The following is a 282,684-nucleotide window of genomic DNA, read 5'->3' as shown; positions in this document are numbered from 1 at the left end:
CGGGGAAGGGCACTCAGCAGCTTTGGGAAGGAAATGTAAAGAGGTCGCTTTCTGGCATTTTAGATCTGCAGGCTGAGGGGAGGGAGGAACAGAGGGAGGGAGAGAGAGAGGTGAAGCCCCAAAGGGAATTTAAATAGCAAGGCTGCAAGTATTCCCATCTCAACTTGAACACTATTTTTTGACCCTTTTGTTCTTGTTTAATCTTAAGGAAAACGATTTACTCCCTAAGCAAGTCTGGGGTCACAAACAAAAAGAGCAAGACTGTCTTTAAAGTTGTGCGGTCTCAAGGGATGCCCAGGAGATAAAAGTCCCCACCAAAGGTTGCGTATACACAGCGGATCCCAGTTATAACATGGCTCACCTTACATGGATTCAGAGAGATTGCTGATCAGATTGTGTCTGACCGAAACCAAAATGTCTGGAGAGAGCGCAAAAGTGTGACCTAACTCTGGCTACCTGGAAGGCCAGTAGGGCATCTCTCCCAGTCTCAGTTGGATGAAGGGGTTTTCCCTGCCCTGGCATCTGACACGCAGAGATTTGCAAGATTTTCACTTTTGAAGTGTCTCGTGAAAGCGTGAAAAGCAAAGCAAATGCAGATGCGAGCTTTTGGCTTCTTAAAATTACTGAGTGAAATCAAGGATTTTAAAAGGTCAAGACTTCTCCTCTCCCTGCATTCAGGGAGGTCATTAAGCTCCACAGGACTGGGGCTAATCTGACAGCCTTTCTAAATCCCGCTCCCCTGAATAAAAAGAAAGAAGAAAGCCAGGTCAGAGCCCCTCAGGGGGTTTTGGCCCATTTGTAGCACAGGGCCTGCCTTCTCCTTCAGTCTGCAGTGGGCAACACCCTGCTTCTGGAATTTCATTGGGTGAGTAGACTTGGGCCTCTGGAGCAGGGGAGTGCATGGAACTCTCTCAGCATAACTGACCAAGGACTAGATTTATATTGTGGATACTGAATACTGACCTGTGGCTAAAATTTCTAGATAGAATTCCTTTTTAGCCAGAATTTGTGGTCAGTTCTCTATTATTCATATGTAGCTTACCCCCTTAGTGGATTTTCTGCTCTTGTGTTTTCATCAAAGAATGACTTCTGGGGTAACTACCCCAGTTGTAATGTCAGTGGTGGTTGGGAAAGACCAATTTTAATATTAGCCAGAGAAGAAGCTAATTAGGGAGGCAAATCTGTGTCGTTCCCATCCCACCCAAATAGAACACACTCCAAAAGCCATGGAATTTGGTTTTTTGATTCTGCATGCTTTGTGATTATTTGGCCAACTCCTTTCTTCCATTGCTATGAATAATTAGGAGTAGAGGGTCCACAGAAAACCCATCCTGTAATTCCCAGACCGCGCCAATGGCTCCTTCTGCTGAACTCTCACAGAACTTGCCGTTTGTGTTCTGGAGTCGGAGCTGGGTTCACATCCTGACGCTGGCTAAGTTTCTGAGGTGTGATAACTGTATTGGCATTTTGTGGGAAAATGTCTTTGTTCTTAGGAGATACATACCGAAGTATTTAGAGGTGAAGTAGAATGATGTCTGCAATGTATGCTCAAATAGTTCAGAAAAAATGTGTAGGGGTGTGTGTGTATGGAGACAGAGACAGAGAGAGGAAATGATAAAGCAGAATGTGGTAAAACGTTAACAGTTGGTGAATCTACGTGAAGCATATGAATATTATACTATTCCTTCAACTTTCCTGTAGCTTTGAAGTGTCTTCAAAATTAAAAGGACAAAATCTTAGCTCTGCCTGCCTCTATCAAATGTGTAGCAGCAAATTATTTACTCTTTGCAAATCTGAGTTCCCTCAGCTCTAAAATGGAGATATTAATAGAACCTACCCCATAGGGTTGTTAAGAGGATTAAAATGAGATAAATATAATGCGCAGAGCATGGTGCCCATACCTTAGAAAGTTCTCAATAACTGAGTGGAATTGCTATTATCATGCCATTGTCATCTAACATTCGGTTATATGCGGTTTTTTTTATTGTTCTTAAGGTGTTTCAAATGCATATATCCTATCTACTTCACTTTGATTTTAAGCCTTCAGAGGGTAAGACGCATTTCTTACCTTTTTCTTCTTGTATCTACCATAGTAGTGGGCACAGCACTTTGTGAATCATAGATAGTGAACAGAATGCCTTGTTGAGTTGACTTTGAGGTCACTGTTCTGTGGGATCTGTGGTCACCCATAACATTGACTTGAAAATGATCACATGCCCAAAGGCATGTTGTTTATGGCAGACCAGTAGAAGAGAATGTTAGCACTGCATGGTGGGAGCTGGGTAGGAAGACAAGACTACAAAAACAACTATTTGGGGGAATAGTTTTTCTTAATTCTTAAAATTGAAGGTGGATACCTTCATGCAAATTCAGACTTTTGGGAAAAGCATCACCTTTTGCATACATTCCATTACTTGGCTTTCAGGATAGGGATGGCCTCTACTAAGCAAGGTGGGCACATCCTTAGGGTGCCAGGCCAATAAGGCAGATTTCCTGGGGTAGCACAGTACACCTGCTCCCTCCCAACAAAAGGGGGTGCAAACACTGCAAGTGACTGCCCCAGTTCTTGGATAAATGTCTCCATTGCTTTTGGAGGGAATCTGAGCTTCCTGGCTCTAATCAATGATTCCAGTGAGTCTAAAACATGCAGGGTAAATTCAGCTGAAACGTTCAGGACTGACTTTAAAACCATGCCAAGACTTTTAAACATCTGGCTCTTGAAAAAAAAAATCAGTAATCACTAGAGCCTGAAATAGAGAATGGTGAGACTCACTCACTTCTGAGCGAATGCAAACCATTCCAGAAGGTTCCTCCAGTCCCTGTGGCTTGTGGCTTCTGTCTCCCTCCTTTCCCTTTCCCTCTCCCCTCAGCCTACCTCCTGAGGCTCACTGTATGAGTTCCCACTAAAGGCTGGCAAAGAAATGGTGGGTTTAGGGGTTAGGAATGAGAAACACAAAGCAGTTTAGTGTCTGAATCCATGTGGCCCTGCTGATCACAGCATCCCAAATGGAGTGACATCTCAGAAAGCCTGGGAGGATAAGCTAGAGAGCTGACTTATGGCTTCTATGGATTCATTCATCCAGACAACGCAGAGCGCCTTCAGCAAATCTGCCCTCACAACACCCCAGGCAGTCTAGGGGCAAGTGAGATTTGAGAACTAAAGACCAACAGAGCCAGAGCTATGTCTAAGTGAGCTGGACTGGAGGAAACTACACTTGGTGGGGCAAAGACCTCCCAAAGTCCCCAGCATGTTTAAACAGGTCAAATCTGATGCAAATTCACATTCAGGGCAGAGGAGGTAGGAATGGGGAGGGGAAAGCCAATAAGATACTATGGTGGGAGTGGGGGGAGGAAAGGATGCCTCCCCGGGATTGGAGGGCTGAAAGGGAGGAATGCTTATATAACGATGCTTATAAAGCCATTGGCTGATGGTAGACCACAGTCCTGACTGCTTCTTCCTTCAGATCCTCGTCCCACTTTCCCTCCCCCCTCCCCTTCCTACTTCTCCTCCTCTTCCCCCTCTTCCTCCTCCTCCTCCTCTATGAGACAATTCTTCAGAGTCATTGATCATCTCCTTCTGCCTCGAAACCTCGGAGGGGACAACCAAGAAAGTCACCATCACTTGCCACGCTCCAGGCTTGTTCTCATGGAGGAGGAGAGCAGCCAGATCTGGAGGAAATCTGTATTCTATAGAATGTTTAGAATGTAGTTTTATTAATTTCAGGCTCTGTATCCAATAACACAAACTTGGCTCCAGGTGTGGTCCTAGGGGACCCGCCTGACTGAGCAGAGATGAGAAGAGTTTGCAAATACACATTGTGGAATGTTTCTAGGTGCACACCCATCCATCTGCCTGCCTGCTTGGTTCGCCTGTGTTTCAGATTTTCCCTTTCCTGAGTGGAAACTGGAGCTCAGATGGGGCCGATGAAGTTGGGAGCAAAGGTGCAAGGAAGGGGGAGATCCTTGCCAGTTTCTTGCTGGATGCCTTCATTTCCTTTCTCTTGGCTGTGTGAAAACTCTAGAATGATTCCCCCCACTCCCCCCACCTCCCAGGCCCTCAGGAGCCTGAGGATGGAACAGTGCTCAGGAAGGGGGAGGAATCCAATTTTCTTTTTCCTCACTTCCCTCGTGGCCAAAATAATGATCTCCAACCTGCAAATCACGCATTTATCACTTACAGTTTACTGGAGCTGCGAGGCAGCTGGGGCCCCACAGCTGCCACCTCCAGGGTCAGAAACTCCGCCAAACTGCACCTCCCCTACAAGCAGCCTGGTTCAAAGCCTGCAGCCCCCTCCACCCAGCCATCAGCTTAGGGAGCTTTGGCCCAGCCAGGGATGCCACCCCCGCTGGAGGAAGGAGACTTGCCTGGCACAGTAAGAGGGATTTTTACCACCTAGCCAGGCACCAAACTACTCTGGCTTCCTTGCCCGGGCAGCTGAGAGGGAAGCGACCCCCAGGTCTGGAATCAGTGATTCACACTGGCCAACCCAAACAGCCTCCTGCTAGCATTTTATTTCCTTCATTACTTAACGTCCTGGAGAAGGGGTTCCTAACCCTCCCTCCTAGGCCACTGGCATCCTGAGTTGAATGACTGGTCAGTGGGACAAGTAAAGGCATGTAGCCAGGGCAGCTGGTCTCTAAGAACTCCCAAGAAAGAAAGAAAAAAAATGGTTGAAAAATTCTAATGGCACACAAAGGTATAACATGATGAAACTTGAAAGCGCCTCTCTACCCTTCATCCCCAGTAAGTCCATATCCTACTTCTTGGATTCCTTCCAGGAAACAAAAGAGTTATATGCATATATAGTGTCAGTTCTTTTCATTTACAAAAACAAAAACCAACCAACCAAACAAACAAAGTGAATCACGCTCTAAACTGCTTTTTCATTTGCTTTTTTTTTCCGCCTAATAAGCAATCTTGGCAATCTCTCCCTCCCAGGCCAAGGAGGTGTCCCTCCTTCTTTGATAACTGCATGGCAACAAACTCTCAAATGATCCTTAGGAATGAAAATTTGAGAACTGCTACACTGGCCTCTCATATTCACCCCCAAAGTCTGTCCTGTTTCCTCAACACCTTGCTGTGTGGCAGGTGACAATAAGCTGATAACAGTAATCATGTCAACAAATACGTTACTTGTCTCGAGCCACAAAGAGCATAGGCCTGCTAAGAGACGGTCCCAAAGAGGGGTGTCAATGGTGGGAGTTTTAGGTATCATGGTAGGTCCAGAGCTGAAACTACTTGAGTTGGGTTGGAGTGAGGAAAGGATATTGATTTTCAGGCCACCTCCTATATGCCACCTGCTTGACTGCTGAATTTAACTGCTCTGGTGAATTACCACCAGCCTCAAGATGACTTAGCTGGTTTTTTTTTTTAATCTTTATTGGAGTATAATTGCTTTACAGTATTGTGTTAGTTTCTGCTGTACATCAAAGTGAATCAGCTAGGGACTTCCTAGGTGGCGCAGTGGTTAAGAATCCGCCTGCCAGTGCAGGGGACATGGGTTTGATCCCTGCCCCCAGAAGATCCCACATGCCGCGGAGCAACTAAGCCCATGGTCCACAACTACTGAGCCTGCACTCTAGAGCCCATGAGCCACAACTATTGAGCCCGCATGCCGCAGCTACTGAAGCCTGTGCGCCTAGAACCCGTGCTTCACAACAACGAAGCCACCACAATGAAGAGTAGCCCCCACTCACCACAACTAGAGAAAGACTGTGTGCAACAACGAAGACTCAATGCAGTCAATAAAATAGATAAATAAATAAATAAGAGTGAGCATCTTAAGAGCATATGATAGGACAGCATTTTTTAAAAAAGTGAATCAGCTATATATATACATATATCCCCATATCCCCTCCCTCTCGAGCCTCCCCCCAACCTCCCTATCCTACCCCTTTAGGTCTTCACAAAACATCAAGCTGGTGTCCCTCTGCTCTGTAGCAGCTTCCCACCAACCATCTATTTTACATTTAGTAGTGTGTATATGAAGATGACTTAGCTTTTATACATCAATGCTGACCCCAACAAGGGCCCAGGAGAAGGGGATAAACAGAGGGACAGAAAGGTCTTTTTCTTTTTAATTTATCTATTTATTTATTTATTTATTGGCTGCATTGGGTCTTCGTTGCTGCACACGGGCTTTTCTCTAGTTATGACAAGCGGGGGCTACTCTTCGTTGTGGTGTGTGGGCTTCTCACTGCGGTGGCTTCTCTTGTTGGTGAGCACGGGCTCTAGGCACATGGGCTTCAATAGTTGCGGCATGTGGGCTCATTAGTTGTGGCTCACGGGCTCTAGAGCACAGGCTCAGCAGTTGTGGCGCATGGGCTTAGTTGCTCCGCAGCATGTGGGATCTCCCCAGACCAGGGCTCGAACCCATGTCCCCTGCGTTAGCAGGCAGATTCTTAACCACTGCGCCACCAGGGAAGTCCCAGGTCTCTTCTTAATTAAACTTTTTATTTTGAGCTAGGTTTACATGCAGTTGTAAGAAGTAATACACAGAGATCCCATGCATGATTTACCTAGTTTCTCCCGATGGTAACATCTTGCGAAACTATAGTATAATGTCACGTTATACATAATACAATCAAGATATAGAACATTTTCATCACTACAAGGATCCCTCATGTTGCCCCTTTACAGTTATGCCTACTTCCCTCCCACCCCAACCCCCACCTCAATCCCTGCCAACCACTAATCTGTTCTCCATTTCTATAATTTTCTCATTACAAGAATGTTATACAAATAAAATCATACAGAATTATTTTATAAATAAAATCAACCACTATGGAAAACAGTATGGAGTTTCCTCAAAAAATTAAAATAGAACTACCATATGATCCAGCAATCCCACTCTGAGCTTACATCCAAAGGAAATGAAGTCAGTGTCTTCAAGAGATATCTGCACTCTCATGCACGTTATTCATAACAGCTAAGACATGGAAACAACCTAAGTGTCCACCAACAGATGAATAGATAAAGAAAATGTCACACACACACACACGCACACATGCACACACACACACAGAGGAATGTTATTCAGTGATGAAAAAAGAAGGAAATTCTGCCATTTGCGACAACATGGGTGGACCTTGAGGGCATTATGCTAAGCAAAATAAGTCAGACAGAGAAAGACAAATACTGTATGATCTCACTTACATACGGAATCTAAAAAAGTTGAACTCAGAGAAATAGAGAGTAGAATGCTGGTTGCCAGGTGTTGGGAAGTGGGAGAAATGGGGAGATTTGACCAAAGGGTACAAACTTCCAATTATAAGATGAATAATTTCTGGGGATCTAGTGTACAGCACAGTGATTATAGTTAACAATACTGTATTATATACCTGAAAGTTGATGAGAGACTAAATCTTAAATGTTCTCACCAAAAAAAAAGTAATTATTAAGGTGATGAGGTGTTAACTATCTTTATTGTGGTAATCATTTCACAATATATACATGTATCAAATCATCACATTGTACATCTTAAACTTACGCAATGTTACAAGTCAATTATATCTCAATAAAACTGGAAAAAATCATACAATAGGACTCCTGGGTTTTGGTTATGTGCACGTAAGGAGCTTGGATGTCACCACTCTGTCCTAACAGCAAATAAAAAGCTGAACAAACTATAAAATCAAGAACTCTTCCTGGATCCATAGGAGAGGGGAGGACTTAGGGCAAACTGCTGCCCCCAAGACTGGGCATCAAATACAGGGAGTCACGGCTCCCCAAAGCCAAGATTGACGGGCAGAAAATGCTGCAGGAACCAGTGGCCAGGTAGGAAAACCTGAACAAATTACTGAAGGCTTCAGGTGGACAACTCTGAGAGTTAAAAACCAGCCAGACTAACTAAGGAAAAAAAGAGGGTACAAATTACTAATATCAGAAATGAAAGAAGGGACATCACTACTGATCCTATGGGCATTAAAAATATAATAAAAAATAATAAATTTTAAAAAAGATAATAAAGGAATGCTATGAACAACTTTAAGCTCATAAATTTGATAACCTAGATGAAATGAACCAATTCCTTGAAAGACACAATTTGTCAAATTCATACAAGAAGAAATAGGTAATCTAAATCCCTATATCTATTAAAGAAATTAATTATCGAAATTACTTATTAAAGTAATAGCCTTCCAAAACAGAAAGCACCAGGCTAGGCGAGTTCACTGGTGAATTCCACCAAACATTCAGGAAGAAATTATGAGAATTTGTAGAAAGAGATTTCTACAATCTCTTTCAGAGGATAGAAGCACAGGGACTACTTCCTAACTTATTCTATGAGGCCAGCAGTACCCTAATACCAAAACCAGACAAAGAAATTACAAGAAGAGAACAAACATATGGACACCAAGGGGGGAAAGCAGTGGGGGTTGGAGTGGGATGAATTGGGAGATTGGGATTGCCATATATACATCACTAATAAGAAAAAAAATCAAATTGTGCACTTTAACTATATGCAGTTTATTTTATGTCAATTATATCTCAATAAAAGTTCTTTAAAAGAAATTACAAGAAAACCACAGAGCAATATCTCTCATGAACATAGATGCAAAAATTCTCAACAAAATATTAGCAAAGAGAATCCAACAACGTATAAAAAGAATTGTACACCACAACCAAGTGACATTTATCCCAGGTGTGCAGGGCTAGTTCAACATTCAAAAATCAATTAACGTAATCCATCACATCAACAAGCTAAAAAAGGAAAATCACATGATTGTATCAATAGATGCAGAAAAAGCATTTGACAAAATCCAACACCATTCATGATAAAAACTCTCAGTAAACTAGGAATAGAAGAGAACTTCCTCAACTTGGTAAAGTATATCTACAAAAAACCTACGGGGGGGGGGGTTGGGGTGGGATGAACTGGGAGATTGGGATTGCCATATATACATTACTAATAAGAAAAAAAAATCAAATTGTACACTTTAAATATATTGTTTATTGTATGTCAATTGTATCTCAATAAAAGTTCTTAAAAAGAAAAAAAAAAGAAAGATATCTAACCCTCAAAAAAGAAAAAAAAACCTACAGCCAAGATCATACTTGATAAGAAACTCAAAGCTTTCCTACTAAGATCAGGTACAAGGCAAGGATGTCCCCTCTCACCTTCACTTTTCAACATCATATTGGAAGTTCTAGCTAATGCAATAAGATGAAAAAGGAAGTAAAATGTATACAAGTTGGAAAAGAAGACACAAAACTGCCTTTGTTTGCAGATGACATGATTGTCTAGGTAGAAAATCTAAAATAATTGACAAAATGACTACTGGAATTAATAAGCAATTATAGTTAAGGGTGTAGGATACAAGGTTAATATACAAATGTCAGTCACTTTCCTATATATGAGCAATGACCACGTGGAATTTGAAATTAAAAACATAAGACCATTTACATCTACACCCCTCCCCAGAATGAAATACTTAGCTGTAAATATAACAAGATATATACAAGATCTTCAAGTTTCCTGTATGAGGAAAACTGCAAAACCATGATGAATGAAATTTTTAAAATATCTAAATAAAAAAAGACATTCCATGTTCATGGAGAGGAAAACTCAATATTGTCAAGATGTTAATTCTTCCCAACTTGATCTATACATTCAATGCAATCCCAATCAAAATCCCAGAAAGTTATTTTGTGGATATTGACAAACTGATTCTAAAGTTTATATGGAGAGGCAAAAGATCCAGAACGGCCAACACAATATTGAAGAAGAACAAAGTTGAAGGACTGACACTACCCTACTTCTTGACTTAGTTTGAAGCTACAGTAATCAAGACAGTGTGGTATTGGCAAAAGAATAGACATAGATCAACAGAACAGAATGGAGAGCCCAGAAATAGAACCACATAAATACAGTAAGCTGATCGTTGACAAAGGAGCAAAGGCAATACAACAGAGCAAAGATAGCCTTTTTGACAAATGGTGCTAGAACAACTGGACATCCACATGCAAAAAAAAGGAATCTAGAAACAGACTTCATACCCTTCACAAAAACTAACTCAAAATGGGTCATAGACCTAAATGTAAAACCAAAACTATAAAATTCCTGGAATGTAACATAGGAGAGAACCTAGATGACCATGGGTATGGCAATGACTTTTTAGATACAACACCAAAGGTACAATCCGTGAAAGAAATAATTGATAAGCTACACCTCATTAAAATTTAAAACTTCTGCTCCATGAAAGACAACAACAAGAGAATGACAGGCGACAGATTGACAGAATATATTTGCAAAAGACACATCTGGTGAAGGACTGTTAACCAAAATATACAGAGTACACTTAAAACTCAACAATAAGCAACTTGACTAAAAAATGGGCCAAAGACGTTCATGGACATCTCACCAAAGAAGATACAGATGGCAAACAAGTGTATGAAAAGATGCTACACATCATATGTCTTCAGGGAAATGCAAATTAAAACAGCAGTGAAATACCACCACACCAATTAGAATGACCAAACTCTGGAACACTGAGAACCCCAAATGCTGGCAAGAATGTGGAGCAAGAGGAACTCTCATTCATTGCTAGTTGGGAATACAAAATGGTACAGTCACTTTGGAAGGCAGTTTGGCAGTTTCTTACAAAACTAGACATACTCTTACCATATGACCTAGCAACCCTGCTCCTTGGTATTTGCCCAAAAGAGTTGAAAACTTACATCCACACCAAAACCTGCACACAGATGTTTATAGCAGCATTATCCAAAATTGCCAAAACTTGGAAGCAAGCAAGATGTCCTTCAGTAAGTGAATGGATAAATAAACTGTGGTACATTCAATGGAATATTATTCAGTGCTGGAAAGAAATGAGCTATCAAGCCACAAAAAGAATGGAAGAAATTTAAACTCATATTACTAAGTGAAGTAAGCTGTTACGGTCTGAATGTTTGTGTCCTCTGAAAATTCATACGTTGGAAACCTAAAGCCCAAGGTGATGGTATTAGGAGGTGGGGCATTTCAGAGGTGATTAGGTCAAGGAGGTAGAGCCCCCATGAATGGGATTAGTGCCCTTAGAAAAGAGGCCCCAAGGCTAGGTCGTCCCTTCTGCCACGTGATGACGGACCAAGAAGTCGGCAGTCTGCAACCTGGAAAGGGTCTTCACCAGAACACAATCGTACTGGCACCGTGGTCTTGGAATTTCAGCTTCCAGAACTGTGAGAAATGTTTGATGTTTATCAGCCACCCAGTTTATAGAATTTCATTATAGCAGCCGAAATGGACTAAGGCAGAAGTCAACCTGAAAAGGCTACATCCTATATGATTCCAACTATATGATTTTCTGGAAAAGGCAAACTTTGGAGACAGTAAAAGATCGGTGGTTGCCAGGATTTGAGTGGGGGAGCCATGAACAGGCAGAGCAGAGAGAATATTTAAGGCAGTGAACATGCTCTACATGATAGTAATAAATGATGGATACATGTCATGATACATTTGTCCAAACCCATAGAATGTACAACACCAAGTGAACCCTAATGTAAACTATGGCCTTTGGGTGATAATGACGTGTCAGTGTAGGCTCATCGGTTTTAACAAATGTACCACTCTGGTGGAGGATGTTAATCACGGGGAGGCTATGCATGTGTAGCAGCAGGGGGTATATGGGAAATCTCTGTATCTTCCTTTTAATTTTGCTGTGAATGTAAAACTGCTCTTAAAAAAGGAAGTCTATGCCAAAAATAAATAAACTAACTATTTAAATTAATGGGAAAAGGTCATGGTGGAGTGTGGCATGGGGGAATTAAAACAAATGTGTTATACAGAGCAAAGTAAGCCAGAAAGAGAAAAACAAATACCGTATGCTAACTCATATATATGGAATCTAAAAAATGGTACTGATGAACCCAGTGACAGGGTAAGAATAAAGATGCAGATGTAGAGAGCGGACTTGAGGACACGGGGAGGGGCGAAGGGGAAGCTGGACGAAGTGAGAGAGTAGCATTGACATATATACACTACCAAATGTAAAATAGATAGCTAGTGGGAAGTTGCTGCATAACACAGGGAGACCAACTCGATGATGGGTGATGACTTAGAGGGCTGGGATACGGAGGGTGGGAGGGAGTCCTGGGAGGGAGGGGAGATGGGGATATATGTATCAATACAGCTGAATCACTTTGTTGTACAGCAGAAACTGACACAACAGTGTAAAGCAATTATACTTCAATAAAGAGCTTTTAAAAAAAACAAATGTGTTTTGAATGGAGGGCTCCAATTGAAAAAATGTCTTGGAGGCTCTTTCACACCCATCCCATTTAATTTTGGGGGCGCTCACTCTTGAGTGCCCTCCTCCAATACCCAGCTTGGTCTTTTTTTCTTTCTTTTTTAAAAAAATTTTATTTTATTTTATTTTTGGCTGTGTTGGGTCTTTGTTGCTGCACACAGGCTTTCTCTAGTTGCGCTGAGCAGGAGCTACTCTTTGTTGTGGTGTGTGGGCTTCTCGTTGCGGTGGCTTCTCTTGTTGTGGAGCACAGGCTCTAGGCAGGTGGGCTTCAGTAGTTGCAGCATGCGGGCTCAGGAGTTGTGGCTCGAGAGCTCTAGAGCGCAGGCTCAGTAGTTGTGGCACATGGGCTTAGTTGCTCCACAGCATGTGGGATCTTCCCAGACCAGAAATTGAACCCGTGTCCCCTGCATTAGCAGGTGGATTCTTAACCACTGCGCCAACAGGGAAGTCCCCCCAGCCTGCTCTTATTAGATTGAACATAGCCCCAGGAGCCCAGACATTGCCCCCACTCCCCTCTACCAAACTTTTTATCTGAACTCTCTTCTCCCATACACAGCAAACTACTTTTCTTATGCATGACAGTGACAGGTACATATGGGTCAATCAAAATCAATCAAATAATAAAAACCCTGTTAGGGTTGGTGTTAAAAATCTCCAGAAGCGCAGTACCTTAAACTCATGAGAAAAGATGTATTTTTAACGACCTAAGGATATCCTTTCTTTCCTTTTAATTCTAGTAATGGACATTTTAGCCACTGCAATAGATTTTTCAGTTAGGGTAATTTTTTTCACTCCCTTATATTGAGAGCCTGAATACACAAAGAGACAATAGCCAGACCACATATGACAATAGAACTCTGACCCATACCTCTACAACAACCAGCAGGGAAGTCAAACCGCAAACTCTCAGTAATCGGCCCAAATTCCCTATTTTTGCCACTATCCCACCCCTCACCCACTCACCCCTTCAAACTCAGGAATAGCCAGAGGAAACCAAATAGACTCCACAAACCAATCATATAGGATGCCCTACTTCTAGTTAACCCGCCTCCAGCTTCGCCATGACAACAGCCTCCAATCAGGTCATACCTGAAGCTTTCCCTTTTTTTTTTTCACTGTAAAGCTTTCCCACTCCCCTGCTTGCCTCTAAGTCTCTGCCAGATGAGGGTGCTTCCTGGTGTAGTAAGCGCTGAATCAATAGCCTCTTTGGTTCTCATTTGGGTGGTCTTTGTTTATTTTCATGATGTTATACCACATCGCTGGCTGCCTGCTCCAGCCTACTACGTGCTGTTGGCCAGGGTGGCCCAGAATGTCTATGCTGGCATACTTGAACCATCATATCCACCTTGTGATGCAGCACTTTTATGGTTAACACCCCACACACACACCTGCGGGGCCTTTTGGCAGCTTGCTGAAGTGATAAAAAAATATTGAAATTGAAGCCAGATACTCCAGCATTTATTAGCTGCATGACCATCGGCATGTTACTTACCCTCCCTAGGCCCCGGTTTCCACATCTATCAGGTGGAGGCAGTAATGTCCTCTGGACCTCTTTCATAGAGTTGTTGCATCTCTGGAGGGAGACAGTGTTGACCTAAAGAGGTATATAAATGCTTGGGTCCCTGACCCTCAGAGTCGTGGTCCTAGCCAAACGCCCACTGCTGACCAGTGGGCTGAAAAGGAAACACTCAATGATCTGCAGAGCTTTCATGTGGGAACTGTGGGTCAGGCTCTGGCTCAGGTCCCAGAGAGTTTAGGACACCCAGCTTTTCCTGCCCATTTGGCCCACAAGCTGGGGAAGGAATAGGCTCCTTTGAGGAGTGTGCAAGAAGATTTATTGACGAATGAATGAAAAGATTCAAGGATCTTTGTTTTATTTCTGATTTGGCCGCCAACTGGGGCTTTTGATAAGGCGTTTAAGCTTTCTGAATCTCAATTTCCCCATCTTTAAAATAGTAACAATAACCCCCACCCTTCCTGGCTGACTGGTCATTATAAAGATCTGATGGAATAATGTGTGTGAAGCTCTATTTAATTTTTAAGTGTTATGAAGACACAAGGAACTATTCTTAGGGGACACACATTTACAATGGGAGTCCTGGCAGAGAGAAGCCAATGAGAAGGGCACATCTTTTCATGTTCTTCATATCTTGTGGCTGGGCTCCAAAGCCCAGGATGTGTCTGCATCAAGGGCCCTGTGCCTGGCCAAGGCCTCTCCCTGGCTCCTCATGATCCCAGTGTGCCCCAGAAGTGGCCTGTCCATGTCAGTGAACCCCATTCTCTGAACATGCCCAGAAATGAAAACCATCTCTTGTCTCTTTATAGCGCTTAACAGTTTACACGCCTTCCTCATAGCTTGGCTCCTCACAAGAGCAGAGTAAGGGAGGTGGCCTGGCGAAGTGGGTGAATTGTATGGGTTTTAAGGCCAGGCTCTTTGGTAGCATCTCAGCTGTGGCACCTACTGGCCTTAGGCAAGTCACAGACTCTCCGTAACCCAGTTTCCTCATTTATAAAATAAGGATGAAAATAAAATAGTACCTACTTGATAGTATTGTTCGAAGATTAAATGAGTTAATATGTGTAAACAGAACAGTGCCTGGCACTTAGTAAGTGCTTGATAAATGTTTGTTATTATTATTATTGGGCAGGGCAGTGTGTGTTATCCCCATTTTAGTCAATTGTAGAACTAGGACCAGGACTGGGACCCTTGCTCTAAGAAAAGTCATTCTATAAAAATGAATGTACCCATGGAATGGGAGAAAGTATCTACAAACCATATATCTGGCAAGAAATTAATATTCAGAATATATAAAAAAACTCCTACAACTCAACAAGAAAAAGTAAACCACCCAATTTAAAAATGGGCAAGAGGGACTTCCCTGGTGGCACAGCAGTTAAGAATCTGCATGGCAATGCATGGGACACGGGTTCGATCCCTGGGCCGGGAAGATCCCACATGCCACGGAAGCAGCTAAGCCTGTGCACCACAACTATTGAGCCCACGTGCCACAACTACTGAAGCCCACACACCTAGAGTCCGTGCTCTGCAACATGAGAAGCCACCACGATGAGAAGCCCAAGCACCACAACCAAGAGTAGCCCCCGCTCGCCACAACTAGAGAAAGCCTGTGCACAGCAACGAAGACCCAATGCAGCCAATTAATTAATTAATTAATTTAAAAAATGGGCGAGAGACTTGAATAGGCATTTCTCCAAAGAAGATATACAAATGGCCAATAAGCACATGAAAAGATGCTCAACATCACTAACCTTTGGGAAATGCAAATCAAAACCACAATGAGATACCACCTCCCATCCATTAGGATGGCTACTATCAAAAAAGCAGAAAGTAGCAAGTGTTGGTGAGGATGTAGAGAAATTGGAATCCTTATACACTATTGGTAGGAATGTGAAATGGTGCAGCCACTATGGAAAACAATATGGTGGTTCCTAAAAAAAATAAAAATAGAACTATCATGTGATTCAGCATGAAATTTGTACACCCATGTTCACAGCAGCATTATTTGCAATAGTCAAAAGGTGGAAACAACCCAAATGTCCATCAACAGTTGAGCAGATAAACAAAATGTAGTGTATACATATGATGGAATATTATTCAGCCTTAAGAAGGGAGGAAATCCTGGCACAGGCTACAACATGGATGAACCTTTAGGACATTATGTTAAATGAAATAAGCCAGTCACAAAAAGACAAACACTGTATGATTCCACTTAAATGAGGTACCTAGAGCAGTCAAACTCATAAAGACAAGAAATTAGAACAGTGGTTACCAGGGGTTGGGGAGGGGAGAATGGGGAGTTCATGTTTAATGGGTACTGAGTTTCAATTTTGCAAGATGAAAGTTCTGTCGATGGATGGTGGTGATAGTAGCCCAACAGTGTGAATGTACTCGGTGCCATCGAACTGTACACTTAAAATTGGTTAAGATGGTAAACTTTATGTTATGTGTGTTTTATCACAATTTTTAAAAGTTAAATGAATGTAGAGTGGCTGGAGGGGAGATTGACAGAGTATAAAAGGAGGATCACAATTGGGAAAGTGCTGTTAAAGGAACAGAGCCAGACCCACAATTCCCAGCATGCTGTAGGTCTCTTCATCTTGCCAGGCTCTTCCCAGTCTAAAGATTTCTGCTCCATTTCAAGAAGATTTTTCCTCTTGGAACCCCAAAAAGTAAAAATGAGATGTGTTTATGTGTTAGAGCATCTATGTATATTCAAAGAAATAAAACAACCCTTTCTTTTCTTTCCTCAGTAGTAAATTGCCCCTCAACAGGCTGACATTTTCAAAAGGAACTTGACCAAGAACTTCCTGTGGCCTTAACATAAAGATCAAAATCCTTAAGAAGGCCTTCAAGGCCCTACATCGCTTGGCCTTGAAGGCCTGCTGCCTTTGCAGCCTCAACTCCTACCATGCATCCCCTTAATCCTCTTTCTGCTCCACCACACTGGCCTTCTTCCAGGCTCACCACAGGGCCTTTGCATATACTCTTCCCTCTGCCTGAAATACCTTTCCCTCCGTTCTTTGCCTAGTTAAAGTCTGCTGATCCCTCAGGTCTCAGCAAAATCCTCACTGCCTCAAGGAAGCCCTCCCGACTCTGACAAATCAGAATTCCCCCATTATGTGCTCTCACAGCATATACTTCTCCTTTCTAGAACTTTTCGCAATTGTATTCTACCATTCATTTCTGTGATCATGTGATTAATGTCTAGCTCACCAACTAGACTATAAGTTCCATGAGGGCTGGGACCATGTGTAGTTTTGTTCATCGCTGTAGTCAGCATACTGCTGGCCATAGTAGAGAGCTTAACAAATATTTGTTGAATGAATGAAAGAACAAAATAAGATATTTACAAAAAATCAAAGTCGTATACAGTTAAGTTTCCAAAGTACAGATTTCTGATCGTAAGGACTCCAAATAAAAGCAGTGGGATGTTTCCCTAGGTCTTAAAGCTCCTCAAAACCCTTTCTCTTAAGATGATTACATTCTCATTAGGTCGGACAGGTTCATAGAAACTGAATCTGCGTCCCTCCCACCATACCCCTACTTGTCCCCCAGTCCCTCCCTGCACATCAGGGGTGCATTCAGCTGATACCCATCGAGAGTGAGACAAGCCCTTAACCCAATAAGCATAATGCAGGATCCAGAATCAGGATAACTGATGTGAGAGGACCACATTTCCTTTGAACCCCCAGTTGGAGCTGAAAGGCTGAAGGCCAGGGGTGGATAACAAACTCTCGTGGACCTGGAATGCAAAAAGGTCAGGGTGAGGCACAAAGCCTTGGGCTGGGGAGGAGGGAGGGAAGCATCCAGAATCCTCCCTCTGGAGTCAAGGAATAACATATCCTGGGCTATCCACACAGCCCCTAAGCCCTGCCTAACTGGAGGCAGGTGGGAACAGCCGGCAGACTCCAGAGGGGAGTCAAGAAGAGATTTTTCCTCCATAACTTGGCACTTCTGTTCATCTACAAAGATAAATACAGACTCAGGAGAAACGGTTGCCTTCTGATTTATGAGGACTCTGTGACAAGATAGTCTGGAAGCCAAGCGAGTTGGGATTCCAACCCCTACGTCTTTATGTCTGCAGGCAACATTTTTGTGGGAGGAGATGGGAAGTCGATTCACGTTTGACACCATGTAAAAAACTGGTATTTCCTGACCAAACACCAGGGCAGCCAGACGTTTATAAATCAAGACTCTGTGGTTCCTTTGTTTGAAAATATGTTAAGTTGTTATTGGAATAAAGACGCTTTAGTTTCTTATCGGAAATATTCTGTGCTAGGTAAATAGAAGCCGTAAGCCTGTTCCACTGACAGTGTGGCTTCAGCCTGGGCAGGCCGATGAAATGTCCGCTGTCAGCCTGGACTGTAGAGGCACATGGCAAGGGCAAGGCACACACAGTGTCGCCAGAGTTGAGGCAAGCCCATGGAGTAGGTGGAAATCAAAACAAGACTTGCTGGCATTTGCTGGCATGTGTTCTGAACAAGGTGGCTTTGTGGTTGCTGCTGGTCTGATTCTTCCCTGCGCATGCCCACTTAGCACCTCGAGGATTTGCTAGCGCTAGTCTTCCAGCTCCTCTGCCCCAGAGAGAGAACATGGGCTGCGGTGGCAGGAACCCTAATCCAACCAGGTCCCCACTTCTCTCTTGCTATGTTTCCTCATCCAGGAAATGAGAAGTTTGGGCTGGAATCTAGTAACCAGATATGTTCTCTGGTCCCACCAAGCACTGACGACTTTTTTTTTTTCTTTAAGAACTTTTATTGAGATACAATTGACATACAATAAACTGCATATATTTAAAGTGTACAGTTTGATTTTTTTTGTTATTAGTAATGTATATATGGCAATCCCAGTCTTCCAATTCATTCCCCCCCAACCCCCTGCACTTTCCCCACTTGGTGTCCATATGTTTGTTCTCTACATCTGGGTCTCTATTTCTGCCTTGCCAACCGGTTGATTTGTCCCATTTTTCTATATTCTGCATATATGTGTTAATATACAATATTTGTTTTTATCTTTCTTACTTCACTCTGTATGACAGTCTCTAGGTCCATCCATGTCTCTACAAATGTCCCAATTTCATTTCTTTTTACAGCTAAGTAATATTCCAATGTATATATGTACAACATCTTCTTTATCCATTCATGTGTTGATGGACATTTAGGGAAGCACTGATGACTTCTGAATTCTCCTAATAGGAGCCTAGAATGCCTTGCTCCATCTGTCTGTCTCTTCCTTTTAGGTGAAGAAATACCTGGCACTCGTCTCTTCCAGGAAGCCTTCTCTTATTCTGAATTCCACCCGATCCTAGCCTCAGACTGCATCATCTCATTCAAGTCATCTCACGGGTGTGTTTTGCTAGGTAGGTCCTTGGATACAGGAACTGTGCTTTCTGGTTCTTTTGTCTCACACCCCACCCTCAACATGTAGTATAGCTCGCCTTTTAAGACTGGTATGCAATCCAGGCTGTTGATTGACTGCCTGACTAATCAGGCAGTTACATAATGAAGATGAAAGAAAACTCGAAGGCTTTCTGAAAGAAAAGCAACAGCAATTACAGTTAGACAGCCTTCCTAAGCAGGCCAAGTATGGTTAAGAATAAGCATTCTGGAGTCAGATGAGGGTAGATACGAGTTTGAAAGCCAGCTCTATCGAGCACTAATTGGGTTTGTGAGAAAGCCATTCATATTCACTGTGCCTGTTTTTTCACCTATTAAAATAGGCATAGTAATAGTATTTCCTTGGGACTGTTACCAAGTTTCAGTGAGATCATGCATGAAAAGTCTTCAGCACAGTGTCTAGCATACAGGAAATGTTCCAAGCTGTTGACTCTTTAGTGATAATGGTGATGATGATGGTGGTGATGATGGAATGTCTATGGACATTTGACCCACTGTTACTTCCTTCCCATTCCCTTAAAAAGTACAAGAGACTTCTAGAATCTTGAACAAATGCTTGGTTGCCTTCTGGAATATCCACACTTCACTGCAAGGAGTCAAGAAGTGATGATCTGAGATCTTCTTTTAATTGCCCTCATGATTTAGGGAAATGTTTATAGAAATAATGGGAATTCAAGGGTGGACATATGATGTGTTATGAATGGTGGATATGGGGATACTGGGAAGGAGAAAGTACAGAACCTTAGATATCATCGAAATATGTTCTTAGAAGTATGTTAAGAGTAAAAAAAAGTCCTTTTTCATATATAAGGAGGAAATTCTCACAGGATCCAGAAATGCCTCCTCAGAAACACTTCTCAGCTGAGCCTCTCTCGTTATCCAGCTACCTACTGGGCATCTCCACCTGGATGTCCCATAAACACTTCAAACTCAGATGGTCCAAAACCTAACTTGTTTTCTTTCCTTAATCCACAATCCCCTAAACACTCCCCTCCCACCCAATGATCCAAGTCACAAACTGGGATGTCATCTTCAGCTCTACCTTCTCCCTCAACACCCCACTGTCAACTAACCAACAAACTGTACAGATTTGAACTCCCGAGTAGCTCTCCCATCCACCTGTAGGTCACCCTTTCCACTATGCTGCCCCAATTCATCAACTCTCAGTGGACCAGAGACACTTCTTCTCAATAGTTCTTTGGCTATTACTCAACTCATTCCATCCCCATCATCTACAAAACCACCAGAGGGAGCATACCAAAATTCAAATTTGTCTAAGTCAATTCTTACTTTCAAATCACCTTCTTGTCTCCCTAGGACCTTCAGGTGAAGTGGAAAACCTTGGTGAGACAAAAGCAATGGCCCCAGCTACATTGTGCTCAAGACTCCCTCCTCTCCTGGGGAACTCAGACCATTTACATCAACTAGAGGAGGGACAGATTCTAGGCCTACGGGCTGCCAAGCTATGCTAATTCACGACTGGCGTGCCATACTCTTACTCTTACTCTACCATCTCTACCTAAAGTGCTCCCCCTTCATCCCCCAACCTGGTGAATCTTACCTACCTCCTTTGTGAGGTCCTCCCCATCCCCCCTCCCCCACCACAGCCTCTCTGCTCACTAATGTCCATATAAGGTCTTGGACTCACCCATCACGTTGTAATTGTCTGCTCAGACTGAGGCCTCTCCAGGACGAGGACAATATTTTATTCATCTGTGTATCTTTAGCACTCAACACAAGACCTAGTCAGGGAGATCAAAAAGTACAAACTTCCAGTTACAAAATAAATAAGTCCTGGGGATGTAATGTATAGCCTGGTGATTATAGTTAATGATACTGTATTGCATGTTTGAAAGTTGCTAAGAGAGTAGATCTTAAAAGTTCTCATCACAAGAAAAAAATTGTGTAACTGTGTGTGGTGACAGATGTTAACTAGACTTATTATGGTGATGATTTAGCAATATATACAAATATCAAATCAGTATGTTGTACCCCTGAAGCTAATATCATGTTATATGTCAATTATAACTCAAAAAAAAAAAAAAGCCCTAGCCCAAAGTAAGCATTCAGTAAAGGTTTATGGAATGAATTAATGGCCTCACTAAATCTCTGTCCCCAATAACAGCAGGTCAGTGCCTAATGAGATTTCCCTCACTTTAGGCAGGAACAGAATCTGAAAAATTTCAAGGCACTTGAGATCTGGCCTTGACCGGTGCTCAGTGTGACTTCTTATCTCCAGCTCAACTCTTCCATCTCCAGTCCCAGATAAGAAGCACACAGAAAAACAAAGAAGCAGTACCACATAGCCTTGAGCCTTTGGTTACATAGTTTCTCCACACTGTGCAAACCTCCCTTCCATCCTCTGAGACCTAGTCTGGAGCTTCTTTCTCCGTGAAGAAAGGCCATTCTCACCCAAATTCGACATGGAATTCCCCTTCCTCTGAACTCCCAGGAAGGCTATTTGCCTGGGTAAGTGTGGTACCCATTATAGACCACCTTGTTGGGTCAGTTAATTGGCTTTCCAGGGAATCCCAGAATGTCAGAGCAGGACAAACCCCAGGAAATCATCTGGTCTGACTGTTTCATTGTGTCAAGTACCCTGAGGCTTGGAGAGAGAAGTAGCTTGCCATAGATTCCAAGTCTCCTGGGAAGTGTGATCAAATAGATTCCTGGACCCCACCCTAGACCCATAAAATCAGAATAAGGCTCTGAATAAGCCCCGAACTACCCTATGCTACGTGGATGTTGTGTTTCCTCAAGAGGCTCTTTCTTCCTAGCTCTCTGTGTCCCCCACAGCATTCAGCACAGTAGTACCCTATAAAATCTTCTTCAGTGATTAGCTCCTGGGCTATTCTCCATGAGAAAACTCAAATGAACATAGACACCCAACTTGAAGTTAGTGTAGCCGAGGGTACCAAGGAAGAGGTGGCTCTGGCAGCCCTCCCCATATGCTACTTTCTGTCTGATTTTCCAAGTCATCCCTGACCAAAATGATTTCAGGTTAGAAGATTCTATTTCCTAGGAGGACAAAGGGTCAATTACTTGGACCCCCTCAAACATTTTCCTTAACTCTCCTATAGGGAAAAAAAATCAACATTCCAAAACACACACACATACACATATATTATACTCTATTGGTGTCTATCCTCAGCCCGGGCAGTGTTCCAGAGAGCCAGGAAGCTTAATCACCACACAAAGGCTCATTACAGTCACCAGGCTGAGCTCAGGAAGGCAGGAAGAAGGCCTCAGACACTTTGGTAACTCGTTCAACAGGGATGTGGACTCAAAAAATTATTCACAACCTAAAAGTTCAGTTTATGTTTTATTTGGCGGGAATTTTTAGGACTTCAAGCCCAGGAGGCAGCATCTCAAGTAACCCTAAGAGAACTGCTCCAAGGAGGCGAGGGGCGAGCAAGGGTATATACAAGTTTTGCAACAAAGGGCAGGTAGTCAGGAGCATCAAAAGATTATTGTTAATTAAAGAACACCAAATATCCCCAGTTAAGGAATTTAGGGCTTTTCTATGTGTGGGAAGATGCGAGAGTCTGAGCTCACTGAAATCCTTCCTTTGATATGCACCTCAGCTATCTGGGGCCGGTATCCTGTGTTTTCACATCCTGGGTCTCCTCAGGACTCACCGTAGGGAGTGGCTGCAGTCTGATGGCTGCTAGATGGCAGGTATTCTTTTCAGCCCTGAGTTTCCTCAGGGCTCACCAGCTCACTGTCTGGTGGTGGCTGCAATCACTGATGGCTGTGACATCCTTTGTTTACTGATATGGCAGGAAATATTCCATTTCTCAGGGAGGATGACAAAATAGGCTTTCTGCTTGAGCCTCAGTTTCCCAGAAATTTCCACAAAGTCCCTTCCCTAAGATGCTGACCAGTCAAGGTTTCTCTCTGCTGAGAAGGCCAGAGAGAGCTCGAGCTAGCTCCCCACTGGCTCCACTGACCCTGCAGCCAGAGGCCTCTGGGAAGAAAAGCTGCCTACATGCTTGTCAGCCATCAGAGAACAGACACGGAATCAGCCCCAACCTGGCCCCAAAATTCCTTCCACTACCAAAAGGCCACTGGCCTGTCCCTGGATCTGTGAGCACAGTTGGATAGGCAGGAGTGCTAGCTTGAGGACAAAAGGGTTACTCCCTTCCTTACTAGCCATCCACTTACAGCAACCTGGATAGAGAGTGCTCTCTAGAACCCAAGGACCCCACGTTCCAGAAAGTTCCAATCTAGAAATCTGGACCCAGATTAGCTCCTGTGGTTTTATTTTATTTTCATCCTTTCTGTGTTAGAGATACGCACTGGAGTATTATAAGTGAAATGACATGTTTTCTGAGATTAAAAAAAAAATACTCACAGGTGTGTAGGGGTGGGGGGGTGGGGAGTATCAGGATGGATACAACAACATTGGCCATGAGTTGTTCATTGTTGAAGCTGGGAGATGGGTATATGGAAATCCAGCCTACTGTTCTCTCCACTTTTGTCTATGTTTAGAAATGGCTATAATAAAAAGCTATTAAAAATTAGGTTGAATTGCATGGTATGTGAATTGTATCTCAATAAAGGTGTTTTTTTTTTTTTTAATTAACCTACTGTTCTAGACCTGTCTAAATCTGCCAATGGACACACTAAAGGCCAAGAGAGAACCATTTAGTTTCCTGCCTGCTGTTCCTTCAGGTCACAGAACAGTTAGTCAAGGCTTCTTGGTCTTGCCAAGATGGCAGGAACCACCCCCAGAAGGCTGGAGTAGGGGGGAATTGGGGGGGTGTGGGTCTAGTTACTATGTATGAAGGGCCACAAGCTGGAGGCCAAACTCCCTCTAGAGATAGGCATTACTCTGCTAAGAATGAGCATAATAATGATAATGATCGATGACATTCCCTGTTCAGAGCACTTTACAAAGAGAAACTTAAGTACAGCAAACATCCCTTGAACAGGCCTGCTTCCCTGCTGTCTAAAGCTCGCAATAAGAAAGAGGTTTCCTGAATGATTTTTTTTTATTTATTATTTTTTGGGGGGTACACCAAGTTCAATCATCTGTTTTTATACACATATCCCCGTATTCCCTCCCTTCCTGGACTCCCACCCCCTCGAGTCCCCCCCACCCTCCCCCGAATGATTTTTTAAAACGAAGATAGTTCTTAAAGCTAACCATTGGCCTGAGGCTTGTAAACAAGAGAGACACCAGAATAATCACCAACAGGCTTTCTATACAGAAGCCTGTGCAGGGAGGGTATGAGGAGTGACCCCACTGCCTGTACGCAAACATCTACAAAGAGTCCCCTCACCTCCCTTCATGCCTGTGAAGCCTGAAGCGGCCTCCTCCCGTGGGTCCTCAAAATACTGCGGCCTTTGCTTGGGAAGTGACTAAACCTACCGCCATCTGCAGAGCTGCCCTGGCTACACCTTCATGTTTTACAGCATGGGTCCCTCTGTCACTGTAACTTCTTTGTAAAATGGGGATGACAATGGTCCCTCCCTCAGAGGGCTGACGTGAGGTTTCAATGAGATTACAGGCGTATCTCATTTTATCGCACCTCGCTTTCTTGCAGCCTGCAGATACGGCGATTTTTACAAATTGAAGATTTGTGGCAACCCTGTGTGGAGCAAGTCTATGCGCACCATTTTTCCAATAGCATTTGCTCAGCACTTTTTAGCAACAAAGTATTTTTTAGTTAAGTTGTTACATTGTTTTGTTAGACATAATGCTATCACACACTTAACAGACTCCAGGATAGTGTAAACATAACTTTTATATGTACTGGGAAACCAAAAACATTGGTGTGAGTCACTTTTTTGTGGTATTTACTTTATTGCGGTGGTCTGGAACCGAACCGGAGATACCCCCAAGGCACGCCCGTATATATGTAAAGCCCTCGGAACAGGGCCTGGGCACAGAGGGAGCACTCAGGAAATATTATTCTCATTTATGCCGGTCCCCCAAAGTTCATGTGGATGTGCTCTAGGCCCAAGGGGAAGTGACCAGAGTGTGACCCCTCGCCCTCAACTTCAATCTTCATTCAAGGCAGGCCATCCAGTGGCCAACACTTCAAGTGCAATGACTTAAACTGAAGGATTACACTGAATCAGCTCTGCATGATCAAATGGCAGTTAATTCCTGCCTCAAATTCTCCAAATGGAAGTCTTACGTTAGCTACAAATGGAGAAGAGATGGCCTCCTCCTGAAACCTGCTTCTTCTCTATTCTCTTGCTTTAATTAGTTTTGTTTTTAATAATTTTGATTATTTCTTCAATTTTTCTATCGAGAATGGTATTAAGGCATTTTTGACCAGTCCAACCCTCTAAGGATGCCCTCTGAAGTCCAATCAGTCTGCAATTCTGTAAGCGGAGCCCTGTAATCTGCCCTTAAACATACACGCTGCTCTTTATTTTGCTCTCCTGTGAGTGGCACTTAATAAGAATGCCAGCTTCACAAACAAGACCGAAGGAAACGGCCACAACTCCTAGGAAATAAGCAACATAGGGTGTCTGATTTTCCCTACATAGAGTCTTGAGTGTCCCTTGGATGAATTTTTAAAAATAAAAACAAACCCATCTTTAGTGGACGTAACAAAAACCATCAGGAGAGAGTAACTAGCAAGCTCAGGGAAAGTTTAGCCACACAACAAGACAGACCCCACTGCCACAGTCACTGCCATTAGTCACAGCCACGTTCCTCTGGGACCCTGGAGACCATATCTGCAAGGAGCCACAGGCTTTGGGGACCTGGTGAGCAGGGGTCAATAGATGACAAAGTGTGCCGGGCCCAGAGCCCAAAGAGCCTATTAATAAGTCTCTAACAATAGCCCTTCTGGGTGACACTGGCCCCGTTGTTCTCCCAGTTCCATTGTTCTGCCCAGGACCCAGGGTTTCAGGGGCAGGCTTTGGCCGTCTTTAATGAAAAGGCTCAGTTGTGAGAAACCACAAATGGGAAATGGTGGCATATGCACTCTGGCCTGCACTTACAGAGGGCACGACAGCAGGGCCGCTCAGCACCCCAGCCATCTGACCCCTGTGGAAAAGAGCAGGGCTCTGCCTTTCAAGGAGCCACTTGGCCACCAACTTACCGCCTGCCATATAGTCTGTTGTCTCTGGATCCCTTTTTCTCTCCCTGCCTCTCTACCCTGAGCCTGATGCCAGATGCTAAAGCAGTAGCCACGCTGCGGAGCAGAACCAGAAACTCACGTGTTAGCGACGCAGCAGATTGCTCTGGGCAATCTGGATCCAGCTATAAATGTGGGGGCACAAGGGAAGGCATAGGCTGGGCAAGAAATGCAGGCAAGTCCATTTTTTCTTAAGCAGGTGGGATTCGTATGCTTTGCAGATCCCTGTGATAAATTTTTTTTTAAGATTTTTATTACACATCACACAAATTATTAAATGATTAAATAACTGCACGTTGTTGTCAAGAGTGTACATGGTAAGAGGAATCCTCCAGTCAGGAGAGGTTAGAAGGCTCTTATGTGATAAATTTTAAAAACAATTCTATCACAGGTGTGACATGTACAGTGTGGGGAATACAGTCAGTAGCTATGTAATACCTTTGCGTGGTGACGGAAGTCAACTAGACTTCTCATGGTGATCAGTTTGAAATGTATAGAAATAGCAAATCACTACGTTTTGTACCAGGAACTAACATAGTGTTGTAGGTCAATTATACTTTGAAAAAAACAAAGAAGTAAACTTATGGAAAAAGAGATCAGATTTGTGGTTACCGGGGGCAGGGGGTGGCGGAGGGGGAACTGAATGAATGCGGTCAAAAGGTACAAACTTCCAGTTATAAGATAAATAAAACATGTACAACATGATTAATATAACTAACACTGCTGTATGTTATATATGAAAGTTGAGAGGGTAAATCCTAAGAGTTCTTATTACAAGGAAAACATATTTTTTTCTATTTCTGTCATTTTGTATCTGCATGAGAAGATGGATGTTCACTAAACTTACTGTGATAATTATTTCATGATGTATGTAAGTCAAATCATTATGTGTGGGACTTCCTAGGTGGCGCCGTGGTTAAGAATCCGCCTGCCAGTGCAGGGGACACGGGTTCGACCCTGCTGCAGGAAGATCCCACATGCCTTGGAGCAACAAAGCCCGTGCACGACTACCGAGCCTGTGCTCTAGAGCCCGCAAGCCACAACTACTGAGCCTGTGTGCCGCAACTACTGAAGCCCAAGCGCTTACAGCCCATGCTCCACAACAAGAGAAGCCACTGCAATGAGGAGCCTGCACATCACAACAAAAAGTAGCCCCGCTCACTGCAACTAGAGAAAGCCCACCTGCAGCAATGAAGACCCAACACAGCCAAAAAATAAAAATAAAATAAAATAAAATTTTAAAAAAATCATTATGTGCTGGTCACCTTAAGCTTATACAGTGTTGTGTATCAACTATATCTCAATAAAACTGGGGGGGAAATAAAAATAAAGCAATTCCTTAAAAAAAAACAATAATTCTAGATTAGCTTTGCTCTGATTCCCAGATCTCTACTGTTAACTGTAGTGCACACAGGGAGATCACACTGGTTTTGTTGTGAGTGTAAGTCAGGAATGGACTGGAAAGGCATAGATATGCTGTAACAAGCTCTCAGACTGAAATATAAAAATATTTCAATTCCCTTGGAGCTAGACCTGAGCCTCAACGAATTAAAACTGTCTTGACCAGTGACTTCAAATAACCAGCCATTTACTGCAGGCTTGCCCCAGCCCCTTATAGGGAAATGGGCCAAATCACAAGACAGTGGGGACATTTTTGAAGTGGGGAATATTTTGAGCACATCCACATGCAGCCCAGTCTCTTATGTCTCTCTCTCCCTGGTTCTTAGCCATTGGTTGTCAAATTTTAGTGGCACCAGCATCACCTGGGGCATTTATTTAACAGGCAGAGTCCCAAGCTTGCTCCCAGTCACTCAATTGGATAGTCAGTTAATATTCACAAAATACCACTACATGCCAGGCACTGTTATAGGCACTAGGGATCCAATAGTGAACAAGACAAAATCCCTGTTCACAAGGAATTTACAATTTAGTGGATGAGATGGGCAAGAAAAAAAGAAGGTAATTGCAAATATCCATGAGTGCTATAAGGTAGATACGATATGGATGTGATATGGAGAGACTAGCGGAGGGGTGTGATTTTAGAGATGGTGATCAGGGCAGTCCTGGCTAAGAAGATGACATCTGACTGAGGCCTGAGTGAACAGAGGAGTCAGCCACAGGGAGGGTGTTATATCAGAAGGAGGAGCACGTGCGAAGACCATGCTGAGATAGGAAAGTGCTTGATTCACTGAAGGGTAGAAGGACAGACAGACAGAAGGCCCAGAGACTCATTTTCAGTAGATCTTAGGTAAGGTCAGGAAGCTGCATTTTTAACAAAAGGCTGCCAGGTGGTTCAGAGGCGCAGGCCCAGTTGAGAACCCCTAGACTCCACTGTCATTCAGAACCCTGACCTCAAGGCCTGCAGCATCACCCCAGTCAGCAGAAAACATGTGCTAAGTGTTGTTCACTGAGAACGGAAGGATTTCAAAAAATAATTCCACTGGAAAGTACCTTGGGAGAAGGGATTTTGTCTGTTTTATATCCTTGGTGCCTAGAATTGTGCCTGGTACACAATGATAGCTGATGAATGAATGAAGGATGTCCGCACCAAAAACTCCTGGTGCTCGATGAGTTAATTTTCAATGAACCAGAGTTTTTCTTAAGTCTTCATAAAAACTGAAATAAGAAGCTGTTTCTTCCTGCCCACTAGTTACCCAAGAATGCTTCATGAGAAGATCCCACTTTCTGAGCAGCCATGTCCAGGACAGTCTCTGCGTTGTGAGATAGGAGCTCAGCCTCACTGCAGGGGCCTATGGACTTAGAGGAAGGAGAACTGGTTGAATCAGCTGAGCTCACACTTGGGACCAACCATTCATGACCACAGTCACTGGACTCCCTGGAAGGCCCGCATCTGAATTCCTTGATGCCAGGTGCCATCTACAGGCTGCTGGGAGTCTGACCGATTCACTCAGGCATCCTGGTCAAGCTACTGTGGGGTCTGCCCAGGCCTTCTGAAGCCTTGGCACGATCCAATTGGCTAACTGGGGTCTGGACCATGTTTGGGAGCCTCCCACCTGCCCTTTTATGCATCCCTCTCAGTGCCTCTTACCTCAGGCAGCCAGGACCATTGGGATGACTTTAACCTGGACCCATGATGGTACCCGGCCCAGAGGCAGGCCCACAATACCTAGGCGGGGCTATAAAATCTGAATTCCAGATATCTTTCTCTCTCTCCGGCCTCCTTTACCAAACAAAACCTTCCTGTGGAGATGTCTGCTTCCAGGGAAATGGAATGGATGTACTTTTCCCCATTCCTCGCACTAAATACAAATAAGAACACTGGACATTATGAAGGAGGAGGAGGGGGAGGGGGAGGAGGAAGAGGAGAAGAAGAAGAAGGAAAAGAAGAAGAAGGGGGAGGGGAGGCAGAGGGGAGGGGGAGGGGAGGAGAGGAAGCAGGGCTCAAAGGTAGAGAGAAGACACACTAAGAAGAAGAAGGCTGGTACAAAGTGAGAGAGTAGCATAGACATATATATACTACCAACTGTAAAATAGATAGCCAGTGGGAAGTTGCTGTATAACAAAGGGAGTTCAACTCGATGATGGATGATGCCTTAGAGCACCAGGACGGGGAGGGTGGGGGGAGTCGAGGGAGGGAGGGAATATGGGGATATGTGTATAAATACAGCTGATTGACTTTGGTGTACCTCAAAAACTGGTACAAGAGTGTAAAGCAATTATATTCCAATGAAAAGTAAAAAAAATTAAAAATTAGAATTCAAAAATAAATAAATAAATAAATAAATAAAACCATAAAAAAGAAGAAGAAGAAGAAGGACTCAAAAGTGGATAGACGACGACAGACTAGAGGCCTTAGGACATAAGGAACAACAATGGTGGTGAGTTCCCTGGGCTTTCTTTTTGCCTCACATTATCTCAGACTTAGGGCTGAAGAAGTCAACAACTCAGAAAGGACAAGAGACACAGTCCAAAAAAGCCCCAAGAAAAGCCTGCTCTCCCTAGCCAAAGGACCAGGAAGGGGAGAGGCCATAAGATAGAAAACAAATTTTAAATAAATACTCCAGCCAGACAGCACAGAAAAACTGTAGCCCCACACCCATTAAAGGCAGCAAAGGCCTAGTGGGGATCCCACACTTCCACCCTCATGGGGCTGTACGAAGTGCCCCTACCTCCCACCAGGATGGTGTCAGAGAAGGCCTAGTGGAAAATGAGGAATTTCACTGCTGCCCAACAGCACTGAGGCTCCGCCACATGGGAAGGCACACAGATACAGAAGGAAGATATAAAATCGTCCCTATTTGCAAGTGACATGATTGTCTAAATAGAAAATCCCAAGCAAGCCACAAAAAATCTAGAATAAGTGATTTTAGCAAGGTCACAAGATACAACATGGAAAAATCGATTATATTCCTGTATATTAGCAATGAATGCATGGACACAAACATTTTTTGTTTTGTTTTGTTTTCCGTTTTTTTTTTTTTAATTTTTAAAGGACTTTTATTGAGATGTAATTAACATACAATAAACTGCATATATTTAAAGGATACAATTTGATATTTTTTTCTTATTAGTAATGTATATATGGCAATCTTAATCTCCCAATTCATCCCACCCCAACCCCACCCCACCCTGCTTTCCCCCCTTGGTGTCCATAGGTTTGTTCTCTACATCTGTGTCTCTATTTCTGCCTTGCAGACCAGTTGGTCTGTACCATTTTTCTAGATTCTGCATATGTGCGTTAATATACAATATTTGTTTTTCTCTTCCAGACTAACTTCACTCTGTATGACAGTCTCTAGGTCTATTCATGTCTCTACAAATGTCCCAGTTTCGTTCCTTTTTATGGCTGAGTAGTCTTCCATTGTATATATGTACCACATCTTCCTTATCCATTCATCTGTTGATGGACATTTAGGTTGCTTCCATGACCTGGCTATTGTAAATAGGGCTGCAATGAACATTGGGGTGCATGTGTCTTTTTGAATTATGGTTTTCTCTGGGTATATGCCCGCTAGTGGGATTGCTGGGTCATATGGTAATTCCATTTTTAGTTTTTTAAGGAACCTCCATACTGTTCTCCATAGTGGCTGTACCGGTTTACATTCCCACCAGCAGTGCAAGAGCGTTCCCTTTTCTCCACACCCTCTCCAGCATTTACGGTTTGTAGATTTTTTGATGATGCCCATTCTAACCGGTGTGAGGTGATACCTCATTGTAGTCTTGATTTGCGTTTCTCTAATAATTAGTGATGTTGAGCAGCTTTTCATGTGCCTTTTGGCCATCTGTATGTCTTCTTTGGACACAAACATTTTAAAATACAATACCATTTACAGTCGCTCAAAAACACTTAAATAGTTAAGTATAAATCTACCAAAATACATGCAGCACTTGCTTGCTGAAAACTTCAAAATACTGATGAAAGAAATTGAAGATCTAAATAAGTGGAGAAACATAGGGGTTTTCACGAATTAAAAGATTCAACACAGTAAAAATGTTATTTCTCCTCCAAATTATGTATATGTTTAATGCAAAATCCAGCAAGCTTATTCTGAAATTTATCTGGAAAGGCAGAGAAACTAGAATAGATAACACAATGTTGAAAAATAGCAAGTGGGTAGAATCAGAGTGATAGACATATAGATTAATGAACAAAACAGAAAACCCAGAACTAGACACACAAACACACCCAACTGGTTGTTGATAAAAGTGCAAATGATGCTGGAGCAAGTAGGCATCCACTGGCAAAAACAAACAAACAAACAAAAACAACTCAAAATGGATGATGGATTTAAGTATAAAATGTAAAATTAAAATACTTTTAGGAAAAACCATAGAAGAAAATCTTCAGGATCCAGGGCAAGGCAAAAGTTCTTAGACGACACCAAAAACATGACCCATTTTTTTAAAAAATGGATAAGATGGACTTTATCAAAGTAAAATCTTTTACTCTGTGAAAGACCCTGTTAAAAGGATGAAAAAATAAGCTAGAGACGGGGAGAAAATATTTGCAAAGCACATGTCCAATAAAGCACTAGTATCTAGAATATATAAAGAACTCTCAAACTCAACCTCAGAAAAACAAACAGTCCAATTAGAAAAAGGCCAAAATGACATGAACAGCTATTTCACAAAAAAGGATATATGGATGGCCAATAAGTGCATGAAAGCGTGCTCAATATCACTAGCCATTAAGGAACTGACACCTAAAATCACAATGACATGCCTATCAGAAAAGTTAAAATGAAAATAGTGGCAACACCAAATGTTGGTGAGGATTTAGAGAAACTGAGTCATTCATATATTGCTGGTGGGGCTGTAAAATGGTTTGGCTACTCTGGGAAGCAGTTTGGCAGTTTCTTAAAAAGATAAACATGCAACTACTGTATGATCCAATGATTACACTCTTGGGCATATATGCTGGAAAAATGAAAACATGGTCACACAAACACTTGTATATGAATGTTGATAGCAGCTTTATTCATAATAGCCAAAAACTGGAATCAGCCCAGATGTCCTCCAGCAGGTGAATGGTTAAGCAAACTGAGAATCCATACTAGAATACTACCCAGGCACAAAAAGAATCAGGTCTTTTTTTTCTTTAAAGAACTTTATTGGCTGCATTGGGTCTTCTTTGCTGTGCACGGGCTTTCTCTAGTTGCGGAGAGCAGGGACTACTCTTCATTGCAGTGCGCGGGCTTCTCATTGCAGTGGCTTCTCTTGTTTTGGAGCACGGGCTCTAGGCACAAGGGCTTCAGTAGTTGGGGCATGTGGGCTCAGGAATTGTGGCTCGCGGGCTCTAGAGCACAGGCTCAGTAGTTGTGGTGCACGGGCTTAGTTTCTTCGTGGCGTGTGGGATCTTCTTGGAGAAGGGATCGAACCCATGTCCCCTGCATTGGCAGGCAGATTCTTAACTACTGAGCCACCAAGGAAGTCCAGTCAGGTGTTGATACATGCAACAACTTGGATGACTCTCCAGAGAATCATGCTGAGTGAAAAAGTCAATCCCTAAAGGTTACACATACTGTATAATTTTATTCAGATAACCTTCTTGAAATGACAGAATTATAGAAAGGGAGAACAGATAAGTTGTTGCCAGGGATTGAGGACGGGGTTGGGGTGGGACGGAAGTGGGTGTGGCTGTAGAAGGGCAACATGAGGGATCCTTGTGGTGATGGAAATAGGCTGTAACTTTGTATTAATGTCAACACCCTGGTTGTGACATTATACTATAGTTTTACAAGATGTCACCGTTAGGAGAAACTGGGTAAAGTGTACATGGGATCTCTCTGTATTATTTCTTACAAATGCGTGTCAACCTAGCACAAAATAAAAAGTTTAATTTAAAAAGAAAAGACTCTTCTGTTCCTCTGTTTGTCCCCTTCTCTTCGCCCCTGTACAGTAATCCACGCTGATGTGTTAGTGGGTAGTCAAGGCACTGAATGAAACTATCCCCGTCTCCCATCGTATCTCAACAAGGGCTTCCTGGAGATCATAGAAGGGCAACTTTTTATAGAAGAATGGCCTTGAATTTAAAATCAGGATACCATGAGGCCTGGTCTTAATATGCTTTGTGACAAATTGCTTAGCCTCTCTGAGATTCCATTTCATCCTTGTAAATAAATTTTAAAGATTAAATGAAAATGTGGAAACACTTGGAAAGTTGTAAAGCAGTACACAAAAAGGAAGGTCTTCCTCCCTCTCTTCCTCCTTTCTGTCCTGGTTGCTACTGATTGGAAGAGGGGACTGTGTCCTAGGCCCTCTTGCATCCTCATGGCTTAGCCTAAGCCACTGCCCCAGGAGGTGTTTAGTCAGTGATTGTTAATGCTGATAATGGAAAAACGTGTAAAGCTAGGAGTTCGAACCAGTGGGGGAGAGGGAAGTTTCAGAGCCCAGCAGGACAGAGGTGAGACTTTGAAGGGCCCTTCATAGCATCCCATGTAGAGAGCTCCCTGCCCTGGGTAAAACTCCACTCCAAGATCATAGGATGGAGAGCCCAGGCCAATGGAATTGCCACTTTGGGGAACCAGAGACGATGTGAGAGAAGAAAAGCTTCTCACTGTGACCAAGAACTTTCCTCTCCATTATCACCTGTGCTCCCCACCACCGTCCTGAAGCAGACGTGACAGGGAGCATCCTCGCCCAGCACTTACAAACCCTAAAGCGAGACAGGTCTGAGACCTGCCCAAGATTCACAAAGCGAATGAGTCAGTGGCACAGCTGGGGCCAGACTCCTGGGCCAAACATTTCCCACAGCATCAATGGCGTCCAAATGGAAAAGCTAAGACAAAGGAAATGCAGCCCTGCCCCGCCCGGACCTGCAGCCTCTCCTGAGGGAATTGTGGCCAGTCCCCCCACCCCACCCCGCCCCAGACCTCTCCCCACAACTTCCCATCTGCAGGAGCTGCTGTCACAGTGGGCCTGACAGTCTCTGGGGGGGTGCTGCCCTGGGAGGTGGCTTTCCTCTCTCCCAGCTCTGAGCTTTCAGTGACCTATTTGAAGGCAGAGAAACCAGTTTGGGGTCTGGGTCTCTTCCAAGGTGGTGCCTCCCATAAGTGGCTCTCCAGGGCTTTCCCAGGCGCCTCTTCCAGCGGCGACAGCTGGGGTGAGGTGGGGAGGGTGTTTTCTTCCCACCTGTCCCCGAAGGCCCAGTGTCCTTGAGGGGAGGTAGCAGCACCCCACCCCTCGCTAGGGAGGCATCTGGATGCTTTCCCCAAGGGCCCCATCTCTCCACAGCTGCCCCACCAGGTCTCTGATGATAAAACTGAAATATGAAACCACACGTGCTGCTTGGGATGGGGAGAAGCGGAAGCTATTTACTGAGATTAGTTCATCTGTTTGCAGATTGCCAACTTGGAAAACTGAGCAGCTCTGAGGCCAGAAAGGTTTGAATGGGGGATTGGGGTCGGGGGAGCTGCAGCAAGGACTCTTGAACCGTCAACACGTCACTGGGCCAGCCCTTCAGGAGGACAGCCTTGGGTCTGGCCCCGGGCGGGGCCAGGGTTCCTGCCCTCTGGTTGCTCTCAGTTTGGGATGAGGGGACAGGGCAGAGCTCCCAGAGATGTGAGAACAAGAGCATATCATCAGGCCAGTCAGTGTGGGCTTCCAAGCAACTCGTTGGACCTGCAGCAATTCAGCTAACCATTCATTTGTCCATTCACTCATTCACTCATTCCCCATTCCTTCACTTAATAAATATTTATGATGTGCCTATTGCATGCTGGGCCCTGGAGGTGGTGAACAGGGCAGGCTCTTCTGGAGCTTACAGCCCAGTGGAGGAGAGAGGGGCAGGGGGCTCGTCTGGATAGGGTACTTAAAAGAGGCCTCTCTTACCGCAAGGCCACACCCCACCTCCTAAAGATCCTAGGATGCTTTCCAGTTAGTGCTGCCAAACCTGACATCTAAGTGTCCTGAAGAAACTGCCAACATTTTGCAGACATGTAAGTCTCAAAAAATGGGTCCCTAGCACCTCACAAAAACCTTCTCCCTTCTCAGGGCCTCTCACCCGTAAAGAAGGTTGGAAGAGGGAAGAAAGAGAGGGATGAGGTTACAGTGAGGAGGCCTCTTAAACAACCAGCTGTTCAGTCAGTGTGTCATTCAGTAATCCCTCCTCCCGATAGCTTCATAAAGTCCCTCCCTGTCTTTTAAAGTCACAGTAACTCAGGACCAGTTGGTTCAAGTTTCCTTCATCCATGTGCTCAAGAAGAATCTGCTGAACAGCCACAAAGAGCTGACACTTCTCTGGGAACTGGAGATGCAAGGGTGAACTGGATAGCCATGACCTCCTTGGGAGCTTAGAGTCGAATCAATGGAAGTGACAGAGATTAATTCTTTTCGTGAATAACTAATTAATTACAATTGTGCTCAATGCTTTGATAGGGAGGCCCTCATTCAGTGGAGGGGTCCGGGAAGGCTTTCCGGAGGAGGTGACATTTAAAGCTGAAACCTGAAGGATGAGCAGGATTTGGCTAGGTGGAGAGGCGGGAGAGGACACAGCACGTGGAAGCCCAGAGGCCAGATGGCATGTATTTTCAAAGAACAGAAAGTCGGCCAGGGGTTGGGGCTGAGGGAAGTAGGAAGAGAGGCTCAAATGAGTTCTGGGGGATAGATAAGGAGGGACCAGAGAGCTGGGGCCTCACAGGCCATGAGAAGGATTTGGGTTGCAGCCTAAGAACTTTGGGAGCCACTGAAGGACTTCTGGCAGAAGATAGACTCAGGTTTGCCTTGACTTTGGCGGGGGGGTGGCAGCCAAGAGTGGAAATAGGGAGACAGTTAGAAAGCTGCTCCGGGCATTCAGGTGGGAGGTGATGATAGAAGTCTCACGTCGTGCGGGTGGTGAAGATGGAGAGCAGCGGTCAGAGTCCAGGCACAGTTAGGAGGTGGAATCAATAGGACATCATGGTGGATCGGCTGCGGAACTTTGGGGAAGGGAGGATTTGTTCCCCTTCTCTAGAGCGGGGGGTGAGAACACACAGGAGAAAAGCTTCAGAACTGAGAGCTCGATAGAGTTCTTAAACATGATACCAAAAGCACTAGCCACCAATAAAAAAATCAAACTATCGACACATGCAGTGACTTGGATGGATATCAAGGGCATTATGGTGAATGGAAAAAGCCAGCCTCTAAAGGCTACATACAGTATGAGTCCATGTGTATCACTTTCTCGAAGTGACAAAATTATTGAGATGGAGAACATGTGAGTAGTTTCCAGGGGTTAGGAATGATGGGAGGATGGGAAGTGAATGGATGTGACTACAGGAGTGGCTAGAGGGAGATGTTCGTGGTGGTGGAACAGTTCTGGATCTTGATTGAAGTGGTGGTTACACCTGTTATGAAATGACATTGAACTACATACACACATTGTACTGGTGTTAATTTCCCAGTTTTGTTACTGTAGTAGAAGAAAAAATTTAACCATCGGGACAAACTGGGTGAAGAATACGCAAGAACTCTCTGTAGTATCTTCACAACTTCCTGTGAATTTTTTTTTTAATTTGAAAAAGAGAGAGAGAGAGACCAAACACAGTGCCTGGCATGTAGAAGCATTTGATGAAATGTAGCTACTATTAAACCCAGATGTTGCCCCCTGTTTTCAGGGAACCTCTAGCTCAGCCCTGCTGCAGGGAAATAAAAGAGCCTGTGTCGAGGGTGACATTCTGAGTCTGGGAGACTTAGGCCGTGTTAAATAGAGGGGACAGAAGGAGGGCAGCGAGGAAAAGGGAACCCACAAGGCCTTTTTTTTTTAATTAGAAGTACAAACTAGGCAAATTAGAAGTTAGGATTACGGAAGGAGTATCCTTCAAGGTCTTTGAAAGATCAGCCTGCAGTTATGATTTTGTTTACAGATCATTAACTCTAACCAAATGTCTGAGGAGGGACTGTCAGGGCAATCAGCATTTGGAAGCCCCCTTGGTGGCATATCAGTGGAAATGACTGTGTCCTACTAGGACCGTGTGACTTCTTTAATTATACCTCTTGACCCAAACAGGCTTTTTTCTTGTGTGTCACGTGGGCTGGGATTTTGGGGGCACTGAAGCAAATCCTCCCCATCTGGTTCTCTTCCATCCACTGCCTGCTGCTTGGTGCTTCCCCTTTAGAGTTTCAGTCCTTCAGCTTAAGGCCCTGTTACAGCCCTAATCTTACATAAGAGTAGATTTTAATCGGGGGAGACTTTGCCAGCTCTCAGTTGAGGGAAGAAGGGAAAGGAGGATATCGGTAAGAAAGGGGAGAAGTCTTCCCTTCTCCGCTTTTGTGGGTATCTCAGCTTGTCAGGGCACATTCCTCACCCCTTCTTACCCAGCTGCTGGGAGCTCGGGGCAGCGAGGCAGAGCAAGCAGACTGAAGTGCTGTGTTGTATCTGCTATGTGTCAGGAACTATGCAGATGTTTTCTCTCATTTCACAACAACATATCTTACAAAGACGATACTATTTTTAGCACCTCATGTGTGTGTGTGTGTGTATATATATATATATAAATTTTTATTTATTTATTTATTTTTGGCTGCATTGGGTCTTCATTCCTGCGCATGGGCTTTCTCTAGTTGCGGCCAGCAGGGGCTACTCTTCATTGTGGTGCAGGGGCTTCTCATTGCAGTGGCTTCTCTTGTTGCACAGCATGGGCTCTAGGCACGTGGGCTTCAGTAGTTGTGGCACAAGGGCTTAGTAGGTGTAGCCCATAGGCTCTAGAGCACAGGCTCAGTAGTTGTGGCACACGGGCTTAGTTGCTCCGCAGCATGGGGGATCTTCCCGGACCAGGGCTCAAACCCGTGTCCCTTGCATTTGCAGGCGGACTCCCAATCACTACACCACCAGGGAAGTCCTAGCACCTCTGTAAAGATGTAGAAACAGCTCCAGAGAGGCCAAGAAGCTTGATATACCCAGGTTAAGATCTCAGGTCTAGTCTGGTCCCAAAGGACTTCTTTGAAAGAGACTATAATAGAAGGGGTCAGGGAAGGCGTTCCAGAAAAATAATCCAAAGGAGTCTTCTCCAGACCCCCCTCTATTCTGGGGACTCAGCTAGCACTTGCTCACCCATAGCTGGTAGGTTCCTAATTCCTTGGGGACAGGCTGTAAGATGGAGATCAGATAAAGAGCCAGAAGACAATCAGGACCCCAATTCGGTCACATGTTTGGTTTCAAATCTCTCGTTGCATCAAGTCGGGCATACCCCAATCCTCACCCAGAAACCTAAGTGGCCTAAAATCTGAGTGGTGTAATTTCAGGGTCCCCCCCCCCCCCGCAATTTGCTAAACCTGAGCTTCCATCCTTCCTTTTGTTTAGGGCCCTTTTCTCCTGTGTAGGTAGAGACCAGCTAGGTCCCTTCAGCTGCCAAAATGCACCTCCCCACCGCCGCCAGCAGAGGGCGCGTGTTATAGTGTTCTCACAGTGAATCTCAAGTACAGGAAAAACCTTTCGTGGTTGTGGAGATAAAGAGAGGTGGGCAGATTGGAAGGGAGAAAGACCACACTTGGATGAGGGCAGCCCTGAAGAATCATGGTGGTGGTGTGCTAGGGAGTGTCCTAACTTTGTGAATGTCTCAGAGGGAAAATCAGTGTCTCCTACAGTAGCCAAAGTGCAGGCTTAAAGTCTTTATCCAAAGAAAACCAACAAATGAAAATCTGGGCACAGGAGAAATGACCAGAAGGAAGAACACTAAGTTAACACTAGTTGACTCTAGATTATGGGAATATAATATATATACATATACAGTCACCCCTTGGAACCCACAGGGGATTGGTTCCAGGACCTGCTGCAGATGCCAAAATACAAGGATATTCAAGTCCTTTACATGATGTCATAGTATTTGCATATAACCTATGCACATCCTCCCATATACTTTAAATCATCTCTAGATTACGATAATACCTAATATAATGTAAACACTATGTAAATACTTACCTGGAACCTGGCAAATTCAAGTTTTTCTTTTTGGAACTTTCTGGAATTTTTTTTCCTGAATGTTTTCCATCCACAGTTGGTTGAATCTGTGGATGCAGAACCTGTGGATATGGCAGGCCAGATAGACATAGATAAATAGATAGTATATAGGATTGCAATATAACGTGATATGATATGCTATAATGATATGATATGATATATGATATGATATGACCTAATATATCGAGAAAGGGAGAAGCATTCCCCACCATCCAGGAGCTGGCTTTGCTCTCACAGCTAGGCCTTGCTGTTCTCCTGTTGAATATAAACAATTTCATGGACAGTAACATCAGACAAGGCTGCTCTGTGACAGTGATGGACCAAGACAGAAATACAGCCACTCCTTAATCATGTCTGAACTCAGGCAAAACATGACCATTGTCCAAACCACAGAAATGACCAAACATCTCCCTCTCCTGGCTAATATGAGTGGCTGCCGCTTGTTTACCAATTATAGCTTTAGCAGCTCTCTAGCCTGCCCTCCTTCTAGATAAAATTTATTGTAATATTCAGTCATAGAAGTGGCTCTGCTTCCTGATAGCACCCAATCTAGAGCAAACGCTGGCTTCCTTAAACCCTCCCCAAATTACAGAACACAAGCCCGTATCCTATAAGTACTTTCTAACACTCTCTTCTCGAGATGGCCATGCTTCCCCATAGTGCGCCCTATTCCTTGCTGCTGGAGAGTGCTGAATGTGTGTGTGTGTGTGTGTGTGTTAGGTACATGGACAGAAAAAATATATAAATGTTGATATAAATGTATCTCACACACATACAGTTTTTTCCTACATGGCTTGGTCTTAATTTTAAATTCTTCACTTAACATTAAAATGGAGCCTTGGTTGGACCTCTGAAAAACAGTGAAATATCGTTTATTGAAAGAGCCGTAATTCACAGTACATGAGTACAGGCAGCTGAAGTTTACCTTTGCCCCAACTATAAAAGAAAAAAAGAGAAAACTATGAATATTAATCATCTGAATATAAATGGCTGGAGACAGTTCAACTAGTTTGGAAGTAGCATCATTTGCATGCAATTATCTTATCTATTCATTAACAAAGGTCAAGTTTAACCTCTGCTTAGTTACCTCCTGTTAGGCATTTATTAAGGTTACTGTTTTACTTGAAAATAACATTTTTAAACAGTCTATGAATTGGACTTCTTACTATTGTAGGAGGCTTTCGTCTATTAATTATTCAGAAACAGTGAGGCCAGCTACCTTCAGGGTTCTTCAGTTGATTTGTGGGGCAAAGGCCCATGAATCAAAGCAGTTGTTCAGGGCCTTCCTGGGTGGCGCAGTGGTTAAGAACCCGCCTGCCAGTGCAGGGGACACGGGTTCTGTCCCTGCTCCAGGAAGATCCCACATGCCAAGGAGCAACTAAGCCCGTGCGCCACAACTACTGAGCCTGCGCTCTAGAGCCCCTAGAGCCCTCGAGCCACACCCTGCAACTACTGAAGCCGGTGCACCTGGAGCCTGTGCTCCACAACAAGAAAAGCCACCGCAATGAGAAGCCCAGGCACCACAATGAAGAGTAGCCCCTGCTCTCTGCAACTAGAGAAAGCCCGGATGCAGCAAGGAAGACCCAACACAGCCAATAAAAATAAATAAATAAAATTATAAAAAAAGAAAAAAAAAGTTATACAGGCCATGTTGGCAGACGAGTAATTGGATAATGATGGTGATATTTCTTTGCCATTCAGCGCTGTTCTGAGCCCCACCTCTCAGTCCTCTCTACTCCAAACTCGCATTGTTGACATTTGGGGCTGGGTAGTTGTCTGGCGGTTGGGGAAGTCTGTCCCGTGCATTATAGGATGTTTAGCAGCATCCCTGCTTTCTCCCCACTAGATGTCACTAGCACCTCCCCGCCCGCCCTCTTGTAATAATCGAAGTTGTCTCCAGACTTTGGCAAATGTTCCTGGGGTGCAAAATCATCCAATTGAAAACCACTGTTTTAAGCCCAGAGTCTTGCTAAATGGTTTGCACGTCTAATCGCTTTCACCTCCCCTCCCCACTCACTTAAAAGAGACAGCGGAGAGTCACCTGTAGTTTTGACTCTGGGCCTATTGCTGCCTCCACACAGGTGAAAGGGCTGCACAAAACCAAGGCACAGTTGGAAGACTGAGGCTTAGAACAAACCCCTAATCAGCCTCCTGCAATGGAGGAGGGTTTCCAGGTATGTCTGTCACTGGTCCCTTGGTCTTTGAGGGATTTTCAGAGGTGCCCATTATTTAACTCCCTTTGCCCTACAATTGTAGGAGGGAGCCATTGCTTCCCAGCTAAGTGTTAAGTACTGGGCACCTACTCTGTGTTGGTTAAAGAGAAGGCTAAGGTGACAACTAACAGGACAATCCCAATACAGTTTGACCAGGGATCTGAGAGGGGAAAGCCCAAGGAGACTGTGGGATCCGCAAGAAGGGTGCCTAGCCCAGGGAAGGGGCCCCACAGAAGGTGACGTTTTGAGCCATTTGAGAATGAAGTGAGAGAGTAGCATTGACATAGATACACTACCAAATGTAAAATAGCTAGTGGGACGTTGCTGCATCACATAGGGAGATCAACTGGATGCTGGGTGATGCCTTAGAGGGCTGGGATGGGGAGGGTGGGAAGGAGTCGTGGGAGGGAGGGGATATGGGGATATAGGTATCAATACAGCTGAATCACTTTGTTGTACAGCAAAAACTGGCACAACAGTGTAAGGCAATTATATTCCAATAAAGAGCTAAAAAAGAAAAAAGAAAAAGAAAAAGAATGGGAATTAGCAAGGCAAAGGCTAAGCTAGGCTGGGCTGGCCTAAGCTACAGAGGCGTCTAAAGCAGATGGTTGAGATAGCATGGTCTGTGTGTGGAGGGTGGTGGTTACCCCAGGTTGTTGAATATTTCCCCAGCTTCAGGAGGGAAGAAAGAAAAGATGAGGGCAGTGTGGTAGGCAGGGGCCTGCTCACCAAGGGCCTTGTATGCCAGCAAAGAGGGGCATTCTTTATCCTGAAGGGTTGTAGGTCTTGAAACATCCCAAGAAACACCCGAGGGACTTGTTAAAACGCAGATTGGCTGCTCTTGCTCCCAAAGGTGCTGATTGACTTGGTCTGAACTTGAGGCCCGGGAATCTATATTTTCTTCTTTAGACTGTTAGTATGGTAGAGTACGTTGGTTGCTTTTCAACTTAGAACCTGCCTTGCATTACATTATCAGATAACTCCACTTGATTGTGGCATATTCTTCTTTTTATGTGTTGCTGAATTCTGTTTACTAATATGTTGTTGAAAATTGTTGAGTATATTCATGAGGAGTATTGGTCTATAGTTTGATTGATTGATTTTTGGACCATCTTTGTTTGGTTTTGTTATCAGGCTGATGCGGGCCTCATAAAATGAGTTAAGTGTTCCTTCCTCTTCTGTTTTCTGAAATAAATTAGATAGAACTGGTGTTATTTCTCCTTTCAATGTTTAGTAGAATTCACCAAGGAAGGCATCTGGGGCTGGGCTGTTCTTGGTGGAATGTTTTAAATCAGTAATTCAATTTCTTTAATAATTACAGAACTACTCAGGTTATTGAATTCCTCTTGGGTAAGTTTTAGTAGTTTGTGATTTTCAAGGAACTGGAAATCCGAATTGTCAAATTTATGATAGAATTGTTGGAGGTATTCCCTTATTATTCCTATGATGTCTGCAATGTCTGTATTGGTATCCCATTTCATTCCTGATATTAGTAATTTGTCTTCTTTCTTTTTCTTTGTCAGTCTTACTAGAGGTCTGTCATTTTCATTGATCTTTTCAAAGAATCTGCTTTTGTTGTCATTACTTTTTGTCTGTTGTTTTTTGTTGTTTTCAGTTTCATTGATTTCTGTTCTTTTTTATTTCCTTATTTCTGCTTGCTTCGGGTTTATTTTTCTCTTCTTTTTATAGTTTCCTGAGGAGGAAGATTAGATCACTGATTTGAGAACTTTCTTCTTTTCTTATATAAGAATGTAATGTTGTAAGTTTCCCTCTCAGCACTGCTTTATCTGCATCCCACGATTTTTGATATGTTGTACTTTCATTTTCCCATTCAGTTCAAAATATTTTTTAATTTTCCTTGAATCTTCTTCTCTGACCCATGGATTACTCAGAAATCTGTTGTTTGGTTTCCCTGTATTTAGAAATTTTCCTCTTATCTTTCTGTTGGTTTCTAGATTGATTCCATTGTCATCAATCACACTTACTCTGTATGATTTAAATTCTTTTAAATTTATTGAGGTTTATTTATAATCCAAGATATAACCCATCTTGATGCATGTTCTATGTACACTAGGAAAAAAAATGTGTATTTTGTGGGAATGGGTGGAATGTTCTATATATGTCAACTAGATTAAGTTGGTTGATGATGTTGAATTCTTCTATACCCTTGCTGATTTTGTCTCAGGCATCTACATTTTAAACCAGATTTGGGGAAATGAAATGCAGCCCTCACTTAAGACCCACTGCTCTGGGAACTGAGTAGAAGATGTTGAAAATCTGATTTAAGGGCACCAGGAAAAAGGACCCCCTGACCCAAGTCTCTCCCACACAAGTGCAGAATGTAATGGTTTCACTGACCTAAAGCTCCCTGTTCCCTGGGACAAAGCACTTGGGATTAGATACATTTAGCTGATTAAGTCTCTTCCACCCACAGAGCAGGATGTAGAGATTGGTTGGCCCCTAAGAGATAATTGATTGGGGGAAGGGAGCACAAGCTGGGGAAGCATTACACTGGAGTTTCTGTTATAATTGTTTCTATTACAACTCTTCCTAAGGCCTGCTCCCTGGCTCTGTGGGCCTGGAGGGGCCCGGTGGAAAGGCCCTCAGAATGCTGGCAGCTCCCTTAGGGCATGTGGGAATGAAGGAAACCTGTATGTTCCTCAGCTGGCCTGGCCTGGCCTGGGCCTCCACCTTGGGGTGGTCCTGCCCAGTCCAATGCCCATGCTCATCTGAGTACAGTTCTCTGGGATGCAGGTAGCCTGAAAGGTCAAAGCCAAAGGATCAAAGATAGCACCTTCCTTCCTTTCTTCCCTGGGGCGGCATGAGTAAGGGCCATCATTTCCTCCTAGCATGTACTGTTTGTTTGCTCCAGCCCCAAGGAGCACACTGCCCTCTACTCCTCTCTGAGCATGGGCCCCTCAAGCCCCCAGCCCCACACTCCCAGCTGCAGTTTTCCCTGTGAGCAGCAAGGTGGGTTCAAAAGTGTGAGGAATTGTGAGGGGGTGCATGGAGAAACCCAACTTTTAGCCAGATCTCTCCACTCCTCCTCTCTGTTCCTCCTCCCAAAGTATGGCTGGAACAAAGATATGGGCTCCCAAGGAGCCAGGTACAGAAAGGGGAGGTGGAGTCCCAAAGAGAAAGCAATCAAAAGTAGTGGTTCTTAACCATTGATGGGTCCCAGAGTCTTTTGAAAATTTGATAAAATAGTTTTGGACTTTCTTTCCAGGGAAAAAAATGCCCCAGGGATGGGCCCACAATTACACCTTCAGTTTTGGGGTGTTTGCAACTACCTAAGGAGTAATCCTTGGGCCCCACTCTAAGAACTTCTGGACTAGAGGAAGTGGCAACCTATATGTCCCTCTTCCCCTTCAGAAGGCAGAAAGCCTCCTTTCTTCTGACTCCCCCCAAGGCATTTCCCCCTCCATCTTCTTGAATGGCCAAGGTGTTATATCCAATGGTAAAAGACAATAGGCAGAATCTTAAGGGACTCCAAATAGCCAAAACAATCTTGAAAAACAAAAACAAAACTGAAAGACATACTTCCTGATTTCAAAATGTATTAAAAAGCTATAATAATTTAAACAGTGTGGTATTGGCATAAACACTAATGGAACAGAATAGAGAGTTCAAAAATAAACCCTTGCATATAAGGTTTTGACAAGGGTGCCAAAACCATTCAGTGGGGGAAAGGACAATCTTTTCAACTAATGGTGCTGGGAAACTGGATATCCACATGCAAAAGAATGAAGTTGGACCCTTACCTAGCACCATATACAAAAATTAACTCAAAACAGATCAAGGACCTAAATATAAGACCCAAAACAATAAGACTTTTAGAAAAAAGCATAAGACAAAAGTTTCATCACATTAGATTTGGCAATGATTTCTTGCATATGACACCAAAGGCACAGATAATAAAAGAAAAAAATAGACAAACTGGATTTCATGAAAATTTTTAAATTTGTGCATCAAAAGACACTATCAATAGAGTAAAAAGGAAACCCACAGAATGGGAGAAAATATTTATCATATATCTGATAAGCAATTAAAATCCAGAATATATAGAGAACTCTTAAAATTCAACAAAAGGAACCCAATTCAAAAATGGGCAGGGCTTCCTAGGTGGCGCAGTGGTTGAGAATCCGCCTGCCAATGCAGGGGACACGGGTTTGCTCCCTGCTCCAGGAAGATCCCACAAGCTGCGGAGCAACTAAGCCTATGTGCCACAACTACTGAGCCTGCGCTTTAGAGCCCATGAGGCACAGCTATTGAGCCCATGTGCTGCAGCTACTGAAGCCCACATGCCTAGAGCCTGTGCTCGCAACAAGAGAAGCCACAGTCATGAGGAGCCGGCGCACCACAACGAAGAGTAGCCCCCACTCACCGCAACTAAAAAGAAAGCCCACACACAGCAAAAAAGACCCAACACAGCCAATAAAATAAATAAATTTATAAGAAAAAAAATGAGCAGAAGACCTAAACAGACATTTTACCAAAGAAGGCATACAGATGGCCAACAGGCACATGAAAAGATGCTCAACATCACTAATCATCAGGGAAACAGAAATCAAAACCACAATGAGATAGCACCTTACGCCTGTCAGAATGGCTATCATAAAACAAGAAAGAAAAAGAAGAAGAAAGAAAGAAAGAAGAAAGAAAGAAAGAAAGAAAGAAAGAAAGAAAGAAAGAAAGAAAGAAAGAAAGAAAGAAGGAAGAAAGAAAGAGAAAAAGAAAGAAAGAAGAAAGAAAGGAAGGAAGAAAGAAAAGGGGAGGAAGAAAGGAAGAAAGAATGGTAGTTCCTCAAAAAATTAAAAATAAGAACTACCATATGATCCAGCAATTCTACTTTTGCATATATACCAAAATTATTGAAAGCAGGGTCTTGAAGACATACTTGTACACCCATGTTCATAGCAGCATTATTCACAATAGCTAAAACGTGGAAACAACCCACTTGTCCATTGATAGATGAAGGGATAAGAAAATTGCACATACATACGATAGAATATTTTTCAAACTTTTTTTAAAAAAGGAAATTCTGCAAGATGCTACAACATGGATAAACTTTGAGAACAATCATACTAAGTGAAATAAGCCAACCATAAAAAGATAAATACTGTATGATTCCACTTATATGAGATACTTAGAGTAGTCGAATTCATAAAGAAAGAAAATAGAATGGTGGTTGCCATGGTCTAGGGGAAGGGAGAATGGGAAGTTATTGCTTAATGGATATAGAGTTTCAGTTTTACAAGATGAAAAGAGTTCTGGGGATAAATGGTGGTGATGGTTGCACAACAGTGTGAATGTATTTAATACCACTGACCTATGCACTTAAAAATGGTCAAATGGCAAATTTTATGTTGTGCATGTTACCACAATTTTTTAAAGAGAGTAGGTAGACAGACCATAGCTAGCTATTCACCTAGCATTTGATCACGAAAGAATTATTCTCTCTCTCTTAGTTTTATGTCCTTCAGCACACTTTTGATCTCATTGATTTGTACTTCCAGTCCTTAGCCATTTGGGTTTTAGCCATTTGAGTTGTTTCCAGGATGCAAAATCCATTGATTTCCTAGGTATCACTATGTCCAGAGACAGATAATGATGCCTAGGATATCTTCCATGACTTCAGATTTGTGCAACGTAAGATATAAGGAGTAAGTTACAAGGGTGGAAAGGGTGCTACACACTTGAACTTGCTTGCAGCACCAAAGGAACTTAGAAAACTTACAAGTATATAGGGCTTGAGGGGAGAGGGGAGAACAAAAGGGTTTGGTGGGGGCTCTGAATCCCTGTTAAAGTAACTTCTATTTACTCCACAGGGGCAATGTAATGAACCCAAGATCAAAATGCATCTTGCATCATTTTATGATGTCACTTACTTTAACTCTTTAACTGACGTATCTCAGACTTTCTCAACCAAGAACGTCCTTTGTTTTATCAGACAAGAGGAATAAAAATATTGACGTGGCTCTCCTGCTCCATTTCATCTGGCAGCCCAGTGAACATTTCCTGGGGAACATCCCAAGGACTGTGGCTAAGTGAGATCAAAGTCCTGATCTGCATTTCTCTCTTCCCCTTGCCATGTTCAGATCATTCAGTAACTATTATCCTAGACATGAGGTTCCTACCCAGGCCCAGACAAATACAAGTAGTCGTACCCAAGGAGCTCTTGTTCCTGGGGCTCAGGGGTACCTCTGAAGGTGACAAAAGAATCCATCTCCCTGCAGATTCACTAGATACCTCATCAGATTCCTGCCCATGTATGTATATTTCCGCCACATGCTGACTTCTGTGCTCTAGTGGCCCTGAAGGATAAACAAAGACTGTAGTCAAGTTGGGGGAAGCAGCTGGATACCTGATGCCTTGGAATGTTTGGGATCTATACCTTGCACCTTAGGGTACTGGCCTGACACCTTGGAGCCAGATAAGGCACAATGGGCTCCGTTTCACAGAGTGCAGTGAATAAAACCATTTCAGGACAAGAGCTGAAATACCACCCTGTATCTCACTCAGCAATGCAGTTTTTCTTTTTAAAAATTTTAAACTTTCATTTGCTTCTGAAATTGTGAGAGTATTTCTATAGTTCAAAACTTAAAAGGTACAAAAGGGCATCCATGGAGAAGCCTCACTCCCGTGTCTGTCCCACTCAGGGTCCCTCACCCAAGACAAACACTAGAACCAGTTTCTTCTATGTCCTTCCATTGACACTTTGCATCATTCTTTATTACCTCCTTTCCAAGTTTGGATTGGGAAATTTTTTTTTCCGGCATTTCTAGTTTGTTCCTGCAAACACAGAAGGGCTTGCCCTTCACTCGTAATCAGAGGTCACAGAACAAGTCCTTCCTTTGCAAAGCCCCACTCTGCATGGCTTGCTATTGCCTGGACTGCATTTTAAACGCTTCAATTCTCTTCCACAAGAACTAATGCTTTGTATCCTGCTCTAGGCCCTGTGAAGGACCCCAAGATGAGTAAATCCTTTGTCCCTGCCCTGCAGGAACTTCTTCGTTAGTTGGGGACACAAGACAACCCATCCAAAATAAATGGCTAGAGCAGATGGGCTGCACAGGGGATTCGTGGCACTGGCTTCTGGAAAGCCTTGAATGCCAGGAAGAGAAGTGTGACCACAGTATTGTTGGTCTTCAGCAACTTGATGATTAAATGTCTTTGGAGTCAGAGAAGATCTAGGGTCAAATGCCAGCTGTGGTGCTTGATCAATTCTCTTAACCTCTCAGAGGCCCAGTTTCTTTGTCTGGAACGTAAGGATAATCATTTGCTACCATGGGCTTGTTTAGAGGATTAGATGAGATGATGGTGATGCAGCACTTGGCATGCAATGGGTACTCAACAGGTGAGCTGATTGTACTTATTTGTAGGAGAAATTACACGAAACTTGAGCCCACAAGGACTCTGTGTGTATGTATGAGGGTGTGTGTGTGTGTGTGTGTATGTGTAAGAAGTACTGACAGTTAAGTTCATGAGGTCTAAGGAGTGTGAACAGTGACAAGGCAGTGGGAGAGACCAGATGGCGGCCTTACCTCCATGTGGAAGCTGATGCCGAATCCATGCGGGCTGAGCTTCCCAGTTGACCACTAGGGTAGGAAATGGAGCGGGGGATCTTTAACAGATGGCGAGTGTGATAATGACATGGTAAAATTAATGTTCAACTGGAGTCATTTAGGAGCAGTGTGGAGGCTCATGTGGAAAGAGGCAGGACTAGAGGCAGAGAGTCCAGTAGACTGTCATCGAGGTGACAGATTCTGAGACCCGGTGCCTTGGTGGTTATAGAGGAAAGGGATGAGTTAAAGGTGATCAAAGGGCTTCCAGCCAGGGGACCTGGATCTGTGATACTGCCTTTAAGAAAAGAAGGGAAGGGGCTCAGTTTGGAGGGGGAAAAATAGGGTGGTACATGCCAGCTGTGTCCTTGGGACAGCAAGACACCAATTGAAGCAAAACCTTCTACTGAAGTAGGAAGCTTCAGATTGATTCCTGTAAATGAAAGGAATACAACTGGAAAGGTTGCTGAGCCTTAGGGGAGACTGAGATAGGGCAGATCACAGTTCCCCAGTTCCCTAGTTTTCTGATCCTCCAATGTATTCAGCAGAAATCTGCCTAAAAGGAGAGAGGGAGAAGCAGAACATGTGCCATTAAATGGTGATTTGATATTAGGGGCTGTCTGGATTGCCATGGTGACAAAGATGAGGAACGTGATGCTTTTACCATCAATCATATTTTAGGTTTGTGTTCCCTTGTGCTGCCTGGTAACAAAGGTTCTGAGCAGCTCTGTTTGCCTCACAGTCTGAACTGGGTGAGAGATAGACCTGGGGCTGCACCTTGACAGTCTGTGGAGAAGGATTTGGAAGAGCTCAGCTACACCACACTGCCTGGTGAGCACTGGCCCAGGGGCAACCCCATGGTTCCATCATCCCTGGTCTCCCTGGATTGGGAGAAAGAGAGAGATGCTTTTCACGATACCAACTTTTCAAGTCCTCATTACTCTAGGTACATTCCTAACTCCCCCATTGTGATGGCCTGAGTGGCGTCTTCTATTGGGCTTGTTGCCTAGAGGATGACGTGGATAAAAATGCTCACAGACACATTACAGGGATGTGCCCTGAGACAAGAAAGGGCACATATTGTCTGATTCTATTTGTATGGAATGTCCAGAATAGGCAAATCCATCGAGATGGAAAGTAGATTAGTGCTTGCCAAGGGCTGGGGGAGGAAGGAATAGAGAGTGACTGCTAATGGGTACAGGATTTCCTTTTGGAGTGATGAAATGTTCTGGAATTACATAGTGGTGATGGTTGAACAACTCTGAATATACTAAAAACCACTGAATTATATACTTTAAAGGAATGAACATTATGAGAGGTGAATTATATCTCATTCAAGCTGTTATTTCACAAAAAAATGATTAGGGACTGCCCTAGTGGTCCAGTGGTTAAGCCTCCGCGCTCCCAATGCAGGGGGCTCTGGTTCGATCCCCGGTCAGGGAGCTAGATCCTGCATGCCACAAAGAAGATCCCGTGAACCACAACTAAGACCCGGTGCAGCGCCCCCCCCCCGCCCCCAAAAAAATGATCAGATAGACATCTGTATTCATGTCACATACAAAGCCCATAAATATGTATACACACTGAGGGGTTATTGCATTTTCACTGTCAAATTGTTCTTAAGAGTTGGTATTACTATATTAATATTTAGCAATTGCTTTTATGTTTTCTAAATGCTCCTTTGCTAAAACTAAGAAACCCTCGGGATGGGATAAAAGTGGGTGGAGGACTATTTTCTCTGATGATGAGGCTACTGGGGGAAAAAAAGGCTTAAACAAAACCTACCAAAAGGAAACCAAAGCCCAAGGAATCCCATGAAAGTGACTAGTGTGTACATTTCAGGTAACCCAAGGTTTCATTGGCCTTGGCAATACTGTGGAGGAATCTTGCCATAAGGATGAACTGTGCTCACTCCATCTCCCTGGGATTCTAGGCATGAACACATTTTTCCTCAACATCTGGCTGACATTTGATTTACCTCCCATTTTGAACGTGCCACCAAGGGTGTTTTCAATTCCCGCTCAGCCTATATCCTCATCCACCCTGCAGTGAATATTTCCCCTCAGAGCTATATGAAATTCAGCTCCACACATTTTTATTGAGTGCCTGCCATGCGCAAGTCACCCAGAAGAACGAGATGGCTCCTTGGGCTATCACCTCCCCCTGGCTGTGCAATCACTCTCCAGAGCAGTGTTTACTGGGTGCCGAAAGACTCCATGAAAAGGGAGAGGCATGATGAGCAGATGCCAAAATCAGGCTAGCTGTGCTGCTGGGTCAGGCTGAGAGTCCAGAAACGCCTCCATGGAACAGTTCAGAGTCATGCTTGACCACTGTCATGACTTGGTGGTTTTAATTTGTACCCAGGAGACATGCCTGGCCAGTCATTTGGACACTTGTGTCAACTCTGACATCTGCCTCAAGAACTTAGAAAAACCAATGTAGCGCTGTATTTACAAAGCCCCCCAGCCCTCGGCATGGCTTTGCCACCAACTCAATGTGCGACCTTGACTAAATCACACCACTCTGCCCCTCTGGTACATTTCCTTTGTAAAATGAGGGAGAGGAGTGTAATTGTTATCTAAGTGTCTTTCCAACGTAACCATCTTATGGTTTATAGAACCACAGCCAATGAAGTGTATCAACCTAGAAGAGCAGCCAGGAGGGGTTAATACTGAGACCAGGCTTGGGAGTCAGTGGGATACCTCCCAGAGGCCAAGAAAAAAGGGGCAGGAGGCAAGAAGGTGCAGCACATTCAGTTTCAAGTTTTTACAGGCTGATTTCCACACAGAAAGAAGGCAGTGATCTGGGGGTGAAGGTAGTATTTCTGCTTCCCTGGATTAAGAAGCAAGCCAAGGGAAATGGGGCTTGTTTTGGTGACTGGTTAAAAACTTTTCTTAAATTCATAATGGTCAAAATAATCCCAGGGGTTTGGCCTTAGATGTTGTCTGTGTTTAGGAGTGGCGGGAACAGAAAGACTCCTTTGCTCTCATCAGATACCTCTTTTCCCATCTTACTGTTACAAATCCAGAACAAAGCAAGATGTAAAGCTGACACGCAATCAATAAATCTCAATATGATAGTAACATTCATGGGGGAGGGGCTTACAGTGTGCCAGGCTCTTTGCTAAACACTTTATTGCCATCCGAGGTCTCATTTAACCCTCCCACCAACTCTCTGAGGTGGGGGCTATTACTGTTCCCATCCTGCAGATGAGGAAACTGAGGCACCTAGTCTGTGTTCAGCATTCTTCCAGGGACTCTGGGGGATACCAGATAGTAGATTCCCGAAAATCTGGAATGGTTCTGTTAACAAAAATTGAGTCAGTTGTTTAGGGATAAAGTCACTGAAAGGATCTGCCAGAACTGAAGGAGAGCATAGATTGTTTGTGACTGGTAAGATTTCATTTTCTAGCTTGAGGATAAATTTTCAATTTTTATGCTGTCCTAGAAAAAAGAGAACCATAACTCATCTCTTGTAATTTATGTAGGAGATTGAATGTGCCTGCAGCTGTTTTATCGTGCTTCCTGCAATCACCATCTTTCACTCTCTGGAAAGCAGAGGGGTGGCATGTGACCTCCTGTCTCCGCTCATCTTCAATGCCCAGCTTTGCCTCCAAAATGAAGAAATGGACACCTTCCCTGGGGAAAGAGAATATGTATTTCCAAACATGGAAGGAAGAAGACAAGACGGCCCCCACCGCCAGCCTCCCCCTCCCCTGCCCCAGCCTCGGTCCCTGAGCAGGGTCAAGAGCAGACTGCCTGTGCTTCAAACACTCTGTGTTCTTTCCATGTCTGTGCCTTTGAACAGGCTGTTCTCAAGGCCTCTCACTCTCTTCCCCTTCTCCACAGATGAATTCCAAATTCAGCCAAGATCCAGCTCAAATATTGTCACTGCATCTTGTGAACCCCATCACGCATGCCCGCCACACCCCCACTACAGCAGACTGGATTTCCCTCCCATCCCCCTGTGCACCAAGGACAGGACAGGGCTATGGCAAGATATGGTCAATTCGTACATGGGGGACTCCCCGGCTGGACCCATCTCTTCAACCGTGCACTTTCCCCAAACACACACACACACACACACACACACAATCATACAGAGTACAGTATTATGGTTACATGGGTGAACTCAGGATTCAGACAGCCTGAGTTTAAACACCGGCTTTGTCACTAACTAAATGAATGACCTTCAGAAACTAACTGACCCACTCTGTGACTCAGTCACCTCATCTGTATAATGGGAATAATAACAGTACTTCTCTCACAGAGTCACGTTAAGGATTAAATGCGGAGATATACACCAAGTGCACAGACAGCATAGTGTCTGGCATATAGCAATTGCTCAGTCAGTGGTACTTGGTATTATTATGGCACAGGGCCTGGCACCTAAAAGGATGCCAGACACATATTTGAGGGAGCAGGTCGCTCAGTAAGGCTTTCGGGGTTTAAATTAGGGAGGGTCAGGATCAGCTGGGTTACTCAAGGAAGCTGCTTCCCCTGACCTCATCAGTCTCTCACTGCACCCTGTGCTTTTCCTTCAATGTACACACCACGGTTTCTAATTATACATATATTTGTATATTTGTTTGGTGTCAGTCTTTGCCAAGAAACTAAGCTCCGTGAGGCCAGGGCCCATGTGTGTTCTCACCACCATTATATCTCCTATACCTGGAACAGTAACAGGAAGATGGCAGGTGCTCAAGAAATAGTCTCTGAAATCATGAATAAATGAAAGAAGAATTCGGGGCACGATGTGGGATGTAGGTGGCCACAGAGGATGGCTAAGAGTTGAGTGGGTGGGCAAGAAGGCTTCCAAATGGAAGGAAATCCTGAGAAACCTGAGAGTGTATGAGGCCCTTGGGGGAGGTGGATACACCAGTAGATCCATTTGGCTGGAGAAGCAAGAGGCTGTTCCTGTAGGTAGAAGATTAGTGGGAGGAGGTAGGGAATGACCTTGAATGCCAGGCCAACTCAAGGATTCATTCTGGCTAAGGCTTTGGCCTCTATCAGATGTAAATATTGCTGGGAATAGTAGGTATTGTCAGCCAAGTACAATTGTGTATAAATTCATTTCCTTGCTCTTTGTGTTACAGAAAACTTTGCTTAGAGGGGAACGTGATGGTACCAGGAGGCCCCTGGAAAGAGAAAATAGTGTCCTTGAGATGATCCAAAAGCATACGAAGAGAGAGGTGAAGATGAACTTCATCCATTTTCAGTGTTGCCTTGGTCCAGAACCTGAACTTCAAATTATATATAAATTGTTTCATTGAAAAATGACTCTTTATAAAAGGTACAGATGGGGGGTAGAAGTGGCCTGTGTGATAAGAGGAGGGTTTTGATCACTATTTCAATCTCTTTACTTATTATAGTTCTGTTCAACTTTTATGTTTCTTCTTGAGTCAATTTTGCTAATATGTATATTTCTGAAAGTTTGTCCATTTCATCTAGATTGTCTAATTTATTATTGTACATTTTCCTGTGTCATTAATAGTCCTTTGTAAACACCATTTTTCTTTTTTTTTTTTTTTTTTGGCACACGGGCTTAGTTGCTCTGCGGCATGTGGGATTTTCCTGGAGCTGGGATCGAACCCGTGACCTCTGCATTGTCAGGCGGATTCTTAACCACTGCGCCACCTAGGAAGCCCCTGTAAACACCATTTTTGATAGCTGCATAGTATCCTATTGTATGGCTGTCCCATGATTTATTTAACCGTTCTCCTAATGGTTCTCTTCGGGTTATTCAGAGCTGAAATGAATGTCTTTAGACAAAATCTCTATCTGTATTACTAGTTACTTAAGATAAATCCCTAGACAAGGAGTTTCCAGGACAAAAGCCTGAACTTTTCTTAAGGTTCTTAATGCATCTTGCCAAATTGCCATCCCCAAAGGCCAGACCAATTTATGGTTCTCATCAGTGCATGAAAGGGCTTTATAATGTTAGGGGCTGTGATTTTCAAAACATCTCTGCCTATTTGCTGGGTGAGAAATGTCATCTTATTTTTAGTTGTCATTTTAAAATTTTAAGTGGGGTCAAAACTTCTTAGTATTTCATTACACATTTGTATTTCTTCATATGTGAAGAACTATTCAGTTCTTTGTCCATTTACTTGTCTTTGTTCTTTTAGTGTCTTTCTTATTGATTTGCATTGTCTCTTTATCAATTGTCTTCGATATTTATTGCAAGAATTTTCAGGGGAGTTTTGCCTGTAAATTTGTATATGCTGCTTCTTGGTGTCCAGAGGCTTAATTGTTATGCGGGCATACCAATCATTTTCTCCCTTTACGAGCTCTACTATCCCACGTATGCCTAAAAGCACTTCCCCATCCAGGAATCAGATGGATAATCTCATTTCCTCCCTCTTAAAAATTTATCTTTTAAGCATGCAGAATTTATTTCAGTGTTTGACATGATTATTTTTCCCCCAAATTGCAAATGATTCCCGCACTGTTTATTGAATAATCCCTCCCTTTCCCATTGATTTGTGATCTTTCCTTTACCTTATAAATTCGTATATATGTATACATACAATGTACATACACACATCTATTTTTGTTTTGTTTTTCTGGGCTGTCTATTCTGTTTCATTGATTTGTCTCCTTGTATCATGATCACTGTTTTAAATACTGTGGGGTTCTTCTGTCTTTTTTAAAAATATATAACAGTTATTTTATTAGAATACATTTCTTTTTTTGTTCAAAATTTTCATTTATTTATTTATTGGCTGCATTAGGTTTTCGTTGCTGCACACAAGCTTTCTCTAACTGTGGTGAGCGGGGGCTACTCATCATTGTGGTGCGTGGGCTCCTCATTTTGTTGGCTTCTCTTGTTGCAGAGCACGGGTTCTAGGTGTGCGGGCTTCACTAGTTGTGGCACATGGGCTCAAATTGTGGCTCATGGGCTCTAGAGCGCAGAATCAGTAGTTGTGGTGCACGGGCTTAGTTGCTCCGCAACATGTGGGATCTTCTCGGACCAGCGATCGAACCCGTGTCCCCTGCATTGGCAGGCGGATTCTTAACCACTGCACCAACTAGGAAGTCCCTAGTTCAAATTTTATGATATCTACTTATAAAAGAATTCAATAAGCATGATGAGGCTACTTTGACAAACAATTTTATTTATTTAATTCTGTGGTTTTATAATATATTTTGATAGCATTACTCCTCTGACTCAAACTTTCCTTAGCTATTTATATTAGTTTTCTTTTCAGATAAATATTACATTTTATCAGAAGGGCTGCTTCCTTCCCAGAGCCCACATAAGTTATATGAATTGGGGGCTGCTTAATTCACATGCTTGGATCATTAGACAGCATCCTCATAATCCACAAAGAGCCCAAGTGAGCCAGCCTCCAATTGTGCCTTTAGCTTTCATACCTTCTTTACCTCCTAGAGGGAGAGATCTAAAGAGAGAAGAAGATTTGGATACAATTGCTTGAAGAGCTGAAATGAAAAAGAATAGTTTACCATGCCCACCACTTTCAAAGTCTATTTTTCCCTCTCTCCAAAGTGGAATTACTCTCTCAAGGGACAAATTATTTTTTATTTAATTTACTTTAATGTTGTTATCCACATTATGGAATTACATGTATAAAAGCTCTTGGAGGACTTCCGTGGTGGCACGGTGGTTAAGAATCTGCTTGCCAGGGCTTCCTTGATGGCACAGTGGTTAAGAATCCGCCTGCCAATACAGGGGACACAGGTTCGATCCCTGGTCCGGGAAGATCCCACATGCCATGGAGCAACTAAGCCTGTGCTCTAGAGTCCACGAGCCACAACTACCCTGAGCCCACATGCCACAACTACTGAAGCCCGTGTGCCTAGAGCCTGTGCTCTGCAACAAGAGAAGCCCCCACAATGAGGAGACCATGTATCACAATGAAGAGTAGCCCCTGCTCACCACAACTAGAGAAAGCCTGTGTGCAGCAAAGAAGACCCAAAGCAGCCAAAAATTAAATAAATAATAAAATAAATCTTAAAAAAAAAAAGAATCTGCCTGCCAATGCAGGGGACACGGGTTCAGTCCCTGGTCTGGGAAGATCCCACATGCCGCAGAGCAACTAAGCCCGTGCCTCACAACTACTGAGCCTGCACTCTAGAGCCTGCATGCCACAACTACTGAGCCTGTGTGCCACAACTACTGAAGCCCGGGCACTCTAGGGCTCTTGTGCCACAACTACTGAGCCCACGTGCTTCAACTACTGAAGCCCGAGCGCCTAGAGCCCATGCTCTGCAACAAAAGAAGCCATCGCAATAAGAAGCCCGTGCAGAGCAACAAGTAGCTCCCCGCTCGCCTCACCTAGAGAAAGCCCGCGTGCAGCAACGAAGACCCAACGCAGACAAAACTAAGTAAAAAATTAAAAAGTAAAAAGTAAAAGCTCTTGGATTTGTCTCTGTCTGTGGAACATGAACGAGTGACTCAGCCTCTCTGAACCTCAATTCCCTCATTTGTAAAATGGCAGTAAGGACCTCATTATGCAAAATGCCTGGCCCAGAATCTGCCTGGGAGTAGGCAATCAGTAAACGGCAGCTATGGCATAGTTACGAGAGCTAGGGGAGCATGTGGGCTAAAACGACAGGCTCTGGGGCCAGATTTGTTGGGTTCAAATTTTATCTTTTTAGCACTAATTAATGTTCTGATCGTGGATGAGTTACTTAACTTGAACATGCTTTGGTTTTCTTTTCTGCATAATGTGGGTAATGAATGTACCTGCTTTACTGGTTGTAAGGAATGAATTCATTCTAGAAAACACTTAGAAGAGTTTCTGGCACATATCAGGCACTCAATTAACATTAGCTACACCTGTTAGCAGTGCCCTTGATAGTGGTCTTACGGTCCTAAATCTGGTTATTTGGGCACTTAATCAAGACTCTGTTACCTCATAGCACCATCTAGTGCTTGTTTTGAGAAACTCCACATCTATCCTTCAAGCAAGAGTCATTTGGTTGAGAGAATACCTAAGAGGGGGAAAAAAGAAGAACCATTTTTAGGAATGCAAAAGAATTTTTTGAAATATCTCATCTTGATTTCAATTTTTCTCTCGTCTATCTAGGCTTGTATTTATAACAGACTTGTTGGCTGCAAACAACAGCAAATGATTGACTGAATTAAGCACATTACTGGGCATTTTCACAGAATCGACAGGAAAGCAGATGAACCAAGCCAGGAAAATGGGCAGGAAGCCAGGGAAGCTGGGCAGTGGGGACCCCAGCTAAGTCATGCCACAGGACCAGCTTGGCTAGCACGTCACTACGTCACTCTGGGCAACAGCCACCTCCACCGCTGCTAGATATCATCGCCACAAATCACTGCTGTCTCTGGGCTCTGCTAATCCCATGTTGGTTGCTGGGGCCTCTGATAGAAGCAGTTTCTATGAATGAATTCAAAACTTGCACTTTTTGTATAAATCTCTCAGGATTCAAAGTCTTTGATGAGAGCCTGAGTCCCCCATTGGTGCCCTAGCTGCCCTGGGCATATGAAGAGGTAATATGTGCTTCCCTTGGCTTCCATGGTGGGAGGTAAGGCTTTGCCTTCCAGATTCACCATGAGGGATTACCTCAAAAAAGAAGAGGGCTTGCCTAACACCACATTGTACATCAACTATACTCCAACAGAAATTTTTTAAAAAGAAGAAGAAGAAGAGGGCTTAGATAACCACCTCACGGAGGGTTGCCAGATAAAATACAGGACACCCAGTAAAATTGGAATTTCAGGGGAGAAAAGAATGTGTTTTTTAGTATTATTACGCAAATATTGCACACTTAAAGCAAAAACTTGAGAAGACAATCATGCCTGGTTTGGGTGAGGAGGGAGACAAGTACTCTAATTGGACTACCAAGTAGGCGCATGCGTCAGTATCCCAAGTGTATTAGTCACGCGTCTCCAGAGAAACAGAACCAATGTGTATGTAAGAGATTTATTATAGGAACTGGCTCACATGATCATGGAGGCTGAGAAGTCCCATAACCTACCTTCTGCAAACTGGAGACCCAGGACAGCCGGTGGTGTGATTCTAGCCCGAGTCCAAAGGCCCCAGAACCAGGAGCACTGATGATGTAAATTTCAGTTCAGGGGCAGAAGAAGACCAATGTCCCAGCTCAAGCAGGCAGGAAGGGTGGGGGTGGGGAGCGTATCCTTCCTTCCCCTGCTTTTTGTTCTATTCCTCAATGGACTGGATGATGCCCACCGCCTTTGGGGAGGGCAATCAGCTTCGCAGAGTCCACCAATTCAAACTCAATCTCATCCAGAAGCATTCTCACAGATACATCCAGAAATAATGTTTAATCTGGGCACCCCTTGGCCCAGTCAAGCTAACACATAAAATCAACCATCACACCAAGTGCATTAAAAATATTCATTTTCAGGGGCTTCCCTGGGGGCACAGTGGTTAAGAATCCGCCTGCCAATACAGGGGACACGGGTTCGATCCCTGGTCCAGGAAGATCCCACATGCCACGGAGCAACTAAACCCGTACACCACAACTACTGAGCCTGCACTCTAGACCCCACGAGCCACAACAACTAAGCCCACGTGCCGCAACTACTGAAGCCCATGTGCCCTAGAGTCTGTGCTCCGCAACAAGAGAAGCCACCACAATAAGAAACCCTCACACCGCAAGGAAGAGTGGCCCCCGCACGCCGCAACTAGAGAAAGTCCGTATGCAGCAATGAAGACCCAATGTAGCCAAAAATAGAATAAATAAATAAATAATAAAATAAATCTTTAAAAAAAATTCATATTCACAACCTCTGACCCAATAATTCTATTTTTAGAACCCATCCTAGCCTTTGACCCAGGAGTTGAATTTTAAGGAGTTTATCCTAACGATCAAAACTAGGCAAAATAATTTGTATGCAGTGTGCTCATCACAGAGCCATTGTTCATAAAGAAAAATTGGAGATAAGCCTAAATATACAAATAGAGGAATGGTGAAATAAATTATGGTTAATACATATGATGGTATCGTATGCGGTCATTAAAATTCTGTTTATGAAGCACTTTAGCTATGTGGAAAACTCGGACAAAGGAATGTTCAGAGATAAAAAGAAGCAGGGCAGATAATTGCAGATACAACTCACTAGCTGTATAATCTTTGGCAACTTAACCTCTATCTGCTTACGCATCAGTAAAATAAGGATAACATAATGACAGAACATAGGATGGTACCTTGCACACACAAAGTATTAGCTGGGGTGTGTGTGTGTGTGTGTGTGTGTGTGTGTGTGTGCATTTAAGGAGAAAGAGAGAAAGAGAAATGGTGGTCAAGAGACAGTTGCAACAATGGCGGCAACCCAATTCAGTGTTCCTATGTCTCAGCAAGTCTCTTGGATGTTGGGAAGCAGTTTATGGTGACAGTGGCAGTGGCTCGGCATCCCCGGATTGCAGCTACGGGGCTGTATTCTTGATGTCAATAGTCCTGGGTAGAGGCTTCCTGATTGCCCACTTCCCTGACTGGGGCAGAGGTCACGGCATCCCTGGTGGGCACATGCAGCTATTGAGTCCTGCAAGTCATTCCTGCCACCCTTTTCCTCCAACTCTTCTAGTGATTTTGTGAGCACTTAATTCCCTGTGTTAAATTCCTTTTTCAAAATAACTAAACAGTTTCTGTTTCTTACCACTGAACTCTAATACAGGGATGAAATAGAAAGATCTGTTTGGCACATGAAAATATTCTGATGCCTACTGACGTCAGGTATACCTAAGTGGATAGAAGAGTCTGGAGTCTGGGATAAGACCACAGTAAAGAGTCATAAGTCTGTGAATCACATTTTAAGTCATAGAACTGGATGAGGGATGAAATTATCTAGGGAGAGACAGAGAACAGATGCTGGCCCCAGACATACCTGGTGGATTCCAACATTTAAAAATCTGGTAGGGACTTCCCTGGTGGTCCAGTGGTTAAGACTTTGCCTTCCAATGCAGGGGATGTGGGTTCAATCCCTGGTCAGGAAACTAAGATCCCACTTGCCTCGAAGACAAAAAAAAAAAAAAACCAAAACATGAAAGCAGAAACAATATTGTATAACAAATTCAACAAAGACTTTAAAAATGGTCCACATCAAAAAAACTTTTAAAAAAATCTGGTAAGAGAGGTGAAAATGATAAAAAGAAGAAAAAAAAAAAAGGCTGAGAAGGAGTAGCCAGTGAGAAAGGAGAAAAACCATCAGTGTGTGTATATCCGAGAAGCAAAGTAAATAATGAAAGCATCTTGAGAGGCAGCGATCAATTCTGTCAAATGCTTTTGAGAGACTAAGTCAAGGTTACAAAAATGTCCCTGGGATTGGGAGCCTAGACAAGAATGGTTTTGAAGGAGTGGTGGGAGCAAAAGCCCAACGGAGTGGGTAGAGGAGAGAATGGCATGCAATGGTGTGGAGATGGTGTATGCGAACAGACAACCCTTGTGAGAAGTTTGGAGATCTAGGGAGCAGATAAATGCGGCAGTAGCTAGAAGGAAGATCTGGGGTCAAGGAAGGGGGTTTTATGAAAGAAGAAACACCAGAGCATGTTTATTTGCACAGAGGTATGATCAAGTAGAGAGGACGGTGTGTATATGCAGGAGAGAGGGGGTGGATAATTGTGGGGGCCAAGGTCTCGAGAGTATGTGAGGCAAATGGATTCAGAGTCCAAGGGGAAGGCCCTTGATAGCAGTGTTACCGAGTCCAAGCTCGCTCTGCTCACCACATGACAGGCCAATAAATTGGAGATGAGGTGTTGAGGCAAGGAATACAACTTTATTCGGAAAGCCAGCAGACTGAGAAGATGGCAGACTAATGTCTCCAAATAACCATCTTCTCAGGGTTTGGCTGCCAGTTTCTTTCATAGCACAGAGAGGGGGAGAAGATGAGGAAGTAAAGGAAAAAGGCCATAAGTTTTGCAAATATCCCCTGGAATGGCCAGCCTCGGGGAAGGGATGTGTTAATTTCTTCTTTCTTGCAGCCATCCATAGGTCAACAGGGTCCAGATGCTTCCCTGAACAAAGGCACTTTGGTTTAACATTCAGGCAGAGGGGCAGGGTTCCCCCAGGCAGGCCATTATGTATAGACAGTATCTTTTTAGTGACCAAAAGCAACGGAAAGCAAAGGTTAAAGTAAAAGAAACAGATCCGGGGACTTCCCTGGTGGCGCAGTGGTTAAGAATCCACCTGCCAATGCAGGCGACATGGATTTGAGCCCTCGTCCAGGAAGATCCCACATGCCGTGGAGCAACTAAGCCCACGTGCCACAACTACTGAGCCTGTGCTCTAGATCCCTTGAGCCACAACTATTGAGCCTACATGCCACAACTACTGAAGCCTGAGTGCCTACAGCCTGTGCTCCACAACAAGAGAAGCCGCCATAATGGGAAGCCCGTGCACCGCAATGAAGAGTAGCCCCAACTCACCACAACTAGAGAAAGCCCACGTGCAGTGACAAAGACCCAACTCAGCCAATAAATAAATAAATACATAAATAAACACATAAATAATATTTTAAAAAAACAAACAAAAAAAACCCCAAATTCAACATGGAGTCAGATTTGGCTCTTCCCTGTTATAGGAGGAAGGACACACTGTGCTGCACCAAGAAGGAAAACAGAGAATGTAGATAGAGATGGGGGGTGGGTTTAGTGGTGGGAAGATGATGGAATTTCCATCTAATTGCTTCTGTTTTCTTAAAGAAATAAAATGCAAGGTCATTGGTGGAGATTGAGAATAGAGAGGGAATATGGAAGTTTTGCAGAGAGGAGATGATGTGAGAGAGCACTCCCAGAGAATGAGAGTGGGAGAGAGGACGGGCTGTGACTGTACAGCATGATTGTTGGACCACATTGTCCATTTGTAAAGTACAGTCAAACATTTTCAAGTGAGCCCCTCCCCATCCCTCACCCCCAGGTAGCTGCTGATCTGCTTTCTGCTATTATAGATCAGATTGCATTTTCTGGAGATTTACATTGATGGAATCATATGTATGCCTTTTTGTCCCTATATATTTCATATTTTGATGCTATTGCAAATAACTTCTCATTTCAATTTTTGATTGTTTGTTGCTATTATATAGAAATTAAATTGAGATTTATATGTCAATCTTTTATCCTTCAACCTTGCTAAACTCACTCATTAGTTCTAGGAGCTTATTTGTAGCATCCCTTGGATTTTCTATATGAATTGTGGAAATGATTGTGTCACCTGTGAACAAAAACAGTCTTCTTATTTTCCAAAAAAAACATTTTTCAAGTGAGACCATACTAGAGTATGCTGCTTTCTGCTCCAATGTCCAGTTGTTTATGTGCAATTAGGGAATAAGGAGATGATTGGGTTTAACTGGGGTTGCGCTTTCGAAAAGGTCTAGCGTGTGATCAAGAGCGAGGGTGGCTGACGGGCAGTAGAGGAAAAGGCGGCTGGAGCTGCAGAACATCAAGGAAGTGGAAGGTGAGGTGTGGGGTGGGTCATTGGTGTGGGTGTTAAAGCCACCGAGAAAGATGAAACCACATCACCTCTTTGGGGAAGACAATTGAGCCTGGAGGAAAAGTCTCCCTCAGTAGTACTTACACACCTCCTGTCTCGGGTTTCTGAGGAGTGCAGGGGTCCAGGGCTTAGATTCTGGATACTCTAAGACTCTTCCTCCATGCCTAGTGTGTAGCCAGGCTCTGGGGATCTAGCACTTTCCTGGGCTGGCCCGCACTCAAGTCCCCTGCCCGCAGAGCCTTCCACACTCAGACGCTCCAGCTCCAAGCTCTCAATAACCCAGACTTTTTGAAAACAAATGCCCCTTCACTCTGCTCCTTGGGCAAGTAAAGTCCAGACCTCCACGTCACAAACCTTGGCCACCCTTTGTGGCAAGATTGAGTAAGGGAGAGAAAAATAAATTGTACTTAGTGATGAAGGTACAGCAGAGAAAACAGGCAACAGTTAGATTGCGCTGCCGCACAGAAAAAAATCAAAGAAGGAATAATTCCCACATTTTAACACTACATATTGCTGGTTGGAGGGATAGTGGGATCACACCTATACACACACAGAGGTATGGAGTGTGTGTGTGTGTCAGTGGACACACAGAAGCACAAAGAAATAAAGGAAATTTGTCTTTGACACCTACTGTCTGCCGCTTATTTGATGATTCCTCCCATTTTATTGGAGTCTCTTGTCCCAGGGCTACTCCTGCCCCTCTATGTTCCCTTAGCTACAGAGGATGCCTGCTGTGTGCTCTGTGAAGCAGAATTCTCTCTGTTTCTACCCCTACTCACCAGTTCTCTTTTAAGTGACCATGGAAGTGAATGGGTTAATGAGATTAAAAACAACCTACTGTTGCTTTAGCAAACCACTGAGTTTCCTAGGCAACATAATGCCTGGATGTCTCCTGTTTCTTCCTGTTTCTAAAAGCCCCTATGGAGGGAATGGTGAAAATATTAACCTTGGCTAACACTCAAGTCCCTGCTCGTCCCCTCCACCTCCCCACTTTACTCCCCCAGCAGTCGACCTTGCCTCCAGCTTCATGGAAAACATTGAGGCTGTCAGGTGTGAATTCCCTCTGCCGTGAGGTCACGGCATCTCCTTCCCTCTCCTCTTAAAGGATGAAGTACAATCCCTGCCCCTGTCCCCTTGGATTTCATCCTCTTCTGTCTCACTTCCTGCCACAGGGTTGATAATATCCCCCCTTCTGTATTTTTCAACTTCTAAATGCCTACTAGCTCTGTGACTACAGCCTGAGTCTATCACAGCTCCGAGAAAACCAGATCAAACCAAGAAATCCAACTGCCCTCTGTCCTCTATCTCCCTCCCTTCAGTCAAGTTCCTTAAGCTTATTGTTTGAGAGCTGGGCCTCCTCAATCCTCACATCCCACTAGGCCCCTGGAACCAGGCTTTGGCCCTTCTCACGCCCCCACACTCACAGGACGGTGGCATAGATAACCTGGGACTTCCAAGTGGCCTAGTCCAGTGTGCTCTTTTAGTCTTCATTTTTCTTGATCCCCCGGCCACACTTCGAACCTCTCCCTCCGGGAAGCTGTCCTGTCTCACCTCCCTTTGCTTCTGTCAGACCACATTCTCCCAATAGTCTGTCCATCCCTGGGAGGTTTGTTTTTTTTTAATACTTATTTATTTATTTATTTATTTATTTATTTATTTATTTATTTGGCTGCGTTGGGTCTTAGTTGCAGCATGCGGGATCTTTGTTGCAGTATGGGGGGTCTTTCCAACGCAGCACACAGGCTTAGTTGCCCCGCCACATGTGGGATCTTAGTTCTCCAACCAGAGATTAAACCCGCGTCCCCTGCATTGGAAAGTGGATTCTTAACCACTGGACCACCGGGGAAGTCCCTCATCACTGGGAGTTTTTCATCTCAGTCTCCTCGGTGGGTCCTTCTTCTACCTCTCCCTACAACGGCGGGTCCTTCTACCTCTCCCTACAACGGCAGTCTTCCCCCAAGATTCTATCTTGGCCTTCATTTTCTTTTTACAACTGGCTAACAACCTATAGATGCCAGGCAAGTACTTTGCATGAGTCACATGAGGATAGTGGATATGTGACAATGTAGTACGTGCTGAAATTCACAAAAAACCATGCTCTTGCTCTCTTTTTTTTTTCTTTAGCAACGGTAACAACCCTCTTCCCCTTCCATTTTCAATGCAGTCATGGGTATGAGAAAACATTTGATTATCCTCTTTACTATTAAGAAAAACAGAGCAAATATGTTAAAAGACGAGTGATATTTGGTCTCAGTGTTGGGGATACAGTAGGGGGGAGTGAGCCTCCTATAGGTGTGTCCTCTGAGGGAGGCAGCTGCCAATCAGTTCTGCCCATTGTTGCCACACAGAGATCTAAGGCCAGATTGTCCAAGTTTTTAAGAGAAGTCAGAAATATGGGCTTTAGGCACCTCCCAATGTTCATAGCAGCGTTATTTACAATTGCCAAACTATGGAAGCAACCTAAATGTCCATCAACAGATGAATGGATAAAAAAAGATGTGGTACATATATACAACAGAATACTATTCAGCCATTTAAAAAAAAGACAAAATAATGCCATTTGCAGCAACGTGGATGCAAGTAGAGATTATCATACTAAGTGAAGTAAGTCAGAAAGAGAAAGACAAATACCATATGATATCACTTATATGTGGAATCTAAAATATGGCACAAATGAACCAAATGAACGAGAAACAGACTCATGGACATAGAGAATAGACTTGTGGTTGCCAAGGGGGAGAGGGGAAGGAGTGGGATGGACTGGGAGTTTGGGGTTAGTATATCAAATTTCCTGGGAGAAACCATAATGGAAAAGAATATTTTTAAAAAAGAATGTATATATGTGTATAACTGAGTCACTTTGCTATACAGCAGAAATTAACACAACATTGTAAATCAACTATACTTCAATAAAATTTCTTTTTAAAAAACTAATCAAGTCCACAAATATTTATTGAGTTCCTACTATAAATATATGCCAGCCATCAGTCTAAGCACAGGGGATAGAACAGTGAAGGAAATAAAATCTCTGTCCTCATGTAACTTATAGTCACGTTGGAGGAGATAACCAAAACAGTGAGGAAAGATACTGTGATGGAGAAAATAAATTTGAGAAGAGGGAAGGAGAATTGGGGGAGGGTGTTTTGAGATATGACAGCAGTGAGGGAATAATCCATGAGGATATCTGGGGAACATTCCAGCAAAAAGAATCATAAGTACAGAGGAATTGGAATACACCTGATTGTTTGAGGGCCAGCAAGGCGGCCACTGTGGCTGGAGCAGAGTGGTCAGAGAAGGAAGTGGGAATGAGGTCCTGAAGTCCTAAAGGTAAAGGTAGGGTGGGGCAGTGCAAACCCTCTAGGGCCTTGTAGGCAGCAGTAAGGACTCTGGGCTTTTATTCTGAGTGAGATGGAGAGCATCTTTGGATTCTTACATGGTTTCCAGTTCTTTACTACCATGTATCAGGCTTTGTGATATTTCTGTACAAATCTCTACTCATATCTCAGAGTTCTTCCCTAGGAAAAAATTCTAGAAGTTAAATTCTTTGGTCATAGGGTACAAATAATTTGAGGCTCTTGTATATTACCAAGACTGCTTTCTAGAAAGTCTGTATCCACTTACAATATAATTTAATTAAACAAATGTTTATTGATCACCTACTACAAGACAGACACTGGTGAATAAGATGAATCTTTCGTCCTAGCAATTTCACGCTGGCCAGCATTGGGTCAGAGTGTTTATCTTGCTACATGTTTGCCAGCACCAAGTGTTAGCATTCTTAAAAAGCTTCAAGCAACAAAAGACAAAAAAGAATGCTCCAATAATGTGCATGATGAAAAATGATATGCCGTTATTATGTTCTTTTGGGTTTATTTGATTACTAGTGAGGCTGAATTCCTTCCCACACATTTTCTAGCTAATCAACCAATTGTCCTATTTTTCTTTGGGTTCTTTAAAACCTTTGAAAATAATTTAAAGGAGGCAAAGAAGTTTGGAACCATTAAAAGACTTAACATATATGTTGGGAAATAAGTAGTCCTCAGCTCAAGTACATAGGCTTTAGACATTGATTTGAAGCCAAAGAATATACATAAGGCAACTCTCATGTTGTGGAGAGGGCTTTTTAGCCAGCAGCACCTGGTTTATTTCCAGAGAACTTGTGAGTTGCCACTCTGGACGAGACCTTTCCACTGAGTGTTGTGACATGAGCTGGAACGGTGGGAAGCTTGCCTTCAACAAGCTCGACATCCCAGTGTTTACCTAATAGCCCGCTGTATCGCACATCAAATCTGCTTTGAAAGCATTTCTATTTTCAAGCTGTATCACTTCTTGATGTTTTCAATGGCACAGATTTTGTAACCTGTGTATGAAGCAGGACTTCCTTTAATCCATTACCCTCCCCCAAGGGTGTACCCTGCTACAGAGGTATAGCAGGAAGGACAATGGATTGTGATAAGTGAAAATTATAAAACCCCCTAGCCCTGCGTAAAAACATTTCCCCCAATTTTATTGACATAATTGACATATAACACTGTGTAAGTTTAAGGTGCGCGACATATTAATTTGATACATTCATATTGCTATAGATTGCCATTGTCGTGTTAGCTAACACCTCTGTCACCTCACGTAATTATCATTCCTTCTACTGGTGGGAACAATTTCTAGTCTTTTAGCAAGTTTAACATTTATAATATGACTTTATTGTCTACAATCGCTGTACTGCATATTAGATCTCCAGGACTAATTTATCTACTACAAGGGTGAGTCAAAAATTATCCGCACTCTGGTTATATTAAAACTTCTGTTGGCTGCACTGTCTTATCAGCGCTTTCCGTTCAAGGCTACTGTCTCCCCTGTCACTGCTGTGCAGGTGTGAACGTGTTACATCAGTTCATTTGTAAGTGCCGTGCGAGCAAAATTGGATACCCTACTTGTGATTTGCACGAGAGAAGAGCAGCGTGCAGTGATTCGTTTTTTGTGGTCTGAGGGTGTACCTGGTGCCATTGTTTATGGAAGACTTTGTGCGCAGTGTGGAGAAAGTGTTTTGTCGTGAAGAAGTGTGTATGAATGGATAGAGAAGTTCAAGGAAGGTCGCACAAGTGTGTTAGCCATCCAGAAGGAGCCGGATGCCTGTCCACGGGAAGACATGAAGACAGCGGTGCATTCATGGCTCGCAGCTCAGCCTAAAACATGTTTTAATGAGGGAATACGAAAGCTTGTTGACAGATGAACAAAGTGTATTGAAAAGCAAGGAGATTATGTCGAAAAATGAGGTATTTGTCTTTTCTAAAAGTTAATTATAATAAATTCTACACCCAGAGTGCAGATAATTTTTGAGTCACCCTCTTGGTTACAAGTATGTATCCTTAAACATCTCTCCTATTCCCCCACCCCAGCCCCTGGTAACCATTATTCCACAAACTGTTATTTTAAGTTCAGTTTTGTTTTGCTTTGTTTTTAAGATTCCACATATTGGTGATATCACACAGTATTTGTCTTTCTCTGTCTGACATTTTCCCCACTTTTAATAGTGGTTATCCTTGAGGAGAGAAAACCAAGGGTGAGAAGAGGGGATTTAATTTACCTTTTGTATCTTTCCAAAGTTTGAATTTTATAACCTTAAACAAATATGACTTTTAAAAATTTCCAACACGGTTTATCTGGGTGGGAGCTAATGCCTTGTTCTTATTTTTTACTTTGTATCTCTGTTTATTAGGGGAAAAAAACCCTGAAGAATCATTTATTATTGTAAAATTTCCCTAGTTTTGTAAAACAAAATCTGTGTGTGTGTGTCCCATATGTCTGCAGGCATTTAGACCAAACTGCTAATGTGTGGGCTGGATTTAAGGATTGTTTGGGGAGCTGGGAGAGGGAGAAATGAGTTGCATTTTTCACTTTACACACTTACACACTGTTTAAGTTTGTTGTAGTGAACATGTATTATAATACATTCTACATTTTTTGGGAAAAGAAATAATAAGCCATTTCCGCCCCTGAGGCTAAAAGGGACGTGCTCTCACTCTGGAAAATGCAGAATAATATAAAGAAGAAACTTATAATTACAACAGTTAACATTTTAGCGTATTTCCTTTCAGGCTTCCCTTTATGCATTTTTTTTTTACATAGTTGAGTTCATGCTGTATATAGTTTTGTATCCTGTTTTTCTCTCTTAAGATTAAAACACAAGTATTTTCCTGTGTTATGACAATATTTGAATGGCTGCATCATGCACCATTTTACGGTTTTGTCACAATCCGAGTGGATTAATCAGCTGTTTCTTAAAGTTGAACATTTAGCTTGTTTTCAGTTTTTCCATATTACAAATGATTCTTTGATGAGCATCTTAGTAATGAAATCTTCATTTGCATTTCTAAATGTTTCCTTGGGATAGATTCCTAGCGGTGGAATTACTGAACCAAAGAGTAGATTTCCAGAAGTGGGATCAATGGTTAGAAAATATTTTTATGGATATCAAAAGGTTATACCAATTTCTATTCTCCCCAGCAGCGTACAAGAGTCTTACACACAGCTCTCTGGCCAGCACTGTATACCGCCCCCCCGCCCTTTCTTCTTCTCTTATCCTTTCTGTAGGAAAGTGGTAGGTGACTGTGTTATCTCCAGTTTTCACTGCTATTGAGACTGAACATTTTTCATATGCTTATTCACCATTGGTATCCCTTCTTCTGTGAACTCCCTATTTAGATTTTTGCCCATTCATTGACTAGACTCTTATGGTTTTCTTGTCAATCAAAATGAGCTCTTTAACGATATTAACACTGTCATATCTGTTGCAAATGTAAATATTTTTCAGAAGTCTTTTGGTTTTTTAAATGTCTTGGCTGTACAGTTTTTTAAAGATAATTAGATTCTAACTACAGCCGAGTGCCCCCAGGTTACGCCTCTTTCCCCTTGATTAAATGGAAGAGGTTTGACAAAAGATCTGGAAAGGCCATTTCGGCAAATCCTAAATTTAGATCTGTGAATAAAAGTGTGTGGGCCCGATTTAAAGATTGTTCAGTTCCTATGCACTTTTAAATGATTTAAGAAGAGGGGGTGGGGGGCAGGGATGGAAGCAGTTTGTGTCAGAAATTTTTAGAATTCTGAGGTAAGAAGCCAACTCTCTCCAATCTCTTGCGTGTTGGGAGGGGGAGTAAAGTTTGTGCAAGCGAACAGAACTCTTGCTGGAAAAGTACTGCTCTGGGCTGCAGATGTGTACATGGCTTGGTTTTAATTATTTTTCCCCCCTTCTCTCTATCCTTGCTTCCGCTCCCCTCCCCCTGCCACCATAAAGAGGGCGTCCAGATTAGGACTCTTAAGGCTATAGACGGTGCTGCCTCCGTAAGGCCGCTCCTGTGCAGCCGGTTCGCACATCAAAGGCCGGATCAAATACCGAGGGAAGGAAGGGACCGAACCTAGGATCCTTCCAAACTCCCACCTTCCTCTGGGCTCCAGCACAGGGTTATTGTGACCGCCAAGGGTAGCTCCATGGACTTCAAATAGCAAAACGCTGCCAAACAAAGAAACTTTGGTCGTTATTCTGAGAGAAAAAAAAAAAGCGTAACAGAGTGTTGCTTGCTGATGCCTTGGGATTGAGCAAATCAGTGATTGCGAAAGGATTTAGTGTTCCATAAACGAACCCAAAGCAAATTGGACGATCCGATCTGTTTCCCCAGATATTGGGAGAGTTGCAGATGAGGCCTGTGCCCTGACTTTAGCTATCCCGAGGGTGTCTGCCCCACAGCATCTGGTGGGGGGAGGACTGGAGAAAGGTAGTCGAAGGGAGCGAATGGGGGTTCCCAAGGTGAGAATGGATAGTCTGAGTCTCTAGGGTGGGAAAGGAGCTCAAGGAGTGAGTTTCCTGTCTCCTAAGAGAGCCTCCTGATCCCGAGGGTTGGCCAGGGAAAGATGAGTCTTCGGAATGGGAGGCGGGGAGAAGCTTAAAGCAGGAGAAATGGAGTCGGAGTGTTTGGCTCGCATCAGGTGTTGGGGGGGGCCTCACACAGAGCCGGGCAGAGCCAAGCGGGTCGGTGCGCTATGAACAACTTAGGGGTGCGGAGGAGGACAGCGTACTGCGTCGCGGTTAGCTAGAGGATGGCGCGGCGATGGCGTGAGGCTGGCGCCAGGCCTTGCAGGTATCGCTGAGGAGTGTGTTCCGCAATCTCGGCGGCGGGGGAGGCAGGATCCGGCTGGGGGAGGGGAGCCACCCTCCAGAGGCAAGGTGGGGGGCCTGAGCTGGGCGGGGCGCGACTGAGCAGCTCCGGGAGCCTGGGAGGCCGCGGGAAGGTGGGGCTGAGAGGCTCCGCCCATCCTGCCCCGCCTCCGCCCGCCTGGCTCCGCCTCCTCCGCTGGCTAGTCCTTGTCCGCCCGGCCGCGCGCGCCACTGGGTCGTGGAGAGGGAGGAGAGAGCCAGTTCCAGAGCCCTCCCTATCCCAGCCCAACCTTTGCTCCCGCGATCATGGCTGCCGAAGATGTGGCGGCGACCGGCGCCGAGCCGAGCGAGCTGGAGGGCGGCGGGCTGCTGCACGAGATTTTCACGTCGCCGCTCAACCTGCTGCTGCTCGGCCTCTGCATCTTCCTGCTTTACAAGATCGTGCGCGGGGACCAGCCGGCGGCCAGCGACAGCGACGACGACGAGCCGCCCCCGCTGCCCCGCCTTAAGCGGCGCGACTTCACCCCTGCAGAGCTGCGGCGCTTCGACGGCGTCCAGGACCCGCGTATACTCATGGCCATTAACGGCAAGGTGTTCGACGTGACTAAAGGCCGCAAGTTCTACGGGCCTGGTACGGCGGCCGGCCGGGGGGGCCGCAGAGACAAAAGAAGGGGCCCCGGCACGGGGCTGGGTCCCGGAGAGGCGAGGGGGGAGCGGGGCGCCCCCGGGGGGAGGCCGAAATGGCGCCAAGACGGCGAGGGCGGGGCAGGGCGGCTCCCCGGGCGGGCAGGGGGCAAGAGGCGCCCTAGGAGGGCTACGGGCCAGCGGGGGACGCAGATTCTCGGTCCGCGCTGCCAGCCCCGGCACGGGGTGGAGGAAGAAGGCTGAAGCGCTTAAGCCGGGGGTGGGTGGCTGAGATCGCGAGGCTGGAAAGGGGGGGGGTGGGGGTGCACAACAGAGTGCAGTGTTGGGGGAGTTTCGAAGGGATCGGGTTGGAGGGTTCCTGAGGAACGGGATGATATGGGGCTTGGGGAAAGGAAGTGAGGGTGTCTCGAGGGAAACATGATGGGGGGAGGGCGGCAGGAGGTAGGGAGGTCCAGCCTTGGAGGGGGCGCGAAGGCCGATGACGCCAGGAGTAGCCATGGTGGAATGTGAGGTAGTGGGGGAAGGAAGTCGGAGATGGGATTAGCAGCAGGTGGGAGCATTGTGCGTGGCGGTGAGTGATGTGTGTGTGTGTGTGTGTGTGTGTACGCTGTGTGTCCTATTCAGTGTCTGTGGCTTGGCAGGCGTGCGTGTGCGTGCGCTAGGAATGTGGCATGTGTCAGGTATGTGTGTGGCATGTATTTGGTGTGTGCGCGTGCTGTGTGGCCGACGGGGAAAGCTGGGAGGTGAACAAGGGAGGCTTCATATGGGGAAGGGAGCTGCATGAGCAAGGCAGAATGTAGTGGAAGATAGGACTGTGGCAAGACGAGAAGGTAATGTAGTATTATATACTCCATAGCGGGAGAGAAAGGACTAGAAGCCAAAAAAAAAAAAATTAAAATGGAGGGAGGGAGAAGTGGGAGGATCCTGAGAAACAAAAGGGGTAGGGCTATGAAGGCTGTTGGGTGTGGGGATTTCAGGAAAAGCCAACCGGAGGAGAAATGAGGGGTGGATGACTGCTGAGCTGTTGGAGGGGGACAGGCTTGAAGGGGCCTTGGAGATGAGGCTTTTCCAAGCTTGGTTGCTGATCAGAATCACCTGATGCGCTTGAGGTACAATGCAGATTCCTAGCCTAATCTCCATAACCACGGAAGGGAGGTGGGGTGGGGAACCAGGAATCTGCATTTTAACAGCCCACCCCCAGGCAAATTCGAGAAGAATCCAGGTTTGGAAAGTTCTGCTTTATAGAATGTTTGGATCAGAGGAAGAAGAGATTTTAGCTCCTCCAATATGGATGCCTTTAAAAATAAGGGGGCTCAGAGAGTATATCCACTGGTCTGGAGAGGAGGAAGAGTATAGAAGGCGGGTGATCTGCCTTCATCCCCACTCCTGGTTTCTTTAACTCTCCCAGTCCAAATCATCAAAATCAGATGTGTTAAGGTTCTTAAGGAACTCTCCCACTTAGCAGTTTTTGGTTGTGGAGGATTTAGAAGACCTACCTACTTTCTGTAGGCATGTAACTGTCAAAATAATTTGAAAACCACACCTATGTTATTTGTCACGTACAGTGGCACACCTAAAAGGCATTATCAATAAGTGTAATCATGTAAATATCTGTTATTATTGAGCTACACCATAAAGCAATTGAAATGGGTGCCTGGAGCATCATCATATGATTCTAGTTTGCAAAGTCATTGAGAGCAATGTAGGCCTGTGTGCAGAGCCGGAAACTGGGAGTCAGGCAGCCTGGGTTCTCCGCCTGGTTGGATGACTGAGCAGCTGTGAGACCTGGGGGCGAAGCATTGCTCTCTCTGGGTCCTAGTTGTCCCTCTTTAAAATGATGAGGATGGCCCATCGTGAGATCTCAGTCTCTACCTGCACTATTGTCCAGTAAGGCCGTGAATATGTGACAACATCACGTGGAAGTGATACTTCATGTTATAAAGGATTCCTAAAAATTATTCATTATTTTTAATGATATTATTGTATGCGTGGCACTTTTGTGGGTGCTGGGGATATGGCAGTGAACAAAACAGGCACAAATCTGCTCATGGAGCTTATGTTCTAGTGAATATACATGCTGGTGAATAATATATATATATTCTCCAGAGACTTTTAATGCTCCCCTCAGATGGTGTAAATATTCTGTGACCATAATTTCTGAAATGGTAAAGTCCAAACCCGTATACTTGGCCTATTGACCTTCTCTAGTGGAAATGGTAGTATGTAATAATGATTAAAAACAACCATTATTTCTTTGGAATCTTAATGTGCATTTAAAGTTGACCATAAATTTCATCTTATTTGTAGAAATAAAAGAATCCTGGTGGATTGAGGCCACGTTGAAACTTGATCTGTTTTCGTACTTAGCATGGAAGCAACCCACAAACTTTTTCATGTCAGACTTGCTACTCAGTCCACCTTTGGGGAAACAAAACATTGTTTGAAGTATACTGGATTCTTTTCATTTACTTGTGCAATATTTAAATAAGCCTAAAAATCCACTTTAAGTACCTACAGAATTTTTCACTGCTCTCTTAGTCAAAAATTTAGTATTATGTTATATATAATAGCATATTATGTATAATAGCGTTCAGATATTCTATAGACTTTTCACAGTCTTCAAGCCCACTCAAAACAGGGTGACGGACCTGAGCTCCGTGCCATCTCTTTATTGACAGTGAAGATTATGTAACCTGTGGATAGATTTCTGAACCACTGATACTCATAAAATGATTTCTCCTGCAGATGCCACGTTAGTTTAACACTAAATTGTGTCAGTATGTTTATAAGAAGATGTTTTTATTTACATTTTAGTGTTTCTTATCTTCAGAATCTAACTTTCACTGGTGCAGCCCAAGTGCCTAGAACAGAGCCATGCTCCAGGTTCAATGTCCAGAAGTTGAATTCTGACCCATGAACTCACAATTATCTTGGGTCATTCTCTACTAACACCCTCCCCCCCAGGAGATAATCATTTATGGCTTTTTTATTAGCTATTTCAAAATCACAAGAAATGAATGCTAACATATAGCTTTTTGATTTAGTTTTAGTTATTTAAACATTTAATGACAACAGACCTTTCAGTATCCACTAGGTAATGATCAAAGGATCCACATAACTTATGGTTTCCAAATGGAATTTGATATTCAAAAATGGGGCTGTCCACGTTAATGGGTAAGGAAGCCATTTTCTATGTGTGAACCACAGAGAAATTGACTGTCTAATAAATAATCGGACTTTGGTTTGGTTTGGTTTCGTTTTGTTTTTAAAGAGGGGCCATATGGGGTCTTTGCCGGAAGAGATGCGTCCAGGGGCCTTGCCACGTTTTGCCTGGATAAGGAAGCACTGAAGGACGAGTACGATGACCTTTCTGACCTCACTCCTGCCCAGCAGGAGACCCTGAATGACTGGGACTCTCAGTTCACTTGTAAGCATTTTTGTTTGTTTGTTTTAATTTTGCCTGGATCAAATTTCCACCAGTAATGGGATTCATGGCAATACAATAGTTATTACTAAGTGGCCTGCAACTGGGGAGCATTTTGATAGGCTCCTGAATCTTGGACGGATCAAGTTCATGGCTCGAAGTAATTGCAGCAGTGCTGAGTCACTTGCCATGATTGCATACCAATTTCTAGCTAGTTCTCTGTGGAAACCTAGGTTTCTGTTTTTTAAATTCTTGAGAGGTTTGCATAGATTTCACACTAGGATGTGGTGCTTGGTGTGCAGGGGAAAGGAGAGTGGCCATCTTGGCTACAGAAAGAGGGATTTTCATAAGCCCTCACTTGTAGAACTTGCCGTTTAAAAGCAGCCCACATTTCTGTTAAAGAATGAGAGACTTGTATTCTACCAAACAGCTTCCCTTTGAATCTAATTGAGCCTAACTATAGGCCTCATCTACAAATGATGCTTATAATCTGCCCAGCAACAATGGTGTCTGCGTTTTTAAGAAGAAAGCAAAAAAGAGACACCTGTTTCCTAGCTTATGCTACGGGCTGAGGTCTTTGGGGGAAGTAAGGATGGGGGTTGAGTTCATATTTTGAGAATTAGGGAATTGGCTTTTGTCCATCCCAAGTGTTTGATGATCACTTTAGCAATGTTTCACTGCTAAGAATCTGAATAATAATCTTTCCCAGCTTTGAAGCAGTATGTAAAGACAGTGACCATTTCCTTGAGGGGAATTTTTCATTGTAAATGTCATTTTCTATTTGCCGTTCTCTATAATCTGTTAAATATTACTGGCTTTGGGGGGCTACATCCAACCATTTTCTTTGAAAATAATGCTGACTTACAGAGAGAGAGTTCTGTATGAATAATTAGCCAGGTGTGGCTCTACCTTTAGGGTTTGGATCCCAAGCAGACTAAGTATAGCTTTCAAGTCCAGAGGCAAGTCTTTTTACTCTGAAAACATAATTCAGCTATCTAACAGTCCCTCATTTTTTGCATCTTCAGGATGCTTTTGTAACAACAGATTCTTCTATACGAAACCAGTGAGTTGTAATTCATAATTTACAAAGCTCTATGTTCTAGGGCTTGCCTTCATCAGTGGGGTAGAAAAGTGTGGTTCCCCCAACCCCTTAAACTAAGGCTAGCCCCAGATACTGTCGTGACACTTCAGCTACACCCAAAGCTGGCATGGATTCCCCTTAAGACAGGTTTGTCAGGCGCTACCCAGCTTTTATTTGTCTTGCACAGTCCCAAGCACCTTAGGGACTTTATTATAATATGTTCAAATAGGGACGTTCCAATTGTTCCTGACGATTATTTCACAGCAAAGTAGCTCCAGTTACCTGGTTAGACAGGTTGGTTACTCCTCTGATTCCTACAGATATTCAGAAAGAGGAGTTCTTTTGGCCTCTGACATTGAGATGATTAACCCTACGTTAGCTTGGCCCCAATAACATAGCCAATATGGTGATCGTCTGCTGACTCTGTCCCTTCTCAAGTCTCTTACATTCTGGTTGCCCTCTGCAATCTATTTTCTCCAACATCTCCAGTGCTCTCCTGCCACTTTTACTACTTCCTTTAACCACGTATAGCTTTTTCCCCATGTTGGGGGAGGATTCTGTCTCCTGCTCTCTGCTTTATCCACTACACTATTTACCGATTCCTTCCCTTCACTGTCAGACAACCATCTAGTAATCCGTGGTTGTCCCTAACCACTGTTCCATCCTTCTTTGCTCCCTACGATATGGTTTCTACCCCCACAATTCCATTGAACTTTCTTTCCCAAACATATCCGGGGACCTGCTTCCCGCCAGTACTAATTTCACTTCTCCAATTCCTGTTGTCCGCCTCTGGTCATGTGCTCCTCCAGAGTGGCTCCCTCTCCTGAGACCCCATTTCGGTCCACAGAATCTCCAGTTTTCACTTCATTAACTCATGTTTGCAGTTTTCCTTTAAAGTATCTCATATCCTTCCCTTTCCATCCCCACGGCCACCCCTCTCCTCCTGGCTCTTGTTCCTCCGCATGTGAACCCACCTGCCGTCCTCCTGGTCACCTGCTCCTGGGCTGTCCTAACTGTAATCTGCCCTGCCCTCTACACACTGATACCGCTGTTACCACAGCGTTACTGTACCTTGTCAGTCCTTTGTCCTAAACTTTGAATGCCCTTTGCCACCTATGGGATGAGTCCAGACTCCTCAGGCTTGTTTTCCACAGCTTTTGTAAGATTTCCCCACCCTGTTTGGCTAGCACGACTCCCACTCAACTCCTGCCAACTTGGTCTCTTCATTGCTCCCCGGACATGTTTGGTCTCACCTGCATGCCTTTGTGTGTGGTGTCCCCTCCCTCCCCGAGTCCTTCTACACATTTTCCAAAACATATCCTTCTCCCACAAAGTGTGCTGCAACCCTTCCAACTAACTCATAACGAGCCCTTGCTCCGCGAGACACTCCTACACACAAACACAACTCATTTTGACATTACCTTGCACGCACATTGTCAGGCATCGCTACCTGTTCTGTATCTCTGTCTGCTGGACAAAACTCCAATTCCCTGGGACTTGGTTGGGACTGTGGTCTAAACCTCCTTCAAGGAAGCCCCACACGTTATTGTGTAGCTTGTAGGCCTCTAATAAGTGCTTTCAAATGAAACGTGGTCGTGATTTTTTTGAAAGCGTGAGAATGACCTTTTGTGTTGTCTTCTCTCCTTCCAGTCAAGTATCATCACGTGGGCAAACTGCTGAAGGAGGGGGAGGAGCCCACCGTGTACTCAGATGAGGAGGAGGCAAAAGATGAGAGCGCTCGGAAAAATGATTAAAGCCTTCAGTGGAAGCATATCTATTTTTGTATTTTGCAGAATCATTTGTAACATTCCAGTCTGTCTTTAAAACATGGTGATTTCAATATTTAGAAAAGTTTTGAACTTGCTGTACATTTTTTTTAATTAACATCACTAGTGACACTGATAAAGCTAACTTCTGTCTTAGAATGCATGCTATGTTCGTGTGTCACACATCCAGAAAGTGAACTGCAGTGCCGTAATACGAATGTTATTACTGTTTTTCTTCTATCTGTAGTCAGTACAGGCTGAATTTGAATTTGTTTTTCCTGAGAGACAGGTAAGATGTGGGTATTTCCCCCAAACAGGTAAAAATGTTAAACGAGCGAAGTCCTTCGAGCATCAAGGAACAAAGGATCAACTTTTAGTCATGATGCTCTCAAAAGACAGCAGATCCCTTCTTTCTCAATTGACTTAACTGCATGATTTCTGTTTTATCTACCTCTAAAGCAAATCTGCAGTGTTCCAAAGGCTGTGGTATTGATTAAAGAGAGCTGTCCAGTAACAAAATGAAATCTCAAAGCTGGGCTCCATCTCACGAAATCTACTTACTTTGTTTCCAGTCTGCACCATTGTGCTTGTCCTCCTTGGGACCCTCAGAGGCCCTCACTCACACAGTAATCCCCAGTGAGGATTAAAACAGCATCTGAACATTCAAAAGCAAGCTGTGGGAAGAACCAGCTGGCTTGCCTAAAAACCTAAAGTACATGGATAAGATTGTAGGACCGTCCTCCCAATCCCCATGTTCATGGTTATTTTACATAATTGGACGTGAGCGAGAGGCATGCAGAACAGGAACAGGTGATTGCGCTCCTAAGAGCTTTCACACACACCCCTGAAGAATGAGGAAACCGTTCACATCAGTAGCCAAGTGGTTTTTAAAGAAAAGCGTCTTCATAAAGTAACAGTTATTCCTCTGTTGTTATAAAACTATAGCCACTGCAAGAGTAGTAGCCAAGTGTCGTGGTCTTTGATATTGGTCTTTCGGTTAACAATAAACTTAGCTTAAGTAGACTGTACAGTTGTATGAATTTGTAAAAGTATTATGAGCAACTAGTGAGGTTTATTGTAGTTGAATAGTCACTGTAATTTTCTTGTGAACTGTGTTTAATGGTTTTACCGCCAATCAGAAAATGAAGTGCTTTGGTCAGTTAATAAAATGGTTTTACCCGGTATAGTGTGGTGGGTTGCCCTATTTTTTTTAAACCTTAATCTGAGGAGACAGATTTTCAGGAGTTTCACTTTTGAGTGACTTGTTTTGTATTCCAAGAGAGACAAGTAAAGGGGCAGAATTTCACAGAGGCCTCACACCGCAAACCAAATACAAGCTTGTCCTGTTAAAAAAAATAGTGAATTGAATTTATTTTTTGTGACTTGTCAAATTCTACCTCTTTAGGTCAGAATTTAATAAACTCAAAAGGCAGACTTCTGCCTTGAGGTCTAGAGCAAGGTTACTAAGGATTAACTGTAGTGAAGATTGTTACTGAGTGCCAAGGCAGGTTTTGTTTCTGCTTTAATATGTCATCAGATTAGTAGACGTGTTCAGGAATCCTTACAGTAGCAAAGTTGATTCACTTTGTGCCAAAAGAAGGGTATCGGATTTGCACATTCAGTTGGCTGTATAAACACAACCTACTACTCTGAATATTAGTTTTGCCATTTTAATGTTAAAATTGGCACACTTTTCTTACAAAGGAGGTACTCCCTGAACCAAAGAGGGCTCACAGCTTTCCAGCTTTTTATGTTCTCAAACCACATTGCCTGTTTCTGTTGTTTTTAAATGTGTCCTTTTCCCCCACTAGTTTTCATTCAACAAATAGTCGAGTTGCCTATTTTGTGCCAAGCAACCTGTTAGGCTGTATGCTTTGGGGAAAGGGGAGGGAGAGAGAAATTGGGCCACCTTTGCAGCCTGAAATCTCATTTAGATGTGAAGATTAGGCTACTCCCTTTACTAACTGAAACAGTTTTGTCTGTTGCCAAGAGGAAAACATCTAGAGCCTGGTTAAAAGCTTCAATCTCAAATAGCCGGATTCCCCTCCATTCAGAACTAAATCAACATTGTATTGATTACCGGTAAAGGGATATTACTATCAGGCAGGACTTTGATCTAAAAATGTCTCAAATCCAGCTCACAGAGTCATAAGCCATATTATGTAAAAGGTGCCATTTAAGACCAGGGAGTGGTGTTTACAGCAGCCATGCCATAGGGCGAGGGGTTAGGTGAACAGCTGTTTGCTCCCCACCTGCTTGCTTCTGGCCCCTGCCCAGATACACAGAAGCAGCATTCACTACGTGTCTGTGGTATCTCTGAGGCTTCTCTACACAACGTCCTGTTCACCTTACCTCGGAGGGCCAAACTTCATGCAAATCCTTGATCCAGAATGAGCAAGAACAGCCCTTGCTGTCTCAGAAAGAGCTCTTTGAACCCAACAAGAACCCTTTCAGCTCTAAAGTGCCCAGTTGTCCTCTAAGGTACAGTCAGCCTTTGTTAGGGATACTTAGAGGCAGTTTGCTGTACATTTCATGTGAAAATGCAGTTAACTCTTGCAGAGTCAAAGGCTGATCACTGAAGCCCCTTGTGTCTCTGACTACACCCCCCATCCCACATCCACACTTGTTTTTGGATGTTGTGTAACTTCAACACTTCCATCAAGGCCTGAAGGGGTGAGATGAAATTCCATGGAGTCTGTCTTGCTACCTTTAAAGAACCAATAAAACCTTTGCTGAAGGGAGAATAGTCTTAAGTCCAAATATCATGATTTTAGTTTATCCAAAATGAAAATACATCTGTCGTTTTGTGAGCTCTGACAGTTGATTGCCATAAACTGGCATCATAAAGGGGAAACATCATAAATTGCCTTGAAACAATATTGAAACCAGACATGTATGGTCATAGAAAATGTTACTGCAGGTGTGCAACATTCTACCCAGTACATGTGGTCAATGAACAAAGACTATGCTATGACATTTTTATTAATCTGAAAATCAGATATGTATTATTTCTCTACCAATGCAAATGACAAAAAGGATCAGCAAAGTTAGTGCAAAGCAGCAAACTACAGGTAGAAATCCCAACCCCCCAAAGTGGAATTACCAGCATTTATTTGAAAGTTAACATTTTGAACGGTCTTGCAACAAATGAAAATACATTTATTTGGTTCTTATTTTCAAAATTACCAGGTTACATGGCTTTCTACCTGAGAAATTCAAACAAATTGAACAAAAACACACTGACAGATTTTTAGCTTTCTTTTTAAAGCACTATTAGCAGCACATACAAGGAAAAACATAAAAACATCTATTTAAAAAAGACACAAAGTTCGTGCCCTTACTTAATAGGACATAGGAAAAAGATATGAGAAAATACTTCTGCACCACTTAAATAAGAGCACAACGAACAATAACTTAATTAATACAAAGTGACTGCAACGTTTCCGGTTCTATTTCACCCTTACTAAGCCATTTGAAAAGTTCAGGATAAATTGTTCTCTTCCTTGTTTAAGGCCTAAACACTGAAAAAAAAAAAAGAGGTTTACCCAAATCTAGACTGTATTACCACAAGACATAAAAATCCAAGGTTGTACGGAAAGTAAACATAAAACCAGTATTTTTACTTTCTTCTAGGTCCCAGGACGGTATTTAGCAAACAAAACAAGACCAAAATATGAGAGAAGTGACTTAGCACCAGTTCTATTATACAAAAAGTTTTTTTCAATTGCGCATGCTGTATTCTGCAATTTATTTTTTTTTTTTATGTCTGGTTACTGAGCAGCAAATTGTTTTCATGCCTAAAATCTCTGCAAAGAAAGATTATCAAATGACAGAAGAGATTCAGTTGTTTGTTTGTTTTTTCCAAAACAAGCATAGCTGCTTTCCATTACAAACCCATAATGTTCTTTGTTTGCAGGGCACGAAACATGAAAAAAATAAGGAGGCGGGGTCTCATTGGAGGAGATTAATACCTGGTTACCAAATGTTGTCTGACAAAATACAAGCTGTTAGTAGTTTAAAAGGCTACTCCGGATAATAGTACTCTGAACAATAATAGGCATTGCTAGTCCTCAGAGGAGAAAAGGCACTCACCCTAGGAGAGATTTTTCAGATTGGACAAGCCAAGCCTAGTTTGGATGACAGAGTCACTGGCTCGCAAATGGAACTGACTATAAGAGAGCCAATGGATCATTCACTGATAACAATCAACCTGCTATGCTACATTCACGTCTGAACTTTTGCATGTACTGGCATACCTCTATTACATGCGATTAGAAGAGATCAAAACAACAACTTGTGGCTCTTTCTTTAGATCGATTAGAAGATCTTATAGCCGTTTCAGGTATCAGGTTGCTCAAGAGGCTGGTTATGAGCACACATCGTGCCTCGTCATTCTGGGCAACCACACTGACTGGCATCTTACCTTGCTGGTACTTTTCTATGGACTATCAAGTTAGGGCTGTTTAAAATAAATCATGTCATATGAAAATGTTGCCTTCCGCTACTTCGGTGGATTCAAATCACCTTTTCCCGCTGCATGCAATCTAATCTCATTGAGGTCTTCAATTGCCATGTCAGCTATAGCTTCGTTGGAAGAAAAAAAGTCATCTACTGCCCCCTGAGGTCCTAAATCCAATATAAGGCAGAATGAATCAGCCAAGCTTTCAACAGAACATGCACTGCATTAAGATGTATGTCTTTACGAATCTATAAAATATCTCAATTTAAAAACATATTCAAGGAGTCCAAAACCAGTAGGTAAAAAGATAAACTGTTTATGTTAAGAGTTTACAAATCCTGCACACATACAATTTTTCCCCCACTAGAAAACTATGGGCTTTACCCTTGATTCTTCCTAACTCCATGGCATTATTGAGGATTGAGGAGGCACTTGTTACTGTTTTATAAAAGTCAGTTTGGGGATATTCAGTGGCTTTTTACAAACTGATGTCACCCAACCCTGAGTGAAAGGATTACATAACCTGAAATGGAATACTGTCACGTCCTCTCTTCCCAAGTGCCATTATTGGTGCCCCAGGATCGTTCAATATTTCCTTTGGCAAATCCCACGTTATATCGCTTTAATCCTGTTGCTTTTCTAGGATGGAATGACATGAGGTTCTTCCCAAAAAAACAAAACAAAACAGAACTCTGTTAACGGTCCAATATCTGTATAAGCCTCAAAGGACAATCTGAGCCCCTTTTAGATTCTTCTTCCAAGGCTCTGTTTCTAAAAGGACAACTCTTTGAGTCCTCTGAACATATTCATAAGATTAATTTCTTTCTAGTGGATGCTCATGGAACCCCCTAATGTCATGAAGAAGTCTATTATACGTTGTAGGTGTCATCTCTCTTCTTTTATCTGTAGGTATTTCTAGATAAAAGTCAGGAAAGTTTGTTGCTGCACATGGTGTTCTGACCAAAGAATAAGAAGAAAGATCCTTATTCGTTCACTGCCATTTCCTTTGAAGTTAAATGATGCTACAGGGTAATGTTATGACAGCTGAAGAGCTACAGAGGGAGGGCTATCTTAACTCCTCTTGACGTTTATTTGCTCCTTTGATGGCACCAAATTGAAGTTGCAATCGAACTGTAGAAATGTCTGTCCTTGGATAAGGAAGTTTTGCAAGCACACTGTTTTACCAACCTTCAGAATCTGGATGTTTTGTGTTTCCAAAGTTTGCCAACACACCTGCAACACACACACACACACACACACACACACACACACACACACACACACACACACTCAGATCTATGCTTTACACTTTGGCAAGAGAAACAAGGTTTTGCATTTGACCTTGCTCAAGCTCCTAAGTTTTGCTCTCTTGCTCTGTAGTTGCTAACTACATAGCTACATTTGGTCTTAGATTTTCTTCTTGCATGTTTTTATTGTGAATAAGGGTTTCCTGATCTAAGAGACGTTCGAAACATTTGAAAATATAAGGAGCTACTGTAGTGGTTTCCTAAATAGCTTCTGTAGTCAATGTGCTCCTGACTGTTATATCTAACATAGTAATTATCAGAATTCAGCATGAAATCTTCAGAATTCTCATGTCTTCTAAACCTCCTTGCATCCCGGTTATATTCTGACTTCCGCAGAGTCGCTCTTCTTTTGGGAAAACTCCCCAAGTAGGAAGCATTAGCACTTTTTGATGATGTTATCGGCACATGAAAGGGCCTATAGTTCACTTTCTGGTCAAATGTACTATCACTACACCACCTCCTCTTTCTTGGGATAGGGTCTAACTGATCCCTGGCGCTGGATTCGTGGTGGTAGCCTTTATCAAATAAGTATTTGGAGGCCAGTATTTCCCTCTTTTTGCTGTTGCTCTTCTCATCTCTAATAGAATTGTCTTCATCCTCAAGCCGTGAATATCTCAGTTCATAATTAGACCTCTTGCCTGGTTTCCTAAGCTTGTATTCAGAGTATTTTTCCTCCCCATCATGTTTCCACTCTGAATACAAGGTCTGCTGACTTGACCCAATTTCTGGATCGCAAGTGATGATTTCATCAGCATCAAGAGATCCCTTTTTTGGGAAGCTATCGTATGTGGCCACAGATTTCTCTTTCTCCTCTTCGTTTACGCTAAGGATTTCACTGAAACATTCAGAATCACTGCTAATTTCCTCTAAGAAATCTGTCAACTCCAAGTCAAAGTTTGCTGACCTGCTGGGCGAGGAAACTTGGCTTTGACTTGTGGATATGGAATCTTGGATCTGGTAAGCATAAGTCTTTTCCAACAGATGGCTCTTTCCATCAGTCGGGGACAGCTGATCACCAGCTTCACTGACTGTGTCCTTGCAATGATGCTTAAACTCCTTAGTCCATTCTCTGGCATAATCTACTCTTGCTTTCTTTTGTGGTTTATGCTCAGGATCCTGAGTACAGGAATCATCTTCCTGCCCCTGTTCTCTCCTCTCTAGGTTTTGCGTTTGGCTCAAACTGCTTGAGTGATGCTCATGTTTTCTCAAATTGATTTGAAAGCCATTTCCTTTCGCGTGGATGGTCCTCTGCCACTGACATGTGCTTGTTATGTGACTTGGTTCTAGGCAGATACGGGCATACTCTGGAGTTTGGTAATAGTTTAAAAGATAGTCAATAAATTCATCTGTTTCATAGATCTTCTGTTTCCTGCCATGGTCTCTCTCGACTAAGCTGGAAGAACAGGACTTATTAGAATCATGGTGGTCTTCTTTCTCAAGAGGTTGACCTTGAATCATTGCAATCTGCAAGGAATTCTGGTCAGGGAGCAAACTGTGACTGTATTCATTGGTTAATAATTTTCCAGTTCTCTCTTTTCTAGCTGAATATCTTAATTTCTTTTCCCCAAGGTGGTGGGAAGATTTACGTAAGTGAGCCCTAGCTTTTTTCTTCACTTTTTGTTTTTGTTTGTTATCTGACTTGGAAACCTGGTATCTTGGCATTTCCTCCTGATTTTGAAGATACTGAGTGTTTAACTCTTCTTTCTTCAGAGTTCCCAGTGTGGTCCCCGGAGCACGATTAGCTTTGGAGCCTGCAACATCTACCTTCCGTGGGTTAAATTGTATGGACCCCTTCAAAGAAAAAGGTTAAAAATCTCACATGAAAAACTAAACAGACTAAAATTTTCAAAGAAAATTGGGCTTTCTAGCATTGTTCTGAAAAGGTTTCTAACTACACCTAGGATAGATCCAAATTGGGAACAATGTCACACTGAAGAACAGGAGGTACCAAATTAAATGCCTCAGTCTAACAGGAGCTGCTTTTACCAGGTCTGTGCCCATCCTTATGTTAGAAGGCACCCCAGTTTACATACCTTCAAAAGCACATGACCCTTCATATACCTGGACAAACCTATAATTCAAAAAGATACTTGCACCCCCTTGTTCACAGCAGCAATATCTACAAAGCCACGTCATGGAAACAACCTAAATGTCCATCAACAGAGGAATGGATAAAGAAGATGTGGTACATATATACAATGGAATGCTACTCAGCCATAAAAAAGAACAAAATAATGCCATTTGCAGCAACATGGATGCAACTAGAGGTTATCATACTAAGTGAAGTAAATCAGAAAGACAAATACCATATGATGTCACTCATGTGGAATCTAAAATACAGCACAAACAAACCTACCTACAAAACAGAAACAGACTCACAGATATGGAGAACAGACCTGTGGTTACAAAGGGGGAGGGGGTGGGGGAGGGATGGACTGGGAGTTTGGGATTAGCAGATGCAAGCTTGTATATACAGAATGGATAAACAACAAGGTCCTGCCATATAGCACAGGGAACTATATTCCATATCGTATGATAAACCATAATGGAAAAGAATGTTTAAAAAAAGAATGCCTATATGTGTATAACTGAGTCAGTTTGCTGTACAGCAGAGACTGGCACAACATTGGAAATCAACTATACTTCAACTTAAAAAAATTTTTTTAAAAAAGCACATGACCCTTTTTCCTTTGTTCACAAATTGATGAGTCTACTTACTGTTCCAGGTCTTGTGCTAGGGGCTGGGATATAAAAAGGAATAAGAAATGCTCTATAGCCCTCCTTGGGGTTAAAGTCCTAGAAAAAGAAAAGACTGATGGGTGAAATATGTATCTAAAAGGGTCAGCTGGCTTTCTAAAAGATAAACTGTCTTTCTGGGTTTTATTCCAGTCTCTTCCTATGGATTGCAGGTGAGTGTGTCTCTGAGCTGCCCACCTTGTCCACCTCAGTTGGAAACAAGACAGCAAGTAGAAAATATGGCCGTGACCATGGTTCTCTCTGTGGTGCTCTCTGCTCTGCACGACTGCCAGGTAGGTGAAAGGTCCTGCCCACAGGCCCTACTCCGCTGGGAGAGTTTGTACTGAGATCCCGCTGACACGTGGCATAAATCAGGGCGCAGAGCTTACCCAGGACTTGGGATTGGAACCTGTGGCTGTGTAATCAGTGTAAAGTATTGATCAGGCGAAGAATTCAGCACCACACACATTTAAAGAGAGAAATTCTTCGAAAGGAGTCACCCTCACCAGTCATTAAGGTAAACTAAAAAAGATCCCGCTCCTTATTGTAAAGGTAAATGTGAGGTTTTTCTTATTCTGATTTCATGCAGTTTGATTGGCCACACCAATGAGAACAAACAAGCTGAGATGGCAAATATACATAAAATTAACTCTATCTAAAACGAATGCCATTCACTCTTCATATTTAAGAATGCTGAAGGTGGCTTTTTAAATGAACACTTTGGGAGGCCTTTCTGGCCTCTACTCTGGGACATCTACTGAGTCTGGTTATCTTTAGGAGGTCGGCAAGTGGGAGAACAAAAACTTCCCAAACTGAAACTCTCCAAACAAAACAACTGGCCTGTGATGTGAGATACTCCTTAGCAAACAGTTTAAGACTAGACTAACAGCAGCTTGCTCCACAAAGGTCTCTGTTCAAGGTTCTCCCTTCCCATCCAAACCTGTCGCAGCTGGATGGCCAAGGAAAGTTAATGGAGGATCACAAACCCAGCACCCACACCATCTATTTCTTCCCCTGGGCATTTCTGATTACATCAATTGGGAGCTTAAAAAAGTAGATGCATGAACTATATTGCCCTGGGTGAAACCATCCTTAAGTGTAGAAACACAAAGTGTGTGTGTGCCAGATTGGTGGGGGGGGGGGGGGGGGGTGAGTGAGACCCAACGCCTTCAGAGAATCTGGGAATCCCTTTGGTAAATGCACAGTTGGGGTTATTAGAGATCAGCCTATTGAAAATAAACCCCAATGACTACAGTGAGCCTTCCACGGCTGCTGTGTAAACAATAGGCCACTGTTTAAAGGCCGTGTCTCAGAAAGGTCAGTACCTACCCAAACCAAAGAACAATGGGGCAAGAGCCTTACTGCAATTTTCTTCAGGAGCATCTGCAGCAGGCGGAGGGCCTGGAGCCACCTCTGGGCCAGCAAGGCCTTCCTCTCCTCCTGGTCCTCGGACGGATTGGGCCCCTGATGGGCCTCCACCTTGGCGCTGTCCTTCTGTCTCCTCTGCCGGTGTCTGCCCCTTTCCTTCAGGGCACGCCTCCTGACTCTGGCTTTTCTCCTCTTTTCCTGGGCTTTCCTCTCCTCCTCTTTTCTCTTTCTGGATAATGATCAAGAGAGTCACCCCTTCAGAAGGCATTTATCAGTCATCTGCTCCCCTCCCCACCCCCTCCGCCCTGCCAGGGCTTTCCAGAAATCTCTCGCTGCTACATGCCAGGGCCCAACAGTAGACAACTCATGATAAAAGACACTGTGACACATCAGTCAAGCGGAGAGATGCATAACTGAGCTGGTCAGTTAGAAACATGTACACGAGACCACATGCAGAGAGAGAGAATTAAAAACAAAAAAAAAGAAGGCTACTGAATTTGAAGGAGGGGCCTCTGGCCCCCACTTTCTCAAAACATGAGCGGAGACTACAGGATCCAGCTTCCACCGTGATGGTTCCCTTTCCCTTGAGATCAAAACCTCCCATGAGTTGGTTGCACAGAGGCAAATGAAAGTAAGTAAGGCCCTCAGAAAATCTTAAAGGTGAGAACTGGTCTTTGGTGCATACTACTTAACACAGTACCCTATCATAAAAACAGACCCGTTCAGAAGAATATGGGCTTATTTTTCTGCCGTTTTCTGAAAATTTAAGCTGTTTTGGTGAGGCCTCATGGAAACATGGAAAAGGGCGGGGGGGGGGGGTGTGGGGAGGACAATGGCCTGAGGGAGGACTTAGCCAAAAACTGGAGGGTTACCTAAATTGCATGGTCCATCTGGAACTTTGGGGGGAATCACCTTGACTGGGCTCAGCTTTTGGCCAAGTTTCACAGATGTGACCTCAAGTAACTCCTAACACTCCACTAGCCAAAAACAGTGAGAAGCACTTGGAAGGGTACTCTTAAATTCCTCTTCTGAATGACTATGATTTGCATAAAAGACTGGAAGAATAAACATGCAAGGGGAGGAGCTGGGAGGTAAAACTGGTTTGGGGAGCCCTGTGGTTCTGGACCATTTGTCCCTTCTTAGCAAACCTTTGGCGATCCAATAGCCCTTTCTACTCTCAAGCTCCTAAACTGGGAAACAATGATAAGCTCAAAGAAGTCAATACAGAGGCTCTTTAAATTCGCAGAAAGAATTTAGGCCAATGAGAAAGACAGTCTCAACAAATCCATGCCTCTGGCCTATGGGTTAGATTGATTATTGATCATTTTATGGAAGGAAATCTTTTCTAGACCTAAAAAGAATTTTGCCCCCAAATGTCTACCAATAGGCATGGTAAAATTTGGTAAATTTAGGTCAACTGGTGAAACTTTTAAGTTGGTAGGCTAGAATTTCCATTCTAAAAGTTCCTGGTCTTTCTTTTTTTTTTAATGACCATTTCCTCCCAGACATCTTAATCTGGCTGGTCCCACTACTCTTCATTCCTTGTTCTTACTGACAAGCATCATTTTTAAGTCTCTTGTTTTCAGCTGCTCTCTCCTTTTGGTTTTGTAGCAGCACAGTGGAAAGACTGCAGGCTTCCATGCAGTTTTCCAGTCTGCACCAATTCCTGCTCCCCTCCGCCACGCTATGAAGTGTAGCCATCCACCTGAAGGGATAAATCCAGAAATCAAAAGTTGAAAAAAACCCTCTTTGTTGAAGTTGGCCTCCTCACCTTTCAGCCTCTTCCTCTTCTCTCTTCTTTTCTTTTTTCCTTTCTTCCTCCAGCTCTTGTAATTTCAGCCTCTCTTGATTTCTCTTCCTTATAGCGCCTTCACTGAAGTGTTTGGTTGTATCAAACATAACCTGCCCCCAAACAATTCAAAGTTTCATTAGAAAAGTTTACCCGCTGGCTGGGTGTGTCCCAGGCCAGAGAGATAAAACTAATTTGTACGTGGCAAGGCCAAACCAAATGAATTACAAATGCCTTCTCTGCATCCCAGTATCCAGACTGTTCCACAGTCCTTGTGGGGCTCTAGAATTTTCTTTGGAAGAACCCTTGAGGAGCTCACTTGACAACCATAGGCAGCATCACAGTGCCATTATGGATGCAAGTTCTAAGGGATGTGAGTATATTGCCTCTGGTTTGTTATAGTGATTAACAGAGTTAACATATTTTTTTTAATCACCAGAGACAAAAACAGTCCAAAAATGGGTGACAGGAGGGCAGGGGAGCAAAGATGTAAGAAAACTGACCAAATGAGATACAAGGTCTGACTATAGTGATTATTAAACAACTTTGCAAATCTCAAAGTGGAAGTCAGATTGAGGCTCTACAAATAAATGTGCCTAAAAAATAAAAAGAGGCAGAAGCAGCTATTTAAATATGCATGAGTGAGAAAAGCCAAATTCACCATCATGGTTACCTTTGAGGGGAGGGAGGGGCCAGAGACTGAGGATGGTACCCAGAGGGGAGTGCGTTCTCATATCACCAGTAATGCTTTATTTTTTAAGCTGCGTAGCGGTACTTGGGTGGTCATTATAGTATTTGCTATATCTTTTGTCAGACTGAATAGCTCATAATTTTCAAATATATATTTTAACCCGCATAACGCACACACACATGAAGCTGAAAGTCCAAATTCACACTAAAGACCGATTTAGTTAGAGAAAAAGGAGGGTTTAGCTGCATCTTTTCTTCTGCTGGATTAAGGCTTCAAGAAGAAGGTAACCAGACAATGATGAAGCAACATGCCTGGATAGACAGGCTGACTCTGAAAGGAAAGGATCCAGGTTTGTTGGAGTTCTGTTTTAGCAATTTACCTGACAGACACCATAAAAGTATAGTAAATTGTGACCCTAATAGCAAAGAGGGCATAAACTGCTCTCCTTGTGGTTTCAAGCTGCAGGCTGCCCTCTCTCCCAGCAATTTGTCAAATAAAATAAGCATATAAGATACTTCCATAAGGACCATGAAGAATCCTTTAATGCCCCCGAGGAGCTGGGCAGAGCCCCAGACTATAACAACCATCGCTTTCAAGCCACAGCTGGCAGCATGGCTGATACCAAAGAATGTCCAAATAAAGATGGTATTTTTTTCCTTAAACATCCATTGATTAATGACCACACAAATCTTTACGTTAGCTACTGATCAGAACCTAGTGGGGTCTAAGGAAATTTGTTCCAGATGCTTCCTTCTAGCTTTTACTCAGGACCACCTGAACAGTGAGAACTTAAAAAACAAACAAAAAACTCTGGCTGCTCCTTACCTTAATGTTACATGCCAAAGCTTTCCCATCATCTCCTTTAAGCATCAGCTTCATCCCACGGAGGGACTCCATGGCCTTTACAAAGTCAGTTGACTCTTGGTACTGTATGAAAGCCTCGAACGTCTGCAAGCCTAAGCCGAACCCCCCAAAGCTCCCACCAGTCATGACTTCTCGGTAGGGGTCGAGCATCGGGATATCCACATTCTTGATCTTCCCAAAACTTTCAAAGACCACCCGAAGGATCTCTTCACATGGCTTCTCCCCACTGGACCCTTTAGGTGCAAACCACTTGCAGGGCAGGCCTTCGAAGTATATGGAATCTGGGCTCTTATCGTGGTCCTGCTCTTCAGACCCGTCACCCAATGGGGCCCTCTTTTCCTTGGGGAAGTGTTCCCACTCTCCCTGGGCATCTGTCGCCACTACTCTTAAGTCTGTTTTCAAACCGCTTAGCTTGATGATCTTCCCATGTAACTTGGCCTTCAGGATCTGAACCAAACTTCGAGTTTCAGCCTCGCCCTCAAATCGGATGAAGTCCTTGGTGCTCTTGGAGAGCCGCACTGTGGTGAACTGGTCAGGACAAATCAGGCTCTTCAGCTGGTCAAGAACTTCCCAGTTAGAGAAGGGCCTCATGGGTTCCGTGCTCTCCGGGAGCAACACATTGATCATCAACTTTGCTATGGGCTTGAGGTAGAGGTGCTGAGCCGCGCAGAGCTCCGTTGCCTCTGAATTATCATACACCACCGTGATCGTCATGGTATCCGCAGGAAACCTTAGCGGGCGAAAGGGAACATTTTGAAACAAATGGAGCAAAACGCAGATGTGGATTTTGAATGATGCTAGCTAGCTTTTGCTGGATTTAGGTCAAATTGATAGGGGAACATATGCTAATACGAGAATCAAGACAATAGCTTACCTTTGCTTAATGTGTTTTTAGAGGTTTCAAAGAGTCTCCATAGATTGTGTCTCAGTTTCCTTAACTGTAAAATAGAAATAATAGGATTTCAGGAAGGAGTAAATGAGCGAGTACAGGTGAAATTCTTAGGATAGTGCCCGGCGCACAGGAAGTTCTCAATCAACATAAGCTATGACTATTATTTATACTACTTTATCTCATTTGGTTCCTGAAGCAACCTGTGAGTGGGTATTTTCATGCCTGTTTTATAGATGGGGAAATTCAGAAGGATTCAGAAAAATTAAATGACTTGCCCATACATTGACACTCCAAGATCCCATGTAAAGCCCCAGAGAAACCTGCTGGGGATGGCAGAGAAACAGGGCCAGGGTAAAATACATGTAGCACATTCATGAACATGCACCCAGCCGACAGTTCTAACCCAGGCACCTGATTTAGCATCCTTCGTCCAGGTTGGTTTCCAAGTCTTACGCAGATATATCTACTCTCATTCCTCCAGTCTGTCAACTTTCACTAAATTGAACTCTAAGATCAAGGGAAGAGGAGACAGCCTCTCCTAGTGAGTGACAAAGAGAATCTGCCCTCTACTTTGGGACTGGAAAAATCTCCAAACATGAGTGCTTGCTGGCATTTCATATGAACATGCTCTCTTAAGCTATCCCAAGGTGAGTAAGATCACTGATACTGGGAATCAGGGATTTCTGCTCCTATTTGCTGACTTCAAATAGCACTTCCCAGCTTTATTTCCTTCTTTAAAAAAAGTCTATATCATCTGAGTTTCTCATTAATGTCAACCTCAAGGATATTTAGACCCAAACATATATGGCCAGATGATGGAAATTCTAATGCAAGATTTGCTACTAAATCTTCGTTAACTTTATAAGTATAAACTTCTTTTATAACTGTCCCTGAAGGACAACTCAAATCAACTCCCTTTAGGAGACAAAGTCTGTATAAACTGTTTTTTAAAAGGCCACCGAAAGCAGTATCTAAGATATTACATTCTAGAAATCCTTATAATAGCAACACTGAACTGGGATGATATGAGAATAAACATGTGCTCCTTCTCCAAAAACATTATCTAAAGAGCAAAATGAAGACAAAATCTAGTCAGTTTGCTGCAATCTGCAACATAAATGTCAACACTAAACTCCTTTAGGAGAAAAATTAGTTTGATATTCAATTAAGATATACTGAACCCCCAAATTTATCTGTAGTCAATAGGTATTTATGTATACAACCTAACTTAAAGCAAGGCTTTAAAAAATATTCCAGAAAAAATATACACAAAATAGTTAATTACTTGAAACTAACTAGTTTGTCATGCTCTCCATTTATTCCAGTGATACTGCCTTTGTTTTAAACACTTTGGAATGCTTCGCTTGGATGGATTTCAAAGTCTGGGCTACATTCTTTTAAATAGCCTTGGTGGTGGTCAATAGAAAGATGGTGGTCAATTTTGAAATTCTTTTATCATGTATCTGATATTTCAAAATCATCGAAAATTATCTCGAATCAAGAATGCTGGATAAAATGGATGAGTATAAAGAACAAACTGATTTTCCTAACTAGTTTACAAGCCCCCTTAATTAGTGGGTATATCACTGGAAAGGGTATAGAGCTTTGAAAGATGGCAAGTTTGAAGGACAATATTGACTGCTGTAGTATAACAGTTGCAAAAATGATCCTGACTTTCCACCCCTCCCTGTATCCACACCCTTTGTAATGTGACTTTGAGTTGTTGCTATCAAGAGATAGAGTCTATTTTTCCCCAGCCCTTGAATGTGAGCTGGCCTTTTTTTTCCCCTAACAGAATGTGGCAGAAGTGTCCAAGTGCCAGTTCTAAGATGAGGTGTCAAGTGGCCCTCACTCTCCTGGAATCCTGCCACACCATGAGGACAGTCCTGGGCTAGCCTGCTTGAGGATGAAGGGCCACACGAACAAGCCCTCTTGTGACAGATGAGCCATCCTAGACCAGCCAGCCCCCCGGGCAACCCACCAGCTGACAGCTGACACATGAGCAAACCCCGTCAAGATCAGATGCAGCCATCACAGATCAGTAGAACAGTCCTGAGAACTTAGAGACTTGCAAGAAATAATAAATGGTTTTGGTTGAAGCCACTAAGTTTTGGGATGGTTTATTATACAACAATAGCTAACCGATACAACCATCTAAATTTTAATTAGTTTTAAGATATACAATCCCATTTAATAGTTCTTACACAAATAAATGAAAATTACAAAAACCCATTCCTGGGAGAGTTTCGGGAAGAAAGAAAAATGAGGCACCTTCATATCTTGCTAGAGATAGTGAAAATTAATTACATCTTTTTTTAGAATAACTTGGCAAAACAAACCAAGAACCATACAAAATGCTCATCCCCTTTGATCCAATAACCTGCTCTAGAAACTCATTCTAAGGAAAGAATTAAAAATAAGAAAAGAACATGTTCAAAGCTGCTTACTGCAGTGTCATTTTAGATACAATTTTGTCAAAACTATGTATATACAGGAATGAGTTTCAGAAGTTGCATGATAGAGACTTCCCTGGTGGTGCAGTGGTTAAGAATCTACCTGCTAATGCAGGGGACACAGGTTCGAGCCCTGGCCTGGGAAGAGGCCACATGCCGCAGAGCAACTAAGTCCGTGTGCCACAACTACTGAGCCTGCGCTCTAGAGCCCATGAGCCACAACTACTGGGCCCACATGCTGCAACTACTGAAGCCCAAGCCCCTAGAGCCTGTGCTCGGCAACAAGAGAAGCCATTGCACTGAGAAGCCCAAGCACCATAACGAAGAGTAGCCCCCGCTCACCACAACTACAGAAAGCCTGTGCACAGCAACGAAAACCCAACTCAGCCAATAAATAAACTAAAAAAAAAAGAAATTGTATGATGATTTTTTGCAAAGTGGTTTTAATAAAACTTTTTGCTCACTTACACTGTTAACATGCATTTGTAGTCACTCATTTAAAATTATGGTTGATATAAATGGATTTTATTTAAAACTTCAATTTTTCCTTCTACTTAAAATTAAACTCACATGCACCGCAACAAAAAGTAGCCCCCGCTCTCCAAAACTAGAGAAAGCCCACGTGCAGCAACAAAGACCCAATGCAGACAATAAATAAACTTTAAAAAAAAAGAAAAAAAATTAAAGTCACAAAGCCTACTAAAAATCATCAACTTCTTGAGATTAAATATATGCCTCATATCCTGCACAAGGGTGATTTCCACACAGTGAAACAGTTTCTATATTTTAGCTAGATCTCTTCACTTTCCTGAAGTGTAATAAAGGTCCTCCTCAAATTTGGAGGGAAATCAGTCAGATGGTATTTTATAGTGTTTGATGTGCTGTATTTTTGACATTAAAAAAAAAAACTGGGGACTTCCCTGGTGGCACAGTGGTTAAGAATCTGCCTGCCAATGCAGGGGACACGGGTTCGAGTCCTGGTCCAGGAAGATTCCCACATGCCGTGGAGCAACTAAGCCCATGTGCCACAACTACTGAGCCTTCGCTCTAGATCTGGTGAGCCACAACTATTGAGCCTACATGCCACAACTACTGAAGCCCGTGCACCTAGAGCCTATGCTCCACAACAAGAGAAGCCACCACAATGAGAAGCCCACGCACCACAATGAAGAGTAGCCCCTGCTCGCCGCAACTAGAGAAAGCCTGTGCATAGCAACAAAGACCAAATACAGCCAAGAAATTAATTAATTAATTTAAAAAAACAAAAACAAACAGAAAAACTGGCTATCCCTTCCATCTCACACTGAAGCAAAAATAAGCAGTGAATTCTACAGCAGAGGTCACACCTCAGACGACCACAGTGGACAGCAAGATGGTCTTGGTAAGCAAAAAACACTGAACAGAGGTGGAGGCCAGTGCCCCATCTGAACCTGCAGTGAGGGAAGGAGTGCCTGGGGTGGCCACATCCTCCTATTCATCTGGAGAGGCCAGAAACCGAGGTACTTATGCCAAATCTGATTTTTCAGAAGTTGGCAATCAAGGAAAACAATTTACAAGCACTGCGAAGTACAAATAAACAGACCTGCAGGCCTCACTGGCTTGCCTGCCCACGGCCTCTGCTCTAGGGTCCATCTTTGCTCAGCCGGCACTCCAGTGACAGGACTCTACACCTCAATTTGGAAGCATTTAAGTTATTTTCTGACTTTCCCAAGAGGACCCGACTCGTTTTCAAAATGAACAAACTGGCCTCCTTTAAAATCCTCAACTCCAATTCCTCTTTCGCAACCACAGCAACAGCAGCAAATTAGATATTGCTTCTCCTGTCTTCCCCTGTTGGTCACAGGCTTTAAAATGAAATGTTTGTGAATATTTCATCTTTGAATACTCTCCCACAATAGGGAGCTAACTTTCCAATCTTATTTTTTTTAAAAATATTGACCACCTAGTGTGTACCAAGAAGTAAGCTTTTTACATATCCTATGGCTTCCGTGCTACAGCAATGTCACTGGCAATTTCTGCCAGATCACTGAAAATTAACCAGATGGTGCCTGGTGCATAGGTGCACAATAATTATGAATTCCTGTTGTGATGTTTTTTCCTTAAAGAGGCCTCAAGCCAAAACTAACAAAAAGTGAAGGAAGAGGAGGGGGAGGGGGAGGAGGAGAATTCCTACCAGGAAGACAGGCAGGTGGGGGAGAGGGAGGCCGGAAAGGAGGAGGAGGAGGGCAGGAAGGAAGAAAGGGAGGGAGGGAGGGAGGTGTGGGTCTATACTCATTGACATGGAAGGATGCCCATGATACTTTTTAGAGGAAAAAATAGAAAACAAGTTGTAGGATAGTAATGTGCGATGTGATCTTGTTTTTGTAAAAGTAATATAAGTAAAGTAATAGAGTAATATAAACACGCATGCTCGGTGGGCACATGCACGCGCGCGCGCGCGCACACACACACACCTCTCTATATAAAGTCTGAAAGGAGGTACGTCAAATTGTCCACAATATTTCACCTGGGAAATGGATTAGGAGTATTCTTGTTTCAATTTTTTGAATGTTTACAATAAATGTGCTAATTAAAACTTTTTTATTAAAAAGAGGAAACTCACATGATAATAACAAACTATTGAAAGGAAGCACTTCATAGCTGCTGATATAAACTCGTCCAGAAAAGAATCAAAGCAGAGTAATACAGAAGCAACTCCCTTTCCCCGTCAAAGATACCCCTCTGTCTGCCATCACTGTAAATGCCCACAGGCATCTGGACCCATAACCTAAGTTTGTGTGAGTCCTGACTGAAGCCTGGGAGATCAGACTAGGATTCTGGGTGATGAAGGAGCACTTGGCCACTTCACTACTAGCTGCACCATAGGCTGCAGAAGTTATTTTTAAGAACTGCCTTATTAAAGCATACTTGATATATGATAAACCACATTTCATATCAAAAGTGTACATTTTGATGAGTTTTGACATATCTTTACACACTTATGAAAGCATCACCACAATCAAGAGAGTGAAAATGAAAATGCCCATCACCCCCTTCAGTTTCCTCATGCCTCTTTGTAATCCTCCCCCCGCCCCCAGTGACCACTGATTTGGCTGCAGAATGTTTAAGTCTCAACTGATTTATTTTATAGCAAAAGCAGACAGATATTTCTGGAAAATACTCAAAGTTACATCCAATATTCAACTTTCACAGGTGCTTTCTTCTAAATCAGGATACTTTCTCAACTCTAAGCTTAAATGTGCCAATCCTTGAATCTAGTTAAAGTGTACGAGGCCCAACCTTGCTCTTGAAAAATAGGTTTAAAAAGGTCTGTGCTTTTCTCCCCATACAATCTCTGTTTTTAACCCTGTTTAAACATGTTCAAAAAGTAATCCAGGGACTTCACTGGTGGCACAGTGGTTAAGAATCTGCCTGCCAATGCAGGGGACACGGATTCAATCCCTGGTCTGGGAAGATCCCACATGCCACAGAGCAACTAAGCCCGTGTGCCACAACTACTGAGCCTGTGCTCTAGAGCCCGAGTGCCACAACTACTGAAGTCTGAGAGCCTGGAGCCCGGGGTCCGCAACAAGAGAAGCCACAGCAATGAGAAGCCTGCGCACCACAACAAAGGAGTAGCCCCCGCTCGCCACAACTAGAGAAAGCCCACGTGCAGCAACAAAGACCCAACACAGCCAATAAATAAATAATTTTTTTAAAAAGTAATCTATTGCTCAACATTGCTAATTACTAGAGAAATGCAAATCAAAACTACAATGAGGTATCATCTCACACCAGTCAGAATGGCCATCGTCAAAGTCTACAATTAAATGTTGGAGAGGGTGTGGAGAAAAGGGAACCCTCTTGCGCTGTTGGTGGGAATGTAAATTGGTGCAGCCACTATGGAGAACAGTATGGAGCTTCCTTAAAAAATCAAAAATAGAGCTACCACATGACCCAGCAATCCCACTCCTGGGCATATATCCAGAAAAGATAAAAACTCTAATTCGAAAAGATACATGCACCCCAATGTTCCTAGCAGCAGTATTTATAATAGCCAATTAAAAAGGAACCTGTGTCCGTCAACAGCTAAAGGAGATGCGGTATATACACACACATATATATAGTATTATATATCACATATCATATATTATATGATATATGTTATGTGTTATATATATTATATATATATATTAATCAGCCATAAAAAAGAATGAAATAATGCCATTTGCAGCAACATGGATGGACCTAGAGATTATCATACAAAGTGAAGTCAGACAAAGACAAATATTATACATCATTTATATGTGGAATCTAAAAAAAAAAATGATACGAGTGAACTTATTTACAAAACAGAAACAGAGTTAGGGACATAGAAAACAAACTTATGGTTACCAAAGGGGAAGAGGGGGGATAAATTAGGAGTTTGGAATTAATAGATACACACTACTATATATAAAATAAACAACAATGACCTACTGTATAGCACAGGGAACTATATTCAATATCTTGTAATAACCTATAATGGAAAAGAATCAGTTATAACTGAATCACCTTGCTGTACACCTGAAACTAATACAATATTGTAAATCAATTATACTTCAATTTAAAAGGTAATCTACTTAAATTAGATATATTATTTAGTAGATATAGCTACATATTTTATGTTATTTATATATATTGATAAAAATATATCTACCCAAATAGGTGGAATCACTGAGATCAAGTTATCAGGATACAATTTAAAACTGATTCTTTAGAATGACCTAATTTGTCTTCTAAATACCCTTTATAAAAAACTGAGGTAAACTGGTTTATAACATCATATAAATTCCATGCGTATAACATTATATTTCTACTTTTTTCTTTTTGGCCATGGCACGTGGCTTGCGGGATGTTAGTTCCCCCACCAGGGATTGAACCCAAGCCCTGAAAGCACCACATCCTAACCATTGGACCACCAGGGAACCCCCTTATATTCCCACTTCTGTATACACTACAGTGTGCTCACCACCAAAAATTTAGTTTCCATCCATTACTATATAGCTGACCCCCTTTACCTATCTCACCCTCCCCACTCTGCCTTCCCCTCTGGTAACCACTACTCTGTTCTTTGTATCTACGTGTTTATTTGGTTTGGTTTGCTAATTTATTTGGGGATTTTTGTTTGCTTGTTTTTTATATTCCACATGTGAGTGAAATCATATAGTATCTGTCTTTCTCTGTCTGATTTTACATAGCATAATACCCTATTAAAAAAAAAAGATGAAATCTTGCCACTTGTGACAACATGGATGGACCTTGAGAGTATTATGCTAAATTCCTTTTTTTTTTTTTGGGGGGGGGGTACATCAGGTTCAATCATCTGTTTTTATACACATATCCCCGTATTCCCTCCCTTCCTTGACTCCCCCCCCTCGAGTCCCCGCCACCCTCCCTGCCCCAGTCCTCTAAGGCATCTTCCATCCTCGAGCCTTTTTTTTTTAAAAAGTAAATGAAGAATTTATTCTGAGAAAGGCAGTAGAAGCTCTAAGCAACTATAATTCTGCTATTAAAAAGATTCAGTCACAGATGTAGAACACAAACTTATGGTTACCAGGGGATAAGGCGAGGAGGCATAAATTAGAAGATTGGGGCTGACATATACACACTACTATATGTAAAATAAATAACTTATAAGAACCTGCTGTATAGCACAGGGAACTCTACTCAATACTATTCAATGGCCTATATGGGAAAAGAATCTTAAAAAAAAAAAAAGAGTGGATATATGTGTATGTATAACTGATTCACTTTTTTTTTTAAAGCTCTTTATTGGGATATAATTGCTTTACACTGTTGTGCCAGTTTTTGAGGTACACTAAAGTGAATCAGCTGTATTTATACATATATCCCCATATCCCCTACCTCCCACAACTCCCTCCCACCCTCCCTACCCTGGCCCTCTATGTCATCACCCATCATCGAGTTTATCTCCCTGTTATGCAGCAACTTCCCACTAGCTATCTACTTTACATTTGGTAGGGTATGTATGTCAATGCTACTCTCTCACTTCGTCTCAGCTTCCCCTTTGCCCTCCCCCGCACCCCATGTTAAATTCCCTTTTAATATGTCTGTGCTTCAATTGACAGTAATGGTAGAATTCATTAATAATTTTCCCATCATTTTTACCAATCACTGTCATGTGCAAAGGTTTAAGAGCCTAATATAAACTGAGCCCTGATGGCAAGGAGTGCCGTAAGTATGGCCTCAATAAATTATCAAAAAGTTGAATTTTAATAAAGATTAACGATTTCCATGTTCTAGTATGTTCCACCATGATCTCCCCAGCCCCCTCACACATACACACATCTTTCTTCTAGCCTTGTGATTAAAAGGAACACCACTGAGATCACCTATTCTTTAATGCCTTTGCAGAGGCAAATGAGAGCTCTTCTAACCTTCAAAAATTAGAGTTATTCAATAATGTTTACACAGTGCACATTCCAGCAGCATCTTGTATACATAGCTCCACCAAAGCATTTCACTCAACCAGCTCTCAACGCCAGAACATTTCTAGCAGCTTCTCAGAGAAACATGGCTGCTTTCTCTCATCGTGGGTCCACCTCATCTTCCTGCCTCTATAACCTAGTAGCAAAGCTGACTGAATAGCAGCAGAATAAGAGATTAGAGAAAAGGAAAGTTTTGAGATATTTCCACAGGCCTAAAATGGTTGTTTGAACCTGCAGTGAAAATTCAATAAATTCTACAGGCTCCGCATCCAAAGTTCCTCCAATACCTTCTTGCATTTCAGAATACACTAGAGAGAGTCTTCTGCTACCCCCCAGGTGTTTTAGATCAGAACTATGAGCTTAAAACTTTAAAAGCACTTGAGTCATGAGCAAAGTATCTCTCATTCATTTTCTCTCCCTTTTTCTCACTCTCATAAATATTTGCTGTCAGAATGCTAGCAAGGGGACGTCCTAGGTGGCGCAGTGGTTAAGAATCCACCTGCCAATGCAGGGGACACGGGTTCGATCCCTGCCCCAGGAAGATACCACATGCCGTAGAGCAACTAAGCCTGTGTGCCACAACTATTGAGCCTGCGCTCTAGAGCCCGTGAGCCACAACTACTGAGCCCATGTGCCACAACTACTGAAGCCCACGTGCCTAGAGCCCATGCTCTGCAACAAGAGAAGCCACTGCAATGAGGAGCCTGCGCACCACAATGAAGAGGAGCCCCTGCTCGCCGCAACTAGAGAAAGCCCGTGTGCAGCAATGAAGACCCAACACAGCCAATAAAATAAATAAATAAATAAATAAATAAATAAATTTAAGAGGAAAAAAAGAATGCTAGCAAGGGCATTTGAGGCACGTTTTTTAAAACAGTCAAAAAAACAGGACCATCTGCATAACTCAATATCCTCTTTTGAAGTAGTTCTTTGTTGCCTTTTTTTTCTTCATGCTTTAAACCTTAAAGTTAAGTCATTTTGCAAGCATTTAAGATGTATAAAGTTCTATCAACATATTTACTGTCAGCGGGGCAGCCAAAATGTATTTGGGTCAAATCAACCTAGCCCATTTCCAACTTCCCAACTAGTACAGAATCCCTGTAAGTCTTGACCAAATACAAGTATTCCCTGGTTTTTCAGTCAAGAGGTCATGGATGAACTTTCATGTGTTTTGATACAGCATGAACCCAAACAACAAATTTAAAACTGAGGCTGACCATATGCTCTGATCTTGAAAAATCTTTAAATTGCATCATTAAAATGAGCAGCACACAGCGCTGCAATAAGAGGAATGCAACCAACACAGGACCCACAAAATGACTCAATTCCCAAATTAACATGGTCCTAAAGGGCTTATTGTGGCACCGGGGGCTTTCAGGGCAGAAAGGAGGTGACTTTTGCAGACCTGTAGCAATGGTACATTTGTGACCATGAAATACTGGAGTCCTATTGCGAGAGAATCTCTTCTACCAGCACTCAAAGAAAATCTGCTCTAAGGCAGAGTTTAGTATGGGAAATTTTGACCTTGAAATGAAGAAAACTGGATTTGTGTTAATTCACCTCTTTGGGCAACTTCATTTCCTGTGTTTGTTTCCCTATTTTAAAAGATCATAGGAATGTCTCCTTTATGTGATAATGTTGGTGAAAGCAAAGTATTTCTGAGACTAACAAAAATAAATTAACCCAATTACTCAGCCATAAAAAAGAATAAAATATTAACATTTGCAGCAATTGTGGATAGACCTAGAGAATATTATGCTTAGTGAAATGTCAGACAGACAAATACTAATACTATATGATATCACTTATATGTGGAATCTAAAAATAATACAAATGAATATATATACAAAACAGAGACTCACAGACAAAGAAAATAAACTTATGGTTACCAAAGGGGAGAGGGAGGTGGGGAGGGACAAATTAGAGGCATGGGATTAACAGATACAAACTACTATACATAAAATAGATAAGGAACAAGGATATACTGCATAGCATAGGGAATTATACCCAATATCTTGTAATAACCTATAATGGAATACAATCTGCAAAAATACTGAATCACTCTGCTGTACACCTGGAACTAACACAATATTATAAATCAACTATATTTCAATTAAAAAAATAAATTAACCTAAAGAAATGTTTGTGTTAGGCCTTTCTGTGCAAATGCATTTACATAACTCTGTTTATGAGTGAGTGCAGGAGTAACTCCGTGGTTGCGAGGGAGGGAGCTATTTTTTAAAATATGCACAGCGCAGTCGGCAGACCCATCTGACCAATCTTTTGGTCTTTTGTCCCCTCTTTTTTTTAGCACCAGGAACATTTTTGTTATAGGACACCTTTCTCTAGACACTTCCAACTAGGAATACTGCTTTAAACCTTGGATTGATTTACTACGATGCTACTGAAGTAGACTCACTGCTTTTTCTCCTTCCCGTTAAAAAAAAAGCTATCAGGGATTTAAGGCAATGTGGCTATCTTCTGTACTTCTGCCTCACTCAATGAAGAGTCAGAGTATTATTTGTGGGTAACGCATATCATCAAGTCATCAGTGTTTTGCTTCTCCGTACCAGCAAAATTCCTGCCCACAAGTCGCCACCTACAGGGGAAAAGCCACCTTTACATGGGACTGTGCTTTGCACTCCTAAGCAGTTTGTGAGAGCCGCAGTATTTTGCAACCTTTTTAAAATCCCAAGGTAAACTTATTTACATGTAAGTCCTGCAAAAGAGGATATTACCCAAAACCTTCTGGCAAAAATGTTATCAAGGGAAGAAAGATTGGAGAAGCCACAATTCATGTGAACTCTTCATGGTGGACCACTATGTTGTGGCATGCTGACCACAGAACACTGCCAGAGAGAAAGAGGGACAAACTCAAAAGCGGATGAGGCGGTTTTAAACAACAACTGTATATTTACAATTTTCAGCATGAACAGCATGTGAGGTTTACACAGTCGTATTTATGGACCATCACGATCTGGGTTTTGCACCTGTTGAATAACACCATTCCAGCTGTCCACATGGTCGACACATTTCTCATTTTTTGTGCCTATAGCAAATTTCTGCAGAAATTCTATATAGAGATACAGTCTATAGAAACTCTATAGAGTTACTATACATTTGGTTAGACAGTCCCCCTCCCTGGGGATTTGTGTTTTCCAACTTTTTTCTTTTGAAAGAGCACTGCTCTCTACAAAAGAGTATCACTACCACTCTGTACTACTACTAGGAGAACAAGCACCCCTAATGAAAATCTTTGTACAGATCTTTTAAAAAACCGTTTCCTCAAGATGTGTTTCCATGTCAAAGGCTAGTGATATGTTTACATGGCTCATTACATATTGTCAAGCTGTTCTCCTGAAAGATAAAGTCAGTTCATCGTGCCATCAGCAGTGTTAACATGATTTCCTGGCAGCCCTGTCCATGTCGGATCCTTATGGTTTCGATTTCTGCTACCTTTGTTAGTACAAAATGGCGACTTAAAGAGGCTCTAATTTGCATTTAATTTTTCTGTAGGCTGAAGCTCCAGCCAACGCTGACACTGATATTCAACCGCCTATTCAACGTCACCAAGCTGAATGTTTATTTAAATCTCCATCTTAATTTCCCTCCCCCGCAAACCTGCCCCCCACCTCAGACTTGCTCCCCCCACCCAGTGACTCCCATCTCCCTAAATAGAGCCACCCTTCACCCAGGTGCTCAGGCTCAGAACCAGGCGTTCTTCCTCGCGCCGTCTAGGATTCAGTCCTTCAGCAAGCCCTTTCGACCCCCGGGTCCACGCCACCATCCTCTCTAACCTGAATGACTGCAACGGCTCCCCGCTGGTTTCTCTTCTTCCATCCTTGCCCTCAGAGAGTCCAAGCGACACAACAGTCAAGACGGTTTTTTTTTAAACCCTAACGTATGGTGCCGCTCCTCCGTTCAAAACATTCGGCGTGTCCCCAGCATGCTTTGCACCAAATCCAAACCGTTTCCCCTCCAATACAACCCCTGCTGTACCCTCCTCCCCTACTGCCCTCGTCCTCTCCATCCCAGCCACGCTGGCCTTGCTTCCTGTTCCCCGAATGTGTCAGGTTCACCCCTCAGAGCCTTTTCCCTCACGCTGGGCTCCGGCGGCAGAGCTCTATTGCCCAAGCTCTTCTCTCGTAGCTGCCTCCTTCCCATTTTTCAGATGCGGCTCCGGGGAAGCCTTCCCTGAACACTGTCTTAAACAGTGCTGCTCGCACCCCTGTCAGGTTGGAGTGTGGCAACCCATCTTATTTTCACGATAACACTGAAATGATCAAAGCATCACGTGGCTTTGTTAACCTGCTTCGTGTCTGCCCCACCCCACCCCCCAGCCTGTAAGTTCCACGAGGGGAGGGAGGGACTGCCTTTGCCTGCTTCACCATTTTTCTCTGCAGAGCCTAGAACAGAGCCTGGCACATGGTAGGGATTTAATACTAAGTCTTATCTGAAACAAACAATTTGCTCACCAACCACATATGAAACAGACTCACAGATGTAGAAAACAAACTTATAGTTACCTAAGGGAAAACGCTGGGGGAGGGATACATTAAGAGCTTGGGGTTAACAGATAAACAGCACTATATATAAAATACATAAACAACAAGGATTTACTGTACAGCACGGGGAATTACATTCAATACCTTGTAATGACCTATAATGGAAAAGAATCTGAAAAATAATACACACACGTATATATCTGTATAACTGAATCACTTTGCTGTACAGCAGAAACTAACACAACATTGTAAATCAACTATACTCCAATTTTTTTTAAAAAAAGGTGTTACTCGCATATTGAAAATACTAATAATAGCACCTGGAGATGAATAGTGAAATGCTAATACAGAGCTGCTTTTTCTTTCAAGGCTCCCAGAGCTACGAACATTAATCAGTGAGTGTGGAGCTCAGTCAAGTGCACCTGCCAAGCAGCTACTCTGTTTAAGACACTTTGGGGGCTACAGTGAGGAGTTACCCTCAAAGAACTGTGTCTAGAAAGAGAAAGAAATGGAGACAACTGCAATCTGAGGAAGAAAGTGGCTAGTGCCAAGGGGAAGCACGGGATACTTTGGGCCACAGAGAAGTGATAATGGGTTTAACACTCTTCCTCATAAAATAAGTGTTAGAATTCCTGGGACTAGACTTCAATGGTTTTCAAATATGTTAGCACCGCACCCTTCAAAAGTGGTGGGACGTGTGTAGTTACAGTTGATTGTAGTTGTCACAACAACTTGGCACAGGGATGGGCACTGCTGCCACTGGGTGAGCAGGGGGCCAGAGTTGCTAAACGTCCTGCAGGGCCTGGACAGACCTGCATAGAGTAGACCTCTCACCCCAAACGCCAGCACAGAAATGGCTCGTACCTGTCCCTCTAGAACATACGGAGTGCCTTCAGCAACCTCCAGATTAACCTTTTTAACATGTTTTTTCTCAGCTCATTATTTCTGAGTTGGTTTTTGCCCCTGAACTCTTTTCATCATTTTGACCTAGATCCTATTCACACCAAGTATTCAGCAGAAGGAAAACCTGAGTTCAACCAAGGCCCGTCAGCCTATCTCTTGGGGACCCTAGCAGAGCAGGCTTCGAAACCCCAGCCCAGAGGAAAGGTACCACATAAGGATGATGCTCAGTTCCTGGCCATTAGCCTTTCCCAGCCATGGCCACAGCATTCCTGTGTGTTAAGACTATTCATATTTCAGAGTCAGTTCCTCTGTAGGTCTGACAATTCCCTAATTACGCAGTTAAGACAAGAAGCTAATCCTGAATTAGCATCTTCCTGAGTGGGGGCTTGTTTCCCTAGAGCAGGGATCTGGAACCCACAGGGTCAGATGCGTCCCAGGACATGGGGGACGTGATCCCAGCTAAGAAGTCAGTACTGCACAGCTCTGCCTTCCACTAGCGAAGCCCATACCAAGTCTTCTGCCATTTCAAGAGAAGCTGGAAATCCTGATTTTTATTGGGCTCTTTGGTTTTTCAACGTTGGCCCCTAATTCAATTGCTTTTAAAAATATAGTATAGGGACTTCCTAGGTGGCGCAATGGTTAAGAATCCGCCTGCCAATGCAGGGGGTCTGGGTTCAAGCCCTGCTCCAGGAAGATCCCACATGCCACGGAGCAACTAAGTCCGTGCGCCACAACTATTGAGCCTGTGCTCTAGAGCCCGTGAGCCACAACTACCGAGCCCACATGCCGCAACTACCGAAGCCTGCATGCCTAGAGCCCATGCTCCGCAACAAGAGAAGCCACCACATTGAGAAGCCTCTGCACTGCAATGAAGAGTAGCCCCCACTCTCCACAACTAGAGAAAGCCTGCGTGCGGCAACGAAGACCCAATGGAGCCAATAAACAAATTAAATAAATAAATTTATTAAAAAAAGAAAAAAATATATAGTATAGGCTGAGGCACACCCATCTAGGGCTGAACTTGACCCCAGACCCCTAGCTTGCTCCTTCTGTTTGGTTATATGTACCCAGTGCTCCCCACAGTTTCGGGAAATTTTAAAACAAGAGTTAACTATGCTGACAGCTGGGCAAGGTTCTCAAAAAAGAGTGAGGCAGGGACAGGCTCAGGGACCCAGGTAGGGCACACCAAGGGCTTAGGACTGGCTTTGCCCTGCTCTTCTTTGCTCAAAAATTCTCAGCCTCTCTCATTCTTACTGCATCTAGTCACAGGTTCCTTTCAAGGCTCTCCAGAACACAACCCCCACCCCCGCACCTCACCAGCCTCATATTTCATCATGCCCTGTGTCCACCCCCTATCCTACTGGGGCCAGTCTCCCTTAAGTTCCTTCAAACATATCCACCCCCTCTCTCCAAATGTCCCCTCTCCCTGTGTAAGTCCCGCCCACCCTTGAAAGCTTTGCTCACCTTCCATCTCATTTATGAAATTTCCTCTGTGACATTAAACAGTAAAATGCTTTCGAGCTCAAGGGCTGGTGTCAACCAGACCCGGGTTCAAAGCCCACCTCTGCCATTGACCAGCTGGGTGATTTACCTAACCTCTTTGAGCTTCAGAAGATGATAACAGTGCCTACCTTACAGGATTTTTGAAGGTTTAAGGGAAATGAGTCAAGGAAAGGACTTAACACTCATAAGTGCTCAATTAAGGCTCTTATTATTATTATAATTATTATTATTATGGCTGACCTTCTTCTGTAAGTGGTCCAGCCCTGACACTGTCTCTTCTGAGTGAAGCCCCACTGGATTCCATGTGGGCCACGCCTGCTCCAACTGTGCCCCAGGCATTAGTCTACCTCAGCGTTCAGCTTGCTTTAAATCATCTTAAAGTTTCAGGAGCATGTTGGATATAACATCAAACTGATACGGGCCCAAAGGGGACGCTAAGAGAGTTGCACAAGTAATACCACCCTGGCTCTGAAACAACTCAGCGCAAGTCCCTCTCTCTAGTAAAGGCAGGAATGTACGCTGGGAAAACAAACACGTAGCCAGTCTCCGTGGCAGAGAGCTGCTTCAGCATTTGAAACAAGTCTCTCTCCCTCACACACATACATCACCACTGTCACCAGCATTACCTTCACATTCCCCAATCTCTGCGCCTAACCTTTCCTTCTGATGCTGAAGATGGCACGTGAAGCCAGTCAAAGGCCACTCTCTTTGCATGAGTATATGACAGGGAACCCAGGCAAATGGGCCACACTGAAGGTGTGCTCTTTGGCTGGGACTATGAGGAAAGCCCATGTCCCATCACAGGAGCCAAGATGGTCTCTGCTGGTTCTGCCCTCACTCCATGTTACTCCACCTCCAGTCAGCCCCACCCATCCTCTGATACACGATAGCTGGCATCCCCTGGGCACCCGTGCCAGCAGGCCTATTCCATTTGCCACTTTTCTCTGTGCTTAACAAGAGCCAAAGTAAAAATATCTTCATACACTGTTACTCCATGCTTCAAGTCACTCTATGCTTTGAGTGATTCCCTCCCAAACAAAGAAACAGGGCACAGAAAAATGTGACTACTGGAACACCATTCTTTAAAAAGCAAACAAACAAACAAAAAACCAGAACTGGAAAGATCCCAACTATATTATCACAAAGAGTGGTTTTCTCAGCATAAAGACTGAGCCCTATCCCTGCGCAAGTTTACGCTCTTAACATCATGAAGTTCCAAAGTTAAATCAGAGGCAGGCAGGAGAACAGTGCAAAATAGGCCTGATCTTTGAGACCTTATTCTCAATCTAGAAAAGACACGGAGAAAATGAAAAACTCCAAAGGGTAACCAGTCCTCATGCTGAAACCTGGTTTCCACTAAAACTCACTCCTCGGAGTTAGCAGCATTCAAAAGTTCTCCAGTAGTGGTTGCCTTTAAATAAAATTGCAAAATGCAGGAGACCAAATATAAAGAAGATGCGAGTCCCAAGGACCAAGACTAGCTGATTGCCCCGCGTTCGGGGATGGCAGTTTCTCCTACAGCACGGGCCTCTCCAACTTGCTTCTTCCCTGGCCCCGCTGCTCCCAACCCAAGCTCAGGACCCCGTGCCCGGGGATGAGCCCTGCTGGCCCAGTCAGACTGGGAACAGTTTTATTCCACCCGCGCTGTAAACCTCAAGCGAGTCTCTCGACAAATCCCAGAAGCCAAGGACCAGGTCACACGGGGGCGGGCGCGGGGGCGGCGGCGCCCTGTTGCTGATTAATTGGACGAGTGCACAGGAGCGGGGTGGGGGGGGAAGCGGGCCGCCCAGCCCTTGGCGTGTGGACCAAACAAGAGAGGGCACCTTCAGTTCCCATTAACAGGATGCCACTGCCAGCGTACCCCAGGGGAATGCCTCGAGTGACCTCGGCTGGAGCAACAGCCGAAGCGAGCCCTAGAGTGGGTGCCAGAACGCCCCCCAGTGCGGCGCCAGGGCCGGGGGAGGTGCGACAAGGTCTAGGGTGAAGGGAGAGGACCAGGAGAAGAGCCCAGGTGCATCTCTGGAAACCCTGACTCTGTAGGGGCTGGCGGAGCGACCCGGGTCTCCTGAGCATCCCCTCCCCAATCCCCGCCAAAGGTCCGGCGTGGCCCTATCTGCAGGCACCCAGCTCGCGTAGGCCAGGCGGGTCGGTCGGCCGGCCGAGACGCAGCGGGACGTGGCTGCTGCTCTGCAAGCGGTGCGTAGGGCATTTACCAGAAGCCAGGGGAGCCGCTGCGTCTCCACTCGGATCTCCGCTGGGGTACCCGGACTGCCGCTGCCGCTGCCTCTTTCCAGTCGCCGCAGTCTCCACCGACAAACCTCCCAGTCGCTCCTTGCGACTGTAGCCCGCGAGGCCAGCTGTTGAATGGCTCGCGTCGAGCGCACGGGGCGCAGAAACGTCCCCGCCGCATCCAAGTCGGCGACGCAGGCGCGCGTCCCGTGCCAACGCCCCGTGCGCCCCTCGCCCCGCTGTGGCCCTAGTGAGCTAGCGCAGCCGCGTCCAGGTTCCGGGCTTCTGACTCCCGGCTCCCGGCTGCGGGCTCGCCCGCCTAGTGGCCCGCTCCCCTCGGTGGGCTCTCGCGAAGCCAATTGCCTCCCCTCGCGGGCTCCGCCCCCCTCGCTGCCATCCCTCAACTTGCCGGCAGGACCAATGGCAACAATAGACTAGTCCCGCCCCTTTGATTCCCCCGGGGCCAATCGCCTTCTCCTAAGGACCCATTCAAGTAACCCCGCCCCTCTCGTGCGGCAAAGCCCCAGCCAAAGTTTATCCCACTGCGCGGTTGCTCCTGACGGTTGCAAGGCTTTGCCAGGCTCCCCCCACCCCCACCCCTGCGCGAAGTTACAGTGATTTAGAGGCTGCAACTCACCTGGTCTGCGGGCCTCCACGCGGCCTATTTGCTTTGAATAAAGTACTATAAGAAAGTGAACGAGAGAGGTACCGTTGTCCACCTCATCCCTGAGGCAGGACTGCTGAGAAACGTACACCCTCTTGGCCAGAACTTACTCATCACAAGGTCGGCAAGAACCTCGAAGGTCATCAACTGACTTTCCCCGCACTGGTTGTTTTTGCTTTGGGCTTTTGGTTTTGTTCTCCCACGTACAGGGTCCCTGTCTTCTAGTCTGAACAGCTTCCAATGACGAGGACTCATTGGCTCCACGGACCGCCGCTTGGGTCTCTGCCTTATGGTTTGAGGCTGAGTGAAACCGGCCCCCTGGTAACTTCACGCAAATCCAGCTTTGCCCCTCTTCCCCACGGCGGTCCAACAGTTTGAAGACACGTCTTCTGGCCCCACAATTCTTCCAGACTAGAGTCTGCTCCAAAGACCTGGGTTCAAGGCTCTGCTTTGAGTTTAAGCCAATTCCTTTATATCTTTCAAAAGTAGAAGGCAGGAACTGAGTCTAACCTCCCAACCCCAGGGTACAGACCCTTCTGCATGGTCATGTCCCTTGTCCAGACACTAGACTCTTCTACTCTAGCTTCTTAAGGATGGCATTTGCTTTCTTGACTGCCCTATCATATGGCTGATGCATATTAGATTTATTGTCAACTCACCCGGGGGCTCTCTCTCACTTCTGCTGCTACCACAAGGCTCTGTTTTCTACTTGACTAGCTGGTAAATGTTATTGGGTTTTGTTTGGGGGTGAAGTGTGCTAATTTCACTCTCTTCTACCCAGACCTCTTTGCCTACTCATTCTGTCCTAAATATCTCTCCATCTCTGCTTGCTACCGCTGCCTTACTCTGGCTCCCATCCTGTTTGCAAAACTGCCAAAAAGTCTCCTAACCGGGCTGCTTGCCTCTAGCCTTGCACCCTCCTGGCTGGCCTCCCAAAGCTCCTCTCATCCATTTTACACCAGAAGCCATAGTTGTCACTAAAATACAAATATAATCATGCCACCACACTCCAACTTCAAAGCTCATCCCAGCTTCAAATCCTTTTCTGCTTCCTTTCTGCCCTCCTTTGCTTTCAGGATAAGATCCAAAACCCACGGCAAAGCATATAAAATACTTGGTGATCTGGCCTTGCAACCTCATTTCCAGTGGTTCCACCTCCACCACAGAGCACCATACACTTCAGGTCAAAACTCCCTGTTGTTTCTCAAATGAGCTATGGTCTCCAACACTTCTGTGCCTTTTATACAAAGTCTGGAATAACCTGAACACGCTGATGTTATTTCTTTTATTGGAGTATAGTTGATTTACAATATTGTGTTAGTTTCAGGTGTACAGCAAGGTGATATTATATATATATATATATACATATATATTCTTTTTCAGATTCTTTTCCATTATAGGTTATTACAAGATAATGAATATAGCTCCCTGTGCTACACGGTAAGTCCTTGTTGTTTATTTTATATATAATAGTATGTATCTGTTAATCTCAAACTCATAATTTATCCCTCCCCCCCTTTCCCCTTTGGTAACCATAAGTTTGTTTTCTATGTCTGTGAGTCTGTTTCTGTTTTGTAAATAAGTTCCTTTGCATTATTTCTTTAGATTCCACATATAAGTGATATCATATAATATTTGTCTTTCTCCATTTGACTTACTTCACTAAATATAGTAATCTCTAGGTCCATCCATGTTGCTGCAAACGGCAATATTTCATTCTTTTTATGACTGAGTAATATTCCATTGTATATATGTGCCACATCGTCTTTATCCACTCATCTGTTGATGGACACTTAGGTTGCTTCTATGTCTTCACTATTGTAAACCACATTGGTGTATTTTTTTGTTATTTATTTATTTATTTTATTGGCTGTGTTGGGTCTTTTTTGCTGTGTGCGGGCTTTCTTTAGTTGCGGTGAGTGGGGGCTACTCTTCGTTGTGGTGCTCAGGCTCCTCATTGCAGTGGCTTCTCTTGTTGCAGAGCACGGGCTCTAGGCACATGGGCTTCAGTAGTTGCAGCACATGGGCTCAATAGTTGTGGCTCACGGGCTCTAAATCGCAGGCTCAATAGTTGTGGTGCATGGGCTTAGTTGCTCTGCGGCATGTGGGATCTTCCTGGAGCAGGGATCGAACCCGTGTCCCCTGTATTGGCAGGCGGATTCTCAACCACTGTGCCACCTAGGAAGCCTCACTCTGGTGTATTTTATTCATTCAATGAACACATATCCTGAGCAGCTACTATGAGTCAATACTGGGGACATAAACGTGATTTTTAAAAAATTTGATTTGATCCCTCCTTCAGGTACTTCCAAGTAGAATATAACAATTCTGCTTCCATTCACATTGCTACACAGACATTAGGCCACTGACTGGAATGATTGGTTTGGACTTCATCTCATCCAAATAACTGAAGGGTTGGGGGAAACTGAGACTGGGATTTTCTTCCTTGCCAAGTATCATTAACTAATAAACTCACTCCACTGAGGTTGGCAGTTTGAAGGCCAGAGGTTATGGCCCTTTTCCTTCATGTTTACATTAACTTACAAAAACCCAACTTGTTAAAGTGTTCTGCGTGTGTGTATGTGCTTATTGTGATTGGGTCCTTTTTTCTTTTGAGTGTATTGGGTCCTTTCTCCTTTTGCTCTTTGTTTTTTAAGATCAGGATAAATTAAACCACATTGTACACCTCCAACTTACACAATGTTATATGCCAATTATATCTCAATAAGAAGTGTATATACAGTAAGATCAGGACAGCAATTTGCAGCATACTATAGGTGTTCATGCTTCTGGGTCTGAAGAGAAAGCACATGAACAGGACTGTATGTGGTAAAAATGAATCAACTGGAATCACACAATTACAGAACTCCAGCGTTAAAGAGGACTTTTAAACTAATGTAATCAAACCCCACCCCAGATGCTAGAACGACTGTGTAGGCATTCTCAGGTTCTTTACAAAGTTCTTAGCTCCCTGGCCTCTGAAAGCAGGCTTTGTTCTTACCGCTAAAATATATGGCTTTGCCCAGCTCCGCGCTTTGAGGGGCACCCGGAATGCTTCTCTGTCCATTTTTTCCCTCTAGGGTTAGATATGTCCTCAGGACCTCCTCTTTCAAAATGCAGATCCCACTTGGACTATTCACATGCTAACGTTTATTAGCTATCAACCCTTAGCATAAGGTAAGCAACATAGCTTAATAGAAAAAAAAAATCTAAGGTACCTGTACAAACAGCAGTTTTCAAAGCGTTGTCATTTATTCTGTCATATTTGATCCTCATAGTAACCTGAGTAAACATCTTGATTTCCATCTTACAGGGGAGGAAGCTAAGACTCATCTAGGTTAAATCATTCCTCAGGGTATTCGAATTCCAGCTCCGTTATTAACCTTGGGCACTTGACCATGCCACTCTAGGCCTCAGTTTCCCCATCAATAAAATCAAATGAGATGCTTTCCAAGATTTCTTTCAGCTCTGTCTCTAATCCCTTGTCTCCTGCTGGCTGAGATCAGGGAAGTGGGGGCCTGGGCATTTTCATGGTGGCAGGAAATAATTTTGGCACTTAGAGGTACAGTTTGGAAAGGACAAGCTCTGGTGGAATGCCAAAGCTGACAGCATGAAAGCAGTGAATACTAGAAGCAAGGCAATCTGAGAAAGGAAAGACAAAGGGCCCTGAACTCCAAACTCACCTACTCCCTAGCTCTGTAACAGAACCACTGCCATTCCAGCTGTGAACTCAACATTCCAACTTGTTTGCTTTAATGCTTAAAGAGTTTTCTATGCAAACCTTAATTAAAGTCTGCTTTGGCAAACAAACTATTTTATCATATTCAGACATAATTACCACAATAAATTACATAAAGAAATCTATTTTGTGTCCCCTGCTTATTCCACATAGCAAAAGGGCCGATAAGAAATTGCAGCCGAAGGAAGTCATTTGGAAGGAAAGCCAACAGGAAAATGGATGCATTCTAATAATTTATGCAAGTCCAGTGGTGACACATTCCCCATCCCCCGCTCATTCATTTGCTGAGGACTAGAAGAGCACTGAGACGCAGCTAATCTAAGGACTATGCATTTGTTTAATCTTACCACGAAAATAAGGCTTTACACCTAATATAAAAGGAATTTAAGATGCCAGGTGAGAGCAGTGATCTTTAAACTGGTTGTGCAAGAAACTGAAAGCTAATTCCTAAGATGATAAGCCTACTTAATAGTCTGTTCTTTTTGGAGTGATTAAAAACATGTTTAATTACAGAATCAGTTTTGGCTTCCAGACATCTAATCACTTTTTCAGTAAATGGTTCTAAAGTCAGAATAAATAACACTAACCTAGTTCACTGAGTTCTTACAAGGATTAATTAATTGATTTTAAAGGGTTTCAGAAGTTTTATAAAACAGTGGCCTAGGAATCAGGAGACCTAAATTTAGTGCAGGCTCTGCCTTTAATAGCTGTGTGGCCTAGAGTGATTGATTTTACTTCTCTGGGGCTCAGTTTCTCCATCTGTAAAATAAGGGGGAATTGGGCTAGATGATCTCTGTAATTTGGGTCTAACATTGTAATACTCTAGGACTCACCATCATTGTATCATTTTTTTTTAGTAGCTTAAAACAGCAATAATCTACTTTTGGTTTTCCAGTTTTCCTAAAATTGTATTCCTGGAAAAATTTCCAAAATGTCCGCCTGTTCCCCAGACACAGTCACTTAGGCATACTGACCCCAACAAAACTGTCCAAATATGAATAGAGTAAAAATATAATAAAGATATAGAAAGAAGGAAAAAATAGAATCTAGACTTTCACAGTCATGAACAAGTAAACAGAAGTCATTTCTTAGTAACTGCAGACCCACACTTTTTTCTTCCCAACTTTTTTCCATGCTTTTCTTTTCCAAGGATTTTATTATTCTTCCTTTTCCCTAAAATGAATCTGGGGCCCTCGTTACCAGCTCTAAAAACACTATGACTATTTATAAGAGGACTTAAGAAAGATGTTTTAAAAGGAAAATGACATTATATGGGGAGGAAGAAAAGCAGAATACAAAATTGTATGTACAATATAATCTCAACTAGGCTAGAAAATAGTGTGTATGTTGAAGACTGGCCATACACCAAAAGGTTAACAGGCTGGTCTTTAGTTGGCAGGATCCAGAGGTAGATTTCCCCCTGCACTTTAGCTTTGTTTTTTTTTTACACATTTTTTACACTTAATGAGCAAGTATTGTGCTTGTTAAAGATAATATATAAAATATATATTATATGTGTATGTATATATGTATAGTTTGTCTTTAACAAAAGGAAGAAGAGTGACTCCTTTTTATAGGCAGCATAGAGGCATAAAGTACTGGTTAAAATGGTGGGATTTAGAGTCTAAGTTATTTAACCCCTCTGAGACCCTGTTTCCCCTCTATAAAATGGCAATAATACTAACAAAGGACCTACTTCATAGAGTTATTTTCCAGATTAAATAAGCTACTTCATGTAAGTGCTTAGAGCAATGCCTGGCACCATTATAGCCATTATTTAAAATGTTAAACATTTACTATAAATATAATATGTGCACATGGTAAGAAAATAAAACAGTACAGAAGACTTTAAAATAAAAAGTAAAATGAAAAGGTAGAAATAGTATTCCCCTCTTTAACCCCCAGCCTCACTCCTAGAAATAACCACTGTTAACAGCTTCTTATGTATCCTTCCAGAATTTTTAAGGGCAAATGCAAACATATATCCTCTTATTCACACACACATACACACACACACACACACACACACACAGAGGCAGGCACATGCAGAATCATAGCATACATGCTATTTTTCACCTTGGTTTTTTACTTAATGCTTTCTTTTGGAGACCTTTCCATAGCAGAATATCTAGATTTACTCCTTCTTTATTGTGGTAAAAGACACATAACATAAAATTTACCATCTTAACCATTTTTAAGTGTACAGTTCAATAGTGTTAAGTATATTGACATTGTTTGTGCAACAGATCTCTAGAACTTTTTCAACTTGCAAATCTGAAACTTTATACCCATTAAACAACAACTCTTTTTTCCCTCTCCCCCCAGCCCCTGGTAACAACTGTTCTACTTCCTGTTTTTATGAATTTAGATACCTCACAGAAGTGGAATCATGCAGTACTTTTCCTTTTGTGACTGGTTTATTTCCTTTAGCATAATGCCCTCAAGCTTCATCCATGTTGTAGTATGTGACAGGATTTCCTTCCTTTTTAAGGCTGAATAATATTCCACTGTGTGTATATACCACATTTTGTTTATCCATTCATCTGTCTGTGGGTATTTGGGTTGCTTCCACCTCCTGGCTGTTGTGAATAGTGCTGCTGTGAACATGGTTGTACAAATACATGTACAGCAGGTCTCTTTGAGACCCTGCTTTCAATTCTTTTGGATAAATATGCAGCAGTGGGATTGCTGTGTCACATAGTAATGGTATTTTTAATTTTCTTGAGGAACCTCTATACCGTTTTCCATAGCAGCTGGTCCACTTTACATTCCCACCAGCACTGTACAAGGGTTCCAGTTTCTCCACATCCTCACCAACAGTTATTTTGGTTTTTTTTTAAATTAAATAGTAGCTCTTCTAATGAGTGTGAGGTGATTTTTTCCTTATTTCTGACAGCTACATAGTGTTTTGTGATGTGGAAAAAACTCTATCAATGGACAGGCTGTTTGAGCCTGATCTTCAGCTATTTCAAATAATACTGTAATGAACACCCACGTATCTTTATATACATGTGGGGTAATTTTTTTAACTTATTGATTGATTGATTGGCTGCATTGGGTCTTCATTGCTGCACCCGGGCTTTCTCTAGTTGTGGTGAGCGGGGGCTACTCTTCATTATGGTGCGTGGGCTCCTCATGCGGTGGCTTCTCTTGTTGCGGAGCACGGGCTCTAGGCACATGGACTTCAGTAGTTGTGACACATGGGTTCAATAGTTGTGGCTCACAGGCTCTAGAGCACAGGCCCAGTAGTTGTGGCTCATGGGCTTAGTTGCTCTGTGGCATGTGAGATCTTCCTGGGGCAGGGATCGAATCCATGTCCCCTGCATTGGCAGGCAGATTCTTAACCACTGTGCCACCTAGGAAGTCCCACATGTGGGGTACTTTTTAGCAAAGGAATTGCTAGAATAAAGTGTATGTGCTTTTTTGGTAATTTTTTTACTACAAAATAAGTTCAGACTTAACAGAAAAGTTGTAGGAAGATCCATATTCCTTTCACCCAGCTTCCCCAATTGTTAATAGTTTATTAATTTGCTTTATCATTTCCTTTCAATATATATGCATATTTCTCTTTTTTTCTGAACCACTTGGGGGTAAATTTTAGCCGTGATGTTCCTTTAACCCTAAATACTTGAGCATGTATCTCTCAGAACAAAATATTTCTTACATAAGCACAGTGAAGCTATTAAAATCAGGAAATTAATATTGATAAAATACTATTATCTAACCTACAGAAAATATTCATAGTTCTCCTATTGTACAAATAATTTTTTTTGTAGCAAAAAGAATTGGTGGCAGTGAGGTGGGGGGTCCAGGATGTAATTCAGGATCAGGCATTGCATTTATCATTTCTATCTGGCCCCCTTTAATCAGAAACAGTTCCTGAGGCTGTCCTTGCCTTTCATGACCATGACATTCTTTTCATTATTTGTTATTACCTTTTGGGAACAATCATAAACTTACAAAAAAGTTGGAAGTACAATACAGAATGTCCTGGATTTTTCTTCCTGAACGATTTGAGAGTAAGTCACCAACCTGATGCCCCATCATCCCTGAATAATTTCATGTGTATTTTTTTTACCAACAAGGATATTTTCCTACCTAGCTATGACACCATCATCAACATCAGGAAATTCACATTAATAGATTACTAACATCAATTCCTCAGGTCCCATTCAAGTTTCACCAGTTGTCCCCAAAGGGTCTGTTATGGCAAAAGGATCCAGTTCAGACCCATATGGTATCACGTCTCCTCCATCTCCTTCGTCTCCTTCAGTCTGGAAGAGTTCCTTGGTCTTCCATTGACTTTCAAGACCTCGACACTTTTGAAGACTACGAGCCAGTTATTTTGGAAAACGTCCCTCAATTTGGGTTTGCCTGATGTTTGCTCATGATTAGATTCAGGTTACATATCTCTGGCAGGCCTATGACAGAAGTGACAGTGTACTCTTCATTCTGTCAGGTGGAGCGTGGTTTCAGTGTGTCCTATTACTGATGATGTTTGCTCTGATCACTTGACTAAAGTGGTATGTGCCAGGCTTCTCCACTGTGAAATTATTCTTTGTAATTAATAAATATTTTGTGGGCAAGTGCTTTGAGACTGTGCAAATCTTCCATTTCCCATCCAACTTCCAATTTGTTCACCTGTTTATTTATATCAGTATAGACTTATGGCTTCCTCTTTTATTCAATGTGTTATAATCCATTACTATCATTGTTTACTTTGATGCTCGAGTTGTCCTAGATCTGACCATTGGGGACTCCTTCCACCTGGCTTCTGTGTCCCTTTGATGTGTCCCATTATTTTTTGTGCACGTCCTTACTTCCTGGCACAAGATGGTCCAGGTTCATCTCATATTTTCACTTATTCAGTCCTGAAATCAGCCATTTTTCTGAGGAACCTTGGTTCTCTTTCATGGAAAATAGTATTTAAAAGCATAATCTGGGCACTAGATATTGCTATCAGTGTGTTGCTGCTTCCTGGCCCTCTAGAGGCTTCTTTTACACACTTATACTCACACACATCATATATCTATGTATCTATATCTATATTTATCTATGTATCTATCCATCTGGTCATGAGTTCACTCTGCTATACCCCAGCCAACACCATAGGGTTCTTTCTAGTTTTCTCCCTTTCCATACTTGTAACAATTTATGACAATGAAAAAACTAGTTTCCATTATTCTGAACATATTTTCTCATTTTATCAACCCCCCTTATGCAGTTGTGCTGGGAGGTTTCTTTTCCTTTTTTAATAATAACTACCATTTATTGACTGCCTATCGTGTGCCAAGCACTGTTCTACCTGCTTTATAGCCAAAATTTTATTTAATTCTCAATATACCTTGTGAGACAAACATGATTATCACCATTTTAGAAAGGAAATTGAGGCATAGAGAGGGTAATTTGCTCAAGGGGATAGCTAGTTAAAATTAAGCCTGGTTCAAACAAAGATCTAGATGACCTCCTAAGCACCATACTATTTTTTTTCTCCTTTTTTTTTTTATTGTGGTAAGAACACTTAACATGAGATCTACCCTCTTAACACATTTTTAAGGTTACAATACACTAAACTATAAGCACAATGTTGTACAGCAGATCGCTAGAACTTACTCATCTTACATACTAGAAACTATATACCCTTAAATAGCAACTCCACATTCCCTGGTCCCCCAAACCCCTGGAAACCACCATTCTACTCTCTTTTTCCATGAAGTTGACTACGTTAGATACCTCATCTAAGTGGAAACATGGAGTATTTGTCCTTCTGTGACTGGCTAATGTCACTTAGCATAATGTCCTCAAGGTTTATCCATACTGTTGCATATGGCAGATTTCATTATTTTTTTAAGGCCAAATAACATTCCACTGTATATGACTGTATATACATATATATGCCACATTTTCATTACCCCTTCCTCTGTCAATGGACACTTAGGTTGTTTCTATATCTTGGCTATTATAAATAATGCTGCAATGAACATGGGAATACAGATATCTCTTTGAGATCCCGATTTCAATTCTTTTGGATACATATACAGAAGTGGCATTGCAGGGTCATATGCCACTTCTATTTTTAATTTTTTGAGAGAAATCCATACTGTTTTCCATAGTGACTGCACCATTTTACATTACCATCAACAGTGCATAAGAGTTCCAATTTCTCCACATCCTGGCCAACACTTCTTCTCTGCTGTCTTTTTTGATAACAGCCATCCTAACAGATGTGAGGTGATTTTGATTTGCATTTCCATCATGATTAGTTATGTTGAACAGTGTTTCACATACTTGTCGGCCATTTGTATATCTTCTTTGAAGAAATGTCTATTTAATAATCTGATTATTTGATTTTTTGCCCGTTTTATAATCTGATTATTTGATTTTTTGCTGTTAAGTTGTAGGAGTTTCTTATATATTTTGGATATTAGCCCCTTATCAGATATATTGATTATAAATATTTTCTCCCATTCCATTGGTTGCCTTCTCACTCTGCTAATTGTTTCCTTTGCTGTGGTGAAGGTTTTTAGTTTGATGTAGTCTCATTTGTCTATTTTTGCTTTTCGTGCTTGTGCTTTTGGTGTTATCCATTGAAATGATTGCCAAGACCCACATCATGAAGCTTTCCCCTATGTTTTCTTTTTTTATATATAAATTTATTTATTTATTTATTGGCTGCGTTGGGTCTTCATTGCTGCACACGGGCTTTCTCTAGTTGTGGCAAGTGGGGGCTACTCTTCATTGTGGTGCGCAGGCTTCTCATTGTGGTGGCTTCTCTTGTTGCGGAGCATAGGCTCTAGGCACACAGGCTTCAGTAGTTGTGGCACACGGGCTCAATAGTTGTGGCACATGGGCTCAATAGTTGTGGCACATGGGCTCTAGAGCGCAGGCTCAATAGTTGTGGCTTAGTTGCTCTGCAGCATGTGGGATCTTCCTGGGGCAGGGATCGAACCCACGTCCCCTGCATTGGCAGGTGGATTCTTAACCACTGTGCCACCTAGGAAGTCCCTCTGTGTTTTCTTTTAAGAGTTACTGTTTCTGGACTTCCCTGGTGGCAGAGTGGTTAAGAATCCACCTGCCAATGCGTGGAACATAAGTTCAATCCCTAGTCTGGGAAGATCCCACATGCTGTGGAGCAACTAAGCCCATGCACCACAACTACTGAGCCTGTGTGCTGCAACTACAGAAGCCCAAATGCCTAGAGCCCATGCTCTGCAACAAGAGAAACCACCACAATGAGAAGCCCGTGCACAAAATGAAGAGTAGCCCCCACTTGCCACAACTGGAGAAAGCCCATGTGCAGCAACAAAGACCTAACACAGCCAAAAAACAAAACAAAACAAAACAGAGTTACTGTTTCCGGTTTTACATTTAAATCTTTAATCCATTTTCAGTTGATTTTGTGTATGCTGTAAGATAATGGTCCAATTTCATTCTTTTGTATGTGTATGTCTAGTTTTCCCAACACCATTTGCATTTTGTTCTTGTTATTTTTAATTTTTTAATTTTTTATTTTTTACTGCTTTATTTTATTTTTTGATGTTTATAAGTTTTTTCTTTTTATTTTTTTCCTTAAGTTATTACAAAATATTGACTATATTCCCTGTGTTCCAACACCATTTGTTGAAAAAAACTATCCTTTCCTCATTGTGTACTCTTAGCACCCTTGTTGACTATACATGTGTGGATTTGTTTCTGGGCTCTCAATTCTGTTCCACTGGTCTATATGTCTATTTTTATGTCACTATATACCGTTTTAATTACTGTCGCTTTGTAATGTGTTTTGAAATCAGGACATGTGATGCCTCCAGCTTTTTCCTTCTTTTTCAAGATTGCTTTTGCTATTCGGGGTCCTCTGTGGTTCCATACGAATTTTAGGATTGTTATTCTATTTCTGTAAAAAATGCCATTGGGATGTTCATAGGGATTGCATTGAATCTATAGATTCCTTTGGGTAGTATGGATATTTTTCTCTAAGATGGCCCTCAACAATCCCTGCCTGATGGTATTCATCCACTTGTGTAATCACCTCCCCTTGAGTGTGAGCTGGATCTAGTTAATCACTTCTAATGATAGACTATGGCAAAAATTATGGGATGTCACTTCCAAGATTAGGTTACAAGAAGACTCTGACTTCTAATTCTCTCTCTCTCTCTCTCCCCCCACCCTAGTGTGCTTTCCCTCTCCTCTCTCTCTCTCTCTCTTCCTCTTCCTCTCAGGTAAGCTAGCTGCCCTATGGAGAGGCCCATGTGGCAAAGAGCTGAGGGAGGCTTCTGGCCAACAGCCACAGAGGAACTGAGGCCCTCAGTCAACAGCCCATGAAGAACCAAATCCTGCTAATAACCACATGAATGTGCTTGGAAGCAAATCCTCCCTTAGCTGAACCTTCAGGTGGTAGCTTTGTCAGAGACTCTGAGCCAGAGGCTCCCGGCTAGGCTGTGCCCAGATTCCTGACACACAAAACTGAAATAATAAATGTTTGTTGGGAATCCCCTGGCAGTCCAGTGGTTAAGACTCCACATTTCCACTGCAGGGGGCACAGGTTTGAACCCTGGTCAGGGAACAAAGATCCCTGCGTGCCGCATGTGGCCAAGAAATAAATTTAAAAATTTTTAAATAAAAATAAAAAATAAATGTTTGTTGTTCTAAGCCGCTGAGTTTTAGGGTAAATTGCTACACAGAAATAACTAGTACAGTAACCAATCTCCCATTTCCGTTGTCACCCTCCCTGACACTCTGTTTGCTCTCCTTGGTCGGGGCCTCTCATCCTCCATCACCAGCTGCTCCCCTACACAGATTTCCTCCTCATCCCTCTCAGGCTCTGACTCCCCACACCAGGCTGCTCTTCCATGACGATACCTGCATCCACCTGTTTGGACTCTGATCCGCCCTGCACAGGGACACCTCCTCGCCCTGCTGGGTCTCTGACACCTCAGGCTGCACCCCCACACTCCCCACCATGGATGCCTACTTTGCTCTGCCTCACCTAATGGCTTTAGGACTGAACTTTTCAGGAAGGTGAAGCAGAAGGACAGGGTATGTGCATTTTGATTTTCAACATATATACAGTCAAATTACCCTCCAAAAATTTTACATCAATTTACACTCTAGTCTCTCCCTCACCCTGTGCTTTCCTCGTCTCCCAGGGTGCTGGCTGGTTTTTCCTTCCTAGTACTGCTTCTAGGTCTCATCCCAATGAAATGTCAAATGGTTCAATTCTTCTTAAAACCATCTGCTGGGTTTCTCTATACTGGCATGTCTAAACAGAGAGCATTTTCCTGCAAATCCTCTTTCATGCTCACTGACAGTTATGGGCTTCCATCCTTGGTCAGTGGGTTGTAATGCAGAGAACTATAAAGGAGGAAAAAGAAAGTATTTGCTTATAAAGAAGAGCAGTTTGCTTTCCAACAGTTTGTGACAAGGATGGACAGTTAAATTGTAGACCTATGGGAAATTTTTCAAAAAGGGTTACCTTGCCCTTTGTTAAGTTCTGAATTAGTACATATCAAGCCAAGAAGGAGCTATTTCTTTCTCAGCCCATCTTTTAGCTTTCAGGTTGCAATTTGTGCACATATGTGCATTTTCTCTATCTGGAGCTCTAGCTATTCTGGTTTTATGCTTCTGTCCCTTAAGGTAATACATATAATTAATATTCATTAAAGCACTTTATGAAATGCAGTTAATTCATCCCATCCTTACAACAGCATTATGGGTTTGAAATTTCTGCCTCTATTTAACACATGGGGGAAAACTGAACCTCTCAGGGTATGACTTACCCAAGGTCACAAAGCTAGTTAGTGACAAAACTGGGGCTGGAACTGAAGTTTTCTGACTCTAGACCCTGAGGTCTTTCCACTCCATTGTGCTACCTCTCTGGGTTCTTCTCCTTCAAAGAAGTGCTGAAGACCTGAGCTCCCCTTCCAAAGTGGAGCCTGGCAGACTCAATTTGGCCAGGCTAACTCAGTTCTTTAGAAGTGACTTGTCCTGGGATTTACCTGAAGCTCTTTATTGCATCATTAAAATACAGTTTTTTTAAAATGTCTTGGGAATACTAAGATTAATACTCACTGAAAAAATACAAATAAAAAGAAATTGGTTCCAGTCAATACTCTGTAATGGCCTATATGGGAAAAGAATCTAAAAAAGAGTGGATATATGTATATGTATAACTGACTCACTTTGCTGTACACCAGATACTAACACAACATTGTAAATCAACTCTACTCCAATAAAAAAAATTTTTTTAATTAAAAAAAGAAATTGGTGTATTAAACAAAAAACAAAAACAAAAAAACCCCAATATGTTCATCAGTAACACCATGTTGGGGGACTGGTTTTGCTGTTCAGTGGTCAACTTTAATTTAAGAAAATAAACCAGATGCCATTGAAACAAATTAAATGTCCTTCAAAGGGGACTGGTTACATAAATTGCAGTACAAGAAAATACTATACAGATGTTTAAAAAGAATAAAGCAAATTAATATAAAGAAGCGATTTCCAAGCTATATTGTTAAATGAAAACATAAAGAAAAAAAAACAGAGTGAATAGTACCCTGTCATTTGTGAGATATATATACATATGCATATATATGTACGGCATAATAGAATACCTCCAGAAGGATACACAAAAAAATTGGAATAGTGAATGTTCCTGGAAAGGACAAATGAGTGACAAGAGTAGGATGGAGACTTACTTTTCACTATCTTTTTATACCATCCGAATTTTTACCATATGCCTATGTTACCTGTTAAAAATATTTCTAGTTATATAGTGCTTTACAATTTTTAAAGCATTTTTAAATATATGATTTTATTTAATATACATGTAATTCAAGGTAGTAAATCTCATACCTTTCTCATAGAGACCTTCAAACTGGTTTCTGCCTTCAACCTACTTTCCAGCTTCCCCCTCTCCACTCCCTGCTCTCTCCAGCCACACCTTAGAGAAGACTGATCTACACTCTCCCTCTCTCCTGCCAGCAGGGCCTCCAGCTCCACTCTCTCACTCCCTTCTAATTAATGTAACTAGGCATTGTGTTCCATAATTACAGGGTTTGTCAGTGAAATCAATAGTTGCCTCCCTTGTGACAATGACATTTTAGCTCCATCAATCTCCCCAGAGCCCCGCAGCTTCTCTGGGCCAACAAAACTCCCAAGATTATTAACATGTTCCTTGGCTCTCACTCATTTTCATGCATGCAAGTAAATGAGCAGATTCTCAAGTCACATGATTTGATACACCCTACCCAGGATTATTTAGAGAGAAAATTACTATCAAATGTATACTTTTAAGACTTTAGCTAGGTATAATTTACATATTACAAAATCCAGCACTGTATGCTTATGGTTCTGTTATTTTTAGTAAATGTATAGAGTCGTATTTTTTAATGATTAATTTTTTATGTATTTTTTATGATGATCTTAAGAACCTAATGTAAAATATCCTAGACCATATTAGATTTCTGTTATGACTCAATTTCTTTCTTCTGACCTCAACTCCCAAATTTGTTCCCTGCCCTACTCCTTAATGGAAGAGATCTATTTCTATCATTCCTTAAAACCATAGCATGCCAAAGTTGGAAGGGCCCTTAGAGATCAACTAGAGATAGAAAACGAAGATCCACATAGGGCACCTGATTTGCCTAAAGTCATGTTAACAGGTAAATGACAGAGTCAGGACTAAAATCCAGAATTCTTGCTCCTAGCCCAATAAACGTCCTATTACAGCACAGAGTCTCTTAAGTGTTACTAATGTCCTGGAAATCAATACATCAACCACCATCTATCAATTTGTCCAGCTAAATCTAAAGATTTGATGATGGAGGAAGGGCTTGGGTGGACGTGGGTCTAGGGAACAGGTAGGAAATACAAGCTCTTTCTTTCACGATCCTTCTGGGTGAATTTCTTTCTCATTATTTAGCACAATTAACCAAGAAGATAGGTTCTTTTCTGTCCAGAGAAGGACCTTATAGTTACCAGTCAAGAGTACCTATTGTTGTTGTGTTGTTGTTATTACTCTTCTTATTATTGCATTTTCTCTGGCATATGTTAACAAGATGTGAAGGTGGTATGAAACAGTAGCAAATGAAACCAACATAGGCGCTGCTTCCTGCTTTTGCCAAAAATTATGCTAAAATTAGCCTCTATTCCCCACGGATTTGAGCCAGGGAAAGCAATTTTGCTTCTCATTTTGTTTTTCTAGCAATCAGTTTGTAACAATTAAACAACTGGTGATAAAGCAAGAAGTACACTTTATATTTTTTGTGACCCAAACTGAAATTGTTTTCTAGCATCAATTATAGCGTCACTTGGTATCACCATAGTAGGAGGGACCTTGTCAACAACAGTTTTGAGGTACTGTATATGGCGTTCTGAACTTAACTCTAAAGTGTTCAGATTGACATGGAATCACTGTGAACTATTTTTTATTTTTTATTAGAAATCATATCTTTCCCCCCAGTAATTCCCCTCTAAGAATACCTTTCCTAAGGAAAAGCAGATATTTATGTACAAAGATATTTATTAGAATTTTTTATAAGAGTGAAATCTTAGAAATAATTAGAAGCAATTGGAAGTGACTAATTAAATATTATAATTCCATAAAAGGGAATTTTATGCAGCCATTTGAAGTTACCTTTTCAAACTAAAAATAGAGTTACCATATGACCCAGCAATCCCACTACTGGGCATATACCCAGAGAACACCATAATTCAAAAAGACTCATGCACCCCAATGTTCATTTACAATAGCCAGGACATGGAAGCAACATAAATGTCAATCACCAGATGAATGGATTAAGAAGATGTGGTACATATATACAATGGAACATTACTCAGCCATAAAAAGGAATGAAATTGGGACATTTGTAGAGACATGAATAGACCTAGAGACTGTCATACAGAGTGAAGTGAGTCAGAAAGGGAAAAACAAATATCGTATATTAACACATATATGCGGAATATAGAAAAATGGTACAAATCAACTGGTTTGCAAGGCAGAAATAGAAACACAGATGTAGAGAACAAACATATGGACACCAAGTGGGGAAAGTGGGTAGGGTTGGGGGGGAATGAATTGGGAGATTGGGATACCAAATTGTACACTCTAAATATATGCAGTTTATTGTATGTTAACTGTATCTCAATAAAAGTTCTTTAAAAAAAAAGAAAAAGAAAAACGGTACAAATCAACCTGTTTGCAAAGCAGAAATAGAGACACAGATGTAGAGAACAAACACATGGACACAAAGTGGGGAAAGCGGGAGGGGTTGGGGTGGGATGAATTGGAAGCTTGGGATTGCCATACATACATTACTAATAAGAAAAAAAATATCAAATTGTACACTTTAAATATGTGCAGTTTATTGTATGTCAATTGTATCTCAATAAAAGTTCTTAAAGAAAAAAATAAAGTTACCTTTTCAAATTTTTTTTCATTTTTAACAGCTTTCCTGAGATATAATTTACATACCATAAAATTCACTTGTTTAATGTGTAAATTCAAAGCTTTTTTGTGGACTTGCAGAATTGTGGAACTATCACTGTAATCTAATTTTAGAACATTTTCATCACCCCAAAGAGTCACTCTCCGTAACCCCAACCTATAAATTGATAAGAAAAATACAAATAACTCAAAAGGAAAGGCAATCACAGAAGAGGACATGCAGATGAATAATACACATATGAAAAGATGTTCAAATTTACAAGTGATAAAGGAAATGAAAATCAACACAAGATACCATCTTCCCCCCAATCAGTTGGGTAAAAATGAAAAAATTGATAACATCTGGTCTAGTAAGGGGGGTGTGGAACAGGCATTCTCAGACACAGTTGGCAGGAGTATGCATTGTTAACTGTTTTTGGAAAATAATCTGGCGCCATTTATTTACTATTTTTAAAGCACATACCACTGGGGTCAGCAACCCCACTTTGGTAATCTACCCTATAGTGATTAAAGGACCAATATCTAACGATATATGTACAAAACTGATTTCTGCAGGGATTGCAAATTGCAGAGCAGTGTGTATAGTATGATCCCACCTTTGTGCCAGGCACCGCTCTTGGTATTAGCAACACATGCCTACTTTCAGTCCTCCCAGCAACCCCATGATTGCAGATAATCTCACTCTCCATGGGAGAAGCCGTGGCTTGCAGAAGTGAAGCAACTTGCTTTGGGTCTTACCCGCAGCTTCCAAGCGGCAGAGCCAGCATTTATATCCAGGTCCACCTGGTCCCCAAACCAAGATATCTGCCAAGAATGATAACCTTCTGGTTAGAACACCTGAAACTCCCTCAGTGGGGGTGGGGCTAACCTTTGGGGACATCAGTCTTTAAGACACAAAGTGAACTCCTGTCTCAATGAAAGGGGTGGAAGTTTGTGATGTTAGAATTGGGTGAGAGAATAGTAAGTGGGGGACTGGATTGTGAGGAACATGTAAAATTCATTCATTTACCCATCCAACAAATATTTACTAGCTTTTACTATGTGACAGGCACTGTTGAAAGCACTGGGGGAGTCATCAATGAACAAAACAGAGAAAGATCTCTGCCCTTGAGAATTTACATTTGATGGGGATGAGGCACACAAATAAATTATCCTTTCTATAACAAAATATACTTAATATATAATTTATTATGTAATATAAAAAGAGATGGAAATAATATGTGAGATGGTGAATAGAGCTATGGAGGAAAATCAAGCAGGAAAGGGGGTTGGGAGGATGGGGCTGTTGGAGGGAACATTGTGATTTTAGAAATGGTAGCCAGAAAAAGACTCATCGAGCAGGAAATATTTAAGCAACGATCTGAAGGATGTGAGAGAATAGCCATGCAGATATCTGGGGGAAGAGTATTCTAGCAGAGGGAATAAGGGACCCGTGGTAAAAGCCTATCTATTGGGTTGGCCAAAAAGTTCAGGTTTTTCCAAATGAACTTTTTGGCCAACCCAATGTTATGTTCAAGAAGGAACAAGGAGGCCCAGGGGTGAGACTGAAGGAAGGAGGGGGAGAGGAGTAGATGAGCAGGTCAAAGAGGGACTTGGAAACCAGACTGTGTTTGCAGAGGCTTGTGAGCCATGACTTTACCTTGTCCTCAGAATGAGATGGGGAACCATTGGAGTTATAAGAAGAGGAGTGACATGATCTGACTTACCTTTTAAGAGGGTCCCTGTGGCAGCTGTGTTGGAAATAAACAGAAGGGAGGCAAGGATGGAAGAAGGAAGACCAAATAGAAGGCTAATGCAATGGCTAAGGAGAAAGGTGATGGCGGCTTAGAGCAGCACAGTAACGGGGAAATATAAGAAATGGTTAGATTCTGAATATATGTTGCAGGTAGAGTCAGCAGGATTTGATTTAGATGTCAGATGTGAGAGGAAAGTTTTTGCATGAGAAGCTGGAAAATTGAACTTGCTATTTACTGAGATGGGAAGGGACTGTGGGAGGGGCAAGTTGAGGGTGGTACAAACCAAGGGCCTGACTGACCGGTATTTGCTCACAGGGACAGGCCACTGCAGAACACCCACCAGCTCCACTCCTTAAACTCTGTTGTGAATGAGACCCAGATATCTCAGGACTGAAAGGAGCCCTCCTAGGCTCTGCTAGTTTACACTCAGGAATTCCCTGCCAGTGAGGACTGAGGCCGTCCTTTTCATCTTGAGGCGCATATGACTAAAAGTAAAACAGAAAAGCAACAAATTCAAAAGCCGAAGGTTTCTTATATATCCATACAGTGAACACAAACAGAAAGCCCAGTGCCAGGCATTATGGGAGGTGCCACAGGGAAAGGCATCTGTGGATGGTGGAGAGAAATGGCCTCTCCAGAGTAGAGAGATGGGAAATCTGGTAGGCAGAATAGTGCCACATCTTAATCCCCAGCAGCTTGCTTTCAAGATAACATTTTAAATTAATTTATTTATTTATTTTTATTGGCTGCATTGGGTCTTCATTGATGCATGCGGGCTTTCTGTAGTTTCAGAGAGCAGAGGGCTACTCTTCATTGTGGTGCACGGGCTTCTTATTGCGGTGGCTTCTCTTCTTGCAGAGCACAGGCTCTGGGCTCACACGGGCTTCAGTAGCTGCAGTGTGTGGGCTCAATAGTTGTGGCTCGGGGGCTCTAGAGAACAGGCTCAGCAGTTGTGGCCCATGGGCTTAGTTGCTCCTCGGCATATGGGATCCTCCCGGACCAGGGCTCGAACCCGTGCCCCCTGTATTGGCAGGCAGATTCTTAACCACTGTGCCACCAGGGAAGCCCCTCAAGATAACATTTAAAGGTTGTGAGCCTTCACCATTTTTTCCTGGGGAAGGAGAGTTCATTTCCTTTCCTGGCAGTTGGCCCTTCCCGAATTGGGAAGGATTCTCTCTTCTTCACTCAGTGTCACTTTTACAGCCTCCTCTGGAGACCTCCTACGTTTCCCCTCTCAGATTTTCAATTTATGCTGACACTTGTGTCATACATGAAAACCTTTTAGCGACCCCAACATATTATACAATTGCAAAGCATTAGTACTTCCTGCCTGTTAAGCAGACAGGGTCCTCCTGTGCGATGTGCTGACTCAAGCTGCCCACAAGTAGCACACAACTAATAGGAGGATAATTAATGTTATCCAGAGAAACACATGCTAAGAGCCACAAGAACAAGATAGAAAACACGTTAAGAGTTCAGATCTGCATCACTCCCATCTTCCAGGAATCAACAGGCCAGGCAGGAGCCAAGGGCTTTCCCAGAGAGGCTTTCAAACCTCCACCAGCAAGAGCCTTCATTTCTGCCTTTGTTTCCTATCGCTACTCTTGACAAATTACCACAAATTTCATGGCTTAAAGCAAAATGTATTATCTTACAGTTCTGGAGGTCAGAAGTCCTACAATCAGAATACCAGCAGGGCAGCATTGTTTCTGGAGGCTCTAAGGGAGAATCTGTTCCCGTGTCTTTTCCAGCTTCCATAAGCCATCCACATTCCTTGGCTTGTGACCCCTTGCCCCATCTTCAGAGCACACCACTGCAACCTCTGTTTCCATCATCACGTCTCCCTCTCATAAGGACCCCTGTGATTATGTTGGATAATCCAGGATAATCTTCCTATCTCAAGATCCTTAACATAATGACATCTACACAGTCTCTTTTACCATGTGAGATAACAGGTTCCAGGGATTTTTTTTGTAGATGCTCTCTAGCGAGTTGAGGAAGTCCCCCCTCTATCCCTAGCGAAGTGAGAGCTTTTGTTCTGAATGAGTGTTGTATTTTGTCAAAAAAGCTTTTTCTCCATCAACTGAGATGATCATGTACATTTTCTTCTGTAAATGTGGTGGATTACACTGATTAATTGTTGAATATTGAATTATTGAATTAACCTTGCATCCCTGGAATAAATCCCACTTGGTCATGGTATACGATTCTTTTTATACATTGTGGAAATCTATTTCATAATAGCTTGTTGAGGATTTTTGCATCTATATTTATGAGGGTTATCGGTGTATAATGTTTTGTTTATTGTGTGATATCTTTGTCTGGTTTTGATATCAGGTTAATACTAGCTTCATGAAATGAATTGAGAAGTAGTCCTTCTTCTTTTACTTTCTGGAAGACATTGGTAGGATTAGTATAAATCCTTCTTTATGTGCTTTGTATAATTCTCCAGTGCAGCTATCTGGGCCTGAAGATTTCTTTTGGGGGGAGTTTTTGAATGATAAATTCAATTCCTTTAATAATTATAGGGTTATTCAAATAATCCTGTGGGTCTGAGAGGGAGTATAGTCCTGCCAACACCTTGATTTTAGATTTCTAGGCTCCAAAACTGAGACAAGTTTCTGTTGTTTTTAAGCCATGCAGTTTGTAGTACTATGTTACAGCCACCCTGGGCAAGTAATCCAGTGTCTCTTGATTCTCTTTTTTCAACCAATCGGTTTGAGATCTTCTTGGTTCTTGGTCTGATGAGTGATTTTTGAATTGAAACCTTGACATTCGGGGTATTATGTTATGAGACTCTGGATCCTATGTAAACGCTGTCTTAGCTGGCTTCCTGTGATACTTCTGTCAGGGGAAGAGGAGATGCTGTCATGCTCCTGCCAGGTGGTGGCAAAAGTCCAGGTTACCCCCAAGCCTCCTTTCACACTTGAGGAGGGGCTGCTGAGTGGGGCCAGAAGCCCTAGCTCTCCACTCAGGCTCCGCTGGTACCTCGCTGGCCAAGAGGTATAGATGCCTTGTCACGGGCCTGCACGTGGCTCCTAGCGGCACTGTGAAGGGAGGTGGCCTCATTACTGCTGGGCACCGCTGGAAGTCTTCACTCTCCTCCACGCCTCCTCTGACACCAGCCTGGCAGGGGGCTCAAGGGTGCTTCATTACAACCTGGTGAGGGTGGACATCTCAGCTCCCTACTTGGCCTTTGCTGACGGGGCTGGGGGTGAGGCCACATTTTTTTCTGTAGTGCTTGGCTGGAGTAAAGCAGTTATTATCTAAATATCTTCTGTCATTCTAGGCTGTCCCTTTTCTGGTGTTTGACTAAAGAGAGCAGGCTTTTGGGGGGGCTTTTTGGTGGTGAGTTCCTTGGGTTGCCCTCCTCGCTGTTCTGGGTTGCCACCTTCTTCAGCTCCAAGTCTAGGTGATATGAGGCATACGGGAAACCCGGGGAACTCACCACCAGATCATTCCTTAGGTCCTAAAATCCCTAGATGATCTGCCTTCTTCTCTCCACCTTTCGGAGTCTTCACATGTTTGTTTCAGATACAGTGTCAAGAGTTTTTAGTTGTATTTCACCAGAGAAATAGAAAAAAGTATGTGTATTCCGTCTTCTAGAAGGCAGAAGTCCTGGACTTTTTTTTTTAAATAATTAATTCAAACAATATAGACCAAAGGTAAAAACACTTTCCCACTCTCAGTCTCATCCGGAATCAAGAAAATGGGCAGCCTTGGAACTCAGGGATCTCCTCTAAGGAAATACTACCCTTGGCTTTACTATCCCTTAGTCAATTGGGAAACCCCAAATACACACTTTAAAAAGAGTGTTTTGAGCTGCCTGTGTTCATTCCTATTCATCAGGGTTTGTTTGTTTTTTCAAATTGAGCTCCACAGAGTACCTTCCTCAGAATCACCTTGATATGCTTATTAGAAATGCATTCAGGGCCTTCCCTGATGGTGCGGTGGTTAAGAATCTGCCTGCCAGTGCAGGGGACACGGGTTCGATCCCACATTCCGCGGAGCAACTAAGCCTGTGCGCCACAACTACTGAGCCTGCGCTCTAGAGCCTTCAAGCCACAACTATTGAGCCTGCATGCCACAACTACTGAAGGCCACACGGCTAGAGCCTGTGCTCTGCAACAAGAGAAGCCACCGCAATGAGAAGCCCGCCAACTGCAATGAAGAGTAGCCCCCACTCGCCGCAACTAGAGAAAGGCTATGCACAACAACGAAGACCCAACACAGCCAATAAATAAATTTATTTTTAAAAAATGCATGCAGACCTGCCAAATCAGAGCCCAAGCCTGGAGACTTGGAATCAACATTTTAACACGCATCCCTTGCCCTCAAGAGATTCTAGGGTACCCTAACATTTGAGAACCATTGATCTAAGCCAGTGAGTGATAAGATTACTGAAGCAGACCAGGTGTAGGATGAAGCCTTACAACAGGCCTGAAGGCTATCCTTCAGGGACTATTAATCATTAATCAGGGCCCTCCAGACAGACTGGATCAACCAGTTACTAATCCCCCTCATTGCCTTCACTGTCAGTCACTATTGTGCTGCTTTGCACAAATGACCTCTTGAAAATCCTCAGCTAGTGCTTTGCTACATTTCACTTGCTGCCTAGAGCTATCATTCTGGTAAACCTACCAGAGATAAGGAAACTTGCCTGACAGGTTTTGTTCTCAGTGGAGTCACACTGAGTCCAGTGAACACAAACTATCCTTTTCAAATAATCCATTTTAGATTGTTTCCTGGAATCAACATCAAGTTTACTGATCTGTCCATTACACTTCCTCTCTTTCTTCCTTTTTTGAAACCTACAATCACATTTGTCTGTCTTCAGGCCTCTAGCACCTCTCCTAGTCTCCCCATTGATGAAAATAGAAGTATCCTCAAGGGTTGTTTAGTGGTCTCATTTGCAAGCACTCCCAGTACTCCGAGAGATGTAATTTGTCCAGGCTGGAAACTTGAATTTGGTTAAAGCAGTGAGATGCTGTTTTGATAACCATTTTATCCATCCTGGACTTTTCTTCCTTTACCAATGTTTGGTCTAGACTCTTGCTAATCAAAGTGGGGTTGGAAGACGCTGCATCGGCATCACCTGGGAGCTTGTTAGAAATGCACATTCTTGGGCCCCACCGAGACCTACTGAATCAGATTCTCCATTTTAACAAATTCCCGAAGTGACGCATATGCATGTTAAAGTTTGCAAAGCCCTGAGCTAGACTTTTCAGTATAAAAATTTCTCCTTGACAGAAAATATAGTTACAAAGTGAGCACAGAGGAGTTCTGCTCTGTGTTTATCATCCATCACTATGTCATTGTCAATTGTATCCCTTTCTTGCCTATCTTCCTGCTCTTAACATTACTTGAGAGCTCTTTATGGTGACCTTACCATTCTTTGAAGGCCTCAGGGCTACATCTGGCGTTTAGTCTTCTGAACACTGTTTATGCAGGTCTATACCAGCCTCCTGCAGTTATCAGTGGCCTTGTGGGGCTCCTTTCCAAATTTAAGCTGCTAAGAACTGAAGGTAAGGGACCTTTCTTCACCAAGAATCCACAAGTCACAGTAATTCTCTGCACAGGGAAATCTGTTGCAGTCTAAGCTACAGAGCACTCAGGAGTTGCTACACCCTCTCTTTCTGCAATAGACCCTCAAACAACCCTAGATTTTCAAAAGGGTCCCTAAGACTGGCCCCTGAAGGATCTTGTTACTTATTCCAGAAAAGTAGACTATTCCACCTTTGACTCACAGTGAATTATATATACTTCTTAGGTAAGTATAGACCTGTAAGACCACACACCACTGTCAAGTGTCCCACCCCATCCCATTTGTTTCTGGGAGTCCCACCCTGGTTGGTTGGTTGGTTTGTTTTTCCTATACTGTTCCAGCTTCCACTTCTCCATGCCCTCTGCTTGCAAGGCTACTTAGAGTAATCTGACTGCTTAGTGTCCATGATGAGATACCAATTTCCATGCCACCAGTGCTTTCTGTAGCTCCTCCCACAGCTTGCAAGCCTTAGGGTGCCCAAATGGTTCTGGATTAGATGGGTACCCTTCCAACTCCATGCCATCCTCTGTCACCTGGGCCTCGAAACAGCCCTGCTTTCATTCAGTCTCTCAAAGTTTCCCTCCGGCAAGTCCAGCAACTCATGGTTCTCATTTGCTTAACCATGGACGTTAAAGGGCCAGAAAAGGAATTCAAGCCATTGTATCCCCTTAGAGCTCCTCTTACGTTTGTGTAGCCCTCTTCCTCGCCAAAAACTCTTTTCTTTTCTCATGGTTACAAAGCAAGAGACCCCACATATATGAATAGATACAAAAAGACACAGACACGCCTTTGGTGGGGAGGAAGGAGGGAGATTGTATACTTTAGTAGTGACTGGCCTCCGGTCAAGTCAGTCAAAAGTGCCCAGTTATCACTGCATTTGTTTAATTTCCAAACATTTAGGGAATTTCCCAGTTATCTTTCTAATTATTGATTTCTAATGTAATTCCTTTATGGTCAGTGAACATACTCTGTATTATATTCATCCTTTTAAATTTATTGACACTTTCTTTATGGTCCAGCATGGTTTCTCATGCTGAATGTTCCTCACGCACTTGAAAAGTATGTGTCTTCTGCTGTCATTGGAGGGAGAGAGATATAAATGTCAATTAGGATAAGTTGATTGATAGTATCTTAATGACTGTCTGCTTGTTGTATTGATTACTGAGAGAGGAGTGCTAAAGTCTCCAGATATTATTGTGGATTTCTCTATTTCTCCTTTCGACACTACCAGGCTTTGCTTCACATATTTCACAGCTCTGTTATTAGGTACACACACATTCACAATTATGTCTTCTTATGAACTGAGCCTTTCATCATTATGAAATATCCTTCCATATCTCTGGTAATACTCCTTGTCTTAAAGTCGACTTTATCTGATGTTAATATAATCACTAGATTTCTTATGCTTCATGTTTGTGTAGTATATATTTTTCTGTCTTTTCTTTTTTTTTTTTTTTCTGCCACACTGAGGGGCTTGCAGGATCTTACAGGCCACCTGCAGTGGAAGCGTGGAGTCCCAACCACTGGACCTCCAGAGAATTCCCTGTCCTTCTACTTTAACCCAAGTACTTAAACTGCTAAACTGGGTTTCTTATATGGCAGGCTTTTTAATTAATTATTTACTGCCAGTCTGACAACATCTAGCTTTTATTTGGAGCTTTTATTTATTTTACATTCACTGTAATTATTAATATGGTTGTTTCTAAATCTCCCATCTTCCTATTTTTTCCTATCTGTCTTATCTATCCTTTGTTCATTTCTTCCTCCTTTTCTCTCTTCCTTAACATTTCCTGAGTATTTATAGTATCCTATTTTGGCTTTTTAGCCATATGTCTTCTTTTTTTCACACCACTAGTCACATACAAACATCAGAATGGCTTGGGACTTAACAATCCTGAAAACAAGCACACGAGGGTGCAATGCTTTCAAAATTCCAAAAGGACATTATTTCTGGCCTAAAATTCTATACCAAGCCAACCTATCAAGCAGCAAGAGGATGGAAAAAAGCCATTTTTTGACATGCAAGGTCTCAAAAAAAATTGCTTTCCTTGTACTTTCCCACAGAAATGTCCTGGAGGATGCACCCCATCAAAATGGGGACATAACTCAAGAAAGAGGATGACCCCGGCTCAGGAGACAAGGCAGGAATCGCAGAATGGTCGCTGTGCACCAGGTGGAGACGGTAACCCATCCAGGTAGGACTGGGGTGACAGTGGTCAGTGATATGCCTTCCGTCATAGGGAGTAAATCAAGAAAGACAAAATCAGGAGCCCCTATAGGCTGGAGCCATATGTCTTATTTTTTAGTAGTTGATCTGAGCATCACAATATGAATCCATAACTTATCACAGTGTACTTTGAATTAATATTGTACCAATTCGCATAAAATGTAAGAGCCTTATAACACTACACTTTTTACTCCTCTCCTTCCCATCGTAATATTTTCATGCATTTTTACTTCTAAATAGATTATAGACCTCATAATACATTGTTATTCTTTTTGTTTAAAACAGTCAATTGTCTTTTTACTCCATTAAGAAATGAAAAACAAGTTTTTTATGTTTACCCAGATATTAACCATTTCCAGTGCTTTTCAGTCCTTCACGTAGCCCTGAATTTCCAGCTGGTATAATTTCCCTTAGGTCTGAAGAATTTCGTTTAATATTTCTTATGGAACAGGTCTGCTGGGGATGAATTACAATTGGTTCTCATTATTTGAAGTACTGTAGTTATGTTCTATAGAGTCACCACCCACACTGAGTTAATGAATCGTGAACTAGTGCCCCTAGGGCAAATACAGGGTTAGGTTCCTACTAGCCTCTGGTCAGAACATTTTCATCAATGGATCAATAAGTAACCTTGTTTTATGTGTTTCTGTTTAAAGATACCTTAATATATAGTTGATTCACTAACATTGAACTCATGCCTAAGCAAAACATCTAACACACGTACTTTCTCTGTAAGGCACATCAAGACTTCTTGCACTTGGGAACACTAGAGAGCACTTCAGCACTACCCTTGGGGGTCATTTTATTTTATTTATTTATTTTTTTAATGTTTTCTATTATCAGATTTTAATACACATTAATTTTTTTATTGACATACAATAAGCTATATATATTTAAAGTGTACAATTTGATATTTTTTTCTTATTAGTCATCTATTTTATACTTATTAACATATACATGGCAATCCCAGTCTCCCTAAAACACATTTAAAAGTTGGGGGTCCTTTTAAATAGCAAAATTACCAATAAAAATGTGGCACTAAATAGATCACAGAAATGATTTTTTTTTTTTAATAACATGAGAGCTGAAACAAGAAAGCATTGCTTTGCTTGACCTCATCTGGGAATGTACACTTCCAGCAATTCAATTTTTTGCCACTCTGTGCATGCCCCTGAAATCACTTCAAAAGTATCACACAAGGGACTTCCCTGGCAGCCCAGTGGTTAAGACTCTGAGCTTCCACTACAGGGGGCACGGGTTCACTCCCTGGTCTGGGAACTATTCTGCATGCTGCGCAGGCAAAAAATAATACAAAATAAATAAAACAAAACAAAATAAAATAAGTACTAGAAGAAAATATGGAAAATTTTGTTTAAAAGAAAAGTGCCACAAGAGTATTGATTTGGGGGTTACAGATAAATTTTGGCCAGTAGATGAATTTGCAAATATGGAACCCGTGAATAATGAGAATTGACTGTATATTATCTTTCTAGAATTTGCTGTCATCCTTTAAAGAGTGTTGAGCTTAGTTCTGGCAGGTCTCACTCACTCATCTGATGTCTGAAAATCATTGTTCCAAATATTTTACTTATACTTGTTTACAGCCAGAAGGTAAGTCTGATGCCCATTACTCCATCATGCCCAAGCCATCCCTGCATTTGGAAGGGAAGCTGTGAACTCAATATTCAATCAATTTCCCAATAGGTATTGTGTGGATGTGAATGAGGAGGGGTCCAGGGGTGCCTTTGCAAAATTTGGTCATTGTGTAAAGGACTACTTTCTAGCATTGTGCTAGGTGTTGTGAGAAATGAAGAGAAGGAGAAACCCCGCTCTTTTTCCTAAGGAGTTTATATTTCAGAAGACAAGATGTCACACGTGAAACATCAGCACTTCTCTCACTTTAACCCCCACCTCCGGCCCTAACGCTATTCCTCTGTAAGTCCTCCCCACAAAACTATTACAGAGATATCTTCACGCTGTGGGGTCAAGGAAAATCTCCACTGTACACAGCACCCTCAAGTTGCTCCATTACACTTGGGTCCTACTTTTACCATTTAGGGTGACCAACTCATTCTGCTTTCACTAGAACTTTCCCAGGAAAGTCCTATGTCCCAGGAACCCCATCAGTCCCAGGAAATTAGAATGGTTGGCCACCCTAGACCATGTTGCCCACAGAATTTCCACTGCTTGGACATTGATTCTAAACAAGGTAGGGTGTAATATGTGGAGCACAGAGGAATGGTCTCTAGCCCTCGAATACTTTTTTTTTTTTACCTAGGTTGCCACAGTGCTCACAATTCCATTAGAAATAATTACTCTGGGTTTGAGAACACCGTAATTCAAAAAGACACATGCACTCCAATGTTCATGCAGCACTATTTACAATAGCCAGCACATGGAAGCAACCTAAATGTCCATCGACAGGTGAATGGATAAAGAAGATGTGGTACATACATACAATGGAATATTACTCAGCCGTAAGAGGGAACGAAATTGGGACATTTGTAGAGACATGGATGGACGTAGAGACTGTCATACAGAGTGAAGTGAGTCAGAAAGAGAAAAACAAATATTGCATATTAACACATATGCAAAATATAGAAAAATGGTACAAATCAACCTGTTTGCAAGGCAAAGATAGAGACACAGGTGTAGAGAACAAACATATGGACACCAAGTGGGAAAAGTGGGTAGGGTTGGAGTGGGATGAATTGGAAGACTGGGATTGCCATATATACATTACTAATGAGAAAAAAATACCAAATTGTACACTTTAAATATATGCAGTTTATTGTATGTCAATTGTATCTCAATAAAAGTTCTTAAAGGGAAAAAAAGAAATAATTACCCTGGGTTTGAGGCATTCTATCTTTTGGAATTTCTTGTTGAAATGCAAGTATTTCTGGAAAGCATGACATTAATTGATTACCAATTATTAATATCTAATGGAAATTTAACAGATCAGCTAGTGGAGGGAAAGAGAATGAAAAAAATAGGAAAGATTAGTTTTGACAGAGGGTACAACAGGTTTACAGAAGGCTGCCAGACTTGAGTAGGAGGTAACACCTCCCTTGCCCAAGTGTTGGGCAAGACAAGTAGTGGTTCTCTTAATAGGGTCACACAAATGGATGAGCTTAAGCATCTGTGGAAACACCTTACTTAAGAATTGATTTGTAAGGTCCCAGTCCAGATCTGGCACTGTAAGCTGGCTGACCCACAACCAGCACCAAATAAAATGGAGCTTCTGACACTCTACCAGGTGAACAATACACATCCTAGATGATTTCAACTTTCTCAGCTTCATACTCTGTTTTTCATGACTTCTTGCTTTGTATTCTGCTTCTTTCAGTTTGGCATTAGATATCATCCCTTTGGTCCCAAATTTAGTTCAACTTGTCAGGCACAAGTTGTATTCACTCTTCAGGTCATACTTGCTTTGGGCATCATCAGGGAACAGATTATCTGGGCTCCCTAGTGTTGAATGGTTTGCCCTACAGAAAGGGGTGGCCTCGGGGACTTCCCTGATGGTCCAGTGGTTAAGACTCTGCGCTTACATCGCAGGGGTCGAGGGTTCGATCTCTGATCACACAACTAAGATCCCGCACACTACATGGTGCGGCCAAAAAAATAAGTAAAATTTTTTAAAAAAGGAGTGGCCTTTCACACCACAAAGCAGTGGTTCTAGGAGTACTTGTGTTATTATTGTAAGGCTAGAAATACTTAGCAGCTATTGTGGCAATATCTACCTCGGACCAGCCACGGACCATCCCCTCAAGACAAGACCATCAAAATAAATAAGTAAATCACAGTAACAAGAGCTACCCTTTATTGAGTGGACTCTGGGCCAGGGAATGTTGGAAGGGACTTATAGAGATAACCCCATGGCATCCTCACCACCACTCTATGATGTAGGAACCATTACTATAGATGAGGAAACAGAGCCACAGAGAGGTTAAAAAATTTATTCCAGGTCACAGAGTTATAGTGGAATTGAAATCCAGGTTTTCCTGACTTTGAAGCCCTAGATTTTTTATGTTCAACTTTTTATTACGAAAAATTTCAAATATATACAAAAGTAGAGTAATAATCTCAAGAACCCCCATGTACTCATCCCCTGTCTTGAACAACTATCAATTCAAGACCAATCTCATCGCATCTATACCCACATTCACTTCTCCTCTACTGGATATTTTGAAGCTAACCATAGATATCATTATTTTATCCACAAATATTCCAGTATATTTCTCTAAGATGACTCCTTTTAAAGCATAATCACAATATTTTTATCACACCTAAATATTAACAGTAATTCCTTACTATCATCAAAGATTCAATCAGTATTCAAATATCCCTAATAGTTTCATAAATTTTTACAGATTTTTTTTGCTCATATTAGCATCCAGATAAGATCCACATAATGTAATTGGTTGATGTATCTTTTAAGTCTCTTTTAATCTATAGGTCCCTCCACCAATTCTTTTTTTCCACTGGAACTTATTAATGCAGATGTTAGCTAGTTTTTACTGTAGAGTTTTCCACTATCTATGGATTTTGGTGATTACATCCCAGTGGTGTCTTTCAAGAAAACTGGTAGTTAGATCTAGAGATTTGTTGATGTTTAATTTTTTGCCAAGACAGCTTCATAGGTGGTGCTGTGTGCTTTCATCAGAAGTATGTAATATCTGGCTGTCTCTCTTCTTGTGATGCTAACAGCCATTGATGATCATTGCCTAAATCCATTATTTCATTAGGGATTGCCAAATGGTGATATTCTATCATCCATTCTTCACTCTTTAGCTAGAGTACTTCTATAAAAAAAAACCTCTCATCCCCAAGTTTTGGGTTACACTAAAGTATAATTTGTATAGAAGAGACTGCAGTGACAACCTTGCTGGTATAGATCTCCATGTGCACCTCAGGCTTGGGCTCCCTGCGTTTACAATCACACCTCCAGCCTTTCTTCCCAAAGCATACCTTCCATGCTAGTGTGTCTGGGTCCAGCCTTGACCACAGGGAAACTGGGAGAAAAGTTTTTAAATCTATAAAGCATAAATCCAGGAGGGTCAACATCCATTTAAATGGAATTTCAGAAAGAAAGAAAAACAATTGAGGAGAAGAAGTAATTTTTAAAAAAAGAAGAAAATTTCTCTTAACTGAGGATTTCAGTTTTGAAAAGACCACTGAGTGGTAAGTAGAATGAAAGAAAAAAAGTCTTGTGTCTAAATACATCTTGTGAAATTTTAAGAGATCAAGAATAAAGGGAAGAGGGACTTCCTAGGTGGCGCAGTGGTTAAGAATCTGCCTGCCAATGCAGGGGACACGGGTTCGACCCCTGCTCCAGGAAGATCCCACATGCGGCGGAGCAACTAAGCCCTCGCGCCACAACTATTGAGCCTGCGCTCTAGAGCCCATGTGCCACAATTACTGAAGCCCATGTGCCTAGAGCCTAGAGCCCGTGCTCCGCAACAAGGCAGAAGCCACCACAATGAGGAGCCCACACACTGCAATGAAGAGTAGCCCCCGCTAGCCATAACAAGAGAAAGCCCTGTGCAGCAATGAAGACCCAATGCAGCCAATAAATAAACATTAAAAAAAAGAATAAAGGGAAGAGCCTTAAAGCGTCTAGTAAGAAAAATAGGTCTATCTACAAAGAAATGAGAGTCCTCATGATAAATGGAATATTTATAAATGGAATACTTCTTGCCACATCAACAAAGGATGTTGCAGTCACCAGCAACTGCAGCCACCACCAGACAATGAGCCAGTGAGCCCTGAGGAAACTCAGGATGTGAAAACACAGGATACCGGCCCCAGATAGCTAAGGTACATATCAAAGGAATGATTTCAGTGAGCCCAGACTCCTGCATCTTCCCATACATAGAAAAGCCCCAAATTCCTTAACTTGGGATATCTGGTTTTCTTTAATTAACAATAATCTTTCAGCATTCCCAATTACCTGCCCTTTGTTGCATAACTCCTATATTGGCTCCTCCCCTCACCTCCTCCGAGCAGTTTCTCAGAATCACCTGAAACACTTCCTCCCGGGCTGCAGTCCTCACTTTGCCTCAGGTAAAACTTAACTCACAACTCTCATATTGTGCAATTTTTTAAGTCAACACTCATTAGCAGCACTTAGATGCAAAAATAACAACAACAAATACAATAATATCTGGAAAGTTTGAGAGAAAATGACTTTGAACCTAGAATTCTATATTAATTAAATATAAGAACTAAATAGACATTTTTAGGCATGAAATTTTGGAAATTTTACCTCCCAGTTACCTTCTCTGAAAAAATTAATTACTTGAGGATGTACTCCAACAATCAAAAGAAGAGATCGAAGAAAGAAGACCTGGAATCTAAGAAGAAGAAACACTAACCGGAAACACAATGAAAAAAATTCTAAGATGACAGCTGTGCAGAAAAGAGGCTTAGAAACAGTCAGTAAATGTTGGAGTATGTAACAAGTTGTCCATCCAAACAGCTGGAAGATAGGAGTAATATCATGACAAAAGCACAACAACAAATTGCCATGCCAACAACAACAACAAATAGAAAGATGATTAGAAACCCTAAGAAAAACAAACTTCCTCAAAAAGCTGTGGTCCATATATAAAACAACGTAAAATGTGGCATGACTAAGCAATTGGTGGATTGTAAGAAAAGAGAAACGATTTGAACTGGAAAGTGGTGCTATTCTCCCCTTCAAGTGGCTCAGGAATAAGGAGATAGGATTACATCTCCTCCAGCGATTGTCATACACTGATTCTACAATGAATAACTCATAATCAACCAATAGACAAAGCACAGAAGACAAATATAGTTACAGAATGGAATGGAAATATGAAAATGAGTTAAACTTTGACAATGTAAAAGTAATCAAATAACTGTCAGAAGTTGGGAGTAGTAATTTCTTAATTTTACAGAGTAGAGCCCCGAGTGGTAAGTATAAATAGAAATGTAAGTACACTATGCAAAGATTAAAGATAATTGAGGAGCTAAAGAGGAAAGGGGGGTCTAAATTCCTCACCTGGCATGTGGAGAGTCAGGGCTGCTTAAAGGAAATAAATCAAGATTTTTAAGTGAAAGCATCTCATTTAGAATTACGGAAATAATCAACAGAGGAACAAACAAATCAGAAATGATCAAAAGAGGCTCAAGAATATCAAAAGATACTCTAATTAGTAGAACTGGGAGTAGGAGCAGAAAGACTCCTTGTGCTTTTAATTTTATAACCTCCTATACTGTTAACTCTACTCATTTGTTCAACAAATACTTACAGAGCATCTGCTACTGTACCAGGCATTATTCAAACAAAGCACAGGGATACAGGGATGGACAAGGCAGAGAACATTCCTGCCTTCAAAGAATTCACATTCTAGTGGGGGGCAGGTTAGCCAATAGACAAGTAAATCTCTTCCTAAAAAAGATAAGAACAAATAATATTAAGTGCAATGAAGATTATAAAACAAGATAAATACGCCCTTGAGTGATCACTCTGAAGAAGGGAAATTTGAGCTAAAATAAATCCTTTGTTTCTATGAGAAAAGGCATGGGATCTTAATCCCTTTCCAGGAGGCTCCAGGGACCCTATGCAAATTTATATATCTCCTCTCCAGCAACCAGCTCAACAAACCAAGGAATTCTGGGAGCGGCAGTCTTTGTCAAGCCACAAAAAGTCTTGTTACACACTTACCCTAGGGCAGTCATTGCCACCTGCCTTACATTTACTATGAGGCCCTTTCAACTAATTGTTCCCAGAACAAGGAAGACCTGCTCCAAAGTGACTTTCCGGGAAACTTTCAAATGGCACTTTCTTTCCCCAGTGTTTCCCTAACTCAAGTCCAGCAGCACCGAGATGAGGTCTCGGCTCACCACAATGAGGTCTCCAGAGACTCAGGATGAAGAGAGGCCTCCTATACAGACACAGCTGCCTGTTCATCTCTGACAGCAAAGCCCATATGTAGGCTCTAAATCGATGCTGTGATGCTACTGTAGCCAGTTACAAGGCCCTTTTGAAATACACAACATAAGGCACCTTGATTTCTGGTGGCCCAAGACCTACTCAACATTCTGCACTACACAGAGGCGTGTGTTTGGCTACAGCAAGAAAAAAGGCGAAAGAAGCTCAGTAGAACTACTTACTCCACCAGCCCTCAAACACCAAGTCTTCCCAGGGGACCATTCCCTTCCCTTCCTCACCGTCTCTCTCCCAACGTGGTCAAAGCATCACAATCACTAAGGTCAACACCTTCATGAGAATGGCCCACTTTCTTTCTTCATCTGGGCCACCTTCTGCCCTGGTTATCTCTACTTTGTTCTTCAGAGACATAGGTGTCCTGCCTCCACAGACAGCCTAAGCCCATCACGCTGACTGGGGCCCCGAATTTGTGCAAGAGTTCTAGCGAGTGGTCTTCAAACGCACCATGTCCAGATCCACCTGCCTACTGCTCACCACAAGCTAACTCAACAACAGCAAGAAAGATTTTGGAGGAGGCTTCCGGCCCAGTCGTCGTCTACCAACAAGATGACTGGGCCACACACATCCCTAATGCCAATTTTGCTTATCACACCCTGCACCCATCTGCTAGAACACTCTTTTCCCGGTAATTGCAGGTTTCTCTCTCATACCAAGCAGCCGCATCACAACCCTTTGCTTTCAGTCAACAGGTATCAGTCACCTACTGGGCAGCAGACACTGTGCTGGATGGGAGGGCTGTGGCTGAGGCCATGTGGTGCCTTGGGGCAAATTTGAAAAAGGCACACCTTCTCCAGACAGACACCTCTGTGCCAGGGTGCATGACTTGGTGAGTATAGTGAAGGCTGGATTTCAGTCCCCATCGGCCCTCTTGGCCAGATTCCCTTGTTCAGTGAACAGTGATTGTGCACAATTGTATACAGCAGGCCTATAGAGATCAACAGTTTAAAAAAAAGAGCCTTGTCACTAACTGGAAGCATTCTAGGTTCCTCCAAGAAGGCTCATGGGACATCAACATTTTCCAAAGATCTTATCTAGCTCTGCTCCTACAGGGTCTGCTCCACCTGCCTCTATTATGCATTTAGGGGCCACTCCCTGGGCCCAATCACATTCTCAGAGATTATAAACCTATCACCTTCACCACCAGTTTCTCCTTTTCCATGCATGTGCACCTTGTCTTTCACCATTCCTTACTAGACCTGGCTGGTCTCAACCCCACCCAATACCCCACCCTGCACCCTTAGGATCCAATGTTGCAAAATGAGAAAGTTAAAGACATAATACAGGAGATTTTGGAGCAAGCTACTACCTCCAGCACTGACCTTACCCCACCCCATTTACAGGCAGGGAGTGAAAGGCAGGAGGGGCAAGTCCAGCCCTGCTCTTCCTTAGGCTGATCAAATCACCAAGTGGCACGCATCTGTTGAGAGTGGTCTCCAGACCCCTCCTCGTTGGCTAAAGACTACGTTCTTTCCATCTCATCCTTAGATCCAGCCAGCTGAAGCAAAGCCCAGTGAAGACAACTTTTGACATGACTAAATAGAATACATAAAATAAAACATCTGCCTTTCCATTGTCACCAGCATTCAAGGCCTCCTCCAAGAGCACTGCTAGGGGGATAACTAAAACCTGTATGACAAAGAAGGCTCAATGAAGTGGTCTCTCCCAGGGAAGGGGCAACTTTGCCCCAAGACAAACTCCAGATCCTCTGCTTACAGCCCCAGGAAGAAGTGTTAAAACAAAGCAAAACAACAAAACCCCTAGCAGCATTTTACCTGCTGTAAATCTAGACAGTTTCAGAAGTATGTCCATTGCGAGTGCATCCCCAGGGGTTGGCTTGTACTAGAGAAGCATAAACATTTACACTGCCTCCATTCTGCTAACAGAGAGTGAGAAGGAAGGGTGTCATCTGGCAATTTAAAGGAATGTCAAGGAGTAATTCCAAAGCTAGTACTTGGTGTAGGTTAGGTAAGTAGCTGCCCTTGTGGGGACCTTGAGTTACTGGGAGCTCAGATTCCTGAGTCAAACTGCCTGGGTTCAACTCTCAGCTCTACATTTCCAACTTGAACTACAAAAAAGCCATATTACGTCACAGAAAGCACACAGGCTCTGGACACTTGACCGCGCCACTTTAAATCCTTGCTCTCCCACTTAACAGCTGTGTGATCTTCAGCAAGGCCTGTGCTTGTTTCCTCAGCTTTGAGATAAGAAATATAATCATTCTTACATCACAGGGTTGTTGTGAGGCTTCAACAAGATCATCTATGACCTGGCCTATAGTAATGCTCTCTAGATCTTAGTCACCAATATTATTATTTCCATGTGAGTCTATTTCTCACGCCCTGAAAATAGGGAGGGAAATAAAGGAAAAGGGGCGCTGATCTGCACAATTATGGGAGGTGCCGTCTCCTCTTCTAGCTGGGGAAGTTCAGAATGATTTTCTTTTCTTCCATATGGATTTATGGAATAGACAGGATATAAGTGATGCAGCTAGTAACATTGACAAGGGCAATAGACACAAAGCACAAACAATCTGGAAACAAAGAACAAATTAAAACAATGATTAGCATAACATCAAGTCCACAGGAAAGCCAGCTGGAAACACCAAATTCTGGCTGGATCAGGTAGAGAGAAAAAGATAAATGTTTCATCTTTGTTTACCAAGGCACACCTTATCAACTTGTTGTAGGTCATAGCATAAGCCCAAAGTCATAAAGTTATAAATCATATTTACCAGTTTACTTAGTCCCATTAATTCCCATTAATCTGGATGAAATAATCAGGTTTTCTATGAGTAAGGCTATCAGAAACTTATATTTGTTAAAAAGGTCCTTTCTGTCAATCTTCTTGAAAATCTTTACTGTGTAAAAGCATCAGGACAAGACTTAAAATAGCACAGTTAAAGATCTGAGTACATGATGAACCCAGTGACAGGGCAAGAATAAAGATGCAGATGTAGAGAACAGACTTGAGGACCTGGGGAGGGGCGAAGGGGAAGCTGGGACGAAGTGAGAGAGTAGCATTCACATATATACACTACCAAATGTAAAATAGATAGCTAGTGGGAAGCAGCTGCATAACACAGGGAGATCAACTGGATGATGGGTGATGACTTAGAGGGCTGGGATAGAGAGGGCAGGAGGAAGTCACGAGAGGGAGGGGATATGGGGATATATGTATAAATACAGCTGATTCACTTTGTTGTACAGCAAAAACTGGCACAACAATGTAAAGCAATCATATTCCAATAGAGAAAAAAAATTTTTTTAATTTAATAAAATGCTTTCTTTACACACACACACACAAAGAATTGTGTGCACCTTTTAGGTTCATTATGTTTTAAAAAATCTGCTTAAATTTTCCAAAATCTTGCTTACTTATAAATAACTTTTTATTGATCTTTCAAGTTTGATCATTAGACTCATTAAATATTGCCTCAGAAAAGAAAAAAAAGATTTGAGGACAATGCAATTAGCAGGAAACTTGGATATAACATTTTAGAATAACTAGCATTATGATTGATAACATATCAGGATATATCAGATGTTAGGGATTCCATATAAATTTTGGAATATCTATATAAATGACATTTATCCATACACTATAACCTAAGATTCATCTCCAATCACTTGATAATGTTTTCAAAGTAATTTAACATACCAAATAAAGTAGTTTGACATTTCTCTCTGAGATGGCTCAGAGATGCTCTTTTGAAGTATCCCAGAGTCAGCTGGAGGCTAAAAAGCTTTAGTCAGATTTTGATATTTGGGAATTTTGTTAAAAATATCAAAAAGGTTTTAGAACACAACAGGATCATAGGTCACTGTGAAACAATACTTAGTAATTTAACCAAAGTCACAAAACGACTGAAAGAAAACAAACATGGATCACCTAAGAGCACAGAAACTCACACACTCTGTTATCAAAAAGGGGCACTTCTAACAGATCAAATTCCAGTCTTGTCTTAGCTTACTTAACAAAGCCCATTTACTTAATTTCAATCTGAATTTAGTTAATCCTCACCATGTACAAAACTTTTTCAGTAAAATGTAATTCCATTTCTCATACCTTCTTAACTGAAAACACACATTCTGCCATACTGAAATGTTTTATTATTTTCAGTAGCTTTAATTATGTATTTAAATGAGAATCCCTGACTCTTAAAAACCTTAATTTCTAGTGAAAGCCAAGAGACAAGTAATAGTTACCAAAATCTGAAGAAACTATTTTAGATGATTTTTTAACATCATTATTCTTATAGTTTACCTAAAAGCTCTTATCTCATTTACATTTTTACTTCAAAGTTTCATCATATCAAGTTATTTTTCTTGCTGACAAATTTGCAACAGATATAACAAGATTTCATTTAACTTCTAAGAAACCTAGGTGCAGTGAAAATTCTATGCTTAATGTTGATGGCTCTAATGACATGTCTATATTAATTAGATCAACAAATTTATTAATTCCAGGGATTAATTTAATATTAAATATTTCCCAGTTCACATGAACCTGAAACTCATTTAGCTTAATTTCTCACTTAGCTTAATTTCTCTGTATTTAGAACTGTTTGGTTGGTAAGCGCTTACTTTTCTTCAAGCCATTTAAATAGAGCTCATTTACAGATTAACCTCAGCAATGCTATCAAAAGACAAGACATATACAAATACACAAATAAACAGAGAGACATTATAGTTCTCATTTCAAAATTTCAGCCCTGAGTCAGATACAGCAATGTAAAAACTCATCGGTTTACAAAAGATTCGATTAAGATTGGGTTTCTGGCAGATGGAACAAATCAAGCTCATTTGTCTAGATGGCCAAACCCTTTTTACTAATATTTATGGAAAACAAGTTCTAAATTACTGTACCTTCTTTTTCAAAATTTGCATTTTAAAAAGATGGTAGATGTGGGAAGACTTTCTGGAACCTTTCTGAAACCTTGAAAATGTTGAAGTATGTGGGCCGAGCGATGGGATTCAGAATGTCCTGCTTGAGCAGTGGAGGAACTGAGGGTGCGGGGCGTGGAGACTAATATCACCCTGTTTGGTCCTGAAGGATGGCTGGTTAGCCAAAGACGGGTAAGATTCCTCAGAGGAGGAACAACCTAAGACAGGCACAGCCGCAGAGGGGCCAACAGGGGTGGTGCATAGAGCCTTCCTTATATCACCGTGTTTGGCCCTGGAGGATGACTGGTTAGCCAGAGACGGGTAAGATTCCTCAAGGGAGGAACAACCTAAGACAGGCACAGTCGCAGAGGGGCCAACACGGGTGGGGCACAGACCCCTAATATCTGAGAGAGGTCTCCTGCCCCCAGGGTTGTTTTGCTCTCCACCCCCAGCTCAAATCCACACCTGCTCAACTCGGACCCAGGAAGTAAACAAAGATAATTGCCTCAGTCATGTGAGGCCTTTGATTGTTTATGAGTGTAACCTGAGAATGTAAGCCCACGAACTCAATAAAAGCAGCCTGGGATGAGTCAGCGGGGCTCTTGATCCGAGAGGTCTTGAGCCCCCCGGTCTCACTTTTCTCTTCAGTCTGTGTCTGTGTCTTCTTCAAGCTTGCGGCACCCGTCACTCGCCTCGAGTCGCCGAGCTGGTCTCGGCAGGTAGAGATAAGGGTTTTTGAGAAGACCAGATAGGACATTTGCATCTCAAAGATACAGGCAAGTTTTTCCTAGGGTGACTTTGTTTCCCCTTTGTTGGTTTCTGAGCAGACAAAGCCATTGCAATCATTTGGGCCTTTTGCATATTCCTCTGAGTGTGTTCAGCCTTTTCTGCCATATCCCTATTATTGAAAACTGAATAAGCCAATTGGACATTAGAGTCTGAGGACCAGCAGTTGCTTTCTAAATTTTGCGCCTGATGTCTGGGGCAGACTGAGTTATGAAATGCCTAGCTGAAAGGGCCTGTCCCTTGTGGGAGGAGGAATTCACATTCGTTCAGGACCCATGACCCTGCAGGGTGAGGTCCCCTAGTTGGCCTTCTAGAGGTTGTAAGAATGAATGGTTTTGTACTTCTCCAGAAACTCCCATGACCGGGATAGACTGAGATGTTTTCTGTGCAACCTTGGTGTTTACCATAGAATATGTGGCACCTGTATCTACTAGAAAGTCAGTCTACTTGTTCCCCACTGTCAGTGTTACCCCGGGGCTGCTGTGGGGAAATCAGAATCAGACGCCTCAAGTCCAAGGGAGTCCCCTGGCCTCTTATGGGATATCAGGGCAAGGGAAACTGCCCTGCTGCAGAAGTGGCTCCCGGTCTGAATTGGGTGCCCTCTCCAGTCTTAGATAGTGAAAATAAACCAGGTCCCTGTGCTCTGGGGTTTAACATAGAAACTTCTATTTGATCCCCACAGGTAGGGGAAACAGGAGGCAGCGGCATGTTCCAACTGCCAGAGCAGCCTGCTTGGCCACTGGGGGAGCTGGGTAGGCTGAAGGGGGGTTTAAGTTTTGAAATAACACATCCCCACTCTCATTTTTTTTTCTTCCCTTGTAGAACAGGTTTCTTCCCCTTAGGTTTCCTTTCAGATTGCTGCACCATAAAGTGGCAGCCCTCTGTTTCCTTTTCCTCCTGATGGGATAGCATAAATGCTCCTACCTACGGAATCTCATCTCTTTTTCCCTGCCCTTTTGCAAAACACTTCTAACTGCGAGATGGTATAATAATTGAGTGAGCCATTCAGGGGCCATTGTTCTTCTGAGTCTAACAAATATTGGGTCCACACCTGATTACAATAGTATATCATGCCTTTCTTAGTCACAGGCTCACAGCTCTGTTATATCCATTTATCTAATATACGCCCCAAAGGGCTTTCCTTCGGGACTGATGGAACATTTCCCATTTTATAAGTTTGATAACACCAAGACACAGAAGACACAAATTCCAATACAAAAGGCACAAATTCTAGCATCAATGCACACAAACCCAAGACAAGACCAAGACGAAAACCAATGAACTAGCTTCCAACTCAGGAAGACTTAACCTACAAAAACCAACAAACTAGTTCCCAACGAGCCAGCTCACCAAATCAGGTAAAGTCCAACAATAATTCACCCCTCTGACACGGTACCTCAACCAAATTGGCTTGTCCCGTAAAGGCAAAGCCCAGATTGAGGGGGAATATGTTCCCAGTGTGCACCCCAGAGCGACTTGCCCTCCAGAATCGAATAGAGCCCATGGACTCATAGCCTCAGATGGAACCGAAGTTCCCCAAATGGGACTGAAGTCCCCCAAATGGAACCAAAGTTCCGGAATCAAATCGAGTCCATTGACTCGAAACACAAAAGGATACACAAAACCAAAACAAGACAAGACGAAGACAAATGAACCGGTTCCGGAATTGGGTAGACTTATCCTACAAAATTGAGTCCCCGAACTCGCAGAAGTTGGTCGGTTCCTTGCTTCAACTGCCAAGCACTGGGGTAGCCGGTGCCACTTCAGGGAACTTTGAAGGGAAGATCCTCAGGACAAATAGTCCTGGCAGCTGCTAGGGCCTTGCCCCAATATTCCCCGACTGGGGCCGGCTAGCCACAAGCAGCAAGGCTCCTGGCTGGCTAAGCCAGATTTGCTATTGAGTCAAAGCTTGCTCTGCTCGCCACACGACAGGCCAATGAACCAGAGACGAGGTATTGAGGCAAGGAATACGACTTTATTTGGAAAGCTGGCAGACCAAGAAGATGGCAGACAAAACCCATCTTGCCTGAGTTAGAATTCAGGCTTCTTTTATACTAAAAAGGAAAGGGATGTTGTTGGTTATTGCAGAACTCCTGGTGCCAGAAGCCTTTGTTCTTGCAGCTGTCCACATAGGTCAGATCACGATGTTCCTGTAAACCTCCAACAAGGCAAATGTTATTCTTTGTTCTGCAACTTTAATGACTGGAAAAGTGTTATACCTTTAAAGGTCAGAGGTTCCAGAATGGGCTATCCTGTATATTTCAGGCTATAAAGCAACAGTTCTAAACTTGTTACAAAAGCAATAGAATACAAAGGTTAATGTAAAACAAACAGATCTAATGTGGAGTCGGATTTAGCACTTCTCTGTAACAATGGCAGGCCCTTCTCACCGGGGCATATCAGGAGGCACACTGATGTCAATATTCTCATTCCAGGTGATGTCCACTTTGGTCACTTGGTTAACGGGTGTCGGCTGGGTTTCTTTACGGTGAAGTTCTTTCTTTTGTAAATAGGTTTCTTGTGAGGAGATAGTTTGAGACTATGTAAATATCCTGTTTCTCATCATACTTTGCCCACTAATCTTAGCATCCAGGATGATTCTTACCTAACACAATTACCAAGATATTTGCCAAATGATGAGTTTCTGTTTTCATCATTCCTTCTACATTTATTAATTGGAATTCTACTGTAAGGAAGAGCTTTCTCTTCTTTCCCTTTTATGTATGAATTAAACTTTTTATTTATATAAGCATGGACTTGCCAACAGAATGTATTGTCATACTTTTTAATTTTCACCAATTTGATGGGGAGAAATGACATTCTGTGTGGCTTTAATATGCATTTATTTATTTACTTGTGAGATTTGAAGGATAAAGGACCATTTATAGAAAGATAGAGAAAGAGGGAGAGGGAAAGAGAGGAAGAGGGAGAGGGGGCAGAGAGAAAGAGAGACAGAGAGACAGAGAGAAGTATCTGTTCATGTATTTCCCCACTTTTCTATCGGGTTTTTAGACCTTTGTCTATCAATTTTTAAAAAATTCTTCATATAGTCATGATTTTAGCCCTTTATCTGTGATACATGTTGCAAATATTTGCTTCTAGTTTATCAGTTATTTTGCTTTATGATGGGACATTTTGCCATGTAATTTTTTTATAGTCAGATTTATCAGTTTTTTTCTTTTATTGCCTCTAGCTTTTGAGCCATGGTTAAAGAGCCTTTCTTTACACCAAGGTTAAAGGAGAATTGATTCACGTTTTCTTTCACTATTTGTATGCTTTCATATCTTACATTTGGATTTTTGTTCCATTTGGAGTTTATTCTTGTGTATGGTATGAAGGTTGGATCTATCTTTATATTTTTCCACATAGCTAGTCAATGTATCCAGCACCATTTATTTAAAAATCCATCTTTGCCGCCAGCATCATACATTTATTCTTTAAAAATTCTAGTGATAAGTAAAATGTTAAGAAAGAAAACCAAAAAAATAACCCCCCCAAAAAAATCTCACCACCCAGAGAAAATCACAAATTACATTTTGATGACTGTACTTTCCTGCCTTTCCCTATGCATACACACACACACACACTTTTAAAATAATGGGATCTCAGACATGCTGTTTTTATTTTTATTTTATTTTAATTTTTTAAGAACTTTTATTGAGATACAGTTAACAGACAATAAACTGCATGTATTTAGAGTGTACAATTTGGTATCCCAATCTCCCAATTCATTCCCCCCCCAACCCTCCCCGCTTTCCCCACTTGGTGTCCATATGTTTGTTCTCTCCATCTGTGTCTCTATTTCTGCCTTGCAAACCGATTGATTTGTACCTTTTTTCTACATTCCACATGTATGTGTTAATATACGATATTTGTTTTTCTCTTTGTGACTCACTTCACTCTGTATGACAGTCTCTAGGTCCACCAATGTCAGACATGCTGTTTTTATCATGGACACCTTCATTCGCACTTTTTCTTGTTCCCAGCACTAAACATAATTGACAGCTTGGTGTGTGGTCTTCGGCAATTTTTGTTATGTTCTAGGCAAACCTATTCATACACATATAGGCTGTTTTATTTGTTTTACAAAAATGGAATCATATTACATATATTTCTCAGCATCCTATCTTTCCCACTTCACAATACTTTGAGGAATCTCTCTAAATCTGCTGGTAAAGACTTAATTCTTCATTTTTAATGGCTAATATTCAGTGATATGGATATATCAGATTTCTATACCATTAAATATTGATGGGAATTGATTCTGTTTCCTTTTTCTTTTTTCTTTTTATTTTTTTTTGACCAATGCAAACTGAGCTACTACTAACATCCTTAAACATATATCTTTGTTTATATAGTAGTGTTCTTGTTTCTGTGGTATTTTTCACTTTCAACTTTATACCATTTGAATTTTTGCCATGAACAACTATCAATTTTATTTAGAATAAAACAAAACAAAACATACCAGTGTGTAGAGGTTGGGCTTTGAAATGACACATCTGAATTCAAATCCACTAAGGCTCAGACACTGCTGGTGAGAGTGTAAAGTGATGCATCCCACTTTGGAAAATTATTTGGAAAAATTTACCAAACTTGAGCATGCACATACCCTGTGACCCAGCAACTATAATAAACTCATTAGCACATCCAACACAAATGTATGCACACGCACCCCAAGAGACATGGCCAAAGTTGCTCTTATCACTTCTATATGTAATAGCTCAAAACAGAACATTCCAAATGTCCAACAATAGTAAACATAACTAGGGACATCCCTGGTGACGCAGTGGTTAAGAATCTGCCTGCCAATGCAGGGGCCACGGGTTCCATCCCTGGTCCGGAAAGATCCCACATGTCACAGAGCAACTAAGCCTGTAAGCCACAACTACTGAGCCTGCATGCTGCAACTACTGAAGCCCACGCACCTAGAGCCCGTGCTCCGCAGCAAGAGAAGCCACTGCAACGAGAAGCCCGCAATGAAGAGTAGACCCCGCTCACCACAACTAGAGAAAGCCCATGCACAGCAATGAAGACCCAACACAGCCAATAAATAAATAAACTTATTTTAAAAAGTAGTAAACATAACTAATTTGTGGTATAGTCCTACAATAAAATGCTGTACAGCAGCTCTTAAAAATGTGGTCTGTGGACCCCTGGAGAATCCCCCAAAGCCTCACAGGGGGTCCTCAAGGTCAAAGCTCTTTTCATAGTAATACTAAAAGGATATTTGCCTTTTTCACTACATTGACTTTTGCACTAAGTGCAAAAGCAAAAGTAGATTTAAAAAAATCTGCTGGAGCCTTAGCACATATCAAGGCAGTGGTACTAACTATATTGCTATTCACTGCCTTCTTCACCCCACGCACTCAAAATAAACAAAGTCCTTGATGAAACAGTATAAAAATTAATTGTATTAAATCTCAACCATTGAGTACATTTAAAAATTATGTTCCATGTGATGAAATAGGAAGCATGCATAAAGCACATCTGTTACATATCAATGTACAATGGTTGCCTGAAGGAAAAGTACTTGTTTTTGTGAGCTGAACTAGACACTTTTTCCTGGAACACCAATTTTGCTCGAATAGATGACTGACAGACAAACTATTATTATTCAGATTGAGGCTTTTGGCAGATATTTCCTTGAAAATGAACCAAGTGAGTCTGTCACCTAACTGACAGTGTTTGCTACCAATGATAACTTTGGAGCTTTCAAATAAAAATTCAAAATCTATCCACCACCATGAGCTTGACAGCTTCCCAAATGCTTAAAGACTTTGCTGATGAGATCTGTGCCAATACTAACAAATGTGATTTTTTTTTTGATAGGGTATAGTAAAATGCGTCAACACTTGGAAGGTCTGCAGACCTCAGCGAAACAATATTTTCTAAATGACCAATAGAGAATGTTACAAAATCAAGCATGGGCAAAAGATTGAGTCAAAGCACAAGATAGATTAATGGATTTTTTTATTGGTGTATAGTTGCTTTACAATATTGTGTTAGTTTATACTGTACAGCAAAGTGAATCAGCTGTATGTATACATATATCCCCTCTTTTTTGGATTCCCTTCTCATATAGGTCACCACAGAGCACTGAGTAGAGTTCCCTGTACTATACAGTAGGTTCTCATCAGTTATCTATTTTATACATAGTATTGATAGTGTATATATGTCAATCCCAATCACCCAATTCATCCCACCCCCCAGGTTAATGGATTTTTTAAACAATTGTATTAAGGAATAACTGACACACAATGAACTGTACATATTTAAAGCATACAACTTGATGTCTTGACATATGTTGACACCCATGAACCCAGCATCATAATCAAGATAATGAGCATATCTAAAACCCCAAAAGTTAGCTTATGTCTCTTGGTAATCTCTCTCTTGAGCCTCTCTCTCCTCCCCACACCATCCCAAGACAACCACTGATCTGCTTTCTGTTACTATAGATTAGTTTGCATTTTCTAGAATCTTATATGAATAGAATCATATAGTACATACTCTTTTGGTCTGGCTTCTTTTACTTAGCATAATTATTTTGAGATTTATCTATATTGTTGCATGTAGTATTCCATTGTATGGACACATCACAATTTATCCATTCACCTATTGATGGACATTTGGGTTGTTTCGAGGTTTTGCTATTATAAATAAAGCTGCTACAGATATTCTTGTACAAGTCTTCGTATGTACATAGGCTTTCATTTCTCTTGGGTAAATACCTAAGAGTGGAATGGCTAAATTAAATGGTAGGTGTAACACTACCATGTGTAAAATAGATAGCTAGAGGGAACCTATGGTATAGCACAGGGAGCTAAGCTCGGTGCTCTGTGATGACTTAGATGGGTGCGCTGTACAGCAGCAGAAACTAACACAACATTGTAAAGCAATTACACTCCAATTTAAAAAAGCATTTCTAGAAACTGCCAAAATGTTTTCCAAAGGGATCTCTTGACCTTTAATCGACCTTTAAACAAGGACTGCTTCTTGTCTATCCAGCTCCAGGGGCAGCTTGACAATAGAAGGTTAATTAACCAACCACCGACAAAGTAGATGAACATGACCTGAAGTTCTCTGAATGGTTCAGACCAGCCTGCTCCACCCATCGCAGATAAATCAGTAAATATGTACAGCACAGCTATGTGCAATGCCTCATACGAGACATTGCTGTGGACAGAGAAGCAGGTGCCACTATCTGCCTAGAGCTGTACTAGGGGTTAGGGACTCACAGGTACCTAAGACCCATGGCTTGTCCTACTTCATGGTCTAGAGGGGAAGACAGACACTTGGATGACGATGACAAATGATGTCAAGTTCTAAGACAGAGGTGAGCACAAAGCGCTATGGGAGCATGGGAGAGCGAATATTAGCTGGAGGGGGGCGGTGAGGGAAGTAGTTTGGTGCCAGGGAAGCTGCTCAAGAGGAGGCATTTCAGGTGGGTCCCAAAGGTCACTAGTTTGCCTGGTAGTAAAGAGGGGGAGAAGGATGCCACTGCAGGTAAAGGAAGTAACACGAAGAGTGGATGACGTGGGTGCATGTGTTTGTACCTATCTGGGGAAAGAAATGGCTGGAGCATCGCCTAGAGTGGCAGATGGGCCTGAAAAGCCAACAGGGGCCATGAAAGCCACACTAAGGGTTTTCCCTTCACCCTGACAAGTATGTCTTCTGCCTCCCAAACAAACAGATATTATTTTCTGTCACTGTTCCCTTCTCCACTAGCCTGAACAGGGCCTCCCCATCCTCTTCACCTCCTCCCCAAACTGGATCAACTTTATTCCTTAAATCATGCACTTACACATGTACCAAATTTACTGGGTGTTTTGCAACATACTAATGTCATGTTTCCTTGGCCCGCTCATTTGTATCTATTGCTAATTGATGCACGAAACTCAAAGATGACAAAACTGTACATGGTCCCCATCCTAGTGCCTCCCCATCATCATTCCTGTGCCCTCTGGGGTTTAGCCAAGACCTCTGGAAGCCAGGCCCTCCCAGCCCCACACAGTGTCAGTGTCCTGACATATTTGCCAGGACCCTCGTTCGTATTCACTACCACATTTCTCACTAATTCTTTTTTGTTTTAGAAAATACAATTATTTTCATTAAAATGTGTTATATATATTGACGTGTAATGAATATTTTAAAATTAATTAAATAATTTTTTAATTTCTCAGCTTTAATTTCCAATACAGTAAATATCAATAGATATAATCCACAGAAACAAAAGTTCTTTTGGTTCCTCAAGAATTTTTATAAATGGAAAGGGGTTCCAAGACCAAAAAGTTTGAGAACTGCTATGCAGCAAGGAAAATGAGCAACTACTGCTATTCACAACAACATTTATAAATTTCACACACACAGACAGAAAAGCATAAATGCTGGATATTCCATATGTATAAAGTTCTGAAACAAGAAAAACTAATTTATGATATTAGAACTCAGGATGGTGGTCACCTGGGGGACAAGGGGGTAGTGGTTCAGAAGAGGGGACTAGTGATTCTGGGATGCTGTCACTGTGCTGTTCCTTGGCTTAAGTGTCAGTTACCCAAGTGTGTTCAACTGGTGATAATTCACTGGTGTTTTATGCATTTTCCTATATATGTGTTTGGCTGTGCTTTTTTAAAACTTGAAAAAATATGCCCCCATGAATCTTAGCTCTGCCAGCTTCTGGTTGTGAGTTGGAAAAGTTACTTGGCCTCCCTTCCTTTATTCAACCAACAATTCTTAAGGACCTACTCAGCACCAGGCAACTGTGGTACACAGTAAGCGCAGTAGCAGCACGGAATACACAGTCTCAGCTTTGTCTAGTGCAGTGCAGGAGAGACAATCATTAAAAATGTCATCACAGGGGTGTTAAGTCTTGCAAAAGGAGAGGTACAGGGACTATAGAATGAATAACAGGAGACTTAACCTTCACAGCGAGTCCGGGATGAGGAGGCGACACTTAGCTGAGCTGTGAAGGATGAGTAGGAGTAAGCCACGAAAGGAATGGTGAGAATTGCCACTTGACATCTCTGCTTGGCTGTTTAATAGCATTTCAGTCTTTTTTTTTTTTTTTGGCGCAATGTTTTCTTTTTTTTTTACTTTTTTTTAATTGAAGTATAGTTGATTCACAGTGTTGTGTTAGTTGCAGGTGAACAGCAAAGTGATTCAGTTATAAATATATGTGTATACATATATTCTTTTTCAAATACTTTTCCATTATAGGTTATTACAAGACACTAAGTAGAGTTCCCTGTGCTATACAGTAGGTCCTTGTTGTTTAGTCTATTATATATATAGTAGTGTGTATCTGCTAATCCCAAACTCCTAATTTATCCCTCCCCCCTTTCCCCTTTGGTAACCATAAGTTTGTTTTCTATGTCTGTGGGTCCAAATCTGTTTTGTATATAAGTTCATTTGTGTCAGTTTTCGGCATCTCAGTCCTAATACAGTCCTGCTGAACTCTCGGTCTCCCCCCTCCCTACCCTCCACCACTCGACCAGCCTGCTCCTCCCATCTTCACCACATCAGAAATGGCAACTTCATCCCTCTGACTCATCAGGCCAAAAACTTTAGAATCATCCTGAATGTTTCTATTTCTGTCACACCCCATATCCAGTGCCAGCTTTTCTTGAAGATGATACAGTTTTAGTTTCCGGGACCCTCACATTCCAAGGCCCTGGACAGGTCCCTAGGAATATGTTCACGATGTCATATATTTTTGCATAACTGAGAAAGATATTTTAACTGCAGTCAGTTAAGACCACTGTCTCTTTTCACTCCAACTTTCCTTCCATCACATTTCCCCCTTGTGGTGCACGGTATTGGAGTGACCACGGACATTTTGAGGATCCTGCTTAGAGGAAGTTAAGATGGGGACCCATCTAGCTGGGCTTTGGGAACATACATTATGTGGTTTGCATTTACTTCCTGGTGTCATGACAGAACAGTGGAGGACCAGAAGTCGTATTGTGACAGGAATCTGTCCTATGGCGCTTGGCACAGGAAGTATAATACCTAGTCTAAGGAGAACTTTCCCAAATTATAGAATTGTATGCAGAGGATTTGGTTCTTATTGATGTCTAAATAAAAATGGAATTTCTCTGGGACTTCCCTGAGAGTCCAATGGTTAAGACTCTGGCTTCCACTGCAGGGGGGTGTGGGTTCAATCCCTGGTTGGAGAACTAAGATCCCGCATGTCGAGAGGCCAAAAAGAAAAAAAAAAAGATGGAATTTCTCTCTGGGTACATACACAATTATAAGCACAGCTTGCTCTTTTTTTCTTTTTGATGGAAATCCCATTAAGCAAAATGGACCACAATCCCTATGTTTGTAGGGCACACACCTGTAGCAGTACTATAAGCACTGAGTATCTGTGTGAAGTGATGTTTGCTTGATGAATCCCAGCATACCAAATCATGTCTTAGTGTATCTGACCCATCCATCTTGTCTTGACGAAGCCTGACTGATTGTTGTGATTTTTTTCTCACTTTAAATATGGGGTGGGATGAATTGGGAGATTGGGATTGCCATATATACATTACTAATAAGAAAAAATATCAAATTGTACACTTTAAATATATGCTATTTATTGTATGTCAATTATATCTCAATAAAAGTTCTTAAAAATAAATACATACATATTCCCTTTTGCACTTAATTTTGTACTCTTTAAAAAAAAAAAAAGTCGCACAAGTCTTATAAGCTTCAATCGCTACATATAGACTACAGCCCTGCTCACACTCTGTATCCAACCAGCAAGTCCAGATAGCTGTACCATCAAAATACAACCACAATCCAAGCCCTTCTCACCACCTCGAGTGCTACTACTCCAGCCCAAGCCGCCATCATTGCTCACTTGGCTTACTGCCGTAGCCTCCTGATAGTCTCCCTGCTTCCTCCCCATCATCCCCCACCACCTACAGTCTATTCTCCACATAGCAGACAGAAGGATCTTTTCATGACATAAATTAAATTATTTAACTATTCTGCTCAAAACCCTCCAATAGCTTCAAACATCTTGCTTGGAGAGAAAAACCAAACTCCTTAAAGCAGCCTACCTGCCCCTTCATGATCTAGCCTCCAGTGGCCAATTTGGCATCATCTCCGACCACGCTTCCCTGTGCTCACTCCACTCCAGCCATACCATGCTGCTTGCGGTTCCTCAAACATACCCCACAAGGTTCCCCCTCCCCACCCCCCCCACAAAGGTTCTTCCCTTGGACATCCACATGGCTTTTTCTCTCACCTCCTTCAAGTCTTTGCTTAACTATCACCCTCTCAGTGAGGCTTACCTTGATCTCTCCTTTAAAAAATTCATGTTCTTCTCAAGTGCACATGGAACATTCTCCAGGATAGATCACATTTTGGGTCATAAATCAAGCCTTGGTAAATTCAAGAAAATTGAAATCGTATCAAGCATCTTTTCTGACCACAACGCTATGAGATTAGAAATCAATTACAGGAAAAAAATGTAAAAAACACAAACACATGGAGGCTAAACAATACGCTACTAAATAACCAAGAGATCACTGAAGAAATCTAAGAGGAAATCAAAAAATACCTAGAGACAAATGACAATGAAAACACAACGATCCAAAACCTATGGGATGCAGTAAAGGTAGTTCTAAGAGGGAAGTTTATAGCAATACAATCCTACCTCAAGAAACAAGAAAAATCCCAAATAAACAATTTAACCTTACACCTAAAGAAACTAGAGAAAGAAGAGCAAACAAAACCCAAAGTTAGTAGACAGAGAGAAATCATAAAGATCAGAGCAGAAATAAATGAAATAGAGACAAAGAAAACAATAGCAAAAATCAATAAAACTAAAAGCTGGTTCTTTGAGAAGATAAATAAAATTGATAAACCTCTAGCAAGACTCATCAAGAAAAAGAGGGAGAGGACTCAAATCAGTAAAATTAGAAATGAAACAGGAGAATTTACAATGGACACTGCAGAAACAAAATCACCATAAGAGATTACTACAAGCAACTATATGCCAATAAAATGGACAACCTGCATGAAATGGACAGATTCTTAGAAAGGTATAACCTTCCAAGACTGAATCAGGAAGACATGGAAAATATGAACAGACCAATCACAAGTAATGAAATTGAAACTGTGATTAAAAATCTCCCAACAAACAAAAGTCCAGGATCAGATGGATTCACAGGTGAATTTTATCAAACATCTAGAGAAGAGCTAACACCCATCCTTCTCAAACTCTTCCAAAAATTTGCAGAGGAAGGAACAATCCCAAACTCATTTTATGAAGTCACCATCACCCTGATACCAAAACCAGACAAAGATACTACAAAAAAGGAAAACTAAAGACCAATATCACTGATGAATTTAGATGCAAAAATCCTCAACAAAATACTAGCCAACAGAATCCAACAACACATTAAAAGGATCATACACCATGATCAAGTGGGGTTTATCCCTGGAATGCAAGGATTCTTCAATATATGCAAATCAATCAATGTGATACACCATATTAACAAATTGAAGGACAAAAACCACATGATCATCTCAATAGATGCAGAAAAAACTTTTGACAAAATTCAACACCCATTTATGATAAAAACTCTCCAGAAGGTGGGCATAGAGGGAACCTACCTCAACATAATAAAGGCCATATATGACAAACCCACAGCAAACATCATTCTCAATGGTGAAAAACTGGAAGCATTCCCTCTAAGATCAGGAACAAGACAAGGATGTCCACTCTCACCACTACTATTCAACATAGTTTTGGAAGTCCTTGCCACAGCAATCAGAGAAGAAAAAGAAAGAAAAGGAATCCAAATTGGAAAAGAAGTAAAACTGTCACTGTTTGCAGATGACATGATACTATACATAGAAAGATGCCACCAGAAAACTACTCAAGCTAATCAATGAATTTGGTAAAGTTGCAGGATACAACATTAACACACAGAAATCTCTTGCATTGCTATACACCAACAATGAAAGATCAGAAAGAAAAATTAAGGAAACAATCCCATTCACCATTGCAACAAAAAGAATAAAATACCTAGGAATAAACCTAACCAAGGAGGTAAAAGATCTGTACTCAGAAAACTATAAGACACTCATGAAAGAAATCAAAGAAGACACAAACAGATGGAGGGACATACCATGTTCTTGGATTGGAAGAATCAACATTGTGAAAATGACTATATTACCGAAAGCAATGTACAGATTCAATGCAATCCCGATCAAATTACCAATGGCATTTTTCACAGAACTAGAACAAGAAATTTTATGATTTCTATGGAAACGCAACAGACCCCGAATAGCCAAAGCAATCTTGAGAAGGAAAGACGGAGTTGGTGGAATCACGCTTCCCGACTTCAGGCTATACTACAAGGCTACAGTGATCAAGACAGTATGGTACTGGCACAAAAACAGAAATATAGATCAATGGAACAGGATAGAAAGCCCAGAGATAAACTATGGTCAACTAATCTATGACGAAGGAGGCAAGGATATACAATGGAGAAAAGGCAGCCTTTTCAATAAGTGGTGCTGGGAAAACTGGACAGCTACATGTAAAAGAATGAAATTAGAACACTTCCTAACACCATACACAAAAATAAACTCAAAATGGATAAAAGACCTACATGTAAGGCCAGACACTATAAAACTCCTAGAGGAAAACATAGGAAGGACACTCTTTGACATAAATAACAGCAAGATCTTTTTTGATCCACTCCCTAGAATAATGGAAATAAAAACAAAAATAAATAAGTGGGACCTAACGAAACTTCAAAGCTTCTGCACAGCAAAGGAAACTCGAAGCAAGACGAAAAGACAACCCTCAGAATGGGAAAAAAATATTTGCAAATGAATCAACAGACAAAGGATTAATCTCCAAAATATATAAACAGTTCATCCAGCTCAATATCAAAAAAAGAAACAACCCAATCAAAAAATGGGCAGAAGACCTAAATAGGCATTTCTCCAAAGAAGACATACGGATGGCCAAGAGGCACATGAAAAGCTGCTCAGCATCACTAAGTATTAGAGAAATGCAAATCAAAACTACAATGAGGTATCTATCACCTCACACCAGTTAGAATGGGCATCATCAGAAAATCTACAAACAGTAAATGTTGGAGAGGGTGTGGAGAAAAAGGAACGCTCTTGCATTGCTGGTGGGAATGTAAATTGATACAGCCACTATGGAAAACAGTATGGAGGTTCCTTGCAAAACTAAAAATAGAACTACCATATGACCCAGCAATCCCACTACTGGGCATATACCCAGAGAACACCATCATTCAAAAAGACACATGCACCCCAGTGTTCATTTACAATAGCCAGGACATGGAAGCAACATAAATGTCAATCACCAGATGAATGGATTAAGAAGATGTGGTACATATATACAATGGAACATTACTCAGCCATAAAAAGGAATGAAATTGGGACATTTGTAGAGACATGAATAGACCTAGAGACTGTCATACAGAGTGAAGTGAGTCAGAAAGAGAAAAACAAATATTGTATATTAACACATATATGCGGAATATAGAAAAATGGTACAAATCAACTGGTTTGCAAGGCAGAAATAGAGACACAGATGTAGAGAACAAACATATGGACACCAAGTGGGGAAAGCAGGGATGGTCGGGGGGGGGGGGGTGCGGAATGAATTGGGAGATTGGGATACCAAATTGTACACTCTAAATATATGCAGTTTATTGTAAAAAATAACAAAATAAAAAGTTAAAAAAATTCACCCACTCAGCCTCCTCTGCACTGTTTTTTTTTTAAGTTTTGATACTTTATTTTATTTTATTTATTTATTGCCTACGTTGGGTCTTCGTTGCTGCACTCGGGCTTTCTCTAGTTGTGGAGAGTGGGGGCTACTCTTCGTTGTGGTGCATGGGCTTCTCAGTGTGGTGGCTTGTCTTGCTGTGGAGCACGGGCTCTAGGTGCATGGGCTTCACTAGTTGCAGCACGTGGGCTCAGTAGTTGTGGCACACGGGCTTAGTTGCTCCGCAGCATGTGGGATCTTCCCGGACCAGGGATCGAACCCATGTTCCCTGCATTGGCAGGCGGATTCTTAACCACTACGCCACTAGGGAAGTCCACGCACTATTGATCCCTCTTACTCTGCTCTCTACTTTTTCTTTTTTCCATTGCGCTTATCCCTTTCTAAAACACTAGGCATTTTACTTATTGATTTTATTTATTCTTTTTAATCTCTCTCTTCCTTCTAGAATGCTAGCTCACAGGCACAGGGATCTTAATTTTACTCACTGCTATATCCTCAATACTTGGAATAGTGTCTAGCACCTAGTAGGCACTGAGTAAATATTTGTTGAATGAATGAATAAATGAACCAAGAGTGGCCCAGGCAGTGGGAAGAGCACGTGCAAAGATCCAGCATTGAAAGATGCTTGGCTTATTCAAGGAATTCAAAGAAGTCTCAAGGAGTAAGGTCAAAAAGGAAAGTGGCTCAAGCTGGAGTCAGGCAAGGCAGGCAGGAACCAGAAGGGGAAGAGATCTATAGACCAGAGTAAGGATACTGAAGTTCAGAGCAAGGAAAATCCATTGAGAAATTATAACCAAGGGAGTGGTGTGATCGTAGTTCGGAGACATCATTGGCAGTTGTATAGAAAAGGGATCCCTGTTATGGTGGTGGCAGGGATGGGGGAGGGGGGTAAGGGGGTGAAGATTGGAGGAGAAGAGACCACTTAAAAGGCTACTGAAGTAGTTCAGGCAAGAGGCAATGGTGTCTCAGGCTACTTTGGGTGGTGACAATGGATATGGAGAGAAGTGGAAAGACCTTTTATTTAGGAAGTAGAAACAGAAAGCTCTGATGATGAACCAAAAGAAGTTTTGATAAGAATGGTGTGGTCATCTATGCTGACTGCCGCTAGGGGGTCAACAAAGACTGAAAAGTAAGTGTCTGTTGCAATTTAGTGACACGGAAGTAACAGGCGATCTTGTCAAGCGCATTTCCAAAAAATGGTGATGGCCTGAGTGCATGGACAAGTGAGTGCGGTGTGAGGAAGAAGAGGCCACTTGACATATCAACAAAGCCCCTGACACCTAGTAGGCTCTCTATCCATGCCACTTTCCTCCTTCCTTTCCCTGCATCAATGATGTTGCATAACTGCAATAATATTGCTAATTAAATTCTAGGTAAAAGAAAAAAATGTTAAATTAAAATAATACCATAAGTAGTTAAATATTTACTGTTCCTTTGGTATCAGATTTCTTATGGTAAAATATTAAATTCAAATATTAATAAGGAAAACAGCTGGTCCTGAATATTCAGGCTCCCAGAGGAACACAGTAATGAATCATTTTTAAAGCCGGACAGCTTCACACTTAATCTGCTCAGGGAATAGGAACATAGTCATTTTTCAATAATCGTTTTATAAAATGAATATAAATTTCCGATTAGTCTGTTCCCAAAATGGAAACGGCCTTTTAACATCGTTATGATAAATATTTGTTGTAAGAAATTCAGGCATTAACCTAGTGTATAAAGAAGAAAGGAGATTCAGAGTTTCAATTTTGCAAGATGAAAAATGTTCTATAGATGGATCACGGTGATATTTGCATAGCAATGTGAATGTACTTAATGCCAATCAACTGTACACTTAAAAATGGTTAATAGGGTAAATTGTATGTTGTGTATATTTTAAAATTTAAAAACTAAAAAATTTTAAGTAAAAGAAGAAAGGGAGGATCACCCTCACTGCTTAAGTTGGCATATAGGATTCATCATTCATTCATTCAACAGATATTTACTAAATGCATGCTATATGCCAAGCACATGTCTAGATGCTGAGAACACATTAATGAACAACACAACGTCCTTCCCCTTGTGGAACTTACTTCTAATGGGAAAGAAAGAAAACAAACAAAGAAACAGGAGAGTATTATCATGTCAGATGGTGATAAATCATAGAGAGAAAAATAAAGCAAAGGAGGGAAATAATGAGTCATGGGGAGTTTGTAATTGTATATAAGGAAGCCCTCACTGATAAAGTGACATTTGAGCAGAGACTGAAGGAAATAAGGAACGAGCCATGCAGACATCTTGAAAGAAGAGATTTCCAGGCAGAGGGAACAGCCAAGGCCAAGGTCCCAAGGCAGAAGTAGGTTTGGCATGTTCAAGGAACAGCAGAAAAGCCAGGGTGACTGGAAGGAAGTAAGTGAGGGGAGAGGAGTAGGAAAGGAGTTCAGAGAGGTGTGGAGAAACACAGATGGCACAGGTCTCTGAAGGCCATAAAAAGGACTCTGGATTTTAATCTGAGTGAGGATAGAAATCATTGGTGAGTTTTGAGCAGAGGAAGGGCCTGATGTGGCTTCAGCTTAAAAGAGATTACTCTGGCTGCTGGTTGAGATTGGATTGAAAGAGGGCAAGGCAAGAAGCAGGGAGGAAAATTAGGAGGCTAGCACAATCATCCAGGTGGCTGAGACAAGGGCGGTGGCAGTGAAGATGGGGAGAGGTGCTCAGATTTTGTATGTATGTGGATGGTGGAGCCAACAGTGTTTGCCGAAGGGCTGGATACAGGCAGAGGTCAATCTAGGCTTTGAGAGGCCTGAAGCTTATACAATTTGGGGGGTTCTCTGTTTAGAAGAAGGACACAAAATTAGACACAAAATGAATATTTATTTAAGATGAGAAAAGAAAGCACAATATATTAGAAATTTATAAAAGCTTACAAATACTACAAACATCAGAAAATCTAGAAAATAACCTAATATTAACTCCGGACACACCCCCATAAAGCCTTTTACTATATAGTTGGTTGCGTGCTATTTATTCATCTGTCCATATAATTTTTAATATCTTCTATAAAATAATAGGAAGATAATTTTCTCTTCTAGAATAGTTGATCAAAATTTCTATTTTATCATCAAAAAGTCTATAAACAATAAATGCTAGAGAGGATGTGGAGAAAAGGGAACCCTCCTACACTGTTGGTGGGAATGTAAATTGGTACAAGCACTATGGAGAATCATATGGAGGTTCCTTGAAAAACTGAAACTAGAACTACCATATGATTCAACAATCTCACTTCTAGGCATATATCTGGAGAAAACTCTAATTCGAAGATACATGTGCCCCAATGTTCACTGTAGCACTATTTACAATAGCCAGGACATGGAAGCAACTTAAATGTCGATCAACAGATGAATGGATAAAGATGTGGTACATATATACAATGGAATATTACCCCGCCATAAAAAATGAAATAATGCCATTTGCAGCAACATGGATGGACTTAGAAATTATCATACTAAGTGAAGTAAGTCAGAGAAAGACAAATGTCATGTGATATCACTTATATGTGGAATCTAAGAAATGATACAAATGATCATATTTACAAAACAGAAATAGACTCACAGACTTGGAAAACAAACTTATGGTTACCAAAGGGGAAAGGTGGAGGGAAGGATAAATGAGGAGGTTGGGATTAACATATACACACTACTACATATGAAATAGACAAACAACAAGAACCTACCATACAGCACAGGGAACTCTACTCAATACTCTGTAATAACCTATACGGGAAAAGAATCTGAAAAAGAATAGACACGTGTATATATATAACTAAATCACTTTGCTGTACACCTGAAACTAACACAACATTGTAAATCAACTATACTCCAATATAAAATAAAATTATTTACAATTTCTATTCTATTATTGATATTTTTATTTCATTTTTATCATTGATAGAGTTTTTAATTGCCATTGTGGTAGTAATAAGACAGGTTTTGACAGGCTAGTCTTCTTGCTTTCTTACACATTAACTTCCTTACTATCATATTTAAATTCTTGTTCATCAAAAATTCCAAAAAGCAAATGCGAAATTGACCTGAAAATAAGGCATTTATATGAGCAATATGAATGCATTTAAACATTGACACTGCACCACACTGAGTTATGTAATTGTATAACCAAATCATTCAATATTCCATAGACTGAGTTATTGATTAATATGTCTTGGCTTTTTTGTGACAAGAAAACTTGTTTCTTCAGGCTGGCTGCTATGTCCGTGATAGTTTCAAGTGCCATTTCATCAAAAACTGCCAGACTTCATCAGAAAAAGATGAGTAAGATACACTAAAATATGATCCAGTATGTTAAGATGCATAAAATATGCAAATTAATACATAGACAAAATCACAAATTGTAGTACTGCTACAGGCTGGTGCTCTGCAAAAACAGGATTTCTGATAAATTCTATTTCACAAGAGTCCCATAAAAACTTGTTGTAGTCACTATGGAAACAGTATGGAGTTTCCTCAAAAAATTAAAAATATAACTACCACATGATCCGGCAATCCTACTTCTAGGTATTTATCCAAAAGAATTGAACACAATGGGGGGGACTCGAGGGGGGGAGTCAAGGAAGGGAGGGAATACGGGGATATGTGTATAAAAACAGATGATTGAACCTGGTGTACCCCCCCAAAAAAAAATAAAAAATTAAAAAAAAAAAAAAAAGAATTGAACACAAGATCTCAAAGAGATATCTGCACCCCCATGTTTACTGTAGCATTATTCACCATAGTCCAGATATAGAAACAACCTAAATGTCCATTGACAGATGAATGGGTAAACGAAACGTGATAGATATATAGATAGAGAGATAGACAGACAGACAGACACACATACACATACACACAATGGAACATTATTCAGCCTTAAAAAAGAACCGAAACCTTTCACATGCTACAACATGAATGAGCCTTGAGTACGTTATGCTAAGTGAAATAGGCCAATCGCAAAAAGATAACTATTGCATGATTCAACACATATGAGGTATCTAAAATAGTCAAACTAAGAAGCAGAGAGTAGAATGGTGGTTGCCAGGGGCTAGGGAGAGGGGGTAATGGGGAGTTGCTCTTCAATGGGTATAAAGTTTCAGTTACACAAGATGGATAATTTCTAGAGGTCCGTTGTACAACATTGTACCCATAGTCAACAAAAATGCATTGTACAATTAAAAATTTCTTAAGAGGGCACAGCTCACGTTACGTGTTCGTGCTGCAATTAAAAGAATGGATGGTGCATTCACAGTTGCATATGCCACATTGAGTATCCTGTCACATTAGTGACAGAAGAAAACTCCCATTCTGATCAGGCAGTACTGAATCCTCCACACATAGTTTTACATGTCCAGTGAGTGGAAGAATTTTCCACAGGTTAGTTTCTGCTCTGTACATTCCCAGCCTTATTTCTTCTCAGCTACATGTATCTCCAGTGCTGGTGCTGCAGGACACATTAGTACTGGGATATGATCTTTGGCTCTACACCATTAGTCAGTGTGAGCTAAAAGTATTCCCAGATGCCATTCCTGTGCCAGGACGGCTAGCAGTGACAGAGAAGTGACTGCAAGCAATGTAAAAATATCTGATCAAACCCCAAATAGACATAAACCCAATTCAGCTTCCCCTTGTATGACCCCAAAATGTCCACAGTCAGCCAATACCAACCCCACCACAAGGGGAAGAATAACAGAGGGGAAGTTGGAGTGGAAAGACACAGCTCTTTTTTTTTTTTTAAGATGTTTTTTGACGTGGACCATTTTTAAAGTCTTTATTGAATTTGTTACAATATTGCTTCTGTTCTATGTTCTGGTTTTTTTGGCCATGAGGCATATGAGATCAAACCTGCACCCCCTGCATTGGAAGGCAAAGTCTTAACCCCTGCACCACCAGGAAAGTCCTGAGACACCTATCTTAACTGATGGCAATTAAAATATTTCACTTTTGCAAATTTTAGGAAAGCGCATAGCAATGTTATCCCATTGTTTGGGCCTTGTAAGAAGCTGCTGCAAGTGAGGGGCTCCGACGCTTAAGCGTCATTACCCTCACAGGAACTGCAGTACTAGATGTGGAGTGAGACAGAGGAGTCAAGGAAGATGCCCAGGTTTTGGGCCGGAGTGACTGGGTGAGTGGAGCTGCCATTTACTGAAATATGGTAGATTAAGAGAAGTTTTCGGGTGAAAATCAGAAGTTCAGCTTGGGGTAGGAAGAGTGTAAGATGTCTATTAGACAGCTAAAGGAGAGATCAAGTAGGCAGCTGGATATACAAGCCTGGAGTCCACAAGAGACGGTCGGCTGACGAATTAAATCAAGGCCACAACAGCACATGGGGATGTATTTAAAGCCACAAGATTGGATGTGGGGCTTCCCTGGTGATGCAGTGGTTGGGAGTCCGCCTGTCAATACAGGGGACATGGGTTCGATCACTGGTCCAGGAAGATCCCACATGCCATGGAACAACTAAGCCCATGTGCCACAACTACTAAGCCTGTGCTCTAGAGCCCACGAGACACAACTATTGAGCCCACGTGCCACAACTACTGAAGCCCGAATGGCTAAAGCCTGTGCTCCACAACAATTAAGCCACCGCAATGAGAAGCCAGTGCACTGCAACAAAGAGTAGCCCCCGCTCACCACAACTAGAGAAAGCCCACGCAGCAGCAATGAAGACCCAACGTAGCCAATAAATAAATAAATAAAATAAAAAAATATATATATATAAAAGATTGGATATGGAGTGAAGAAAGAGAGAGAGAGAAGAGGTGGAGCAGGACAGAGCCCTGGGAAACTTTGCTGTTGGGGAAGTTGGGGAGAAGAAGAGGGGTGAATAAAGGAGACTGAGAAAGCAGCCAACGGGGCTGAAAGAAACCAGGGGAGTGTGAGGTTCCTGAAGCCAAGTGAAAAAGATGTTTCCTAGTGGAAGGAATGATCAACAATTCCAAGTAATGTGAGGACCGGGAATTGAAAATTAGACCCAAGTTAAATGTTAGCCTCGTTGAGGTCAAGGTAACAGAGAACTTGCCAAGATTTGGCTGGAGTAAGTCACAGTATGGAAGTAGTAGAACTAGAGGCAGTGGTCATACTTGGTATTTTGGAAATGAATTTTCTGAGTAAAAGCTCTTGGGATTGTTTCCTGTTAGCATATATAGATTTATTTCATTATTTTAAAAAGTTGTTTAGGGACTTCCCTGGTGGCTCAGTGGTTAAGAACCCACCTGCCAATGCAGGGGACACAGGTTCGGAGCACTGGTCTGGGAAGATCCCACGTGCCACGGAGCAACTCAGCCCGTGCACCACAACTACTGAGCCCGTGCTCTAGAGCCCCGGAGCTACAACTACTGAAGCCCACGCACCTAGAGCCTGTGCTCCACAACAAGAGAAGCCACCACAATGAGAAGCCCATGCACCTCAACGAAGAGTAGCCCCCATCGCCACAACTAGAGAAAGCCCGCGTGCAGCAATGAAGACCCAACGCAGCCAAAAATAAATAAATAAATAAAAATAAAAAGTTTAGTATAAGGATCACTATAATTTATTCCTCCGCTTCTCTTTTGATGGACATTCAGGCTGTTAATCTTGATGATTATAAATAATCCCACAATGACTATCTCTGAACATACATTCTTGTGCACATATAAAATATGCCTCTAAGATTCTGAATTGTCAAGCTGCTAAATAAAGAGTACAGTCATCCCTTGGTATCCATAGGAGATTGGTTCCAGTAGTCCCTTGGATACCAAAATCCAGGGATGCTCAAGTCCCTTCATAATATGGTGTAGTATCTGCATATAACCTACACACACTCATGCTCACCATCACTAATCATCAAAGAAATGCAGGTCAAAGCCACAACAAGATATCACCTCACATTGGTCAGAATGGCCATCATCAGAAACTCTAGAAACAATAAATGCTGGAGAGGGTGCGGAGAAAAGGGAACCCTCCTGCACTGTTGGTGGGAATGTAAGTTGGTACAGCCACTATGGAAAACAGTATGGAGGTTCCTTAAAAAACTAAAAATAGGACTACCATATGACCCAGCAATCCCACTCCTGGGCATGTACCCTGAGAAAGCCATAATTCAAAAACATACATGTACCACAATGTTCACTCCCATATACTTTAAATCATTCCTAGAATACTTATAGTACCTAACACAATGTAAATGATATGTAAATACTTGTAAATACAATGTAAATGCTATGTAAATCATTGCCAGAGCACAGCAAGTTCAAGTTTTGCTTTTCAGAGCTTTCTGGAATTTTTTTCCCAAATATTTTCTATTTGTAGTTGGTCGAATTCACAGATGCGAAACCTGAGGATATTGCATGCACATTTTCAGTTTTAACACAGACTGCCAAATTGTGTTCAACTGGCTTTCTTATCAATAATGTGAGAGAACTGCTCTTTCCTCACACTTTTCAAAGCACTGGATACCAATAATCTTTTAATCTTTGTTATTTTAATGTGCATGTCTTTGATCACCAGTAAAGCAGAACAGATTTTCTTAGTTATTTCCATTTCTATTTCTTCTTTTGTATTACAACTGGGGCCTTTGCCAATTTTTCTTTTTGAGCATGTCCTCTTTTTATTTTAATCAATTTGTCAGAAACATATCATAAATTTTGCAAATATTTGCTCCCCAAAATGTGTTTGACCTGCAAAATTTTTTATGGTGTTAAATGTCCATTGACAGATGAATAGATAAAGAAGATGTGGTACATATGCAGAATGCAATATTAATCAGCCATAAAAAGAATGAAATAATGCCATTTGCAACAACACAGATGGACCTAGAGATTATCATAGTTAGTGAAGCAAGTCAGAGAAAGACAAATACCATATGATATCACTTACATGTGGAATCTTAAAAAAATGATACACACTATTTACAGTAGCCAGGACATGGAAGCAACCTAAATGCCCATCAACAGATGAATGGATAAAGAAGATGTGGCACATATATACAATGGAATATTACTCAGCCATAAAAAGGAATGAAATGGAGCTATATGTAACGAGGTGGATAGACCTAGAGTCCGTCATACAGAGCGAAGTAAGCCAGAAAGAGAAAAACAAATACCATATGCTAACTCATATATACGGAATCTTAAAAAAATGGTACTGATGAACACAGGGACAGGGCAAGAATAAGGACACAGATGCAGAGAATGGGCTGGAGGGCACGGGGTTGGGGGTGGGTGGCAAAGAGGAAGCTGGGACAAAGTGAGAGAGTAGCATAGACATATTTACACTACCAACTGTAAAAGAGATAGCTAGTGGGAAGTTGCTGTATAACAAATGGAGATCAACTCGATGATGGGTGATGCCTTAGAGGGCCAGGACAGGGAGGGTGGGAGGGAGTCGCGGGAGGGAGGGGATGTGGGGATATATGTATAAATAAGCTGATTCACTTTGTTGTACAGCAAAAACTGGCACAACAGTGTAAAGCAATTATATTCCAATAAAGAGCTTTAAAAAATTATACAAATGAATTTATTTACAAAACAGAAACACTCACAGACTTAGAGAACAAACTCATGGTTACCGGGGCAGGGGTGGGGGGATGGGAATAGATCCAGGACCCCTGCAGTGGAAGCACGGAGTCTTAATCACTGGACCGCCAGGGAAGTCCTCACACTACTATATTTAAAATAGATAACCAACAAGGACCTACTGTATAGCACAGGGAACTCTGCTCAATATTCTGTAAAAACCTAAATGGGAAAAGAATTTTAAAAAGAATAGATACAGGTATACGTATAACCAAATCACTTCGCTGTACACCTGAAACTAACATAACATCGTAAATCAACTATATTCCAATATAAAATTTAAAAAAATTTTAAATTATATATGGTGTTTTTATAGAGTTTGGTGTTTTGTTTTTTGTTTTGGGGGTTTTTTGGGGGGGGTTTTGGTTTGGTTTTTGGTTTTTGGTGTTTCTTTTTTGGTTTTCGTTGTGTTTTTTTGAGTGTTGCTCTTGTTGTTGTTTTGGTAATGTGTCCCAAGCTTTCATTTTGTTCATTTAGTGGCTTCTGCCATCAATATCACATCTGATTGTTTTTTAACAAGAGCCGCAGAAACAGATTTTAAGATTATGAACCAAAAGCTTACAGAGAACATGGTCTCTTTTCATAGCTAATCAGACATCTGCAGTGGGGACGAACTTGCCCCTTCCCACCCCCAACTTTAATCAAGATGTTTCTCTTTATATTGTTGGCAAAGACTACTGCCTAATTGAGACTTCTGTGTATTCAATGAATGCTTCTGTGTATTTGGCCTCACAAAACCCAGGGGCTAATAGGACCATGTGCTTTCTCTAACAAACACAAGAACAAACACAAGTAAGGCAGCCTATTATGGGCTCTTTTGCCCTTTTGTAAAATACATATAACATTTTCAGCATGCAATTTGCATAAAATGGTAGCAATGCAGTTTTCTAAGTTTAAATGTATTTTGGTTCATTCTGTGTATAAAGCATACTTAAAGTACTTTTATTCCAAAATATTTTTTAATCATGGTTTTTTTTAAAGCTCTTTAGGTAACAGGTTTGTGCCTTGCATGGGTTAGAAACCACAACTGGTCCATTAAATCAAGTGGCTTCCACGGTATTTGAATACTGCTAGTTGAACTTTTAAACCTAAAAGCTGAAACAAAGGAGTTTCAGAAAGAACTGAATTATTACGTAATTTTTTTTAATGATTAACAAGTCAATTCAAAAAATTGCTGTCAACTACCCACAGAAGAAAGACTCCTGGATCTTGTTTCTTTCCCAAAGTAGTGCAGGTGTTTCAGAGGTAAATTTTGAATTCAGTAAGTGTCCAAAGTTAGCAAAACCAAATAAAGCATCCAGACTCAATTACTGCAAAAAAAAAAAAAGTTTACAAAATCTTTCAGATCACAAGAAACTGTAAAGTTGTTTAAATATCAGAATGCAGAAAGACACTTCAGGTACTCTTGTTAGGGAAGCAAAACTGGGAAAAAGAATGCTCTCTATTTAAATTTTTTTCCTCATACTTATTATCTGAGACGTCTGGTTTTGAGATTATCATATGAAATCGATAACCAGTTAGAGCTTACAATAGAAGAAATTATCCCATTCACAATAGTAGGAAACCCCATAAAACATCTAGAACTAAACAAGAAATGAGCAACAGGGCTTCTATGAAGAAAACTGTTGTGGGACATAAAATAAGACTTCAATAAATGCAGACATTTTATTTTAAATAGGAAGACAACATTATAACAATTTTAGTTCTCCATAAATTGATCCAGAAATCCAACACACACCCAACCAAAATTCTAGAAAGGGATTCTCTGAAAGGAGAGATGGAGAACTTGACAAAATCATCATAAAATACATTAAAATCTGGAAAAGAAGGGTAATAAGTAGGGATTAATCCTACCAGATAGTGAAGAGTATTATAAAGCCACAGTGATTAAAAGAGTGTGATACAGGAACTGACCGTTTAACAGACCAGAATGGAGTAGAGAAATGGACTTAAATATATGAGAGAACATAGCTTTATACAATAAAGTTGGCATCCATTCATTCAACAAATATTTACTGAGCCATATCTGATGTAGACACGCAACACTCAAAATTTCTGCCTTGAGTGGAGCTTAAATTCTCGTGGAAGAAACCAACCAACAAACAAACAATAAATAAAATATACAGTACATCAGACGCTGATCAGTGCTATTGAGAAAACTCAGGCAGGAAAGAGAGTTGAGAGTTGGAGGGACTGCAATTTTAAATAGAGCAGTCATCTCTGAGAAGGTGACATTTCAGCAAAGACCAGGAGGTGAAGGCATGAGCCATGTAGATACCTAAGGAAAGAGTATATTAGAGAGGGTGAGGTTTCTCAGCATGGGCACTGTTGACAGTTTGCGCCAGATGACTCTTCATTGTAGGGGAGGCTGTCGTGTGCATCAGAGGATGTTTGGCAGGATCCCTGGCCTCTACTCACCGGATGCCAGTAGCTACCCGCCTCCTGGTCGTGACAATCAAAAATGTCTTTAAACATTGCCAAATATCACCTGGGGAGCAAAATGACCCCTCACTGAGAACCTCTGTTTTGGAGAGAAAAGTGAGGGCAAATGTCCTGAATGGCTGAAGAGAGTGTTTGGCATGTTAAAGAAACAGCAAGAGAGTCACTGTGACTGGAGTGAAGTGAGCACGGGTCAAGGGTCAGGGTGGATGGGGGCTGGGTGAACCAGTAGAATATGATGTGGTATATTTCCGGGGGGCGGGGGTTCCATGGCAGATCATACAGGACCTCGCAAGACACTGTGATGACTTTATCTTTTATGTAGAATGAGATGGAAAGCCACTGGAAGATTTTGAGCAGAGAAGTGACTTGATGTCTTCTATTTTCAAAGAACCAGCCAGTCTGTTGTGTTGATAACAGGTTGTAGGGGAGCCAAGGAAGATGCAGGGAGACCACTTATTGCAATAAGGCAGTGAAGAGGTGTTGGTGGCTTCAAAAAGTCTTGGACTAGGGTGAGAGTAGTGGACGTGGGTAGATTCTGGATATATTTTGACGGTAGAGTTAACAGGATTTGCTGACCGATGTGAATAAAAGAGGAGCATCAAAAATGACTCCCAGGATTTTAGCCTAAACAACTGAGAGGTTGAGTTGTCATTTAGTGTTGTGGGGAAAACTTCAGGGGTTGCAAATTTTGAGGGAAGGTTAGAGTTGGGTTTTGGACATGTTGACTTGGAGTGTCTTTTGGGCATCAAAGTGGAGGGATGTAGTCGATTGGATACATGGCTCTCGATTTCATGGGAGAGGTTAGGGGTGGAAATATAAATTTGAGGTCACTAGTGTATAGGTGGTGTTGAAAGCCATGACACTAGATGAGATCACCATGGGAGTAGATCAGACAGAGAGAGGTCTAAGAACTGAGCCCTGGGACAGCCCAATGTTAAGAGGTCAGGTGTGGGAGGACGGCATGGGAGGGGGTGGAAAAGGAAAACTTGTAAAGAAAACTGAAAAGGCAAGTCAAGAGAGATGGAAGAAAACCAGGAAAATGTGTGTCCTGGAAGCCAAGTGGAGAAAATGCTTCAAGGAGGGAGAAGCAATCAATGATGCAGATGTCACCAATAGGTCGTTGAATTTAGCAACAGGGAAGTAATGAGTGACATTTATAACAGCAGTTGTAGCAGAATAGTGAGTGTGAAAGAATGGCTGAAGTGGGTTCAAGAGAGAATGGGAGGAAAGAAATTAGAGACCACAAGAACAGGCAACTTTTTGAGGAACTTTGTTTTAGAGGGGACCAGAGAAAGTAACCAGAGGAGGAAGTGAGTTCAAGAGAAAGTTTTAAGATGGAGAGTAGAAATAGCATCTTTGTAATGTTGATAGGAATGATGCAATGGAGAGAAAAGCCAATGAGGCAGAGAGAGAGGGAAGGTACTGGGGTGAGGTTCTTGAGTAGGAGAAAGGGGATGGAATCTAGTGCACACACAGAGGGATGGGCTGTACATAGAGTCGTGGACAGTTGCTTTACAGCAATAGGAAGGACAGCAGTGAATAGAGACAGAGTTGCAGGTAAGAGGGCAGGTGCGATGGTGAGAGCTTGTGGAAGTTCTCTTTTGATTGCTCCTATCTTCTCAGTGAAATAGGAAGCAAGGAGAGAAGATGAGAGAGAGAGGGTGCAGAGGCTTCAAAGAAAAAAAAGTGTGTGGGCTGTGAGGTTAATTCCAGTAGGTCTAGAATTAGCCTGACCTGTTTTACTAAAGTTCCTGCATGGCACTGACCCCTCATCAAGGCATGAAACATACTGATTAATGGTGTTGCTTTGTAACCATGGGTTTGAGGAGATGCAAGGGGGATTGTACACATTATGTACTGATAACAGTGAGATTAATGACTTGCACCTGGTCTCAGTGTGACACCTGCCCCTTCCTCCCAGGGCTCTTGCATTGAGGCTGGAATATGCCTATATGACTGGCAAAAAATTTTTTTAACCCAAAACGTGACTCCATTTTCAACTCCCTGGTTCTGAGGTGTTCCATGCACGTGTCAGTGGCTCCTGGTCTGAGTGAGAAAATGTCTTACCACCTCACTTACAGAAGCGGGCAAGAGGACCCCTTGCTGTATCCTTTTTCTGTAGTAAACTATACTTCTGTAAGCATTGCCATTGGGTCCTGTGAGTCTCCTTTAGCAACTGAACCCTGTTCACCTGTCACTGTGAATGCAGCGTGAAAGAGTTATCCAGGAGAGTGAGAGAGACGTTAGTGGGGAGAAGATACATGTTAGAAATAAGGTGTTGGGACAAATGGTGCAGTAGATGTGTCTGCCCAAATCAATTCACAATGATTCCTCCTAGAGAATGCCCACCCTCTAACTTCTCCATTCCAATCCATAGGGTTTCAAGATTGAGTTCACAACAGCCATGTTTATATTAAGTGACCCATGTCACCGATCAAATCAAGGGTGAATCCCTGACCTAAGCTGAACTAATCGGAGACTCTTCCAGCCTGAAGGGTTGGTGTCTAGAAGGAAGGAGACGTAAAACCTTAGTTGCTGAGCTTTGGTATGGCTAGCCTTCACCATAGGACCAAGTATCAATAGCAGAGAAAACCAATCCACAGAGAGATGAACGAAGCCAATGCTCAGAGAGCAGCAGAGATGAGAGATGGAAAGAAACTAGTACTCGTTGCATTCCTGACACCTTTCCTTTCCCAGATTCCAGCCCTTTTGGAAATTAAACTCCATCCAAGAACTAGGGTTTCAGGGAAATACTCCATATTCTCATAGTAAATTTTCTTTTTTCACATCTAGTTAGTTTAAGTTAGCTTCTTTACTAGCAGCTAAAGATCCTTAACTCATTAGTCATTTAGAAACATATAAAACTGGATCCCTATCTCACCTCCCACACAAAAACACATTCCAGATGGAGTTAAGATTTCAATTTAAAAATAAAACAATACAGGGAGTAAAATAAAATATAAGGGAATATTTTTACAATCTTGGAATCCAGACACCAAAAAGGAAAAAGATTTAAACATTTGGCTATATGCAATTTTAAAATGTGTAAACAGCCAAAACATCATCAACAAAGCCAAGAGGCATAAAATTGGGGACAATATTTGCAACAAATGTGAAAAGCAAATGACTGACATTAGTAATACACAAAGAACCGCTATAAGTCAGTGAAAGAAGACAAAACAAAAGTAGACAAATGGGTAAAGGACAAAAATTGCTAAAGCACAGAAAACCAATTATAAACGGCCAACAAACAAATAAAAAGATGCTCAACTTGACCCCTGATTCAGAAATAGATGAAAACTATGGATCAGCAAATATTAAAAAGACTAACGGCCCTAGTGTTGATAAGGTTTTGAAAAAACACACGCTCTCTTTTACTATTAGTTAAAAGGCTTGAGAGTGCAGTTTGGTAACAATCAAAATTCTAAATGCACAAAACCTTTTGACATCAGCAATTCCACTGCTAGGAATTTACCCTACAAAAATATTCACATAATTCGTGTAACACTATTTATAGGTATGTTTATTATAAAATGGTTTATAATAGTAAAATTTGGACGTACCCAAACACTGATCACAGGACACTGCATTTTAAAAAAAATATGGTATATCCACAGAGTGTAATGTGCTGCAGCAATTAAACAAGGTTGAGGCAGCACTGTATATGCTGACACAGAAGGTTACTCAGGAGATATTTAAAGTGGAAAAAGCAAATTGCAGATCACATGAAAAGCATGATCTTACTTTTTTAAAGGGGAAAGGGGAGGAGGGATAAATTAGAAGTATGGGATTAACAGATACAAACTACTATACATAAAATAGATAAGCAACAAGGACTTTATAACAGGGAATAATATTCAATATCTTGTAATAATCTATAATGGAAAATAATCTGAATATATATATATATACACACACATAAAACTGAATCTGTTTGCTGTACACCTGAAACTAGCACAATATTGTAAATCAACTATACTTCAATTAAAAAAAAGAAGGGGGAGGGTGAGACTAAAACACCATGACATAGTAACAGGGGTTACCTATGGGCAGTGGGAATGGGGCAGGAGATGGGGACAGAAGCTTTTAATTTTTACTTTATACAGTTCTAAGTGATTTAAACTTTCTACAACAGATGTTTATTAATTTGTAATAATGTTTAAACAAAATATTTTTAGAAACAAATAGAAAGGCATACCACATTTTCAAATAGGAAGCTACAACATCAAAATATGTCCATTCTTTCTAAGTTAATTAATAGATTTAACATGATCCCAGGAAAACTGCCTACTTTGGAGGCTCAAGAAGCACATCAAATGTTCATATGGAAAAATAAGCAAGGAAGAATAACCAGAAAACTGCTGAAAAGGAAGAATAATGGGGCAGGGGAGACTAGTCTTACTAGATGTAAAGCATATGTAATATATATAAATAGCAAGAATGTTTATTACAGCAATGTTTGTCTTAGATACAAACTGTAGACCACTGAAATACTTACCAAATAAGACTAGTTAATAAAATATGGTATGTCCATGTTATGGAGTACTAAGCAGCCATTAAAAAATAATGAAGTAGATACACTGATGTGGAAAGATGCTCATAATATATTGCTAAATCCAAAAAACAAGTTGCAAAACAATAAACATAATGGAATCCCATTGATGGAAAAGAGGAAATTCACATGCGCATATGAACACACATACATCACATGTACGTAAATATATGGAAAGTAGGTGGGAATTATGCCCACTGAATTGATAATAGTGGTTACCTCTAAGGAGGGGACTGGAAGTCAGATGGTGGGAGGGAGGGTAACATGGACTTTTGTTCTGTATACTTCTAGAATGCTTGAATCTTTTATGATGAGAGGTACTCATGTAGTACCTGTGTAATTGTTTTTCAAAAGAAGCTCATAACTTTACTGCAAGAGCAGTTACAACCTGCTTTCTTGTGAATGTTTAGGCATGTTGGACTGCAAGCAAAGTTTACAAATAGAGTCTTCAGTGATTCATTCAATCACATGTTCATTTCCTCATTCATTCAACAAATATTTTGGGCTTCCTAGGTGGCGCAGGGGTTAAGAATCCGCCTGCCAATGCAGAGGTCACGGGTTCGATCTCAGCTCCAGGAAGATCCCACATGCCGCGGAGCAACTAAGCCCGTGTGCCAAAAAAAAAAAAAATTTCTTAAGTTCCCATTATGTGCCAGACACTTGCTCTGATCCAAAGCAGCTCACTCACCTTGGCGATCACTGAAGGCAGCAGTCAGGCAAAGTGACTGAGCCGCAGGAGCAGCTGATATGGCCCTGACCAGTGTGTCTGATTAATGGCCACCAATAAAATAAGAAGTTAATGCCGATTGCAAGAATGTCCAAAAGTGAGACAGAGCATGTCAGAGGCAGAAAATTTGCACCGAATGATGCCAAAAGCAAGCAACTTTGAAAAATTCCAACACAATTCTTGTAAAACTTTTGCCTAAAGCCTTTCTGGCTCTTGGAACGGACCATAGAATTGACTCTGCCTTTCCTTGTGCTTTTTGGGCTGCCAGAGTGGAAACCCACCCTTGGAACCCTGCATTTTCCTTCTGTATCATCACAGATTCAGGGACTAAAGAAGGGCAGCTATGAAACCATAGATTTGTGGCTAAGGGTCTGAATCCTCCCTTCCTGGGGAGGACTGAGCTTTATGGGGCCAGAGCCAGAGTGTGAGGCTTCTAGCAGAGGCAGCAGAGGTTGCCGAGAACCTGAAGATCAGGTCAAGTAAAAGCCCATAGGAGAGAGCCGAGGTCTGATCACCAGGATGACCTCGTCCAGACCCAGATCCAAAGAGTCAGAGGCAAGAGTCAGACTGAGCCAAGGATCTGGCGTTGTGTCTCCTCTCAGCTCACTGGCCCGGTCCCTCTGAGCTATCACGTTCCCTCCTCACGTTCCCCTTTCTGTCCTCCCACATCCTTTGGATTCAATTCACAATGTTGGCTCTCCTGCCAGAACCTTGGCTCTTCTCCACATGGTGCCTGGCTCTCTGCCTCAGGTTGCAGAAGAGTCCTGAGACAACCCAACCCCTGGGACCCTGCTACCAGAAGTCAAGCCTGTGCCAGCACTCCCATCCCATGTGCCCTGGTCTCTTTGGGGGAGGGTGGGGGAGACCAGGACCCAGATCGCAGGCATGAGAATCTCACCAAAGGACCCCTGGCAAGGCACTGCCTGAGCAGCTCTCCCTTTCCAATATTGCTCTCTTGGCAATATTTGCAGCACTTGGCAGGCATATTTCTCAGTGTAAATTCCCAAATTGGTATTCCGGATTAGCAATCAACCCCTTGTAAATTTAGACAGGGGAATTCTGACCCTAGACCTGAACACTCCTGGGGGTGCCAAGAAGACAAAGTTTCTGAATCCTCGAATTTGAGAAACAGATCCTAGGCCCCTGGAGGCCCTGCTCGTACAGTCAGCTGGTTTCTTTCTTTACCACCACATCATGGCAACAGGCAGCGTGCAAGGGATGATTCTGAAATGGGGGGGCCCTCTCTCGGAAGGTGGGCTTAAGGAGGGCCTCCAGAAAGGTCCTTGGGCAAAATCTAAAGGGTGTGCAAGCATGGTGATGGGGAGAGGTCAGTAGCCAGAAGGAAGGGGCGGAGTAGCAAAGTAGTTAAGAATGTGGCCTCTGCCTGTATTTGCATCTCAGCCTGGCCACTTGCAAGCTGTGAGACTCTGGACAAGCTAATTAACCTCTCTGAGGCTCAGTTTCCTCATTTTTAAATGGGATCATCATACCACTTACCACTATGTTACAAGAATTAAAGGAAATGGTACCACAGAAGACTTAGCACAATGCCTAGCACATAGGAAGCACTCAGTAAATATCACCTGTATCTAGAGGAGAGAGTATGGCTAAGGAAGAATAGGGGAATGAAGGAGACATGAGAAAGACTCAGGTAAACTTTGCCTTATTCCCACTTTTTTCCTAGGGCCAAACTTGAATATTTCAGGTGCTTAGCCCAGAAACATATTTGCATGCTTTGTACATTTCCCTGTCCCAAATCAGTAATCTGATTTCCAGTCCCAACTCTGTCCTTATCTAGATGCATGACCTTGGGCAAGTCTCCTTACCTTTCTATGCCTCGGTTTCTCCAAACCTTCTATATATAGCACAGGGAGCTCAGCTCCATGCTCTGTGATGACCTAGATGGGTGGGATGGTGGCGGGGAGAGAGGTCCAAGAGGGAGGGGATATATGTATATATATAACTGATTCACTTTGTTGTACAGCAGAAACTAACACAACATTGTAAAGCAACTATACTCCAATAAAAAAAAGAATAGAAGATATACAGAAACACACAGGGAAACATTTAGCTTTGGGAAAATAGGTCAACAGGCACATAAAATAAGTACACATTTCATTTTTACACTCATAATCATGCTTTTAGAGACAACTTTCTCAAATATCAAAGTTAACATGAGGATCAATATGATCCAAAAATACTTTTAAAAATTATCAAACAACTTGATATACCTTTTAAACTCAATATATCTATACCATGAAGTAACATTTCTACCCTGAAATTTTCACAAACTGAAAAAAAAAAAACCTTTAACAAATTCTTTAGTCTTATTTTTCTGACTTCTTGGGCATTTGATAGCAATTCTGAAACATTCTTAAGTATTTTATAGCAGCCTGCAAATTTTGACTTCCTATTCTTTACTCATAAAAGAAACTTTCTAATTGACTTTAATGAACTTTGTATTGATACAGTAGTACATATATAAAGCACACTGCTTCTTGGGTTTAGGTTGCTGAGTTGAAAGTAGAGCTACCGATTGTTAAATATAGTGTATTCAATCAAGGTGTCTAGAAGGTGGTCTTAGTCCATATGCTTTTTCTCTGAAATAGTACTAAAAGCAGCCAAAAATTATAACCTCAAGAAAACCATAAAGTCGAGTGCATTAATTTTTAACATTTCCAATAAGATGTTTTAATACATGCTTTTGTTTAATTAAAAAAAAAAAGAAAGACACAGGGAGATGGCAGCCATGTGGTGAAAGAGGCAGAGATTGGAAAGATGTATCTATAAACCAAGAACACCAACCAGCTGGTAATTGCCAGCAAAAGACAGAAGCTAGGAGAGAGGGAAAGAAAGATTTTTCCCTATAGGTTCCAGAAGGAGCACGGCCCTGCTGACACCTTGATTTCAGACTTCTAGCCTCCAGAACTTTGAGTATAAATTTCTGTTGCTTTAAGCCACCCAGTTTGTGGTACTTTTTGTGGCAGCCCTAGGAAACTAATTCAGAAAGTTGTCCCAAAAGTATGTCTATCTTGTGCTATCAAACCACTGTTGCCAAGGGTCCCACCTGCTTTCATATCTCTTTTTCTAATAAAGAAAGCTTAAGCAGAGCATTCTAAATTCCTGATTTAGTAATTTCATTAAATGATAAAAATAAATTCATGATATACCAGATATTCAGAAAATGTAAATTACTAGAAGATTGTTATAGCAATATCCATACTAATTAACATGTCTTAAGAAAGGCCATGCATGTTTATCAACTAATTAGAATCACACAATCAAAACAATAAAGAATGCTTCCTTGGGGACATAAAATAAATAAATAACTACAATATTTTCATTAAATAGTTGGCAATGTTCCTTTGAACCTATTTGAGTGTTAGAAATTGATGTATAAATGAAATGCTTTTATAGTTCAGATGTGATATTTAGAAAAGACTTAGAGCATTAGAGAAAACTGTTTTAAAATGTATCACGTTTGAGAAAAGCTATGATGCTTATGATGCTACGTGAAGAAAATAAGCTGTAACACATTTCAAATCTTGAAGAAAAGAATGTTTTAGAGACTCATTTCCATATGCTTACGAGATCTGAAAAATTATCAAAAGTTCAGAGGGTTTGAGGTAAAAATGTACCAATTCCTAGATCAGGGATTGCCAAGTATAACCCACAGGCCAAAATTCATCCCACTACTGGTTTTTGTATAGCCCATGAGCTAAGAATGGTTTTTATATTATGTAAATAGTTGAAAAAATCAAAAAGAAAAATATTTTGTGACACATGAAAATTATATGAAATTCAAATTTTAATGCCCACAAATAAAGTTTTACTGGAACACAGCCTCCCTTGCTCATTCATTTACCCATTGTCTGTGGCTCCTCGTATTCATTTTTTATTGTTGTGTAACAAAATCTCACAAACTTAGTGGCTTAAAACAACACCATTTGATGACCTCACAGTTTCTGTATGTCAGAAGTCTGGGCAGGACTGACTTGGTTCCCTGTTCAGGGTCTCGCCGGGCTGAAATGAAGGCATTGGTTAGGGCGGCAGCCTCATCTGGGGCTCAAAGTCTTTTATCAAGCTCACGTGGTTGTTGGCAGAATTCCATTCCTTACAGCTGGAAGACAGAGGCCTCCTTTCTCTTACTGGCCATCAGACCAGGGCTGCTCTCAGTTGCTAGAAGTCACCCATGTTCCTTGCCACATGGCCCTCCCATCTTCAAAGCCAGCAATAGAGACTCTCCCTCACAGTTGAGTCTCTCCTCTTATCTGATAAGGTTAAGGCTATCAGGGATAGTCTTAAGGTCAACTGATGTGGGACCTGAATCACATCTCCAGAATCCCTTCACAGCAGCACCTGGATTAGTATTTAATTGAAAAACTGGGATAAAGTGTATGTACCTCAGGGGCCAGGAAGCTTGAGGGCCATCTTAGAATTCTGCCCACCACACTGCTTTCCAGCTACCACAGCAGACTTGAGTAGAAGGAGCAGAGATAATGTGGCCCACAAAATGGAAAATATTTACTAGCTAGGCCCTAACAGAAAAAGTTGGCTAACTCCTGTCCCAAATTAAGCTGAGTTTCGAGTTCAAGAACTGTGTGATCCTGTTCAGCAAATAACTCTAAAGCTGGGATAGTATAAACAGAAAGAGGAGGCCATGAGGGTGGGAAAATAGTAGCATTACCCAACTGGTTAAGCATTTAACTCACACATACCCAAACACAGATGGTACTGAACTAATGGTAATTTCTTCAAATGAATCATTTCAAGCACACACTAAGGGAATAATGAAATTATTACTCACGTCATGTCATGATATTATCACTACCCACCCACCTTTGTCAAATTTTAATATATTTGCATCTTCTTAAATTAACAAAACACAGACAGTTGAAGACCCCTGTTGTACCCTCTTCGAATCTCATGCAACTCCCTCCCACTTCAGAACGAACCACTACCCTTTGACCACATGTCCGTCTATCCACAGACAACATATGGCACAGTTTATCACATTTTGAAACTTTACATAAATGGAACTATACAACATGTATTCTGCAATTTGCTTCTTTTGCTGTGTGTTTATGAGATTCATCCACAATGATGTGTGTAATCATACAGCTGTTCTTCCATATTCACAGGGGATTCGTTTCAGGACCCCACATAGATACCAAAATCCATGGATGCTCAAGTGCCTTATATAAAATGGTGCACGATTTGCATATAACCTACATATATCATCCCCTGTATTTCAAATCATATACATATATAATACCTAATACAATGTAAATGCTATGTAAATAACTGTAAATACAATGTAAGTGCGATGCAAATAGTTGCTAGTGTGCAACAAATTCAAGTTTTGCTTTTTGGAACTTTCTGAAATTTTGTTTTGAATATTTTCAATCCAAGGTTGGTTGAACCTGTGGATGCAGAATCTGTGGTTATGGAGGGCCAGCTGTAATTTGTTAATTTTTATTGCTGTAGAGTATCCCATTTTATGACTATACCATGGTTTGTCTATTCTACTGGTGGTATACATTTGGTTTGATTTATATCCACTTGTTTGCTATTAAAACAATGCTGCTATAAACATTCTTATGTAGTCACTTGACTCAAATATGAAAAAGCATCTCTAGCATATTTACCTGGGAGTAGAATTTCTGGGTCTTAAGCTAAGTGCATGTTTATCTTATTAGATATTCCCCAATTCTCTTCCAGGACGGTTGTGCCAATTTATACTCCAACTAACAGTGAACAGAGTTCCTTTTTCCTTAAGTCCTTTCTGACAATCAGCATTATCAGACTTTTAACTTTTGCCAGTCTCTTGAGTGTGAAGTTATTGTTTAACTTTGCATTTTCCTGATTACAAATGATATTAAATCCCTTTCCATATTTTTATTGCCCCTTTAGCTGTCCTCTTCTGTGAATTGCCTGTTCATAGCCTTAACAATTTTCCTATTGAGCCATTTGTTCAAAGTTTTCTAATTGGTCTATAGTTATTTACATATTCCAAATACTAATCCCTTATCATTTATATTCATTTATTATCCACTCAAAAAGTATATATTAGTATGTACCATGTACTAGACATTGTTTGAGGGCTGAGAAATATGACAGCGAAACAAAGTCCCTGCTCTCAAGGAGTATAGAGATGAGTGATAAATAAATGAGCAAATAGACATAGAATGTCAGTGCTATGAAGAGAAAACAGAGGAAGAAGATGAAGTGACAGAGGTGTTATTTTCAATAGGGTGGTCAGAAAGGCCTCTCTGAGGAGGTGACATTTGAACAGAGGCATTACTGAACTGAAGGAGAGAGTAAAACCTCTATTTGGATGAAAATTGTTCCAGGCAGAGGAAGATCAGGTGCCAAGGGTCTGAGGCAGGAGCAAGCATGTTGCAGATATCGTTTCCTAGTCTGTGGCTTGTTTATTTTCATTTCGTTCATGACTTATTTCTTTATACACAAATTTTTTAATTTCAATGTAGTAAAATTTGTCAAGCTTTTACTTACGGTTTATCCCTTTGCATTTTGTTTAAGAAATTCTTCCCTGCCACAAGGTCATAAAGATATTTGCCTGCATTGTCTTCCAAAAGTTTTCAAGTACTTGTCACATTTAGGTCATAAAACCACTTTGAATTTGTTTTTGTATACAATGTGCAGTCAAGATCTAATTTAACTTTTTTCCATATGGATAACCAATGGTTCCAGTAACATCTGTTAAATAATTCCTCCTTTCTGCACTGTTATGTATCAAGTTTCCATTTATGTGTGGGTCTGTTTCTGGGCTCTCCATAGTGTTCCACTGATCTATTTCTTTTTCTCTGCACTATCTTAATTACTATAGCTTATAAAAAGTGTTGACATCTGGTAGGGTATATCATACTGCTTAATACTGTCTTTGCTATTCTTGTTCCTATTTAGAATTTTAATTAGAATTTAATTAAATCTCTAAGTGAATTTAGGGAGACGACACCATTACTCACGAAGTTTTCCTATATATGAACATATTTTGTCTCTCCATTAACTTAGGTTTTCTTTAATGTCATTCAATAAAGATCTCTACTTTTCTGCACAGAGGTCTTACACATCTTTTATTAGATTTATTCCTGGGTGTCTTTTAGTTTTCATTGCTACTGTAAGCTCTAACTGTTGAACTATTGATTTTTTTTTTGTATTGCTCTTGCATCCTCAAACCTTGCTAACTATTCCTATTTGTTTCAATAGTTTGCATATTCTATTGTATTTTCTATATAGACAATCATGTCATCTGTTAATAATCTTTGTTTCACCCTTTGATACTTTTATTTATTTTCTTTTTTATTACTATACTGGCTGAAACCCACAGTACAAGGTTGAATATAAGTGCTAGTTTTGCTCCTTTATTCTATTATAGTGGTGACTTAGTAGATGTTTCTTATCTTAAAAACATTCATATTACTGAGTTAAATGCAACTTGGCCATAATGTATTTTTAATACATTATTGTTTCTGATTGCTAGTGGTTTACTTTGGATTTTTGCATGTATATTCATAAGGGAAGTTAGCCTATAATCTTCCTTTCTCAATAGCTTTGCCTGGTTTGGCATCGAGGTTATGCTAGCCTTATAAAATGAGTTGGAGGGAATTTCCTGCCACAGTTCATATAGTATTGAGATGATCTGCTCCTTGAATGTTTGTTGGAACTCACCCATACAACCAACTATTTACTGGGTGTATGGTGAGTTGTGTATTGGGCTTGTTTGTTGGTTGCTTAGTAGATTTTAGTGACTGTTTCAATCTCATTAACAATCATAAGTCTGCTTAGTTTTCCCATTTATTCCTGAGTCAATTACAGTAAATTGTAGTTTTATGTGACATTATCCATTTCACTTAAGTTTTCCAATCTACTGGCATAAAGATGTTCATAAAGATCTCATTATTGTTTCAATATCTTATCTACTGTGTCAATTACTTTACACCACTTTCATTTTTATGATTTGTGCCTTCTCTCCTTTTTTCCGGAGAGTTGTCTGTTGTATTCATCTTTTTCAAACAACCAGGTGTGCATTTTTTTCTGATTTGTAAATGCATTTACAGGATAGACTTACAAAGGCTGAGTCACATTTAATTACCTATTTAATCAATAACATTTATTAGAGTAAAATTACATGAGAATAATTACAAACTTTAACAAGAGTAATTATCTGTTAATGTAACACTTAAGCACGTGAGATCAAGCTCTATCCTGGCATATCCAGCATGTATATTTGTCATCTTTATAGTCATATAAAAAACTAGTGTTTTATTTTGTTGTTCCTCTTGATTTGGCTTGGTGTTCTATTTCATTAATTTCTTTTACTTTTTATTTATTTATTTTTTATTTATTTATTTTATTGGCTGTGTTGGATTTTTGTTGCTGTGCACGGGCTTTCTTTAGTTCTGGTGAGTGGGGGCTACTCTTCGTTGTGGTGTGCAGGCTCCCCATTGCCGTGGCTTCTCTTGTTGTGGAGCATGGGCTCTAGGCACGTGGGCTTCAGTAGTTGCAGCACATGGGCTCAATAGTTGTGGCTCACTGGCTCTAAAGCGCAGGCTCAATAGTTGTGGTGCACAGGCTTAGTTGCTCCGCGGCATGTGGGATCTTCCCGGAGCAGGGATGGAACCCGTGTCCCCTGCATTGGCAGGCGGATTCTTAACCACTGCGCAACCTTGGAAGCCCTATTTCATTAATTTCTGCTCTTACCTTTTTGAAATTCTTTCCTTCTACTTTCTTATTTTCTTTCTAACTTCTTGAGTTACTTTTTAGCCTTTCACCTTTTCTAATATAAGCACTTAAAGCTATATACTTTTCCCTCAGGACCACCTTAGCTGCACCCTCACAAGCTCTGATATTTGTATTTTCATTATCATTCAGTTCTAAATATTTTCTAGTTTCCAGTACAACTTCTTCTTTGACCCATGTGATATGTGATTATAAATATCCAAGTACATGTGGCTTTAAAATTATCCTCTTGTTTATTATTTCTAATATAATTTCAGAGGCTATGATTTCCATGATAAATATTCTTCAGTATTTGTTATTTCGTTTGCAAGTTAATGATCAATTTTTTAAACCGTTATATTTGTGCTGGAAAAGAATATGTATTACCTAATTGAAAAATGTAAGGTTCTATTTATGTTCAGTAGAGAAAGGCTCTTAATTGCGCTTTCAAATCTTTTATACACTACTAATTTTTTGTCTGCATAATCTCTCAAATATGAAGAGAAATATGTTAAAGTCTCTCCTGTTTGTGCGTATTTCTCCTTTCCTCCATGTAATGTTGTCCATTTTTGCTTTTTTACAATAATATAATTAGATTACATACAGGTTTAGAACTTTTATACCTTCCTGATAGACTGTTCCTTTCATCTTAACGTAGTGACCATATTTATGCCTAATGTTTTATACCTTAAAGTTTATTATGTCTGATATTAACATCATGGTACCAGTTTTCTTCTGGTTATAAATTTCTGGGCATATTTTCTTCTGTCTTTTTACATTCAAACTTTCTGTGTCCATACATATATTTTAGATATATCTCTTATAAACAGCATAGCTGGATCATATACTGACAGCCTGTCAGTATATGTTGTTTAACTTGTAAGTTTCATCTATTTACACTTGTCATTGCTAGTTTATTGGATTTCTTTCTACCACTTTAATTTGTGCTTTCTACTTACCTTATTTTATCTTTTTTTTTCTTTGTTGCTGTTTCTTTGTGCTTGAAGTATTAATGTTATTTTTAATCTATGGCTGGGTTTGTGGGGAGGTTGAGCAGAGGGGTATTTATTTGTTTTTACAGGAATCATTTTAATCTACTTTTATATTTTGTAAGGGTTAGTTTCATTAAAACAAGATCATATTATTCATGAATTCACTTAATTTGACATAGTAAATGGCAAAACTTTGCAATACACTAGAAGTAAAAGAATGAGTGTGACACGACTGCCAAACGCTCTGCTGTGGAATGCCCATTCTTGTTTCAGGATACGAACTTTGTATCCTGTTTCTGACACGAATTGTCAGATATAAGACTAAGTCAGCATGCTCAGGATGCAAATCCACATGTTAAATATTAATATCTTACTTCCTGCTTTTAAAAATAAAAACAGATATTCTCATATTTTTGTCCCCCTCCTCAAAAGGGTTGGAGTTAAGGGTTGAATTATAGCCCCTCAAATGGTTTGTTGAAATCTTAACCCCCGGTACCTCAGAATGTGACCTTATTTGGAAATAGGGCCTTTACAGGGGTAATCAAGTTAAAAATGAGGTCATTAGGGTGGGCCCTAGTCCAACATAACTGATATCATTTAAAAGGGGGGGGGGATTTGGACAAATAGACAGAGACTGAGGGAAAATGCCATGTAAGGATGAAGGCAGAGATGGGAGCAATGCATCTCTAAGCCAAGGAACACCAAAGATTGCCAGCAAACCACCAGAAGTTAAGAAAGAGGCATGGAAAAGATTCTCTCTCACAGCCCTTAGAAGAAACCAACCTTGCTGACATCTGATCTCAGACTTCTAGCCCCTAAGACTATAAGACAATAAACGTCTGCGCCCAGTCTGTGGTACTTTGTTACTGCTGCTGTGCTAGTGATGTTGATATTAATATTATTAATGCAGTTGGGAAGCATTGACCATGTCCACTGTATTACCGGAGCTGGATGTCCTTAAGGATACTTCTTTATTTCCCTAATCCACAATTTTTTAAATGATTTTATTCAGTGACGGAAGACAACAAATTGTTGGAAATATTTTTAATCCATTTCTTCATCTGATAAATATTGCACACTTACTATACGGCACTTACTGGGGATACAGTAGGGAACAAACCAGGCAGGCTCCTCTCATCATGGAGTTTACGTGCTAATGAGGGAGAAAGACATGAAACAAACAAATATATAGGGACAAAAAAAAGTGATATTAAGGAAATACAAGGCACTGTGAGAGAGTTTAAGAGAGTGGTTGTAGTAGTTCTCTCTGGAGAGAGAATCTTCAAGCTGAGAGCTGAAGTAGAAGCATCCCCATGTGAAGACAGAGGAAGATCACTTCTGGCAGAGGGAACTGCATATGGAAATACCTTGGCATGTTTGAAGAACAGAAGGGATAGCAGAACTTATTCACGAAATGGATACACAAGGGAAATAAGGGAGAGGAGACAACTGAAGATGGCTAACTTGGAAACTGGGTGAACAATGATAGCTATTTACTGAGGTGAGGAAGACCCTGGGAAGAATAGATTGCATCAGGGTAGCATCAAATGTTCCATTTTGGACATGTTGAATTGGAAATCTACTAAATCTTCAAGTGGGGATGTCAATGGAATATACAAATTTGGCACTCAGGGGAAGGTCTGGGCTAGATTTTTTTTAAGTCATCAGTATAGGTGGTATTTAATGCCACGGGACTGGAAGAGATTATCAAGGGAATAAGCGAAGCTGGAGAAGTGATGTGGACCAAGGACTGAGTCTTGGAGCATTCTAACATTTTGAGATTAGACTTTGTCAGATCTGCATTGTAATCTGAGACGCACCCTTCTCAATTCTCCTGCCTAGCCTCTCTCTTTTCACAGGTGTCAGGTCTGCATCATGGTCTGAGGCATTTCCTGCCCAATCCTGCTTCCTCCTCCTTTGCATTTCACAGGTCGTACCCCCAATAAACCTCTTGCACTCCTAACTTTGTCTCAGTATCTGCTTCCCAGAGGACCTGAACTGACAACAATTGGTACTAGGATTGGTCTGAGAAAGCAGAGGTAAGGTGGGGCTTTGGGACTGGATCACTTGCTATATGAAATGAAATGAGGCCCTCATCCCACGTGGTATGTGGACTAAGGATAGTCCCCAGCACAAGGTGGTAGCCCGATCGCTAAAACGTTCACTGGTAGTGAGTTGGGAGGATGTTCTGGTGAAAGAAAATGTTCTGGCAGATGCAATGAAAAGAAAATGCAGATAACATTGTTTACAAGGGCAGTGGAATTGGCTAGCTCTTATTAAATTGCATTGAAACCCTGTGGAGGAATAATAAAACTGCTGAGGGCAACTAACAATAGAAAACTTAGTGTAAAAGCTAGAGTGCCTCTTTCGTAGCTCACAAAGAGGGCCTTATCTTCTTCAATGGGAGAGCAGAAAACTCTAAAGACCAAACTCAGAACTTAATAATTTGAGTCACCAAGCTTCAGAGATGACTGAATGCTTATCCAAAGCAGATCTGATATGCCAAGGTCAGGGCTCTAGTTGGGAAAACCCAGAATCCTGGCAAATGGCATGAGAACATCTAAGAGGATGCCTCCAAAGATTTCTGGCTCACCAGGGAACCCATTCCCCTCTACTAAGGGCTAGCATTCACCTCACTTCTTTAGGGAAGACAGTACAAAGGCCTCGTCGCTATAAGGCACAAGATCTGCCTTCACCTCTTCTCCTGGTTATCAGGCTAATAACTAGGGTACAACCCAGCCAGGGATGTACTGGGCTTGGTAAGAAAGAAAAGGGTCTATATACGCCAAAAGAACTGCCAGACCTTGCCAACATATACTGGAAGGAGCTAGAGAGATCATGTGGATTGGATTTCAAGAGTGTTTCATCAATGAAAGTCTTAAGTCCAGAACTTAAGACTTGATGAGGCAGGGTTTATTGACTTGGGAGCACTCTCAGGATATAGGTCTTAACACCTTGCAAGGACCCTAGGGGTAGGTACAAACCCGCTGTTATGGTGGCTCCTGGAAGCCTGAAGAAAGTGATAAACCACACGGAGTGAGGTTAAAATGCCTGGATTGCCACAGCAGATGGTAAAGGAAGGCATTCAAAGGTTCAAAGGAGTGAGCATGCTGGAGTAGATATGTTACCTAAGGCCAAAAGACCCACCAGAGAGCAACGTAGCATGGGAGGACTCAGGAGACACACCACTCACCAAAGCCAAGAGGAATGTGCTGGTGAGAATGGGGCCAGCATCACCAAGAAGTCCTGTGGTGGCTCTTCTCTGCAGGTCAGGGACTAGGAGAGGCAATCACAGAGTTGGGTTCATTAATAGAGGCCCATGTAATAAGGACCGCAGCTTTGGCTGTGTTTGACTGCCCAAAGCCAGGAGGCCACGATAACTATAATGCCTGGCAACGTCAGGGGGGCAACCAAGAGAGCCTGACCATCAGGGAATCAAGAGGATTAATAGAGTATGGTGCCCCTGGGGGCAAACAGACAGACAACCAATAAGGATGTGTTTAATTATATAATTTTTTAAAAGCAGCAACAGAAAAGAGGCCAGGGGTTAATACCCCAATAAAAAGCCATGATACTCTGCCCAGCTCCTGGACCTGAGTCAGTTTTCAGACCCAGAACCCACTGACTCAAGAAGTGGCTTGGTCCCCAGGAGGAAGAGCACTGCATCACCATGGCAATTACATACCATAATAATAGTTCCAGTCCTTCCCTGAAGGGACCTATGACCATTTACTTACGTGAGTGTATGCTGGGAAAAGGGGAGACATTTAGAGGACTGCTGGACATTAATACCCAGAGACCCAAAGTGTCTCTCCAGCAAGGGGTTCCAGGTAATAGATAGGGAGGTAGAACACAAATTTGGATAAAAGATAGTTTGTAAATATAGGTGTATTCTCCTGGGATACAGGATTTAACACTCTGGCAAGGACCCTAGTATATGGTACAAATACACCTAGAAGGTTGGATCCTAGAAGCATAGAAAACATGTTGGTTGATATCAACCTTGGATAGAAATGCCTGAAGTGCCGTGACAGGCAGTGATTAGAAGGCTCAGGGAAGTGGGCGTGCTGGAATGGATGTGTTCTGTGAGGCCAGAATACCCACTGGAGTATTATATTGTACAGAACAGCTCAGGGAAGACGCTGTTCACCAAGGCCATGTGGAATGTGCTGGTGAGAAGAGCACCAGCATCACTGAGAAGTCCCTGTGGCTCTCCTCTGCAGGCCAGGGCAGACAGTAGGAGGGGCAAAAACGGAACTGGGCTCATAACTAGCAATACAGATGAGAGGGCCTCTTCCATCCAAGGAAGGACCAGAAATTCACTCTCATAGAAATGGGCATTTATTCTGGGTGTGGTTTTAACTTTCCTGCCCACAGAACTTCAGCCAGCACCACACTATCCAGAGACTTAAGGAATGCCTCACTGTGCACAGGATGTAATCTGACACAACATAACAGCTGACCAGGGACTTGCTTCAAAGGATGTGTGGGAGTGTGCTCGTGACCTTAGGAGCCCCCTGGTATGTTACCTTCCACACCATTCAGAAGTAGCTGACGTGATAAAGCAATGGAATGGCCTGCTGAAGGTGCAGCTGAAGCACCACCTCAGAAGCAATACTCTGCAAGGATGTGGTACCACCCTCCAGGATGCAGTGTAAATGCTCAATCAGAGACCTCTATATGGCACCATCTCCCCCAGAGGAAACATACATGCGCAGGAATCAAGGAGTGGAAGCAGAAGTCACCACACACATCGTTATTCCCAATAACTTACCAGTAGGGAGACATTGTGCTTTCAGTCCCCCATAATTTTCAGCTCTGCAGTGTAAGAGGTACTTGTCCCCAAAGAAGGCACACTCTTACCAGGGGCACAGCAAGAGTCCCATTGAACTATAAGCTGCCAGCAGTGCACTTTGGAGGCCAGAGGGATGGGAGGTAGGAATCAAAAATATTCTGTTATAAGGTATCTGTTCTACACATGAAGCAGGATGGTATTATTTGAAGGCAGACTTAGATTAGTTAAAAATGTATATTATAGGGACTTCCCTGGTGGTCCAGCAGTTAAGACTCCACGCTCCTAATACAGGGGGCCTGGGTTCAATCCCTGGTCAGGGAACTAGATCACACATGCCGCAACTAAGAGCCCACATGCCACAACTAAGGATTCCACACACTGCAGCGAAGATCCTGCATGTGGCAACGAAGATCCCATGTGCCTCAACTAAGACCTGGCGCAGCCAAATAAATAATTTTTTTTTTTTAAAAAGAGTAAGTTGTTTTTGTGTTTGTTTTGTTTTGTTTTTAGGGTTTTTTTAACGTATATTGTAAACTCTAGGGCAACAATTATAATTGGTATACTAACAGAGGAAAAAAAATAAACACACAAAAAAAGAAAAGAACTGTTATACTAAGAGAGGAAATAAAATGGAATCATATAAAAAGCTCAATTAAAACCATAGAAGACAGAAAACGAAGTGGTGAGGAAACAGAACAAATGCAACAATAGAAAACAGTGACAAAGATGGTAGATATTAATCTAACTATAACAATAATCACTTTGTGAATGGTCTAAATGCACCAATTAAAAGACAGAAACTGCTGGAGTGGATAAACACACAAGACCCAACTATATGTTGTCTATAAGAAACCCACTTTAAATATAAAGACAGGTAGGTCAAAAATAAAAAGGATAGACACAAATATACCAAGAAAACATTAACTAAAAGAAAGCTGGAGTTGCTACATTTCTATCAGACAAAGTAGCCTTCAGAACAAGGAATACTATCAAGAATAAAGAGGAGCATTACATAATAATAAAGTGGTCAGTTCTCAAGAAGAGATAACAATCCTAAATGTAAATGCACCTAACAACAGAGCATCAAAATAGGTGAGGCAAAAACTGACAAAACTGAAAAGAGAAATGGATATACCCACTATCAGAATTGGGGTCTTCAACATCCTTTTGTCAGTAATTGATAGATCAAGCGGACAGAAAATCAATATGAATATAGAATGGAGAGTGGAGAAGAGAGAAGATGACAACCAGTGGAAGCCCTGAGACCAACTGCAGCAAGGTGTAATTCTTCCCACTAACCTCTTCTACTGTGTTTCCCCTCAGAAAAAAGAGGCTCACGGGAACATTGTACAGGTTTGGAGAAGAGAATTCATGCAACACTAAGGGAAGACTGGGCAGGCATGGAAGTGCATGGCTTAGATCACCCTTCAAGAAAGAATCTGCCATATATCTGTAAGGAGTGAAGTTAGCTGACAGCCTCCAACTGCAGCACCTTCCAAGATCAGCTGCAGCATTCTTGACAAGACCATGCTTTCCCTCGGAAGATTATAGCCAATGACGGAGCATAGTGGCAATACTAGGGCCTGGCCATTTCTGTCCAAATTCGGACTCTTCTAACAGGCAATCTTTCCTCCAGAACTCTCCATTGGGTTGACCAAGATTGTCACATCTGCCTTGCAGCTTAAGGCATCTCTGCCCAATTCCCCTTCCTCCCCACATCCTTTCACATGTGTCAGATCTGCATTATGGTCTGAGGGTTTTCCTTGCCCAGTCTTGCTCCCTGCCCTTTTCATCTTTCACAGGCATTACTCCCAATCAACATCTTGCATTCCTAACTCCATATTAGCATCTGCTTCCCGGAGGACCCAAATTAGCACAATTAGCCACTCACTGCTGCCATCCACTTTGAGAAATTCTGCAGAAGACACTTAATCAAGCATTTCAAGAGTCTCTTCATTATGATCAAAATGTTTTCAGCAAGTTCCTCAGCGGAATTCACAACTAGGTAATTCAGACAATGAAAATCACTTAATACCCCAAACTCACAATCTCCATCAAAGCATATGTGCTACAGCTACAGTTTTTGCAATCATTGCATTTAGTTTCTCTTGCATGGTACTACAGTGATGAAGCTTGCCATAAAAGCATAAGTTTGCGTTGTTCAAAGTCAATCCTAGCCATGCTTATGATCATTCAAATTGAATGGTTTTTTCCCAGAAAGACACACATTTTTCTTGGAACTCAAATAGTCAAGTGATAATTTGCCTTATGAAAGTCAGTGACTTTCTTGAGCAAAAGCAGTTATTTACAATCATTCCCACTTCTTCATAAAGCTGAGGGAAAAAATCCTTAACATAACTGACAAGCATTAAGTGCTTCTCTTGAATCTCCATGTGTAGCTCAGGTGGAGAGAGCTTTCCTGTGGATAACAGTGTATAGACAGATGTGTTAGGGAGATTAGACGCTGCTGTGGCAACAAACAAACCCTGAAATTTCACTGGCCTAACATAAAGATTTATTTCTCATTCACAAAAAGTCCTATGAGATGCTTCTTGCCTGAACAACTCTCCTAAATAGGTTTCCTCTAAGTGGTGAACTCAGGGATCCAGGTTCCTTGCATTGTGTTCTGCCATCTCAAGTCCTTTGCTTCCAGCTGCAGCAACAGCAGAGAGTTTCAGCATGAAAAATTATGAAGGCTATTGTATGGGCCAAGCCTGGAAGTGGCAGTTATCAATCCTGTCCACATTCCGTTGGCCAGAACAAAACCACATGACCCCATTTAACTAAAAGGAAAGCCAAGGGGATATATAGAGGAGCACATGGATATTGGTGTACAATCTCTTCCGTAATAGACTCTACTTTTGGTGTAACAGCTTGAATACTTGAAACAAGGCCTCAAGTTGGATTTACCACAATTTTAATGCCCTTCATACTTTAACATGATACATCACTTCTAGTCTAAACTATTCTCATGATGTCCTTCTGTATCTCTGTTAATTGCATCACCATCCACCCATTTACTCAAGTCCAAAATTTACAAGTTGTCCTTGTTTCCTCTACATGGAAACTAGAAAAAAAGAGAGCCAAGGAGCCCAATAAAGGGGTCATTCCAAAGCAGCTTCCATGAATATTATGGTCTTACAGGAAGGCATATTTCTACAATGAAGATGGGTTGATCACATTTACCTGTAAAGAGTATCCTAATATTTCCCTAACTTCTCATTCTAGTGTGATAGCCCATTAATACTCCCCTAAAGGGAAGAGGGTGCCCTGAATATCTAATGTGAGTATTCATGTCTGCTTAGCAGTCATACTTCTCACAGTCAGTTAAGAAACAGACATTCTGATGCATATATCAATATCATATGAGTTGGTTCATTCCCTCATTCATATATTAAACAAATATTTGGTGAGCACCTACTAGCCTATGTGCCATGTCACTGTTCTAAGTCCCAGAAATATAGAAGTATATAAAACAGACAAAACCCCTGCCCTCATGGAGTTTACACGCTAGTGGGCTAAAGGAAGACAGGTTTTTAAAGAAAATACATAGTATGTCAGATAGTGATAAATTCTATAGAGAAAACGAAAGCAGAGAAGGGGGCAGTAATAGGAGTAGAAAGGCCTGTTAGGAGGAAATTCCAATAACGTAAGGGAGAGAGAATAAATTTCAAAGAGAAAAATGAGTGCCAGGCCTAAGTACGAGATTTTTGTCCTGAGTTAACAACAACAACAACAACAACAAAATGGTTTCCATTTACTGACATGGGGAAGACTAGGGGAGGAGCAGATCTGGTGGGGAAGACCAGGGGTTTGGTTTGAGACACATTAGGCTTGAAATGCCCATTAGATGTCCAAGTGGAGCTATTAAAGAGGCACCTGGGTATGCAAATCTCGAGTTCAGGGGAGGATTACAAACTGAGATACATATTTGAGAATCATCAGGACATAGATGGTATTTAAAGCCACAAGACTAGATGAGATCACCATGGAAATCAGTTTAAACAGAGAAGAGGCTCAAGGACTGAGCCTGGAACACTCCAATATTTAGAGATTGTGGAGATGAAAAACAACCAGCAAAGGAGATGGAGAAGAAGTAACCAGTAGTCATCAAAGAGTCAGCCCCCAGAATCAGCTTACTGCAGGGTACACTGATAAGGCTGAATTTCTGCATCTACAAAGCTAAGGAATAGACAGCAGGGACTCCCACCAAGGTACTACTGTCCTCAGATATCTGGCTGGTTAGTCAGCCAGCTTTTCCCTTTGACATCTTTGAAATGCAACAAACCTCATGCAAATTATATGCAAAATAGCAGCATCATGGCACTATTGTGGGAGATATGGCTAGTCCCTGGTTGGGGACCCTGAGCACCAGAATCGTGCATGCCACACCTGCAGGAGGAGCTCAGCCTTGTGACTCCCCAACCAGGATCTCAAGCGCAATCTTGGAGAACATCCAGAAGAGACACTGAAAACCACTCCCAGTGCCCCAATGGCAAAGGGCTACACAGCTGTAGCCAGCTGCTGCTACTTTCATTGCTGCTGCCAGCACCAGCTGATCTAGAAGGAACACTTTCCATGACAACAGCTGGACCTTACCAGCAGGTTAGGGTGAGGATGAGGGTTAAGTTAGTGTTGGGGTTGGGTTAAGGTTAGAACTTCCAGTCTATGATGGGCTAAGTCCCAATGGCCTTGAACCTCTCCTCGGAATGTTCCTCCACATCCTGCTGTAACTGAAATCCTGGCTGTCTGCTGACCCCTCTAAAGTGCAGGCTGTTTATTCTCTCATCTCTCCACAGCTAAATGCCTTAGAGAGTGCCAAGACGTGGAGTTGGAGCTCTCCTTGCTCCCCAAGGCCACTTTCTGATCTTTGTTCCTCCCCACTCTTGAGAAGTCTCTGCCTCCTCCTTAGTTCACACCATCCTATTATTTCACCCTCTCCCCATTCTGGTGGTAGTCTTCAGCACCTGCCAGGTCACTGCCCTCATTCACATAGGCTTTAGTTCTTGACTATCTGTCCTCTTTGTCCCAACTTCTCCCATCGTTCTCAGTGATTTCAACATTCACATGGTCAACCACCCAGCACCCTGGCCTCTCATTTCCTCGATCTGCCCATTGCCAGTGATCACTGCCATTTTATGAAGCATTCTCAGTCCAGAGTAGCAGTATGCGGCCCTGTATCTTGAAGGTCCCATGTACATCAATGCATTCTTTTCATTTACACATTAACACGCGATTTCCAGAAGCTGACAAACCTTTAGTATAGGAACTATGTAAAGGCGCATATAATTTTTACTAGGAATTAGGCCTGTGCTTCATTCTCTTCTGTTTTGTTTTCCAGTGAACTCACCATGGGTCAGTGTTTACAAGTGGGATTTTAAAGTTTAGCAGTGGATAAAAATAAACCCCCAACAATACAAAAATACCCAGTGCACAAGGTTATTCATTACAACATTGTTTATAATTGCAAAATATTGGAAACCACCTAAATGTTCATTCCTAGCAGTGTGGCTGAATAAACGATGGTACATCCATACAATAGAATTCTATGTGGTTGTAAATAAGAGTGAGAATAATATCTATGAACTGAGATGGAGTAACTCCGAGGATATGGTACACAATGAGAAAAAGCAAAGTACCAAAGTCATATCTATAGGATGTTACCTTTTATGAAGTAAAAGGAGATATTTTCATGCAGGTACCTGTACACGAATGTTCAGAGCAGCTTTATTCACAATAGCCAAAAACGGAAATCAGCCCAAATATGTCTACCAATGGATAAATGGATGACCAAATTGTGGTACATCCACACAATGGAATATGACTCAGCAATAAAAAGGAAGAAATTTCAATGAACACAACAACATGGGTGAATCTCAAAGGCATCCGATTGCTGAGTGAAAGAAGCTGGTCTCAAAAGGTTACATGCTACCTGTTTTTATTTATATGACATTCTTGCAGGGCAAAACTATAAGAACTGAGAACAGATCAATGGCTGCCAGTGCTGGGGGTGGGGTGATCTTGATTATAAAGATGCAGCACAGAAGAATTCTGGGGGCTGATGGAGCAGTTCTGTATCCTGATCGTGGGGGTGCTCACACAGATCTATACATGTGTTAAAACATATAACTAACTCTACACCAAAACAAGGCAACTGTACTGTACATAAATGGCAAAAAGGGTAGAGGTGGAGCTGGTGATTAAAATGTGATGAGTTTGGGGACTTCCCTGGCAGTCTGGTGGCTGGGGCTCTGCGCTTCCGCTGCAAGGGCCACGGGTCTGATCCCTGGTCAGGGAACTAAGATCCCGCATGCCGCGCGGCCAAAAAAGAAAAATGTGATGAGTTTAGTCCTAGGTCTTCAGGTAGATGTTAAAGGTGTTTCACTTCACCACCTGGACCATCTCTTAGTGTTTTAAAAATGCTAGCCGCAAAGAAACTAAAAGTATCAGATGACTACCATTAAAAAAACCACTGAAATTTGGATTACCATGGCCTGGTAATGGGAGCAAATTAAACTCATTGTGTGAAATATGTATCCCCAACATAGTTCCTGATGCAGAGTAAGTATTCAACAAACGTTTGTGGAATGAATAAATGAGTGAGAGAAGGAAAGAAGGAAAAAGCTCACACATTTTGATATGAAACCTTCCTGCTTCAACATCATCAAAAATTTTGAAGCAGAATGGAAGGATATTCAAGCATTGCTTAAAGTTAAACACACTCTGCCAAGGGAGGAAAACGCAAAAGCTGCGGAAGCCACACTTTATAGTGTTATATTTAACCATAAAGGTCAGAGCTGCTGAAGTCATTGTTGACACACTTGCCAAAACTGCTGTTCAAGACACGGTGAAAATGAAGATTGGGGACAAAGAGTCTGTCAAGTATCACAGTTCACTTTAGAATTACAGATGTGGCTAGAAATTTAAAATGGCAAACATCCAACTTCTGACAAAGCTGATATTACCCACTGGGAATTGATAAATATACCAATCTTGCAGATCTAGTTAATCTTTTGCTATTTATCATATATGACCTAAATAAATAATTTCGTGAAGACATTACATTCTGCTAATCTCTTCCAACTTGTAGAACTGAAGAAAAGATTTCCTTCCCTCTTCCTTCCTTCCTTCTTTTCTTCCTTTCTTCCTTCCATCCCTCCTTCATTCATCTAACTAATGTTTATTGGACACTAACAATGTGCCAGCCAGTGTTCCTGGCACAGGGGACACAATTGTGAACAAGAGACAGGATCCCTTCCCTCATGGATCTTACATTCTGGTAGCTGGAAACAGACGATAAACCAAGAAAAGAACAGCAGAAAAATAGCAAATGCTCTACAGAGAACTGAAATGGGGTGATGTGGCAGAGTGAATGGGGGCTGCGTAGACTGGGTGCTCAGGCCAGCCCTCTGACAGGAGATAACATTTAAGCTGGGCTTGGAATGACAAGGAACCAGCTCTGCAGATACCTGACAAAAGAAATTTCCAAGCAGAAGGAGCAGCTAGAGCAGTGGTTCTCAAAAGGAACGGCACTGCCTCCTAGAGGGCATTTTGGACATTGGGGAGAGGGGTGCCAGAGTGATTGGGATACTCTACTGGCATTTAATGGGCAGGGCAGGTATGTTGCATATCTGCAATGCACCAGACTGTCCTGCATCCTTCATGGCTTTCAAAGATCCCACCAGGCATTCATGTAGGTGGAAAAGCTGTTTCTAATTATCAGAGTTGAAAACAATTCTGCTTAACTCATAAAGACAAAACATTTTTCGCACAGTGTTTATGTACACAGAATTTCCCAAGAATGCAATTACCATGTAAATAGAAAGCAGATTGTATTTTGTTTCATTCAGAACTTCACCAAGAGTTGTTCAACATTTCAGAACCAATACCTCCCTGAAGGCAAGGCAAATGTCACCAGAAACACTGCACCTAATGGGAATGCTTCAGGGAAAATTGATGATGGCAGAAAGATTTTTATTTTCTTAATGGATAATGCATACCTGTGGTAAAAAAGAAAAGAGGAAAAAAAGAAAACAATACAAAAGGGCACATCATCAAAAGTCAATCTCCCTTCCACTTCTGTTCCTACCTCTCCCAGTTTTCTTCCTTAGAGATAATCTGATTATCAGGATTGTTTTAAATATCCTTCCAATGGAATTATCTTTTTTGTTTAGAAGGGAGGAGAGGAGGGAGAGGGGGGAAAATCCATACAAATGAATATTTGTCTGAGCGTTTTAAAAAAAAGATGTGGAAAAAAGCACACAGCAGAGGGGGTATAGCTCAGTGATAGAGCATTTGACTGCAGGAAAGATGCTCGCGCGCGCACACACATCCCCACATCCCCAAGCTCTTAACATTAGTTGCTCTAACGTTACCTCAGAGCATGTGCAGGAGGACTTAACTTTCTTTAATACAATTCTGTACTGTTTTCCTTGGTATGACAGGTATATTCAACTTTTGCAAAATTCCATAAGGTTAAAGAATAAAATTAAGAGAGCAAGAATCAACCAACATTGGCATAAATATAGCAAGACAAACTATAATCTTAGAAACATCAGCACGTTAAACTAAGGTAATGTACTGAGAGAAGATTTCACTCAGTGCGAAGAGAAACAAAAAGTGAGAGCTGGAGAATCAAAAACTGTGAGCATCTCCCAAGGCCTGATGAGGACGACAGGAGGCTGCCTGCTGGCCTGAATCAGGCAGCCACCCTTTTCCCTCATATTGCAATACTACTTCTAAGATTATTTTACATACTGCCTCTTTCCTTTTTTTTCTTTTTTTCTTTTTTTTTTAGTTATCATACATTTATTTGTAATACAGCACCCCAGCTTCACATTGTGTGCCTTTTCCAAAGTTGGAGATCCTTAACTTACTATGTTCTTCACAGCCTTTTCAACACGAATGAAAAAGAGGCAGTGAGGTCAGCTTGAGTCTACAAGTCACAATCCAAATATAGGACACCCTCAGGGACTGATTTATGTCTAAGATCAATCTACATAATGTTCCCCATGCTTAGCTCAGACTCTGGCTGAGCAAAATGTGAACAAACCTTGTCATGTTAGCACATTATCATGAAAAGACAGAAGGCAGTAAATAAATACTTTGTTACTCATTTTACTGCGCAAGGTACCTGTTGTGAAAAATTACTTTTGAGGTTAAAATAAACCATCAACTCACGATCTCTCCTGGTCCACATCTGTGAAGATTAAAATGGTTCTTCTTGCCTCTGGCTTATTCCTGCTGAAGACAAAAAGAAGAGCAGCGCTAAAGAAAAGGGTACACCTGGTTCCCAAGGTGGGTGCAATTGAAAGCTCACACAAGTTGCCTTAAAATCAGACAGAACCAATACATCCCAGCTGAGCCAATCTCCACACAATGTGATTATTGCATCCACTGTTCCATTCCCAGGGCAAAGCTCCCTGAAGGATCTACTCCTGTTGCCCAACAGAGTGCTTTAGGACAGAACTGGTAACTGAAGGTTTCCTTACTGTAGTCCCCAAATTCCAGTTCAAACCCTCTTTAAGTCCAGTGTTCTCTGGTTTTCAGAGTCATAAACCTACTTTCTCCAACCTCCCACAGCCGTGAAATTAGCTTACGACAAGACAGGAGAATGCACAAAACAAGAAAAATAAGCATCCCCAGTGGCTGAGAGCACAGCAAGGCTTCTGTAACTAGAACAAGTTCTCTTTTTCCAATTTTTCCCCTCTGGATCTCAGAGCAGCCCCCGAGGCCACTGCTCCCAGAGCCAGTGGGGCTGGCTTCTGGCTGTTCAGAGTGTTGGCCCAAGACTGGGCAGAGATGATTTACAATGTTGTGTTAATTTATGCTGTACAGCAAAGTGATTCAGTTACACATATTTATACATTCTTTTTCATATTCTTTTCCATTATGGTTTATCACAGGATATTCAATATAGCTCCCTGTGCTTTACAGTGGGACCTTATTGTTTATCCATTCTATATATGATAGTTTGCATCTGCCATCCCAGACTCCCAATCCATCCCTTCCCTATTCCCCATCCCCCTTGGCAACCGCAAGTTTATTCTCTATGTCTGTCTGTTTCTGTTTCAGAAATAGGTAAAACAAGTCATCTTGATCTAAATCCTGCAATGCCTTTTAGAAAAGGATCCTTTATCATCATGTGTGTTAGTAAATGTGGAAAATAACTATACAAGCCTAAAAGCAGCTGTGTACCTGGGATGTCTTATACTAACGGACTACTAGACTGCCTTTCATTATTATTACTGATGTGACTTTTTAAGAAGAGAAAACAGGGAGAAATTTGGAATTCTTTTCACTTATCAAAATCCATCTTAGATTCTGGCCGAGTCACTCCTAACCCTTCTTTGCCGCTGCTGTCCCCTTAGCTCACAGAACCACTGAAAATGTCTCTACTCGAGAGACACTCTGCAGTCCCAGTGGACATGTAGCGTGGCTGTTCTGTTGGCACAAAACCGACCTAGATTTGAATCTGATGGCCTCTAGCAGCTGTGTGCCTAGAGCACGTCAATCTCTCTGTCTTGGTTTCCTCTTCTGTAAAATAACATCTAATCACAGCTAACACATCTGTAGTGTTTACCTGTATCCTTTTTCATTTAATACTTACAACCCCTAGAGGTAGAAACTAGAGATGAAGCAACTGAGAGGCACAGAGAGGTTGAGTGACTTCCCCAAGGTCACACAGCTAGTAAACTGCAGAGCCAAGATTCTAAGGCAAGTTGGAGTCCAGACCCTAACCACCACACCTACAGCCTCTCCAACTGAGAGCAATAAATGAGGTCACACCTCCTAAGGGCTGTTCTGAGGATTAAATGAGATAACGTATGAAAAGCCTAATACTTGTCAAGGGTCTGAAATCGTGTGTATGTTATAGAAGGTTTTTTCCTTCTGCACGGGGAACTCTGTAAGGCTTTTTCTTGGGGCAGGAAAAAAAGGTTGGAGGGATGAGAACAGAGGTGAGGGGAGGAAGCGGGCGAGGTGGAACGTGGAAAGGGAGAAAGGGGGTGAGCAAGGCGGGGAGGGGGGCGCTGAATATTCAGGACGCAAGAAGCGGAGCGAGCGGGCTAGGCCTTGAGAGAACGCGGTGACTCTTTCGCAAATGGAAACAGAAACGTACCGGCCGAAGAGCAGACATTGAAACCGGCGCGGCCTCAGCCCCGGGCCGGCCTCCTCAACCCCGCCCCGGCCCCACGCCGGCTCGGCCCCCGGCGCGGACCGGCTTCCCGTCCAGGCCGCGGGTCCGCCCTACGCCGGGCGGAGCCTGGCCCGCCCCCCGCGCCGGAGCCCGGGAGCCCCAGGCCCGAGGCGCGCGATCGGCCGGCCGTCCGGGGCCGGGGCCGCACGATGGCGACGTGGCGGCGGGACGGCCGGCTGACGGGCAGCCAGAGGCTGCTGTGCGCGGGGCTGGCGGGGGCGCTCAGCCTCAGCCTCACCGCGCCGCTGGAGCTCGCCACCGTACTGGCCCAGGTCGGCGTCGTGCGCGGCCGCGCCCGGGGGCCGTGGGCCGTGGGGCTCCGCGTGTGGCGGGCCGAGGGGCCCCGCGCCCTGTGGAAGGGGAACGCGGTGGCCTGCCTGCGCCTCTTCCCCTGCAGCGCCGTGCAGCTGGCCGCCTACCGCAAGTAAGAGCCGGGCGCGGGCGGCGCGGGCGGGGCCCGGGGCCCGGGAGGCCGCCGCCGGGGTGCCGCCGGGGGTCCCACGGCCCGACGCCGCCCAGGTGCCCGGGATCGGGCCGGAGGTGCGCCCCAGCCCCCTTCCGGATCGCGTGGGAGCCCCTCGGGCCAGAGGGCAACCTCTCCGGCCTCCGAAGCGCAGCCCCCGCCTTTTCCTTTTCACCTTTTCTTGGGATTCCTGCCCCGCCGGGTGCAGTTTTGTGGGGACGCAGCTCTGGCCCAGAGAGGCCGACCGGGTTGGACGGGCGAGGAGGTAGAAGGAGGCCAAAGGAGATGTGGGGGGAAGGAGTGAAGCGATCTCCGGAGAGATGCCCCCTAACCTTTCCAAGCATCCACCGACTTGGAAGTTTTGCCTTGGCTGGCTTGGGAAAGAGACCCTTTTGAAGATGCGTGTGTGGAAGTGTGTCTGTATGACCAGAGCCCCCAGAAGAAAGTGCTTGGTGTAGAGGTAGAGGGCCCAATCCACTGCGACAAAAAGGCCACGGAGTTCGGTGGCTTTCCCCCCCCCCCGCCCCCAAGAAACTGGCCTTTAGGGTCCTACAGAGACTGCAGCTTCCCCGCCCCAAACTGCAAGCAGCCCCGCCCTCGCTGCTCACTGGCCTCTATCTTTGGGCTTTTAACACCTCCCACAAAACAGCTGCATTTTAGGAAAACATCTGAAGAGGTAATGCTGGATGAGTCTTAAAGCTTCCTCAAGAGCTCAGAGATATTTGCATTTTAACTGGACACAAAGCCTAGAAGAATGAAGCGATAGTATTGGAATTTCAGGTAGAAATTACAATGTTTCTATAGTTGGGGGCGTGGTCCCTGTGTTTCTCTTTCACTGGGCACAATGCCACCTCGGAAGACTGGCCTTGGCTCAGAATTAGAGCAGCACAGCCCACAGTCTTGACCACGTAGCCTTGGAGGCTAACAGTCAAGGGATTTTGCCTTTGGCTCTGGTAGGCCAGAGCTAGCAGTCTCACCTGACAGCTGACAAGCCCGATAGAATTTTCCTTATCACTCAGTCCTCAGGGCCGTTGCTCATTTCACTTATGCCTGAGAATAAAGTTGCCTTCTCTTCCTCTAGGAAGGGAGGATAGGGAGATCGTGGGGCATTTCTGTCAAGCCTCTTTTTCCTCCCCAGCCCCCTTTCCCTCAGCAACATCTGGCCTGCAGTCTGTAAACAGTGCTCTGAATTGTAATGACTCAATTTCTCCCCACTTCACTCTGTCCTCCACAAAGTATGGAACTCCTCCTTTGGAATGTGTACCGAGAGGAGGGAAGCAGAACTTCAAAGGCTGGTTTAAGTACTGTGGCTTTGAGGCTAACCATCTAGAATAGGTAGCCATCCCTTCAATCCTCCAGGAGGGGATTGGTTCCAGGACACGCCCCCGCCCCAACCCAAATCCCCAGATGCTCAAGTCTCTTATATGAAATGGAGCAGTATTTGCATGTAACCTACACAATCATCCTGCATACTTTAAATCATCTCTAGATTGCTTATAATACCTAATATGTAAGTACTATGTAAATAGTTGTAAATACAATGCAAATGCTATGTAAATAGTTGCTGATGTGCAGCAAATTCAAATTTTGTTTTTTGCAACTTTCTGGAATTGTTTTCCTGAATATTTTCAATCTGCAGTTAATTGTGGAACCCACAGATACGGAGGACTGACTGCATATCATTGGATTTTTAACAGCTCTATTGAGATAGCAACATAAAAATTGTGTCTGTTTAAGGTGTACAACTTGATGTTTTGATATACATATACATTGTGAAATGATCACCACAATCAAGCTAATTAACATATCCATCACCTCTACCTAGTTACCATTGTGTGTGTGTGTAAATCAAGCAGGATTTTTTTTTTATTGGCTGTGTTGGGTCTTCGTTGCTGCACATGGGCTTTCTCTAGTTGTGGCGAGTTGGGGGCTACTCTTTGTCGTGGTGCGTGGGCTTCTCATTGCAGTGGCCTTTCTTGTTGCAGAGCACGGGCTCTAGGTGCGTGGGCTTCAGTAGTTGCAGCACATGGGCTCAATAGTTGTGGCTCACGGGCTCTAGAGCACAGGCTCAATAGTTGTGGCGCACGGGCTTAGTTGCTCCATGGCACGTGGCATCTTCCTGGGGCAGGGCTCGAACCTGTGTCCCCTGCATTGGCAGGCGGATTCTTACCCACTGCGCCACCTAGGAAGTCCAAGCAGGATTTTTACAACACCTGCTTCCTGCCCTGTAAGGTCCACAGGGCAGGAAGTATTATGCCCACTTTACAGATGCACAGTTGGGCTCAGATTGGCCACACCACTCATCGGTGACAGAGCTGAGCTCCACCACCTGGCCCCCTGACTCCAATTCCCATGCCCTATTACTTCATGCTGCCTTTCTCTCAGTATTAAGTGCCCACTGTGTGCGTGATGCTGGGCACGATGCAAGGATGAAATGGGCATGGTCCCTGTGCCCCAGAGCTTACAGAGCAAAAGAATAAGACTAGTGTGTCCATAGCATGTGATTGCCAAGGATAAAGTGCTGTAGAAATTCACACCTCTGATGAGGGGGGAGGAGGAGAAGACGTGAAGATGTCACAGCAGAGAAAAACCATCCAAGTTTGGTCTTGGGAGAATGAATAGGAGTTTTCTGGCAAAGATGAGGAGAAATACATTGCAAGTAATGCCATGAGCAAAGGCACAGAGGTGGGAAGGCATGCAGCTTGACTGGAGCATAAGGTGTGTCTCTGGCTATAATGGGAAACACAGCCAGAAAAGCAGGTTAGAATGAGATCTTGGAGGACCAGATTAAGGAGTTTGGACTTTATTTGGAATGCAAGGGTAGCTGTGGGGGATTTTTGATGGTGGAGTACTGTGATTAAAGCAATTCAACAGGAATTATTGTTACCTGGTAGCAGCAGAGGACGGCTAAAGAGGAAGGCTGGCGGGGGGGGGGGGGGGGGGGGGGGGCGGTAACAGGACCAGTTAGGAACCTGTTGCACTAGTCCATGTTGCGGCTGAGGGCATCTGAAATAGGCTGATGACAGTGGGAATGGAGAAGAGGAGATGCATGGGAGAGGAAGAACAGATAGTTACCCAGGCTAGGTTTGCTAATAATTTTTTCCTGCAAGATTAGTTTCTTTCTGGAAATTAAAAGGAAATCTTTCAGTGATAGGCAGCAAAGTGGTTGCTTAATCATGATGCCAGCCTTCCTACGTAAAGACAGTACCTTGGGTCCATCATTATATTGATGAATCTCTACCCTCCTGACCATAAATTTGCAAAACAGTTGGGGGTAATGGTACAGCCTATGATTATGGGTTTGAACAAAGCACTAACATCCAGAATGTTCAGAGAATGGAATGGTTCAGTGACTTGTCCACAAACAATTAATGGCAGAGCTGGAGCTTGAAACCAGGTCTTCTGGCTCCTTAGTCTAGGGCTCTGCCCAACATTGTGATGCTGAAGTATCTCCTTACTTGGATTTACAATTAAAAGAATCCATTCAGCAGAGTCTACGAGGAACTAGGTCCTTGTACTAAACAAATAAAACCTAACACAGTGGATGGCTTTCAAATACAGCAAATAGTAGACCCTCACCCAACTTTATGCCACAACTGTTTGTGTAGCTGTGTAAACATCGGTATGGGTCCCTGAAACTCTGAAACTGTTCATAACGAACACCATTTCCTTATTGTGTAATCGATTCATGAGCTTGTGTTTGGCTGCTAACTTGTGTTAGGTTGAAGTGTTGGCAGTTCTAACCACATACACCCAGGGTGTGTGTAATATCTGTGTGCCTGAAAGGAAGGGGTTACTGCTGTTCACCAGCTTATCCAGTCTCACTGGAAAAAGCTTCTGCACAGTGTGTGGGAGTGGGAGGAAGAGCAGAAAGGGGAACACTGCTGCCCCAGCCAATCAGATAAGCATTTAAGATGTGGGGACCAGGATGACGTCATTGATGGACTATCAGGGTTGCCCTGCCTTGACTCTGATTTTAAGAGGAGCGATTTGTAGTCTTTGTATAGTAAGTCTCAGAAGCAGGACATTCTTTGGTTCTTTTTAATTTCGTATATTTGATAGCAAGACCCTACTTTATAAAACAAACTGATAGAAGACAGTTCCTCTTCCTAGTTCATCAAGTCCTTCAGAGAACCAAGGACCTGATCCCTCTTCTGTTGCCCCATCAGTCGTCTCTTTGGCAGGGCAGTCGAACTGTCTTAGCATCTATGCTGAATGCTAGCGCAGTGTCTGGCACAATGTAGATGTTGGGTGACTGGGTCACGAATGCATTAGCGCCCTGGGAATGGCGAGTGGGATGGGCAATAAGGAGGAGGCAATGAGAATGGTGTTTCTTTTGGCATTCAAACTCCTCCTCCTTCTAGATTGTTCCAGGTTGCTGCAGATCACCCCTCCAGCCAAGCATTTCCACTTCCTCTGTCTCCCTTCCCCCTACTAAGGTTCCCCTCCCACTTGACCGGCCAGGGGAGAGAGGAGAGAGGACCCAGAAAGTGTGCAGGCAGTGAAACCGAGGCAGATGGCCCACTGGTGAATGCCAGCTCTGTTTCCTGCATCTTTAAAAGGTTGCTGGTTGACTCAAATGACTGTTTCAGTTAAGGTAGGGTGACCAAATGAAGTCCACACTTTCCTACAGCTTGAAGGAGATGTTTTTAATCAATCAGTGTTTACTTGGGAGCAAAAGAGCAGGCCTAGAACCCCTTCAGTGTTTCACCTGAAGCCTGGCTCATCCTGTTTATCAGGCAGGGGGCCCTGGCCTGCTGCCAAACTGAAAAAGCAGGAAATACACATCTTTACTGGAGCTTTGAAAGACAAAGAACTGGGGATGCTCTCATTTTTAAAAAGATACAATACTTTCATTTTAGCCTAGCTCTAACCACTTTTCTTTTATTCAAATCCTTGTTGTCCCTCTCTCTCCCCCCACCCACCCTTTGACAGAAAATATTATTTTTCCTGGTTTCCAAGCCCTTTTTTTGTTTTGTCCTCATCAGTAAGAATGAGTAAAATTCCTTTGCTTCCTGGCCAGGAAATGTGCACCATGTAAAAGTCCCCTTCCAACAATTTCTGCCGAGGTAGACCCTCATGACAGGATGCACTGCTTCCAGAAAGAGGGATTGTAACAGAGTGGCTTCCTATTCTGCATTTAGAAAAGTCCACCCAGAGCCATTTTTTACTAAATTGTGAAACTGCAGAGAAACACAAAGAATAGCCTAGCAAACCTCATATAACTACCATGCAGAATTGACAGCATGAAAGATAATCAGTTTAAAAGATACTTCAAGTATGTTTTTTTATACAAGTAATAAAATATTACAGATAAATCTGAAGTCCCCTTCATTCTCATTCCCAGTCCCATCTACTCTCTACCTTCCTGGGGGTCTATTTGATACTGTATATATATCTATCCATGATTACTATAAGATATGGTTTTGTGGATGTGTTTCTTGGCTTAAATGTAGTCAGCCTCTGTATCTTCCGGTTCTGCATCCATGGATTCAACCAACCACAGATTAGAAATAGTTGGGGGAAAAAATTCCAGAAAGTTCCAAAAAGCAAAACTTGAATTTGCCATACTCCAGCAACTATTTACATAGCATTTACATTGTATTAGGTATTATTACAAGCAATCTAGAGATGATTTAAAGTATATGAGAGGGCAAATAGTATACCATTTCATATGAGCAACTTAAGCATCTGCAGATTTTGGTATCCATAGGGGGTCCTGAAACCTGTGGACACAGAGACGGCTGCAGATGGTTACCACACACCATAGGTCACTCTGCAACTTGCTATTTTCACTCAACTTTATGTTTTTATGATTTATCCATGTAAATGCATAGTTGTAAGCACATTCATTTTAACTATGGTATCATCGTATCACTATTCTACAATATTCTATCCATTCTCCTACTGGTGGACGTTTAGAGTGTTCAGTTTCACTTACAGACAGTGCTGTATGTGTCTTCATATGTACATGTGCAAGTTTCTCTAGGATATGCACCTAGAAATGGAATTGCTGGGGTGAAAGTAGGCATTCTTTCAATTTTACTAGATACTGCAAAGTGACCTACTAATTTACATTTCTCACAGCAGTGGGTAAATGTTCCTGTTTCCACAGTTTCTCACCATCATTTGATGTTATCAGACATTTTTAATCTTTGCCAGTCTGCTGGGTGAGAAATGGTATCGTGTTATTGTTTTTGTGATTTCTCTGACAGTTGGTGGGGTGGCATATCTTCTTTTATAATTATTAAACCAATATATTTTAAAAACAATTACTGGGGATGCTAAAAGTCATCGTTTCAAGCAATTTCATTTACGTTGCAACAGAATCAAAGGAGCGCATTCCACTTTCGTATTTACCCAGTACTTCTGTTCATTTACACCCCACAGGCAAAGCAGGGCTGACAGTTATGCAGATAAAAGGGGAAAATGCTTGAAATGAAGCGAGAAGGACTTAGGGTAGATTTAAATAAGAGGGTTAGGTATCTCCTCCTTATAGCTGTTATATAAATTATAACAGCTAATTATATATAATTAGAATTATGTGTAGTAGAGTTGGATGTGTTATTCATTAATCCTAATACGTTAGTAATTTTCTTTTTGTAAAGCATTTCCAAATGCGGGGAAATGTTGCAGTAAGTACTGTCGAGCATTCTAGCGCGATCCATAGCTGATTCCCTTGGGCTTTTCTCCCTATTGTCTCCCAGGTTTGTTGTGCTGTTCATGGATGACCTGGGCCATATCTCCCAGTGGAGCTCCATCATGGCTGGGAGTCTCGCGGGCATGGTTTCCACCATTGTGACATATCCTACAGACCTCATCAAAACCCGGTTAATTGTGCAGAACATGCTGGAACCATCTTACAGGGGGATCCTCCATGCTTTTTCTACTATTTATCAACAGGAAGGGTTCCTGGCCCTTTATCGAGGGGTTTCCCTTACTATCTTAGGTAAGATGGAACTTTTCACTTTGTCCAAGAAAAGACTGTGTTCTTTGATACATACGAATAACGTGTATACCTTTGTTGGTAACCAGTTAAATCCATTTTACTGAGTTCAAGGGATATATATGAATGTATTATATACCTTTGCTTATAACCAGTTAAATCCATTTAACTGAGTTCAAGGTTATGTGGATTCAAACCATGTAGAGTCGATTAGCTTCATTCTGTTCCATAGCCATACAGCCCACTCCTCACTCTGGTCTGTTACATCCCACGGAGGGAGTAGGACAGAGTGCAGATGGCTCGGCACAAATTAATAGGAAGACAGTCCCACACACTCCCCATCTGACTGCAGGAAGGAGTCTCTGTGTGCTCAGTATGGTATGTGCACAAGCAGGGTAGCAACTGTAGCTTCTGTGATCTTTGGAACCTTTGCCAGGGCTACACATGCACAGGTCACCAGGACCCCCAGTTGCCCATACAGTAGACTTTTGCCTTTCATCTGACCTTTGTTGCGGCATTTGATGAGGTTGATCACCCTTTATTCTGCTCACTTGGCTTCTAGGACCCCACAGTCTCCTAGATGTCTTTCCCACCTCTCTGTGGCTCTTTCTTATTGGCTCCTCTGACGATGCCAGCCCCCTACATGTCACTCTTCCCCTGGTTCCTTCCTTAACGTTCTCCTCACCCTCCATACCTTTCCTGGGTGGCCTCATCTAAGCTAGCGGCTTGAACAAGCATCATTATACACTAATGACTCCCAATCTCATCTCTATAATAAAAATGACTAGCATCTATTGCCGTTTACTATGTGCCAGGCACTGGGCTAAATGCTTTGCATACAGTTCCTCATTTAAGCCTCATTTTACAGCTGAAATAGATGCTTGGGGAAGCTGAGTGACTTGCCCAAGGTCACATAGATAGAAAGTGGAAGAATCTAGCAATATAACCCCAGAGCCCTCTCTCTTAACCACTGACTACTACCAATTCCCAATGGCAGTACAAATGCGCCTGCTATTGGACACCCTCACCTAATGCTCCCTTAGGGCACTGAAGTCAAGAGTAAACCTGATGGCCTCGTTAGTCACACACCTGATGCCCTCCTGTGTTCCCTAATGAATGAGACTGCCTTTCTTTCACCCAGTGGCCCAAGTCAGAAGAAACCTAGAATCACTTCAACTTTGACTCCTCTCACTTCAGCCACAAGTGCTGTCAGTTTCACCTCTTTTAAGGCTCAAATCTGCCCCCTTCTCCATCCCCATCTTCTCTGCCCCAGGTCACACTCTCATCATCATCTTTCCTGTAGACACTTATAAGAGGCTCCTACCTAGTCCCAGTCTTGGGTCTCTCCTGCCCTAGTCTGCCCTGTGCCCTGCTGCCAGGGTGTGATGATCTTTCTAAGTGCAAGTTGATCATTTCGCCAACCTCTTTCCACTGCCTTCCTTAAAAGCCTTCACTGAGTCCTGCGAGCTACAGAGAAAAGCCCAGATTCCTTGTGGCATACTAGATCCTTCAGACCTGGCCCTGCCAGCCCCTCCTACCTCATCACCTGCCACGTTCTACCTGCACCCCTGTTTGGCCATCCAGAAATACTTGCATTTCTTGGAAATACCACTCTTTTTGTACGTGCTGTTCCCTCTGCCTGCTCTCTCAATGTCTGATGAACTCCTACTCATTGCTTAAGACCCAGTTGAAAAGTTCTCTCTTCTGTGAAGGCCTTCTTGATTCCCCCGGCAAAATTAGTCGTTCTGATCCTTGTGTACCTAAAACACTTTGTATAGCCCGCCTATTATGGCACATCTCATCTGTCTGTCTCTCCCACTGGATGGTGAGCATCTCCAGGAATTAGTCTACTTACACCTCTTTATATTCCTGACACCTGGCATAGGGTCCATCACATAGCATAAGCTGCACAGATGTTTTCTGAATGAAGGAAAATGTAGGGTTGGTGCATCATTTTTAATGTTTATTAAATAAACATTACATTTTTCTAAAGATGACCAACCCCACTAGTGTTAGTCCCTCTTTTAAATCTCATTTTGAGGGAAGAAATTTAGTCCCTGTGTAAACTTCAGATTGCTCCCAAAGTTTCTGGAAGTTTCAAAGTGCCAACTACTGCACGACTTGCTCACCATCTTTACCTAGAAAGGTGAGGCTGCCACACGGAGCAGGGTACCCACTGGGCCCCGATATGTCCACATCATTCCCAGAGGCAAGGTCAAGTAACCTCCCTGACCACTACTACCTCACTCTTCAGTTTTCACAGAATGTTTCCTTCTCAGCTAGAGATCAGTCCCCCCTAGTCTCCAAAACTTGATTAAGTATTGCCCTCTAACTTTTTTTTTATAGGAGTGATTTCCCAACACTCTATTTCTTAAAATTTCAAACACCCAAAAAAGTTAAGAGAATTGGAAACACCCTGGGTAAACAACAAGGTCCTATTGTATAGCACAGGGAACTATATTCAATATCCTATAATAAACCATAATGGAAAGAATATGAAAAAGAATATATATATGTATAACTGAATCACTTTGCTGTACAGCAAAAACTAACACAACAGTGTAAATCAACTATACATCAATAAAATAAATTCAAAAAAAAAGAATTGGAAACACCCATATACCTGTCATATACCAGATCCTTCAATTAACATTTCGCTTTATCACATATCTATCCATCCCTCTAACCATTCATCAGTCATATATTTTTTGATGATTTCCATGTAAGTTGCAAACATCAATACACTTCACCCCTCCACCCTTCAACATGCATGTCATTAACTAGAGTTCAATATTTGTTTATGGCTCTTTTAAAAGCAAAATCGACATAGAGTGCACACACCTTTAGGGAATCATTTGATGGTTGCCTTTTAATCAGTGACACAACCCCTGTCAAAATAGAGCATGTTATCATCACCCAAAAAAGTGGAGTGATTTTTAACAAGCCCAGTGCCAGTCTTGTTCTCTTCCCTTGGATTCCCCACAGGCATTTATGTTCTCAAACCAGTGTTTCCTGAGACATCACAGCCTCTCCCTTGCCTTGTTTTTCAGGTGCTCTCCCTTTCTCTGCTGGCTCCCTTCTAGTTTACATGAACCTGGAGAAAATCTGGAATGGACCCCGAGATCGGTTCTCTCTCCTCCAGAACTTTGCCAATGTCTGCCTGGCTGCCACAGTGACCCAGACACTCTCCTTTCCCTTCGACACGGTGAAGAGAAAGATGCAGGTGAGGAGTTATGTTTGGGGGGGGGGGGTTGTGGGTATGTGGAGGGGGGATGCCTTGCAGTGTTTGTGGGTGGGTAAAGAACACGGAGCCTGAACGATGCCAGGTTTCCAAGGAGCTCGTGACTGCTCATACAAACACTCTGCAAACCCCCACTCTGTGGTATTTCTGCTGCTAACCTCAGGGCAATGGACTCAAGCCCAAGCCGCCTCTCCATTCCCATCCTCTGCTTTTTTAGGTCTTTTATGAAGCCTGCAGATGAGGCCCACTTTTCTTTCCTCTCTTCATAGCTGCCACCACCTGTTACATCAAGGTGGCCTCCACAGAGAGGACAGGGTACCCTTGCCTTCATAGCCTGTCCTGACTTCAGTGAAACAGACTGGAAAGAACCAAAATAAGCCAGGAACTATCAATAACAAGGGGCCAGTAGTCCCTAATTCGCCTGCTGTGGAAGTAACTGCATTTGAAATGGGTCAGTGTCTTAGTGGGATTGGCCCTGCATTTTCCTAATTGTTACCTAGGAAAACGCACAGTTTCTCTACGGATCACAGAGGCAAAAGCCTGATATCCGAGGTCTCAAAGAGAGGAATTGGCTTAGCCTAGAATCAGCCAGTTTTGATCAAAGAAAACTCAGAGTGGTCCAAGTAAGGTTGGGGGTTGCAGGCAGGTCCACACAGGGCACAGGGGTAGGGGGCGGTGGCTTCACATCTGCCCTGAACCCTGCTAACTCTCCACCAGCCTCCCTTCAGACTCCACATCACAGGCTTGCCTACCTCCCTGGCCTCTTCCAGCCAAATCTTGATCTATACAATCCATGTATTCCTGAAGAGCTGCTTGGATATTAATTTGGGGCCAGTTGAATCCAATTTTAAATGATCAGTCCCGGCTGAGTTTGTATTTCCCCCTGTCTCTAACTTGTGCCTCTGCCGTCTCAATGGGCCCTGGCTTCCCCACGTGGCTTTCTTGGCCACGCCAGGCCAGGGCAGTCCGGGCCTCACCTCAGCACTAAAAAGCCTGCAAGGACTTAACCTATAAGGAGCTGCCTTCAGAACAATACACAACACAATTACACCCAATTCTGCTGCTCCAGTCCATCAAACTTTTCATCTGTCTGGGCTGTGTTCCTTTCCTGTCCTTTGTCCAAACACATTTTTTAAATTGTCATGTTATTGTCGTTGTAATGTAGATGCAAGTTTAGAGCCCGCTTAATGCATGCTTATTTATAAAAACCATTATTCCTCATTTTAAGAGTAATGTACATACACTTAAAAATGGTTAGAATGGTCAATTTCATGTTATGTGTGTTTTACCACAGTTAAAAAAAAGGAATGCACATAGATGATAGAAAACTTGGGAAATACAGAAAAATGTGAAAAAAGAAAATAATTACTTATAAGCCCAACACCTGTGCACTATTAACAGTTAATAGTTTTACTTCCGTGTATGTTCATATGGGTATGTATCTGTGTGCATAAATGTAAACATATATAATACATGTATATAGAAAGTTATTTTTCACACAATTGCATTCCTACCATATATAAAAATTAATCTGTTTTTTTTCACTTATAAAATGGATATTGCCTCCAGCCATCAAGTATTAACAGCATCTTTTCTAATTATCACATAATATTCCACCATACGGCTGTGCCGTAATTTAAAAAAGAAAAAACAGATTTATTCTCTCAAAGTTCCAGAGGCTGGAAGTTGAATATCAGGTGTTGGCAGGGCCAAACCCCTTTTGAAGGCTCTTGGGGAGGATTCTGCCTTGTCTCGTCCAGCGTCTGGTAGCCCGAAGCATTTCTTGGTTTGTGACAATATAACTTCAATCTCTGCCTCCATCGTACCGTCAGTAACAATTTCTCAGTTTTTTTAATATTCAGGCTGTTTCTAATTCTTCAGTATGATACCACCACCGTGGAAACCCTTGTATTTTTTCCTATCTGTGATGACACCCTTTAGCTGTATTCCTAGAAATACAGGCTACAAGATAAAAATAATTCTATGGCTCTTAATGAAGTTTGCACCCCAGAAAGGCTGTAAGTTTATGCCTGCACCAGCAGTGAGTGGGGTGATTCATCTCCTCAACTCCCGTCAATAGCAATTACTATCACTTTCTAAATCCTTGTGAACCTAATAGCTGAAAAATGCTGTCACGTTTGCTTTAATTTGAATTTCATTGATTATAAGCAAATTGCATGTTTTTCATATATCAATTTGTCCTTTGTATTTCTTTGTGAATTTTGTGTCCATTACCTATTTTTCTAGGCTATTCAGCTTTTTTTTTTACTAATTGATAAGAAGTCTATATGTTAAAGATATTAACCCTTTGTCATGCACTGCATGCATTTTTCCCAGTTCGACATTTGGCTTCTAATACTGTTTATGTTGTTATTATACATATTTTAAAATTTTTATACAATTATATGGGTGTGTGTGTATATATATAACTACTTTTTGGTTTCTAACTTTGCTCTTCTGTGTAAAAGGCCTACCCCATCCCACAATCATATGACTATTCACTTATATAGTTCTTTAAATATTTTTGTTGTAATTTTTACACTTAACCACTTTAATTTATTTAGAGTTTACCTGGGGTATGATGTGAGGTAATCATCTGAGTTAAAAAAAAATAGGCTGCCAATTGTTTAAGCATCATTTTTGGAATAATCTCTTTTTCCCACTACTCTGTGCTGCGACTTTAACCACATCCTAGATGTTTATATATGTTCTAGGGGCTGTCTTGGGGCTGTGCATTCTGAATCGTACATTTGTCAGCCTGTCCTCGTGCCAGTGCCACACGATTTCAATCCCTATAGCTTTATAATACCTTTTAATGTCTGGCAGGGCATCTCCCTCCTCACCCCTCTTCTTTTCAACATTTTCTTGATGTTTCTTGATGCTCAGTCATTTGTTCTTCCTGATGAACTTTAGAACTACCTTGTAATTATGACTGGAATTATGTTAAACCTATATACTTGGAATCATTTATGTAAAATATTCTGTCTTTATTCAGGAATACAGTATATCTCTGCTTTAGTTTCAGTCTTCTTGCTTTACATTGAACCATATAACATTGCCAACATCCTACCTTTTTGACATACCCAAAGGGCAACTTCATATGGTCAACTCTTAGAAAGTTGATTTCTTCATAGATAATTAGGCTCTTTCTAATAAAAGATAGCTTCTTGAAAAAAAAGGCCAGGGTGAGGTTGAGTGGGAAGGAGATATGATATACTACAAGCTTTTTATTCATTTTCTTTTTAACATCCTGGCCCTGAGAATGTGTCTTCCTGTCAGGGGTGAGAATGCACTCTTGCTGGTTGGCCATCAGAAGATGGATGAAACTAAGGCTGCTTATATCACTGGCTTCCAGACTTTGAGGATCATTTTTTGAAATAGTAGAGCTAGAGGCATCTCCCCAGCACTTTCTGGCACCTCTTATAATTTAGTGATCCTTATGCACAGTTCAAGGTTTGGTGAGCTCACTTCCTCCCCACAGCAAGCCTGTTCAAACCCAGGGCTTTGAGCCTGGGGGTTGGAGTAGTCAGTGAGAAAGGGTAAGATTCTAGAACCAACTCTGGTGTGTGGGTTTTTCCCCTACACCAAGCAAGTCTCCAACGGCAGCTGGGTGTCCTACAGTTCCACTCAGCTGGGACACTCTGTGCCTGGAGACAGCATCAGATGCCACAGGTCAAGGGCTCAGTCCCACAAGACTGCCCGCCACTTCAGCTGCCGATCTCAAGTCCAGGTTGTCACCTGTGCTTCTGAAGTATAAATTAGAGGTTCCCACAGCCCCATCCTTGGATTCGATTAATTTGCTAGAGTGGCTCACAGAACTCAGGAAACCAGTTTACTCGCTAGATTACTGGCAACCAGACCCCATCCTTAGGTGCTTTCCAAAAGTCACTGCATTAACATAAACTCAGGTGTGGTTGAAAGGGGTTTGTTATGAATATCAAGGCACCTTTATTGCTCTCGTCACTTAGGAAATGTCAAGGATTATAGGAGCTCTGTGCCAAGTATGTATTTCTTGTTATAAATCACAATATCACAAAGGGTTTCAGATGAAATTCAGTGACATCTAAGTGTGGGGGTGGAGGTTTCAGTCTTCTCTGTACACTTAGCTTTCTTTTTTCCACCTGAGAGCTAGAACAATGACCTCTTATGGGGTAATCTAGCCACCACTACGTCCTACTCTAGAATATATACTTACCACAACAATCTACTATACACTAGAAGTGGATATTTGGAGGTAGATTTGATCTTTTCCCTTGTATGGAAACCTTATGCATAATGCATACACAGAGCTTCAACAAGAAGCTTTAAAATAAGTGCAAAGTCATGATGGTTGTTAAAAAAAAATCCAGAGGCAATTGCATGGTTTTCACAAAACATGATCAGCATTCAGTTATAAATGACAACAGAAATGTCATCCAAAGATACAAGAAGTGAAATCTTAGGGTTGCAGTCAAAGTGTTATTTTACAGGAGTTAATAAAGGATAATACCTTGTCCAGCCTACTTAAAAAAATTTAACCCCCCGCAGACAGAACCACAGGCTGCTTTTAAATGCAAACATGCATGGCTTTCTCTGGCCATTAGATGTCGCTGCAGTAACAGCGTATCCGAGCACTACCTGAGGGTATGGGAGCCTTGCAGCTGGTGATCACTGACTAGTTAACAACCCCCTAATCCCTGCTCAAAATACGTCTTCAGATCGGAGGGTAAGGATCCTAGAAACAACAGGCTAACCCTAAATTCTGTTGTGGTGGTTGTTTGTTCCTGTAAAGCACTCAATCCAACTTCTCCAAGAAGAGAGAGCTTTAATAACAGTCTGCTCCCCACCCGCTGTAGGAGCAGGCAGGATTTGCCAGCAGAATTTATAAGGAGAGAGCTTTGCAGGGCAGCTGGCTGCTCTGACCTGAACACACTTAATGGTAACATTTGCATTCCATCAGCTTTCCTCCTTACACTGTCCATCAGGAAGCAAAGCAATGTCAGGTGTCAGAGAACCAGCTGGACAGGGAATTTCCTCAACCTCCACACTGGCCACTTTATCTGAATGTCTCCTAATGTATGCTTTATCCAGACACACACACAATCTGTCCGTTTAATGCCACATCAGGTCGGGACTCTCCTGAACACTAGTGACAGTAATCAGATGTCTTGTTTAACCAGCTGAGCCCTGCCTTCACCGTGCTTACACTCATTTTATTCCTTTTTCTTTTTCTTACCATGGTTCCTGGCTGGCATGCTAGAGACTGAAGAGGTAAATAAATTACGCATGTGCATGTTTTGTTGGGATGGTTTCTGGTGGGAAGGGGGTGAGTCAGCCCTGTGCACAAATAGGATGAGGTGCCCCCCACCTGGTGCGCTTTCATGGCCCCCAAGGCCACCCTGCCTGAAATGCCCTTGGCCACACTTCAGCACATTTCAGCTCAAGCTCTTCCAGGTACACCTGGCCTTTTCACCTTTGTCACTCCCACACCTGGCCCAGAGCTTGGGACCAAAGAGGCTGGCAGCACTTAGTGTACTGAGAGAACAAGTAGAAGGGTAAAATGTGGATGGAGATTAATTTGTCTGATTAATCTGTGGACCCTCCATAACGACCAGGGAGTCCTGAGCAAATGGTTCTCTGGGGGAAAAAAAGAGGTAGCTAGGCTGCCCGGAAAATCCAGGAAACAGCTGAGAAGGTGGAGCTTTGGAACCTGCTGGGCCTTCTGAGAGGACCAGGAGGGAGGCAGCAGGCACAAGCTCGGTCCCCCACAATTCTGCCTGACCCCCCTCCCCGCAGCCCATATTAGGTGTCTCCATTTCATCAAACATAAAACCAAGTGTTAGCCCGTTGCTTTCTACACAGGGGACTTTGACCCCATCAGGGCTCACAAGGCAAGCAGGATTAGGCCAGGTCAGCATTTGAACTGAAAGCACATAAGATGAAGGACAAAGGTAGTATCCAAGTGGCGCAGCTGACTGAGCAGAATACGCACAGTCGCTGAGTGAAGAGAGGACCTAGCTGTTTAAAGAGAGATGCTGAACCTGCCCGAGCTGCTGAAACGGCATGTAGCTTCAAACATTCCCTCCAGGGTGCCCCGCCCCTCACATGGTTCCTCGTGGGCAAATCCACATCCTCAGCCCTGAGCCACATTTCCCAAGCCCTGGTCCCACACAGCCATTTGGCTGTCACCTCTCCAGGGTCACCTCTAAGTATATATCAGACTGACTTCTCCCTCCCCAGAAACTATCTTCCCAAGGTTCTCCATTTCAGTGCCATCATTCCCCTAGCCACCCAGGCTGCAGACTCAGAACTTACCTTTGACACTTCCTCTTCCCCCTCCCCCAGTCAACCTTGAACCCAGTTGGGTCTTCATTCCTAATGCTCCCACATTGGTCTTTCTTTTTGTCACTGCCCCTGCCCTAATCTAGGACCTTATCAGCTCATACCTAGGCTACTGCGGTAATCCTCTAATTGGTCTCAGGATTAATTCTAAAAATGATCATAAGCATCGGGCACGAGTGTACCAGGCACTGTGCTAAGTGCTTTATGCTCATCTCATTTAATCCTGGCAACAAACCTGCCAGGCGGGCACTGTTCTTATCAAGCCCATTTTACAGAGGAGGAAAGCAAGGCACTGAGGTTCCGTAGCCTGCCCAAGCTCACACACACAGTAACTGAGTAACTTGAGACGTAGCTTATCACCAGGGTCAATATTCATTTCAGTCCCCTCCAGCCCAGCCCGTGGGCTTCTGCCAGGCGAATTTTCTTAAGGTCTCCCTGCGATGTGTCCTTTATTGCTCTGAGAGAGTAAAGGCTGAGCCCCTTGGCCTGGCAGGCTGCCCTTACCAACTTTGCCACAGAGGCCCCCTATATCAGGAGTTGCAAAATCAGATGCCAGCAGAAACTTGGAAGTAACAGGAAAGAGAGAAAGTAGGGAAACTCGAATAACGTAACACTCATCCCCTAAAGAATAAGGTTTCAGGTGCATTCGGAGCCTTCCTGGCTTTTAGCAGCATTCTGGAGCGCTAACTGCACTGTGCTCACAAAACGTGATCAGCATCTAAATATGAATTGCAGCGTGGAACAAAGTGGGCCAGGAGAGGCTGCAGCAAGTTCCTCTTCTGCAAAGGATAGATGCCACTTGGAAACATGGGCCCACTTTTCAAGGGAGCCAAAAATCCAGATTTTCATGTAAGTTCCCAATTTTTCAGTGTTGGCAACAAAAACTGTTCAGTCCTGCCTGGGCTAAACAAAACATGCCTTTTTCTGACCTCTGCTCTGTTCCAGCCTCCAATTCAATCAAAATGATCTTCACCCCCTCCCCCATCCCTCTGAAGAATAAGTGTATTTCACATTCCTGTCCCCTGTGCCTGGAGCATCTACCTCCATCTCACCTGAGATCTACCTACCTCGTGGTGACTGTCTCTTCTGAGCTACGGCAGCCCATATCTGTTGCTTTCATTTGACAAATGAGTTGGCTTTTCCTACCCCTCAAACAGCTCTCCTATCGTGATGGATAAAGGCAGGGGTTTCACCTGTGTACAACCACAAATGGGGGCGTTCCAGACTGCCTCGGAGGGGATTCGGGGGTAGGAGAATCCAAGTTAACTAACCATATGCTTTGTCGATAACTGCAAATGCTGTTTTCACTGTCACTCCCACCCCACCCCCAAGGGCATATTTTGTTCCAAAAGCTTTGTGGGTGAACAACCCCTTTTACATGATGCTCTTAGCCTATATATGCGCTCTGGTCCAGCTGGTTTATTTTCCACAGCATTTCTTCACATGCCCCGCCTTCTGCCATCTCTCCACCATTGCGGTGCGTCTCCACCCCGTCAGAGCCCCCTCCTGAAACCCTCTCTCCCCCAAGAGGAAGGAGTCTCCCCATTCTGAACAGCCGTCGCTCCCTCTCACCGTAGCTCTCAGACCCATGTCACACGATTCTTTATATTGTAATCTTATGTGTCCATTATCCCTTCTAGACTTTGAGCTCTTTCAAACGTGCGTCTTACACATTTCTATGTCCCCACAGCACGTAGCCTCATGTAGCAGGCACTTGATACTTGTTGAAAAATGAATGAAGTTCAGGGCCGGCTTCTGAGATCTCACTGCCTTGTGAGTACAGAATTGAACCTTAGCTGCCTCTGGGTGAGCCCCAAGTCTGTGTGCTCGTCCCTACCCCTATTGAAGGTAAGAACAGCCTGCCCTTTCCCCAGCCTGCTGACCTAGGGAAGCCTCAGCTTGTCCCGTCTCAAACTGCTCGCAATCCTCGCTCTGATAAGCGCTATCTCCCACCCCCTACCTCAGCTCTCTGGTTCTGTGTATCACAGCTCCAACAGCTGTTTGCCATTTCAAGATAAGTAAATATGCTAAAAGGACAGAGTAAAACAGCCTTGATGTACACCCCCTCTTCATGGCAACCTCCCACCGCTTTGAACAGTGCCTGGAAGTGCTTGACGAATCAGCATCATAGCACTTGTATTCGCTAGTTTGTTGATTTCAGTAAATGTGATATGAACGAACAGATCTAAATCTGTGCCCTCCTTTGGTGGGGAGGCTTTTGTCAGGGGTAAGGATGGGGACAAAATACATTTGGAGGAGGTAACGAAAGGAAAGTCTTCCCTGGGAATAAGAAATTGTAATCATGTGTTAATAACTACCATTCATTAGTCATGTAAGATGGACCAGGCAGTTTATCGTCCCATTCCATCCTCTATCAACCCTTTTAAGTATTGTTATTATTCCTAGTTTCTAGGTCAGGAAATAAGGCACAGAGAGGGTGACTAACTTGTCCAATAGTCACGTAGCTGGCAAGTGAGGGGCGGGGCTGAGATTGAACCCAGGTCTCCCCTTCATGCCCATGCTTTTTCCACCAGGACTACAGGGGCTTGTTCCTAAACGCTAGGTAATCGGTTAACTTTTTCTTCAGTTCTCTTGCCCCAGATGTGGGAGTAGAGGATGAGGGAGAGGAAAACCTAACCTTGAGACTTGGGAGCGCCCTGCCTCAGTTGAAAAAAAAAAGAACAGTAGTGTGCAAGCTCAGAAACAGGCACGAGGGTGGCTTTGGCCAGGGAATGGTTAACTCAAATCGAAGAAAAAAAAAAAAAACTTTGGAAAACCAGGCTGTTGGGGGCTCTGGCTTTCTTTGGTCACTGGCAGCCTGACAATGGAAGGCTTGAAGCCGGCAGATTGGAATGAGGAGCAGAGAACATTCAGCCGCCACGGACCTTTGGCCGCCACAGACTGGCCACGCTGCTCGAGGGACTGGGAAGAAGGCCCCGTCAGCTCGCTGAGCCCCTAGCAGAGCAGGTACAAAGCCCCAGGCGAGGAAAGCAGATTGTTCTCATCACACCTGCTAGGAAGCGCTAAGTGAGTTTCAGGAGTTCTGCCTAGTTCATTGTTTCTTGGTTGACATCGCGTCAGTAGGAATGGTTCTATTTGCCCAGCACAGCCAACTTGCCTGCTGGTCCTGAAGTACAAACACTGCTGGGTCCTAAGCTCTAGAGGTCATGGGAGAGGATGGGAACATTACCTTTAGTTCGTTGCATTTTTAACCCCTTGCCGTCATCTTGCTTTGGGGGCTGGCCCCTCTGGGGACTGACTTCTGCCTAAGTCGGTAGCATTGCCTTGGCATTCTGAGAAAAAAAAAGGACGTGTTTCGGATCCAGGTAGATGTCTGGACATCCCTCAGGCCAGGTGGCTTTGTTTGAGCATCATCCTTAAGGTGTAAGGAAAGGAAAAGTCTCCCCCTTTGTGCTTTCCAAAGGTGTAGAGCGCCCTAAATACTTTAGGGATGGCAGTTGTTGATCATGGAACCGAGACTATCCCCTAGAGGGCAGCCAAGGAGGGAGTAGGGAGGAGCCTTCCTAATTCCACCCGTTGTAAAATCACTCTGCCCTTTCTCCTGACCTGAGCTGGCTTACTCCTTCCAAGAGACAAAGTCTAGGAATCAAAATGGCCATCCTCTGCTAAGCAGACTTCTTTGAGCTCCAGCTAAACAATAACAGCAGCTAAGACAGGCACTCCCCTTCCCCCTGCCACCAGAATCAGGGTGAAGAGAGAGGTAGGGGAAAGGGAAAGAAAGGTCCCAGAAAAGGCCTGCTGTCAGCCAAGAAAGACCCGCAGCTGTGAACAGTCATCTGCGGCTCCTGCTGTCAGGAGATGAACGCTGGGGTCTGCTCATCCCTCCGCTGCCCTCAAGCCAGCTTTACAAATGCAGCACCAGTTTTTACCTCCTTTTCCCCACGTAGCTGCTGTTCACTTGTTTTGGACAGCTGTGTTCATCTTAAAGCTTTCGTGGGCACGCTAGCTCAGTGGTCCAGAGTGTGGGCTTTGGATGCCAGCCCTGCACCTTACTCTTTGCGTGAACTTGGGTGAGCCACGTCGCCTCTCTGAACCTCATCTTCCTCATCTGTAACACGCAGGGAGAAGCCTAGTGCTTCTGATACCCCGTAGAGAAGACTGAATTGAGTTAATGCAGATACAGAGCCGGGGACATGATAAATACTCAGTAAAGCTGAGGGACTATTTTTATTGTTCTTGAAGCATTTGCTTAAGAATCTACGCATGGCACTGAAGGCCTAATTCGAACCATCAAAGCCAGACCAGGTGTGTTTATGTGTTTCCTATGAACACTATATACACACAAATGAGCTAGCATCACAAGACCACAAAAGATCTTCCATCTCTATAGATAAAGGTGAGCAGGGATGGTAGGAGAGTGGATCATTCATTTGTTGGGTTAATTTAACAGGCGTTTACCTAGAGGCCGCTGTGTGCAGGTACTGCATATGTCTGTGTATTCCCAGCCTGCAGAAAACTGGCTTTCATGCCAGATCTTTTCCCACATCCTTCCTACCCAGTCTCACTCCCCATCAAAGTGACACTAGGGAATTCCCTGGCAGTCCAGTGGTTAGGACTCCACGCTTTCACTGCCAAGGGCCTGGGCTCCATCCCTGGGCAGGACACTTAAGATCCCGCAAGCTGCAGGGCGCGGCCAAAAAATAAAAATGAAAAATGAAATTTAAAAATGTGACAGGAAAAGTTGGCTCTTTGGCCACTGCTGCTCTGTACGCGCTCCCACGGCCTCCCTCCACTGCTCGCTTACATGCATCTCAATTGCTTTCTCAAGTCTGGCCCAGCTGCACTTTTGATTTCCCCACCGCCACCCCCAGTCGGCACACGGGAACTGTTTCTCTTCTCTTCCCAAGCAGAATACTAACCTGCTGTGCTTTTACTCACTTAACCCATGTCGGTTTTCCGAGCAGGTCCTCCGGCACCGTGGCCGGGATTGAGGGGGGGGTGGCCGGGGGCTTGTAGGCATTCAGAGGCGGGGGCAGCTGCCTACACCCACTTGTGTGGACACCCCCACCGCAGAGCTGGGCTGCTCCTCAGCTGTATGAGGATAACTCTTGGGGACCTAGCTCTGCCAAGAGAAACTTGGGCCATGTGGCTCACAGGACATAAAGTTCCTTTTACTTCAATACCATTGGATTTTTTTTTTTTTTTGGCTTGTTTGACTATTGGGGATTTGCCAAAAAACAAAAGCCTCCTACCACAACTGCCTTCCAGGCATATATGTTCTCAGATGGCTTGGGAATTGGATCACTTGGTCTTCAGATCATGTCCTGTACGGCTACAGAAGATAAAAGTTGTTTCCAAATAACAAGTGAAAGGTTCTGAGCTCCTATTTGCTCCAACTAGCAGACTCTTTTTGTTTTTGTTTTTTCTTTCGTCTCTCCTTTTAAATGCTCTTTTTTTTTTAAATTAAGACTTTAGGTTTTTTTTAGAGCAGTTTTAGGTTCACAGCAAAATTGAGAGGAAGATACAGAGATTTCCTGTATACCCTCTGCTTCCACATATGCACAGCCTCCCCCACTATCAACATCCCCCACCAGAGGGGTACCTTTGTTACAAATGATGAAGCTACACTGACCCATCATAATCACCCAAAGTCTGTAGTTTACCTTATGGTTCACTCTTGGTGTTGTACATTCTGTGGATTTGTACAAATGTATAATGATGTATATCCATCATTATAGTATACAGAGTATTTTCGCTGCCCTAAAAATCCTTTGGGCTCTGCCTGTTCATCCTCTCCCCCATACCCCTAGAAACCACTGATCTTTTTACTGTCTTCATAACTTACTTTGTCCACGATGTCACCTAGTTGGAATCATACAGTAGGTAGCACTTTCAGGTTGGCTTCTTTTACTTAATAATATGCATTTAACTTTCCTCTGTGTCTTTTTGTGGCTTGATAGCTCATTTGTTTTTCATGCTTAATAATATTTGTCTGATACCACAGTTTATCCATTCACATACTGAAGGACATCTTCTTGCTTCTAAACTTTGGCAGTGATAAACATCCGTGTGCAGGTTTGGGTGAGGACATAAGTTTTTACCTCCTTTAGGTAAATGCTAAGATCTAATCTAATCAGCACAATTGCCGGCTCCTATGGTAAGAATATATTTAGTTTTGGAAGAAACCACCAAACTGTCTTCCAAAGTAACTGTACCATTTGGCATTCCCACCAGCAATGAATGAGAGTTCCTGTTGCTCCACACCCTCACCAGCATTTGTTGCTATCAGTGTTCTGAATTTTGGCCATTCTTATTGGTGTGTAGTGGTAATTCGGTTGTTTGTTTTCTTATTGCTTAGTTTTGAGTTCTTTGTGTATGTTTTGGATAACGGTCCTTTATCAGATATGACTTTTGCCAATATTTTCTCCTAGCCTGTGGCTTGTCTTCTCATTGTCTTGATTAATGCTTTTTTAAAATTAACATTCTGCCTTTTGCATAGGTAACATATGCATATGCTACAAAATCCAAAAGGTACAGAGTATCCATTGAAAAGTAAAGCTTACCCAACCTTTGTCCCTTGGCCTCCCAGTTCTCTGCAGAGAAAACACTAGTTGTTTCCAGTTTCTTACCTGGTCGTTCCAAAGGTGGTCTATGCAAAGATACACGTAAACATACACATTTATGTTCTTTTTGCTTTTAGATCATCAGCAGCACGCCACGTATACTCTTCTGCACTGATTTTTTTCACCTAAAAAATGTATCTTGGAGACGGCACCTTACCACCTTACCAGTCCAGGGGGAGCTACCACATATTTTTAAATGGTGACATAGAATTCCATAGTATGACGTACTGTTTCTTTAACTAGCCCCCATTGATGAACATTTAGATTATTTTCAAATTGCTGCTGTTATTAACAATGCTGCAACAAACATCCTTGTAACACATACATCATTCCCCACATGGGCAAAGATATCTGTGGGGGAGATTCCTAGTAGTAGGATTGCTTTGGTCAAGGGTATATGAGTTTTACATCTTCATAAATATTGTTTTAATTATTTCAGTACTCATGGAAACAATGAACAACCTAAAATGTTGCCTCTGTTGGAAGACCTCTGGGGAGTTTATCGCAGAAACAATCAAGCACATTGCTTTGAAGTATTTATCTGTCATTCCCATCAACTGCAAATTTGTTCTTTCTTTCAGTGTATATTAAGCACGTACTGGGTGCCAGGCATCTTGGTAGACTTTGGGGATAAAAGCACAAACAAGATAGACATGGTCACTGCCCTCATGGTATTTACAGTCTGCGAGCTGGGGTGGCGGGGGGGAGACAGGAAAGAAATAATTATACACTGGATCATTACAAACTGTGTCACCTGCCATGAAAGAGAAGTACAGGGTGACCAAAAGAGTTTACTACGCTCCTGACTTAGGCTGGAGATCTGGGAAGACTTCCCTGAAGAAGTGATGTTTAGTCTGATCAGTAAGAGAGACTTACCTAGGTAGAAGGAATGGCAGGTTTGAAGTCCTAAGGGCAGGAAGGAGCGTAGAGTAGGACCAACAACGTGGATTAGAGGAGCAAGAAAGGGCCTTCAAGGTCATCTACTTCCAGCCTCTTTGCCTGACATGTGAGGAAACTAAGGTTCAAAGAACTAAAGGTCTTGGTCAATGTTATGCAGATAGTGGCAGAGCTAGGACTAGGACCCGGCTTTCTGAGATGGTGTTTGCTATAGAATGCTGCATGCCCATCCTGGCAGCTGCAGGTCTGACCTAGACACCACGGGATAGTTGCCTGGGTTTGATGAAGGGAGTATTTAAGTTCAGCGCCTTGTGGCTAGTAACCTGAAATGTTTTGTGTCTCTTTACTAGTAGGATACAGTTTGGGCACATGTCACTTTAGCATTCCAATCTCCTGGGTTGGTTTAGTCTTCAGCATACTTGTCTCTGCAAGTTCTGTTTAGTTTGGTTTTGTTTTTTTGCTTTGGCCGTGTTGTGCAGCTTGCGGTATCTTAGTTCCCCTACCAGGGATGGGACCCACGCTCTCGGCAGTGAAAGCGCAGAGTCCTAACCACTGGACTGCCAGGGAATTCCCTCTGCTCCAACTTTAAATACTAAATAATAATGATAATGGTGGTTACTAAATGTCAAATGCTGTTCTAAGCACTTTACATGTATTTCATTTAATCTTGACAACAATCCTATAAGGTAAATGTTATTATTATCCCATTTTACAGATGAGGAAATTGAGGCTCGGAAAGGTGAAGGCATTTGCTCAAAGTCCCAGAGCAAGTGAGTGGCAAAGTGAGATAGTCTAAGCAGTCTGACCTCAGGGCCCATGGGCTTTCCCCAGGCACCCTCAGTGTCAGCAGCAGGTTGGTGGGCTCAGGTCTCAGCCTGAGTTGCCTTGCGCTGTGGAGGGCCTACACCAGTGATCCTCAACCTGTCTACATATCAGACTCACGTGGGGAGCGTGCCAAAAATGCTGACGTCCAGACCTCAACCTAGGTCAGTTAAATCGCAGTCTCTGGGGGTGGATCCCAATCACTGATGGTTTTGAAAAGCTTCCCTGTTTAGTCTAATATGTAGCTAAAGGTTGAGAAGCACTGCTATATAGCCTTACCATTCCTTCTTTCTTTGGGGGTATCTTAGTTGGAGCTGCTATAACAGAAATCCACAGACCGGGTGGCTTAAACAACAAGCACTTATTTCTCACGGTTCTGGAGGCTGGAAAGCCCAAGATCAAGGTGCCAGCAGATTTGGTGTCTGGTGAGAACCCACTTCCTGATTTGAAAATGGCCACTTTCTTGCTGTGTTTCCCCCATGGTGGAATGAGAGACATTATCTCTCTTGTGTGTCTCCTTATAAGGGCACTAATCCCATTCACTACAGCTCCATCCTCATAACCTGATCACCTCCCAAAGGCCCCCACCTCCAAATACCATCACAGTGGGGGTTGGGGCTTCAACATACGAACTTTTGGGGCCCACAACATTCAGTCTAGGGGGCAACCAGCAATATGGTTTGCCTTTGTGATCTGGGTGGCTGTGTAGTATGACACTCATAGAGACATTTATTCATACCACACCATGAGCTGCAGTCTTAGCATAAAAAAGTCATTCGTGTGCGTGCTGTGGCACTCACGTTCAGGGATGATGTGCGGTAACAAGTTTGTCGAGGGCTGAGGTAGTAATCTCAGTCCTGGGCATCAGGAAACAGTGTAGCTTAGTGGGGGGAAAGTTTGAATTCAAGTCAAACAGACCCAGATTCAAGTTGATGTTTTTTTCATGCAGTCTGTGATTTGGCAGATTTATCCTTTTGCGGGCTCCATTTTGCCATCTATAAAATTGGGCTAATAAGATAATACTACTGGACTTCCTAGGTGGCGCAGTGGTTCAGAATCCGCCTGCCAATGCAGGGGACCTGGGTTTGAGCCCTGCTCTGGGAAGATCCCACATGCCACGGAGCAACTAAGCCTGTGCGCCACAACTATTGAGCCTGTGCTCTAGAGCCTGTGAGTCACAGCTACTGAGCCCGTGTGCTGCAACTATTGAAGCCCACGTGCCTAGAGGCCGTGCTTCGCAACAAGAGAAGCCACTACAATGAGGAGCCCGCACACCACAATGAAGAGTAGCCCCCGCTCACAGCAATTAGAGAAAGCCCATGTGCAGCAACAAAGACCCAGCGCAGCCAATAAATAAAATTAATTAATTAATTTTTTTTAAAAAGATAATACTAGCTATTTCATGAGGCTTCTGTGAGGATTAAATGCGCTGGCACGTGTCAAGTGCTCAGTGTAATGCCTGACATGTAACACTGTAAATATTGGCCATTATTTTACTTCATGGCCATCCATGTGACTTATTTGAACCCGATAAGCAGTTGTATTTGGGCAAAGCTACTAGTGACACTGATATTAAGGGGAATTTTGTTTGATATGTAATATGTGCCTGGTATGTGCAGTGAAGGGTACTAGACCCTGAAGAGCTGGGACAGTGAGGAAGGCCTAGAGCCTGCTCCCATGAGCTACTGGCTGGCAGCCCAGAGACTGCATCCAGATAACTCACACCAGGTAGTCTGGACCATGGCAGAGGTCTAACCAATAACTAAGGGAACACAAAACAGGAAAAGAACCTCGATTCAAACAAAGAAGCTATAAAATAATTATAAGGCCATGAAGGAAATGTGAAGACTGATTGGATACATGGTGATATTAAGGAAATATCATAGGGGTGATAATAGTATTATATATTTCTATATATGTAATATATTCTATTTTATATTTTAGAGAAGAAGCCATTGTATTTTTGAGAAATGTAATTAAATTTAAACAGATAAATTAAACTGATGTGTTGCAAGGGATAGAGATGAAAAAAGATTGTCTATGTACTGCTAATTGTTGAAGCTGGGTGGTGGAACTTTCTGTTCATTTCACTCATCTCTCTACTTTTGTATATGTTTGATATTTTCCACAATAAAAAGTTTTTTTAAAAAACAGGGACTTCCCTGGCAGTCTAGTGATTAGGATTCTGCACTTCCACTGCAGGGGCATGGCTTTGATCCCTGGTCAGGGAACTTAGATCCCACATGCTGCACAGAGCAGGCAAAGGCACACACACACACACACACACACACACACACACACACACACACGTAAATTTCCAGAAAAGGAGGGAGGAAGACAAGGGAGGAGGGAGCAAGGAAACCAGCAGTTGCAATTGCAGAATCAAGAAGTTTCAAGATGCGGTGGCATCTGACCTGACCCTGGGTGATGAGGATTTTGCCCATCAGAAAAAGTATATGTAATGTTCAGTAGATAATGGTTGTGACTGGATATAGGATTCCTGGGGTGGGGGTAGGTATTAGTCAGGTTTCTCCAGAGAAACAGAGCCCGTAGGATGTGTATATGTAGAGAGAGACAGAGATGGATTTTAGTTGCTTGGCTCACAGAATTGTGGGGGCTGACACATCTGAAATCCACAGGGTAGGCCAGCAGAGTAGAGATGTTGCAGTTCAAGTCCAAAGGCAGACTGCAGGCAGAATTCCCTCTTTCTCAGGGCACGTCAGGCTTTTTCACTCTTATTTGGATGAAGCCCACCCACATTATGAAGGGTAATTTGCTTTACTCCAAGTCTAGTGATTTATTTATGTTTTTAAGTTGAAGTGTAGCTGATTTACAATGTATTCGTTTCAGGTATACAACAAAGTGATTCAGTTTTTTATATATATATATAAATATATTCCTTTCCAGATTCTTTTTCCTTATAGGTTATTACAAAATGTTGAGTATAGTTCCTTGTGCTATGCAGTAGCTCCTGGTTAGTTATCTATGTATAGTAGAATGTATATGTTAATCCCAAACTCCTAATTTATCAAATTAACAAAGTCTAGTGATTTAAATGTTAATCTCGTCTACAAAATACCTTTACAGTAACATCCGGACTGGTATTTAACCAAATATCTGGGTACCGACGGTGGCCTAGCCAAGTTGACACATGAAACTAACCATCATTCTGTGATAGTGGGAAATGATCCTGGGAAGACAGGTGGGGGCCAAATTGTAGAGAGTTTTGAATTCTCTTAAGTTTTCTTTGGAAAGCGTTCCTTCTAGAAGATTTTCTTTGGAAAATTTGGAGTTGGTGAACATTTCTAAGCAAAGCAATGACAGCATCTGATGAGTTTTGGATGGTACCTGGCTGTCGTGTGCAGGATGGATTGGAGAGGGCAGAGACTGGAGGCAAGGGGACGAGTAAGGAAAGGAAACTCTGGCCCTTACTCAAGAGAGATGATGAGAGGTGCTAGCAGTGGAACTGAAAAGTGTCTGAAGCATAGAATGTAATGCAGGAAGGAGCAGGAGATCAGACTGAGAAGCAGGCAGAGGCCAGGTCATGGAGGGCCTAATAAACCAGATGAAAGAGTCAGGACTTCATTCTGAGGGCAACGGGGACCGCCTGAAGAGTTGAAGTCAAGGAGTAACCTGATCAGGTCACCCTGGCTGCTATGTGGGGAATAAGGGCAGATGGACGAGCTGGAAGCAGTTGTGGTGAAGGTGAAAGATGATGGTGGCTCGGACAAGGGCGATGATAGTGGGAAGAAAGAAAAGTGGACAGATTTGGGATACATTTGGAACATTGGGACTGGCTGGTGAGAGATGAAATAGCAGAAGGTGAGGGGTGACGAGAACGTAAGTGACTCCGATTTTGGGCCTGAGCAAGTAGGTCAATGGCAATGCCATTTCCTGACATGAGGACAACTAGAGACAGTCAGGGTTGGGGTGGAGTTCTGAGTGGGACATATAAAGTTTGAGGTGTTTATTAATTAGACTTTCGAGTGGAGATGCCAAGTAGGTAGTTGGTTACACGATCCTGTGGCTCAAGGGAGAGAGGAGGGCAGAGGAGAACAGAAAGAAGGCCAGTGCAGTTGAAGTGTAGTCTGTGAGCAAGAGAGTGACACAAGATGAAAGTGAAAATATGCATGGGGGGCAGGTCATGCAGGGCCTGGGCCTTCCAGTCATGTGCTACAGCCAGCTTCTACCAGCTCAGGAGAGGTGATTATTAAATTGCAGCAAATTTGGGAGCTGGTTGACCTCACAGCTGGAAGCCTGCAGTCTGCCACGATGGGAGTAGTTACACCATTGAAATCAACAAATGCTACAACTCAGGGCTTTCCCCTCCCACAAAACCAGTTGTTAAATATTTACTACTATATTACCTCTGCAGCTTACAGACAGCAGTAAGAAATTTATATTTTTTCCTAAGTGGCTTTAATAAAGCCATTAAAATATTTTAAGCAGGTGAGAAGAATGAGTTGATTTTTTTTTAAATCACTCTAGCCACTCTATAGAGAGTGAAGGCAAGGAGAGAGTGAAGACACCTCACACTGGTTAGAATGGGCATCACCAGAAAATCTACAAACAGTAAATGCTGGAGAGGGTGTGGAGAAAAGAGAACGCTCTTGCACTGTTGGTGGGAATGTAAATTGATACAGCCACAATGGAGAACAGTATGGCGGTTCCTTGCAAAACTAAAAATAGAGTTACCATATGACCCAGCAGTCCCACTGCTGGGCATATACCCAGAGAACACCATCATTCAAAAAGACACATGCACCCCAATGTTCATGCAGCCCTATTTACAATAGCCAGCACATGGAAGCAACCTAAATGTCCATCAACAGGTGAGTGGATAAAAAAGATGTGGTACATACATACAATGGAATATTACTCAGCTGTAAAAAGCAATGAAACTGGGACATTTGTAGAGACATGGATGGACCTAGAGACTGTCATACAGAGTGAAGTGAGTCAGAAAGAGAAAAACAAATATTGTATATTAACACATGTATGTGGACTATAGAAAAATGGTACAAATCAATCAGTTTGCAAGGCAGAAATAGAGACACAGAGGTAGAGAACAAACATATGGACACCAAGTGGGGAAAGCGGGGAGGGTTGGGGGGAGAATGAATTGGGAGATTGGGATACCAAATTGTACACTCTAAATATGTGCAGTTTATTGTAAAAAATTTTTAAAAAGTTAAAAAAAATGTACATATATACAATGGAATATTACTCAGCTGTAAAAAGCAATGAAACTGGGACATGTGTAGAGACATGGATGGACCTAGAGACTGTCATACAGAGTGAAGTGAGTCAGAAAGAGAAAAACAAATATTGTATATTAACACATATATGTGGACTATAGAAAAATGGTACAAGTCAACCGGTTTGCAAGGCAGAAATAGAGACACAGAGGTAGAGAACCAACATATGGACACCAAGTGGGGAAAGCGGGGAGGGTTGGGGGGGAATGAATTGGGAGATTGGGATACCAAATTGTACACTCTAAATATATGCAGTTTATTGTATGTTAACTGTATCTCAATGAAAGTTCTTAAAAAAATAAATAAAAAGCTATGGCGTAGAAATAGAAACCAGCAACAACAACAACAAAAAAAAAATCACTCCAGCCACTCTATAGAGAGTGAAGGCAAGGAGTCTCAAACTTTTTATGTCCCAAGGAGACTACTAAGGAAGCTGCTGCAGTGGTCCATGTGAGCACTGGTGGTGGCTTGGCAGTGAAGGTGGAGTGAAGGAAAGATATTTGGAAGGTTAAGTCCTAAGATTGGCTGCAGATGGCCCCTGATCCATCACAAGTTGATTATAACTGACCTGTCATATAACTCATGTAACTTGGTTAGTGTCTTCTGTTTTAGTTGTGGTAGGGGGCCTCAGGCTGCAAAATTATTACCTTGACTCATGACTGAGGGCTTTTTGCAGTTTTACTGGAAACCAGCAGAAAATAAATCTCATATTATTATTTTATAATAATACATAATATAAATATATACCTCTATATAATATATAATATTATCTCATAACAGAATAAGACAGTTAATTTCCTACATGGGCACAATCTCCTTTTTTCAATATTCCAGTCTCACAGTAGCAGGAGGAACTTCAAGTCTCGTGATTAGGCTGATTCTTTCTAAGGGAAAGGAGGCTTAATATCTGTTTGACAGCAGTTCTTTCTGGATGGGGTAAAAAGGAAAGGAGGCTGAGTCGGAACAGTGCTAAGGTAAACTCTTTAAAATAAGACATTCACCAAAGACCGCTGACCATTTTGGTTCCTGTAACTCCAGGCTGGAGGCTCAGCTTGTTCATTTCATATTCTGTTTCTCATACTCTGCTCTGTGCTTGGCTGTTACTGTACCTCAAAGGGAAGGCCTAACCCCAAAGTTCATCCTTCGCCTTGACGGAAGATGGAAATCCCTATTCCCACAGAGCTGAAATTCTAGTTGGGGGTAGGAGCAGACCAATAAAGAAAATAAATAATTACACCAACTATTAAAAGGCAGGGAAAAGATGTAGGCCTGGCCAGAATCAGTCCAGCAAGGTAATGGACACAGATGCCAGAGTGAGTGGATAGAGCAGTGAGTGGAAAGGTGGGAAGGGAAGAAGTGGAGTCAGCCAGAGTGGACAGCTAGTTCCAGAAGTGCGGGTGGAAAGGGAAAGAGAAGTGCCTTAGCAGGTGAATGGATAACCAAACCTGCACACAATGGAATACGACTCAGCAACAAAAAACAAGAAACTAGTGATGAACACAACACGCGTGACTCTCAAAGGCATAGTGCTGAGTGAAAGAAGCCTGTCTCAAAAAAGTTACATGCTGTATGTTTCCATTTATATGACATTCTCAGAGGGCAAAACTATAGAGACAGAACAGATGGGTGGTTGCCCAGGGCTGGGGGTGGGGTGATCTTGATTATAAAGATGCAGCACAGGAGAATTCTGGGGGCTGATGGAGCAGTTCTGTATCCTGATCGTGGAGGTGCTCACACAGATCTATACACATGTTAAAACTCATACAACTAACTCTACACCAAAACAAGGTAATTTTACTGTATGTTACTTGGGGAATGAGAGATTCGGCAGTGTCTAAAGGACGAAGATTGGAGGAAGGTGTCATTTTTAAGATGGGAGGGACTTGGACTTCCCTGGTGGTCCAGTGTTTAAGAATCCATGCTTCTACTGCAAGGGGCTCGGGTTTGTTCCCTAGTCAGGGAATTAAGATCTCGCGTGCCTCGTGGTGCGGCCAAAATAAGGGGAGGGAGGGTCTTGAGTTTATTCATTTGCTAAGGGGGAAAGTCAGGTCTCCTGGGAAAGGTGCCCAAGAGGAATTCAAAGGTGTGAGATCCAGGGCACCAGTGGGAGGAAAAGATAATCTGTTTTCCCTGCAAACTGGGAGGCGAGGTCCCCTGTCTAAGCCTGAGGACACAGTGTGGCGTGCGGGGCGTTGAGGGATGTGGTAAGGTTGGCCAGAGACACTAGGAGCAATGGGATAGGATGCTTCCAGGGCTTGCTCTGCAGTATGAGGGTCCAGCTCATGGAGACCTACCCCTTTGTGGATTCCTGTTCAGCGGCTTGGAGCAGAGAAGGGGTTGGTGGGGAGGAGGGACGGAGAGCAGCTGAAGGACAAAGGGCAAGGACTTTAAGACTAGGAACGAAAAGAAGGGCTGGAAGGACAAAAAAAAAAAAAAAGGATCATGAAGCCAGCAGGGAACTGGTGGCCTGGGAGACAAGGGAGAGGGCGTGTGACTAGAGGGGTTAGTGATCTGAACGATTATGGTTCATGGGCATCAGGGAGTGAGAGGGAGTGAGGGAGCTGGATGGATGAGGACACTGGTCCAAGCAGTTCTCATGTAAGATTTCAGAAGTGGAGACAGGACTAATAGGTCAGGTAAGGGATTTCACTGATATTTAGAACACTTTCTACATAATAGTTACAGCACTAGCTCCTATTTATTGATCCTTTCCATGTGCCTGACGCCGCTGAGTGCTTTGCCTGCACATCTCATTCATGCTCACAGAAGATACTGTTCTTACTTTCTAAGTAAAGAAACTGAGGCTCAGAAGGGTTAGGTGGGTTGCCCAGGGTCACATGGCCAGTAAGTGGAGCAGCCATGGACTAGAACCTGACCTGTCTGACTCCAGAGTTGATGCTTTTCTGACTCTTATACTCTACTGCCTCTCCCACACGGAAAAGCTTGATTCCATTGCAATAAAATGCTATAGTAGCCTCAACTAGACATTTCAGAAATGAACCGAAGTAGGTGCACAGCTTGATGTAAACTTGTCACCATTTCTGAAAGCCAGTTATGAGGGGCTGTCCCCCCACGGTGAACGAATAGTGTCAATTTTGCATATGGATGGTATATTGAATAGTTATTTCATCTGATCATAAAATTGTTTTTCTAAAAGACAAAAAAGTTGTTTTCAGAAATGGGGCATTTTGGTGGTCAGTCAGGATGGTACTACGGGTGGTGATAAAATCCATCAGGTGGCCAAGGGAGTGGGTGGCCAAAGAGGTGTAAAGGTGAGGCTCACTGAAGCCGAGGCCTAGAAACTAGGTATGGGATGGCTTGTGACTACAGATGCCGAAGTTCCCTATGATGGTAGTGAGTGTGGAAGAGGGAGAGCTACCAGGTGTCATAGGCCTCAGTGAATGTGGAAGAGTGGCCGGGAGGCCAGTGGCTGAGAGCTGGGACCAGGAGTGTGGTTCAGTGGCGCGAGCCCCAGCTGAGAGCTTTTGGCATGAGAGTGGTGGAGTCAGCGTCTAGGAACAGAAAGCGGGAGTTGGAAGAACGCCCTTTCCTCTGCTCCCCACCTTGGGACATCTGCGATGTGTAGAAATGAGCAGCCCCCACTTAAGAACTTCACAGCGGAGGGATTGGTTAAGGCAAGGAAACAGAAAGCACTTAAAAAAGATTAAGGGCCTGGGAGGTCTACCACATCCAGAGGGCATAGGTTGGGAGGCAGTGCTAAGTGTGAAGTTGAGTCTGTCCCAAATGGCTTCTCCCTTCCAAGAAAAAAATTGCCACAAATATGTGAATGGGGTGTCATGGCTTTACTGCATGTTAATATTCCTTCTAAGCCCACAGAACAGGTAGAGCCCCACGGCAGCCATTCTTTATCATCATCTTGGCCAGGACATTGCATCCCGAGCCTGGACTTGAGACCTTGGCTACTTGACTACAACCGTGACTAAATCGCCTCATCCCACCTTCTGTTTCCTGTCAGGCTCAGAGCCCCTACCTTCCCCACTGTGGAGGAGTAGATGTCCATTTCTCAGGTGCAGTGGACTGCTTCCGGCAGATAGTGAAAGCCCAGGGGGTCCTGGGGCTCTGGAATGGATTGGCAGCCAACTTACTGAAGGTGAGAGGAGTGGTCCGTCTACTGCTTGTCTGCCTCTTCCGCTTCCACCCTGTTCTGTGCCTTTGCTGCTCCCCCTACGGTTTGCATGGAAACATCTCCTCTAGCATAAGGCCTGTGAATGCAGGCTGGCTGTCAGCCCTGAAGGGTGGGGACGCTGTGCAGTGTTGGGGCATCTGACACCCCATCCCAAGAGGAGCTGAGCATTTAGTGTGAAGGTTCCCAGCACGCGGGTTCATGGACTCCTAAAGGGAACTTAACCCCCATCCTAAAATTGTATGCAAAAATGTGTCGATATGGGCATATGTGCGTCTCTCTGGGGAGAGGATCCAAAGCTTTCATCATTTTCCCAAAGAACTCCATGACCAAAAAAAAAAAAAAAAACAAAAGGTTAAGAACTGTGGACTAGGGGCTTCCTAGGTGGCGCAGTGGTTAAGAATCTGCCTGCCAATGCAGGGGACACAGGTTCGATCCCTGCTCCAGGAAGATCCCACGTGCCTCGGAGCAACTAAGCCCGTGTGCCAAAAAAAACAAAAACAAAAACAAAAAAAAAAGAACTGTGGACTAAACCTGCACTAGTTGACATATAAATGATTCCTGATTCCAGTCGAGACAAGCATACGTTGGGAATTCCCTGGCTATCCAGTGATTAGGACTCGGTGCTTTCACTGCCAGGCCCAAGTTCGATCCTTAGTCGGGGAACTAAGATCCTGCCAGCCGCACGCACGGCGTGGCCCAAAAAAAGGCAAGCATGTGTTGACAGACAGTGTCAGATTGTCTACATGCATATCAACCCCGCCCCGGGTTCCCCAGGGCGTGCCCCTCAATGGCTCTGCCATTCCTCTCCCCCACCCTCACCAGGCCAGCTTGCATTTTGCTATCTTCCCTGATTCCAGAGAGAATGACCATGTTGTATAGTCCACAGCCTTTATCTCAATTTATCCTGATCCAGGTTGATTGCACACGCATTGACGTTTTCTTTTAAGATTTTAACATGAATGGAATATTACTCAGCTATAAAAAGGGATGAGATGGAGCTATATGTAATGAGGTGGATAGAACTACAATCTGTCATCCAGAGTGAAGTAAGTCAGAAAGAGAAGGACAAATATTGTATGCTAACTCACATATACGGAATCTAAAAATGGTACTGATGAACTCAGTGACAAGAACAAGGAAGCAGATACAGAGAATGGACTGGAGAACTCGAGGTATGGGAGGGGGCGGGGGGTGAAGGGGAAACTGAGACGAAGCGAGAGAGTAGCACAGACATATATATACTACCAACTGTAAAATAGTCAGTGGGAAGTTGTTGTATAACAAAGGGAGTCCAACTCGAGGATGGAAGATGCCTTAGAGGACTGGGGCAGGGAGGGTGGGGGGGACTCGAGGGGGGGCGTCAAGGAAGGGAGGGAATACGGGGACATGTGTATAAAAACAGTTGATTGAACCTGGTGTACCCCCAAAAAAATAAAAAAATAATAAAAAAAAGATTTTAACATGATTTTCATTTTCTTTTTAAACAGATAGTTCCATATTTTGGAGTTATGTTTGGCACCTTTGAGTTCTGCAAGAGAATCTGTCTTTACCAAAATGGTTACATCGTGTCCCCTCTGAGCTATAAATTGACCCCAGGAGTGGATCAGAGTTTGAAGCCCCAGGAATTACGAGAATTAAAGAAGTTCTTCAAACTGGACAACTAAAGTCTAAAAAAACCAACTCTTTAAAACTGAATGGAACTAGAGGTGCACTGGCTGAAGGCGTGTTACAATCAGAGAGAAATATAGCCTCAGAATTGTGCACACATGGAGTGACAAGAGGGTGCTCCTGTCTGCTGCTCTTGGAAATGAAAAGATGCAGCCATACCTGAGCTCCAGACTGATGGCCCTGTGAACACCTGCGCCACTGGAGGGTTTCCCAACATGACAGACTCAGGATGGCATCCCGTCAGATTTTATAACAAAACCTAGCAGTAATGAAATGTGCAATTCACACTCTCAACATAAGTAGGCAATTTACACGACACCAAAGAAAGGGCATTGCCATGACTCTTCAGAGCAACATGTAGTTGAAGTGGCTGGGCAGATACCACGCTAGGAGCTCTGCCACAGGCTCACAGCTTACACTAACCCACAACAGCCTAGTTTCACCCAGACTCACTCGAGGCTTCCCAATACTTTCGTCCTGGAACCCAATCTTTGCTGACTTCTTAGCGCACACACCATGGTGTAAATTATGCCTTATCAGAAACTAAATGAAAACATTTAACATTTAAAAGTTACTGCTGTCTAGTAGAACCAGAACCATCCTTCTTTATTTATATTTGAAGCATCCTAGGCTTAGAATCTTGTGTTTCTGGAAGGTAGTTTATACCATGACTGCTTCATTATGTCCCAGAAAACATCCTTTCGGTTAAAGTCATGTATAGTTCAAGTGGCCTGAATTCTATGCCTTTGTAACTTGCTTTGCAAGCCTACCCTGAAAATAAATTATTTAGTCAACTTAGTCTCACACCATGTCCCAGTTGCCTAGAAAAGATCAAATAGAACATTTGACATACATACATACACACACCCACACACGAAATGTAACTAAACAAAAAACACTTCAGGCTAATCATCTCTGCTAGATTTTTTTAAATCAAATTTTGGGTTTATTCCACTTTGGGGATTCTATGTCAAGTTTATGTATCTGTACCTTTTGAATAGTGCCTATCTATGCATTAAAAATTATCCAATATTAAGTTGTTAATTTATACACAGAGAGAGAAAGAGAGACTTTCAGTATGTTGAAAAGTATTTTTCCCTATTAAATTTATTTTCCAAAGAAAAATGATGTGTTGATCATTTATTACTAATTTGAGTTATAAAACCATGGCTATATATATATATACTGGCCAAAATCTTTAAACTCTCAGAAACCTGTCCTATTGAAATATATGAAAATAACTCGGGACTTCCCTGGTGGTGCAGAGGTTAAGAATCTGCCTGCCAATGCAGGGGACACAGGTTTGATCCCTGCCCCAGGAAGATCCCACATGCTGTGGAACAACGAAGCCCATGCGCCACAACTACTGAGCCCACATGCTGCAACTACTAAAGCCCACATGCCTAGAGCCTGTGCTCTGCAACGAGAAGGCACCGCAATGAGAAGCCCATGCACCGAAACAAAGAGTAGCCCCCGCTCGCTGCAGCTAGAGAAAGCTTGCTCGCAGCAATGAAGACCCAGTGCAGCCAATAAAATTAAATAAATAAATTTATTTAAAAAATAACTCATTTTTCCAACCGCTGGGGCAGACTGTTTTATGGAGAAGAGCAGTTAATACACACATGAAAATCTCATCTGTAGCCCAATCTGTTAAGAATTTAGAGGGTAGCAAATTCTTAACCCAGATTGAATCATTCGTGTTAGTTACTCTTGATTTTCCTTGAGGTGAACAACTTTTTTAAAAATTCTGAAAGCTGCAAAAAATTATTTTCAAACTCTAGTCCTGTTCCTGAAACTAACTTCTAGCTCTGTGCGTTTTCTCAGAGGTATGAAGGAAGTGTTCTGCTTCTCTGCTTTATGGCTAGCTGTGGGCACCACCAAACTGGGCTAAGTACTTTAGGAGGATTATAAAGATGTATGATGCAATATTGACCCAGGAGTAACTTTAGTCTTAAGGAACAAAACATACCTACACAGATGAAGTGACTATAATTGCAAAGCAAATATAAGCAAGGGCATGATAATGTAGCAGCAACTGTCTACAAGATTACCGGGGGGGAGGGCTTCCTAGGTGGTGCAGTGGTTAAGAATCCGCCTGCCAATGCAGGGGACACAGGTTCGATCCCTGCTCCAGGAAGATCCCACATGCCGCAGAGCAACTAAGCCCGTGTGCCAAAAAGCAACAACAACAACAAAGATTACCGAGGGGCTCCGTGTATACTTAGTGAATCAATGATTAAAGGGATAATAACAGGTGAGAGGGGCTACTGATGAGCAGGCAGTTTGGGAGGGAATGAGTCTTGAACTAAGTCTTGAAGGAAGTGAGAGGATAATAGTTGGTGAAGAACACATTGGAGGGAGAGTAGGTTGCAGGCTGAAGGCAGGGCATACCAGGTGTCACAGAGGTGGAAGGAAGCAAAAAGTATCTGGAACAGAGTGAGAAGACTGGCTTTGTGCATTCGTTCAATGACTGCTTGCACTCTGGGCACAGTGGCCCCAGAAAAGGTCCTTGCCAACATTCTAGTAAGGGTGGCAGTCAATAAAAACTAATCAACAAGTTAGGTAAGTATAGATTGTAATGTTATGAGGGGAATAAACAGGGTACTTTATTAGAGAATTACGTGGAGGGTAAGGGAAATATTTTAAATCACAGAGCCAGGAAAAGCCACTATGAGAGGTGATATTTGAAATGAGACCTGAAAAATAAGAATGAACCAACCACATAAAGAACTAGGGAGAACAGCATTCTTGGCAGGGGGTACAGAAGATGCAAAAGTGGTACTGGTAGTGGAAAAGGCTTGGTGAACAGCAAAGAAATGACCACAGCCAGAGTGTGGTGGGTAAGAATGGATGAGATGAGGTTGGGGAGAGGGCCAGATCATATGTGGCCACTTAGGCCTTAGTAAAAAGTTAGATTTTATTCTAAATGTAGTGGGGAGTCATTGAAGGCTTTTATGCAGAGAAGCCAGAAAATCTGATTTTCAATTTTAAAATATCTCTCGGCTTGCTGTGTGGATAATAGATGGGAAGGAAGCAAGGCTGTGAATGGGAAGACCAGCTAAGTGGGGTTTATCCCTGGACTGCAAGGATTCGTCAATATACCCAAATCAATCAGTGTGATACATCATATCAACAAATTGAAGGATAAAAACCATATGATCATCTCAATAGATGCAGAAGAAGCTTTTGACAAAATTCAACACCGATTTATTATAAAACTCTCCAGAAAGTGGCATAGTAGGAAAGTACCTCAACATAATAAAAGCCATATATGACAAACCAACAGTCAACATCATTCTCAATGGGGAAAAACTGAAAGCTTTCCCTCTAAGAACAGGAACAAGACAAGGGTGCCCACTCTCACCACTATTATTCAACATAGTTTTGGAAGTTTTAGCCACAGCAATCGGAGAAGGAAAACAAATAAAAGGAATCCAAATTGGAAAAGAAGTAAAATTGTCACTCTTTACAGATGACATGATAGTGTACATAGGAAACCCTAAAGACTCTACCAGAAAACTGCTAGCACTAATGGATGAATTTAGTAAAGTAGCAGGATACAAAATTAATGCACAGAAATCTCTTGCATTCCTATACACTAACAAAAAAGCAGAAAGAGAAATGCAGGAAACACTCCCATTTACCATTGCAACAAAAAGAATAAAATACCTAGGAATAAACCTGCCTAAGGAGGCAAAAGACCTGTATGCAGAAAACTATAAGACACTGATGAAAAAATCAAAGATGATACAAACAGATGGAGAGACATACCATGTTCTTGGATTGGAAGAATCAACATTGTGAAAATGACTATACTACCCACAACAATTTACAGATCCAATGCAATCCCTATCAAATTACCAATGGCATTTTTCACAGAACTATAACAAGAAATCTTACAATATGTATGGAAATGCAAAAGACCCCGAATAGCCAAAGCAATCTTGAGAAGGAAAGATGGAGTTGGTGGAATTAGGCTTCCTGACTTCACACTATACTACAAGGCCACAGTGATCAAGACAGTACAGTACTGTCACAAAAATAGACAGGAAGATCAATGGAACAGAAGAGAGAACCCAGAGGTAAACACAAGCACATATGGGCACCTTATCTTTGACAAAGGAGGCAAGAATATACAATGGAAAAAAGACAGCCTCTTCAATAAGTGGTGCTGGGAAAATTGAACAGCTACATGTGAAAGAATGACATTAGAACACTTCCTAACACCACACACAAAAATAAACTCCAAATGGATTAAAGAGCGAAATGTAAGGCCAGAAACTATAAAACTCCTAGAGGAAAACATAGGCAGAACACTCTATGACATACATCAAACCAAGATCCTTTTTGAACCACCTCTTAGAATAATGGAACTAAAAACAAAAATAAACAAATGGGACCTAATGAAACCTAAAAGATTTTGCACAGCAAAAGAAACCATAAACAAGATGAGAAGACAAACCTCAGAATGGGAGAAAATACTTGCCAATGAAGCAACGGACAAAAGATTAATCTCCAAAATATACAAGCAGCTCATGCAGCTTAATACCAAAAAAGCAATCAACCCAATCCAAAAATGGGCAGAAGACCTAAACAGACATTTCTCCAAAGAAGACATACAGAAGACCAACAAACACACGAAAAGATGCTCAACATCACTAATCATTCGAGAAATGCAAATCAAAGCCCCAGTGAGGTATCACCTCACACTGGTCAGAGTGGCCATCATCAAAAAATCTAGAAACAATAAATGTTGGAGAGGGTGTGGAGAAAAGGGAACCCTCCTGCACTGTTGGTGGGAATGTGAGTTGGTACAGCCACTAAGGAAAACAGTTTGGAGGTTCCTTAAAAAACAAAAAATGGAACTACCATATGACCCAGCAATCCCACTCCTGGGCATATACCCTGAGAAAACCATAATTCAAAAAGAAACATGTAACATAATGTTCATTCCAGCACTGTTTACAATAGCCAGGACATGGAAGCAACCTAAATGCCCATCAACAGATGAATGGGTAAAGAAGATGTGGCACATATATACAATGGAATATTACTCAGCCATAAAAAAGAATGAAATTGAGTTATTTGTGATGAGGTGGATAGACCTAGAGTCTGTCATACAGAGCGAAGTAAGCCAGAAAGAGAAAAACAAATACCTTATGTTAACGCATATATAAGGAATCTTAAAAAAAAGGTACTGATGAACCCAATGGCAGGGCAAGAATAAAGATGCAGATGTAAAGAAGAGACTTGAGGACATGGGGAGAGGAGGAAGGAGAAGCTGGGATGAAGTGAGACCATCACTGACATATATACACTACCAAAAGTAAAGCAGATAGCTAGTGGGAAGCTGCTGCATAACACAGGGAGATCAACTTGATAACTGGTGATGACATAGAGGGGTGGGATAGGGAGCGTGGGAGGGAAGCCTAAGAGGGACAGGATATGGGGATATATGTATAAATGCAGCTCATTTACTTTGTTGTACAGCAGAAACTGGCACAAGAGTGTAAAGCAATTATACTCCAATAACGATCTGAAAAAAAGAAAAGTTAACAATACCAATCATGAGAGGTAGCTACCTTTAAAAAAAAAAAGAGGCTATTACAAAGTCCAAGTAAGAAATGATGGCTTATGGAGAATTTCCTGGCAGTCCAGTGGTTAGGACTTGGCGCTTTCACTGCTGTGTGCCCAGGTTCAATCCCTGGTTGGGAAACAAAGATCCCACAAGTGGCATGGCCAAAAACAAAAAATAAAAAAAAATTTTTTAAATGATGACTTGGGATTTCCCTGGTGATGCAGTGGTTAAGAATCCGCCTGCCAATGCAGGGGACACCGGTTTGAGCCCTGGTCCGGGAAGATCTCACACGCCGAGGAGTAACTAATCCCGCGAGTCACAACTACTGAGCCCACCCGCCTAGAGTCCATGCTCTGCCACAAGGGAAGCCACCACAATGAGAAGACCACGCACCACAATGAAGACTAGCCCCTGCTCGCTGCAACCAGAGAAAGCCCATGCACAGCAACAAAGACACAACACAGCCAAGTAAATAAATAAATAAATTTTAAAGTAAAATAAAATGATGGCTTGAACTAGAATGGTGGCAATAAGGATGGGGAGGAGTGAATGGGTTCAAGATAAATTTTGGAGTCTGGACTCAGCAGGATGTGGTGAGCAATTGAGTGTAGGGAATAAAAGAAAGAAATCAAGGATGGCACCTAGGTTTTTCACCTTTGATTCACTTTTGATTCACTTGATTAAAAAGGTAGGTAATGTTGCCATTTGCTAAGGTAGGGAAGACTGGTGAGGGCTGGAGTTTTGGTGGGGAAGGAGTTAAAAGTTCTCTTTTGGACATGTTAAATTTGAAATGCCCATGAGACATCCAAGTAGAGAAGTCAAGTGGACAGTTGGCTGGAGCATATGTTATTCATGTAATTGTCCAAACTAGTTGTGGTAGACATAATAATGACTCCCCCATCAAGGGTGTCCACACCCTAATCCCTAAGAACCTGTGAATATTTACCTTACTTGGCAAAAGGGACTTATTAGATGTGATTAAGGTTAAGCATATTGAGATGGAAAAATTATCGTGGCTTATCTGGGTGGGCCCAGATAAAGTGGAAGAGGAAGGTGGAAGAGAGGCTTGAGGTTGCAAAAAGAGGCAGAAGAAATGGGGCATGAGAAGGACTTGGCTGGCTTTGAAGACAAAGGTGTCCAGGAGTCAAGAAATGGAGGTGGCCTCTAGAAGCTGAGAATAACTCTCAGATGACTGTCAGCAAGGAAATGGGGACTTCAGTCATACAACCACAAGGAATTGAATTCAGCCAACAACCTGAATGAGCCAGAAAAAGGACTTTCCCCTAGACCTTCAGAAAGGGTTGCCATCCTGCCAGACACCTTGATTTTAGCCCAGTAAGGCCTGCATCAGACTTCTGACCTCCATAACTGTAAGATAATAAATTTGTATTGCTTAAGCCACTGTTTGCATTAATTTGTTACAGCAGCAATAGAAAACTAATATACCAGAACGCTATTGATAATTATGTCAGGATAATAAGCATAAACCTGAGCTGTTCTGGCCAAACAGGACAAGACTGGAGTTCAGGAGGGTGTGGTGGCTGGAGGTAGAAATGTGGGTGTGGTCAGCACATAGATGGCATTTAAAGCCAAGAGACTGAATGAGACAGCCAAAGGAGTGGATGGGAAGAAACTCCTGGGAGAGGGGGAAGCAACAAGAAATGACACTGAGGAGATGGTGGCTTAAGAAAGGCCTCAAGATGTAGAGGAGCTGGAACTCTTGAACCCTGCTGTTGGGGGGTGGGGGTAAAGTGGTACAATTATTTTGGAAAACAGTCTGGCAATTCTTCAACTGGTTTAACATGGAGTTACCATATGACCCAGCAATTCCACTCTTAGGTATCTACCCCAGAGAAATGAAAACGTATGTCCACACAAAAACTTGTACAGGAATGTTTATAGCAGTGGCATCCATAATAGGCAAAAAGTGGAAATGACCCTAAGATCCATCAACTGATGAATGGCTAAACAAAATGTGATATAGGTGTACAATGGAGCTACTTAGCAATAGAAAGGAACTGACTATTGACACACACAGAAAAGCATGGATGAATCTCAGAGTATACACACACACACACACATATGTGAGAGAAGCCAGATGCCCCCATCCCTAAAAAAGCGTACCATACTATATGAATCCATTTATATGAAATTCTAGGAAATGCAAACTAATCCACAGTGACAGAAAGAGTAGTGGTTGCTTGGGGAGGGATTACAATGGGGCGCGGGAAAGTTCAGTGTGGTGGTGGATACGTTCACTATCTTAACTGTGGTGATGGTTTCATAGGTGTAGATGTATGTTAAAAAGTATCAAATTGTATACTTTGAATATGTAAGTTTCATTGTATATAATTATGCCTCAATAAAACATTTTGTTTGAAGCAGTTACCCAGGGCTGGAATCCATCAAACGCTTTCTAAGTCTGCCCAAAGGGGCCAGAAACAAAGCCCCTGGGTTGGGGGGGTGGCGCTGGGAGGGGGTGCTTCAGATGCTAAGCTGAGGACTTTGGGATTGATCCACTAAGCAAAAGGGAGTTGCTGGTTTCTTGAGCAACATAGGTGATGTGATGAAAACTGGATATGAACAAGATTGTTCCAGAAGCTGACATAGAAATGAGAGACTAGAGACAGGACAACTGGCCAGCAGAGGAGGAACATTGTTTTCTGCTCAATGATTACACTGTTTTTTGGGTTTGGGTTTGTTTGTTTGTTTTTTTGTTTGTTTTGGCCGCACTGCACGGGTTGCGGGATTGAACCCAGGCCCTCAGCAGTGAAAGTACGGTATCCTAACCACTGGACTGCCAGGGAATTCCCCTCAGTGATTACACTGCAAACACAGCTGTGATGTTACAGGCTTCCACACTGCAAATGCAAGCCCAGTCTAAAAAGTGAGAGTGTTTTTTCTGGGTTATCTCTTAGAGACTCAAATCCTCCTTAAATGGTCTCAGATATGGTTACCAGAGAATAAGCAATAAGTAGGGTCCTTACCTGGGACAGAGAACTGGCTTACCGCCCTACTTAAGCAGGGGTGGAGCGATTTGTTCATTAAAACTCAGAGAGAGAGTCAACCTAAGTTGGTATTTTTCTCAGCATGAATAAAATCTAACATGTATGGGATGCTTATTAGGAACTAGACTGTTTATGCATACATTATCTCATTTAATGTCCCTATAGTCCTTCAAGGTACAGGTACCATTATCATTCCCATTTTACACCGGAAGACATGGAAGTCTGGAGAGGTTAAGCAACTTACCCAAGGCCTGACAGCAAGTGGCAGCAGATCCAGCATCTGAACTCTAGCAGTTTAGCTCCAGAGCCCACCCTCTTGGCCACTGGGCCAAATGACCTCTCTCTTCTTATTCTGTCCCAGATTCTCAAACTCACATGCTCAATCCATTCAATCTTGTAGATGCAAAGGAATAGAGCCACAGAATCTTAGACCTGGATGGGTGCAGAACTCTCTTCCCAGCCAACACGGCAATCTCGTCTACAGTATCCCTAGAAAGTAGCCATTTTATGCCAACTCGTAACATTTCCAGTGACAAGAAGTTCCCCACATCATAAAGCAACCCATTCCACCTTTAAGTAGCCCCTCCCTTTTTTTTTTTCTGCACCATGTGGCTTGCAGGATCTTGGTTCCCCAAGCAGGGATTGAACCCGGGGCCCTGGCAGTGAAAGCACAGTGTCCTAACCACTGAACCGCGCCAGGGAATTCCCAAATAGCTCATATTTTACAAAGTTATTTCTTGTTCAGCTGAAGTCTACCTTCATGGCACTTCTACCAGCTGGTGTTGATTCCATACAGAATGTCTAATTCTCTTCCACGTGACAGCCCTTCAATTATGAAAACAGTCATGATGGCCTTCCTCCACCCAAAGCTCTTTCCCGATTAAATCTCTCTCATTCATTCAGCCATTTCTCATATGACATGATTTGCAGGCACTTCGCTTCCCTGACTGCCTTCTTTGAATATGTTCCAGTTTGTTAATGTCCTCTTAAAAATGGCATCCAGAAGTGAGTACAAAGATCTATGGGCCAACCAGCAGAGGCCCAATTGGGACTGAAAGTCCCCTGATCTGTTCATGACCATCACCTTGACCCAACTCAAGGCTCATTAGCATTTTTTGGCATTGCCAACTCACAGTCAACTGGACCCTCAGTGCTTTTTCACACATGCTCTAGCTCCTTATCCTTAAATGACCTGCGCTAAATAGAGCATTTATTGTGGTCCTTCCCATTTTATAAGCCTGGGTTTATTCTGGACTTTAGCCCTTCTGACTCAGTTCCTAGAGCTTTGTGATATTCTTTGGTCTTTGTCCTTGGAAGTCCAGCCCTCACTCTGTCATCTATGTATGTACTTTAAAAATTTGAGCTCATCAGAGAATGATCTGGAAGGACAGTTTAATTTATTAGATATCTCTTCCTTTTTAATTTCTCATTGGAATTTTTCCAAATTGTACAGGTCTGAATTTTATCTTGGGAATCTCTCACCCTCCTGAGTTATCTTCCTGTTTGGAGTTTGGCCAAGAGATCATATTTATCTTTTCTCTGATCCTTTTGAAGACACACACACACACACACACACACACACACACCCCGGTTAGTTAACCTATCTGACTATACCCAGCATTCTTTTGTTTAACAGATCCGGACCAGTCAGTCTTGGCCAGTTTCCCTAAGATTCTTGTCGCTTTCACTCCGCTAACCAGATCTCCCTTATTTATTATCAGCATTAAGCCTAGTTTAGCAATTTACCTCCTTGCTTCTTCAGTCTTCTGAGAACTGTAATTATCAGCAAGAGAGTAAATTGCTATCAGAATAATGAAACTTGCAGCAGATATTCAGATGGTTTTTGTCTCTGATCAACATTTCTCGCGTAGGTGATGGCTTTATGAAGTACTATTCATAGCTTTTATCTATCTAGTAGTCTCTTTTATGCTTCCATAATGACAATCACTTTCATTTCTCCCTTTCATTTTCATGGAATGCTTTTCACCTTCCCACCAATGAATTACCAGTTAGACCTTCTTGATATATTACTACTCTGCTCTCTTTCTATATGGTGTCTCTCTGAATCAAGTTTACCCTTCCTTTTCCTGATCCCAGTCAGAAGTCTCAGTCCACCAAGTTTGAACAATACCTATAAAATTATGTTGTCTTGCTTGTATTAACATTTTACATTCACTTTATTACCCATACTCTGGGTGTGTTAGTACGTAGATAACTGAGGACTTTATCATTTCTGACCCTCTTCCTTGTTTTTTCTGAGAGTTCCTAGGCGCTGCCTTAGCTTTAGTTTCCCTTTCTTAATTATACATACATTCTACACAACTTCCAGAAACTAAATAGTTATTAACCCCGAGCTCCCACTATGTCTCACTGGAGGGATCTGTCTTTAATGAATTGACTAGCCATATATCACTATCAACATCATCATCATCATTGAGGATCTCTATTTTCCTGGACTCTTGCTCGTTTCTTTTTTTTCTCTTTTTTTTCTTTGGACTTTTTAATTTTTTAACTTTCAGAAATACAAATGTTGCCCCCAAAAAACCAGTATAAAGAATTTCCACATATCCTTCACTCAGCTCCTCCAAATGTTAACATCTTACATAACCACTGTAACTAAGAATAGTATTGGCAGAATATTATTAACTCATCTACAGATATGTATCCAAATTTCACCAATAGTACCACCAATGTTCTTTTTCTGGTCCGAGATCCAATCCAGGATCACACATTGCATTAACCTGTCATTCTCCTTGGTCTCCTTTAATCTGTGACAGTTCCTCAGTCCTTCTTTGTCTTTCATGACCTTGACACTTTTGAGAACATCCAACTCCTTGAAGTATACCCGGTCATAGGCAACCAGGAGAGCTCCAGCTCACAGTGGACTTAGCAAAACATTGGGTTGGCCAAAAAGTTCATTTGGGATTTTCCGTAACATCTTACAATACCAAGTCATGGCATGGAGTCGCTTTTAAATGTATTTCATCTTTAGTAAAAGTATGTTTAAGCACCCAAAGACTGAGAAGGGACAAATTCTATGTAATTATTTGATCATCTTTTGGTGGAGAGAGAGAAATCTAATAGAACAATAAATGTGGAGGTGCTTGAAACAGTAAAAGAGCTTTGGAATAGAAAATGGTAGAGACATGCTCAAAGGGAGTAGCAGATGTGGCCAATGAAAGATAGAAAAAGGTACATAAGTGATGGTGAGGTGGGTCAGAGTAATTAATATTTGAATAAAAATGCATTCATCAGAATGTCAAGAGTTTAGACTAGAAAGCTTTTGAATTGTGTTTTGAAATGCATTCTAAAAACCACCTCCCTCTAAACAAAATGCTCTGGAGATGTTTTGTTTTAGCTGTTCATTCTCTCACCAGTAGAGGTAGTGGATTGGCTATTGCTTTCAGAGAACACACTCTAACATTGAAACTGCACAGCAAGGTCATTTCTGTATCCAGCTGCATTTCTGTTACAATCAGCTAATGAGAACATAGCAGCCTCTTGAGAACACAGGTCAAAGCCCCCAGGATCAAGAAAGCTGGAGTGAAAATTTCTCTTCTTTAAACACTTGCTGTGTGTGCTCATCACTTTGGATTTCCGGGGTTCTTGGGAAGACTAACGAATTGCAAAGTATACTTAGAGGTAGGACCTGACATTCCTGGAGGAATCCTAGAATTGGGCAGATTTGGAGTTTTCAGTGTACTGGGTACCTAGGGCTCAGCTCAAGTTGGAGTTTTCAACAGTTATCCTTACTTTTATAAACATGGTTGTGACTACTTAGGTGTAGGATTTATCATGACACTCTCAGCTCCTGTTCTGAGTCTGAGGGAGTGCACTCAAGCTAACAAGTAGGTTTTTAAGGACATGTGTGGCAAATGCTTACCCACTGCAGGGATTAAGAGACTCAGTAAGCACTTGTCCCTTGACACAATGGCTGTCAATCTAGTTCTGTTGATTACTCTAAACTTTTCTGGAGTTCAGGAATCTACTCAATTCAAGAGCACTTTACCTGGGGTACAGGAATCCAAATACGAATCTAGTTTATACAACCTCTTAACCTTAATGGTGTAACCTCTGTCTTTGGCTTCTGGCTAAAATAACTTCCCGATCTCGAACCGAGTCCTTTGAAGTCTCCTCTGCCGATTCCGGCAAGATCTTTGTTAAACTGCATTTGCAAACCAGGGTCTGGGGCACGCTGACAGTGTCCCAGCTCTGTTGCTCCAATTTCCTCTGGCTTCACCTGCCAAGCTCCAGGGCAGTGCTAGGTCTAGGGTGAGGAGAGTGAGACACTCGCCTTGGTACCAAATGTAAGCGGGCGCCAATACAACTCAGTAATCAAGACGAATGATTTTTGAACGCACTATTTTTAAATATCAAAAGGAATGCAAAAATCCATGATGAACGTTTCGAAATTTAGAATAAAGACAGGCTCCCATCTTGCACTTGTGGGGTCCTGCCTCACTTGCCTCACCCTCATCCCAGCCCTGGGGCGCCAAGTAAAGTTTATTCACAAAAACAGGCGACCGGCCAGCGCACCGTAGTTTGTCTACATGAATTTTTAAAAAATATTGCATTAAATATTATTTATCTTGACTACCAAGTTTTGGGAGGGGGTGTCTGTTTTTTGGAGTCCCTTAAACACTGCGCCTCAGCCTTGTCCAGGCACATCGTAACCTCCGCCTCCCTCCGAGCCCCCAGGCCTCCCGCAGGGTCCCTCGTCCCGGCCGGGTTCTCTCGGAGGCCGCCCCTTCCTCGGGCCGGGTCAGGTGCTGCAGGCGAGCCCGGGCGGCGCGGAGGCCGGCCCCTGCCCGACTCCACGGCTCCTCCCTCCGCGCGCTGAGCCACTCAGCGGCCCCGCCGCCCCGCGCGCCGGGGCTCGGCGCCCGCCCCCGACGCTGGCCGCCCAGGCGCCGGCTCCCCCTATATAAATCGGCCATTTGCTTCGCTCCGCCCCAGAGCCCCGGAGTCCAAGCCGGTTCCTGTCTATTGCCGCAGTCGCCCGCCTCCTCTTTGCTTCCAACATGACAGATGCCGCCGTGTCCTTCGCCAAGGACTTCCTGGCAGGTGGAGTGGCCGCGGCCATCTCCAAGACCGCCGTAGCGCCTATCGAGCGGGTCAAGCTGCTGCTGCAGGTACGTCCGGGGATCGGAGAGCCCGACCAGGAAGTGGGGGGAGGGGGTCGCGCGGGAAGCGGTCCCCCAGGACCTGGGGAGAACGAACCCTCCGGACCTGTCCAGGGAAGGGGCAGCGTGGGAGCAGGGGTGGCCGCAGGGTCGGACCAAAAGGCAGACTTGAGGGGGGCGCTTTAGTGACCTGATGTTCAGGATCTAGGAAAGGGTCAGGGGCGGAGAGGGGCGGGGGGAGGAAGCCCAGGGCCTGGCATCCCGGAGGCAGCGAATTCGGATAGAATAGAGCAGCCAGGAGTGACTGGCTCCCGGGCCTTGGGGTCAAGGCCGAAGCCTGAAAGCCGGGGCTGAAAAGAGGGACACCTGCCCTTACCGAAGATCTCAAGGTCGCGGCAAGGAGATAACAGCCCGGAGGAGGCCACGCGGCCGGTGGAGCGGCCTCGCAGCCGGCGGCCGAGCTCCAATCTGGCCCGGGCGGAAGCCGGCGCCGGGAAGCGCGTGTCCCTTCTGCGTCCTCCCCCGCGCAGCCTCCGGCGCGTCCCCGCGGCCTGGCGTCCTGCGCGGCGCGCTCTCCCGCTCAGGCTCTAGAGGGCGCGCCCGCCCGGGCGTAGGGGGTGGTGGCCCGCGGGTCACCTCCAGGAGAGGAGGGGGGCCAGAGCGGGAGGGAAGCTGCTCCGGGGACCTGAGGCGTAGGCCACAGTGACCACGCCCGACATGGGACTCGCCCTGATGCCTCTGAACCCGGGTCTGAGATAATGACCTTTCTGCCAGGTCTAAAGGTCACGGGTCCGCTTGAGGGTGCCCCCTCCCCATCCAAAGGGGCGGAGGCTTAATGCTTCTAAGGGTGCAGATCACCTCTTCCACTTGTGACAGCGTCAGAGAGTTAGGGTCCAGCGCATGTGACATAGAAGACTAGATTGGGGAAAGCCGAAGAGGACTTACCTTTAAGGGTGTCCATTTAGATGATATATTCTCTTCCCTTTTCCCTCCTCCGTGGTTATAACTCTCCCTGTTGGCCTTCTTCTTGTCTGTCAGGTGCAGCATGCCAGCAAGCAAATCACTGCAGATAAGCAGTACAAGGGCATCATAGACTGCGTGGTTCGTATCCCCAAGGAGCAGGGAGTCCTGTCCTTCTGGCGTGGTAACCTGGCCAATGTCATCAGATACTTCCCCACCCAGGCTCTCAACTTTGCCTTCAAAGATAAATACAAGCAGATCTTCCTGGGTGGTGTGGACAAGAGGACCCAGTTTTGGCGCTACTTTGCAGGGAATCTGGCATCAGGTGGTGCCGCTGGGGCCACATCCTTGTGTTTTGTGTACCCTCTTGACTTTGCCCGTACCCGTCTAGCCGCCGATGTGGGCAAAGCTGGAGCTGAAAGGGAATTCAGAGGCCTCGGTGACTGCCTGGTTAAGATCTACAAATCTGACGGGATTAAGGGCCTGTACCAAGGCTTTAACGTGTCTGTGCAGGGTATTATCATCTATCGAGCTGCCTACTTCGGTATCTATGACACTGCGAAGGGTAAGTTTGCTGTGTGCTTCAAAACTGTGCTCTTATGAGACCGTTTATAAGATCGTTGTGCCATCCTCATTTTCCAGGAGCCAGAGATTTTTTTGTAATTGCTGAAGGAAGCCAAGGTCACCCAGTACAGCCCTTTGTGTACAGATGAGATGTTGGGGGTAGGGGGAGATGTGGAAAACAACAGGTCAGGAAAACTCTGCCTTCTGGTAAAAGCGTCTCTTTTCTCTTCTCAGGAATGCTTCCAGATCCCAAGAATACTCACATCTTCATCAGCTGGATGATCGCACAGTCCGTCACGGCGGTTGCTGGGTTGACTTCCTATCCGTTTGACACAGTGCGTCGCCGCATGATGATGCAGTCAGGGCGCAAAGGAAGTAAGTTCCACTTGAGCAGAACACAAAAATGTGGGCATGGCACATGGGCACAAACTAGCCATGCCGGTCTTTGAAAATGGCAATCTGTTGAGATCACAGATGGGGTTGGTTGGTCTGTGTCTGCTGCAGTGGGCCTTTGAGTGGGCCTTTTGGGTGCCTATGCCCAAAGGACTTAGCTGGTATTAGAAGTTAAGACCAGCAGGTAGTCTACATATCCCCGTTGTATATCCCTGTTGTTCTCTATCACCATATTAATATTGCCCACACTAATGTGTGACTGTTGGACTTTTTTAAAACTGACGTTAGCTCTTAGAGGTGGGGCTCTGGTTGAGTCTAGTTAAACGTAAGGACTTTTCATCAGCCTCAGGTCACCAACTCCTTGTCTTTGTCCTTTGCAGCTGATATCATGTACACAGGTACGCTTGACTGCTGGAGGAAGATTGCTCGTGACGAAGGAGCCAAAGCCTTTTTCAAGGGCGCGTGGTCCAATGTCCTCAGAGGCATGGGTGGTGCTTTTGTGCTTGTCTTGTATGATGAAATCAAGAAGTTCACATAAGTTATTTCCTAGTTTTTCTTCTGCGAACAGGCATGTTGTATTATATAACGTAACTTGAGCATTCCTGACAGACTGTGGGCTGTCTATTTATCAACGGCAACTATTTACTGGTTGAAAATGGGAAGCAATAATATTCAACCGACCAGTTTTCTCTTAAAGCCATTTCCATGATGATGATGGGACCCAATTATATTTTTTATTTCAGTCACTCCTGATAAATAACAAATTTGAAGAAATAAAAAATATCTGAAATATAATTTTGTTTGTGGTTTATTTTCATATAAAAGTACCTTTTATAATTTAAGAAGTGCTACATTTGAGTAAAATGCTACATGTTTAAAAAATGCTGCAGTATCTCCTGAGATGAAGAGCTTTCTTCTAAAACCAATCTTAGGCCATCCACTTAGCAAAGAATAGCTTGGGTGTGTGACCCATCAACATTCCCAATACATTAGCAAAGTGAAATTCAGACCCAGAATATCCAAAAACCATTGGTCCACTGCCTGTGGACAGCCATAGCTGATGAGCTTTCTCTAAAAAGTACCATGTACCCACTTTTCCTACCTTGTGGTTATTAATCAAGAAATATAAGCCAAATTGTTCACTTTGGAACGGTGGTTCTATGAATTTCATCTCATTTAAACAAAAATACTGTAAAACGCAAAGTGGTAATAGTTAACCAATTTTTGTCCAGTTGCCTTCCCTCATCCATCTTCACCTGTCTCGAGTCATTTTAAGTTAATCTTGTTCAAAGCAGAGGATTAGAGCCGACATAGTCAGGCAGTGCTGAGATGGCAGTGCTGTTAAAGATTATGGAGAGAGCGGCCACTACCTCAAAACTCATTTTATAAAGAGGAAATGGAGCATGTGCTTCTTGCCTAACATGCTAATAAGCCTGCTCAATGGAGCATATTTATTTCTTTTGAACAAACCCTTACTTGGGATCCATATGAGAGTTTGCAATGTCTGTAGCTCCTGGTCAAGCCTCAGAAATCCAGTGGATTTTACCTGTAACACGAGATCTGTGTGAAGAATAAAGCACCGTGGCTGTGAAGCCACAACATTCAAAGTAGAAAATGGTAAGAGAGGTGGCCCACGTGCATAGGGAAAACTCACTCCTGAGGAACATCGTGCACACTGGCATCTTAAAGTGTCACTCACAGACGGGGTCTGCGTGACAGGCATTAACGCCCAGGGAATCCCACAGTGTTTTGTTATGTGCCTCCTGGGCAAGCACCTTAATTGTAGTATAGTTTATTAGCTGTTGAGAACTCTTTACAATGTACACATATCAAATCAAGTTGTATACCTTAAATATATATAATGTTTATATGTAAGAGGTGTCTTAACAAAGTTGTTAAAAAAACAAAACTGAGGACTTCCCTGGTGGTATAGTGGTTAAGAATCCGCCTGCCAACGCAGGGGACATGGGTTCAGTCCCTGGGCCGGGAAGATCTCACATGCCACAGAGCAGCTAAGCCTGTGCACCAAAACTACTGAGCCTGCACTCTAGAGCCCATGAGCCACAACTACTGAGCTCGTGTGCTACATCTACTGAAGCCCGTGCACCTAGAGCCTGTGCTCCGCAACGAGAAGCCACCACACTGAGAAGTCCATGCACCACAATGAAGACTAGCCCCTGCTCGCCACAACTAGAGAAAGCTCTCGAAGCAACGAAGACCCAATGCAGCCAAAAAAATCTAAAAAGTAAATAAAAATTTAAAAAAACAAAACTCTACTGGTATCAGGCCTGGACTCTGCCACTTACTGTGCTGTTGGGTAAGTTATTTAATTTCTCTAAGCCTCAGTTTTCCTCAGCTTTAAAATGAGGATAATGATAATGCCTGCCTCTGAGGGTTGTTTCAAGGATTAAAGAATTTATGCAAAGTATCTACCATAGAACATACATAATAAACACTCTATAAATGGTAACTATGATAATTATTGAGACAGTTAAGATTTCAGGGGCTCTAGACTCAGAAGTATCTGGATTTGAATCCTGGCTCTGCTGCTTACTTAGCTGTGTGGCCTTGGATGAGTCGCTTATCCTGGGTCTCAGTTTCCTCATCTGTAACATGGGGATATAATAGTACTAGCCGTATTTCCTAGAGGTGTTGGGAATGAGGGTTAAGTAACATAAAGAATGTACAGCAATCCATATGGTGCCCGGTATCTGGTAAGCACACTGATGTGAGTTTTTCATAATTAGACGTCCATTTTGTTGAATGAAGATCTGCCCAAGCAGAGAACTACTTAAGAATGAATTCAAACCCGCTTTTCTTTCTCTGCAACAGCCTAGACATACTATTTTGTGTAGAATTTATATAAAATAAACTTCAGCTTAGGTCTTTTTCAGAGAATTTGATCCTGATAGGGGATAAGAGGCTCTCCACATAGGGCTACAAACCACAATACAAGAGAACCCAAGCCCCCTTTATGGTTATTACAATAGATGTGGACTCACTGAGCTGGCAGCTATTAAAATAAACCTAGGACCGAGCATTAATGATCAGAAAGAAAGAAGTGGTGCTTCCTACAATTGGGTGGCTGACATAGATGAGGTTTTTTTTTTTCCCTCTCTTTCTATTCTTGTTGTTCAATGATTTTTGAAATTTAATTTAAAGACAAAGTGGTTTTAATCTCTCCAAGCTGTGCAGGATAGTGCTATAGAATTCATTATGTCCATTATGTTCATGCGAACATTGATGGTACACAATCTTAGCAACCCCCTAATTTATGCCGTTGTTTTGTTACTATTCAAAGCCTAGCAGAATCCATGAAGCCTGATTCCAGGTGAGAGAGCCAGAATACAGGTCAGCTCGCACACAGCCACGCTCCCCTTTCCAGGGGCCACTCCACTCAGTCACTGGAGGCAGTGTGCTCCGGGTGCTCCGACCGCTGGAGAAAGAAACCAGGGGTGTCTCCCCACAGGGGCAGTTGTCGTGGATGGTAAGTCATTTAAGCCATTATTTTTGGATTAAAAGAGATGTGGATATGTTAGAGAGTCTATTGCACAATTTGAATGCATTTTAAAGCTGCAAAGAGAGTTCTTGTGTACAGAGGACCATTTCTGGCACTGCCCTCAGACCCCCCGGAGAACCCTTTCAGCCTCCTCTGCGTTTATGGATACTTCAGTAGAAAAAATTTTAAAGCACTGTTGTACCGGATAGTAGATTTTCAAGTATCCGTGTTCCTGAAGTAAATTTCATTTCTCCTGTGAAGTTTGTGAGCATAGTATTTCTAATTTGTCTTTTAGGTTTTCAACACAGTTAATATCTGTACATGGTCATCAAAGTTGAACAGTAAAGGAAAGATGTAAAATGAAAAGCAAACATTTCTCTGTCCTCCCTCTCCCATCCCTGACCACCCCTCCACAAAAGTAACCATTATGAACAGTTTCTTGCCTATCCATCCAAAAAAAATTTATAATGCATATTGTTGTAAGAGTAGCTGATTTGTTTTTATCTGAATCATATTCTGACTGCTTGGATTCAAAATGGCATGATTCTTTTAGACTGGTGTCAGACTGTGGGGATCAGGACTCACAGACACTGTCGGAGGTAGGAGGGTGGGGAAGGGGTAGTTTCTGGACTCTGAGCAAGGATTTCTAAGTGTGAGCCTTTATTAAAACCTTAAAAGGAAGCCAGTACTTTCCTTGCGGTTTTAGCTTTGGTCGCTGAGTGACCTGGGGGCAAGTCACTTTTCACATCAGAACCTGAATTTCTCTTCTAAAGTCCCTTCCAGTTTAGATGTTCTCCGGCTCCATCATTTTTACAGAAAGCAGAATCTGTGAGAGGACTGGGATTAGGTGATTTAATCCTTCCCGAGAACATTTTAAAATATCTAACACATTCGTTAAGTGAATAGTCTCTGACTCAGAACAGTCATTTGCAGACTGTGTGGGTGGGTTGGCGTTGGCAAGTAAAATTACGAATGTAAAGATTTACATTAATTTCGGGACGGAGAAGCTGAGCAACAAAATTACAGCTCAGAGTTTGGGTCAAAGGTGGTCTGATTTACCTCAAAATAATTAACATCTGTCTTTTCAGAGCCTCATCTTATTATGTGTAATATGCACTTCGGTATGCAGGTGGAGACTTATTTGAACAACAAATATTCGATGCTACAGTTTCTGGACACACACAAAAAATGCCTTGTGTTCCACTCAAAATGTTTGGAGGAGCTTTCAGCCATTATCTGCTGTTTAAGTGCAGGTGAACAAGTTCAGATGCATGGTGTTCTTCTTAGCCAAAGGCTTAAAAGAGCCTTTGGTATCCCAGCAACAAATATAAACAATGTTCAAGTGACAGATTGGGCAGTATTTTCACTGTACCCTCCTCAGAGACATAACTGAGTTACATGGAAAGAGTATTAATCCATGGCTTTTCCATGACTGTCAGTCGAAGAGAGGTCTCATTTTGATGGGGAGTGTCCATCCTGGGATTTCATTTCCTTGGGTGACTCTTGTAATGCAGGGAGGGAATTTAACACTGTTCAGATTTAAGGGAACTTACGGGATCTAATCACCCAACACGTTTCACCGTCTCTAATATTTTCACTCCCACTATGGAGATAGTTGTGGCCATAAAGACATAACCAGGGCAAAGTCTGTGCTAGACCGCTGTTGGCAGATCAGCTTCCGAGGGCCTTGTGTTTGGGAGTGAAAAGGGAAACTCTTCTGTCCAGATGAGCTTCCAATGCCCTGCTGGGCGAGGAGCAAATGTACTCTCTCATGGCAGAGCGAGACATGCCGTGAACCTAATGATGCTTCAGCCTGGGAGCCACCCCTTGAACGGGCCCCTTTCCAGCCCCAGGCGGTGCCGAAGCAACATATTCATTTGGTTGTCTGGTTTTGTAAAATGTTCAAAGATATTTTTGTGTTTTTTAAAAGGGGGCACCCAAATTATATAATTATGTAAACTGATGTCCCCACAAAACCTGCATCTACTCCGGCTGGTGGGGCTGGGGCAGATGAAGGAATTTGGAGGCAGCCCTGTACATCAGGGCAGAGGCGTCATCCAGGTCTGGGACTTCCTTGTCACCTGGTCTCCCCACTGCTCCCAATTTTCCCACTCAGGACTTGCTCATGAGATCCTTTTGGACTAGAGGTCTCATTTTCAAAGACCAAACTTTCTCACTTGACAGCTATCCAATTTATTATTACTATTATTATTTTTTGCCACGCCACATGGCATGAGGGATCTTAGTTCCCCGACCAGGGATCGAACCCGTGCCCCCTGCAGTGGAAGCTTGGAGTCCTAACCACTGTACCACCAGGGACTTCCTGACAGCTATCCATTTTTTACTTAACTGCTTTGTGCCTGTTTCCCCATCTGCCACACGTGGATAACAACAGTACGTACCTCATAGGAATAGTGTGAAGATTAACAAGGTTAATATGTGTAAAGTGCTTAGCACAATGTGGACACTGGCTTTTCACAATTTTGCTATTATTATGACTGTTATTGTTTTATTGGAATGCTTTAAATGATTTTTGTTTCATCCATGGGAGACTGATGTAATGGATTTCTCCCTGACCTGCAGATTTCTAAAACAGTCTCAAGAAAATGCCACATGTCCTATAGACAGTGAATCACACACACACATGCACACACACACAGTGGAAGGAAGAAAAGGTTGTAAAGAAAGAAAAGGACACTTGGAATGGACTGAATAGGAACATGTGGTTATAGTGACAATCCTGAACTCTAAGTTAGAGCACTTACTTTACAACTCATTATTCAAGCGAGCAAAGTCCAAATATAAATCCGTCCTGCCTCACACCCAGACCCCATTGCCCTGCTGGCCCGGGGACACTATGTGATCACCAGGGTTCCCTTTGCTCTTGTAGTATTTCAAGGAATCCTTGAGGTCCCGGCCTGATTACCCAAGTCTATGACGTGACTCCCTAGGCAAAGAAGCTGCTGGGGAGAGGCAACACACGGAGACCTTTGGAAGCAAAAGATCTCCTTTCACTTCTGCAATTAAGTTCAGGAGTCAGGAGTCCCTTTGTTATAAAAATTGAGCCTTGCAGTGGGCTTACCCTAGAAGGAAGGTCAGGGGGTAAAAGTGCTTGGACTTCTGGGTAAAAGCATATTGTTTGCCAATTAGGACAGAAAGCTGGGTGTTTGGCAACTGAAATTGTAATCCCACTTCAGCTCCATGCTTCTCTGTCTGTCTTGGATCACATCACACCTCATCATGGATTAGTGCCTCAGTTTGTCCACCAGGAAAATTGGAAATCGCCTCTTCTTGTTTGGGTTACAATACCATTTCTTTTGTTGGTGGTGGTGGTGATGAAATGTAGTTGATTTACAATGTTGTGTTAGTTTCAGATGTACAGTAAAGTGATTCAGTTATACACACACACACACACACACACACATTATTTTTTTTACAGAATCAGGTACAATATCATTTCTTAAATCTTCTACGGAGGGCTGTGGCCCTTTTCAGAATTTCTAGAGCTAGACAGATTGGATTGTTAACCCTGCTTCTGCTGATTAAACAATCGATACAACCAAATACCATGATTTCTCTAAAACTACAGAATCGGGATCATAGCTAATTATCTTGACCTCCTATATGCCAATGTTGTGCTAAGTACTTTGCGTGGATTAACCCTCCTGATACTCTCAACAGCCCTGAGAGGTAGGTATTATTATTAGCTCTATTTTACAGCTGATGAAACTAAGGCTTAAATAGGTGAGGTAACATACTCTGAGCTGTCCTTGACTTTCAAAGAGAACTTGAAGGCGATCTTGTCCAACTATTTATTTGGAGTCATGAAATATATTAAAATATGAAAGCTGGCTAGTTTCAACAACAGACAAAATCCACTTGACAAATATTAAATAGAAATTGTAATAACCAAAACACTGTTTATAGAGTTAATTTTTAGAATATGGGTTATTTACTATTTCAGCCAATTTTAGAATTATTGTTCAAGAATAATTACTTGAACCTAAAGCTACATTTGATTTTATTCATTTCCTTAGCTTTTTCAGGGTAGACCCTCTTTTTATTTTATTATTTTATGTTTTTAAATAAATTTATTTATTTATTTATTGGCTGCCTTGGGTCTTCGTTGCTGCTGCACAGGCTTTCTCTAGTTGTGGTGAGCAACAGCTACTCTTCGTTGCAGTGTGCACGTTTCCCATTTCGTGGCTTCTCTTGTTGTGTAGTACGGGCTCTAGGCACACAGGCTTCAGTAGTTGTGGCATGTGGGCTCAGTAGTTGTGGCTCACGGGCTCTAGAGCGCAGGCTCAGTAGTAGCGGCACACAGGCTTAGTTGCTCGGTGGCATGTGGGATCTTCCCAGACCAGGGCTCAAAACTGTGTCCTCTGCATTGGCAGGCGGATTCTTGACCACTGAGCCACCAGGAAAGCCCAGCCCTCCTTTTAAAAGAAGGCTCTTAGCAAGGAATGCTGAGCCCCCTTCTATGGTTACTTGCCTGAGGCTGGGGTTATTGGATTATTGGGCCATTGGGTAAGGCCCAACCCAACCAACACAACCACATGACCACGTGTTTGGCGCCCCCTCGCTTCTTGCCAGGGTTAGGGGTTGGGGGCGGGGGTCTCAGAAAAATGCTGACACCCCAGCATGTCAGCTATTTCAGCTGATTGCACCATCTATAGGGAGACAGTAACTTGTGCCTCTTGTTCTGCTACTTCCACGCATGCTCCAAAGTCCCAAACCAAGCTGCTTGCCATTCCTTCACCTGGCATTGACGTTCATATTTCTAAGCTTTGCTGTGCTAGTGTGTGGACTGCAGAACAACGCACAACCTAAAAGTTGCGAGTTATGTTTTATTCGGGGACCTTACTGAGTTATGTTTTATTCGGGGACCTTACTGTACCCGGGGAGACAGCCTCTCAGATAGCTCTGAGGAACTGTTCCAAAGAGGTAAGGGAGGAGCCGGACTCTATAGGCTGTTTTTTGCTGGAAAAAAACGTGTAGTCAAACATCAAAAGATTACTGCTAATCACAAAAACAGACATCTCAAGTTAATGATTTTAGCACTTTTCTCTGTATGGGAAGATGCAAGAATCTGGGCTCATTGAAATTATTCCTTAGATATGCACCTTAGCAATGTAGGGCTAGTATCCTGTTTTTCCTCCATTCTGAATTCCCCTCAAGCGCACCTGTTGGGGGTGCAGCCGCAGTGGCTGATGGCTTGATGGCGGGCAACATTCTTTGTTTACTGAAATGGCAGGCAGTGTTGTCCACAGTTACTCCCCACCCCCTGCTGCACCCTGAATGCCCTTCCCTACCTCTCTGCCAAGGCACAGTGCTTGAAGACCCAGTTGAGATCACCCCTTTTTCTGCAAGCCTTCCCAGACTAGCCAGTGCTCGCTGCCCTTTCCTTTGAACTGCTAAAGTAGTCTATTTATGTCAGCTTCACGAGCCGAGGAATTTTGTCTGTTCAATTCATGGTTGTATCCTGAGTGCCTAGAACAGTGCCTGGCACATAGTAGGTATTCAAGAAACTATTAAGTGAATGAATTATAATGTTTGTGTCATTGTATGATGCCTGGGTATTTATTTGTCTGTCTCCATTAGGGGCTCTGTCTTATTCCTCTTTACATTCCCAACATGGAGCAGAGAACTTAACACAGAGCCAATGTGTGGTAAATGCCCATTGGAGGGAGAAATGAATGAGCGGATGAGTGAATGAACATGTGAACTTTGCTCCTTCGGTTACTGATCTGCAGGAGTGCATTTTGCCTGGATCCAGCGTCTTGCTCCCTGGGAATGGCTCTGCAATAATAAATTGCACAGGGCCTTCTTGACTGGCGTCTATTGTTTGCCCAGCTCCTGGGCTTAGAGGGAGGCTCTGGATACAGCAGGGGTTTGGAAATCACTGGGCTCCTGTATTGCTGCTATATTGTCCATGCTAGAGCCAGGGCCTTGGAAACCCCTCTCCGCAAATCTGTGTGAAAAACAGGTATGACTTTACAGCAAGTCCTCCTAGCATCCTGTGAACATATGCTGCCTATTCAATCGTGAGCCCCAAACACGGATCCCTCCGTCTAGTAAGTACTTGATGGGTATCTGGTTGTGATGCCGATAATGCTGAACACTTTCACACAAGATGACTCAGGCCACTCCAAGGGGAGAGTAATAAGCATGTTACTGGGGCACCTGAGGACGCTGCCATCAGAGCTGTACCGACTGCACGCCCACGTGACTTATTAGGGCTGATTAGACCAGACATACTCCTGTGCCTGGGCCTGATGTTCCCAGCCTCTAAGACAGCCCCAGCCACAGAAAGCCGATGAGAACCCTAGAGTGAATGTGACCCTCTTTGATCTGCTCTGAAGGCAAGTGGGTTTGCTCTCTCTCTTGAAGGGGGGGTGGGAAGCCCCCAGGGATTTGGTCTCTTATTGCTCACTCATTGTCATTTCTTGAGCTTTTTATGGTGGGTCAGACACTCTTCTAATTGCGTATGGATTCTCTCATTTAATCCTTTCAGCTGATTTATGATGCAGGTGCTATGATTACCATTTTCAAGATGATGATAACTGAGGCAAGCCATATATCTATATATCTATCTCACCTACAGCTGAAAACCCTGAAAGCAGAGGGGGCTCCCATACACACACTTAAGAGAGGGCCAGGAAGCAGTGCAGAGTGATGTGGTTCCTGGAAAATGACAGGGGAGATCCGATGAAGGAGAGTGGTTCAGGCTGGGAACCATCTGCCTGTTTGGGGACGGACCCAATGTCTGCAGTGTCATGAGAGGCCTTGATATAGTGGTTAGAGGATGCCTCTGCCTCCTTCCAGCTGTGAGGTCAGGCGGTGGACAAGGTATTAAGCTCTGAGTGCCTCAGCTTGCTCAGCTGTAAAATGGGGTCAAGAACAGCGCTATAGTGCGGATTAAACGAGTCAGTACTTGCGAGGCGCATGGAACAGCTTGGCACAGAGTATGTGCTTAAGTGTTAAATGACCGCGGGGCTCTCTGGAGACAGCCAGCCTCGTCCCTTAAGGTGCTGGTTTTTTCAAGGGAAACGTTGTAGGCGGCGCTCTCGGCATGTTAGCTACAACAGTCTTTGCTGCGGATGGGGGGTGGGCGGGGGGAGTAGCAGAGGGAGATGTCCCCTCCCACCACGGGGGCGACTGAAGGCAACTACCTAGGAGAGAGGAAGGCCAGGCACACCCTGAGGGGAAAACGCGGCTGCTGTGGGCCTGATGGCGACTGAAAGCCGCTGGAAGTGCAAGGCTGGATGAGAGATACAGGATGGGAGACCCGCCGCGCAGCGGCCACCGCCGCAGCCAATGGCGAACTGGCCTCCCCGGGCTCAGCCACCTCCTCGCAGCTGCCTGCAGAGGGCGCGCTGCTTCTCTGCTCCGCCCAGTGCTGCTGCCCGGAGGCTGGGAGTGCGGCGCCCTCCACGCTGGCTGCTCTCCACCCATCTCCGGCCAACACACCTCCTCCAAGAAGCCTGCTCTGGCCACTGCGACCAGTCTTCCTCCCCTGACTCCCCAAAGCATCATCCGCGCTTGCATAAGTTAGAACTCTGATATGTGCTGGCTGGTTCGCTAAGTGTGTCGGATGTATGGGAAGTCTTGGCTCCACAATATCATAGGTTGTGGTTCTCCCTGCCACCACCCGCGGCCTCTGGCACACTGGTAGCCACATAGCGAGTGCCCAGCGAACACCTGACTTGCCTCTAGAGGTCCCGCTGTAATGACTCCCCACGAGACTCTCGGGGTCCCTGATGTCACAGAGCCCAGGGGTGGCATAAGGATGCCAAGGGGCGCCTAGCTGGATGCCTGCGCGGCCTCACTTGATACCTGAGCCTTCACTAACCAGGTGGGACAGGTATACCCGCCTCCAGAGGCAGTCCTTGTGCAGAGGAAATCCGTCTGCAGGGGAGCCCACTGATAAGGAAACATTTGCTGAGCCCCGGCTTCAGTGCAGAGCCCTGTGCTGGGCGCCCGGGACACAGAGATATAAACAGGGCCCTTGCCGTCATGGGAGGCAGCGTGGAAAAATGGAAGCAAGAGATTGAGAGTCAGGAAATTGCCACACGCTAGCTGGGTGACCTTGGGCACATCGTGTCGCTTCTCTGAGCCTCGGTGTCTTCATCCATATCTCTAAGAGGGTCTGGAGTGGGGTGGGGTTGGGATGGTCAACGATTACTGTAGCCAGACCTATAATGTTTCCACTTTCATGAGGAGAATATATTTGTTTATTAAGTAATTTAAATTACATTTTAAATGTAATCAAAAAATAAAATGAAAGTGATAGCGTTTTGTGACAATCAAACGATAAAATATTTATGAAAGCTTTTTTGTTACTCCAAAGAGGCTCTATGAAGGTTCATCACTTTTTCCACTACTAAAAGTACATAGTAGGCACTCGGGTAAATGCTTCTTGTGGAGGATGAAAATGGTTCCCAGGTGATGAGGTAAACAGTCAAGTCAAGGTTACAAGATCCATCCATAAGCATGGAAGTTAAAGACACAAGAAGGTCTGGCATATGCCAAATGACTTGAGTTATCCAGATGGTAAGTGTGGAATAACTCCAGCGATCCCTGTGGGTGGATGGTCAGGGGAGGCTCCACCAAAGGCACAAGACTCAAGATCAGCCTTGAGGATTAGATTGGATTTTGGTAAAGAAACACAGGGAAGGGACTTCCCTTGCGGTCCAGTGGTTGGGACTCTGAGCTCCCAATTCAGGGGGCCTGGCTTCGATCCCTGGTCCAGAAACTAGATCCCACATGCCACAACGAAGAGCCCGCACACGGCAACAAAGATCCCGAGTGCTGCAATTAAGACCTGGCACAGCTAAATAAATAAATACTTTTTTTAAAAAAGAAAGAAACACAGGGAAGACCATCTAGACAGAGGAATGGCTTGAGTAAAGGTGTGAGGCAAGAAGGAAGGAATGGTTACAAACTGCAAGTGCCAGTGGGTAGTTTTTTGCTCACTATGGTATCCCCAGTGACTAGCACAGTCCTTGGCATGTAGTAGGCTCTCAATCAGCATTTGTAGCAGGAAGGAAGGAATGAAGTGGGGGGGGGGGGGCGAGGAAAGGGAGGGGGGAAAGGGAGGGAGGGAGATGAATTCATTTGGCCAAGTTGAGACCAAAGCTTCCCACAAATCATGAGTCAGGACAAGCAGACAAATGGGGACTAGAGGGACACAGAGTTGTCTAACATCTCTGAGACTCCTTTTCCCTTCTGATAATAATACTTCACAGGATTGTCCTGAAGATTCAATGACAGAATGTGTATAAAGTACCTGCAGCGACCCACAGGGACTGTTGGTAGCCATTGTGATCACAGCCCTGAGGCTGGAGCAGATGTCAGAGGAGTGCTTTGCATACAATAGTCCATTAGTGAGTATTTTTGGCTGAGAGGAAGGTTGGAGACTGAATTTTTTCCCTGTAGGCAGCGGGAACCTCATATGCAAAGTGGGGTGAGGCGTGGGCTGCAGGGCAGGAGGGGAGGATGTGCAGGTAAGGAGGCTGCTGTCACTGGGAGGGGATTAGGACAGGCTAGGGTGGTGGCAGCAGAGATGGAAACAAAGGGATGATGGGAAAAGGAGAAACAAGGGGACTTGTTACTTTTGAAAGGAGACTGCCAGGAGAAGGGGAGACAGGTATGAGGTCAGAAAGATGCAAAGACCTACCAAGTGCTGTCTGGAGCCCCAGTCAGAGTAGCAGAACCCAGAAGATTCACAAGGGCTTCTGCCATCTCTGAAAGTCACGTCAATGAAAGTCACGGTGACCAGTTCCCAGACCCTGCAAGATTTTCAGACAATGGTATTTTTCCAGGAATTTTAGAGACTGCATCTGTTTTCTTCTTTTCTCCCAATATGTCAGAACAGCACAGTCCACAAGGGGGCAGATGATATCTGGCAGAGTCCGATTTCCATGGAAATGCGGTGATATTAAAAGGCTCTCTTCCCGCATAGATGCCCCAGTTGACCAAACGAGCATGAACAGGATGGTGGTGTCATTCATTTCCCCCACCTCATTAGCAGGAGCCGCACTGCCAGAGGTGTGCGAGTGTAATGTGGCCACGGGGTGAGCTGCGGGAAGCCACAGAGCCCTTGCCTGACTACAGGGGACATTGGTTATTGCTCACACTTGGCGCTGCCTCCTGTTTCTAGCTCCTGGCTGGGTTGCTGTTTGCACCTCCCTCGTGGGACCAGGAAGAAGCAGAGTCTGATGCCCAGTGGGCCTGATGGTGCAAGCAGAGCTCCTGCAAACTGAGATCAGTCGGGTGACTGCCCACTCCAAGCAGAGCCCAGGATTGGGTGTTGGGAGTTAAAAATCCAGAAGAAATAAATGACTCCTTTAACGAACTGAATCTAATGGAAGAGAACAGGTAAACCCACATTAGTTCAGAGAATGGCTCTGGGATCAGAGACCTAGGTTCAGATCCCAGTCCATAGACTTCTTAGCTCTGTGTCCTAGGGCAAGCCACTTAGACCTCCCAGACCCTTGGTTTCCTCATCTGGAAAATGGGGAGAGTGATAACAGCACCCACCTCACGGAGTGGTTGTGGGGTTTCAATGAGATAATATGAATATGAGCGAGAGCCTAACAGACAACACTCGAGGAAAAGTACTGGAGTCCTTGTTATTGTTAATAGTAACAATAAAGCCATGTGTGACATATTGAATGTGGAAAAAGCTTGGAAGACACAATGGCAGGTGCGTAGGAGGTAGGTTTTACCCTGAGTTGTTGAAAGTGAAGAGGCAGGAGGTGTGAGAGCGGAGTGGGTCATTCCAGGCAGAGGGAAAGAGAGGATGTCTTCAGAGTTGGTGGGTGACTACATGCAGCTGGCCCACCAGGTCTGCAGTGGCAAGGATGGAGGCTGCTGCGATGGGGTTGGTGCAGCAGGACCTGCGGGCCAGGCATGGGAGGCAGCTTAGTCCTCACCTCAGCATGAAGAAGCCAGAGACGTTACATAAGGGAAAGAGCGTCTCCGGTGATTATTGCTGGAGAAGTCCTCTTGGTCTCCAGCCTCAGCATGTTAGAAGAGGAAAGCAGGTGCATGAGAGCAAGTGTATTAGTCAGGGTTCTCCAGAGAAACAGAATGTATGCATATAATAGGCATTGGCTCATGTGATTATGGAGGCCAAGAAGCCCCAAGACCTGCCATCTGCAAGCTGGTGGCGTCACTTGAGTCTGAAGGCCTGAGAACCAGGTGGCCGATAGCATAAGTTCAGGCCCAAGTCTAAAAGCCCAAGAAGCAGGAGCAGCAATGTCTGAGGGCAGTAGAAGATGGATGAAGCAAAAAGAGCAAATTTGACTTTTTTCTGCCTTTTTGTTCTTTTGGGGTGGGGAGCCCTCAACAGATTGGATAATGCCCGCCTACAGTGGAGAGGGTGACCTTCCCTTACTTCTGCAACCAACTCAGATGAGAATGTCTTCCAGAGACACCCTGACAGACACATCCAGAAACAATGTTTTACAGGCTATCTGGGCATCCCTTAGTCTAGCTGACACAAAATTAACCACGACAGCAAGCTAAGGAAGAGAAGAGTCCCGGGGCTCTGTCTCTGCAGGGGCGGCTCCGGTGGGCCTAAACCGAGAGTATGGAATAAGGGCGTCAGAAAGTTTCTTTGGAAAAAAAAAAAAAAGAAAGTTTCTTTGTTCTGGACCCTAACCACGTATCAACAATTCCAAGGTGATGACCCAATGGGACCTAGAAGTCACCTTCTACCCACAAAACCCTCAGCTATCAGCTACAAAGTGCTCATCCCCAGGTGGTACCCTCCCCACCCCCACCCCAGGGGCAGTAATCTGGAAGGAGGCTCTTGGCATTTTTGAATCCCAGGGCCTCGTCTAAGGCTTTCATTTCCATGCTGATTTTATAAGCACATGTTTTTCGGGCCTTGACTCAGGGCCAGCTGAGCTGGGCTCATTTCCTGTCTGCCCAAATGGTATGCACCCATTGAAGCCTTGGTTGGCTAGGCCCTTGGAGGGAAGCCTTGGCCTAAACAACCCCAAACAAGAGACAACAGAAAAGCCTTTTATATTTAGCTTTAGTACATCATAAGTGATTTGGGGCAGCACATTTCCCTTCCTAAACAGAGCTGCATTAGGGTAATATTAAAATTAACTTTATGAGAGGCAGGACCACAGAGTGCTTAAAAGCCTTTATAGCAAGCCGTTACTGGTTTGTAACCACTCTGTCTGGTCATCACCACTTACTGTTTGTCTCTCTGAAGCTGAGTCTCTTCATCTGTAAAATGAAGAGAACCAGAGTCCCTTCCTCATTGGATGTTTTTAAGGACCGCATGAAATACAATGCACGTAGAGCACTTAGCCCCAGCCTGGCCCACGGAAGCTTTCCATAAGAGTAGTGATCGAAGTGATCATCACATTTAGTAGTAGTAGTAGTAGTAGTAGTAGTATTGTTTTCCCAGCAGACCCGCTGAGCTTCCGAGAAAGGAAGCCGGCAGGTAGCCTGGGGGAGGGGCAGGTGAGGGAAAGTCAGACCAGGATTAAAGACTGTTAGCACACAATCCAGAAAAAAACACTCCACGCTAGAAAACTGACTGGGTCCACTTGTTATCCTGAAAACCACCAGAACCTGCTTTCTTGACCCTTGTCCTCAGGCTCGTGCCAGTTCCTTAGCTGCTTAAGGCCAGGGTGAGCAGGTGGCCTTGGCTGGCGACCAGCCGGACACTGAGCCTGTTGGGAGATACTTGTGTGTGCCTGGGGCGGGCCCAGCTGGGGACCGGAGTGTGTTTGCCCGGTGAACGGTTGTCATCCACGCAGTCACCTTTGTCCGTGAAGCAGGGAGGAGGAGGCCAAAGCCTGTGGAAGGATGAAATCCCTTCTGCCCTGGGCAGGCCTCACCTGCCTCCTCATTCTTGTCAGGTTAGCAGGTTCCTCATGTGACATGGTTGGGAAAAAATACTAGAAATTAGAAAGCACACAGGTTTTTTCCTAGCTGGGACATGGTAAAAAGACCTCTTGGAAATACCTGTCATGGCTAAAGCCTGGCCTGTGTCCCAAGCCAGGAAGGCAAATCGGTAAATTTGGTCTTTACGGCCTGGTTCTTCCATTGCCCACAACCCAAAGCTCTTTAGACACGCCCTTCTGAGCCCTTATCCTGCTGTTTATTTCCCTACCTACACGTCTTCACGTTTGTCTCTCCCTCTTACGTCATTTATTTTTTTGCAGAGGTAATATACAGGTAACATGTGCCTCTGATACCAAACTCAGAAGGCATAAAGGGTTTGCAGTGGCAATGTGGTCGCCCTCCCATTGCCGGTCCCTAACCACCCCCAGGTAATCTCTGTTCACGCATTCTGCTGGTCCCCTCCAGAGATCATCTAAGCAGATGCAAGCATGCCGTATGTCAGCACAAATGGTAGCATTCTTACTCACGTTTGTATTCCCAGTGCCCAGCAGAGGGTCAAACACATAGGCCTTCCAAAAAAAGTAGCTTGGTTGCATGTTTGTTTGCTCCAAAGTTTGTTGCCCTCATCCCAGCCCTGGGTGTCCGTACTGCCTGGTTGATGTTCCCACAGGAGGATCAGCAGGTTACCTGTCTGGGCTCACAGCTCTGGCTGTAATTTCTCTGGACTGAGACTTACAAAGAGGCCACTGGGGCTTTGCTTACTATAAGCAACTCGTCATCTTTCACGTTAGAGCTGGGAAACACCATCCTCGTGCACTCATTTTCTTTCCTGCTCTGTTTGGTGTCAAAGCCAAAGCTGAGCTCCCGCTGCTCTTTGGTGGTGGTATTAAAGAGATTTTGATGCCATGCTCATCTTCGGGGAATCTCTAAGTACATTCAGCTGAGAACTTTGGCTCAGGAAATAAAATGCAAGAGTTTTAGAACCACTGCGGTATGCCTCAGCCCCTGCCAGAGCTGGCTTTTCCAGAAGCATCCAAGCATTCAGACAGTGCCCGCATTCACATTCTCTCTCTCACCCTCTCCCTCTCTCTCTTTCACTCTCTCGCTCTCTCTCCTCCTCATGAGACTAGGGAACAGGCAGGACTCCACTTGATCTGTAATGAAATCGCCTAAGGAAGAAAGCGGGGAGGAGAAAGGTCATTCTTGTCCTGCTCTGTTCTCACAAGGTTTGCAAACCCAGAGAGGCAGCAGGGCAGAAGAGTAAAGAGGACAGAGTCTGAGGTCACACCACCTGGGCTGGAGTCCCGACTCTGCCGCTTATCAGCTGTGTGACCTTAGGCAAGTTATTTAACCTCTCTGTGCCTCAGTTTTCGTCAACTGTAAAATGGGGATGATAACTGTACCTACATTAAAAGATTGTTTTGAGAATTTAATGCGTTAGATTGTAAAGCATTTAAAAGAGTCCCTGGCATACGGTAACTGCTATATGAGTGCTTTCGAAATAAAAATAAAACTTTTAAAAAATTTACTTATTTATTTAGGTTGCGCTGGGTCTTGGTTGTGGCTCAGGGGCTCCTTAGTTGCAGCTCCAGGGTTCCTTAGTTGCAGTACGCATGTGGAATCTAGTTCCCTGACTAGGGATCAAACCCAGGCCCCCTGCATTAGGAGCTCAGAGTCTTATCCACTGCACCACCGGGGAAGTCCCAAAATAAAACTTTTAACATTAGTGGTTCCTGTGTTAGATCTATTTTCCTGGAGTTAGCCATTCCCTAGCTGTAAGTTTCAGGGTTTCACATACTGATCTGGGGCGCCTTGGTGCATTTTTATTTTCCTATTGGGAAAAAGCCGAATGCTGTCTTACACAGAGAAGAAAACCTGAAGAATAGCCCCTATCTAGGGTAAAAGTTCAGTATAAAAGCAGGGTTGTGTCACTATGCTGACTTTTGCCTGGGGCTGCTCTTGGGGCCCCACTCTGCCTCTAGAGGGCCAGCAGAGCCCTCTCGAGAGCTTCCCCAGCCAGTGCCTTGTGGGAAGAGTTGCTCTGGCTGCCAAACTGGGCTCAGCGCTCATCTTCCCCAAAGATGTGTGTGCTGCTATGGCAACGGGCCTCGGCCCTGAGGGGCTGCAGAGCAAGACAACAGCCTGGAATCCAGGTCCAGATCTTGTCAGTCATCAGAGGTGATGCTACCAGATTGGCAGGCTATGCTCCAGACAACAGGAGCGCCTCATGTTCTTCAAAGGGCAGGGTGGTCAGCCCAGCTCCTCTGAGGCCTTCTCACCAGGTCCATCCTGCTTCTGCATCAACCCGACAGCAAGAGCGGCATGCCTTCCAAATGACCTAGCACCAGAAAGACATCCAAAGTCAGCTCACCGAGTGTGTATAGTTCAGCCAGGAGCTCCTGGGAAGGTTCCATGGGAGGAGCCAGGGACTGTCATCTGGAAAGGCTTCAGGCCTCAGGATGGGTCCTGGACGGCCCTTGGTCACTCTTGGAGATGCACTCGGTGACGGGAACCCTGATGACCCCGACCACATACACCCACGTTCCCTGTGCCTTGTGATCAGGCAGGGCTGGGCCCAGCAGTGCCAGAACAGCAGGGGTACAAAGGGCACATCATTCCATTCACAGATGTTGCCCACAGAGTTCAGTACAGTTCTGTGGAAAGGGAACAAAAGCATTTCCTTAACGACCAATATACACATATGAACTCATTCAGCAAAGGTTCAAGAGCCTGTTATGAACAAGGCCCCGTGCCAAGGACTGAGGGGAGGGGAACAGGATATAGAGACAAATTAAGTGTGGCCCTTGCCCTTAAAGACTTTGTCCTCCGCTGGGGAAGCCAGCCATATATGTAACTAGCTGTAATATGAGATCCGACTCTTTAACTGCTTTGATGTTTGCTGAATACATATTCTGGACGGGACACAGCAGAGAAGAGAGAGAAAGTCTTACCCTTGAGAGCTTATATCCCAGTGAGGGAGGCAGAGAAGTAAGAAGACAGTGATAATGTGACAAGTGTCAGCAGACTGAGCTTTGGAAGCAAAGAGCAGGAATGCCTGACACTTGGGGAATCTGGGAAACTTCAGCAGGAAGTTCCAATAAGCCAAGACCCACGGCCACAGAAATTCCCTGGTGGTCCAGCAGTTAAGACTTCATCTTCCAATGCAGGGGGTGCAGGTTTCATCCCTGGTCCAGGAGCTAAGATCCCACATGCCTCGGGGCCAAAAAACCAAAACATAAAACAGAAACAATATTGTAACAAATTCAATAAAGACTCTAAAAATGGTCCAAATCAAAAAAAAAAAAAGCTGTAAAGAAAAAGAAAAAGATCCACGGCTGCCAGTTGACATGGCTACAATGTAAATGGCGCCCCTTGGAGTTGCGCACCTCCATTTGCGGCGGCCTAGGCCGAAGGATCAATAGGAATTAGCCAAGAGTAGGTGTGGCGAACCAAAAGTGGCTCCAAATGGCTAGAGTGGTAAATTTTAAAATTAAAATTAAAACTTTATGCTGTTTATCATTTGGGTTCTCTCTCTCCACACACACATTTTATGTATACAGATGACCCTCGTAAATGTGGATGGAGGGAGTGTGGGACTTGGAAACATCATTTTACGGCTATCACTGTAAAGATTAGATCAGACAAAAATCATCCGTGGATTGCTAACTTTAGTGGAGATTTTAATGAGAAGCAGGATATTTGCATGGTCTTAAAGTGTCTTCCCACAGACTGTTTATTATGTGCAAGGGAGACATTTAAAAGTAGCTATAGAGAAATCAGGCACCACCTTGAACTGGTGATCAAAATTAACATCACCAATGAGAGACAGATGTCCACTGAGTGTCTCTAGATCAGACACCGTATTAGCTACACAGAGTGCCAGCAGAGATGCATGTCCCCAGTCAAATCATGAGGAAACAGCAGGCAAACAGCACGAGGAGCATTCATTCTGTTAAAAGTGTTAGCAGGAAGGGGAACTGTAGTTTCAGAAATCACCGGGTCATAAAAGACCCCCAAAATGCTGTAGAATGTTCCAGTTTAATGAAAGCTAAATAGAAGGAGCAACTCAATTCAATACCCTAGAGTAGCTCCTGTACTGAAGGGGGAGGAATGTTCTAAAGGACATCAGTGTGTCAACTGACGAAACTACAATCTGGACAGCAGATGTAAGTATTGTGACAGTGTTTCATTCATGAACTGAAATCTGTGCTGTGGCTATGGAAGAGGATGCCCCTGTGCCTGGGAGATACACACTGAGGTACAGGAGTAAAGGATCGTGAGGTGTACACCTTACTCTCAAATGGCTCAGAAAAAAAGTGTGTATATGTGTGTTTAAAATGGATATACAAATGTGTATATATAACATGTATATATGTGTATGGTGTGCGCATATATACTGTGTATATATATATATATATATATAA

General features: G+C 42.8%; 4 protein-coding genes across 8 annotated transcripts; 3 read left to right on the top strand and 1 right to left on the bottom strand.

The window, feature by feature from the left end:
• Positions 1-72,241: 72,241 nt before the first annotated feature.
• On the top strand, positions 72,242-80,122 carry PGRMC1 (progesterone receptor membrane component 1). The gene is made up of 3 exons (XM_057718686.1): positions 72,242-72,653; positions 75,939-76,094; positions 78,823-80,122. The coding sequence occupies exons 1-3, from the start codon at positions 72,329-72,331 to the stop codon at positions 78,924-78,926; spliced, it is 585 nt and encodes a 194-aa protein (XP_057574669.1). The 5' UTR covers positions 72,242-72,328; the 3' UTR covers positions 78,927-80,122.
• A 1,793-nt stretch (positions 80,123-81,915) lies between these two features.
• On the bottom strand, positions 81,916-209,934 carry LOC130842669 (A-kinase anchor protein 17B-like). Of its 4 annotated transcripts, none has more exons than XM_057719351.1 (7): positions 209,838-209,934; positions 207,899-207,961; positions 93,027-93,090; positions 92,114-92,882; positions 90,580-90,710; positions 88,803-89,037; positions 81,916-86,495 (listed from the first exon to the last, which is right to left on the bottom strand). In XM_057719351.1, exons 4-7 carry the CDS (start codon positions 92,864-92,866, stop codon positions 84,828-84,830), a joined length of 2,787 nt encoding a protein of 928 aa, XP_057575334.1. In that variant the 5' UTR covers positions 92,867-92,882; positions 93,027-93,090; positions 207,899-207,961; positions 209,838-209,934; the 3' UTR covers positions 81,916-84,827. The 4 variants fall into 4 exon arrangements, with proteins under 4 accessions (XP_057575334.1, XP_057575333.1, XP_057575335.1 ...); XM_057719350.1 differs by having other exon boundaries at positions 207,899-207,958; positions 209,838-209,888; XM_057719352.1 differs by lacking the exons at positions 207,899-207,961; positions 209,838-209,934 and adding an exon at positions 186,016-186,035.
• Positions 209,935-209,978: 44 nt separating this feature from the next.
• Positions 209,979-247,381, top strand: SLC25A43 (solute carrier family 25 member 43). 2 transcript variants are annotated; one of them, XM_057718810.1, is made up of 5 exons: positions 209,984-210,339; positions 217,086-217,327; positions 220,375-220,547; positions 244,424-244,558; positions 246,082-247,381. In XM_057718810.1, exons 1-5 carry the CDS (start codon positions 210,065-210,067, stop codon positions 246,256-246,258), a joined length of 1,002 nt encoding a protein of 333 aa, XP_057574793.1. In that variant the 5' UTR covers positions 209,984-210,064; the 3' UTR covers positions 246,259-247,381. The 2 variants fall into 2 exon arrangements, with proteins under 2 accessions (XP_057574794.1, XP_057574793.1); XM_057718811.1 differs by lacking the exon at positions 244,424-244,558 and having other exon boundaries at positions 209,979-210,339.
• A 12,395-nt stretch (positions 247,382-259,776) lies between these two features.
• SLC25A5 (solute carrier family 25 member 5) lies at positions 259,777-262,683 on the top strand. The gene is made up of 4 exons (XM_057719224.1): positions 259,777-259,980; positions 261,010-261,496; positions 261,730-261,870; positions 262,269-262,683. Exons 1-4 carry the CDS (start codon positions 259,870-259,872, stop codon positions 262,424-262,426), a joined length of 897 nt encoding a protein of 298 aa, XP_057575207.1. The 5' UTR covers positions 259,777-259,869; the 3' UTR covers positions 262,427-262,683.
• The last annotated feature ends 20,001 nt before the right edge of the window (positions 262,684-282,684 follow it).

The sequence above is a fragment of the Hippopotamus amphibius genome, chromosome X (genome assembly GCF_030028045.1).
Source record: "Hippopotamus amphibius kiboko isolate mHipAmp2 chromosome X, mHipAmp2.hap2, whole genome shotgun sequence".
Lineage (NCBI taxonomy): Eukaryota > Metazoa > Chordata > Mammalia > Artiodactyla > Hippopotamidae > Hippopotamus > Hippopotamus amphibius.
This window is presented reverse-complemented; position numbering and strand designations above follow the sequence as displayed.

Coding starts and splice junctions, on each gene's coding strand:
- PGRMC1 (XM_057718686.1), top strand. CDS start 72,329: ATGGCTGCCGAAGATGTGGCGGCGACCGGCGCCGAGCCGAGCGAGCTG. Junction 72,654..75,938: donor CCGCAAGTTCTACGGGCCTG/GTACGGCGGCCG, acceptor TTGTTTTTAAAG/AGGGGCCATATGGGGTCTTT. Junction 76,095..78,822: donor CTGGGACTCTCAGTTCACTT/GTAAGCATTTTT, acceptor CTCTCCTTCCAG/TCAAGTATCATCACGTGGGC.
- LOC130842669 (XM_057719351.1), bottom strand. CDS start 92,866: ATGACGATCACGGTGGTGTATGATAATTCAGAGGCAACGGAGCTCTGC. Junction 90,711..92,113: donor CTTTGGCATGTAACATTAAG/GTAAGGAGCAGC, acceptor GTTTGGGGGCAG/GTTATGTTTGATACAACCAA. Junction 89,038..90,579: donor GAAGAGGAAGAGGCTGAAAG/GTGAGGAGGCCA, acceptor ATCATTATCCAG/AAAGAGAAAAGAGGAGGAGA.
- SLC25A43 (XM_057718810.1), top strand. CDS start 210,065: ATGGCGACGTGGCGGCGGGACGGCCGGCTGACGGGCAGCCAGAGGCTG. Junction 217,328..220,374: donor GGTTTCCCTTACTATCTTAG/GTAAGATGGAAC, acceptor CTTGTTTTTCAG/GTGCTCTCCCTTTCTCTGCT. Junction 220,548..244,423: donor CGGTGAAGAGAAAGATGCAG/GTGAGGAGTTAT, acceptor GTTTCCTGTCAG/GCTCAGAGCCCCTACCTTCC.
- SLC25A5 (XM_057719224.1), top strand. CDS start 259,870: ATGACAGATGCCGCCGTGTCCTTCGCCAAGGACTTCCTGGCAGGTGGA. Junction 261,497..261,729: donor TATCTATGACACTGCGAAGG/GTAAGTTTGCTG, acceptor TTCTCTTCTCAG/GAATGCTTCCAGATCCCAAG. Junction 261,871..262,268: donor GCAGTCAGGGCGCAAAGGAA/GTAAGTTCCACT, acceptor TGTCCTTTGCAG/CTGATATCATGTACACAGGT.